Source organism: Loxodonta africana, chromosome 6 (genome assembly GCF_030014295.1).
Source record: "Loxodonta africana isolate mLoxAfr1 chromosome 6, mLoxAfr1.hap2, whole genome shotgun sequence".
Classification (NCBI taxonomy): Eukaryota; Metazoa; Chordata; class Mammalia; order Proboscidea; family Elephantidae; genus Loxodonta; species Loxodonta africana.
This window is the reverse complement of record NC_087347.1, coordinates 128,587,253-128,837,923: the sequence shown is the minus strand read 5'-3', so window position 1 is coordinate 128,837,923 and position 250,671 is coordinate 128,587,253. Positions and strand designations below refer to the sequence as shown.

Genomic DNA, 250,671 nt, shown 5'->3' with positions numbered 1-250,671 from the left:
ATTGGTGCATTTAGTCTATTTCCATTCAGCATAATTATGGATAGGTATGAATTATGAATTAGGTGCTATCATTTTGATGCCTTTTATTGTGTGTTGTTGACAGTTTCTTTTTTCCCACTTAATTTTTTGTGCTGAGTAGTCTATCTTTATATATTGTCTTTTCCTCCTGTTCGTTGTTGTTGAGTTTGTTTCTGCTGAGTCTCTATTTTTTTCTTGAATTTAATTTGATGTGTGGGATAGTTTTTCTCTTTTGTGCTTATCTTAATACTTACCCCTATTTTTCTAAATTTAAACCTAAATTTTATTTCTTTGAATCGCCTTGTCTTCCTCTCCATATGAAATATCTATGACTGCATTTCTTAGTCCCTCTTTATTGTTTTAATGTTGTCTTCTTTTACATAATTACATCGCTGTTTCCCTCTTTTGAGTGTTTTTTTTAATCTTGATTTATTTTTGTGATTTCTTTGCCTGGGTTGACATGGGATTGTTCTGTCCAGTGTTCTAATCTTGGGTCGATACCTGATATTATTGATTTTCTAACCAAAGAACTCCCTTTGGTATTTCTTGTAGTTTTGGTTTGGTTTTTACAAATTCCCTAAACTTCTATTTATGTGGAAATGTCCTAATTTCACCTTCGTATTTGAGAGACAGTTTTGCTGCATATATGATTCTTGGCTGGCATTTTTTTCCTTCAGTGGTTCATATAAGTCATCCTATTGCCTTCTTGCCTGCATGTTTTCTGCCAAGTATCCAAGCTTATTCTTATTGACTCTCCTTTGTAGGTGACTTTTTGTTTATCCCTAGCTGCTCTTAAAATCTCTATCTTTGGTTTTGGTAAGTTTGATTATAATATGTCTTGGTGACTTTCTTTTAAAATCTACCTTATGTGGAGTCCGATGAGCATCTTGGATAGATATCTTCTCATCTTTTACGGTATCAGGGAAGTTTTCTGCCAACAAACCTTCAAACAATTCTCTCTGTAGTTTCTGTTATCCCTCTCCGTTCTGGTATTCCAATCACACATAGGTTATTTCTCTTGATAGAGTCCTGCATGATTCTTAGGGTTTCTTCATTATTTCAAAATTCTTTTTTCTGATTTTTCTTCAAATATATTGGTGCCAAGTGTTTTGTCTTCAGTCTCACTAATTCTGCTTTCCAGTTCCTCAATTCTGTTCCTCTGACTTTCTATTGAGTTGTCTAATTCTGTAATTTTATTGTTAATGTTCTGAATTTCTTATTTTTGTCTGTCTATGGATTTTTCCAGCTTATTAAATTTTTCATTATGTTCCTGAATAAACTTTTAAATTTCTTCAACTGCTTTATCTGTGTTTCTTGGCTTGTTTTGCATATTGCCTGATTTTCTTCCTGATGTCTTGAGGGTTTCTGTACATTAATCTTTTGTACTCTGTATCTGGTAATTCCAGGAAGGTACTTTCATCTAGACTATCCTTTGATTCTTTGGTTTGAGAGCTTGTTGAGGCAACCATGGTCTGTTTCTTTATGTAACTTAATATGGACTGTTGTCTCCAAGCCATCTATAAGTTATTGTATTAGCTTATTTTATATTTGCTTACTGTATCATAGCTTCTTGCTTTGTTTTGTTTTGATATGCCCAAATGGGTTGCTTGAGTGAGCTAGCTTGATTATTTTTGCCTTTGGAGCTCTGATGTCCTGTCCCCAGAAGGCTAGAGCTGTTATCAGGTATCAGTCTAGGAGTCCATTCACTTTTCTTGTATGAATTCAACTCAGGTTTCCAGATAGTTGATCATCAAGTGTATGGTACAGGCTCTGTCCTACAGACTTAGAGGGGTGGGGTAATTGGTGTAGGTACTGGTATCTGGTTGCAGCAGGGGGTCATACTCTGAAAAACGCAGGCGGCAGAGAATCGTCGCCCAAGTGTCTCTGAGGAAAGCATGTCCCTGTTCCCTAGAGCATACAGGTGGGTGGGTTCTGCAGACGGACCATGGGCAGCCAATGTTTTTTGTTGTAAGGACTGGGAGGTACCAGTTATCCTTGGATCTCTGTCACAGGTGGCTGGGTGTCCTGAATGGTGCCACCAGTCCTTAGGCCCCTGTTGTGAGTAGAGGAGGACCCTGTTTAATAGGAAAGCAGAGTCAAACATCAAACACCCACCTCTCCACTGCACAGCTGAAACAGTTGTAGTCTGCCAACAAGGGCCTATTCTCCTGAAATAGGCCCACACAGGTTCTTGCCGGGGGGCAAAAAAAAGGGGAAAAGGTACTAAAAGTCCATGGACCATTTATGCCTGGACAGGAGCCGCTTCCATCCTGAGCTCGCCCTGTTAGTGGAGCAGGCAAATTATCTTTTCCCCCAATTGTGAATTTATTCCTTCTCCAAGGCCGGGAGGATGGCTCTAGGCACTCAACAGGGCCTACCTCAGGCCCAGGGAAATCAACAGCTGCCGAAGTCAGCGTGGGGGCTGGGGGCATGGTAAAATACGTGGAAGTACTAAGATTTTGCAGAGAGCACCGTTTCTCTCTGGTTCAGAGGCATGAGTAGGCCGTGTGGCTGGCTGCTTCTCCATGAGGAAACTGTGGCTGAACACTAGTACCAGCCAGCTGCAGCCACTCCCAGGAATGGTGCTTGAGTGCTCCCAGCGATTCAGGTCTGCTAACTCCTCTCCACTTCTGAAACATCTCTTCCTCCCCTGCCACTCAGTTCGTTTTCTAACTTTGCTTTTGATGTTCAGGGCTCCTAGCTAGTCATAAATATACTTGTTTCACTTTTTTTTCCTGGTCTTTGTCATAAGAGGGCTCCCTGGAAGCATCTGTCTATTCTGCCATCTTGGCCCCACCTCCTACTATTTTTTCAACTACTCTTTTATTGCGCTTTAAGTGAAAGTTTATAATTCAAGTCAGTTTCTCATACAAAACCTTATACACACATTGTTATGTGACCCTAGCTGCTCTCCCTACAATGTGACAGCACATTCCTTCTCTCCACCCTGTATTTCCCATGTCCATTCAACCTGCTTCTGTCCCCCTCTGCCTTCTCATCTTGCCTTCAGACAGAAGCTGCCCATATAGTCTCAAGTGTCTACTTGAGCTAAAAGCACACTCCTCAGCAGTATCATTTTCTGTCTTATAGTCCAGTCTAATCTTTGTCTGAAGAGTTGACTTCTGGAATGGTTTTAGTTTTGGGCTAACAGAGAGTCTGGGGACTATGACCTCTGGGGTCCCTCCAGTCTCAGTCAGACCATTAGGTCTGGTCTTTTTTCTAGAATTTGAGGTCTACGTCCCACTTTTCTCGTGCTCCGTCAGGGATTCTCTGTTGTGTTTCCTGTCAGGGCGGTCATTGGTGGTAGCTGGGCACCATCTAGTTCTTCTGGTCTCAGGCTGTTGAAGTCTCTTGCTTATGTGGCCCTTCTGTCTCCTGGGCTCATACTTTCCTGGTGTCTTTGGTGTTCTTCATTCTCCTTTGCTCCAGGTGGGTTGAAACCAATTGATGCATCTGAGATGGCTGCTGCCAGCTTCTAAGACCCCAGACTCCACTCATCAAAGTGGGAAGAAAATGTTTTCTTAATACACTTTGTTATGCCAATTGACCTACATGTCCCCCAACACCTTGGTCCCCAGACCCTCACCCTGCTACTGTGTCCCTTGAAGTGTTTGGTTGTATTCAGGAAACTTCTTATCTTTTGGTTTACTCCAGTTGTGGTGACTTCCCCTGTATTGTATGTTGTCTTTCCTTTCACTTAAAATAATTCTTGTCTACTATCTGATTACTGTATACCCCTTCCCTCCCTTCCCACCCTTGTAACCAAGAAAGAATGTTTTCTTCTGTGTTTAAACATTTTCTTGAGTTTTTATTATAGTGGTCTCATACAATATTTGCCCTTTTGCAACTGAGTGATTTCATTCAACAGAATGCCTTCCAGATTCCTCCATGTTATGAGATGTTTCATGGATTTATCATTGTTCTTTTTCTCTGTGTAGTATTCCACTGTGTCAATATTCCATAATTTGTTTATCCATTCATCTGTTAATGGTCACCTTGGTTGTTTTCCAGCTTTTTAAGGAAACGCTAAATTGATTTCCAAAGTGGTTGTACCATTTTACATTTCCACCAGCAGTGTATAAGTGTTCCAGTCTCTCCACAATCTCTCCAACATTTATTATTTTGTGTTTTTTGAATTATTGCCTGCCTTGTTGGGGTGAGATGGTATCTCACTGTAGTTTTGATTTGCATTTCTCTAATGGCTAATGATCATGAGCATTTCCTCATGTATCTGTTAGCTACCTGAATGTTTTCTTTAGTGAAGTACCTGTTCATATCCTTTGCCCATTTTTTAATTGGGTTATTTGTCTTTTTGTAGTTGAAGTTTTTGCAGTATCATGTAGATTTTAGAGATTAGGTGCTGACTGGAAATGTCATAGCTAAAAACTTTTTCCCAGTCTGTAGGTAATCTTTTTACTCTTTTGGTGAAGTCTTGGGATGAGCATAAGTGTTTGATTTTTAGGAGCTCCCAGTTATCTAGTTTCTCTTCTGCATTGTTAGTAATGTTTTCTATACTGTTTATGCCATGTATTAGGGCTCCTAGCATTGTCCTTATTTTTTCTTCTGTGATCTTTCTTGTTTTAGATTTTATATTTAAGTCATTGATCCATTTTGAGTTTGTTTTTGTTCATGGTGTGAGGTATGGGTCTTGTTTCATTTTTTGCGGTGGATATCCAGTTATGCCAGCACCATTTGTTAAAGAGACTGTCTTTTCCCCATTTACCTGACTTTGGGCATTTGTCAAATATCAACTGCTCATATGTGGATGAATTTGTGTCCGGATTCTGAATTCTGTCCGTTGGTCTATGTACCTGTTGTTGTATCAGTACTGGGTTGTTTTGACTACCGTGGTGGTATAATAGGTTCTAAAATCAGGTAGTGTGTTCTTTTTCAGTAATGCTTTTTTTATCCAGGGCCTCTCCTTTCCATACGAAGTTGGTGATTTGTTTCTCCATCTCACTGAAAAATGCCACTGGAATTTGGATTGGGATTGCATTGTATCTGTAGATCACTTTGGATAGAATAGACATTTTCACAGTGTTGAGTCTTCCTATGCATTAGCTAGGTATGTTTTTTCACTTGTGTAGGTCTCTTTTGGTTTCTTGAGGTAGAGTCTTGTAATTTTCCTTGTATAGGTCTTTTATGTCTCTGGTTAGACTTATTCTTAAGTATTTTATCTTCTCAGGGCTATTGTAAGTGGTATTGATTTGGTGATTTTCTCTTCAATGTTCTCTTCGTTTTTGTAGAGGAATCCAACTGATTTTTGAATGTTTTTCCTTTATACTGATACTTTGCTTAACTCTTCTATTAGTTCCAGCAGTTTTCTTGTGGATTCTTTAGGGTTTTCTGCATGTAAGATCGTGTCATCTGCAAATAGAGATGCTTTTACTTTTTCCTTACCAATTTGGATGTCCATTATTTCTTTATCTAGGCTAATTGCTCTGGCTAGGACATCCAGCACAATTTTGATTAAGAGTGATGATAAAGGGCATCCTTGTCTGAGTCCTGTTCTCAAAAGGAATGTTTTCAGATTCTCTGCATTTAGGATGATGTTGGCTGTTGGCTTTGTGTAACCCAAAACTAAAGCAAACCTGCTGCTGTCGAGTCAATTCCAATTCATAGCAACCCTATAAGACAGAGTTTCCTCAGGGTTTCCAAGGATCACCTGGTAGATTTGTACTGCCAATCTTTTGGTTAACAGCTATAGCTCTTAACCACTATTCCACCAGGGTTTCTGTTGGCTTTGTATAAATGCACTTTATTATACTGAGGAGTTTTCCTTCTATTCCTATTTTGCTGAGATTTTTTTTATCATCATGGGTGTTGGACTTTATCAAATGCCTTTTCTGCATCAATTGATAAGATCATGTGATCTTTGTCTCTTGTTTTATTTATGTGATGGATTATATCGATTGTTTTTCTAATGTTGAACCAATCCTGCATACCTGGTATGAATCCCAGCTGGTCATGGTGAATTATTTTTTTGGTATGTTTTTGAATTCTATTGGCTAGAGTTTTGTTGGGAGTGTTGCATCTAAGTTCATGAGGGATAACGCATTGCCAAACTCATTGCCATTGAGTTTATTTCAACTCATGGCGACCATATAGGACAGAGTAGAACTGCCTCATAGGGTTTCCAAGCAATGCCTGTGGATTCGAACTGCCTGTCTTTTGGTTAGCAGCCATAGCTCTTAACCACTATGCCATCAGGGTTTAATATTCCTGAGGGATATAGGTTTGTAATTTTCTTTTTTGTGGTGTTTTTATCTGATTTTGGTAGGACGGTTATGCCACCTTCCTATAGTGAGTTTGGGAGTATCCCATTTTTTCTATACTCTGAAATACCTTTAGTAGTAGTGGTGTTAATCTTCTCTGAAAGTTGGTAGAATTCTCCAGCGAAGCTGTCAGGGCCAGGGCTTTTTTTTGTGGGGAGTTTTAAATTACCTTTTCAATCTCTTCTTTTGTTATAGATTTATTTAATTGTTCTCTCTCTATTTGTGTTAGTTAGGTAGGTAGTGTGTTTCTAGAAATTTGCCTATTTCCCCTGTTTTTGAATTTGTTAGAGTACAATTTTTCATAGTATTCTGTTACAATTCTTTTAATTTCAGTCTGGTCTGTTGTGATATCACCCATCTCATTTCTTATTCGGGTTATTTGCCTCCTCTCCTGTTTTTCTTTTGTCGGTTTGGCCAGTGGTTTATTGATTTTTGTCGATCTTTTGAAAGAACCAGTTTTTGTTTTTGTTAACTCTTTCCATTGTTTTTCTGTTCTCTATTTCACTTAATTCTGCTTCAATTTTTATTATTTGCTTTCTTCTGGTCCCTAAGGGCCTCTTTTGCTGCTCTCTTTCTATGTTTTCAAATTGTTGGGATAATTCTTTTATTTTGGCCTTTTCTTCTTTTTTATGTGTCATTTATTGCTATAAATTGACCTCTGAGGACTGCTTTGGCTGTGTCCCAAATGTTCTGGTAGGAAGTGTTTTCATTCTCATTTGATTCTATAAATTTCTTTATTTTGTCCTTAATTTCTTCTATAGCCCTATAGTTTTTGAGTAACGTGTTGTTCATTTTCCACATGTTTGATTTTTTTTCTTTGTTTTTTTTTCTGTTACTGATTTCTACTTTTATGCCTTATGGTCAGAAAAGATGCTTTGTTATATTTGAATGTTTTGGATTCTGTTAAGGCTTGCTTTATGACTTAATATGCAGGCTATTCTGGAGAATGTTCCATGTGTATTGGAAAAGAAAATATATTTGGCTGATGTTGGGTGCAGTGTTCTGTATGTGTCTATGAGGTCAAGTTGTCTTATCGTGGCATTTACATCTTCCATGTCTTTATTTACTTTTTTGTGTGTGGGGGGGGGATGTTCTTTCCTTCACAGAAAGTGGTGCGTTGAAGTCCCCTACTATTATTGTGGTGCTATCTCTCTTTTATCTCTTTTGAATGCTGTTGGAGTTTGTTTTATGTATTTTGAAGCCCTGTCGTTGGGTGCATAGATATTTATCGTGGTTATGTCCTCCTCTTAATTGGTGGATTAAGGCCATTTACATTCAGTGTAATTATTGATAGGTTTTTTTTTTTTTTTTATGAGTGTAGCGCTGTCATTTTAATGTCCTTCTTTGTGTGTATTTTTGATGGTTTCTTTTTTCCACTTAATTTTCTGTCCTGAGTTGTTTTTCTTTATTTTCTTTTTCTCTTTTTCAATATTCTTGCTTTTGTACTTGCTGAGTCTTTGTATTTTTCTTTTGATGAGTAGGACTGTTATTTTCCTTTGTGGGTACCTTAATATTTACCCCTATTTTTCTTAATTTAAACTAAACTTTTATTTCTTTATATCACCTTGACTTCCCCTTCATATGAAAGATCTATGACAACATTTTTCAGTCCCTCTTTTTTGATTTAATGCTGTCATCTCTTACGTAATGATGTCTTTGTTTCCCTGTTTTGAGTGTTTTAGCTTTGATTTATTTTTGTGATTTCCCTGGCTGAGTTGATATCTGGTTGTTTTGTCCTGTGTTCTACTCTTGGGTTGTTATATGATGTCATTGATTTTCTAACCAGAGGATTCCCTTTAATATTTCTTGTAATTTTGTTTTTGTTTTTGTGAATTCTCTAAACATCTGTTTATTTGGAAATGTCCTAATTTTGCCTTCATATTTGAGAGAGAGTTTTGGTGCATATATAATTCTTGGCTGGCAAATTTTTTCCTTCAAGGCTTTATATATGTCATCCCATTGCCTTCTTACCTGCATGGTTTCTGCCGAGTAGTCTAAGCTTATTCTTATTGACTCTCCTTTGTAGGTGACGTTTCGTTTATCCCTAGCTGCTCTTAAAATTCTCTCTTTATTTTTGGTTTTGGCAAGTTTGATTATAATATATCTTGATGATTTTCTTTTGAAATCTACCATGTGTGGGTTTCGATGAGCATCTTGGATAGATATCTTCTTATCTTTCATGATATCAGGGACATTTTCTGCCAACAAATCTTCAACAATTCTCTCTGCATTTTCTGTTAGCCCTCCACACCCCGTTCTGTACTCCAGTCACTTGTAGATTATTTCTCTTGATAGAGTCCCACGAAATTTTTAGAGTTTCTTCATTTTTTTAAATTCTTTTATCCGATTATTCCCCAAATATGTTGGAGTCAAGTGCTTTGTCTTCAATCTTTCTAAATCTGATTCCTATTGCCTCAATACTGCTCCTATGACTTTCTATTGAGTTGTCTAACTCTGACTTTTTATTGTTAATCTCCTGAATTGCTTTTTAACTGCCTGTCTGTGGATTCTTGCACCCTATTAAATTTGTCATTATGCTCTTGTCTAATCTTCTTAAGTTCCTGTAATGCTATGTTTGTGCATTCCTTGGCTTGTTCTGCATTTTGCCTGATCTCCTTCCTGATTTCTTGAAGATTTCTGTATATTAATCTTTTGTATTCTCTTTCTGGTAATTCCAGGAATTTATCTTCATCAGGAAGATTTCATGAATCTTTGTTTTAGCAGCTTGCTGAAGCCATCATTATCTGCTTCTTTATATGATTTGATATTGACTGTTTTCTCTGAGCCATCAATAAGTCATTGTATCCATTTATGTTTGCTTACTGTGTCCTAGCTTCTTGTTTTGTTTTGACATGCCCAAATAGGCTGCTCAAGTGAGCTAGTTTGATCATTGGTGCTTTTGAAGCTCTAACGTCCTGTCACCTGGTGGCTAGAGCTGTTACTATGTATATACACCCAGGAGTCTGTTTACTTTTCTTGTGTGGATTCAGCTCAGGTATCGGAGTAGTCGGTCGCCAAGTGTGTGGTGCAGATTCTCACCTACAGTCCTAGACGAACGGGGTGATTGGTGTAGGCACAGGTATCTGGTTGCAGTAGGGTGTCACACGCTGAGCAAGGCAGGAGACTGATGCCCACATATGAGTATCTGTGAGGAAAGCATGTCCCTGTTCCCTAGAGCACCTAGGTGAGTGGATTTTGCAGCCAGACTATGGGCACCCAATGCTGTTGGCACCACTTATCCTTGGGCCACTGCTGAGAGTGGTTAGGTGTCAAGGATAGAGCCACCAGTCCTCAGGCCCCTGATGTGGGTGGTGAGGACCCTGCTTTACAGGCACAGCAGTGTCAAATTTCACAAAACTGCCTCTCCACCATATAGCTGAAACAGTTGAAGTAGACTTCAGGTATATACCCTGTTGTACTGTGCTAATGAGGGCCCACGCTGTAGGTTTATGCAGAGGTGAAAGGCATTCAAAGTCCATGGACCACTTATGCCTGTGCCTAGTCAAAGGAGCTGTTTCTGCCTTGAGTTTCCAGCTTAGGGGAGCTGGCAGGTTATTTTTTTCCCCTGTTTGTTAATTTGTTCCTTCTCCAGGGCCAGAAGGATCACTCAGGGCACACAACAGGTCTTACTTCCAGCCCAGGGAAAGCAACTATCACTGATTTTGGCTTGGGACCTGGTGCAGAGCCAGGAGGGGTCAGTTAAATGGGAGACAATTTTTTCCAAAGGAGTGGTTTTTGGTCTGTGCGGTAGATTAGACACAAGTCCAATGCTAAGAGTGATGCTCTTTGCTGACCTCGGAGGAGTGAGTGAACTCTCTGCTGCTCCATCTCTCCTGGAGTGGAAAATGTGTCCTGAACACCACTGCTTGTCTCACCACGCTCGAACTGTGCCGGTGAATCTGGCCTGTGGGGCGCTGGTTCCTGCTGGGTCAGGTCTGGCAACTCCTTGCTGCTTCTGAACTGTCTCTCCCTCCCCCTACCACTCTGTCTGATTCCACAACTTTGCCTTAATGTTCAGTACTCCTAGATTGTCGTATATAATTGATTCACTTTTGGGGGGTGGAGGGTGTTTTTGTTGTAAGAGGGGCCACTGAAGCATCTGAGTGTTCCGCCATCTTCTGTACATATATTCTTGACTTTTTATAATAGTAAGATCATACAATATTTGCCCTTTTGTGATTGATTGACTTATATCACTCAGCATAATGTCCTCCAGATTCATTCATGTTATAAGATGTTTTGCGGACTTTTTGTTGTTCTTTAATTGACTCATACGCATGCAGAAGCTGAATAATGAATAAGGACTACTGAAGAAGAATTGATGTCTTTGAATTATAGTGTTGGTGAAGAACATTGAATATACCATGGAATGCCAGAGGAATGAACAAGTCTGTTTTGGAAGAAATACACTCAGAGCGCTCCTAGGAAGCAAGGATGATAAGTCTTCATCTCACGTACCTTGGACATGTTATCAGGAGGGACCAGTCCCTGAAGAAGGACATCATGCTTGGTAAAATAGAGGGTCAGCGAAAAAGAGGAAGACCCTTGATGAGATAGATTGACACAATGGCTGTCAATGGGCTCCAATGTTACAACCATTGTGACGATGGCTCAGGACCAGGCAGTGTTTCATTCTGTTGTAATGGGGTTGCTATGAGTTGAAACCAACTGCATGGCACATATCAACAGCAACATCTATTCTTTAAAGTTGCGTTGTATTCCACTGTATGTATGTACCACATTTTGTTTATCCATTCATTCATTATTGGGGACTTAGGTTGTTTCTTTTTGCTATTGTGAATAATGTTGCAATGAACATAGGTGTACATACGTGTATTCGTGTCACTGCTCTTAAAGCTCTTGTATATATATGTAGAGAGGGGTTGCTTGACCATAAGGTATTTCCATTTCTAGCTTTTTGAGGAAGCGCCAAACAATTTTCCACAGTGGTTGTATCATCTTACAATCCCACCAGCAGTGTATAAGAGTTCTAATCTTCCCACAAACTTGTCAGCATTTGTTTTTACTGTTTTGTTGATCGTTGCCATTTTTGCAGAGGTGAGACAGTATCTCACTGTAGTTTTGATTTGCATTTCTCTAATAGCTAATGATTGTGAGCATTGTTTCATGTATTTCTGGGACACCTGAATGTTCTATCTGCTGAAGTGTCAGTTAATGTCCTTTGCCAATTTTTTTCCACTTTTTAAAAAAATTGTATTTTAGGTGAAATTTACAGCACAAAACACTTTCTCATTCAAAAATTTATACACAATTTGTTTTGTAACATTAGTTGCAATCCCTGCAATGTGTCAGCACTGTCCCCCTTTCCCTTTCCACCCTAGGTTCTCTGCGTCCATTCATCCAGTTTTCCTGTCCCTTCCTGACTTCTTGTCTTTGCTTTTGGGCAGGCTTTGCCCATTTGGTCTAGTGTACTTGATTGAACTAAGAAGCACGTTCCTCACATGTGTTACTGTTTATCTTATAGGCCTGTCTAATCTTTGGCTGAATGGTGAACTTTAGAAGTGGCTTCAGTTTTGAGTTAGCAGGGTGTCTGAGGGCCATGGTCTCAGGGGTTCCTCCAGTTTCTATCCGACTAGTAAGTCAGGTCTTTTTTTGTGAATTTCAATTTTGTTCTACATTTTCCCCCTCTCTGTCAGGGACCCTGAATTGTGATCCCTGTCAGAACAGTTGATGGTGGTAGCCAGGCACCATCTAGTTCTTCTGGGTGCAGGCTGGTGGAGGCTGTGGTTCATGTTGTTCATTTGTCCTTTGGACAAACATTTTCCTTGTGTCTTTGGTTTTCTTCACTATCCTTTGCTCTGAACATGATGGGACCAATAGGTGTATCTTAGACAGCCGCTTGCAAGCTTTTAAGACTGCAGATGCTACTCACCAAAGTAGGATGTAGAACATTTTCTTTATGAACTGTGTTATGTCAATTGGCCTTGATGACTCCCAAGTCCATGGTCCCCAGCCATCAGCCCCAGTAATGTGGTCCCTGAAGGTGTTTAGATGTCTAGGAAGTTTCTGTGACTTTGCCTTCATCAAGTTGTTCTGACTTCCCTGATTTTGTGTGTTGTCTTTCCCTTCACCAAAATTAACACTTGTCTACTACCTAGTTAGTGATGTCTTGTATCCCTCCCCTCCCCCATAACCATCAAAGATGGTTTTTTCAGTGTGTAAACCTTTTCTTGGGTTTTTACAAGAGTGGTCTTCTACAGTATTTGTCCTTTTGTGATTGACTTATTTCACTCAGCATAACGCCCTCCAGATTCATCCATGTTGTGAGATCTTTCGCGGACTGATCTTTATTGTTGGGTTGTATTCCACTGTGTGTATGTACTATAATTTGTTTATCCGTTCCTTTGTTGATGAGCACTTACATTCTTTCCATCTTTTTGCTACTGTGAATAATGCTCCAATGAACACGGGTGTGCATGTGTGTATTCTTGTAACAGCTCTTATTTCTCTAGAGTATATTCATAGGAATGGGATTACTGGGTCATATGGTATTTTTCTATTTTTAGCTTTTTAAGGAAGGGCCACATTGTTTTCCATAGCAGTTGTACCATTTTACATTCCCAACAGGAATGCATAAGAGTTCCTATCTCCCCACAATCTCTCCAACACTTGTTATTTTCTCCTTTTTTGATTAGTGACAGAAATGTCTGGGTAAGACAGAATCTCTATGTACTTTTGATTTGCATTTCTCTAATGGCTAATGATTATGAGCATTTCCTCATGTGTCTTTTAGCCACCTGGATGTCTTCTTTGGTGAAGTGTCTGTTCATATCCTTTGCCCATTTTTTAATTGGATAATTTGTCTTTTTGTTGTTGAGGTGTTGCTGTATGTTTTAAATTTAAAAGACTACACCCTGGTTGGATATGTTGTAGCCAAAAAAAAAAAAAATTTTTTTTTTTTCCCCCAGTCCGTAGGTTCTCTTTTTACTGTATTGGTGAAGTCTTTTGATGAGCATAAGTGTTTAATTTTTGGGAGCTCTCAGTTATCTACTTTATCTTTTGGTGCTTGTGCATTGTTATTATGCCATACATTGGGACTTCTAGCATTGTCCGTATTTTCTCTTCCATGACCTTTATAGTTTAAATTTATATTTAGGTCAATGGTCCATTTTGAATTAGTTTTTGGGTACGGTGAGATATGGGTCCTGTTTCATTTTTTAACAGACAGATAACCATTTTTGCCAGCACCAGTTCTTAAAGAGACTGTCTTTTCCGCATTTATGGACTTTGGGTCTTTTTAAAAGATCAATTGACCATAGACGAATGGATTTAAGTCTGGGTTCTAAATTGTGTTCCATTGGTCTATGTGTCTGTCATTGTACCAGTACCAGGCTGTTTTGACTACCATGGCTGTATAGTAGATTCTAAGATCAGGTAGTGTGAGGCCTCCTACTTTGTTCTTTTTCAGTAGTGCTTTACTTATCCTGGGCCTCTTTCCTTTTCATATAAACTTAGTGATTAGTTTTTCCATCTCATTAAAGAATGCTATTGGTATTTGGATCGGGATTGCATTATATCCATAGATTGCTTTGGGTAGAACTGACATTTTCACAATGTTGAGGCTTCCTAGCCATGAACACGGTATGTTTTTCCTTTTATGTAGATCTCTTTTGGTTTCTTACAGTAGTGTTTTGTAGTTTACTTTGTATAAGTCTTTTATCTCCCTGGTTAGATTTATTCCTAAGTATTCTATCTTCTTGGGGGTTATTGTAAATGGTATTGATTTGGTGATTTCCTCTTCAAATTCTCTTTGTTGGTGAATAGGAATCCAACTGATTTTTGTATGTTTGTCTTGTATCCGGATACTCTGGTGAATCTTTCTACTAGTTACAGTAATTTTCTTGTGTAATCTTTGGGGTTCTCTATGTGTACCAAACAAACCAAAGCCATTGCTGTCAAGTCAATTCTGACTCATAACAACCCTGTAGGACAGAGTAGAACTGCCCTATAAAGTTCCCAAAGAGTGCCTGGTGGATTCGATCTGCTGACCTTTTGATTAGCAGCTGTAGCTCTTAACCACTATGCCACCAGGGTTTCCTCTCTATATATAGTATCACAGAATCTGTGAATAATAGGGATACCTTATTTCTTCCTTTCCAATTTTGGTGTCCCTTCCCCCGCCTTTTTTTTTTTTTTTCCTTGCCTTATTGCTCTAGCTCGGGCTTCCAGCCAGCACAATGTTAAATAGAAGCGGTGATAAAGGGCATCCTTGTTTTGTTCCTGTTCTCAGAGGGAATGCTTTCAGCCTCCCTCCATCGAGAATAATGTTAGCTGTTGGTTTTGTATTGATGCTATTTATTATGTTGAGAAATTTCCCTTGCATTCCCATTTTACTGAGGTTTTCATCAGGAATGGGTGTTGGACTTTATCAAATACCTTTTCTGTGTTGATTGAAATGATCATGTGATACTTTTGTTTTATTTATGTGGTGGATTACATTGATTGATTTTCTAATGCTGAGTTATGCTTGCATGCCTTGTGTGAACCCCACTTAGTTATGGTGTATTTTTTTTTTTTTTGGTATGATGCTGAATTCTAGTGGCTAGAATTTTGTTGACAATTTTTGCGTCTGTAATTTTCTTTTTTTGCAGTGTCGTTACCTGGTTTTCATATCAGGGTTATGCTGGCTTCATAGACTATATGTGAGTCATTCCTTTCTTTTCTATGCTCTGAAATAGTTTGAGTGGTACTGGTGTGAGGTCTTCTCTGAATGTTTGATAGAATTCTCCAGCGAAGCCGCCCGAGTCAGAGTTTTTTTTTTTTTATTATTACCTCTTCAGTCTCTTCTCTTGTTATGAGTCTGTTCAGACTTTCTATCTCAGTTTGTGTTAGTTTAGGTAGGTAGTGTTTTTCTAGAAATTTGTTCAAATATTTTAGAGTACAGTTTTTTGTAGTATTCTGTTATGATCCTTTTCATTTCAGCTGGCTCTGTTGTAATGTCCCCCACCTCATATTTTATTTGGGTTATTTGCTTCTGTTTTTCTTTTATCAGTTTGGCCAGGGACTTGTTGATTTTGTTGATCTTGTCAAAGAAACAAATTTGATCTTATTGATTCTATTGTCTTTCTGTTCTCCATCTCATTTGTTTCTGCTCTAATCTTTATTATTTCTTTTCTCCTGGTGGCTATGGTCTTCTTTTCCTGTTCTTTTTCCATCTGTTCGAGCTGTGGAGCTAACGTTTCTTTTGATCTGTTCTTTTGTGCTGTGTGTGTTTATTGCTATAAATTGACCTCTGAGCACAGGCTTTGTTGTGTCCCAAAGCTTTTGGTATGGTGGGCTTTCATTCTCATTTGATTCTAGACATTTTTAAAATTTCTCTTCATCATCCAGTTGTTTTTAAGCAAGGTATTATTCAGTCTCCATGTACTTGACATTTTTTTTCCCTTGCTCTTCCAGTTATTCATTTATACCTTAATGATCAGGGAGAACACTTTGTATTTTTTTATTTTTTTGATGTTTTGGATTTTATTGAGGGTTGCTCTGTGGCCTAAAATGTGGTCTATTCTAGAGAACAATCCATGTGTGCTGGAACAATATATACTTTACTGCTGTTAGGTGGGTGTTGTAAATATGTCTATGAGGTCAAGTTGGTTGGTTGTGGCCTTTAGCTCTCCTGTATCTTTGTTGGCTTTCTTTCTAGACGTTCTGTCGTTTACCAAGAGGAGTGTGTTGAAGCCCCCTACTATTGTTGTGGAGCTATTTATTTATCTTTTCAGTGTTTATTTTCCTTATTTTGGAGCTCTGTCATTGAGTGTGTAGATGTTTATTAAAGTTATGTCTTGTTGGTGGATTGTCCCTTTAATCATTATATAATGTCCTTTCTTGTCTTTTATTGTTGATTTCTTCTTAAACTCTACTTTCTCTGAGATTAGTATTGCCACTCCTACCCTTTTTCAGTTGATGTTTGCTTGATACATTTTTTTCCATCCTTTGATTTTTAGTATTTTTATGTCTTTGTGTCTAAAGTCGTCTTTTGTGGACAGCATATTGATGGGTCATGCTTTTTTATCCATTCTTCTACTCTCTGTCTGTTTACAGGTGCATTAAGTCATTTACATTCATCGTGATTATTGATCGATATGAGCTTATTGCTGTCATATTGTTTTTGTGTGTGTGTGTGGTGCTGAAGTTTTCTTTGTTCCTTTTACTTTCCTATGCTGAGTCCCTTTTGTTTGTAGATTTTCTTTTCTTTTGTTATTATACATTTTGTGTTTACTGAGACTTTATGTTTCTCTTCTTTTTTATTCCAGTGAGTGGGTTTGTTAACTTTCTTTGTGGTTATCTTGAAATTTACCCTTATGTTTGCACGTTTTAACCAGTCTTTTATTACTTAATGTCACCTTGACTCCCTTTCCACTTGAAATTTCCGTATCTACACCATTTATTCCCCCTTTTATTGTTTTGGTTAAGTGCTATGGCTGCTAACCAAAAGGTTGGCAGTTCGAATCCACCAGGTGCTCCTTGGAAACCCTATGGAGCAGTTCTACTATGTCGTATAGAGTCACTATGAGCTGGAATTGACTCATTGTCAATGGATTTGTTTTTTATTGCTTTGATGTCTCTATTTCCCTGTTTTAAATCTTTTAGCTTTGTTTTATTATTGAGAGTGCTTTACCTAGTTTGGTATCTGGCTGATGCTGTCCTGTGTCCTAGACTCCAGTTGTTGTCTGACGTTGTTGGTTCTCTTTGGGCTCCCTTTAATATTTCTTGTAAGTTTTGTTTGGTTTTTACAAACTTCTTTAAATTCTGTTTATCTGGAAATGTCCTAATTTCACTACAAAATTTGAGAGAGAGTTTTTTAGGATATATTATTCTCAGTTGGAAGTTGTTTTCTTTCAAGGTTTTATATGTGCCGTCCATTGCCTTCTTGCGTGCATAGTTTCTGCTGAGTAATCAGAGTTTAGTCTTACTGTTTTCCTTTTGTAAGTGACTTTTCATTTTTCTTGAATCGATGTCATGATTCTTTATTTCTTTTTGGTTTTTGCAAGTATGATTATGTCTTGGTATTTTCTTTTGGTGTCTATACTATATGGGGTTCATTGGGCTTGGATGAGCAGCTTTTTGTCTTTCATGATATTTGGAATGTTTTCTGCCAGCAAATTTCCAGTGATATTCACTGTGTTTTCCATTTTCTTTCCCTGTTCTGAAACTCAGATCATCTGCAAATTTTTGCTCCTGATTGTGTCCCACAAAGTTCTTAGGTTTTCTCCAATCTTTTCTCTGATTTTTCATCAAACAAATTGGTGCCTGTAGATTTGTCTTGAATCTCATTGGTTCTTTGTTCCATTGTTTCAAATTTGCTGCTAAGACCTTTGACTGAGTTGTCCATTTCTGAAATTTTGTTGTTTATCTTTGGTTTCTATTTGCTGTTTTGGTATTATTTCTAAATTTTTAAATATATTTTGGCATTTTGTTCTTGTGTTATTTTCTCAAATTCTTCTATTGGTTTTATCTGTGTTTTCCTTGATTTTGGCTATATTTTAGTTGGTTTTGTCTGTGTTTTTCTTGATCTCTTTCCTAATCTCTTGGAGAGCTCTGAATATTAGTCTTTTGTGCAAGGGAGCTGTAGCTGAAGTGGCATGACCAAGGCTGGCAGGAATTGGGGGGTGGCTTATGGAGCTGGGTAGGGGAGAGAAAGTAAGAAAGGAAAAAAAATGGTGGGGCAGAGTTGGCAATTGGGGGCTAGGCATGCCCAAGAGCCAATGGGAAGGGAGGGCAGGTGATATATGGGGCTAAGTGGGAGTGAGAAAGAAAAAAAAGAAGAGGTAAAAAGGGAAAAATAGTGGCATGGCAGGAGACAGCAGGTGGGGCTGGGGCAGGCCTGTAGCAGCAGCAGACAGGTGGCTTTCTATCTGTGTGGTGTGGTGTGGCCTGGTGGGAAGGGATGGAGGCAGGGTATGGGGCTAGGTGGGAGGGAGAAAGAAAAAACAGAAAGTGAAAAAGAGAAAAAAAAGGCTTGGTGGGAGCTGGCGACTGGCAGTGGGGCAGACCCTGGGTGGTGGTGGGACAGTGGTTCTCTAGCCGAGGCAGTATGGTGAGGCCTGGCAAGAAAAGGTATAGGTGGGTATGGGACTAGGTGGGAGGGTGAAAGAAAAGGAAGAAAGGGGAAAAAATTGTGTGGCAGGAGCTGACAGGTGGGGGCAGGGTGGACATGGAGCAGTAGGGGCCAGAGGCTCTCTAGCCACAGTGGTAAGTCATGGCCCAGCAGTAATGGGGAAGGTGGTGACAGGGCAAGTTGGAAGGGAGAAGGAGGAAAGGGAAAAAGCAACCAAAAAATGGCATAGTGGGGCAGACCTGGGGTGGCAGTGGACCAGGGGCTGTCTAGCTAGCTGAGATGGCACAGCATGGCCGAGTGCAAAGGGGTAGAAATGGTGTCATGGATTGAATTGTGTCCCCCTAAAACATCTGTCAACTTAGCTGGGCCATGAGTCCCAGTATTGTGAGATTGTCCACTATTTTATGTGATTTCCCTATGTATTGTAAATCCTATCACTATGATGAAATGAGATGGATTAGTGGCAGTTATACTGATGAGATATACAAGATTAGATAGTGTCTTAAGCCAATCTCTTTGAGAAATGAAAGAGAGAAGCAAGTAGAGAGACAGGGAGACCACATACCACCAAGAAAGCAGTGCTGGGAGCAAAGTGTGTCCTTTGGACCTGAGGTTCCTGTGCTGAGATGCTGCCAGACCAAGAGAAGACTGATCACAAGGACCTTCCTCCAGAGCCAACAGAGAGAGAAAGGCTTCCCTTGGAGAAGGTGCCCTGAGTTCAGACTTCTAGACTACTTGACTGTGAGAGAATAAATTTTTCTGTGTTAAAGCCATCCACTGGTTGTATTTCTGTTACAGCAGCATTAGATGCCTAAGACAGATGGGTATGGGGCTAGGCAGGAGGGAGAAAGAAAACTAAGAAAGGGAAAAAATGGCATGGTGGGAACTGGTGGATTGGGGCATGGTGGACAGGGGGTGGCAGCAAGCCACTGGCTCTCTAGCCAAGACAGTGCAGCTTGGACCAGCAGGAGGGGATGGAGGTTGTGTAGGGAGTAGAAGAGTGAGGAATGGGAAAGCATGCTTCTCTGGTTATTAGGTGCGCTGTCTCCTGTTCGGTATTCCATGAAGCTGCCTTCCTGTACTCCCCGTCCATGGTTGTTGCTGGCTGTGTTCCAAGATGGCGACATTGTGCCTTGTTAGTTAGTGGGAGACCTCCACTTTGTATCTCTCCTCATTCTCAGTTTTCCTTCAGTTTCTTCTTCCATTTGGTGTTTGATATAGTTCTTTATGTCTTCGTTTGATGCTTGGGGTTCCAGGATTGATGTCTGTATCTGTTGTAGTTCTTCATTACCAATTTGGATGCCCTGTATTTCTTTTTCTTGCTTTATCGCTCTAGCTAGGACTTCCAGCGTAATGTTAAATAGGAGTAACAAGGATAAAGGGCATCCTTGTCTTGTTCTCGAGGGGAATGTTTTCAGCCTCTCTCCATTAAGAATGATGTTGGCTGTTGGTTTATTAAGTTGAGAAATTTCTCCCTGTATCTATTTTACTGTGAGTTTTTACCAGGAATGTGTGTTGGACTTTTTGAAATGCCTTTTCTGCCCCGATTGAGATGATCATGTGATTCTTTTCTTTCCTGTTATTTATGTGGTGGATTACGTTGACTGATTTTTTTAATGTTGAATCATCCTTGCACACCTGATAGGAATCCTACTTGGTCATGGTATATTATTTTTCTGATATGATTATGAATTCTATTGGCTAGAATTTTGTTGAGAATTTTTGCATCTATATTCATGAGAGATATTTGTTTGTAATTTTCTTTTTTTGTGGTGTCTTTGCTTGGTTTTGTATCAGAGTTATGCTGGCTTCATAGAATGAATTGGGAAGTATTGCTTCCTTTTCTATGTTCTGAAATAGTTCGTGTAGTACTGCTGAAATGTTCCTCTCTGAATATTTGGTGGAATTCTCCAGTTAAACCATCTGGGCCAGGAATTTTTTTTTTTTTTTTTTGCTGAGAGGTTTTTTAAATTACTTTTTCAATCTCTTCTCTTGTTATGGGTCTGTTCAGATTTTCAACATCATTTTGTGTTAGTTTGGGTCGGTAGCGTGTTTCTAGAAATTTGTCCGTTTCCTCTAGGTTTTCCAACATGTTGGAGTATAGTTTTTCATAATACTCTGTTACGATCTTTTTTATTTCAGTTGGGTCTGATGTAATGTTTGATTATCTGTGGGCACGATACTTTTCACTTCCTTGCCCAATGGGTATGGCCAGTTGCTCAGCTATGGTGCAGAAGGGCTGGTCCAGCTGAAGGGGAGGTGCTGGGATGGATTGTTAGTGGCACATACTAGGGCTGACAGTGTGGACGGAGAATCAGTGCAGGGCAGGTTCCAATAGTCCACGCCTGTGCTGCTCAGGAGTGTGATGCTCAGTGCATGGTACAGGTAGGCAAGAAGGAGGGGGAAGGCTGTGATGTGTGGAGCTGAGTATGGGAAAGAGGAGAGAGGAACAGGAGCCAAAAACAAACAAATAAGAATAAAAAAAAATGTGCTAAGGGAGCTTGCCATTGGAGTGGAGAGATGAGAAACTGAAAAATGGAGAAAAACAAAAAGGGGGAAAAAAAAGAAAAAGAAAAAATAATACATAAAAATGGGGGGGAGAAAAGAAAAACCTCTAGGGATCCCACCTATGTGGCTGGGAAAACTAGACAAGTGGCTCTCAGGCTGCACAGTACAGCCTGGCTAGAAGGGCTCCCAAGCTGCAAAAAGAAAGAAAACAAACAAATGAACAAAAAAAGGAAATGTTCCCAGGGATCCTACCGGCATGGCATCATCACATGCCAGGACAGTGGCTCCCAAGCCAGGCAGTACAGCCTGGCTAGAAGGGGTTCCTGGGCCTTGAAAAGAAAACAAACAAAACAAAATAATAAAAAGGCCCTGGGGATCCCAATAGCGTGGTGGTCCAGTCTGGGGAAGCACTCCACCAGCTGAGCAGTGCTTCACAGCCTTTCAAGAAGAAACAAAGCTGGCACACAGAGCTATATTTTCGAGAGAAAGGAAGGGGATGTGGTGAGAGGCAGGGAGGAAAACAAAAGAAGTTGAAAAAAAGCAACGCCAGCAACAAAGAAATGGCACTGACGGAGCCAGCCAGTGTGGGCAGGGCAAATCCGAGTGGCATGGACCCTCTCTTCCAGGCTGCCTGAGCAACTGTAGCCACCTAGGAAGTGGTGGAGGCCAAGAATCAGGGGGGAGAAGGATGAGGGGTAGGAAAGCATATATTGCTGGTTACTGGGTGTTCTATCTCCTGCTGGGAGCTCCATGAAGCTGCTTTCCCATACCCACTGTCCACCAATCTCCGACAGGAGTCCAAGATGGTGAATCTCTGCTGGGTTAGCTGATAGGGGATCTCCACACGTATCTCTCCTTGCTCTCTGTTCTCTGTCAGTTTCTTATCCCATTTGGCGCTTGGCTGAGTTCCTTATCTCTTCATTTGACACTTCGGATTCCAGGATTGACATTTGTCTCTGTTTTACTTAGTTTTTCAGGTCTTTGCTGTGGAGGGATGACGTGGTGCTTCTGTCTATAGCACCATGTTGGCTCTTGGTAAAGTATTTTGATGAGCGTAGGGTATTTAATTTTTAGAAGGTACAAGTTACCTGATTTTTCTTGTTATTTGTGCATTTTTCACTGTGTTTGATAAGCTTTATGCCAAAAGTTAGGTCCCCCAGTGTTATGAATTAAATTGTGTCCCCCCAAAATGTGTGTCAACAGGGTTAGGCCATGATTCCCTGTATTGTGTGGTTGTCCTCCATTTTGTGATTGTAATTTTTATGTTAAGGAGGATTATTTTGGGATCGTAACACCCTCATCCAGGTCACATCCCTGATCCAATGTAAAGGGAGTTTCCTTGGGGTATGGCATGCATCACCTTTTACTTCTCAAGAGATAAAGAGAAAAGGTAAGTGAGCAGAGAGGGAAGGCCTCATACCACCAAGAAAGCAGTGCTCCGAGTAGAGTGTGTCCTTTGGACCTAAGGTTCCTGTGCTGAGAGTCTCTCAGAACAAGGAAAGACTGGTGGCAAGGACCTTCCTCCAGAGGTGACAGAGAGAGAAAGACTTCCTCTGGAGTTGGTGCCCTGAATTCAAACTTCTAGCCTACCGGACTGTGAGAGAATAAACTTCTTTTTGTTAAAGCCATCCACTTGTGGTATTTCTGTTATAGCAGCACTAGATGACTAAGACCCCCAGTTTGTTCTTATATTATTTTCCAGGAACTTTATAGTTTTAGCTTTAAAATGTAGTGTTTGATCAATTTTGAGTTGGTTTTTGTGTGTGGTGTGAAATATGGGTCTTGTTTCGCTTTTCTGCAAATAGATAACCAGTTTTGCCAGCACCATTTGTTAAAGAAACTGTTTTTTCTCCATTGAATGGACTTCAGTGCTTTGTTGAAGATCAGCTACCCATAGACGGATGGATTTACTTGTGGGTTCTCAATTAAATTCCATTGGTTTATGTGTCTGTCATTGAACCAGTACCAGGCTCTTCTTCTTCAATGTTGCTTTAACTATTCTGGGCCTCCTTTCACATAAAGTTGGAGATTAGTTTTCTATTCATTAAAGAATGTTGGGATCTGAATCTGGATTGCATTATATTGACAGATTGCTTTGGGTAGTACTGACATTTTCACAATGTTAAGTCTTCCAATTCAAAAGCATGGAATTTTTTTCCATTTACATAGATCTTTTGGTTTCTTGCAGTAGTGTTTTATAATTTTCCTTGTATAAGTATTTTACATCTCTGGTTAGGTTTATTTCTAGGTATTTTATTCTTTCAGGGGCCATTGTAAATGCTATTGTTTACTTGATTTCCTTTTCAATGTTTTTCTTCTCAGTGTAGAGGAACCCTGATTTTTGTGTGTTAATCTCGTACCCTGGCCTTTGCTGAATTCTTCTGTTAGTTCTAGTAACTTTCTTGTGGAGTCTCTGGGATTTTCTATGTGTTTAGGATCATGTCACCTGTCAATAAGTATAGTTTTAGTTTTTCCTTTCCAATTTAAAAAAACTCAAACCTACTGCTGTCAAGTTTATTCTGATTCATAGTGACCCCAAAGGACAGAGTAGAACTGCCCCATAAGATTTCCAAGTGGTGGCTGGTGGATTCGAACTGCTGACCTTTTGGTTAGAAGCCATAGCTCTTTGGATACTCTTTATTTCCCTTTCTTGCCTTATTGCTGTATCTAGGACTTCTAGTATAATATGGAATAAGAATGGTGATAAAGGATATCCGTTCTGTTCCATTTTGCTGAGAGTTTTTGTCAGGAAAAGGTGTTGGATTTTATCAAGTGCTTTTTCTTCATCAGTTGAGATAATCATGTAATTTCTTTCCTTTGTTTTATTTATGTAACGAATTACATTGATTTATTTTCTAAAGTTGAAACACCGTTGCATCCCTGGTATGAATCCCACCTGATCATGATGTATTATTTTTTTGATATGATGTTGAATTCTGTTGGCTAGACTTTTGTTGACAGTTTTTCCATCTGTATTCACTCATTGGTGTCGACTGCATCCAATATACATGGGCGTTCTGACAAAGCTTATTGGCTTTTGCTCACTCTGGATCCTGCATCCAGCTTGTCATCTTCTGACCTCCGGTTCTTGGGTCTCAAGCTAACAGCTTATCTGCTAATCTTAGGATATACTGGCCCCCGCATCCTGTGAGCCAGTGGTGTGCCCTCTGAGCTGTCAATCTTGGGTTCATCAGCTCCTGTATCTACATGAGTCAGGAGAAGCCTCCAGCCTGATGCCTGACCCACGGACTTGGGACTTGCCAGTCTCTATAAGCATGTGAGACAGTTCCTTGAGATAAATCTTTCTCTCTCCATATATATGTGTGTGTGTATACTTTACTGGCTTTGCTTCTCTAGAGAACCCAACCTAAGACATTTGATACTGAGAGTGGTTCCAGAAAAACAAAATTTTAAGGATGAGCTTTCTAAATTGGCTCTAAAGTGTGGATAGTCTTAAAGATGTTGATGACTGCTTCCAATAGTAAAGAGAGCACTGCTAATCCATGGCATGAGGTGGCAATAGAAATACACAAAATATCACCACCAATAGATCAAGTATTGGTGAGAGGTAAGGCTCTGGGTGATTGCATGATTGATATATATCTATACATATATTTTAACTAGGCCAAATACCATTAGAAAGAACATATACATAGTTATTGTAATGGACGATTTATATGGATGGAACAATAACATATAAGTATACATAGGAATAAAATATATGGGAATACGCTAAAGTCTTACTAGATATTAATAAGCTGTGATATCCATAGACCTGATTTGAGCCATTGTATTAAAGGGTCACTGTCCCTCACCCATTTCCCACACCTGAGCCAGTTTGCAGACCTAGAATCTCTTGAGAGATGGAGAGAAAAATCCTTGTGAAGAAAGCTGTGATGTGGCTGCATGTTTGAACAGCTATTATTGTTCCTAGCCCTCCCGTAGGGGACTCTTGACAATTTACCACTATAGTAGTGGAAATAAAAACTCCAGAATTTTCATAGATTACCAGTTGCTGTCTCTTAACTGATGCTAATTTCTGAGAAACCTTTTTGTTGTTGAGTGAATAATGGCCCCAAAAGTAGTCCACCTCCTAATTGCTTAAACCTGTGAATATGTAACTTTGCAGATGGGGATAATATTCTGGATTACATGGATGGGCCCAAGGTAATCGCAAGGGACCTTATAAGACAAAGGCAGGAACCATAGTCTTGTGGGTCAACTCAGTCAATTGGCCTAATATAGTTCACAAAGTTAAAGTTCTACTTCGCAGTTTGGTGAGTAGTATCTGGGATCTTAAAAGCTTAAGAATGGCCATCTAAGGTACTCCTATTGGTATCTTCTTGTCTGGATCAAGAGAGAAATAAAGAAATCAAAGACTCAGAGAAGAAACCAGTCTATAGTACTAAGAGTCTACATGAACCACAGCCTCGTCCACCCTGAGTCCAGAAGAACTAAAATGGTGCCCAGCTACCACTAATGACTGTTCTCATCAGGGTCACAATAGACGGATCCTGAGAAGGGGAGAAAAATGTGGACCAGAATTCAAATTCTTAGTCTAGATTTACTGGATTGAGACTAAGGGAATCCTCAAGACTAACATCCTGAGATTCTCCAAAAACTTTGAACTGAAACTACCTCCCTGAGGTCACCTTTGAGCTAAATAACAGATTCGATCATAAAATAAAGAATATTACCAGTGAGTACTGCAAACGTTTAAAAAATCATCTATATGGTACAAAAATGGTCAACAATTACTCTAAAACAAAGATGAAAGGGTAAGGGAACAGGGAAACCAGATTATTGGAAATGAAACATCCAGAATGGAATGAATGAAAATGTTAACATAAAAAATGTTAATATGAAAAATGTAACCAATGTTACTGAACAATTTGTGTAGTAATTGTTAAACGCGAACCTAATTTGATGAGTAAACTTTCATCAAAAATACAATCAGATATGATTTAAAAAAAAAAAAACCCAACAACAGTCCTATGGAGCACAGTTCTACTCTGACACACATGCAGTCACCATGAGTCGAATGCAATAAAAATATGGGAAAAGCAAAAATATGAAAACTGCAAAAATGTGGGTAAATACAATAGACTTTACTTCTCTTTTTGAGTTTTCTAAATTATGTTTGACAGTTGAAGCCAAAATTATGACACTGTGGAATATGTTTCTTAATACATAGAGAGGAAAGATTTAAGACAGTTATAAATGGGGGCAGGTAGAGGATACAAAGGGGGGTAATTTTTCTCTATACTTCACTTTAATTAGTAAAATGTTAACACCAGAAATCTAGTAAGTTTTATGCATATAAAATGTAATCCCTAGAGCAACAACTGAAAAAGCTATACAAAGAGATACACTCAAAACCACTACAGAGAGTCTTTTTAATTAATAGTGCTGGGACAACTGGATAGCCACATGCAAAGTATTATTTGACCTAAAACTGCTCTAAAAAATAAAACCTATTAAAAAAACTGATAAAAAAGGAGGGAACTAATTGCTGGGCTGAGGGCTATGGGGACCATGGTCTTGGGGAACATCTAGCTCAATTTGCATAATATAGTTTATAAAGAAAATGTTCTACATTCTACTTTGGTGAGTAGCATCTGGGGTCTTAAAAGCCTGTGAGCAGCCATCTAAGATACTTCACTGGTCTCACCCCTTTGGAAGCAAGGGAGACTGAGGAAAACTAAAGATACAAGGGAAAGGTTAGTCGGAATTACTAACAAACCACGACTACTATGGCCTCTGCCAAACTGAGTCTAGTACAACCAGATGGTGCTCAGCTACTGCCACTGACTGCTCTGACAGGGATCACAATAAAGGATCCCAGACAGAGCTAGAGAAAAATGTAGAACAAAATTCTAACTCACAACAAAGACCAGAATTACTAGCCTGATAGAACTGGAGAAACCCCAAGAGTATGGCCTCCAGACACAATTTTAGCTCAGTAATGAAGTCACTCCTAAGGTTCACCCTTTAGCCAAAGATTAGACAGGCCTATAAAACAACATGAGACTAAAGGGACAAGGACTAGAAGGCAGGAGGGGACAGGAAAGCTGGTAATAGGGAACCCAATGTCGAGAAGGGAGAGTGTTGACATATCATGGAGCTGTTAATGTCATAAAACAATATGGCTACTAACTCTTTAATGAGAAGCTAGTTCTGTAAACCTTCACCTCAAGTACAAAAAAAAAAAAAAATTAGCCACTGAAAATACTGTGGAGTACAGTGTAACTCTGATGCATATCGGGTCACCGGGAGTTGATGTCTACTCGATGGTTTTAAAAAAAAAAAGTACTAGCACAAAAACAAACAAACAAAAAAAACTGAAAAAAAAGAAATATTGTCTAATCAGTGAATCCAGAGTCTGAACTTCCTTGCCTCCTGGAAGATTTAAAGCAGGTTTTTCCCTTCCCAAACCTGAGCCCTTACCTTGGATTTGGCAAGGGATTCTTAGATATGACACAAAAAGCAAGAACAACAAAAGAATAGATAAACTGGACTTTGTCAAAATTAAAAACCTTTGTGCTTCAAAGGACACTATCAAGAGAGTGAAAAGACAACCCACAGAATATGAGAAATATTTGAAATCATTTATCTGATAAGAGATTTGTATCTAGACTATATATAAAGAACTCTTACAACTCAACGACAAAAAGGCAAAAACCCAATTTTAAAATGGGCAAAGTGCTTGAATAGACATTTCTCCAAAGATGTACAAATGGCCAAGAAGCACACGGGAAGATGCTCAACATCATAGTCATTAGCAAATTGGCAAATCAAAACCACAATGAGATATCATTTTCCACCCACTAGAATGACCGTAAGTTAAAAAATGGAAAATAGCAAGTGTTGGCAGGGATGTGGAGAAATTGGAACACTTGTCCGTTACTGGTGATAATATCAAATGGTGCAGCCACTTTGAAAAACATTTAGTCACCTCCTCAGTAAGTTAAATGGAATTACCATATGGCCCAGAAATCCCACTCCTGTATATATACACAGAAGAATTAAAAGCAGGTGTTGAAACAAAAATTTATACATGAATGTTCATAACATCACGATTCACAATAGCCAAAAGGTGGAAACAACCCCAATAACTGTTTACTGAGGAATGAATAAACAAAATGTGGTCTATCCATACAATAGAATATATCACTATACACCTATTACAAAAAAAAAAAAAACTGGTTGCCGTTGAGTCAAGTCTAGCTCATGGTGACCCCGTGTGTGTCAGAATACAACTGTGCTCCATAGAGTTTTCCTTTAATTCTGATTACATGTAATGTTGTTGTATTACATTCTTACACTTTTTTCATTATTTAGCACTTTGGACATGTTATCTGGAGGGACAAGTCCCTGGAGAAGGACATCAAGTTTGGTAAAGTAGAAGGTTGGTGAAAAAGAGGAAGATGAGATGGATTGACACAGTGGCTGCAACAACAAGCTCAAATTTAGCAATGATTGTGAGGATGGTGCAGGACTGAACAGCGCTTCATTCTGTTGTATTATGAGTCGGAACCGACTAGATGGCACCTAAGAACAATAATGTGCACTTTCACTCCCTTCAACGTGTTCATTTTTATGGGCCATTGTTTCACTGTTCTTGTGTGCCTTGCGATTTTTTATTAGGGTACTGGATTTTTTTGAGGATATTAACTTTCTCAGTTCTCTCCAGTATTTGGTGTTTTTGCCTGCAATACTTTCTGCAAAAACACTTAGGTGAGCTGAGCTTTCGGACTTCGCTTTCTGTTTCCTCTCTCCCTCTGTGATACCTCCTTCTCCCTCCCTGGTTTAATCAGGATTCAAAAGTTCCAGATCTTGGTTTTCAACTTTCATTGTCTCCTACACGCACCAGAGAACACTCTGTGGTCAATCTGCCTACCAGTAGGCACTGCCACTCAGGTGAGATATTGCACATTAATCAGTCTGCACCAGGGGGTGCAGTTGCCTCTCTCTCTGGGTATTACTCCCTTCTCTTCTTTTTCTGGAACCACATTCTCAGTTGGAAAACCCACACCCAGTGAGCCCTCTTCTGGGCTGGGAATTGCTCTTCAACTTTGCCTAAGGCTCCCTTCCCTGTTCTGTGGTGGCTGCTTATATCTGAGCTGTCATTCAGAGGAAGTATAAGCAAACTTTCCTCCATTTCTTGAGGAGGAGGGGCTGGCACTCCCTAGCAGGACCTCTGAAAGATATGTCTTACTGGTTTCAGATCCCAGCCTGTGTATGGGGGGGAGGTGTCATGCTCTGGTCAGATCCCCACGTAGGTCTGTCTTGTTGCTATCAGGTCCCCTCCACCCCAGATCGTTAGCTATGAGTGTAGCCCTCACTCAAGATGTCTGCTTCCTAGCACACAGCAGTCCACAATGGCAGTCCTCAGTGCTAACAAGAAGTGGGGGCAGACTAACACAAATTGACCCCCAGGGAAGTCTGTCCTGTTAGTTTCAGAGTCCTGAGCTGTGGGTTATACTGGGAGGCAGGTAGAGTGTTGACTATGGGAGCAGACTCCACTGCAAGGGCCTTCTGTAGCAACTCAGAGTCAGCTTGCAGGTGACTGTCTGGGCCGGGGAGGTATTTTCACACTCACTAAGAATGAACCGCCAGGGAGGTCTGCTTTGTTGCTATCAGAGCCCCCATGTAGTATGGTGGCTGCGGGTGTAGCCTCCTGTTATGGATTGAAATACGTCCCTGCAAAATATGTGTCAACTTGGCTAGGTCATTGAAGTAGAGAAAATATATTTTTTTAAGTATTTTAGTATTAGAATAGAAAAAAAATTTTTTTCTAGTGTTTTATTATAGCTATGTAAGCTGTGATTAATCTCTAGTCTTTGAAACATAATTACTTGCTCTGAAACCTGTCTCATGATTGTTCCTTTAAAGAAAAATAAGGCAATCAATTTTTGTTGTTGATTAAACTATGCTTCTCTCCCAGGGGGCAAAACACACAGGGCCGAGGTAGCTGAACAAAGCTTAGATCCATCTTGTGACAGAAACCAGGATGGCATGAAGAGAATTGCAGGACTCTAAGACGACATGAAGAGACCTGCAAGACTTCAATAGTAGATTGCTTTATCATCACGTCCACCTCAAAGAAAAGTCAAAATTCCTGGAAATCTCTAAACCCTGACCTTCCCCCTATAAAACCCTCTAGTTAGCCCTTCAGAGTTAGACAGAATTTGGGAGAAATTTAACTCCCTCTGTCTCTTGGACACCGATATTCAATAAAGCCCTTGCTGCTTATGTTCTCCTGTCTCAGTATTGGCTTTGTGGCAGGTGGCTCAAATCTGCAATTTGCGGTAATACCATGATTCCCAGGGTCGTGTGATTGGCCTTCATTTTGTGATCTGATGTAATTTTCCTATGTGTCGTAAAATCCTAATCTCTGCTTGTGGTTAAGGAGGCAAGATTAGGTTATGCTAAAGAGAATCAGGGTAGGATGTAACACTTTTACTTAGGTCACAGCCCTGATCCCATTAATGGAAGTTTCCCTGGGATGTGGCCTGCATCACCTTTAATCTTATGAGAGACGAAAGGAAAGAGAAGCAAGCAGAGAGAGAGGGACCTCCTACCACCAAGAAAGCAGAGCCTGGAGTGGAGTGTGTGTTTTGGACCCAGGATCCCTGCACTGAGACACTTCTAGACTAGGGGAAGATTGGTGACAAGGACCTTGCCCCAGAACCAACACAGAGAGAGAACCTTTCCCTGGAGCTGGCACCCTGAATTTGGACTTCTAGCCTCCTAAATTGTTAGACAATAAATTTCCCTTTGTTAAAGCCATCCATTTGTGGTATTTCTGTTACAGCAGCACTAGTTAACTAAGACACATCCACTCAAAATGCGTGCTTCCTGGCACACAGCAGTCTCAGTCAGCAGCCTTCACTGCTGACTGGAAGAGGGAGAAGACAGACCCATTCTGACTCCCCGGAAGGTCTGTCTTGTTGGTTTCAAAGGACTGAGCTATGGGGTGTGCAGAGAGGCAAGTAGTATGTTGACTATGATAATGGGCTCCACTGCAAGGGCCTTCCACAGCAATTCGCAGTAGGCTTGCAACCCACAGGGTCTGCATGGGGGAGGTGCTAGCACACTCCGAATGGACCCCTGGGGAAGTCTGCCTTGTTGATTTTAGAGCAGAAATTTGAGGTCCTGTCTTTTTGTAAAGGCAGGGTTGTGGTGGTTAAGGAAGCCGCTATTTTGCTAGGGTCACTTTCGCGGTCATGGCAGCTGGTAGTGTACATTGTTGGGGAGAGGGGCAGGGATGGTGGGAGAAGAGATTTTCTTACTGTATCTGACTCATTGTTGATTTGTTGATGCCTGTTTGTCTGCAGTTCCCCTCTGTTTTCCTCTGCTCCCTGATTCAGAGTCCTTCAAGGCTGACTACCATTTCTTTGTATTTCTTATTGTATGTGTGGTGGACGGTCAGAATGTTGGCCTGTTTACACTGTCATCTTCCAACTAATCTCCACATAGTTTTCAATGGCTGATTTTTCAGAAGTAGATCGACAGGCCTTTCTTCTGCAGTACCTCTGGATGGACTCAAACCACCAACCTTTTGGTTAGCAGCCAAGCTCATTAACCATTTGCACCACTTAGGGACCTAGAATAGCAAAAATAAAAAATAGTGGCAATACCAAAAATAAAAGGAAGGCAAGAGTCAGAGAGAGGGAGAAAGAGAGAAGGAGATGTGGTGATGGAAGCAGAGTTTAGAGTGATGTGGATCCACCAATCAACGAAATAAATTCTCCCCTACAGCCTCAGAAAGAACACAGCTCTGCCAACCTATTTTAAACTTCTGACATACTCAGCTGTAAAACTTTATATTGTTTTGTCATATTGTGGGGGCCTGTGTGTTGCTGTGATGCTGGAAGCTATGCCACCAATTTTCAAAGACCATCAGGGTCACCCTCGGCAGACAAGTTTCAGGTGAGCTTCCAGACTAAGACAGACTAGGAAGAAGAACTCAGCGGTCTACTTCTGAAAAGAATTAGCCAGTGAAAACCTTATAAATGGCAGCGGAACATTGATACAGTGCTGGAAGATGAGCCCCTCAAAATGCAACAGGGGAAGAGCTACCTTCTCAAAGTAGAGTTGACCTTAATGATGGGGATGGAGCTTTGGGACCTTCATTTACCGATGTGGCACGACTCATAATGAAAAGAAACAGCTGCAAACATCCATTGGAAAGTGGAATGTATGAAGTATGAGTGAAGTATGAAGTATTAATCTAGGAAAATTAGAAATTGTCAAAAATGAAATGAAATAAAATACATAAACATCAATATCTTAGGCATTAGTGACCTGAAATGGACTGGTATTGGTCATTTGGAATTGGACAACCCTATAGTCTACTATGCTGGGAATGTCAACTTGAAAAGGAATGGCGTTGCATTCATTATTAAAAAGAACATTTCAAGATCTATCCTGAAGTACAGCACTGTCAGTAATAGGATAATATCCACACGCTTACAAGGAAGACAGTTAATATGGCTATTATTCGAATTTATGCACTGACCGCTAAGACCAAAGATGAAGAAAATGAAGATTTTTACCAACTTCTGCAGTCTGAAATTGACAGAACATGCAATCAGGATGTACAGATAATTACTGGTGATGGAAATGGGAAAGTGGGAAACAAGGAATAAGGATTGGTAGTTGGAATATATGGCCTTGGTGATAGAAACGATGCCAGAGATGGCATGATAGAATTTGGCAAGACCAACTACTTCTTCATTGCAAATACCTTTTTTCACCAACATAAATGGCGACTGTACACATGGACCTTACCAGATGGAATACACAGGAATCAAATTAACTACATATGTGGGAAGAGACAATGGAAAACTCAATATCACCAGTCAGAGCTAGGCCAGGGGCTGACTGTGGATCAGACCATCAATTACTCATATGCAAATTCAAGCTGAAACTGAAGAAAATCAGAACAAGTCCACGAAAGCCAAAGTATGACCTTGATTATATCCCACCTGAAGTTAGAGATTATCTCAAGAATAGATTTGATGTGTTGAACACCAGTGACCAAAGACCAGGTGAGTTGTGCAATGACATCAAGGACATCATACATGAAGAAAGCATGAAGTCATTAAAAAGACAGGAAAGAAAGAAAAGACCTAAATGGATGTCAGAAGAGACTCTGAAACTTGCTCTTGAATGTCGAGTAGCTAAAGCAAAAGGAGAAAAATGAGCTGAACAGAAGATTTCAAAGGCTGCTCAGGAAGACAAAGTAAAGTGTTATGATGTCGTGTGCAAAGACCTAGAGATAGAAAAGCAAAAGGGAAGAACACGCTCAGCATTTCTCAAGCTGAAAGAATTGAAGAAAAAATTTAAGCCTTGAGTTGCAATACTGAAGAATTCTGCGGGGAAAATATTAAACGCCACAGGAAGAATCAAAAGAAGATGGAAGGAATACACAGAGTCACTATACCAAAAAGAATTTGTTGATATCCAACCATTTCAGAGGTAACATATGATCAAAAACCAATGGTACTGAAGGAAGGAGTCCAAGCAGCACTGAAGGCATTGGTGAAAAACAAGGCTCCGGGAATTGATGGAATTCCAACTGAGATGTTTCAACGATGGGATGCGGCACTGGAAGTGCTCACTTGTCTATGCCAAAAATTTGGAAGACAGCTACCTGGCCAACCAACTGGAAGAGATCCATATTTATGCCTATTCCCAAGAAAGGTGATCCAACCAAATGTGGAAATTATTGAACAATATCACTGATATCACATCAAGCAAAATTTTTCTGAAGACCATTAGAAAGCAGCTGCAGCAGTATATTGACAGGAAACTGCCAGAAATTCAAGCTGGATTCAGAAGAGGACGTGTAACCAGGGATATCATTGCTGATGTTAGAAAAATCCTGGCTGAAAGCATAGAGTACCAGAGAGATGTTTACCTTTGTTTTATTGACTACGCTAAGGCATTCAACTGCATGGACCATAATAAATTATGGATTATATTGCGGAGAATGTGCATTTCAGAACACTTAATTGTGCTCATGAGGAATCTGTTCATTGATCAAGAGGCAGTCGTTCAAATAGAACAAGGGGATACTGCATGATTTAAAGTCAGGAAAGGCATGTGTCAGGGTTTTATCCTTCCACCATACTTGTTCAATCTGTATGCTGAACAAATGATATGAGATGCTGGACTAAATGAAGAAGAATGGGGCATCAGGATTGGAGGAAAACTCATTAACGACTGCATTATGCAGATGACACAACCTTGCTTGCTGAAGGTGAAGAGGACTTGAAGCATTTACTGATGGAAATCAAAGACCACAGTCTTCAGTATGGCTTACGCCCTAACATAAAGAAAACAAAAACCCTCACAACTGAACCAGTAAACAACATCAAAATAAAAGGAGAAGATACTGAAGCTGTCAATGATTTCATCTTACTTGGATCCACAGTCAATACCCACGAAGCAGCAGTCAAGAAATCAAAAGATGCATTGCATTTGGCAAATCTCCTGCAAAAGGCCTCTTTAAAGTGTTGAAAAGCAAAGATGTCACCTTGAGAACTAAGTGCGCCTCACCCAATCCATGGTGTGTTCAATCTCCTCATATGCATAGGAAAGCTAGACAATGGATAAGGAAGCCTGAAGAGGAGTTGATGTCTTTGAATTGTGGTGTCGGCAAAGAGTATTGAACATGCCATGGACCGCCAAAAGAACGAACAAATCTGTCTTGGAAGAAGTACAACCAGAATGCCCCTTAGAAGCAAGGATGGTGAGACTATGTCTCACATACTTTGGACATGTATCAGGAGGCATCAGTCCCTGGAGAACGACATCATGCCTGGTTAAATAGAGGATCAGCGAAAAAGAGGAAGACCCTCAATGAGGTGGATTGACACAGTGGCTACAAAAATGGGCTCAAGCATAGCAACAATTGTGAGGGTGGCGCAGGACTGGGCAGTGTTTGGTTCTGTCGTGCATAGGGTTGCTATGAGTTGGAATTGACTCTATGGCACCTAACAACAAGATTATGGTGGGAAGTGCCCGGTGGTATCACTGGAATTGCCCCCACCTCCCAACAAAATAGTTAATAAAAAGCAATACAGCATCAAACCATAAAATTCTTAGTAGAAAATGCATCAACAATGCTAACAGCCAAGCTTTTAACAATGAATTATCTAATATAATAGAAAAAAAAAGCACAAATGGCGAAACACAAAATAAATAAATGAGATCTTATAAAAATTTGGAAAACCTGCCCTATAGGATCACTATGAGTCAGAATCGACTCGACTCTAGTGGGTTTTATAAAAACTTATAACTTTTGTTTATCAAAAGATGTTACCAAAAAAGTGAAAAGACAAGCTCCTGGCTGGGAGAATATCTTTGGAAACTATACACCAGCAGGAATCTAATAACCAAAATATTTATAAAACTTTGACAGCTTGACAAAAAAAGACAACGCAATCATAAATGGGCAAAGGATTTGAATGAACATCTCACCAAAGAGGACATTCAAATGGTCACCAAACACATGAAAAGATGCTCAGTGTCATTAGCCTTCAGAGAGATGCAGATGAAAAACACGATAAGATACCATTTCACTCCCACTAGGATTGAGTGTTTTTTAGGATGGCTAAGATAAACAAAAATAACCCAGAAAATAACAAATTGGGGAGGATGCCGGGAAATTGGAACCCTTATCCTTTGCTGGTGGGAATGTGAAATGGTAAAGCTGTTGTGGAAAACCGTGTGGTGGTTCCTCAAAAAACTAAAAACAGTACTACCATATGACATAGCAATTCCACTCCTAGGTATATACCCTAAAGACTTGAAAGTAGAAACTCAAATAGAGAACTGTACACCAATATTCATTGCAGCACTATTCACGATAGCCAAAAGGTGGTAACAATCTAAATGCCTCTCAACAGATGAATGAATAAATGAAATGTGGTACATACATACAATGGAATACCACTAAGCTAGCAGGAGAAATGAAGTCTTGATACATGCTATGATATAGATGGAGCTTGAAGACATTATGTTAAATGATATAAGTCATTCACAAAAAAACAAATATTGTATGACCTCACTTATGTAAAAAGACAAGAAAAGGCAAATATTTAGAGACCAAAGTTTATTACTGGTTACCAGAGGTAGGAGGGATGGGGAAAGGAGGGTAATTGCTTATGGAGTACTGAGTTTTGGTTTACTGTGATGGAAAAATCTCATTGATTAAGGACAGGGTTACACAGCTGATTAATGTATGTGATGGTTAAGTTTGTGTGTCAACTTGACTGGGCCATGATTCTCAGTGGTTTGATAGTTGCATGATGGTGTGATCACTTCCATGATGAGATTTGATATTACGTGATCACCTCCATGATGGGATCCACTGTGAGTAGCCAATCAATTGAAAGGGAGTTTTCTTGGGTATGTGGCCTGCATTGAATATAAGTGGATATTTTGGCAAGGCTTGAGAGCTTTTGCTCCTTCTGGATCCTGCAGCTGGCTCCTGTTCATCTGACCTCCGGTTCTTGGGGCTAGCAGCTTACCTGTGGTCTTACCTGGGATTTGTCGATCTTCGCAGACTGTGAGCAAGATGCCTGTTCTTCAGCCTGCTGATCTTGGTTTTGCAGGCCCTGTAGCTATGTGCATCAGGAGAAGCTTCTATCCTTACCCACAGAGTTGGGACGTTCCAGCCTCTACAATTGTGTGAGCTGTTTCCTTGATATAAATCTCCATATGTATTTATATGCTTTACTGATTTTGCTTCTCTAGACAACCCAGCCTAAGACAATGTAATTGCTGTCAATAGGTTGTACACCTGTAAAAAGTTGTGTGATACATATACTGACAACAATGACAAAAAAAAAGTAGCTGCTGAGACTGCTTATGTACAACCAAACACCTCCTGGAATTTTGTTCCTTGGTTTGGAGGTTTAGGGTCGTGGTTTCATGGGACATCCCAGTTAATTGTCCAAATAATGTGTTTATAGTGCTTCTGTTGCATAGTTCCTGGGTCTTAAAAGCTTGCAAGTAGCAATCTGAGGCACAACAGTTGGTCTCAATTCACTCAGAGCAACAGAGAAAGAAGGAGAGTCAGGAACAAGAGGAAGAAATGTAAGGCGTGGCTAATTGCTTTCATGAACTACTGCCTCCTTTGCCATTTCACCAAAAGAACTGGGTGGTACCCGGCTACAATTACTGAACAATGTTAATCAAAATTCTTCAGAGGAATCCTGAATGAAAGGGTGAAAATCTAGAACAGATTATCAAAATCTCAGGGACTCCAGATTTCTGGAGCCGTGGTAGCTGGATGAATCCCTGAAACTATTACTTTGGGATAATCTTTAGACCTTAAACCAAAAATATTCCCTGAAGTTTTCTTAAAACCAAATGATAGTTTAGCTTAACTAGTAAAGAATGTCTGCCTTGAGCATTATGCTCATTTAAGAACTATCTATATGGGATCAAGTTGAAAACAGCAACTCAAAAGATTAGATAGGAACTGTAGGGAGCAGTGAGTTAATGTTAATGGGGGAGAAAAACAGAGGAGGGTGATAATTGTTGCAAAACTTGAAGAATTTAATCAATGTCACTGAATTGTACGTGTAGAAACTGTTGAATTGGTATGTGTTTTGCTGTGTATATTCTTAACAACAATAAAATAAATAAGTAATTTTAAAAAGCAATATAGCATCCTTTGGGAAATTTCAGAGATTAGTATCACCATTAAGGAACAGAAAAATGCAGAGGTAGTGATTCCCCATTTAAGTTTCTTATTAGGTTTGTGCAAAAGACTGCTACATTTTGGAGCAGTACAAAGGATAATTGTAAATTTAAACTCCAATTAAACCTGACTTTCCAACATTGTCTCTCTGTTGGAACAAATTAACATACCCTCTGGTACCTAGTTTGTAGCAGTTCATCTGGAAGTTTTTCTAAATACCAACTAAGAAAAAGTAACAGCATTTATTTTTCACCTGGCATTAACAGCAGTATATTTTTACCACCTTTCTTCAAGCCTGTGTTAACTCTTTTGTTCTATGTCCTAATACAGACTGCAGGAAACTTAATCTTATTTTAATCAGGTCCTCACTCTAATCTGCTGTATCGAGCACATGTTACTGTTTTGACCTGATAATGAAGAAGTAGCAAATACCCTAGACAAAAGCACGACTGAGGATGGCTGATAAAAATTATAAACATCATAAAAATTCAGAGCTTTGCCACATTGTTGAAACTTCTAGAGGATCTGTGGTGTGAGGCATGTTCATATATCCCCTCCCAAATGAAAGGCGAGTTACTGTATGTTGCCCCTGGACACTAATAAACAGACGTAGCACTTGGTGGGTCACTTTGGATTCTTGAGGCAACATATACTGCACTTGAATGTACTGCTTGACCATTTGCTGAATAAGGTGTAATATTTCAGTTTTGAGGGAAAGTCAGAGCAAGAGAAGCACTGCAGCTGATCCAAGCTTTAGTGCTAGCTGATCTGCCACTTGAGCCTTATGACCCTGGAGATTCAGTGATTCTCAAAGTATCTCTGGAATATATGACAGAACCTCTGGAAAGCTCCAACAGGAGAAGCTCAGCACAGACTTTTAGAATTAGGGAGTAGAGCCATGCCATTTTGTGAAGACAGCTATTCTCTTTTTAGAAACAGCTCCTAATTTGCTCCTGAATGTTGGTAGACACCAAAGGGAATCTAAGTTGTCATGTGACCTGAGTTGTGTATCATGATACAGGGGTTAACAGATCCATGAAGCCATAAAGTTAGTCAAGCACAGCAGTAATTCAACATCAAATGGAACCAGCATGTTGTGCCTGAGCATATCCCAAAGGCACAAATGAGTCTCAGAAGAAAATGGATTAGATTCCCATGGTAGCTACTCCTGTTGTATTGACACCTCTCTCTCATCCCATATTATGGCCTTATGGGCAGTGTCCTATGATCAATTGACCAAGAAAGACTGGTTTCTTTCTCAGGTTTGGTTTACAGATGGTTCTGCATAATATGCTAGTACTGACTTTAAGTTTTTTTGTTAAAGTTAACCTTATAATCTTGTTTTTAGATCACAGTATGGAAAAGTGGAGTGTAATTGTGCTAGACAAGGAATGAACATCATCCAGACACAGATAAAACGACCTACTAGACTTTGGGTCTCACCTTTAGAAGGAGCATGAGAACATCTATGGTGTTATAAAGGCTAGTAGAAGGATGTTAGAATACCAGCAGTATTGTTGTTTGCTGGAGTTTTAAATATGAATAGAAGGGTATGCATGCACGCTAAGGTTTCAAAGGGTGGGATATGTCAGATTGTCGTCAACTTCTACAGTTGCCTCCTGTGGTATCCAGGAGGAGCCTGGAATTACTTTACCCAGAATTCCTCTCCTCTATTACTCCAGATTAGAGTCTGCCATTACAAAGCATTTGCATGAGAATTTCAAAAAACTTTGTAGTTTAAAAAATTTTAGACTTACAGAAGTTTGTGAAAACAGTACAGAAAATTTACAGATACACTTTGCCCAGCTGTGTCTAATATTAACAACCTTTATAACCAGAGCATAATTATCAAAACCAGGAAATTAATGATACAATGCTATTGACGAAACTACAGACCGTCTTAGAGTTTCACCAGTTTTTCCCTAACAACCTTTTTATATTTCAGAATCTAACACTGCATTTAGTTTTGGGGTATCCTTAATTCTCTTACAATTTACGTCTTTTTATTCTACTCCAGTTTATCTCCTTATCTTTCGTGACTATGATGGTTAAGGTTGTGTGTCAACCTGGCTAGGCCATGATTCTCAGTGGTTTGGCAGTTATGATGTAGTTTGGTGGTTATGTGATGATGTAATTACATCCATGATGAGATCTTATGCAATGTAATCAACTTCATGATGTGATCTGCTATGAGCAGCCAATCAGTTGAAAAGAGTTTTCTTGGGGGCATGGCCAGCATCCAATATATATGGACTTTCTGGCAAAGCTTGCTGGCTTTTGCTCTGCTCTGGATTCTACGTACCGCTCATCATCTTCTGACTTCCAGTTCTTGGGACCTGAGCAAGCAGCCTGCAGCCTTACCTGCTGATCTTGGGTTCGTCAGCTTCTGCAGGTATGTGAGTCAGGAGAAGCCTCCAGCCTCATGCTTCATTGGTTTTGCTTCTCTGGAGAACCTAGTCTAAGACGTTTTGTACCCAGAGTGGTTCCAAGGGAAAAAATTGTAAGGATGAGTTTTCTAAATTGTTTCTCAAATCTTGTTAGTCTTAAAGATGTTGATGACTCTGGCTTCCAGTAGTAAAGAAGGCACTGGTAATCCACTAGGCAAAGACCCATGACCAGCTGAGGTGCTTGCTGAGGGTAAAGGGAATACAGGATGGGTAGTGACCACTTGCAGAAAAAAGGACTGTAATTTCTACAAGTATTTCTTTTTTGTATGTGTGTGTAAAAAAATTTTGTTTTCTTCACTTATAAGATATAAACAGGCCTATTGCCTGTTTTCAGTTTTATGCATATTAGTTGTATCATGTTAAGTGCAAATATGACTTTATAATTGTCTTTTCTAGAGATTACGAATGGTTTAAGGAGATGTGTACAGGTGCCAAGTTGACAAGGGGTGGACTGTGGTGGTTAAGGTTGTGCGTCAACTTGGTTGGGTCATAATTCTCAGATCTTTGGCAGTTATAATGTTTTTTGGCAGTTAAGTAATAATGTAATCATGTCCATGATTAGGTCTCATATAATGGAATCACCTCCATGATGAGATCTGCTATAAGCAATCAGTTGAAAGGGAGTTTCCTTGGGGTGTGGCCTGCATCCAATATATTACATTATATTACAATAAAATATATCACAGTCTGAAGACACTCCAGAAGAGACGGTAATAAACATTGGGAAAATTCAATTGAGCCAAACAACTATTACCTTGAATTGCAAAGACAAAGTTTCAATTTTCAAGTTGATCTGATAAGAAAAAAACAGAAGCAAGAAAAAGACTAGGTCAATGAAGACGTTACATTTATCAAATTGATGGGAAAAAATTGGGGGCTTTAAAAAGAAATACTGGAGGGAAGGAAACAAGAATCATATTATGCCTTTACGTGGAGAAATCCTTTTGCTGAAGTGTACTTAAGCTGGCTTATTCATTCAACGAATATATTATCTGCTTCGAGCCAAAAATTGTTCTACCAGTTGCCATCAAGTAAATTTCAGATCATGGTGTCCCCATGCATGTCAGAGTAGAACGGCTCTCCACAGAGTATTTCAGTGGCTGATTTTTCAGAAATAAATCACCAGGTCTTTCTTTCAAGGTGCCTTTGGGAGGACTCAAACCTCTAACTTTTAGGTGAGTGGCCAAATCCATTAACCATTTGCACCACTGGTGGCATGGTGGTTAAGAGCTACAGCAGCTAACCAAAAGGTCAGCAGTTCAAATCCACCAGCCACTCTCTAGAAACCCTATGGGGCAGTTCTACTCTGTCCTATAGGGTCGCTGTGAATCAGAATTGACTCAACCGCAGTGGGATTGGCTTTGGTTACCACCTAGGAATTCCAACAGTGTTCCAGGCAGGGCAAAATCCCTGGTCTAGGCAGCTTAAACTGTTGTGGGAAGAGGGTGGAGCTAGAATAGAACAAAATAAATTCAAGTATATAGTACGTTTTCCCACACACCTGTCAATTTGTCGTACTGTGGGAGCTTGTTTGTTGCTGTGATGGTAGAAGCTATGCCACCAGTGTTTCAAATACCAGCAGGGTCATCCATGGTGAACGGGTTTCAGCAGAGCTTCCATACTGAAACAGACTAGGAATAAGAACCTGGGTGTCTATTTTTGAAAAGAATTAGCCAGTGAAATCCTTATGAATAGCAACGGAACATTGCCTGATATAGTGCCGGAATATGAGCCCCTCAGGTTGGAAGGCACTCAAAAGACGGCTGGGGAAGAGCTGCCTCCTCAAAGCAGAGTAGACCTCAATGACATGGATGGTGTCAAGCTTTCAGGACCTTCATTTGCTGATGTGGCACGACTCAAAATGAGAAGAAACAGCTGCAAACATCCATTAATAATTGGAATCTGGAATGTATGAAGTATGAGTCTGGGAAAGTCGGAAATAGTCAATAATGAAATGAAATGCATAAATATTGATATCCTAGGCATTACTGAGCTGAAATGGACTGGTATGGACCATTTTGAATGGGACAATCATATGGCCTACTACGCTGGGAATGACAAATTGAAGAGGAATGCATTGAATTCATCATCAAAAAGAACATTTCAAGATCTATCCTGAAGTACAACACTGCCAGTGGTAGGAAAATGTCCCTATGCCTACAAGGAAGACCAGTTAATAAGACTATTATTCAAATGTATGCACCAACCACTAAGGCCAAAGATGAAGAAACTGAAGATTTTTACCAACTTCTGTAGTCTGAAATTGATCAAAGATGCAATCAGGATGCACTGATAATTATTGGTGACTGGAATGTGAAAGTTGAAAACAAAGGATCGTTAGTTGGAAAGTACGGCCTTAGTGATAGAAACGATGCTGGAGATTGGATGATAGAGTTTAGCAAAATCAATGACTTCATTGAAAATACCTTTTTTCACCGACATAAATGGAGACTATACACATGGACCTTGCTGGAAGAATACACAGGAATCAAATTGACTACATCTGTGGAAAGAGACAGTGGAAAAGCTCAATATCATCAGTCAGAGCAAAGTCAAGGGCCAACTGCAGAACAGACCATCAATTACTCATATCCAAGTTCAAATTAAAGCTGAAGAAAATTAAAACAAGCCCACGAGAGTCAAAGTATGATCTCGTGTGTATCACACCTGAATTTAGAGACCATATCGAGAATAGATTTGACGCATTGAACAGTAATGATGGAAGATCAGACAAGTTGTGGAATGACATCAAGAACATCATACATGAAGAAAGCAAGAGGTCATTAAAAAGACAGGAGAGAAAGAAAAGACCAAAATGGATGTCAGAAGAGACTCCGAAACTTGCTCTTGAACGCTGAGTAACTAAAGCCAATGGAAGAAGTCATGAAGTAAGAGTTGAACAGGAGATTTCAAAGGGCAGCACAATAAGACAAAGTTAAGTATTATAATGACATGTGCGAAGACCTGGAGTTAGAAAATCAAAAGGGAAGAACATGGCCAGCATTTCTCAAGCTGAAAGAAATGAAGAAAAAATTCAAGCCTCTAGCTGAAATATTGAAGGATTCTGCAGGGAAACTATTAAACTACAAAGGAAGCATCAAAAACAGATGGAAGAAATACAGTCATTATTCCAAAAAGAATTAGTGTATGATCAGGAACTGATGGTACTGAAGGCAGAGGTCCAAGCTGCACTGAAGGCACTGGTGAAAAATAAGTCTCCTGGAATTGACGGAATACAAACTGCGATGTTTCAACAAAAGGATGCATCACTGGAAGTGCTCACACGACTATGCCAAGAAATTTGGAAGACAGCTACCTAAACCGACTGGAGGAGATCTGTATTTATGCCTATTCCAAACAAAGGTGATCCATCCAAATGTAGAAATTATTGAGTAATATCATTAATGTTACAAGCAAGCAAAATTTTGCTGAAGATCATTCAAAAGCGGCTACATCAGTACATCCAGGGGGAACCGCCAAAAATTCAAACCAGGTTCAGAAAAGGATGTGGAACCGGGGATATCATCATGATGTCAGATAGATCCTAGCTGAAAGCAGAGAATACCAGAAATATGTTTACCTGTGTTTTACCGGCTATGCAAAGGCATTTGTCTGTGTGGCTCATATTAAATTATGGAAACATTGCAAAGAATGGGAATTCCAGGACACTTAACTGTGCTCATGAGCAATCTGTACATAGATTAAGAGGCAGTTGTTTGAACAGAACAAGGGGATTACGTATGGTTTAAAATTAGGAAAGGTGTGTGTCAAAGTTGTATCCTTTCAGTCTGCATGCTGAGCAAATACTTTGAAAAGCTGGACTATATGAAGAAGAATAGGGCATCAGAATTGGAGGAAGACTCATTAACAACTTGTGTTATGCCGATGACACAACCTTGCTTGCTGAAAATGAGGACTTGAAGCACTTACTGATGAAGATCAAAGACCACAGCCTTCAATATGGATTACACCTCAACATAAAACAAAATTCCTCACAACTGAAACAATAAGCAACATCATGATAAATGGAGAAAAGATTGAAGTTGTCAAGAATTTTATTTACTTGGATTCACAATCAACATCCATGGAAGCAGCAGTCAAGAAATCAAAAGATGCACTGCATTGGGCAAATCTGCTGCAAAAGACCTCTTTATAGTGTTAAAAAGCAAAGAAGTCACCTTGAAGACTAAGGTGCACCTGACCTAATCCATGATGTTTTCAGTTGCCACATATGCATGCTATGAAGAAGAAATGGGCATCAGGATTGGAGGAAGACTCATCAACAACCTGCGTTATGCAGTTGATACAATCTTCCTTGCTGAAAGTGGAGAGGACTTACAGCACTTACTGATGAAAATCAAAGTCTACAGCCTTTGGTATGGATTGCACCTCAACATAAAGAAAACAAAAATCCTCACAACTGGACCAATAGGCAACATCATGATGAACAGAGAAAAGATTGAGGTTGTCAAGGATGTCATTTTACTTGGATCCACAATCACCACCCATGGAAGCAGCAGTCAAGAAATCAAAAGATGCATTGCATTGGGCAAACCCGCTGCAAAGGACCTCTTTAAAGTGTTGAAAAGCAAAGATGTCACCTTGAAGACTAAGGTGTGCCTCACTGAAGCCATGATATTTTCAACCGCATCATATGCATGGGAAAGTTAGACAATGAATAAGGAAGACCAAAATATTGATGCCTTTGAATTGTGATGTGGGCAAAAGATATTGGATATACCATGGACTGCCAAAAGAATGAACAAATCTGACTTGGAAGAAGTACAACAGAATGCTCCTTAGAAGCAAGGATGGTGAGCCTATGTCTTTCATACTTTGGACCTGTTGTCAGGAAGGATCAGTCCTGGAGAAGGACATTATGCTTGCTAAAATACAGGGTCAGCGGAAAAGAGGAAGACCTTCAACAGGATGGATTGACATAGTGGCTGCAACAACGAGATCAAGCATAACAACAATTGTAAGGATGGTACGGGACCAGGAAGTGTTTTGTTCTGTGGTACATAGCATCCCTATGAGTCGGAACTGACTCAAAGGCACCTAACAACAAGAACAACATATGCAATGAATAAGGAAGAAAAGACCTGATATAGTGCCAGAAGATAAGCCCCCGTAAAGATTACAGCCTAGGAAATCCTCTGGGGACAATTCTACTCTGTCATAGAGGGTTGCTATGAGTAGGAATCAACTTGATGGCACACCACAACAACATATAGTGTGTTAAAAGTTGATAGAAGAAAACTAAAGCAGGAAAAATATATTGCTGAGTGTAACTTTAAAAAGGTGGGGAAACAGCAAATGCAAAGACGCTGAGGTGGTCATTGCCTCTCTTGCTGGAAGAACTGAAAGAAGGTCCTTACAACTGGAGCAGAATGTGAGAGGGGAAAATGGCCACTACCTGGCACTCTGAGTCTAAGGGGAAACCTTTGGAGATTTTTGAGTCAAAGAATGACATGATCTGACTTACTATTATTATTTGGAATTGAGATGAAATTCACATAAATAAAACTAATCATTTTAAACCTTTTTAAATTTGAAGTGGTATCTCGTACATTGACAATGTTGTACAACGGCATCTCTGTTTAATTTCAAACATTTTCATCACCCCAAAATGAAAGAAATCCTGTACGTATTAAGTAGTTACTCCCATTGCCCCTTCACTCCAGCCCCTAGCAACCACCAACCTGCTTTCTGTCTTTATCTATTATGAATATTTCATGTAAATGGAATTATACAATATTATACAAAAACTTAACGTGTTTTTGAGGTTCAAAAGAACTGAACAGAGAGGAGAGGGACCTCATTACCAACAATCAAGGAGAGCCAGGAGCAGAGCACATCCTTTGGACTCGAGGTCCCTGCACTGAGAAACTCCTAGACTCAGGGAAAGATTGACAGCTAGGACCTTCCCCGAGCCAACAGAGAAAGAAAGTATTCCCCTGGAGCTGGCATGCTGAATTCAGACTTGTAACCTCCTAGACTGTGAGAGAATAAATTTCTCTTTGTTAAAGCCATCCACTTGTGGTGTTTCTGTTAGAGCAGCACTAGATAACTAAGACAGCATTTTATATTTTTAGGGGCTATTATAAGTGGTATTATTTTCCTGATTTCCTTTTTGAAGTTCTCTTTGTTGGTGTATAGGAATCTAACTGATTTTTTATGTTGATCTTGTTTCTTGCTACTCTGCTTAATCTTTCTATTAGTTCCAGTAGTTCTCTTGTGGAGTCTTCAAAATTCCTAATAGCATCATATTATTTGTGAATAGGTATAGTTTTACTTCTTCCTTTCTAATTTAAGTGCCCTTTTTTTCTTTTTCTTGCCTTATTGTTTCATCTAGGAACTCTAGCACAATGTTAAATAGGAGTAGTGATAAAGGGCATACTTGTATTGTTCCTGTTCTCAGGGGAAATGCTTTCAGCCTTTCTCTGTTGAGAATGCTGTTGGCTGTTGGTTAGAGCTTGGCTGCTAACCAAAAGATTGGCAGTTCAAATTCACCAGCTGCTCCTTGGAAACCATGTGGGGTAGTTCTACTTTGTCCTATAGGGTCACTGTGAGTCAGAATCAACGGGTTTCATTTTTTGTTTTTGAATCTTTGTGATATTGAGGAGTTTCTCTTTTATTTCAATTTTATTGAGAATTTTTATCAGGAATGGGTGTTGGACTTTATCAAATGCCTTTTCTGCATCAATTGAGATGACCATGTTTTTTTTTTTCTTTTGTTCTATTTGTGTGATGGATTACCTTAATTGATTTTCTAATGTTGAACCATTCTTGCATACCTTGGATGAATCCCACTTGGTCATGGTGTATTATTTTTTTGATATGATGCTGAATTCTATTGACTATAATTTTTGAGAATTTTTGCATCTATATTCATGAAAGATATTGATCTATAATTTTCTTTTTTGTGGTGTCTTTGCCTGGGTTTGGTATCAGGGTTATGCTGGCTTCATAGAACAAATTCCAGAGTGTGTCTTCCTTTTTTATGCTCTAACACAGTTTGAGCAGTACTGGTGTGAGCTGTTCTCCAAAGGTTTTGTAGAATTCTCCAGTGAAGTTGGCTGGGCCAAGGCTTCTTTTGTGTTGCCAGGAGTTTATTTATTTATATCACCTCTTCAATCTCTTCTCTTGTTATGGGTCTATTCAGATTTTCTATATCAGTTTGTGTTAGTTTAAATAGGTAGTGTGTTTCTAGAAATTTATCAATTTCCTCCGGGCTCGCAAATTTTCTGGAGTACAATTTTTCATACTTTTTTCTGTTATGACCCTTCTTCATGCAGGAACCTCATGTCCAAATGATGTGGTCTGCTCCCAGGGTCTGTTTGTTAAAGCCATCCACTTATGGTATTTCTGTTATATCAGCAGTAGATAACTAAGACAGTTAATCTCATCAGATGGGGGCAGAGGGGATCATGGTTTTACTGGGGAGGGTGGCTTAGCAGACAAAGATGAAGTAATTTCTTCAGATGCGAGTGAGAGGGCTGGTTCTGTTGGCAGGAGTGATTCAATGGACTTTAGGGACTCTGTTCCCAGCTTCCTGATTATCTGGCTGTAAGTTCCCATCCTGAGTTTCAAGATCCTATTTCTTACCAATCAATGCCCTCTCTATAACTTCAGCCACCACTTGAGGTTTGAAATTCTGTATGCGTTTTTCTTACAATAAGACTCTGGGTTTGGTTTTCAGCAATATCAGCTCTGTTACTACAAGAAATAAGGATTTAACCCTGGTGGCGAAGTGGTTAAGTGCTACAGCTGCTAACCAAGAGGCCGGCGGTTCGAATCCACCAGATGTTCCTTGGAAACTCTATGGGGCAGTTCTACTCTGCCCTATAGGGTCGCTATGAGTCAGAATCAACTTGACGGCAGTGGGTTTGTTTTTTTTGGTTTTCAAGTAACAAATGGAAACTCTGAGGTATTTTATGTGGCGCTTGAGCTTTTACTCTGAAGCCCTGAGCTCATCGCTTTCTTTTACCACTTTGTCTAGCAAAAGTGGGACCAATAAACCAGCTTCCTTATTATTCTCATTATGACAAAATTGTAGAATGGTATCAAACATACTTTCACCCAGAGCCTTACCTCTTACCAATATCAGAAATCTATTGGTGGTGATATTTTGCATATTTCTATTGCCACCTCATCCCATGAATTATTAGTGCCCTCTCTACTACTGGAAGGGAGTCATCAACATCTTTGAGAACAACCAGACTTGAGAACTAATTTAGAAAACTCGTCCTTACAATTTTGTTTTTCTACAACCACTCTTGGTACCAAATGTCTTAGGTAGGGTTCTCTAGAGGAGCAAAACCAGTGAAGTGTCAATATATATACACGTATGTATGTGTATATATATTCATCCTAATTCATTTACATACCTTTAAGTTAGCCTAGATATTTTGAAAGACAAAAGATAACCAAATCCTTTCCCTTTTACTATTCTCTTGGTAAGCAGTTTTGCCTTCTCTTTATCACAACCATTTATCTACCTAGTAAAAGAGGTGGGATAGACAGTAGTTATGTTAATGAGGCAGGACTCAATCTACAAGATTAGGTTGTATCCTAAGCCAATCTCTTTTGAGGTATAAAAGAAGCAAGCAGAGAGATATGGGGATCTCATACCACCAAGAAAGTAGTCCCAGGAGCAGAGTGTGCCCTTTGGACCTGGGGTACCTGCACTGAGAAGCTCCTAGACCAGGAGAAAATTGATGACAAGAATCTTCCCCCAGAACTGAGAGAGAGAGAAAACCTTCCCCTGGAGTTAGTGCCCTGAATTTGAATTTCTAGCCTCCTAGACTGTGAGAGAATAAATTTCTCTTTGTTAAAGCCACCACTCGTGGTATTTCTGTTATACTCACCCATTGCTGTTGAGTCAATTCTGACTCATAGTGACCCTATTGGACACAGTAGAACCACCCTGTAGGGTTTCCAAGGAGCGCCTGGTGGGTTTGAACTGCTGACCTTTTGATTATAGCCTTAGCTCTTAATCACTACACCACCAGGGTTTCCATTTCTGTTATAGCAGCACTAAATAAGACATTTACCCATGGAGTTTTTCTAATTACTATTTAGATGTTTAAAGACTTAATAATCATGGTATATTCTTGGTATATCCTGATATAGTATTATGCCTCAACATTATTATGTGTTGTGATGGTTAAGATTGTGTGTCAACTCGGCTAAGCCATGATTCTCAGTGTTTTGGCAGTTGTATAATGTTGTGGGAAACCCTGGTGGTGTAGTGGTTAAGTGTTACAGCTGCTAAGCAAAAGGTCAGCAGTTCGAATCCACCAGGTGCTCCTTGGAAACTCTATGGGGCAGTTCTACTATGTCCTATAGGGTCACCATGAGTTGGAATCGACTTGACAGCAGTGGGTTATAATATTGTGATCACTTTCCTGTTGAGATGTGATATGTGATCACCCCCATGATGGGATCTTCTGTGAGTAGCCAATCAGTTGAATGGGAATTTCCTTGGGTGTGTGGCCTGCACCTGAATATAAGCAGGTATTCTGGCAAGGCTTGGGGACTTTAGCTTTTAGGTGGTTTTGGATCCTGTGGCTGGCTCTTCTTTGTCTGAACTTCGGTTTTTGGGACTTGAGCTAGCAGCTTATCTGTGGTCTTGCCTGCCAATCTTGGATTCTTTGATCTTTACAGACTATGAGCAAGGCCCTGCTCTCGAACCTGCCTGTCTCGGGTTTGCCAGCCCTGGCATCTATGTGAATTAGGAGAAGCCTCTATCTTGATCCACGGTCTTGGGACATTCCAGCCTCTACAACTGTATGAGCCATTTCTTTGATATAAATCTCTCTCTCTATTTATTTGCTTTACTGGTTTTGCTTCTCTAGAGAACCCAGACTAAGACGTGTGTTATATCTGAAACTCTTTGAAAATCAGGTCAATCATTATGTTTAAATTTCTTGAATTGACTTTATTTGGCTTTGTATTAGTTTTGTAGTTAATTCCCATCAGGTCTTTCACTTTTAAGAAATATTACTATTACAAGCTAATCATGGCCATATTAAGTTTTGACATCTGCTGATAAGTTTTTGTTTTGCTGACTTGCTGAAAACGCTTGACCAAAATATTTCTGTATTGGACTTATGAAAAGTACTGTGATATTTTGAACATGGATACAGCCTGAATCAAGACTTCCAGAACATGTATGTAGAAACTAATGATGTTTTCAGACTGCTGCCAATCCAAAATTACATAGAACCAAATTTATCTATGTAGGAATTAGTAAAAAAAATTACAATAAGGTTTTTATGAGAATATTGCTGATGTTCAGTATTCTATTGTCTAGATATAAGAAATCATTTATTTCTTTCCTTTTCTAAATGTAAGAATAAGCTATTTTAGTAACTAAGAGCACCATGCTGGCTACAGAATATCTTACGGTAATGGATTTCCTCATCTATTTGAATAGCCCAGATAATACTTTTTGGTTAAATCCTTTGCTGTTGAGTCAATTCTGACTCATAGTGACCCTAAAGGACAGAGTAGAACTGCCCCATAGGGCTTCCAAGGAGCAGCTGGTGGATTCAAATTGCTGACATTTTGGTTAGAAGCTGAGCTCTTAACCACTGTGCCACCAGGGCTCCACTTCCTGGTTATGTGACTCTAACTTTTGGCCTTGGCTCCTACCTGGTTGGATTAACAGGTGTACTAGAGGATCGAGATGAATTCAAGTCGAATATCAACCAATTTACTTCTTCCAGTTGAAGGCCCCCTTTTCAAGATCTCATTAGTCCAGATCTGCATTTCAATGGTATAACCACTTGTTTTCTGCTTTTGTACTTCTAATAAGTTTAGAAGATGTTATGGCTCATGTCAAGAAGCCCTGGTGGTGCAGTGGTTAACCACTGGGCTGCTAACCAAAAGGTTGCTGGTTCAAACACACCCAGTGCCTCCATGGGAGAAAACACCTGGCAATCTGCCCCAGTAAAGATTATAGCCTAGGAAACCCTATGGGGCAGTTCTACTCTGTCCTATAGTGTCACTATGAGTGGGAATTGATTCAATGGTACACAACAACAACATGGTTCATGTCAACGCTCTGACTCCATATATTCAGGTTATTTTAAACAATTCCACCCATGGACTCCAAAGAAATGGGTATTGAAACGACTATGATAAGAGAAGAAGTTCTTCAAAACTGAATGTGCCTTTGCATGCTTACTACTGCACAAAGGGTCACCTATGTCATTATTTAAACTGATTGTTAATGTTGAATATTAATGATACTGTTCTTTTCTTAACTGATATTATAAGTAACTGGTTTTCCTCTTGAGGTAAATGATGGAAAAAATTTTTTTTTGCTACTTTATTTTGGAGTCTTTCTCATCGTTTCTATTATTATAAAATGCTGTATCTACCATACTTAATTCCACTTTGAAAGAATATTTTTCACAGGTTAAAGAAGCCTTTGGTGACCAAAGGGTCGGCAGTTCGAATCCGCCAGGTGCTTCTTGGAAATGGAATCGACTCGAGGGCACTGGGTTTTTTGGGTTTGGTGACTAAAAGTTAGAATCCCAGAATCTGCTTAACATTGCCCCAGGGGGGTATGAATAATAGAAGAGACATCAATTAAAGGATTCATTGGAGTTCTGATGGAAAGGACTATGCTTGGTCCTCCTACTAATCCATGTTCTGCCATATCACAAGGAGTTAAAACCTGGATTCATCTGTCTCAACTAAAGAAAGCCAAGTCACCCCCTGCCTGTGGACTTGTTAACCCTCTGTAGAACTAAAAACCACTTTAAAATGCTCCACTGGCCAGAAGCAGACAACTGCACCAGAGGTAGACAGCTCAACACAAGATCACAGAACAAGATTCATGCACATTGCTACAAAGTTAGGACTTTTAAGACTTTGTTTCATGATTTTGGGGATCCTGTCTTTTGTACTACACATTGCCAAAATTATTTTGTGATGGTTCTAGTGACCCGCCATGTTAGCTCTTGAAAATGTTGCACTCTGCTTGATACTTGTAGTCTTTGAAATAGCTTTATTTTAGAAATTGGGATTTATGGATTGGTAACACTTTTCTTTACCACTTAGTTTCTCATACATTCTTACAGTTGATATTTTAATTGCTTATTTCTTGTCATCCTTGCCTGGGAATGTGGCCTCATTATACTATCTCTTAGGTTATTTTAACACTCCACTGCATATGCAAATATGCAAAGGTGGAATTTGCTTTATTATAGCTATTGTCTTTTATGATATTTGCTTTATTATATTACTTTTGGCATTATAACCAGTTTGTGGTATTCCTGAACTTGAAAGATCTATTCATAACTTATTAGATGCCGTGGAAAAATTAGCTAATGATATTGCTTATGGAATAGCTGCCCAACAGAAATCTTTAAACTCCCTTGTTAAAGTAGTTTCCAAAAAAAAAAAAAAAATTTTTTTTTTCATGAAATAATTTTTTGTCTCCTCCTGGCACCACAAGGAGGAGTCTGCACCATCGCTAACACCTCTTGTTGCACATGAATAAATACACCAAGAGGGGTAGAAAAGGACATTAGACAGATACAGCAGAAGGTCATTTGGCCTCATGTGCCCTCTATGCCTGATTCTCCCTTTCTTGATATTTTTAGTTGGCTGCCTGAAGGAGGAGGATATTGGATTTGCTCTGTTTTACTCACTGGTTTGTTGGTGCTTATCGTAGTTAATGTTATTTTAGGAATAATCAAATGTTGTATGAAATGTTTTACCAATGTTATTACTCAGGAAGCCAATTTAATGCCTATGAAAAGAATAATGTACACTGAAAGCATTCATATTTCAGACAGATTTGAGCTCAATCTCTTAGTTGGCCCCTCAGCAGGCAGTTTATTTCTCCAAAGTGGCCTTGCCCTACACAAAAACCCTAACGTAAGGAGACTGCAGAAGCAAGAGACTAAAGGTACGGCATGAAGATGTCAGATGGTACCCAGCTACCTTTCCACACTTGTAACATCTGGGGTCTTATTAAAAAAGTAACCAACCAAAAGTGATCACGTACCTGAAGTCCATGCATAAGAAGCACTCTTGTTGATAGTGGTCAATAAAGTTATCAAAGAATTTCTGCTAAAATCCTTGATCAGAAGGAAGGAACGTAAAAAGGTTTAAAAAATTGAGACGACTGGTATATCTGAAAAGGCTGTTTCAGGCTTGTGCCTAACTCTATTTGTTATTTCTACCTTTACCGTTGGAACCATCAAGCCCTTAGTCAGACTTAAGTACATAACAAAGGAAATGTTTTTCTCTGTGGCTAAACCAAAAATATGGAAAAAACGTTTCTGAGGGAAGGTCTTGATGAAAAACCCTTATCAGAAATTCCCTCAGCAGCACACACGAAATGTTTTAATATAATTAACTATGATTAACCTGTAAATCACCTTCCTTAATTGTGTATTTAAACTAACCAATGCAAATAGCCCACATTAGTACTTCCAACCAATCTCTATAAAGCCTTGCTTTGCGTTTTCTTGCCTCCTGCTTTCCTAATCTTGCAACTTTCAATCTGAACATTATAACCTGAGTTCCTGACTTAGCCCTATCATTATGCCTGTGTGACTGTTGCTCTCTGGAGCGCTGGCTTTCACTTTGTGGGTTCTAACTTATCCCTGACTCAAGCTGTTTTTTACTTTCAATAAATCTCTCTTGATTTTATTTTTAAATAGAGAACTCTACAACAGTTCCAAAGGAATTCTACCAGAAGACGCAATACTAATTTCATGAATCGTAAGTTAAGAATGCCACCAGGCTATTCTGAGCTGTTCATGCCTCTGAATCAAACAGGCAAAGAAGGGAGTTACTAAACAGGCTGGTGTGATTGATCCTGATTACCAAAGGGAAATTGGACTGCCATTACACAATGGAGGTATGGAAGAGAATGTCTGGAATACAAGAGATCCATCAGGACGTCCCTTTGTATGACCATAGTATGTGTGTGATTAAAGTCAATGGAAAATTACAACAACCCAATTCAGGCAAGACTACTAATGATCCAGACCCTTTCGGTATGAAGGTTTAGGTCACTCCACAAGGCAAAGAGCCACAACTAGCTGAGGTAGTGGAAGAAGGTAGTTGCTTTCTTAGTCATCTAGTGCTGCTGTAACAGAAATACCACAAGCAGGTGGTTTTAAGAAAGAGAAATTTATTTTCTCATAGTCTAGGAGGCTAGAAGTCTAAATTCAGAGTGTCAGCCCCAGGAGAAGGCTTTTTCTGTTGGCTCTCGAGGAAAGTCCTTGTCATCAGTCTTACCCGGACTGGGAGCTTCTCTGTGCAGGAACCCAGGGTCCAAAAGACATGGTCTTCTGACACTGCTTTCTTGATAGTATGAGGCCCCCTTATCACTCTGCACACGTCTCTCCTCTATATCTCAAAAGAGGTTGGCTCAAGACACAATCCAATCTTGTAGATTGAGTCTTGACTTGTTAAAATAACTGTCAGCTATTCCACCTCATTAATATCACAGAGGTCAGATCTACAACACAAAGGAAAATCACATCAGATGACAAAATGGTGGACAATCACACAATACTGGGAATCATGGTCTAGTCAAATTGATACACATGTTTTGGGGGGGACACAATTCAATCCATGACAGTTGTAAATACCAGCTAGGACCACATGACCAGTTGCACAAACAAGGATTATAATTGTTATAAGTATTTATTCCTTGTTTTGTTATCAATATTTTTTTTGTGTGTGTGCATATAAAATACATTTGTTTTCTTCCCTCTTGTTGTTGTCTTGTTAGGTGCCGTCCAGATGGTTCTAATTCATAGTGACCCTATGTACAACAGAACAAAACACTGCCCAGTACTTCACCGTCCTCACAACTGTTGTTATGCTTGAGCCCATTGTTGCATCCATGGTGTCAATCCCTCTCATCGAGAGTCTTCTTTTTCGCTGACTCCCTGCTTTACAAAGCACATGACAGTCTTCTACAGAGACTGATCCCTCCAGATAACATGTCCAAAGTATGTGAGATGTAGCCTCGCCATTCTCGCTTCTAAGGAGCATTCTGGCTGTACTCCTTCCAAGACTGATTTGTGCGTTCTTCTGGTAGTCCATGGTATATTCAATATTATTCACCAAGACCGTAATTCAAAGACATCAATTCTTCTTCGGTTTTCTTATTCATCGTCCAGCTTTTGCATGCATATGAGGTGATGGAAAATACCATGGCTTGCATCTTGCATCGGGGCACCTTAGTACTTAGGAGTGACATCTTTGCTTTTGAACACTTTAAAGAGGTCTTTTGCAGCAGATTTACCCAACGCAACGTGTCGTTTGATTTCTTGAGTGCTGCTTCCATGGGTGTTGACTGTGGATTCAAGTAAAATGACATCCTTGACAACTTCAATCATTTCTCCATTTATCACGGTGTTGCTTATTAGTCCAGTTGTAAGGATTTTTGTTTTCTTTATGTTGAGGTGTAATCCATACTGAAGGCTGTAGTCTTTGATTTTCATCAGTAAGTGCTTCAAGTCCTCTTCACTTTCAGCAAGTAAGGTTGTGTGATCTGCATATGACAAGTTGTTAATGTGTCATCCTCCGTGTCCCAAAAGCTTTACTCCGGCCACGTCATTAAGGTCGATTCTACTTTGCAGAGGCATCTCTTCCTCAGTCGTATTTTGAGTGTCTTCCAACCTGAGGGCTTCTTCTTCTAGCTCTATGTCAGACAATGTTCTGCTGCTATTCAGAAGGTTTTGCTGGCTAATTTTTTCAGAAGTAGGCCACAAGGTCCCTCTTCCTAGTCCGTTTTAGTCTGAAAACTCAGCTGAAACCTGTCTATCACGGGTGACCCTGCTGGTATTTGAAACACCAGTGGTTTAGATTCCAGCATCACAGCTACATGCAAGCCACCACGGTATGACAAACTGACAGATGTGTGGCGCTTGTCTCATTACTTTTCATAAAATACAAGAGGTAAAAGAAAATAGTGTATTTTTTGGTTTGTATATATGTTAGATGTATCATGCTAGGCATAAGTATGGTTTTGTAATTATTTTTATTTGGAGATCACGCATGGTTTAAGAAATGTATATGGATGCCAAACTGACAAGGGATGGACTGTGATGGTAAAGTTTACATATCAACTTCACTAGGCTACGATTCCCAGCGGTTAGACCAAACACTAGGCTACTTGCTGTTCTGTAATCTGATGTTACGTAATGTGATATGATGTAATATAATCATCTTCAATAATGTAATCAATAAATCACTTGAAAGGAGAGTTTCATTAGGATGTGGTCTGTCTCCAGACTATAAATAGATATTTTTGCATGACTCCCTGTCTCTTGACTCTGTACTCTTCCAGTTGCCTGACCTACGGATCTTGGAATGCAAGCCTGTGTAAGTCTCTAGCTTGCCACTTGATCTACAATTTCGGACTTGCCAGACCCACACAATCCCATGATCCAGCAGGAGGCTCCAGCCTGTTGATTGACCTACAGATTTTGGGCTTGCATGCCCCACAATCATGTGAGCCAATCCATTGAAGTAAATCTCTCTCTCTCTCTCTCCACACACACACACACACACACACACACACACACTCATATGGAGCCCTGGTGGTACAATATTTAAAGCTCTTGGCCACTAACTCAAAGGTCAGCAGTTTGAATCCACCAGCCACTCCACAGGAGAAGATGTAGCGGTCTGCTTCCATAAAGATTTACAGCCTTGGAAACCCTATGGCCCAGTTCTACTCTGTCTGTAGGGATGCTATGGGTTGTAATCAAGTTGACAGCAATATATATATATATATATATATATATATATATAAATAATCGATTCTAAGGGTACACAGGATGTATCTAACTATGTGTATATATATATATACATATATATATATATATATTTTTTTTTTTATATATATAAATTGATTCTGTTTCTCTAGAGAACCTCGACTAAGACAATATCTAACAAATTCTAAGAAAAGACTGGCTGGGAGTCATCTTGTGTATCTTTAGTATTCTTCTGAGTTTATACCTAAACATGAATCCTGTATGCTATTGTTTGTATACAGACTCATATATAGATGTTAAAACACCATCTGGAAAAACAAATGGCTCTTTGAAGTCTATGGGAAAGCACCAGATGGAGGTTTATGAGACTCTTGTTCCCAAGGCTCTAGTCTTGCATCTAAAACTCTTTAAGTATGACAAGGAAATGGCTTGTTCAGTAAGCTAGGCTTTGTTATCAATAAAATGTACATGTACAAGCATGTCAAGTGGTGGCAGTGGGCAAGGGAGTTTCCCAGGGGATAATCCAAAAGTGACAGCTGTACACAGAAGGCAGGGACAGGCTGAAGAAAGAGGCAGGCCACTCCAGGTTGAATAAGTGGTCTAAGATTTATTATGGGGAAAACTTACATACAAAGCGAGGTCCTGGAAAGCAGAAGAATGGGTAGATCTTCACACTACTGTCCCAATCTCTGAAGATTATATAGAGACGCTATATGGGTTTAGAGCCCTGGTGGCACAGTGGTTAAGAGCTTGGCTGCTAACCAAATGGTCAGCAGATCGAATCCACAAGCTGTTCCTTGGAAACCCTATGGGGCAGTTCTACTCTGTCATATAGGGTTGCTATGAATCGGAATTGACTGGATGGCAATGGGTTTGGTTTTGATTTGGAATGTGGGTTTGTCATGTAACCACCCTACCCTCAAGTCCAAAATGTCCAAATGTTATCATTTGGACCTGGGCCCCTTCAAGGATGTTAAGCTTCTTGGGTCCAGGATATTATGTTCCTTGTCTCCTACTTGTTTCTGGGAATGGTGATGTTTGTCAGAACTGTGGTCAGCTATAGGTCTAGAGGCAGCTGTAGGTCCTGGATCAGTCACGTCCTCATTTGTCCTCTCAACAAAACATTAACATATATGGCAGTGTGTACAGCAAAATAAAGGCCCCCAAGTTGCTTGTGTTCTAATCTGTTCATTATGTTACTTTATATGGCAAAGGGAACTTTGTGGATAGGATTAAGGGTATGAACTTTGAGACAATTGTTCTGTATTACCCAGGTGGGCCCAACCTACTCACTTGAGTCTTGAAAAGTGAAGAGCCTTCTCTGGCTACAGTGAGAGAGGTGTGACAGCAGAAGAGGCAGAGAAATGGCAGTGTGAGGTGTCCTGCTGCTGTTTCTGAGATGTGTGGAGCTGTGTGCAAGACCAAGAGAGATCTTGAGGAACGCAGAGCAACCCCCAATTGGCAGCCAACAAAGCAATGGAGACCTGTCCTATAATGCACTAGAGCTGAATTTTGCCAACACCCAAATATACAAGGAAACAGATTCTCCCCTTTTTTCATTTTGTAGGTTTTGGTTGAGTCAGCTCCAACCCATAGCAACCCCATGTGCAACAGAACAAAATGTTGCCCAGTTCTATGCTATCTTTACAGTCATTGGTATGTTTGAGACCATTGTTGTGGCTGTGTATTTTGAGTGCCATTCAATCTAAGGGACTCATCTTACAGCACTATATCAGACAATGTTCCGTTAGGGTTCCATTGGGTTTTACTGTTGAATTTTTGGAAGTAGACCACCAGACCATTCTTACTAGTCTGTCTTAGTCTGGAAGCTCTGCTGAAACTTGTCCACCATGGTGACCCTGCTGGTATTTGAAACACTAGGTAGTACAGCTTCCTGCATGATAGTAAAATGCAAACCACCACAGTAAAACAAACTAACATATAAAAGGTGCTGGATATCCTCCCCTAGAATTTCCAGAAAGGAACACAGCCCTGCAGACACCTTGATTTTAGCCCAGTGAGATCCATGTCCAACTTCTGACCAACAAAACTGTAAGATAATAAATTTGTGTTGTTTTAATCCACTACATTTGTGGTAATTTGTTACAGCAGCCATAGAAAACTAACATAAGCAGGAAACCCTAAGCTGCATCTATTCAAAAGTTTTTAGTTTACTAACCTACGTTTTCAAATCTGTGGAACACAACACATTAGTGTGTGGATGGTGACAAGCATTAAAAAAAAAAAAAGGATAGAAACTATCAGAGTGAATTTCAGAGATCCTTACTTTCTTGGTTAGGTAGTGCTTCTGTAACACAAATACCACAGTGGGTGGCTTTAAAGAACAGAAATTTATTCTCTCATGGTTCTGGATAAATTTGGTTCTGTGGCTTGCCACACCTCCTCCCCCACAATGTTGGTGCCTCTCTCTCTCTGTGTGTGTGTGTGTGTGTGTGTGTGTGTGTGTGTGTGTCTGTACCTATGCTGCTCTTTATGTAACTCAGAAGTGATTAGGTTTAGGATCAACCCTATACTGGCAAAACCTCAAACGACTATGTTGTGGAAAGTGATTATATTACATTATATTAGATGTAAGGTAATTAGATTACATCTACAAGCATAGAGAGTAGGACTCCAACACATGTTTTGGGACACAATTCAATCCATAATACTTAACAAAAAGTATGCCCATTGCAACATATACTGGTGCTAATTGTGACAAGTTATGTGAATGAGACAGTACAGGGCATGCGATAAATATCTGCATTGGCTATGAGTAGTATTTTAAGTTTTTGTTTAGGTGACATTTGATTTGCTGGCAAATGTGATCAATTTGACCACTACCAAAATGGGAAAGGTGGATTTGAAGAGTTTAATGTTAACATATGTCTTGGTTATCTAGTGCTGCCATAACAGAAATATCGTAAGTGAGTGGCTTTAACAAAGAAAAGTTTATTTTCTCACAGTAAAGTAGGCTAAAAGTCCAAAATTCAGGGTGTCAGCTCCAGTGGAAGGCTTACTCTCTCTGTTGGCTGTAGAGAAAATCCTTGTCCTCAATCTTCCCATGGTCGAGGAACTTCTCAGGTGCAGGGACCCCAGGTCCAAAGGACACCCTCTGCTCCCGGTGCTGCTTTCTTAGTGTTAGGAGGTCCCCAACTCTATGCTTGCTTCCCTTTCCTTTTATCTCTTGAGAGTTAAAAGGTGGTGCAGGTCACACCTCAGGGAAACTCTCTTCACCTTGGATCAGGGAAGAGGCCTGGGTAAGGGTGGTGTTACAATCCCACCCTAATCCTCTTACCATAAAATTAAAATCACACAATGGAGGACAACCAAACAATACTGGGAATCATGGCCTAACCAAGTTGACATATATTTTTGGGGTGACAATTCAATCCATAACAATGTAATTCAGTTAGCTGTGGAACACATGAGAATTTCATCTGTAGTTGCCAAGCATTGAGCCTTTCCACTGAGTTTTTATTATTACCTTTCACATAAAGTGTCAATAAGTGATCATACATGTGCACAATAGAATTATCCTTGAATGTTCCGAGCTTAAACAAAAATGTGAATAGGCAAGCTTTAAACACAATCCTTCCTAATTTTTGTTCCTGTATTGTTTATTTTGAGACTTCCCCCCCCATTATACTTAAATATAAATAGAATTCTATTTGATATGAAATTTGGAATGTTTTTACATCATCAAATGTGGATGTATAAAGTACTGTTTCATGCAATATTTTCCAGCTTTATAGATATATTTGTGAGTAGTAGGTTACAAGGTCAAATGTGTTTCATACTGGGTGTTGCAGTCAAAGTTTGGAAAACACTGTTCTGGACCATGTCACTGAAATGCAGGTGTTATGGATAAACATTGTTTTATGTTCAATCTGATGTGTTGAATTGTGTTTGGCTTTTTTTCATAAAAGACTGGTTACGAAGACAAAATATTAAGAAAAAAAGGGAAAGGCGGGGCCAAGAAGGTGGAGTAGTCAGATGCTTCCAGTGATCCCTCTTACAACAAAGACCCAAAAAAATAAGTGAAACGATTATATGTATATGGCCAGCTAGAAGCCCTGAATATCAAAGGCAAAGTTAGAAAATGGACTGAGTGGCAGGAGGATGGAAAGATGGTTCAGAAATGGCAAGGAGTTGCCGGACCCGAGTTGGTGGGAACACTGAGGGGCAATCCCTGTGAGCAACCACAGCAGGGCTGGTGGTAGTGTTCCAGGCAGTTTCCTCAGGAGAGAGAGCAAGTCGCACAGCTTACTCACATCTCCAGAACCAGAGAAGAATGGTGCTTTCAGCAAAAGCTAAGTACTTGCATTTATTTTACTGCACCCCCAGCCCCCAAGCCTGCTTCAGTGGCTGTTGATTTCCCTTGGCCTGAGACAGGTCCTGCTGCATGCCCTGAGCCATTTTCCTGGCCTAGGAGAAGGAATAAATTAACAATTAGGGGAAAAGATTTTTTACCATCTCCACTAAGCTGGGGAGCTCTGGAAAGAAGCGGCTCCTGTCCAGGCACAAACAGTCCTCAGATTTTGAATACCTTTCACCCCTGCATGGACCTGTGGAGGCCCATTTCAGAAGAATAGGCCCTTGTTGGCAGACTGCAACTGTTTCAGCTACGTGGTGGAGAGGTGGATTTTTGATGTTTGACACTGCTTTGCCTATTAAACAGGGTCCTCACTTACCCACATCAGGGGTTTAAGGACCGGTGGCTCCACCCACATCACCTAGCCACCCACGACAGGGGTCCAAGGATAAGTGGTACCTCCCAGTCCTTAAAACCAAAAGCATTGGGTGCTAGAGTCCAGCTGCAGAGCTCAATCTCCTGTGCACTCTGGGGAACAGGGATGTGCTTTCCTCATAGAAACCTGAGGGATGGTTGTCAGCACTCTCTCTTGTTCACAGTGTGACCCCCCTGCTGCAACCAGATACCTGTGTTTACACCAATTGCTCCTGCCCCTGAGGACTGTAGGAAAGAGACTGTACCACACACTTCATGAACGACTACCCGGACACCTGAAATGAATCCACACATGAAAAGTGAATGGACTCCTAGGCTCGTATACATGGTAACAGCTCTAGCCATCTGGTAACAGGACATTAGAGCTTTAAAAGCACAAATCATCAAGCTAGCTCACTCAAGCAGCCTATGTGGGCATATCAAAACAAAATAAAGCAAGAAGCTATGATACAGTAAGAAAACATAAATAAATTAATAAAATAACTTATAGATGGCTCAGAGACAACGGTCAATATTAAATCACATAAAGAAGCAGACAATGATCGCTCCAACAAGCCTCAAAGCAAAGAATCAAGGCATCTTCCAGATGAAGGTGTTTTCCTGAATTACCAGATGTTGAATACAAAAGATTAATATACAGAACTCTTAGAGACATTAGGAAGGAGATTGGGCAAAATGCAGAACAAACCAAGGAACACACAGATAAAGCAGTTGAAGAAATTAAAAAGGTTATTCAAGAACATAATGTAAAATTTAATAAGCTGCCAGAATCCATAGAGAGACAACAATCAGAAATTCAGAAGATTAACAAGAAAATTACAGAATTAGACAACTCAATAGAAAGTCAGAAGAAAAGGATTGAGGAAATGGAAGGCAGAATTAGTGAGACTGTAGACAAAACACTTGGAGCCAATATATTTGAAGAAAAATCAGGTAAAAGAATTAAAAAAAAAGAAGAAACCCTAAGAATCATGTGGGACTCTATCAAGAGAAATAACCTATGACTGACTGGAGTACCAGAACAGGGAAGGATAACAGAAAGTACGGAGAGAATTGTTGAAGATTTGTTGGCAGAAAACTTCCCTGGTATCATGAAAGATGAGAAGATATTTATCCACAATGTTCATCGAACTCCACATAAGGTAGATATTAAAAGAAAGTCACCAAAACATTATAATCAAACTTGCCAAAACCAAAGACAAAGAGAGAATTTTAAGAGCAGCTATGGAAATCCTAGGAAGCCCTGGTGGCGTAGTGGTTAAGTGCCATGGCTGCTAACCAAAGGGTCAGCAGTTCAAATCTGCCAGGCACTCCTTGGAAACCCTATGGGGCAGTTCTACTCTGTCCTGTAGGGTCGCTATGAGTGGGAATCGACTCGAAGGCACTGGTTTTTCACTGGGATGGAATCCCTGGTGGCATAGTGGTTAAGTGCTACAGTTGCTAACCAGAAGGTTGGCAGGCCAAATCCACCAAGCGCTCTTTGGAAACTCTGTGGGGCAGTTCTACTCTGTCCTACAGGGTTGCTATTAGTTGGAATTGACTAGATGGCAACAGGTTAGGGATAGATGAAAAGTCACTTACAAAGGAGAGTCAATAAGAATAAGCTCAGACTACTCGGCAGAAACCACGCAGGCAAGAAGGCAACGGGATGACTTATATAAAGCATTGAAGGAAAAAAATTGCCAGCCAAGAATCATATATCCAGCAAAACCGTCTCTCAAATATGAAGGTGAAATTAGGACATTTCCAGATAAATAGAAGTCTAGGGGATTTGTAAAAACCAAACCAAAACAATTATATCAGATATCAATCCAAGACCAGAACATGGGACAGAGCAACCAGGTGTTAAGCCAGACAGGGAAATTACAAAAATAAATCAAGATAAAAGAAATTGCTCAAAACAGGGAAACAGCGATGTCATTATGTAAAAGAAGACAACATTAAAACAATAAAGAGGGACTAAGAACTGTAGTCATAGATCTTTCATATGGAGAGGAAGGCAAGATGATATAAAGAAATAAAAGTTAGTTTTAAATTTAGAAAAATGGGTATATATTAAGGTAACCATAAAGGACATTAACAATCCTATTCATCAAAATAAAACACAAGAAAAAAATAGAGACTCAGCAGAAATAAAATCAACAACAATGAATAAGAGGAAAAGGCAATATATAACGATAAACTACTCAGCACAAAAAAATAAGTGGGAAAAAGAAACTGCCAACAACACACAAAAAAGGACATCGAAATGACAGCACTGAACTCATACCTATCCATAACGACTCTGAAAGTAAATGGACAAAATGCACGAATAAAGAGACATAGAATGGTAGAATGGATAAAAAAAACAAAACCCATCTATATGTTGCCTACAAGAGACACACCTTAGACTCAGAGACACAAACAAACTAAAACTCAAAGGATGGAAAAAAAATATATCAAGCAAAAAACAATAAAAAAAAAGAGGAGGAGTGGCAATATTAATTTCTGACAAAATAGACTTTAAAGTTAAACCCACCCCAAAGGATAAGAAAGAACACTATATAATGATTAAAGGGACAATATATTAGGAGGATACAACCATGTTAAACATTTACGCAACCAATGACAGGGCTTCAAGATACATAAAAGAAACTGTAACAGCATTGAAAAGGGAGACAGACAGTGCCACAACTACAGTAGCAGACTTCAACACACTACTTTCAGTGAAAGGCAGAACATCCAGCAAGAAACTTATTAAAGACATGGAAGACCTAAATGCTACAATCAACCAACTTGACGTCATAGACATATACAGAACATTCTGCCCAACATCACCCAAGTATACTTTCTTTTCTAATGCACATGGAACATTCTCCAGAATAGACCACATATCAGGTCATAAAGCAAGCCTTAGCAGACTCCGAAACACTGAAATATTACAAAGCATCTTCTCTGACCATAAGGTCATAAAAGTAGAAATAAATAACAAAAAGCAGGGAAAAGAAACACTTAGAAACTGAACAATACACTGCTCAAAAAAGACTGAGTTATAGGAGACATGAAGGATGGAATAAAGAAATTCATAGAACCCAATGGGAATAAAAACACTTCCTATCAGAACCTTTGGGACACAGTGAAAGCAGTGCTCAGAGGTCAATTTATATCAATAAATGCACATACACAAAAAAGAAGAAAGGGCAAAATCAAAGAATTATCCCTACAACTTGAACAAATAGAAAGAGAGCAACAAAAGAAACCGTCAGCCAGCAGAAGAAAGCAAATAATACAAATTAGACCAAAAGCTTGTTCTTTGTAAAAATTAACAAATTGATAAACCATTCGCTAAACTGACAAAAGAAAAACAGGAGAGGAAGCATATAACCCGAATAAGAAAAAAGATGGGTGATATCACAACAGACCCAACTGAAATTAAGAGAATCATATCAGGCTACTAGGAAAAATTGTACTCTAACAGATTTGAAAATCTAGAAGAAATGGATGAATTTCTAGAAACACACTACCTACCTAAACTAACACAAACAGAGGTAGAACAACTAAACAAACCCATTATAAAATAAGAGGTTGAAAAGGTAATAATAATTAAAAAAAAAACCAACAAAAAAAGTCCTGTTCCAGACGGCTTCACTGGAAAGTTCTACCAAACTTTCAGAGAAGAGTTAACACCACTACTACTAAAGGTATTTCAGAGCATAGAAAAGGGTGGAATACTCCCAAACTCATTCTGTGAAGCCAGCAGATCCCTGATACCAAAACCAGGTAAAGGAACCATAAAAAAAGAATATTAGAGACCTATATCTGTCATGAACTTAGACACAAAAATCTCCAACAAAACTCTAGCCAACAGAATTCAACAGCATATCAAAACAATAATTCACCCTGACCAAGTGAGATTCATATTAGGTATGCAGGGATGGTTCAACATTAGAAAAACAGTCAATGTAATCCATAGTATAAAAAAAACAAAAGACAAGGACCACACGATCTTATCAGTTGATGCAGAAAAGGCATTTGAGAAATTCCAAAACCCATTCATGATAAAAACTCTCAGCAAAATAGGAATAGAAGGAAAATTCCTCAACATAATAAAGGGCATTTATACAAAGCCAATAGCCAACATCGTTGTAAATGGAGAGAGTCTGAAAGCACTCCCCTTGAGAATGGGGACCAGACAAGGATGCCCTTTATCACCACTCTTATTCAACACTGTGCTGGAGGTCCTAGCCAGAGCAGTTAGGGTAGATAAAGAAAAAAAGGGCATCCAGATTGGTAAGAAAGAAGTAAAAGTATCTCTATTTGCAGATGACATGATCTTAGACACAGAAAACCCTAAGGAATCCTCAAGAAAACTACTGAAACTAGTAGAAGAGTTCAACAGAGTATCAAGATACAAGATAAACAGAAAAAGATCAGTTGGATTCCTCTACACAAAGAGAACGTCAAAGAGGAAATTACCAAATCAATACCATTTATAGTAGCCCCCCAAGAAAATAAAATACTTAGGAATAAATCTTATCAGAGATGTAAAAACCTATACAAAGAAAACTACAAGACACTACTGCAAGAAACCAAAAGAGACTTACATAAGTGGAAAAACATATCTTGCTCATGGATAGGAAGACTTAACACTGTAAAAATGTCTTTTCTGCTAAAAGGCATCTATAGATACAATGCAATTCTGATCCAAATTCCATCAAATTTTTTAATGAGATGGAGAAACAAATCACCGACTTCATATGGAAGGGAAAGAGGCCCCGAATAAGTAAGCATTAATGAAAAAGAAGAACAAAGTGAGAGGCCTCACACTACCTGATTTTAGAACATACTATATCACCACAGTAGTCAAAACGGCCTGGTATCGGTACACCAACAGATACACAGACCAATGGAACAGAATTGAGAATCCAGACATAAATCCATCCACATATGAGTAGCAGATGTTTGACAAAGGCCCAAAATCAGTTAAATGGGGAAAAGACAGTCTTTTTAACAACTGGTGCTGGCATAACTGGATATCTACAAAAAAATGAAACAAGACCCATACCTCACACCACGCACAAAAACTAACTCAAAATGGATCAAAGACCTAAATATAAAATCTAAAGCCATAAAGATCATGGAAGAAAAAATCGGGACAATGCTAGGAGCCCTAATACATGGCATAAACAGTATACAAAACATCACTGACAATGCACAAATGCCAGAAGAGACACTAGATAACTGGGAGCTCCTAAATAATCAAACACCTATGCTCATCCAAAGACTTTACCAAAAGAGTAGAAAGATTACCTACAGACTGGGAAAAAGTCTTTAGCTATGACTTTTCCGATTAGCGTTTGATCTCTAAAATCTACATGATCCTGCAAAAACTCAACAACAAAAAGACAAATAACCCAATTAAAAAATGGTCAAAGGATATGAATAGGCACTTCACTAAAGGAGATATTCAGGTAGCTAACAGATACATGAGGAAATGCTCATGATCATTAGCCATTAGAGAAATGCAAATCAAAACTACGATGAGATTCTACCTCACCCCAAAAAGGCTGACATTAATCCAAAGAACAATGTAATAAATGTTGGAGAGTTTGTGGAGAGACTGGAACACTTATACACTGCTGGTGGTAATGTAAAATGGTACAACCACTTTGGAAATTGATTTGGCTCCTCCTCAAAAAGCTAGAAATAGAGCTACCATAGGATTCAGTAAATCACATTCCTTGAAATACATCCTAGAGAAATGTGAGCCTGTACACAAACAGATATATGCACACCTATGTTTATTGCAGCACTGTTTACAATAGCAAAAAGATGGAAGCAACCAAGGTGCCCATCAACGGATGAACAAATAAATAAATTATGGCATATTCACACAATGGAATACTATGCATCCATAAAGAACAACGATGAATCAGTGAAACATTTCATAACTTGGAATCATCTGGAAGGCTTTATGCTGAGTGAAATTAGTCAGTTGCAAAAGGACGAATACTGTATGAGACCACTATCATAAGAACACATGGCTGGAAAGTTGTGTTGGCAGTTGTCTGGAGGCTTCATCACCTTCCCACATGGACCTCTTCATGGCTGCTGGAATGCCAACACCAACGTGGCAGTTAGCTTACCCCAGAGCAAGTGATGCAACTGAGAGCAAAGTAAGTAGCAATGGTTTTATGACTTAGCCTCAAGACTCACTCTGGAATTTCCATAACACCCTATTGATTATCCAGATCAGCCATGTTCACTATGGAAGGAGACAACCTAAATGTATGATTACCAGGAAGCAAGTATCTTTGAAGGCCCTCTTGAAGGCTGGGTATCACAGGCAGCAAAAGGGAAACACCCATGAAGTTAATTGTTATTTAGCTTATAGAACATATGGAGTGCACAGGGAAGGATGTTCCAGGCTCAGCTCCAGAGTGTGAACTGGCCCAATTCTCTCTTCCATTGATGCCCACTTTGCTTCCCCTCGTCCCCTCCCATCTGGCCCTTGTAAAGTACGTGTATCACTCCTCCTTGCAGGCTGCTTCTGCCAACATCTCTACTCAGCTAGTTTTTTTACTTCCAGGCAGTAGGCTGCCAGAGGAATAGGCAGGGATGAGAGAATCACCCTTCACTCTGGCTTGGTTGTTGTTCTTGATTCACACAGACATACATATACATGTACACATATATTATAAAACACTTGACAGAAAAATGAAAAAAAAAAATACAAGCATCCATGTACCTACCACCCAGATCTAACTAGATCTTCTGTAAGCCTTTTATGTACTGTTGAGATACAGGGCAGTTGCCTTATGCTCCAACTTCCCACCCTGAAACCTCCTCACAACCTCATGGAGCAATCTGGTAGAAACCAGTCTGCGTAAAGAGTAGGAAAATTTTAAATTTTATTTTAGAAAAATAGAGATCTACATTATAGTCACCAAGGAGCTCTTAGTTGAGTTTTTGTAAGAAAGTAAGTGAGATCAGCACAGAAATGTGAGGAGGTTTGATAGCTGAACCCTTATTAAGAGGACAGTAAGAAATCATTATGACATGGGCACATTGGTAAATTGAAGGATCTTAGGGTTTAACAATAGTTAGAGAAACCAAGACTTTGAAACCAACCGTCCCATTCCAAATTCAAAAGTTTTTAGGGGGAGATAGTAGGAAATTATATCTGTAGTTGCTATCTGAAGATGTCAAGTGCTTCCTGTGATAGATGGTCTCTGTGTTTGGTATGTGTGCCCAGATGACAGAAGTGGTCTGCCTAAGGTGGACTAAGGGCAGACAGGAAGTTTAGGGACAGGCAAAGGCTCCCACGGAACTAATCAGCATCTTTTCCGTTTTGAGGAGGATACAACTGAGCCTCTGCCAAGAGTTGTGGAGAAGGAATGGCAAGGAAAAGAGTCAGTAATGCGCCTGGAGAGCTTGCTCACTCAGGAGCCTGAGTAGGAAATGCATCTTAGAGAGCCAACAAGCTCTGAGGCTGACACTTGAGTCCTGAGAGATGGTGCAGCCCTGAAACTGGCCCATTCCAGAGCCGTGATTACATTAAAGGTCATGCTTTATCTCAAGCCCCTAAGGGGGCCATGGCTAGCCAGACTGTAGAATTAGACTGTTTCCGTTGGTACGGAGACCTGGTGACACAGTGGTTAAAAGCTTGGCTGCTAACGAAAACGTTGGCAGTTTGAATTCACCAGCCACTCCTTGAAAACCATATGGAGTATTCAACTCTGTCCTATACAGTCTCTACGAGTTTGAATCAACTTGACTGCAGCGGGTTTGGGTCTCATTTGGTCATTGGTACACGCTAAACTCATAGCCTGCAAGCCCCTCCCTTTTCCTTTAGTTCATTGTTCAAAAGTTTAATTACTTCCTCTTTTTAAACCAATCTTAAATCACCCTCCAACAATTTTCATAAGCTTGACGAGCTATGCAGCATGCAGCACTGTATACTAAAAACTAAAAACCCATTTCCATTGAGTCAATTTCAAGTCATAGTGGCCCTATAGGACAGAGTAGAACTGCCCCATAGAGTTTCCAAGGAGTGCCTGGTGGTTTCGAACTGCTGACCTTTTGGTTAGCAGCCATAGCTCTTAACCACTACACCACCATGGTTTCCACCCGCACTATATAAAAGCAATACCTAAATTAGCGATAGAGACAGTAAGGGCTAGGAGTTGAGAGGACAAAGGCAGACTGTATAACCATTTAATGTATCTTTTTTTTTAAATTGTTGTATGTAACAAAGCATTAGCCATTTCAACAATTTTCACCTGTATTATCCAGTGATATAATTATGTTCCTCATGTTGTTCAACCCTCACCTTTACCCATTCCCACATTTCTCCATCACTGTTAACAGAAGCTCAGTGTTCCATAGCACTGAATGCCTTCCCCCTCCCTCCTGTCCGCTTCTGGTAACCACTAATAAATTTTGGTCTCTATACACTTGCTTAGGGTATCCTTTTTTAAAAAAAATTATTGTGGTAAAATATACGTAACAAAAATTCACCATTTTAATCATTTTAAGTGTGCAATTCGGTGACATTAATGACATTGCCCATGTTGTGCAATCGTCACCAGTATTTGCAAAAGCTTTTTCATCACCCCAAACAAAAATTCTCTACCCCTTAAGAGCAATGACTCCCACTCCCTACTTCCCACAGTCCCTGGTAACCATAAATAAACTTTTGTCTCTGTGCATTTGCCTCTTCTAGATATTTCATATAACTGGAATCATACAAAATTTGTCCTCTGTGTCTGGTTTATTTCACTCAGTATGTTTACAAGGTTGATCCATGTTGTAGAAGGTATGAGAACTTTATTTCTCTTTACGGCTGAATAACATTCCATTGTATGGATATATCACATTTTGTTTATCCATTCATCTGTTTATGGACACTTGGATTGTTTTCACCTTTTTGACTATCGTGAATAATGCTGCAACGAGCACTGCTGTACAAGTATGTTTGACTTCCTGCCTCTACGTCTTTTGGGTGTAAAGAACGTAATTGCTGGGTCATATGGTAATTCTATGTTTATCTTTCTGAGGAATCGTCAAACTATCTTCCATGGTGGCTCCGCCATTTTATATCCCCACCAGCAATATAGAGTTCCAATTTCTCCAAGTCGTCTCCAACACTTGTTATTTTCTTTTCTTCTGAAAATAGCGATGCTAGTTGGTGTGAAGTGGTATCTCATGGTGATTTTGATTTGTATTTCAATAATTACTAATAATATTGAACATAGTTTCATGTGTTTATTGGCCATTTGTATATGTTTTTTTGAGAAATTTCTATTCGAATCCTTTGCCCAGTTTTTAATTGCATTGCTTGTCTTTCTGTTGAGTTTTAGGAGGTCTTTATATATTTGGCATATTAAACCCTTATCAGATACCAAACATTTTCTCCTATTCTGCAAGGTTGCCTCTTCACTATCTTGGTAAAGTCCTTCGATGCATAGTTTTTAATTTTGATCAAGTTCATTTTACCTATTTTTTTTATGTTGCTTGTGCTTTGGTGTCATATCTGAGAATCCATTGTCAAAAACTAGGTCCCAAAGCATTCACCCCTATGCTTTCTTCTAAGGGCTTTACGGTTTTAACTTTTATATTTAGGTCATTGACCTATTTTGAGTTAATTTTTATATATGGTATGAGATACAGGTTGAACTTCATTTTTTTGCATGTGGAGATCCAGTTGTCCCAGCACTATTTGTTGAAAAGCCTATTCTTTCCCCATTGAATGGACTTCGCACCTTATTCAATTGGCCACAGATGCATGCATTTACTTCTGGACTCTCAATTTTATTCCATTAATCCATATGTCTATTGTTATACCAGTACCACACTCTTTTGTTTACTGTAGTTTTATTGCAGATTTTAAAATTGGGAAGTGTGAATCCTCCTATGGTTTTCTGTTTTCGAAATTTCTTTTTCTATTCAGTGCCCCTTTGCAATTCTACATGAATTCAGGATTTGCTTTTCCATTTCTGCAAAAAAGGCTGTTGGAATTTTGATAGGGATTGCATTGAATCTGTAGGTCACTTTGTGTACTACTGACATCTTAACACTATTAATTTCCAATCCATGAACGTGGGATGTCTTTGTATTTATTCAGGTCTTCTTCAATTTTTTTTCCAGCAATGTTTTATAGCTTTCAGTGTCTAAGTCTTTCACTTCTTTGGTTAAATTTATTCCTAGGTACTTTGTTCTTTTAGATGTTATTGCAAATGAGATTATTTTCTTAACTTACTTTTTTGTTTGTTCATTGCTGATGTACAGAAACACAACTGATTTTTGTGTGTTGACCTTTGCCTTACACTGGGTTGTCTAGAAGAGCAAAACCAGTGAATCGTATGTATAAATATGTATACCAAAAAAAGAAAAAATCCAAACCCATTGCCATTGAGTTGATTTAGACTCAGTGCAACCCTGCAGGACAGAGCAGAACTGTCCCATAGGGTTTTGAAGGCTGTAAATCTTTATAGAAGCAGACAGCTACATCTTTCTCCTGCAATAAATATGTATAGAGAGATTTATTTCAAGAAAATCGCTCATGCAGTTGTGAAGATGGGCAATTCCGAAATCTGTGGGTCAGGCATCAGGCTGGAGGCATCTCCTGATGTGGTTTCAGGGGCTTACAAACCCAAAATCTGCAGATCAAGCAGCAGGCTGCTGGCTCACAGGGTTCCAGGAGGTGGTGAATCCAAAATCCACAGGTCAGTTGCAAGCTATTGGCTCATGTTCCAAGAACTGGAAGTCAAAAGATAACAAGATAGATGCAGGACTGAGAGCAGTCTTTGCCAGAACATCTATATGGGACACAGGCCACACCTCTAAGGACACTCTGCTTCCAAGTTTGGCTGCTCACATCAGATCATGAAATAGAGGATAATTACACAATATCTGCCAATCCACTGAAAATTATGGCCTAGCCAAGTTGACACACAACATTAACCATCACAATCTTGTACCCTGCCACTTTGATGTATTCATTTATTAGGTCTAGTAGCTTTCTTGTGGATTCTTTTGCATTTTCTATATATAGATCATGTATCTATCAGTAGACATGGTTTTATTTCTTTGCTGATTTGGACGCTTGTTATTCCTTTTTCTTGTTTAACTCTGTATCTTACAGCTAATCAAACATTTATGTATCAAATGGCAAAAAACCAAAAAAAAGGTGACTCTGTGGCATGGTGAATTGATAAACAATTCCTTTCTTATGGAAGGCTCACCTGGAGTGACTTAAAAAGGGGTGGAAAACACACAATGTAAGGCTACTAACAAAAAGGGTCCTTAAGAAAAGTAATGTTAAAATGCACTTTCTCATTCCTTAACATTATTTTGACCCCTTTTGTTCCTGGCAGGAACAGAAAACCCAATAGTAAGCTACAGAATTTTTTAATTACAGTAGAAGCATACAGCTATTAGATTAAGAAAAGTGTTTTTAATCATTACTCTGGTATTCTCAGGAAAGGGCTGTTTACAGCATATAATGAAGTCATTCAAAATTTGGCTTTTTATTTCATTACGACCTAATAGTTAAAAACATACTCTCAAAAAGAGGTATTCACTTGTGGGCGGCTAAAATGATCTACACAATATCGCATATTCCAAGAAAAACAATTTTAAGCAGGGAACTATATTTCCCCCAAAATTCAAAGGACAAAGCAACCTCTGTAGAATAACTGGCTACTGCCTATATACGATAAACTACGACGGCTTATAAAATTTAAGTCTCCTTTCCCCATGCCCCTGGAACAAAAGCTATCAGATTTTGGGATTTAAGATAAAGTCAAAGTTGCTCAGAAACACGAAGACAGTTTGTCCTTTATAACGAAACAGTGCTTTTAACAGAAAGGCTTAAGGGAGTAGACTCCAGAACGCCTCAGAGTCCGAATCAGAAAAAAGGCAGAAACTCCTATCTGGTTTCAAGCTTTCTGTGTCTCAGCTATCAGAGCTGTACACCCTCCCAGGCTTTAAAGACGAGCGGTACCCCCACCCCACTGAAGAGGCGAAAACAAGCAGAGAGGTACAACCTACTCCTACCGAAAATGGCGGCCACGGGACACTCTGGGCTGTCCCTACGCGACTTTGTAGCCGGAAGTCCTCCGGCTTTCGCTATCAGGAAGCGGAAGTAAAGGGGTGGTATGCGGCCCGGCTGTTGCCTTGCGAGGCCGGCTGTGAGCGGAGCCGCGGGAGAGGCGCGTGTCGGCCTCTCACTGGCGCAGCCTGCTCCGCCGCCGCTGCTGCCGCCACCGCTGCCCCGCCCTGGCGTTGTCGTAGGCGCCGTCACGGACGAAGCGCGGCTCCGGCATGGGCAGGAAGCGGGACGGCAACGGCGCGTTTGCCGCGGCTACGCGGCCGGTGACAGGTACCGAGGGGGCGGCGTGGGCAGGCTTCCTGGACAGGGAGAGGGTCTGGGGTGTGAGGCGACCCTGTGACCGGGTCACCTTGATCTTCCGCCTCCTCCGCCTCAGTTTCCCCGCCTGGGGCCCAGTCCTCTTGCCTGTCGCGAGTGCTCCGAATTGTCTCTCGGTGGTCTTCCGGGCAAGGTATCGCTTCCGCGGCGGTGGTGCTGGCTCTGTTCAGCCGCCCTGACTCTTCACTGAAGAGCTTTGAGACCCAGGCGCCCCAGTGTAGAGGAGGAGGGGGAAGTGAATTTGGAGCAAGCATGACCCGATGTAGGTTGAGAACCAGCAGTTTGCAGAACTCTGGTTAGTGAATGTCTTGTGTCTTTTATAGATTTATTTTTTCGCTGAAATGAATCCGGCTTATGCATATTGGTAAGCGTTTTTATTTATTGTTAGGGTCTGTTGGCTGGATTGCATGATCCGATTTCACTTTTAATGTGGGAATCTGTCAGGAATAGGAACTGCGTGCATCGCCAATAAGTTATGGATGTGAACTGCTCTTGTTTCTTGGCCAGAATCTCTGGATTGTGGTGCATTTGAGAACTAGCGTGTTTCGTTCATTTGAAGTCTGGGGATCTCTACCCTTACTGTGCCGCACTAACTGTAGTTATATTTTGGAAACAGGCATTGATACAGTTGCCAGCCAATTTTCGTGTAGAGTGCTGTCTTGAAATACCTTGTACACTTGTAGGTGTTTGAAGATATTATTAATAGCTGTTAAACAGCACTGCAAAATTGGGGGTGATTGTAGCGTTTCTGGAAACCCTGGTGGTATAGCGATTAAGAGCTTGGCTGCTAACCAAAAGGTCGGCAGTTCGAATCCATCAACTGCTCCTTGAAAACCTTATAGGGAAGATTTACTTTGTCCTGTAGGGTTGACGGCACTGAGTTTTTTTTTTTTCTTTATAGGGCCGCTGTGAGTCAGAATCAACTGGATGGCAGTGGGTTTGGTTTTTTTGGTTTGTAGCATTTCTACTTGGCTTGCTTTCGATAAACGTAGCTGAAACTTATTTTTATTAAAAGATATAAATATTGTTTTGTACAGTAACGCGGCAATGTACTTTTAATTTGAGAGGAATAAATTGAACTATGGAGAAAATTGTATTAGAGGTATAGTATCCACCTTTAGCTGAAATTAGATTTATGTGGTTCACAGGAAAAAGTTTTGATGATAGGGGTAAATGTATATTAACTTTCATTATTTGAGAAGTTAATTTATTACTCAGAAAGAGTTCTTTCTAATATTTTTCCTTACTGCTGTCATTATATTTGGATGTTGAAACTCAGACGGCTATTTAAAAACCTGTGGGTTACAGCTCCTTTTTGAGTAATTTTTTTAGATGTTATCTACAGTTTAACAACTGGAGAAGCAAAAGTTGGTGATGCTTTAGAATTTTTCTGCTGCTTCTGTTTTCCAGAAATTGCAAAGTATTTGCCATAACATAGGTTTTATTAATATTTCTTGTATATTACTGTAGAGAAGTGAACAAGAGATAGTGTCTTTAATTTGCAAGTAAGAAAACAGGGCCACAGACTAGGATCTTACAGGTAGTCTATGATATAGTTGGTGATAGAACTTGTTAAAGAGCATTTCCTATTTACCAATCATACCCCAGAGCTGTGCCCATGATCATGCAGGGCCACACCACACTGCAGATCCTGACTGCTGTTAACTTCTCAGACTGTTCATCTTTATGAGCAACATTTAAGGACAAGTAGGGCCAGAGTGATAAAGGACCCCATTATAAGATGAAGGCATCCTCAGACAAAAGCTTGAGGTTCTTTCTTCTGCCTTTTCCTGTGGCATTGCCTTCAGGAACCAGGAAGTGGTGGCAGGGTGGGAGAGCTCTTAGGTTGGAGCTTCCCTCTGTTTCTCATTTCTAATGGTACTTTACCCTGCCCCAAGAACTCTCTTTCTTTTTAAACAGTGCAGGGGGATCTCTGGGTAAGTCACTCGTGTTACCTCATTAATTTGGAATATTCTTAAAGCAGTTATCTGCTTCATGGTGTTCCATTTTTATTCTTCTTACAGTCTTAGGCTCTTTGTAAGGCTTGGCTCTTTGTAAAGCCACCCTCCTGTCTTTGCAGTTGCTACCATTCATCCCTACATTCAGCCTCTTGTGCTGGGCATTGTGCTGGGCGTGGCTAACATTCCACACAGAAATCCCTGCTCTCAGGAACCCAGTATGGGTTCTTTCAGGTTGGTTGGTTGGTTTCTTTTGGTCCAGGCTTCTGGTCCCTTGGTTTCTGGCTGAAGCTACATCCCTCTCAGCCATCCACCTGTGTCTCATGGACTCTGCCCGTAGAAAATCCTTGAACTTGGCTTTGGTCCTCACACGTTCTCAGTTGGCTTTAGTTCTTTGCCCAGTTGGTTCTGCACAGTAGGAATTCTTACCTCTTCTGAAGCCAGAGGGTTCAGAGGAAGTAGCACGGTATTGCAGAACTTTAAGGAGCACTGGTGGTACAGTGGTTAAAGTGCTTGGCTGCTTTCTGAAAAGTCAGGGTTTGAACCCACCAGCTGCTCTGCAGAGGAAATATGTAGCAGTCTGCTTCCATAAAGATTTATAGCCTTGGAAACTCTATGGGGCAGTTCTGCTCTGTCCTATACGGTTGCTATGAGTCAGAAACAACTCGACAGCAGTGGATTTTGGTTTTGTAGAACTTTAAAGACAGACAGGTGTGGGTTCCAAGCTGTCTTAGTCATCTAATGCTGCTATAACAGAAATACCACAAGTGGATGGCTTTAACAAAGAGAAATTTATTCTCTCACAGTCTAGTAGGCTAGAAGTCCAAATTCAGGGTGTCAGCTCCAGGGGAAGGCTTTCTCTCTGTTGGCCCTAGAGGAATGTCCTTGTCATCAACCTTCACTGACTAGAGCTTCCCGGCACAGGGACCCTGAGTCCAAAGGACTGCACTATTCTCCTGGCTCTTGCTTCTTAGTGGTATGAGGTCCCCCTGTCTCTCTGCTCACTTCTCTCTTTTATATCTCAAAAGAGATTGACTTAAGACACTATCTAATCTTGTAGATCTCATCAACATAACATTTTGTTCACATCATAGTGATAGGATTTACAGGTCGTAGGGAAATCACATCAGATGAGAAAATGATAGACAACCATAGGGTCCTGGGAATCAGGACCTGGCCAAGTTGACAGATACTTTGGGGGGACACAATTCAGTCCATGACACAAGCGTTGCCATTTATTAGTCAGGCAAGTGATTTCACCTCTTCGTTCTTCCATTTTCTGCTAAAGTAGGGGTAATGACATTTCATTCATTCATGCATCGTGTTATGGGCTATCCACTGTGTGTCATTCGCTGTGCTGAGCCCAGTAAACTTGGTCCCTACCCTCAAGGAACTTCAGCCTGCTGAATTGTAGGGGACGATTAGGTAAGACGGTGTTGGACGTAAGCAAGCGTGGAGCAGGATGCTGAGCCGGAGTAATTGCTCAGTAAATGCTAATATTTCCTCCCCAGTCTGCACATGCTGTCTGCCTGGGGCTACCATGCACTATGGCTTCAGTTCCTCCTCCAGAATCACCATTTCCTGGGGATTACACATCTAGATCCCTTTAGGAAAAATCCTAACTGTAGCTGTAGCGTAATACCACAGGAGCATATTTGCATACTCCGTCTCCAGTTTAGAAACTTGGTGACTTTTGGGGAAGTTTTTTTTCCCTACACAGAGAGTATATTTTCAAGGCGTATTTTTTTTTTTTTTTTTGGCTTTAACAAAGGAAAGTTTATTTTCTCACAGTAGAACCAAAAAAACCAAACTCAGTGCCATTGAGTGGATTCCAACTCATAGCGACCCTAGAGAACAGAGTAGGACTGCCCCGTAGAGTTTCCAAGGAGCGCCTGGCGGATTTGAACTGCCAACCTTTTGGTTAGCTGCTGTAACACTTAACCACTACAGCACCAGGGTTTCCTCTCACAGTAAAGTAGGCTAAAAGCCCAAATTCAGAGTGTCAGCTCCAGAGGAAGGCTTTCTTTCTCTGTCGGCTCTGGAGGAAGGTCTTTCTCGTACATCTTCCCCTGGACTGGGAGCTTCTCTGTGCAGGAACCCGGGGTCTAAAGGATGCGCTCTGCTCCTGGTGTGTCTTTCTTGGTGGCATGAGGTCCCCCGTTCCTCTCCTTGCCTCTTTCTTTTATATCTCAAGAGATTGTCAAGATGTATTTTTGAAGCCCTGTAATAACAATGATTTTTTTTCTTATGATAAAATGCTTTATAAAACAATTTTCGTATAGCACCTGGTGCTTTATGAAGTGATTTGGATATTGCCTTTTCAGTTTCACAGTATGAAAGTATGACAGCATTGTTCCTGTTTCGTAGTTAAGGAGACTAGTGGCCAGGTAAGTTAGGTGCCATGCTACAGGTAAACTGCCAGTAAGTAGCAAACTCAGGAATCGACTTAGGTCCCGTGATTCTAAAGGTTTTCTCTCTAATTTGCTTGTTCTGCCATGCAGAGCAGGTTTCTGAAGCTGAGAGAGAGCTATATATAAATAGTCTTAAGCAAGCTCCTGCATGCCCTGAGATTGTACATATATTTGGGTCCTTGTTTGCTCTTCTGCAGGAAGTGTCACTAACTTTCACTAGAAGCTCAAGGGGCCTACAATCCCCAGAGCCATGAAGCACAGCTGGCAGGTTTCACTGTCAAAGGTCTAGTTTGGACAGCTCTGTTTTCAGTAGATTTTATTTGTGTGTGCGTGTGTATATGCATAATTGATGTATTTGAATTATGGTTTTGGTGGGTAAGAATATTGAATATACCATGGACTACTGGAAGAACAAACACATCTGTCTTGGGAGAAGTACGTACAGCCAGAATGCTCCTTAGAAGGGAGGATGGTGAGACTTCGTCTCACATACTTTGGACATGTTATCAGGAGGGGTCAGTCCCTGGAGAAGGGCATCACGCTTGGTAAAGTAGAGGATCAGTGAAAAAGGGGAAGACCCTCAACGAGATGGGTTGACACAGTGGCTGCACCAGTGAGCTCAGACATAGCAACAATTGTGAGGGTGGCACAGGACTGGGCAGTGTTGTATGTGGGGTCGTTATGAGTGGGAACCACCTTGATGTACCTAACAACAGCAGCAACATCTTATAAATGGGATGTTCATATTAATTTTTTTGTTTGCAAATAAGCTGGGAGCGCCTGAACTTAAAATGGTTTTAAAAGTTCGTTTTCTATTTGGTATACTTTATTTTGCTTTTGGCCATTTTATTTATTATTACTATTTTTTTAGGGATATTGTGTGTTATGTGAAGCAGGATGTTAGCACAAACGATGATGCATTTTCTAAAAAGGAGATACTTACTGGTTCCCCCAATTGTGACAGGTGCCCCCTAACAACAGATTTTATAACCATATTGAGAAACTTGGGTGAGACAGTGATGCTTTTTGACCTTCTAGATGCTAACATTTGGAAGCTCAAGTATGGTTTAGTGCGTCTCTGTTCACATCCCCTCTGTAGTTCTCATTCACATTTGTGGCTGTAAGAGGTTATTTAGTCCAGTGGGGCTTCTGATTAGGGTTCTGTTAGACAAACCCTTCTGGGATGAAAACTCAGATCAGAGAAATCTGCAGGTGGAGACCTTCTGCAGTTACCTGGATACTGTGTGTTAGGATCTTGGAGTACTGTGGAAAGACTGCTGAGTAGGATTCAGGAGACCTGGCACTGTGTAGCTGGGCCACGGTATGAGTGACCCCCATTTCCTCCTTCTGTAGATTGAGAGGGTGGCCTGAGGACACATGGAATTCTTAAATTTCTTTATCCTAAACCTACGTTTGAGATTCATCATTTGTGTTTTCATCAGTCTCAGCCTTATTTCCTCTCTTGCTTTGTAAAGTATGGTTTTGTGCCACCTGCCCTGCCACCAGTTGTGTAGTTGGTAGGTACCTCTGTGTGGTGTAGACTCCCTGTGGATGGCATGGAGCCTTTGTAGGAAAGGGTGCAACCAACTACATGACTCTGTGTCAGTCACTCTGCAAATATTTATTGAAGAGTCTAGATTCTATTTCTGTAACTTTCATTTCTTTTTGTGTAAACCACCAAAAACCAAACCTAGTGCCGTCGAGTTGATTCCGACTCATAGCGACCCTGTAGGACAGAGAGAACTGCCCCATAGTGTCCAAGGAGTGCCTGGTGGATTCGAACGGCTGACCCTTTGGTTAGCAGCGGTAGCACTTAACCACCATAGCACGTGGGTTTCCTCTTTTTGTGTAGCCAAGTGTTATGATCCAGGTATAAACATTTCCTTGTAGCAAAACCTTTTTTTTTTCTTTCCAGGGGTTTGCTGTAAAATGAGACTTCTGGTAGCACTCACTGGCCTGTGGCTCTTCTCCGAAGTAAAGGCAGACTCAAAGGCCATTACGACCTCTCTCACTACTAAATGGGTGTCCACCCCCTTGTTGTTAGAAGCCAGGTAAGAAGATACTTTTTTTCTTTCACATGTTTGTGTAAAAATGTAGGGTCTGCCAGTGAGAATGTCCAGGAGGTCTTCAGGGAGTGAGATTGTCACTGCCAGATGCATGTATTAAGAGCCTCTGATTGTGGCACTATTCTGTGTGCTGTGCAAAGGCTATGAAGACACGGACTCTGCCTTCCAGTAGGACAGGACTGCATTGAATTGTAGAGATATTTAGGAACTTCTTGAAACATATTTAATTGCTTAAATTATGTTATCTCCCAGGAAAAGTACAGTTGCGGGAATAAGGGACATTATAAGAGACAGTTGTACGTAAAGGAAATTTTCTGCTTGAAGGAAAGTTTTAAGAGGTGTTTAATAAAAGGAAGAGTAGAGAGCTTGGCATGGTGTGGGGCAAGGGGCTGTGTTCCTCTTAGAAGGACTTGGAAGAAGACCCCAAGATAAGAGAGTGCAGGGGGAAGCTGAGGCAATGACGGTGTTTTATCTGTTCTAATATGTACATTTTCTACATTTTAACAGCTCCAAAATCAGAATACATTTCTAATCAAATCAAGATGGTATCTTACAATTAAAACTGATAGTGTTTTTCCTTCTTAATGCTTCATAGAACGGTGGTATGTCTTAAAATCAACGATTTAGTCTAAAAATTGATAAAATACAATATAGTCGATAATTCCCTGGGAAATTTTTTATTCCCAGTGTACTTTTTAGCTAGTGTTCATAATATGCAGACACCTCTCTTCGCAGTTTTTGTATTTTTATGGATGAGAACTTTTAAAATTTTTTAATTTGTTCAGAATACATACTGCAAAACAGAGACCACTTGGAACAGTTTCTGCACGTACAGTTCAGTGACATTGACTGCATTCTTCGAGTTGTGCAGCCATTCTCACCCTCCTTTTCTGAATTTATTCTTCCCTCATTAACATAAACGCACTACCCCCTGAAGTTCCTGTCTCATTCTTTGAGTTGCTGTTGTCATTGTGATCCCATACAGATAGATCTTGAAAGAACACAGCACTTAAGGCAGACATTCTTCTACCAGTTAAGCTAAACTGTTGTTGGTTTTAAGAAGATTTCAGGGGTTTTTTTTGGCTTAAAGTTTCAAGATTATCTCAGGGCAGTAGTTTCAGAGGTTTGTCTAGCCTCCGTGGCTCCAGAAAGTCTGGAGTCTATGAGAATTTGAAATTCTATTCTTCGATCAGGGTTCTCCAGTAGAACCTTTTATCAGAATGTTCAGCATTGGTAGCCGAGCGCCATCCAATTCTGGTCTCATGGCAAAGGAGGTAGTTGTTGATGGAGGCAATTAGCCACATATTCCGTATGCTCCCCCTATTCCTGATTCTCCTTCTTCCTGTTACTCCAGGTGAATAGGGACCAGTTGTTGTGCCCTAGGTGGCCACTGGACACTTTTAAAACCCCAGGCACTAGGCAACAAACTAGGAGGTAGGACAGAAGCACTGAGCACGTTATTAGGCCAGTTAACTGGGATGGACCCCAAACCTCCAAACCAAGGAAACAAATCCCATGAGGTGTTTGGTTGTACATAAGCAGCCTCAGCAGCTACTCTTTTTTTTTTTTTTTTGTCGTCGTAAATATATCTATTGCACAACTTTTGGGAATTCAACTTTTTACTGGTATACAACTTATTGACAGTAATTACAATAATCATCTACACAACCCTACCCTTAATCAATGTGATTTTTCCATCACCATTAACTCTCCCTTCCCCCCTCCCTCCTGCCTCTGGTTACCACTAATAAACTGTCTGTATTCATTTGCTTGTCCCTGTCTTTTTATGTAAGTGAGGTCGTTCAATATTTGTCCTTTTGTGATTGACTTACTTCACACAGCATAATGTCTTCTAGCTCTGTCCATACTGTAGCATGTTTCAAGACTTCATTTCTCCTACTGGTTGAATGGTATTCCATTGTATGTATGTCCACATTTTGTTTATCTTTTCATTTGTTTATGGGCATTTAGGTTGTTGCCACCTTTTGGCTATTGTCAATAAGCGTTGGAATGAACGCTGGTGTACAAGTCTCTGTTTGAGTCTCTGCTTTCAAGCTTTTTGGGTATATATGTAGGAGAGGAATTGCTAGATCGTATGGTGGTTCTGGTTTTAGTTTTTTGAGGAACTGCCACACTGTTTTCCATAGCGGCTGTACTATTTTGCATTCCCACCAGCAATGGATAAGGATTCCAGTTTCCCCACATCCTCCCCAGCATTTGTTATTATTATTTTTTTTCCTTAGCCATCCTAAACCTGAGACCAACTTGCTGTTGAGTCAGTTCCGACTGGTATTGACCCTATAGGACAGAGTACAACTGCCCCGTAGAGTTTCCAAGGCTGAAATCTTTACAAAACCAGATTGCGTCATCTTTCTCCAGTGGAGTGGCTGGTGGGTTCAAACCACCAACCTTTTGGTTAGCAGCTGAGCACTTTAACCACTGCACCAGCAAGACTCCCTTTAACCATCCTAAAAAAACAAAACAAAACAAAAAGACCAAACACACTGAGTCGGAATTGCCACCCTGTAGGACAGAGTAGAACTACCCCATGTGGTTTCCAAGGAGCGCTTGGTGAATTTGAACTGCTGACCTTTTTGGTTAGGAGTTGCAGGGTTTCCTTAGCCACCCTAATAGGGGTGAAATGGTGTCTCATTGTGGTTCTGATTTGCATCTCTGTGGGCTAATGATATCAAGCATCTTTTCATGTGTTTGGTGACCATGTGAATGTCTGGTGAAATGTCAGTTCAAGTCCTTTGCCCATTTTGTCTTTTTGTTGTTAAATTGTCAAAGTTATATGTGTATGTGTGTGTGTGTATATATATATATAGTTTATTAGATTCTTATTGGATATGTAGTTCCCAAAGATATTCTCCCAGTCCGTAGCTTGTCTTTTCAATTTTTTTTTGGTAGTTTTTTGATAAACAAAAGTTTTTAATTTTTATGGGGCCCCATTTATTTATTTTGTCTTTTGCTGTTTGTGCTTTTGCTATTATATTAGATAATTCATCATTAAAAGCTAGAGCTGCCAGCGTTGCCTCTGCATTTTCTTCTAAGAATTTTATAGTTTTAGTTTGCACCTTTAGTTCCTTAATCTATTTCGAATTTGTTTTTGTATATGGTGTGAGGCATGGATCCTGTTTCATTTTTCTTCATGGGGAGGTGAACTTACTTTTATTGTGTAAGTTCTAACTAAATAAAATATAGTTAGCTCTGGCGGAGGATCTTTCCAAAAGGTAAATGTAGGTAGGTTGAATAGCAAGCACCTGGTAAGTCTCAGTACTTGTTAGTGCTAGGAATTTGAACTCTAATGTTACTTCAGTGAACTTTATGTTCTCCAGCTTAGAATTTCATCTTCTAACATTTTACCCTTCATCTCTAGAATAATGTGAATAAAGAATTGTTATGTTTACTGTATATATTAATAGTGGTTTATCTTCAGGAAAAAGCCTCATTTGGTATTGATAAGAGGACCAGTGGGAAGGTGGGGCATGAAGCTGGCCTTCACTTGGTCAGAGCCCACAGGCTTTCTTCTATCACTTCTCTATGCCTGTCTTTTTCAGGAATAAAATGGCAAAAATACCTTCTGCATGTGTTTTATAATGATGGTTCATAACCTGATAAATGGTTAGAAATCTTCAAGTGTCAAAACTTCATTGGAGGGCCTGCGGGGAGTGGGTTGTGAGGATGGCCCGGCCTGACCCAGGCAGGGTGGGGTTGGCAGGGAGGAGACATCAGTCCCTTCCTGGCTGGGGGCTGAGCGGGAGCGTGGAGGCCATGGCTGAGCCAACCCCATTACCTCTGACATTTTAGGGTTGCTGTTTATTTCTCAGAGCAAGATCTCTACAAGCATGTGGTGCTAGCAAATTACGAGACTCTTGCTTCCCTAGGTCTTTGTGTGGACTCTGATTTCTTGGAATATTTCTTGCTATGTATCCATCGTGATGAAGGCACAGACCAGGCATTGTCGTGACTCAGAGCTGACTCCTCAGCAGTGAACAATAACAACAGCATGTATCCAAGCTGTATTAAGTAACCTGCGCTTTTTCTGTCCTTCCTGGTCCAATTCTTTGCATGAACTCTCCTTGCCCAGAATATCTACTACCTCCACCTGCCCAATTCAAGGTCTAAAGCAGGACTTAGAGGGAAGCTTATAGCACTGAATGCCTATATGAGACGAGAAGAAAAGCCATAAATTAATGACCTCAGGTTCTACTTTAAGAAATTAGAAGAAAATAAAAAATAAAGTAAATAAAATCCAGAGTAAGCAGAAGAAAGGAAATAATAAAGATCAGAAAAGAAAGAAAAGAAATGGAAAATAGAAAAACAGTGAAGAAAATCAATGAAACTAAATGCTGGTTCTTTGAGAAGATCAATAAAATTTATAAACCTATAGCCAGCCTAATCAGAAAAAAGAGAAGATGCAAATGATCAATGTCAGCAATGAGAGGGTTGAAAATATTACAGATTCTGCATTCATTTAAAGTATAATAAAAGAATATTGTGAACAGCTTTATAGAAAATGGGCAAATTTCCACCAACTGCTGAAGCTCACTCAAGAAGAGTAACTTCTTGTTGTTGTTAGGTGCCGTCCAGTTGGTCCCGATTCGTAGCGACCCTATGCACAACAGAACGGAACATTGCCTGGTCCTGCGCCATCCTTACAGTTGTCGTTATGCTTGAGCTCATTGTTGTAGCCACTGTGTCAGTCCACCTCGTTGAGGGCCTTCCTCTTTTCCGCTGACCCTGTACTTTTGCCAAGCATGATGTCCTTCTCCAGGGACTGATCCCTCCTGACAACATGTCCAAAGTATGTAAGACACTGTCTTGCCATCCTTGCCTCCAAGGAGCATTCTGGTTGTACTTCTTCTAAGACAGATTTGTTTGTTCTTTTGGCAGTCTATGGTATATTCAATATTCTTCACCAACACCACAATTCAAAGGAGTCAATTCTTCTTCGGTCTTCCTCATTCATTGTCTGGCTTTCACATGCATATGATGCCGTTAAAAAACCATGGCTTGGGTCAGGCACACCTTAGTCTTCAAGGTGACATCTTTGCTCTTCAACACTTTAAAGAGGTCCTTTGCAGCAGATTTGCCCAATGCAATGCGTCTTTTGATTTCTTGACTGCTGCTTCCATGGCTGTTGATTGTGGATCCAAGTGAAATGAAATCCCTGACAACTTCCATCTTTTCTCCGTTTATCATGATGTTGCTCATTGGTCCAGTTTTGAGGATTTTTGTTTTCTTTATGTTGAGGCGCAATCCACACTGAAGGCTGTGGTCTTTGATCTTCATTCGTAAGTGCTTCAAGTCCTCTTCACTTTCAGCAAGCAAAATTGTGTCATCTGCATAACGCAGGTTGTTAATGAGTCTTCCTCCAGTCCTGGTGCTCCGTTCTTATTCATATAGTCCAGCTTCTTGTATTATTTGCTCACATACAGATTGAGTAGGTATGGTGAAAGAATACAATCCTGGCACACACCTTCCCTGACATTAAACCAATCATATCCCCTTGTTCTGTCTGAACAACTGCCCCTTGATCTGTGTAAAGGTTCCTCATGAGCACAATTCAGTGTCCTGGAATTCCCATTTTTCACAGTGTTATCCATAATTTGTTAATGATCCACACAGTCGAATGCCTTTGCATAGCCAATAAAACACAGGTAAATATCTTTCTGGTATTCCCTGCTTTCAGCCAGGATCCATCTGACATCAGCAATAATATCCCTGGTTCCATGTCCTCTTCTGAAACCGGCCTGAATTTCTGGCAGTTCCCTGTTGATATACTGCTGTAGTTGTTTTTGAATGATCTTCAGCAAAATTTTGCTTGTATGTGATATTAATGGTATTGTTCTAAAGTTTCCACATTCAGTTGGATCATCTTTCTTGGGAATAGACGTAAATATGGATCTCTTCCAGTCAGTTGGCCAGGAAGCTGTCTTCCAAATTTCTTGGCATAGATGAGTGAGCACCTCCGGTGCTGCATCTGTTTGTTGAAACATCTCAATTGATACTCCATTAATTCCTGGAGCCTTGTTTTTCGCCGATGCCTTCAGAGCGGCTTGGGCTTCTTCCTTCAGTACCATTAGTTCCTGATCATATGCTACCTCTTGAAATGGTTGAATATCGACTAATTCTTTTTGGTATAATGACTCTGTGTATTCCTTCCATCTTCTTTTGATGCTTCCTGCATGCGTCATTTAATATTTTCCCCATAGAACCCTTCACTATTGCAACTCGAGGATTGAATTTTTCTTCAGTTCTTTCAGCTTGAGAAACGCCAAGTGTGTCCTTCCCTTTGGTTTTCCATCCCCAGCTCTTTGCACATATCATTATAATACTTTACTTTGTCTTCTTGAGCCGTCCTTTGAAATCTTCTGTTCAGTTTTTTCATCAATTCTTCCTTTTGCTTTAGCTGCTCGACGTTTGAGAGCAAGTTTCAGAGCCTCCTCTGACATCCATCTTGGTTTTTCTTTCTTTCCTGTCTTTTCAATGACCTTTTGCTTTCTTCATGTATGATGTCCTTGATGTCATTCCACAGCTCGTCTGGTCTTCGGACACTACCAAAGCTCACTCAAGAAGAGTAACTTGGACACCCCTATATCAGAGAAATTGAATTTATAATTAAGATCTTTCCCATAGAGAAAATTTTCTAGAAAATTCTACTGAGCATTTAAGGAAGAAAAAAATACCAATTCACAAACTCCTCCAGAAAACTGGAAAAAAGAGAATACGTCCGAATTCATCCTAGGAAGCCAGCATTACGGGGATACCAAAGTCAAACAGATATAACAAGAAAACTAAAGACTAACGTCTTCATGAAAATATATGCAGACCAAATCCAACAATATATAAAAAGATAATAGATTAAAAAAACTTATTAGATATAGAATATTCGTAAAGGTGAAGTGATTGAATAGTGTTTGAAATCCTAGTTTGTCTGACCCAGGACTCGTATAGGTGAACTATTTTTGTTTTCTTTTTGTTAATCTTATTTTGGATGTTTTGTCTGGTATAAATTTAAGATACTGAGATATACTTTTACTTCCTAAATACCCAATCAAACTAAACCCGTTGCCGTTGAGCCAATTCCAACTCATAGCAACCCTGTGGGACAGAGTAGAACTGCCGCGTAGGGTTCCAAGGCTGTAAATCTTTATGCAAGCAGACTCTTGCTGAGTGGCTTGTGGGTTCGAATTACCTTTTGTTTAGCAGCTGAGAGCTTTAACCACTGCACCACCAGGGCTTCCTCACTTCCTAAGTAATTCTGTATAATTAACTGTAACAGATGTTTCATGATATTCTGCTTAACATTCTTAATTGAATTACATTAATTTATTCTCACTTTTATTTACAAGTACACATTTCTTGTTTTTCATACGTTGTCCTATAAGATTCTGTGGACTTTTGAGAAAGTGCGCCAATATCGTCAGCCTTCATTTCTCACTTTTTTCCGATTCCTTTGATCACTCTAAAATAGATAGGGTATAATGTTTCCTTTATCACCTTCCCCGTCAGAAACACTTCCCCTTCTTTTCATGATATTTCTGGTCATTTGCCATTTGGTTCACTAATTTTACGCCTCTTTTTCCATGCTGTTTCCACACAGTTTGCCAAAGTAGTGAGATATTTCTTAGGCACTAAGAAATAAGCTCTGCTTATTTGGAACTGGTGAGGCCACAATCCTAATCTCCCATGTCCAGGTAGACCCTGGGCTAGGATTGCAGCACTCTATCCATCTGCCCGAAGAGAAAGGACCAGAATCTCTCTTCATACCTTGAGTCATGCGACTACTGTGGACTTTTGCCTTCCTGCATCTAGCCCTTAGGAATTAAAACTATTCCGGTGTACATTTTTAGACTGGGCCTGATGTTTATGAAGAAGTGGTATCTTTGTGGATATCCATAAAGTGATACTTATATTTAATTGAAGTAAAACCCTAGTATATTTTGAGCAGCTACAGTTTCATCGACTTCGACAGCACTGGGTTTTCTGGGTTTTACAGTTACCTGCAAAAATATTATGTAAGTATTATTAAAATCAAAACCAACCATCACTTATTGAGTGGTAGATGTTATAAAAGGAGCTGTGGTGGCACAATGGTCAAGTGCTTGGCTGCTAACTGAAAGGTAGGTGGTTTGAACCCACCAGTGGCTTGTGTTTGAGAAAAGACCTGGCATCTGTTCCCACAAAGATTACAGCCTAGGAACTGCCTGTGGGGCATTTCTGCGTGTCATATAGGGTCTTCGTGAGTTGGAATTGACTCGAGGGCACACAGCAATAACAACATATTTTAATGGCCCAAGAATGCAGCTTGGCATAGCTGCAAATTAGATAGACTTGAATTCATATTCCACTGTTTTCATTTACTAACTCTGTGCCCCTAGGCAAGTTAATAGTTTCTTTATTCAAAAAATTGTCATACCTCAGAGTTGGTTTGAGGATTGTGAGGACATGGGTAATATCCTGAGAATAGTGCCTTAAATGTTAATTTTTCTTTCCCTTCTAGTCTTATTTAGAAAGAAGGGTAATTCTGCTCTCCCACAGTAACTTTGGAAACCTAAGAAGACAACTTTACTACCAGATTTATGCTATCTGGTAGACATTCAGGTTCTTCCTAGTTTTTTTTGCCGTAGACTAAAATCTTTTTATTATGGATATTTGAAAATGTTTAACCCATTACTCAGTTGTTTTTTTTTTTAATAATATTTTAATGTGTTTTCGGTGAAGATTAACACAGCAGTTTTAAGTTCCCATTCCGTCTGCACAAGTGGTTCAGTGACATTGGTTACATTGTTCACAATGCGTGAACATTCTCATTATTTCTGTTTTGGTTGTTCCTTTCCTTTAGTTGCCCTGTCCCCTTACAGTCTCATCTATGTTTTAAAGTAATTGTTGACTCTTTGGTCTCATATAGGTGATTTTTTAAAAACAGCATAGTATTTATGGGTGATATTTGTTATTTTTTGAGTCAGTTTGTTATTAAGCTCCATGGTGACCTTAGGGGTTAGTTTCGGTTCAAGGTTTGAAGGGTACCTCAGGGCGATAATCTTGGGGAGTCCTCCAGTTTCAACCAGTCCAGTATGTCTGGGTTTTTTTTTTTTTTTAATAGAAATTTGAGATTCTGTCCCACATTTTTCTCCCATTTTATCAGGGCCAATCTGTTGTGGCCCTGATTAGAATGGCTGGTTGTAGTAGCTGGGCACCATCTTGTTTTTGTCTCAGGGTAGCCCATCACTCACTTTTAACAATTACTGACCATTAAGTCTGTTCCAAGCTTAGACTTTGTAAGACTTATTTATGCAGTGGGATGAAAAAAGGATGTAAGTTGTAAGAATTTTTCCCGTGATTATATGAAAAGCATATTTATTTGTCAGTGACCTTCACAGGGTCTTAGCCCCAGTAACCTTTGCATGTTACCTCTACAACTGATGAGTGTCTTGTTCCTTCCCCTTCTACTAGCTTATCGCGTGAAGCATATTTAATTCATGAATTTATTTATTTACCTGCATATTTTAATATGTCTGCCTCAGTACCTGTTTTCTTAGACTGAAAGCTATTATGGTGTCTGTATCAGTTACTGGAAAGCTAGAAAAATGCCACGCTCAAGGAGACACTAAGTAATTTAATACATTGTGATAATGGTATTTTCAGAAACCTATTTTTAGAGAAGCTATGCATTACCAGGAAATGTTTCTTATTTTTCCCATATTTCTGTGTTTAGCTGTGGAGTAGAGTGAAAGTTGTACACTCCAGTGTTGACAAGTAATGGGAAAGTCTTCCTTTGGCTAGGTAAGCTGAGATCCAGATCTGTAGTTTGCTTTAAGACAGTGAAAGATCACTACTGCATAAGTATTACGGCTTGGAGGAGAGGGTACCAATTTACATTAATCATTCAGTTAGTACATTTAGAATGGTAATTACTTTAGTTCAGTGGTGAAAAGTCAAGGAAAAAAATGAAGATGTCATTAAATTCTAAGACTTGATTTTATTAGGTTAGTGCTAACTTCAAACTGAAATTTCGTGATCTTGAAATCTTGTATTTAGGATGTGAAATAGATTACAACATGCTGCCTTTAGTCTCCTAGAAGTTTTTCAAGGGGTTCATGTTTTCTTGTGGGAGAACTTTAGATAAAATATGCTTTTATCCTTTCTAAAGCCTTTCAGAAAGTAAGTGAGCAGAACTACTGCTAGAATTATCAGTTCCTAATTCTGCTTCTACTACCAGACAGGATTTTCACTGATGGGGTTTCATAAGCTTCCTCTATATTGGGACTTCTCTGTTGATACATTTTTTATCATTCCAGGTTTCTTAAGAAATAGCTCTTAAGTGGCTTGCTTGTCATTATATATATATATATATATATATATATATATATATATATATATGTATATATTAATTTGTGTGTGTGTGTGTATATATGTATATAAGTATATTTACATATTCTCTTAAATAATATAGCTTATAGTAGAAGATTTTATTAAGTTGTTTTATTTCTGACATTTTTCCCTTTCTCTCCCAGTGAGTTTTTAGCAGAAAACAGTCAAGAAAAATTTTGGAATTTTGTAGAAGCCAGTCAAAATATTGGATCATCAGAGGATCATGGTAAAATTGAAGCAAATGCTTTTTTGATATTGGTGTCTGGGAAAATATTAGACAAAAAATGATCTCTTTTCATAGCATGTGTGGCATGATAGTTAATGAAAATATTATCTTAAATAACTCAATTTGTGATGATAGGCTACAGAGACAGCACAGTCCAAATAATTATTTGTGAAGCAATTTATAGCTTTTTCTGTAAGCACTGCCTTTGATTTTTTTCCCCCCTTGTTTTTTGTTCTTTGGTTCTTTTTTTAAGGTGCTATATGAATATTTTGTGGAAGTAAAATTCATCCTAAGTCATTTAGCACTAACTTCATAAGCATCTGATTTGATTCACTCTTTGTTATGAACTTGTAATTACACAACAGAGACCCTGGGTGGTATGATTTGTTAACTCTCTCAGTTAACGCTCTTGGCTGCTAACCAAAAGTTTGGAGGTTTGAGTTTACCTTAAGTAGCCTCGGAAGACAGCCCTGGCGATCTGCTACAGGAAAATCAGCCATTAAAAACTCTTGAGAGCACAGTTCTGCTGGGACACACATGGATTCTACTGCCATGAATCAGAATGGATTTGATGGCAACTGGTTTCATTACACAACTGGTTTGTTATCAGTTAAGTTAGACGTCTTTAAATTAGGACCATCCAGAATGTTTTCCATTAGGTGTGTCGGTCACCCACAACCTGGGTGTCAGAGTATCAAATGAATGATATACCGTTGTCACCCTTTTGCATTTTTTTGTTGGGCTTTCACCGACATTTTCCAATTTGATACAAGCTATGTAGGGTATAAACATTAATAGTCAAAGGTGCTAATATAGGAATTGCTAAAACCTTGAATGTTACATTGAGAGGTATAAGTCCTATGGAAGAAGAAATATTTGAAAATAGTGTGTCTGCTGTTAATATTTAACTGAATTGGATTTTAATTTTAACATTTTTATCAAAATAGCACATATTTAGAAAGACATGTCTGAACCTTTTTTTCCCCCCAAGGTTTAAACAAGTATCTTTACGTAATTAAAAAAAAAAGTTGCCATCAAGTCAACTTCGACTCATGGTGATTCCTTGTGTGTTATAGAATTGTTTGAATTACCAAAAAATCATTGTACTTTTAGCTTTAGACTTCATTGAACAAATTTATCAAAGTGGATTTCATAATGAAATATAAACGGACATTTAAAATGAGATTGCTTCAGTATAAATGAATGATACGTGATCCTGACTAAAGCTATAGGAATATTTAAGTTCTTGGAAGTTGATCATGAAAGTGTGTTAAACATTTCATTTATTTGAGATATTATTTATAATCCTACCACCCAAAGATTGATACCATTAAAGTTTTGAGGTACTTCTTTCTGGTCTTTCTACTTAGAAGATGCTAATGTATTATAGAACCTTTTATATTTTGCTTTTTAAAATTTAAAATTTAATTTTTTAACAGATAATATAAGATTCAGTAGTCAAAGACTATACACAGAGAAATCTTGTTCCCTTTCTGCTCCATTCCTTCACTTTTCCTTTACTTTTTATAACCATTTAACTTAATTTCTTTTTTAGTCTTCAGTTTTTTTCCCCCAACAAATATTTCTCATTCTTACAGTAAAAAAAAGATAGCTTAATGATATACATGGTTTCATACCTTGTGCTTTTTATGTAACAGTGTATCTTGGGGATGTTTTCATATTGGTATGTAAATTTTCTCCTTTTCAAATCATCTTGTTTAAATGCCTCTTCCCAAACTTATCAGTGTCCTTTAATATCTTGCACTTTTCCATCGTACCACTCAGTTTTGTTATTTGCGTAGATAATGCCCTAGGCACTGGAGATACAAAGAAAAAATCACAGCCTTTGCCTGTAGGTGCTCAAAGTCTAGTTGACTGGGGAGGAGGAGAGAGACAGTGAATAAATTGGTACATGATCTGAGAGAGTACTGAAACAAGTAAGCGAAGAAGTACCATGGGTGCTTCTAAGAAGAGCTGTACTTAGTCCAGTGAGGCATGGGGTAGGAATCAGAGGCTTCTGAGAGTGTGTGATTGCGTGGCTGAATTGTTCCTGGAATGCAGGTGGGAGTTACTCATCCGAGTAGGTGGGAAGAGGGCAGCTTAGGTGGCGGGAGTGGCTTGAACAAAGGGAGGAAGAGAGGACGAGTACAGCTGCATTATGCACTTGAGCAATTTTAAGCATTTTACAGCAGTTCAGCTTCAAGTCCGTGAAAGTGAACTGGCAGTATTTTACAGCCATACACCTTTGCTAACACATAGCTTTAGACTTTTTGAACTATGTCGTTTGGGTATTTCTAGTCATATAATTATTTTGGTTAACGTTCTTCCTTGACAGGTACTGATTATTCCTACTATCAGGCGATACTGGAGGCCGCGTTTCAGTTTCTGTCACCTCTGCAGCAGAATTTGTTGAAATTTTGTCTGTCTCTTCGTTCTTACTCAGCCACAGTTCAGGCCTCTCAGCAGGTGAGCCCAGCACTGTAGGTAACTGTTTTGCAGGGTTGTTTAACATGATGATTGCATTCTATTACAGAGCGGTAACTTTTTTGCCTGAAATTTTCTAGGATTTATGATTTCTTTATAAATAATTAGCAAAACTGATGTTAAATCTTCAAGTCACAGATTTAAAAAAATAACATTTTTACTTATTTAAGAAAAAAAAGAATATACACACAAAAAGAGACAATCAGACATTTATACAACACAGGCTAGGAGGTGTAATCTTGCCAAAAAATCAAAAGTGAATCTGATCAAAGCCTGTAGCACTTCACAGGGAATGCGGGGGACAGAGGGAATGTTGAGCAGTACCGCAGGGACGTAGTCAAGAGAGTCCAGAATGTGGGAGACTTTATACTAGAATGATCTGGTTATTAAAAAAGGGAAAAAGAGTTAAGGAAGAACCTTAAATTAAGAAAGACATAAAAAAAAAAATGTGTCAGGTTAATGCACTATATGGATCTTGAGTTGAACAAACTCCCATTGTGGGAAAAAAAAAGAGAGGCAATCAAAGACACAGGCTGAATACTCGTTATAAAGAATGCTAATTTTGAAGCCATTTTTATTATAAAATAAAACAGATACAGAAAACCACTCACAGCAGATATACAGTATTATGAATTACTATAAAAGGGATACACTTGTTACATTCACTCAGTCAAGAAACAGGACTACCCCAGGCACCCTGAAAGCCCTCTTCGTGCCCTGTCACATCATAGCTGCCTCCTGCCCTCTAAAAAGAACCTCTTTTCCAACTTCTGTTGGAATCACTTCCTTTTGTTTATTTATTGTTTTTTCCCAAGAGTGCATCTCTACACAGTCTTGGAGTTGTCTTGCCCAGTTTTTAAAGAGTTGATAATTTTGGGGTCTCTTAATTTTTGGAGTCCCTGGTTGGATGTTGGAGTCACCCAGAGGTGCCTTAGAAGAAAGGCCTGGCAATGTATTTCCAAAAAATAAAGTCACTGAAAACCCTATGGAGCATAGTTCTGGTCTGACACGCGTGGGGTTGCTATGAGTCAGAATTGACTTGATGGCACTCATTTTCTTAATTTACAGATTGTCCCTTTCTTTTTCTTTTGAATAACTTGGCCTGTTTGAGCTGTAGATTTTGTGGTCTGCATTTCATCAGTTACATACTCACAATGTAGTTGGACTTACTCTGTTCTCTGTTTCCTGCAAATTGGCAGCTGGATCCAGAGACTTGATCAGAATTGGGTTTTGTTCCTTTTGGCAAGTCTACGGATAGTGTTCAGTACTTCATTAGAAGACACCTAATGTCTGATTTCCTCTCTTTTTTTTATTTAGCAGTCATTTCTGTTCCATGCTTAATTCAGTTAAACCAAAAACCAAACCTGTTGCCCTTGAGTCAATTCCGACTCATAGCGACCCCATAGAACAGTGTAGAACTGCTCCAGAGCTTCCAAGGTGCGGCTGGTGGATTTGAACTGCTGACTTTTTGGTTAGCCCCTGAGTTCTTAACCACTGCACCACTGGGGCTCCTTAATCCATTTGGGGGGTCATAAAGTGGTGATTCTCTCCTGTCATTTCTTTTGTGTTTGTTACTGGAACACAGATAAAAAGAGGCACGTATTCTCTGGTGCCATTCAGTGGTACTGTTCATGTAGGAAAGGCAGAGTGTGTGCTTGATTTATTCCCAAAATATGTTTGATTCATTAGCATCCTTTTACTTTGACCACTTAGGTGTCTTTTTTTTTTTTTGGTATCATTATGCACTTAGAAATTTAAATGTACCGTACGAGTTTCAATCCATTGCAGTTTTGTCCTTGTTGAGGCTCAGAATTTTCCATATTTGGTCAGTGGGAATCTTTTCAAATTGGCTCTTGAGTTCTTTTGATGCCATCCTATGGTCTTTGATTGCTTTCTGGCTGTCTGGTCTGATAGGAGGTTTCAGGCTCATCTGGCCCTGGATTTGGAATGAACTATTTCTCTGAGAGTCTCTTTTACAAAACCTTTTATTTTTAGTGGAGAACGCTATTTCAAGAGCACAATCTAAGCACTACTGATATTCGTTGCTAATGGCTGGTCGTTGTTAGGTCTTTTAAATGGGGGGTAGAGATAGGAAATAACTACATGGACATATTTAAAGATAAAACACCGAAAGCCATGTGAAGAGAAAATACTTCATGAGCTCCTACTGATATTTCCTATTCAAATTTAGGACTACTTTGTTACATCTATGTTTTTTTTCTTTCACATGGAGAGTTTTAGTTCTCAGGGTCGCAAGAGACTGTCTCATTTGTAGTCTCAATAATAATACTTACGCTATTGCCACCGGTTATATTTACGGAAATCAGTTTAATTTTTTTTTTCTCTTGGCCTAGTGATCACCATTCTCCCTCCCCCTCCTTTTTTTAAATTACTGTATTCTGCTGCATATATAGTCAAAGCATAGCCATTTCATGTTATACTCTCCCCTTGAACCCCGCTCAGTCACAGGTTTGTAACTAGGCACATCATTACTGCTTACCACTAGTCCTCTTGTCGGATGTCTGCAGTCAGGCCTCTGCCGCTTGCTCATTAGACGAACCCTAAAGAAGGGCTCACGGGGACCGCATTTCCTCAGTTTTTACATGTTTATAAAAGTTTCCTCGTGCCCTTACACTTGAAAGTGTGGGTATAAAATCCTTGGTTCGTCCTCTTTCCTTGACTAACTTAAACATTTCTCTATTTTCTTTTGGCCTAAAGCCTTCCTGCAGAAAGTGTGATGATCGTCTAGTTTTGGTTTCCTTAAAGGCCATTGCTGTTTTTGCATAGAGACCCACAGGACTTATTCTTTGTCTTTGAAGTCGTAATCTTACTAGAATGTAGCTTAGTGATGATTGCTATGGGTCAATAGTCTCATATGTGTGTGTATGTATATGCACACGTATGAGACTACTGACCCATAAAAAAAAAAGCAATCATATATATATGTACACATACGTATATGTGTATATATATGCATATTTATATACACACATATATGTATATATGTGTATGTACACACATGTATATACACACACAGATGCATATATATTTTTTTAATATAACATTTGAAATCATGTTTTATTTCAGGAAAGTTTCTTTATAGTTCTGTCCTCTCGTTTTGTTTTTCTTCTTCAAGAGTGAATGTCATCTATATGTTGAATCTTATCTGCCTATCTTGAATATTTGTCACTCTCTCGAATCCCTTTTATCTCTTTGTTTCTTTTTGATTTTTAAAGTTTTCTTCTGTTTCATCTTCTGTTTCTCTCAAGTCATTACTTGTTTTTGTTGTTTTTACTCCTTCTAGTTTTCATTTCTAAAATGGCTGTTTTAATTCTTTCATGAATTCTGTCACCTCATTTCTGAGATTTTGTAGTTCTGACTTAGGCTTTTCTTTACATAGTACATCATTTTCTTCATGCCTTTGAATTTGTTTTGAAATAGTCGCTTACATTTTTTGATCTGACTTCTGGGTGTTTCTGAAGTGATTTAATGACAGTAACTGTCCGATGCAGTATGGCAGCCACCAGCCATATGTGCCTATTTTTAAATAAAATAAAATAAAAAATTTAGTTCTTCACTTGCAGGAAGCGCATTTCCTGGACCCCAGAGCCGTGTGTGACTAGTGGCTACCATATTGGGCAGTGCAGATGTAGAACATTGCCATCACGGCAGAAATTTCTGTGGTGGAGCACTAGTCTGTAGAGCCTATAAAAAGCCAAGCCAAACCCATTGCCATCAAGTCGATTCCGACTCGTAGTGACTCTATAGTGTAGAGTGGAACTGCCCCATGGGGTTTCCAAGGTGGTAATCTTCATGGAAGCAGGCTGTTGCGTCTTTCTCCTGTGGAACAGCTGGTGGGTTGGAACTACCAGCCTTTCAGTTAGCAGCCGAGTGTTTAACCAGTGCACCACCAGGGCTCCTTATAGGGTCTATAGGGATGTTACTTTGATCCTTTTTTTCCTTATAGTATCTTTGTAAGGGATTTGACCTCAATACTTTTCTGCGCATTTTTATGTGAAGTTTGTTTTCTTGAGCTCTTAGAAAAAGGCATGGCTCCCTCTTCTGTTGTGTTTGTGTAGTGTTAAAAAAAATACGGCCGCTTGCTTTTTGAGATTTCCTGGCCCCGTTCTCCGCCTGTACTTTTATTTATGCTTTCCTTTCCATTGTCCTGTGTCTCTGTCCTGCTCAGTTTTTATCCCAGTCCCAGCAGTTTCTCCTCATGGTGGTACCTTGTCCTGGTAGGAAATCCTGGCTTGTGAGTTTTGAGAATTTAGAGTGTCTCACTTATCTCAGTTCCTTTAAACTTTCCCACGGATCCTTTCCACTCACTGGTTACAAACGAGATGATATTTATTTGGGATTTGTCTCAAAATGATCCAGTGGAATGTGGTAGAAAGGGAATGGTTTGTAGATGAAATAAGATTGGCTGTGAGTTGGTAATTATTGAAGCTAGATGATGGGTACATGGGCTCGTTATGCTGTTCTTTCTGCTTTTATGTTTGCAATTTTCCCGATAATTTTTGTAACAATTTTTCAAACCAAGCTTTCTATTTCTCCCCATCTTTTCTTTGTTATATTTATTACATCCACAGGAAAGGACATCTTAATATTATATTAGTGTGTTACATAAATGATACCAGTGCCTACCCCAGTGCCTGTCATGATGTCCTTTCCTTCTCCTGTCTGATTACGTTCACACACTCAGTGTGCCTCTTAGGAAAGTTCAGACGACATCGCTCATTATGCCTGGGTATTAGTGATTCATTTTTACCCCTGAATATCTGGCTGTGCTGCTTATGTAATTTATCTTTCTAATTATACCCCTTTTTTTTGCCAGTTATTTATTTTTTGATCCTATGTAGTTCTTCCTACTTCAGTGAGAAAACTCACATTTTTTGGTTTTTATGTTTAACTGGTACAGCATTCTTACACCTTGGTGCTTAAAATTTAACATCTGTAAGCTTAGTTTTCTGTAAGTCACATTCTGTATAATCTCTGCATATCTTCTGAGATAGAATTTTAAGGTCCTGTTTTGGAGACAGTAATAGCACTTACCTCACTGGGGGAGTATTGGGTAGGAAATAAATGAAATAATGTGAATAGAGCACTGATATATAAAGCTCTTACGTTCCTGGTACCTAATGGGTGTTTAGGAAATGTAGTGTTTTGTGTCTGTTGTTGTTTTATTATAATTTAATTGCCTATTTGGAATATGTGTGTTTTATCTTGTCTTTCGTTAGGAATTATTACAAACATGCATTGTGTCTCCCATCATAGATAGCAGCTGATGAACCTCCACCAGAAGGCTGCAGTTCATTTTTTTCAGTTCATGGAAAGAAGACCTGTGATTTTGATACTCTTGAGACTCTTCTACACACAGCATCTGAAAGGTAGATTGTATGTTTCTTTAAAAAAAGCCATGCATTTCATTGTGCATTTTTCTGTATATAAAGTGCACATTCTGATTTTATTTCACTGTTATGTACCCTGTAAGCATAGTGGTTTAGAGTGTGAATTCTGGAACCAGACCTGACTGCATCTGAATCCCAACTCCATCACTTAAAATAGTTTGTGAAGGGAAATATTAGCCCAAGAGACAAAAGGACCGCATAAACCAGAGACTCCGTCAGCCTGAGATCAGAAGAACTAGATGGTGCCTGGCTACCACCAATGACCACCCTGACAGGGAACACAACAGAGAGTCTCTGATGGAGCAGGAGAAGAGGAGGGTGCAGAGCTCAAATTCACATAAGAAAACCAGACTTAATGGCCTGACTGAGACTGCAGGAACCCCAGAAGACATGGCCCCCACACTCTCTGTTAACCCGGAGCTAACACCATTCCCGAAGCCAACTCTTCAGACAAAGATTAGACTGGACTATAAAACATAAAATAATACTCATGAAGAGTGCGCTTCTTAGTTCAAGTAGATACGGGAGACTAAATGGGAAGCTCCTGTCGAGGTGAGATGAGAAGGCAGAAAAAAATAGGAGCTGGTTGAATGGACATGGGAAATCTGGGGTGGGAAGGAGGAATGTGTGGTCATATTATAGGGATAGCAACTAGGGTCACATAACAATGTGTGTGTAAATGTTTGTATGAGAAACTAGAGCTGTAAATTTTCACCTAAAGCACAATTAAAAAAAAAAGTTGTGAATTTGGGCAAATTATTTAATCTTTCTTTCTTTATTTTAAAATCACGGTAATAGGAATACTTAATATTACTGTTTTCATTTAGTAATGACTATATTTTTTATATCAGAGCTCAGTAAGGAAAGGAATCCAGTGTGTATTAAAGCCAGTGCCTTTAATTAATGATATGGATGATCTCTTAGGCTATTATCAGTTTCACAATGAAGACTTGAAAGGTAATTCCAAGCTTCATTTTAATGTTAGATGGGTAATTAATAGGCTGACTTCTGTGCTTAAAGGTAGGTTTCTTGTGGATAAATATAATAGGTACCTATTTTGCTGTTGGAGCCCTGGTGGTGCAGTCGATAAGAGCTATGGCTGCTCACCAAAGGGTTGACAGTTCGAATCCACCAGCTGCTCCTTGGAAACCGTATGGGGCAGTTCTACTCTGTCTTATTGGGTCGCTATGAGTTGGAATCAACTTGACCGGAATGGGTTTGATTTTTTCAGGTTTTATTTTGCTGTTAGGCTAGGGCAGCAAACCTCTTGTACCTTCTCTGATGCCGCTCTAAATAGAATAGCAGTTAATCTCTGTGTCGTTGCTTTGCTGTCTCAGAAATGCTAATGGCATTTACGGTCACCATGAGTTGGAATCTACTTGATGGCAGTGGGTTTGGTTTTGGTTCATTTCTTCTTTAGCAACGCTGTCTTGCCAGCACAGGGTGCTTTGGACATGGCTTATGCCTGCTGGATGCCATCTAGTCAGTGTGACAGCCGGAGTAACGGAACACTTTCCAGCTGCCTCGGCCAGGGTGTGGATGTTTCGAAGTAACTGCCTGGCAAGTGGTAATCTCTTGGATAAGCAAAAACTGTTTGCTTTTTAATTCTTTAGGAAAATAGATACTTTGTAGAATTTCTTGTAACAATAATGCAGATGTTTATAAAGAAAAGAGTGATAGTATCCCTTTTCTGAGAGGTGGTAACTACTTTTAACCTTTGTCAAATATCCTTTTAGGCTTTTTTCTAAATTTCTAGTTACAAATTCATACACATGGGGAGGTGCCTTAGGGTGTGTTCTCTAGAGAATCAAAACCAGTGAAGAGTGTGTGTGTATATATATGTACATATAGAGAGAGAGAGAAAGAGAGATTTATATCAAGGAAGTGGCTCACGCCATTGTAGAGGCTGGAAAGGCCCATTTCCCTGGGCTAGGCTACAGGTTTCTTCTGACTAACATAGTTACAGGGGCTGACGAACTCAAGATTTGCAGATTGGTTGGGAGGCCTCTGGCTCACAAGCTGCAGAGGCCGATGAGTCCCAACATCAGCAGGTAAGATGGCAGGCCACTGGCTCAAAGGTTGCGGAGGTTGGTGAATCCCAAAATCGACAGATAAGCCGCTAGCTCAAGTCCCAAGAACTGGAGATCAGATAATGAGACAGATGTAGGATCCAGAGTGAGCAAAAGCCAGAGAGCTCTACCAGAAATCCACATATATTGGATGTAGGCCACACCCCCAAGGAAACTCCCTTTCACCTGATTGGAGATCTGATAGCAGTTCTCATCATGGAGATGATTACATTGTATCAGGTCTCATCATGGAGGTGATTGCATCATCACATAGCTGCCAAACTACATCCTAACTGCCAAACCACTGAGGATTGTGGCCCAGACAAGTTGACACACAACCTTAACCATCATAGCTCACCCCTTGTGTACTTGGCACCCATACACATCTCCCTAAACCACACACAATCACTAAATAAAGACAATTATAAAATCGTACTTGCGCCTCAAATGAGCCTGCTCTTGGTCTGGGCCCCCCTCAAAACTAGCAGTGTTTCAAGCAACTTAATAAATATGGGCCAGAGTTGCACACCAAAATGAGGGCTATATTTCCTCCAAAATCCAAAGACACCCACCAAACATTGTGCCTCCTTTTTAGTTGTGGGAGAGGCCAGATGCAATAACTTATCCTTCACTTTAGAAGGAATATCTCAACATGCCTCACACCACTGGACCCCTAGACATGACACTTAGAGATGGAAAGTACCTGAATTTTTGTTGGATTTCAGTTTCCCAACCTGTAGCATGCAAATGTTTTATCAATAAGTCCAGAGTCATTGACACTACATTTTTATTAGGTCCAATCAGTATAACGTCATCATGTAGTGGACCAGTGGGATGTCTTGTGAAAGGGAAAGGTGATCAAGGTTTCTGCGGACTAAATTACGACGTAGGGCTGGAGAGCTGATGTAGCCCTGAGGTAGGACAGTGAAGGTGTATTGTTGGCCTTGCCCACTGAAGGCAAACTGTGTCTGGTGTCCCTTCAAAACAAGTGTGGAGAAGGCATCGGCCAGATGGAATGGCTGCATACCAGGTACCAGGGAGTGCGTTAATTTACTCAGGTAGTGAGACCACATCTGGAACAGCAACTGCAGTTGCAGTCACCACCTGGTTAAGTTTTCCATAATCCACTGTCATTCTCCAGGATCTCTCTGTTTTTTACACAGGCCAAATAATAGAGGGAATCACATCCCTCCATCTGTCAAGTCCTTAATGGTGGCAGTAATCTCTGCAGCCCCTCCAGGAATATGGTATTGCTTTTGATTTACTGTTTTCCTAGGCAGAGGCAGTTCTGATGGATTCTACTTGGTTTTTCCTACCATGACAGCTCTTACTGTACTTTCCAGGGATCCAGCATGAGGGTTTTGCCAGTTGCTGACTATATCTCTTCCAATTTTGCATTCTGGACTGAGGAAGTCACTACACTATGGGTTTGTGGACTCATTGGACTCAATGTGAGCCTAACCTGAACTAAGACTGCGTTAATAACCTGACCTCCACATACCCCTACTCTGACTGGTGGACCACAGCAACATTTTGGGACCCATGGAAATAGCACCAGTTCCGAGCCAGTAACCAGTAATTCCCAAAAAGTCTGATTATTTCCTTTTCCCCAGTGAGCAGTCAGTCCTATAAAAGGCCATAAAATCCCCTTTAGGGAAGTCTGGGAGAAAGATTAACAGTGTAGATTTTTGGCAGTGTAGTAGAGTCCTTTCTCGAGTGTACCCAGCCTCCCCTTCATTCGGGGAGTTGTGAGTCTGTAAACTGGCTGAACTCTGGGAATTGATTGAGGGGCTGTGACTCTTTGTTGTGGTGATTTAACTGGTGTTCACCTGACCTAGAATTCTTCCGCTTCTATAGATCAAGTAAATACGTAGTAGATTTCCCATGTATTTCACTCCTAGGGACACCATGACTAAGTAGCCAAAGCCATAAGTCCATATGAGTCAGACTGTTCTGATTACAGCTTTGATTCCGCTGTCCATTACAGTAACCACACCCACCTTGTCTTTGTTGATTCAGCGCTGCCAGTTGGCCCCTACTACCGTGGGGTCCAGTCAGCCTCATTGTAGTTACAAGTGTTAATTAAGTTAGGGCAGTTACCACTGTCAAATCTGACTTACATAAAATAGCAATCACAGCAGTCTTCAAGGATGCTGGGGCTCTCTTCACAAGTTTATTCACCACCATTGTGGTAAAAGGTGTGTTCTCTGGATACTCCATGTGTGGGTCTGTGGGTCTAACCTGATAAATACACTGTGGCATGCCAATTTCTATAAGCCTTTGGACACCTTCTTCTGCCGTATATCAAGGCAGGTATGGTACTTCAATTCGATTTAGCATAGGCCACTGCGTAATCCATACTTCAGTGACCCAGCCAAATAAACTGTTAGATCCTTTCCTAACTTCTCAAGCTGAAACATTGAACAATCTGTACTAAGTGGGCCCATATCAATAAACCCTAGACTGATCCAGCTTTATGTTCCTTGCACCATTGCACCATAGACTTTCCCACAGATATTCCCCAGGTTTTTGTTTGTACTTATTAGAAAAGTGAAGCAGGTTTTTGGAATATAGTGTACCTTCTCAGGGTCATGCTTTGTACTTCACCTTTTGGGGCTTTCTGGTACTTAAGTCTAGTTATAAGCCTAGAGGCAAAAATGGGTGTTAGTGCTCTGAGAACATTCAGCAATGTCTTCTAAGGTACCTGCCTCAGGTGGTGCCTCAAGCTATCACTCAGACCCCTCTCCAGGGGATGCCCCAGACAAAGGCTCTTCAGACACTGCTGGGTTAATCTTATCAGATGGGGGTGGAGGGGATTGTGGTTTTACTAGGGAAGGTGGCTTAGCAGACAGAGATGGGGTAATGTCTTCACATGGGAGTGAGAGGGCTGGTTCTGTTGGCAGGAGTGATTCCATGGAATTTAGAGGCTCAGTGTCCCCAGCTTCCTTATTATATGCCCACACGTCCCCATCCCAAGTTTCAGGATCCCATTTCTTCCCAATCAGTGCCCTTACTTTTAACTTCATAAACCATTCGAGCTGGGGAATTAATTGGTGGTGTAATTCAGCCACTCTTAGGTAAGGCTCTGTGTTCGGTTTTGGCGATATCAGCTCTGTTACTACAAGAAATAAGGCTTTCTTTCAGGGCACAAGTGGCAACTTTGAGGTTGTTTATGCAGCGGTTGAGCTATGACTGTGAAGCCCTGAGCTCATCTCTTTCTTTCACTAGTTTGCCTAGCGAAAGTAGGACCAACCAACCAGCTTCCTTATACTTCTCATTCTGACAAAACTGTAGAAAAGTATCAAACATGCAATTACCCTATGACTGGCCTCTCAGCATTACCTGATCTGTTGGTAGTAATATTTTGTGTATTTCTTTTGCTACCTCACGCTGTGGATTGGAAATGTTCTCTTTATTACTGGAAGCAGAGTCATCAAAATTTTTAAGAGTAACCAGACTCAAAAACCAATTTAGAAAACTCATTCTTACAATTTTGTTTCTCTAAAACCTCTCTCGTTACCAACGTCTTAGGGTGGGTTCTCTAGAGAAGCAAAACCAGTGAACTGTGTGTGTGTGTGTGTGTGTGTGTAGAGAGAGAGAGCGAGATTCGTGTCAAGGAAACGGCTCGTGCTGTTGTAGAGGCTGGAATGTCCCAAGTCTGTGGGTGAGGCTGGAGTCTTCTCCTGACTCATGTAGCTGCAGGGGCCAGCAAACCCAAGATTGGCAGGTTCGATGTCAAGCCTCTGAATCCAAGACTACGGAGGCCACTGGCCCACAGGCTGCAGGGGTTGACGAATCCCCAGATCAGCAAGTATGTGGCTAGCTCAGGTTCCGAGAACCGGAGGTCAAACGATGAGTTAGATGGCAGGATTCAAATGAGCAAGACAGTGAGCTTTGCCCAGAAAGTCCACATACATTGGATGCGTCCGTACCCTCAAGGAAACTCCCTATCAACTGATTGGCTGCTCATGTCAGATCTTATTTTGGAGGTGATTACTTATTTCAGATCTCATTATGGAGGTGATAACATCATTACATAGCTGCCAAACTATGTTATAACCGCCAAACCACGAGAGTCATGGCCCAGCCTAGCTGACACACAAGCCTCACCATCACAGTAGGTTATTTTTACATGAGACATCTTTTCAATTTAGTACCTGTAGTTGCATCTCTCTCTCAAAATTTTTTCAACACTTTCTTCAATTACAGTGAAAACTGCACCTGGTGACCTGTGCGTGTGTAGAAAGTCCTCGTTGTTATATAGAGCCATCTCAGTGACAAATGCTGTATGATTTATTTTTTAACCTGGCTTTTAACTAATTGAGCCTAGAGCACCCAAAAGGCTCGTGTCCTCTTTTTGCAGGCGTAGAAGCATCTCACGTTTACTACATGCATACAGTGAAGTTACGTCAGTATTCAGACATCGTCACCTTCCTTTGGAAAGTTTATTAGAAGAGGGCTTGGTAGGTCATAAAGTCTGCGTATTAAGGTCCATTAATATTTGGATGCCATTTTTATTTTGTTGAGAAATTTTGAAATTTATGAGGAAAATTTAAATTTTAAAATCATTAGCAGGAAGACTATAGTGGTAAATATGGTAGAAATGATAGAGATGGGAGCCTTATTGTAATCAGTAGGTAATACGCTTAAAGTCATCCTCTGGTTTTTACATAATTTGTACCTAGGTTCTTTTCAGATAGAAGGATAATTCTCATCAAAAGAGAGAAGGTTGTACTAAGGTTTAATGCTGTAAAATTTGTGCAGGCATTCTTTTTCTGTTTTTTTTGTCTCCCCCCCTTCAGGAATTGGTAACAATTATTAATCGAAGTCCTCATTTTATGGTTAGCATTTGTTGGCGCAGTGGTTAAGAGCTTGGCTGCTAACCAAAAGGTTGGCAGTTCGAATCTACAGCTGCTCCTGGGAAATCCTCGGGGACAGTTTTGCTCTGTCCTGTAGGGTTGCTATGAGTTGGAGTCAATTCAGCGTCAATGGGTTTTTTTTTTTCTTAATATAATGTACTTTTATTATTTTTAATCATTAACAAATAAGACATATTTGACACTTATTCTCAATAACTGACAGCTATTTAAGACTGTGGTACCCTTTATATTAAGATGCTTATAACTTAAATTATTATAGCTGTAGTTTACATTTTGTACAGTTTTTAAAGTTTAAAAATTTTAAGTTGAAAATTTTAAGCTTTTAATATTTATTTTCAGACCCAAACCATTATTATTCAAAGGAGATCACAGATACCCTTCATCTAATCCAGAAAGCCCAGTGGTGATTTTCTACTCTGAGATTGGCCGTAAAGAATTTTCTGCTTTCCACCAACAACTCACATCAAAAAGCAATGCTGGCAAAATCAATTATGTATTCAGACATTATGTATCTGTAAGTATTGACTTAATTTACACCTGTTTTGAATATTTATTTGCCCAGCATAGTCTTAGAACATTAACTAATAATTTCCCTGTTTATAAAATAATTTAATTATTTGAAATACATTGTGAGAAATCTCGTACCTTTGTCTCATCCATTATGTGTTCATAGGAGGTTTTTTGCTTGCTTTTCTTAAGAAAACAATTATGCTAAAAGAGTGGCTTAATAATAGCCTTTTATTTCAAAATGAACTAATAAGTACATTGTTTTTTTCTAAATTTAATATGGTCATCAAACTGTGGAACTGAATCTTTTTTCATTAATTTTATGGTAAATTTTATATAATAAAAATTTTCTCAATTTGAACCATTTTTAAGCGTACGGTTCAATGACATTCATTAAATTCATTATGCTATGCGGCCATTGTTCCAAGTAGAAACTCCATACTCCTTGTGCAGTAACGCTACTGATAGGCGTTTGTCTGCTCTGGATATTTCATATAAATGGGATCATACAGTGTTTGTCCTTTTGGGTGTCACTTATTTCACTTGCCATTAAGTTGTCAAGGTTCATCTGTGTTCTAGCAGGTATCAGAACTTCCTTTCCTTTTCTGGCTGAATAATATTCTGTTGTATGGATGGACCACATTTTGTTTATCCGTTCATCTGTTGATGAACATTTGGATTTTTCTGCCTTTTGGTATTGTGAATAACGGTGCAATGAACATAGGTGTACATGTTTCTCTTAAAGTCTGCACTTCCTGTTTCTTGGTTATATACCTAGGTGTGGAATTGCTGGGTCATGTGGTAATTCTATGTTTAACTTTTTGAAGAACCACTAAACAGTTCTCTGTAGTGGCTATACTATTTTATATTCGCACCAACAGTGCATGAGGGTTTCAGTTTTTCCATGTCCTCCCCAGCACTTTTTATTTTCTGTTTTTCTAATAACAACCATCCTAGTAGGGGTACAGTAGTATCTCATTGTCAGAAATGATTTCTGAATTCGGTTTTTTCATGGTTCTTTTTCAACCTTTTTTTTTCTCTCCTTCCATCTTTTCATCTCATGGAGGGGGCAGGATTTCTAGAGCGGGCCAGTAAGAATTGATTTAAAATTAAGCTTTTAAAACCTTTTGTAACGTTTAACATTTAAAATACTTATATATAAAGACTGTTAATCTTTAAAGTTTTTATATTATAGTAAGCTCAGTAAATATTCGGTGCTAAGATCATGTAAGTAAAATACAAAATTAAAATAAAAATTTGTGTGAACAGAAAAAGATTTGTCAATACCTAGTGGTTGACAACTCCTGTCCCCTACTCCCTCCCGCCCAGTCTCATCGCTGGTATTAATAACTCAAGTGTCTAAAGGGCTGTTATCAGTCAGGCTGCTGGTGAACTTGTAGTATTTCGCTGATGTAAGCCCTGCTGAAAGGCTTTTGAATTCAATAAAAGTACGCACATACACAGCCCTGCTGAAAGGTTTTTGAATTCAATAAAAAGTACACACACACACACACACACACACACACTCCCAACAAAATACTTCTGGGTTTCAGAGCTCACCAGTTTTCAACCCCTGCTCTGCAGGTCCTGGAGCTGCTTTTTCTTTCTCCATTTCTTCACATTGTTGGGGACCTTTGTTCTTTCACCTATGTACTACAGCTGTCCACTTCAGCTTGCCCCTACCTTTTTTTATTTTTCTTATTATTGTGCTTTAAGTGAAAGTTTACAAATCAAGTCAGTCTCATACAAAAATTTGTATACAACTTGCTATATACTCCTAATTGCTCTCCCCCTAATGAGAAAGCACACTCCTTACCTCTGCTCTCTCTATTCATGTCCATTCTGCCAGCTTCTAACCCCCTCTGCCCTCTCATCTGTCTCCCTTCCAGTTAGGAGATGTCAGCATAGTCTCAAGTGTCTACATGATCCAAGAAACTCATTCTTCACCAGCATCTTTTTCTATCTCATTGTCCAGTCTAATCCCTGCCTGAAGAGTTGGCTTTGGGAATGGTTCCTGTCCTGGGCTAACAGAAGGACTGAAGGCATGACCACCGGGATCCTTCTAGTCTCAGTCAGACCATTAAGTCTGGTCTTTTTATGAGAATTTGGGATGTGTATCCCACTGCTCTCCTGCTCCCTCAGGGGTTCTCTGTTGTGTTCCCTGTCATGGCAGTCATTGGTTGTAGCCGGGCACCATCTAGTTCTTCCGGTCTCAGGATGATGTAGTCTCTGGTTTATGTGGCCCTTTCTGTTGCTTGGGCTCGTGACTGCCTTGTGTCCTTGGTGTTCCTCATTCTCCTTTGGTCCAGGTGGGTTGAGACCCATTGATACATCTTAGATGGTTGCTTGCTAGCGTTTAAGACCCCAGATGCCGCTCTTCAAAGTGGGATGCAGAATATTTTCTTAATGGATTTTATTTTGCCAATTGAGTTAGATGTCCCCTGAAACCATGGTCCCCAAACCCCTGCCCCTTGCCTGCTGGCTTTCGAAGCATTCGGTTTATTCAGGAAACTTCTTTGCTTTTGGTTTAGTCCAGTTGTGCTGACCTCTCCTGTATTGTGTGTTGTCTTTCCCTTCACCTAAAGTAGTTCTTATCTATGATCTAATCAGTGAATACCCCCCTCCCTCCCTCCCTGCTCTCGTAACCGTCAAAGATTATTTTCTTCTCTGTTTAAACTATTTCTTGAGTTCTTATAATAGTGGTCTTCTACAATATTTGTCCTTTTGCAACTAATTTCACTGAGCATGATGCCTTCCAGATTCCTCCATGTTATGGAATGTTTCACAGATTCATCACTGTTCTTTATCAATGTGTAGTATTCCACTGTGTAAATCTGCCATAATTTTTTTATCCATTCATCCATTGATGGGCATCTTGGTTGCTTCCATCTTTTTGCTATTGTAAACAGTGCTGCAGTGAACATGGGTATGCATATATCTGTTCGTGTAAAGGCTCTTACTTCTCTAGGGTATATTCCAAGGAGTGGGATTGCTGGATCGTATGGTAGTTCTATTTCTAGCTTTTTAAGGAAGCACCAAATTAATTTCCAAAGAGGTTGTACCATTTTACATTCCCAGCAGCAGTGTATAAGTGTTCAGTCTCTCCACAACCTCTGCAGCATTTATTATTTTGTGTTTTTTGAATTAATGCCAGCCTTGTTGGAGTGATACGGAATCTCATTGTAGTTTTGATTTGCATTTCTCTAATGGCTAATGATAGTAAGCATTTCCTCATGTATCTGTTAGCTAGCTACCTGAGTGTCTACTTTAGAGAAGTGTCTGTTTGAATCTTTTGCCCATTTTTTAATTGGGTTTTTTGTCTTTTTGCAGTTGAGTTTTTGCAGTATCATGTAGATTTTAGAGATCAGACGCTGATCGGAAATCTCACAGCCAAAAACTTTTTCCCAGTGCGTAGGTAATCTTTTACTCTTTTTGTGAAGTCTTTGGGTGAGAATAGGTGTTTGATTTTTAGGAGTTTCCTGTTATCTACTTTCTCTTCTGCATTGTTAGTAATGTTTTATATACTGTTTATGCCATGTATGAGAGCTCCTAACGTTGTCCCTATTTTTTCTTCCATGATCTTTATTGTTTTAGATTTTATATTTAGGTCTTTGATCCATTTTTAGTTTGTTTTTGTGCATGGTATGAGGGATGGGTCTTGTTTCACCTTTTTGTAGGTAGATATCCAGTTACACCAGCACCATATGTTAAAAAGACTGTCTTTTCCCAATTTAACTGCTTTGGGGCCTTTGTCAAATTTCAACTGCTCATATGTGGATGGATTTATGTCTGGATTCTCAATTCTGTTCCTTTGGTCTATGTATCTGTTGTTGTACCAGTACCAGACTGTTTTGACTACTGTATGTTCTAAAATCAGGTAGTGTGAGGCCTCCCACTTTGTTCTTTTTCAGTGTTGCTTTACTTGTCCGGGGCCTCCTTCCCTTCCATATGAAGTTAGTGATTTGTTTCTCCATCTCATTAAAAAATGTAGTTGGAATTTGGATAGGAATTGCATTAAATCTATAGATTGCTTTTGGTAGAATAGATATTTTTATAATGTTGAATCTTCTATCCATGAGCAAGGTAAGTTTTTCCACTTATGCAGGTCTCTTTTGGCCTTGCAGAAGTGTTTTGTAGTTTTCTTTTTATAGATCTTTTACATCTCTGGTAAGATTTATTAAATGTTTTATCTTCATGGGGGCTACTGTAAATCGTATTGATTTGGTGATTTTCCTCTTCGATGTTCTTTTTGTAGGTGTAGAGGAATCCAACTGATTTTTGTCTGTTTATCTTGTATTCTGATACTCTGCTGAATTCTTCTATTAGTTTCAGTAGTTTTCTTGAGGATTCTTTAGGGTTTTCTGTGTCTAAGATCATGTACTCTGCAAATAGAGATACTTCTTCCTTATCAGTTTGGATGCTCTTTATTTCTTTATCTACCGTAATTGTTCTGGCTAGGACCTCTGGCACAGTGTTGAATAAGAGGGGTGATAAAGGGCATCTGTATCTGGTTCCCGATCTCAAGGGGAAGGCTTTCCTGCTGTCTCCATTTAGGATGATGTTGGCTATTAAAAAAAAAAAAAGTATAAATGCCCTTTATTATGTTGAGGAATTTTCCTTCTATCCGTATTTTGCTGAGAGTCTTTATCATGAATGGGTGTTGAACTTTGTCAAATGCCTTCTCTGCATCAATTGATAAAATCATGTGATTCTTGTCTTTTGTTTTATTTATGTGATGGGTTACATTAATTGTTTTTCTAATGTTGAAGCACCCCTGCATACCTGGTATGAATCCCACTTGGTCATGGTGAATTATTTTTTTGATATGTTGTTGAACTCTACTGGGTAGAATTTTGTTGAGAATTTTTGCATCTAAGTTCATGAGGGATTTAAGTTTATAATTTTCTTTTTTTGTGGTGTCTGTTTTTTTTTTTTTTTTTTTTTTTTGTACCTGGTTTTGGTATCAGGGATCTGCTGGCTTCATAGAATGAGTTTGGGAGTGTTCCGACCTTTAGTAGTAGTGGTGTTAACTCTTGTCTGAAAGTTTGGTAGAACTCTGCAGTGAAGCCGTCGGGACCAGGGGTTTTTTTTGTTGGGAGTTTTTCTTATTACCTTTTCAATCTCTTTTTTTATTATGGGCCTGTTTAATTCTACCTCTGTTTATGTTAGTTTAGGTATGTAGTGTGTTTCTAGGAATTCATCCATTTCTTCTAAGTTTTCAAATTTGTTAGAGTACAATTTTTCGTAGTAATCTGATATGATTGTTTTCATTTCAGTTGGGTCTGTTGTAATATCGCCCGTCTCATTTCTTATTCGGGTTATTTGCTTCCTCTCCTGTTTTTCTTTTGTCAGTTTGGCCAGTGGTTTATCAATTTTGTTAATTTTTTTCAAAGAACCAGCTTTTGGTCTTGTTAATTCTTTCAATTGTTTTTCTGTTTTGTGTTTCATTTAGTTCTGCTCTAATTTTTATTATTTGTTTTCTTCTGGTACCTGAGGGCTTTTGTCGCTTGCTTTCTATTTTTTCAAGTTGTAGGGATAGTTCTTTGATTTGGGCCCTTTCTTCTTTTTGTACGTGAGCATTTATTGATATAAATTGACCTCTGAGCACTGCTTTCTCTCTGTCCCAAAGGTTCTGATAAGAAGTGTTGTCATTCTCATTGGATTCTATGAATTTCTTTATTCCATCCTTCATCCAGTCTTTTTTGAGCAAGGTATTGTTCAGTTTCAAAGTGTTTGATTTCTTTTCCCTCCTTTTTCTGTTACTGATTTCTGCTTTTACGGCTTTATGTGCAGAGGAGATGCTTTGTAATATTTCAATGTTTTGGATTCTGTGAAGGCTTACTTTATGACCTAGTATGTGGTCTATTCTAGAGAATGTTCCACATGCACTAGAAAAGAAAGTATACTTGGCTGCTGTTGGGTGGCGTGTTCTGTATATGTCTGTGAGGTCAAGTTGGTTGCTTGTGGCATTTAGATCTTCTGTGTCTTTATTGAGCTTCTTTCTGGATGTCCTATCCTTCATCGAAAGTGGCGTGTTAAAGCCTCCTACTATTATTATGGAGCTGTCTATCTCACTTTTTAATGCTGGTAGAGTTTGTTTTATGTATCTTGCATCCCTGTCATTGGGTGCATAAATATTTAATGTGGCTATATCTTGTTGGTATATTGTCCCTTTAATCATTACATAGTGTCCTTCCCTTATCCTTTCTGATGGATTTAAATTTAAAGTCTATTTTGTCAGAAATTAATATTGCCACTCCTGCTCTTTTTTTATTATTGTTTGCTTGATATATTTTTTTCCGTCCTTTGACTTTGAGTTTGTTTGTGTCTCTAAGTCTAAGGTGTGTCTCTTGTAGGCAGCATATAGACCAATTGTGTTTTTTAATCCATTCTGCCACTCTCTGTCTCTTTACTGGAGTATTGAGTCCATTTAACATTCTGCGTAATTATTGATGGGTGTGAATTTAGTGCTGTCATTTCGATGTCTTTTTTTGTGCGTTGTTGACAGTTTCTTTTTCCCAATTAATGTTTTGTGCTGAATAGTCTTATCTTTATATATTGTGTTTTCCTCATATTTGGTGGTGTTGATTTTGTTTCTGCTGAGTCTCTATTATTTTCTTGTATTTTATTTTGATATATAGAAACGTTTGTCTCCTTTGTGGTTACCTTAATATATACCCTTATTTTTCTAAATTTAAACCTAACTTTTATTTCTTGGTATCGCCTTGTCTTCCCCTCCATGTGAAAGATCTATGACTATATTTTTTAGTCCCTCTTTATTTTTTTAATGTTGTCTTGTTTTACATAATAACATCCCAGTTACCCTGTTTTGAACTTTTTTTTTGTCTTGATTTATTTTTGTGATTTCCCTGTCTGGGTTGACATCTGATTGTTCTCTCCAGTGTTCTAGTCTTGGGTTGATAACTGATATTATTGATTTTGTAACCGAAGAACTCCTTTTAGTATTTCTTGTAGTTCTGGTTTCGTTTTTACAAAGTCTCTAAACTTCTGTTTATCTGGAAATGTCTTAATTTCCCCTTCATATTGGAGAGACAGTTTTGCTGGATATGTGATTCTTGGCTGGCAATTTTTTTCCTTCGATACTTTATATAAGTTATTCCATTGCTTGCTTGTCTGTATGGTTTCTTCCGAGTAGTCTGAGCTTATTCTTATTGACTCTCTATCGTAGGTGATTTTTCGTTTATCCCTAACCGCTCTTAAAATTCTCCCTTTATCTTTGGTTTTGGCAAGTTTGATTATAATATGTCTTTGTGACTTTCTTTTAAAATCTACCTTACGTGGAGTTCGACAAGCATCTTGGATAGATACCTTCTCATCTTTCACGATACCAGGGATGTTTTCTGCCAACAAACCTTCAACAATTATCTGTGTATTTTCCATTATTCCTCCTTGTTCTGGTACTCCAGTCACTCGTAGGTTATTTCTCTTGATAGAGTCCCACATAATTCTTAAGTTTTCTTCAGTTTTTTACATTCTTTTGTTTGATTTTTGTTCAGTATGTTGGTGCCAAGTGCTTTAGCTTCAAGTTCACAAATTCTGGCTTCCACATGCTCAATTCTGCTCCTCTGACTTTCTATTGAGTTGTCTTCCTCTGTAATTTTGTTGTTAATCTTCTGAATTTCTGATTGCTGTGTGTCTATGGATTTTTCCAGCTTATTAAATTTTTCATTATGTTCGTGAGTAACCTTTTTAATTTCTCCAGTTGCTTTATCTGTATGTTCCTTGGCTTGTTCTGTGTCTTGCCTGATTTCCTTCCTGATATCTTGAAGGGTTCTGTATATTAATCTTTTGTATTCTGCCTCCAATAATTCCAGGAAAACACTTTCATCTAGAAGATCCCTTGATTCTTTGGTTTAAGAGCTTGTCGAGGTGATCATGGTCTGTTTCTTTTTGTGACTTGATATTGACTGTTGTCTCCGAGCCATCTGGAAGTTATGGTATTAGTTTATTTGATGTTTGCTTACTGTATCGTAGCTTCTTGCTTTGTTCTGTTTTGATATGCCCAGATGGGTTGCTTGAGTGAGCTAGCTTGATTATTTTTTCCTTTGGAGCTCTGATGTCCTGTCCCCAGATAGCTAGAGCTGTTATCAGGTATATCAGTCCAGGAGTCCATTCAGTTTTCTTATATGAATTCAGCTGAGGTTTCCAGGTAGCTGATCATCAAGTGTGTGTTACAGACTTTGTCCTGCAGTCTAGAGGTTCAGGAGTGATTGGTGTAGGTACGGGTATCTGGTTGCAGCAGGGGGTCATGCTCTGTAAAAGGCAGGGGGCTGAGAATTGTCCCTCACATGTCTCTGAGGAAAGCTTGTCTCTGTTCCCTAAAGTGTACAGGTGGGTGGGTTCTGCAGATGGACCACGGGCACCCAGTGTTTTTGGTTGTAAGGACTGGGAGGTACCATTTATCCTTGGACCCCTGTCGCGGGTGGCTGTGTGACGTGAGTGGAGCCACCAGTCCTTAGGCCCCTGATGTGGGTAGGCGAGGACCCTGTTTAACAGGCAGAACAGTGTCAAACATCAAATACCCACATCTCCACCACACAGCTGAAACAGTTGTAGTCTGCCAGCATGGTCCTATTCTCCTGAAATAGGCCCCCATGTGTCCCTGCAGATGGGAAGGGCACTCATTGTCCACGGACCATTTATGCCTGGATAGGGGCTGATTCTGTCCTGTGCTCCCCCTGTTAGTGGAGCCAGCAAATTATCTTTTTCCCGAATTGCAAATTTATTCCTTCTCCAGGGCCTGGAGGATGACACTAGGTGCTCAGTAGGGCCTATCTCAGGCCCAGGGAAATCAACAGCTGCTGAAGTTGGCTTGGAGGCCTGGGGGTGGGGTAAAGTATACGCAAGTCCTTAGCTTTTGCTGAGTGCGCTGTTCCTTCTCTGTGTTCCGGAGGCATGAGAAGGCTGTGTGGTTGGCTGCTTCTCTCTGAGGAAACTGCGGCTGAACACTAGTACTATCCTGCCACACTTGCTTCTGGAAATGGTGCCTGAAGGCTTCCATTGATTCAGGTCTGGTAACTCCTCTCCACTTCTGAACTGTCCCTTCCTCCCTCTGCCCCTCAGTTGGCTTTTTAACCCTACCTTTGATGTTCAGGGCTCCCAGCTTATCATAAATATACTCGTTTCACTTGTTTTTTCTGGTGTTCGTCGTAAGAGGGATCTCCAGAAGCGTTTGTCTATTTCGCCATCTTGGCCCCGCCTCTCCTTGCCCCTTCCTTTGAATTCCCATTACCACAACTGTGGTAGGATACAAGGAGCAAAGGAGAGGACTTTGCTCCCATTGCTGGGTGTTTTTTTTTTTGTAGAAAAACACACAGCCAAACATATACCCATTCAACAGTTTCTACATGTACAATTCAGTGACTTTCATATTGTGTCATCATTCTTGCTATTCCCTCCCAAATTATTTTACCAGTGTTAACTTACAGTCATTGTCCACTAAAGTTTTTACCTGTACTTTAGGGTTAATGTTGTTGATTTGATCTCATATATATAATTCTTCAAAGAGCACAGTGCCCAAGGCAAACATTGGTTATTAATGGAGCTAAACTGTTGTTTGGCTTAAAGATGACTTCAGGGGATAGTTTCCTTTCAGAGTGTAAAGATTACCTCAGGGCAGTAAGTTCAGGGGTTCCTCCAGTCTCAGGAAATTCCTCTAGTCTCAGGCAGTCCAGGCAGTCTGGATTCCATAAGAATTTGAAATTCTTTTCTACATTCTACCCCCTTTTGGTCAGGATTCATCTATTGAATCCTTGATCAAAACGCTCAGTAATGGTAGCTGGACACCACTGAGTTCTTCTGTTCTCATGGCAAGGGAGACGGTAGTTTATGGAAGGCAGTTAAACCTGTGGTCCAGTTCTTCCTCTGATTCCTAGTTCTCCTTTTTTCTCTTCTGCTTCAGGTGAATAGAGACCAATTGTTGTATCTTGGATGGCCACTCCCAAGTTTTTGGGACCCTAGGTACTACTCAATGAACTAGGAGGTGAACAGAAATTCTAAAAACAATATTAGGCCAACTGAAAGCATGTCCCTACACCTCGAACCATGAACACTAATCCCATGAGGTATTTGTTTGTACCTAGGTAGCATCAGAAGCTGTGAAATAGTATCAGCAGCTGACTGCTCCCCCCCCCCGCTTTTTTTCGCTTTTGTTATTGTACAATCTCATATAACACAACATCTGCCAATTTGATCTTTTTGTGGCGTACAGCTTGGTGATATCAGTTAACATTAGTCAAGTTGTATAACCATTACCCTTAATGGATGCCAGTTTTCCCATCACCATAGACAAAGACTCACTACTTCCCAAAGAATGGCTCCCCCGACCCCCACCCCTGATAACCACTATTGACTATTGGTCTCTATGCTTTTACCTATTCTTGCCATTTTATGTAAGTGAGATCTATAGTATTTGCCCTTTTGTGATTAACTTATTTCATTCAGCATAATGTTTTTGAGATTCATCCATATTGTAGCATGCATTAGGATTCCATTTCTGTTTATGGCTGAGTAGTGTTCCATTGTATATATGTACCACATTTTATCTGCTGATCCATTGATGGGCACTTAGGTTGTTTCCACCTTTTTGCTATTGTGTATAGTGCTTCACTGAACATAGGTGTACATATGTCTGTTCACATGGCTGCTTTCAGGTCCTTAGTGTGTATACCTAGGAGTGGATTAGGTGGCTCCTATGTTAGTTCTGTTTTTAATTGTTTGAGGAATAGCCATACTGTTTCCCATAACGGTTGTACCATTTTATATTCCCACCAGCTATGGATAAGGGTGTCAGTTTACCCACATCCTCAACAACATTTGTTATTATTATTATTTTTTTTTGATCATTGCCTTTCTGGTAATTATGGCTAGCATTTTATAGGAAGAATAACATATAAACTTTGAATTGATATTTTTCCCCCATACAATCAATATTTAAATGCCAGGTAAGTGCACTTGTTATTATTGGCAGCTTGCTAAGTTATTTGGAACTACAGAAATTCTTTCGGTGAATTGTCTTGGCCAGATGGTTATGTCTTCAAAAATACATATTCTAAGTTTTTGCAGTGTTTCAAAGTTTTTGGAGTCAGTAATCCTGGATGATGGCTAGTAGATGTAATATTAAAATGTCTGCAGCATGCCGTGTTGAAGAGCGATGTAGTAATGACAGAACACTTGCTGTGCTTACAGAGCCCTGGAAAGGAGCCTGTTTACCTCTCTGGCTATGGTGTGGAGTTGGCCATTAAGAGCACTGAGTACAAGGCCAAGGATGATACTCAGGTGAAAGGTGAATTTTAAAAATAAGACTAGTGTTTTTTTTCTTTTAAATATGAATTAAATGAGACTATATTCCCATAATGAAAAAATAGATTTTAGGGGTATGATCAACCTGTGTTTAAATTCTGGTTTTGTTCTATCTGAGTTGCATCACCTTAATGAAATTCTCTAGGTCCTAGTTTTTGTCTCTGTAAATATAAGTAATGATATTTCTCAAAGTTTTTGTAAGGAATAAATAAGATGTATAAATATTTAGTACACTTCCTGGCACAGAAAAGTTTGATAAATGGTAACTGTTATTGTTGCTGTTAAGTGGTTCACAAATAGCTGTTAATTTCTGACTTCAGTGTGAAATCCTAACCTACCCTGTGTAGAATTAATAAAAATTTTGTGTCTTTATTAATTTGTACACTTGGAACTGTTTAATAGGGATACCTCCGGCTTAATACTCTAGGATTTTGGGTTATTTCACCCATAAGTTTTGTGTGTACTCTTTTTATTTCCTCCTTAAAAAGATTGAAATTATCAGTTTGGGTGATAAAGTAAATGGAAGATAATCTAGTACCTCATCATTCAGTTTCTGTCAATAATTATATTTAGGATTAAATTGCCTAACTGAAAATTCTTCAGAATTTTGACTTTGAAAAATCTTTATTTCATAGTTTTTAAAGCTATTAATTTTGAAATTTTTGACATGAAATTTTCCGGAGTTTAGGGGAAAATTACATTCTTTATCCAGGAAAACAGGAAATACTAAAACGTTCATTCTGTTTTAAGAACTATTGCAAAGTGTTAATTGGAGTAGTCAACATATTAAATATTATAATTACTGTTGCTTTTGATTTTTTTTTAACATTTTAAAAATTTCATGAGGTTAGGAACATTTTTATTTTTAATCTGAGCAATTAGACGTGTATTCCCTGTGCTTTTATAGGAACTGAGGTAAATGCCACTGTGATAGGCGAAAATGATCCTATAGATGAAGTTCAAGGATTCCTCTTTGGAAAATTAAGGTATGTATATTGGCGCCCTGGTGGCACAGGGGTTAAGTGTGCAGCTGCTAACCAAAAGGTTGGCAGTTTGAACCCACCAGCCATTCCTTGGAAACTCTGTGGAGCAGTTCTACTCTGGGTTACTGTGAGTTGGGATTGACTGTAGGGTCCCTATGAGTTGGAATTGACTCCATGGCAACGGGTTTGGTTTTATTCTGTCTGTTTTGGGAAATGTCCTTATTCTCTTTAAACCTCCAGGCTTCTTCACATTCTTGGTATCATCTTTCTCACTACTGACTTAAACAGGTCTCCTCTGTGTACTTAATCTAAAATGAAGCGATTAGCACTTAGTTTGTGGTAAACCCAAAACCCATTCCAATCTAATTGATTCTGACTTATAGCGACCCTGTAGGATGGAGTAGAACTGCCCCCTAGGGTAACCAAGGTTGTAGTCTTCATGGAAACAGGCTGCCACATCTTTCTCCTGCAGGGTGGCAGGTCGGTTCAAACTACTGACCTTTCAGTTAACAGCTGAGTGCTTAAGCACTGTGCCACCAGGGCTCCTTAGTTAATAGTACAGTTTTTCGTTTCCATTTATCCTGAAACATATTGAATGATACAGATACGGCTGCCTGCCTGTGGTTTAAATTGATTTCCTTTCCTGAGCCTCTCAGTTGATGGTATGTTACATGCCATTCACTGATTGGCACTTGGGAAAAATCAAATTGTTTCACTTAATTTTTCCTCAAAATCAAATATATTTTAAGTTAGAATTCATGGCTATTTGTCTATGTTAAACATAGTTGGAAGAAATGCAGAGGAAGTAGAATTTATACATGTTGAAGAACATTTTATTAGAATATGCTTTATGTGAAAGGACAGAAAATGTGTATTTGAAAAAGTATAAAAAGTATATATAAGTATGAAAAGTATAATTCTATAACCGCGTTATGAAAGCATGAAAGAATTTTATAGCAGAACAATCTTAGCTGTCATTTTAAATGTTGCATTTATTTCTGTCATGGGTTAATAATTGTGAAGAGTCCCCCATTCTGAGTTACCTTGAAAACGAAGATTTTTTTTTTTTGAAGGAAAGGATCATATAAAATAGTATATGTGAGGATCAGTTCCATATTCTTGAGCTTTAACAACTGGCAGAGTGAAATGACTTAACTAAACTAACAGTTATTCACACAGGTAGCTTAGTTCATACTAAGTGACTGTTGACATGTTGAGTTCATGCTGTGTGTATGTACGTTTCTTTTTGTTTAACCTCAATTCTGGCCCTACTAACATGTAATCAGGTTCTGTTTTTATTTGACCTAGGTTTCCAGAATCATTTTTCATATTCATGTTTTTTGTTTTTTGGATAGCATTATGATTTATACATTTATAGCACAAAGGTATTATGTAGAATACTGAAGATGTTTTCCTTGTTTGTACATTTAAAAGTTATTTAGCTATCCAAAGTAATTGGACCATTTTTCGATACTTTTATCATGAGAGTTTTGTAGTGACTGATTGGAAATAAATCAGTTGGAAGATGAACGATCCAAGTAAATGTTTTACTTTCTGTATGTTGCATTTAAGAAATTTTTAGTTTATGAAAGCATTTAGAAGAAGAGAATTAATCTAGCCGTCTCTCTGTCTTGGTCTAAATGATGTATCTCTGCCTCTGATAACCTTTGTTTTACCAACTTTAAATGGTCCATCTTGATTGTATCCATTTAACTAAAGGATTTATGAGCATGTAGACTGAATAAAATTCGTTTTTGAATGGGCAGCAATGTATTTTCCAATTTTATTTAATTAATTTTTTAATCAATATTTTATTGTTTTTAGGGTAAAGGTTTACACTGCAAAGTAGGTTCCCATTTAACAGTTTCTACACAGATCATTCAGTAATATTGGTTATGTTTTTTAGAAATTTTATTTATTTTCTTGTTGAGAATATACACAGCAAGACATAAACCAATTCAGCAGTTTCTACAAGTACCATTTTAGTGACATGGATTACGTTCTTTGAGTTGTGCAACCATTCTCACCCTCCTTTTCTGCATTGTTCCTTCTCCAATAACATAAATTCACTGCCCCCTACGGTACCTATCTAATCTTTCGAGTTGCTCTTATCAGTTTGAACCTATATACATAGTCCTTGAAAGATACTGGTTACATTTTTCATAATGTGTCATTATTCTCATTTATTCTGTTCTGGTTGTACTATTTCCTGTATTCTAGTTTCCCTGCCTCCTTGCCTTCTTATCTTCACTTTAGAATAATTTTTGACCGTTTGGTCTCCTACAGATGATTTCATTACTTAAGGTTGATGTTCTTTATTTTATGAGCCAATCTGTTGTTTCTCGACTGCCCTAATAAGAATGGATTTTTTAAGAGTTTGAATTTTTTCCCACATTTCTCTCCCGTTCTATAGGGATCCATCTATTGTGGCCCTGGTCAGAATGGTCAGTAGTGGTAGCCGGGCACCATCTAGTTCTTCTGTTTCAGGATAGATGAAGAGCTGTGGTTCGTGTTGATTATTAGTCCTGTAGACTCCTTTCTTCTCTGAGTTTTTGGTTTCCTTTCTTTTTGATCCAGATGAGTAGAGAACAATAGTTGTATTTTAGATGGCTGCTCGTAAGCTTTTAAGACCCCAGAAACTGCTTACCATGTTGGAATGTAGAATCTACCCTCTGTGAACTAAATTGTGCCAATTACTTGAGTTTTCCTATAAGACCATGTTTCTAACTTTTCAAATCCAGAGAACCAATCTTGCAAGATGTTTGGTTATGCCTAAGTAGTATTGGTATCTGTGTCGCCTCTTTGGTTTATTATATATATATATGAATATACATGCATGTACACACGTACCTGTATGACCATATGCCTGTAGATACTTCTGTGTACACATATTTGTACTCACATATTAATATGCTTATATACATATTTATGTAACCACACATATTTTTTGGTTGTTGGTGTTGATGCAAAATTAAGTTTATCATACCCTTTATCAAGGGCATCCTTTTCTCTTGTGGACTTCTTAGTGACATTGTTCACCTCAGTCAGGCTGTAGGCACTTCACCTACTTTTGATGCTGCCTTTCCCATCACCAGAAATAGCAAGTGTCTGCTCTCTCGGTAGTGCCTTCTGTTCCCCCATTCCAATTTCATTTTGAGAAATTTAAAAATTATAGAGAATAATACAGTATGTACTGATGTATCTACCACCCAGAATTGATAGTTGCTCTTATACTTAAATGAAGCCTGCTTTTAATTAAGAAAAGAAAGCAGCAAAAGGCTCCAGATAAAGTTGCTGTCTCCTCTGTTCCCTACTCTCAGTCCCATCTCCCTGCCCACCGTACGGAACCACTGTATTGGTCACGAGTTCTTAGTCTGTAAATTTTATTTTTTAAAATTAACTTATACTTTGCTATATTAACTTATTTTTAAAGAAAAATAATTACACTTTATTTTTTATAGTGTAGACATTTTCCTAGGGTTGGAAGGGGAAAATCATGACAATAACTTCTGTCTAAGTATGGTCTAAGAAAGAAAAGGCACATGAAAGGACTGATTTCATCTTTCAGAGACCTGTACCCTGACTTGAAGGAACAGCTAAAAGAACTCAGAAAGCATCTTGTAGAGAGCACCAATGAAATGGCACCTTTAAAAGTCTGGCAATTGCAAGGTAATAAAAACCCAGAGAAATCACCTACATTTTAGTAACTTGTGATATTAAAAACATGGAAATTTTATTTTATATATTCACATAATTATAAGATACTAAAGATTTTAAAGATGTGGTTATTAATGACGATTTATCCTGGAAGAAAGTCCTTTTTAGATGAACATCAGTAATGTTAGGTAGAAGTAATATACACAGTTGTGTGCGACACCACTCTCTGTGTGACCACGCACGGAAACTTGTATTACTCAAAATGGTTTTGTCTTAGTTGTTATATTCCTATATGTGTACTATACTTCTATAATGTTCAAGGCATGTCAGCGTGTTAGGGTGTATGTGTACTTCTCTGTTTCAAAGAACTATGAAGTTTTTGTTCCCACAGCATAATTTACTGAAAGTCTTATGGCGATACTTCCCGACATATTGTAAATTCAAAAGAGAGAAAGGGCTTGGACTTGATTTAGTCTGAGCTAAGTGTGTTAGTGTGAGGCATTGGTGGTTCAGTGCTGGACTTTCCACCTTCCATGCCGGAGGCTCTGGTTGGATTCCTGGCCAGTGTACCCCACGCACCACTCCCTATCTGTCATTGTAGGCTTGCATGTTGCTTTGATGCAGAACAGGTTTCAGCAGAGCTTCTGGACTGAGATGGTCTAGGAAGAAAGGCCTAGCGATCTACTTCTGAAAATCAGTCAGTGGGAACCCTATTGATCACAATGAACCTGATCCGCCACCAATCGTGGCTATGGTGCAGGACTTGGCAGCATTTTGTTCCATTGTGTGTTGGGTCACCATGAGTCGGGGGGCTGACTTGATAGCAGCTGACAACAAGAAGTGTGTTAGTATGTGACCTAATGTTTTAAACAGGTAGATTGAGGAACTGCTATAATATACACTTTTAGGAAACTGTGAAGTAAATACAAACTGAAATTAAACCCAGGTCACCCTTTCTAATGGTTGCATTCTAAGGCATTCTTAATTACTGGGAATATAACCTGTTGCCATAGAGTGGATTTCAACTCATAGCACCCTTTAGGACAGAGGAGAACTGCCCCATAGGGTTTCCAAAGAGGGGCTGGAGGATTCGAGCTACCAACATTTTGTTTAGCAGCCGAACTATTAACCACTATGCTACCAGGGCTCCACTGAGAAAATAGTGAGAAATAAATGTGTGGGTTTTTTTTTTTCCACCTCTCATTGCATTAGATTAACACACTTTAAATTATATTCAACATCGTTGCAGATCTCAGTTTCCAGACTGCTGCCCGAATCCTGGCTGCTCCTGTTGAGCTGGCTTTGGTGGTTATGAAGGATCTTAGTCAAAATTTCCCGACTAAAGCCAGGTAATAATGAGTAGTTCTTCTTAACATAGTACCCAATCATGTTCATTTTTACATGCAAAATGAGGTAATTAAAATATGAAAATAGTTAGAAAAGTCAAGTTCTGTATTGCTATCACCACTGCCACCACTACTAATAGGACTGCCTTTATGAGGAGAACACCAGGCTGTGTGTTACGTGAGGTAAGAGAGAGAGACCGAGATTGTGCTTTGGCCCTGCCACTTACTGGTTGTGTGACCTTTGCAATGAACTACCTCTCTTATCCTAACTTTCATCAACAAAAAAGTGCAGGATTGGATGAGTTAATAAAATACATGTACTTGTAACTGATCTGGAGTCTAGCACAGACTGTAATTTTTTCTTTATGAAGGGTTTCATGTCCATCTTATTTAATCTTGAGGAAGAAACTGAGAGTCACAGGCTAAGTGGCTTGTTCTTGGTGACAGAATAAATGTTGAATGCAGGTTTTCTGACATTGCTTTCAACTGTATAATGTTGCCCTACGAGGAAAAATTGTTTTAAAAGTCAAATTTTTAGAAACTGATGACTTAATTGGTTGCCATTCTTTTTCTTGAGTCACGGAAGTGTTTGGACTTCTGATATGAGATTTTTGTAAATAAATCATTTGATCGTTTATTAGTCTTTAAGTATAAGTCTTAGATAGGATTTATAACTCTGAGTTGTATAGTAAATTCTTATTTAGTCCATTGTGCTACTTGAAAAGATGTATGTGGAGAATTTCACCTCCACCTTGAGTGATTAAATGGGATGAATAGCCTGCTGGTTTAGTTTATTTAAGATGATCTTTTGACCTGTGGGCATTAGAGACCGTTCACAGGATTAGGGTTTCATATATTAAACTGAGAACTTGAAAGCAGCTGTACTTGCTTTAAAATGCTGTTATTATGGCCAGTTTTCTTGTGGAGTTATGTCTTACAGTAATGAAAAAATATGCACATCTTCCAAAAACCAAACCTAACCCAGTGCCGTCGAGTCGATACCGACTCATAGCGACCCTATAGGACAGAGTAGAACTGCCCCATAGAGTTTCCAAGGAGCACCTGGTAGATTTGAACTGCCAACCCTTTGGTTAGCAGCCATAGCACTGAACCATTACACCAAAAGGGTTTCCATGCACATCTTAAAAAAAAAAAAAATGTACATCTTAGAGAGGGGAAATATATTTATTGATTTTTAAAGGCTTAAGGTTTTTTTCCACTTAGTTTTTGTTGAGCAATGTGATGTTTCACACTTAAATATAGGGAAATTGAAGGGCATTTATATCAGATGTTAAACACTTAGAATGTTTTTATTCCCTTAGAGCAATAATGAAAACGGCTGTGAGTTCAGAACTAAGAACTGAAGTGGAAGAGAATCAGAAGGTAATAACCAATGGAGAAAACGGGACTTTTTGTTTTGTGTTGTATCAGGACGAGGAAATCTGAGTTAAATCAGCGACCTTTAACAATGTTACTCTCATTTTATCAAAGGTGGTGAAATTTGGATTGATTTCTGTCATCTTTGTTACAGTTTTAGTTTTTACCAGAGTTGAATATGGCTATAATTTAGAGTCACCTGGTGTTAACGGGTCGGTTAGAAGAGCTGCAGCAGCCCTGCCCCGTCATGGCTCACCCACTACAATGGCCCTGTCCAGGGGCCACCACTTTCAGCTCCTAGCTGACTGTTTTGATGTTTACCACCAGACTTCAGCATGCTTACATTGGTGCTCTATCTTCAGTTTCAGGCCTTGTAAATTGGCCTCTTACTTTGAGGATGAGGCTTCACTTTTTCACCAGCCCACCCCCACATTCCACCAGCACTCCTGTAGGCACTTTTCCCGTCTCTCATCTTCCCAAGGTTTTTATGTTGTGATTTTACATAGAGATAAACATTGCATTATTACGACATGTAAAGCCATTTACAGCTAGTCACGTAACGATTCCTTTCATGCTCAGCTTTTTGTTTTCCCTGAACTTAATAATTATCTTATATTTCACTTGCATTATCTGTAACTCAGCCTCAGATTTCCCTGTGATTATCAGAATACCTCTCAAGATATTCAGATGTGTCAGGGATTCTGTCACTTTCTGATGTGTTCTGATCTGTACTGGCTGCCCTTTGTGCCTAGTGTATACAGTCACCCTGGGCCTTCCTTTATGCTAATGCACACCAGTCACCCTGGGCCCTGCTTTATCCTAGTGTATACAGTCACCCTGAGGCCTTCCTTTATCCTAGTGTATACAGTCACCCTGGGCCTTCCTTTATACTAATGTATACAGTCACCCTGGGCCTTCCTTTATCCTAGTGTATACAGTCACCCTGGGCCCTCCTTTATCCTAGTGTATACAGTCACCCTGGGGCCTTCCTTTATCCTAGTGTATACAGTCACCCTGGGGCCTTCATACACAAGTGTATACAGTCACCCTGGGGCCTTCCTTTATACTAATGTACACAGTCACCCTGGGCCTTCCTTTATCCTAGTGTATACAGTCACCCTGGGCCCTCCTTTATCCTAGTGTGTACAGTCCCCTGGGCCTTCCTTTATGCTAATGCATACCAGTCACCCTGGGCCCTCCTTTATCCTAGTGTATACAGTCACCCTGGGCCTTCCTTTATCTTAGTGTATACAGTCACCCTGGGCCTTCCTTTATAATAATGTATACAGTCACCCTGGGCTTTCCTTTATGCTAATGCACACCAATCACCCTGGACCCTCCTTTATCCTAGTGTATACAGTCACCCTGGGCCTTCCTTTATCCTGGTGTATACAGTCACCCTGGGCCTTCCTTCATCCTAGTGTATACAGTCACCCTGAGGCCTTCCTTTATACTAATGTATACAGTCACCCTGGGCCTTCCTTTATCCTAGTGTATACAGTCACCCTTGGTCTTCCTTTATCCTAGTGTATACAGTCACCCTGGGGCCTTCATACACTAGTATATAGAGTCACCCTGGGGCCTTCTTTTATCCTAGTGTATAGAGTCACCCTGGGCCTTCCTTTATCCTAGCATATACAGTCACCGTGGGGCCTTCCTTTATCCTAGTGAATACAGTCACCCTGGGCCTTCCTTTATCCTAGTGTATACAGTCACCCTGAGCCTTCCTTTATCCTAGTGTATACAGTCACCCTGGGCCTTCCTTTTTCCTAGTGTATACAGTCACCCTGAGGCCTTCCTTTATCCTAGTGTACACCAGGCACCCTGAGGCCTTCCTTTATCCTAGTGTATACAGTCACCCTGGGCCTTCCATTATCCTAGTGTATACAGTCACCCTGGGACCTTCCTTTATCCTAGTGTACACCACGCACCCTGAGGCCTTCCTTTATCCTAGTGTATACAGTTACCCTGGGGCCTTCCTTTATACTAATGTATACAGTCACCCTGGGCCTTCCTTTATCCTAGTGTATACCAGTCACCCTGGGCCTTCCTTTATCCCAGTGTATACAGTCATCCTGGGGCCTCCATTTGTGCTTAGTGTATACCAGTCACCAAACCAAACCAGAAACCAAACCCACTGTTGTCGAGTCAATTCCGACTCAGAATGACCCCCTAGGACAGGATAGAGCTTACCCATAGGGTTACCAGGGCTGTAAATCTTTAACGAAGCAGACTGCCGACCTTTTGGTTAGCAGCCCAGTGCTTTAACCACTGTGCTACCAAGGCTTGTTGGTAGGCCCTTTAAATCTAGAAAATCATGTTTTTCAGTATGGGGCTGTTTTCTTGAACTATTTCTTTAAATATCTTACCTCTTCTTTTTTCTTTTTTTTCCTGGAAATATTTTTTTAGATGTTATACCTCGACTAGTCTAGACTAGTCCTGTAAATTAAAAAAAAATCTTTTCTCTCTTGTTTTCCACTTATTTCATCTTTTTGCTTTACTTTGAGAGGATTTTCAATCCCTTTGATTGTCAAAGTTTTAATTTTCAAAGGTTTTCTTGTTCTCAGATTCTTCTTTTTATGGTATCTTCTTTCTGTTTCTCTTATTGCTCTGAAAATATCAATGGTGTGTGTGTTTTCTTGTCTCTTAAACGGCCTTTTAGTTTGTCTTGGTCTCTTTAATGTTAGATGCTTTCCTCAGGCGTCAGGTTGTCCTTGGCCAGCTACTCATTTAAGAGCGAGGCCCTGAAAGGCTGATTGGAGGGCATCCTGGTATGGCTGGCCGGCCGTTTCTAAGTAACTCCGTTGACAGCATTCTTAAGCCTTCCCGCTAGGGTTGGTCAGAGCCCCCATTCTGCCTGCAGGGTGAAGTCTGACTACCAGAGTTGAAGAAGCCCAGCGGGGCAGAGCATGTGGTCACTTCCAGTTAGCCCTCCTCTTTTTAGTATTCTTGCCTTCAGTCTCAAAAAGAGACTGGGACAGTTGTACTCTGTCCTATAGGGTTGCTATGAGTCAGAATCGACTTGACGGCACTGGGTTGGTGGGCCCTCAGTCTGCTCAGTTTGCCACAGTCCACAGGTTCAGCTCTGCTCTTTGTGGGGAATGAGCCTCCAGTTTTTCTGGAGTGGATGGTGTGGGGGAGGGCAGTCACCTTGCTGTGTGACATTGGCAGGGTCTCTGGGGCTCTAGCTGTTATCTTAAAAAGATGTCAAGTCACTGGCCTAGTTTGTAGCCTAATATCCACCCCCCTCGACATGGGTCCGTTCTGCTGTCAATTCCTGAGCCTTTTGGCGAGCTACACAGAGTAAGTTGGGTTTCTTGTTGGCTTTTCCACCTTACCGGCCTGCTGTTTAGCTTTCTCTGCCTGCCAGTGCAGTCACCACTCACCTATCTGCTTTCCAGCTTCCACAGTTTGTTACTTTTTTTCTCCTTTTTGTCTGCTCTCTTTGTCCTTGTGGATTATTACAAAAAAAAAAAAAATCACCTTACTGACATTTTATTGGGGTTTCTGGGGGGAAGGAAAATAAATGCTTGTGTTCAATCCACAGTCTTCACCCCAGATTTTCTTAATCTTTATGCATAAAATATTAGTTAATTAGGTAGATCAAAGGAGTAAGTAAACTGAATATTTACTAAATTAGGAAAAAAAACCTAATTGAAAGGCTTTATTTTTAACTTCCCGGATAATAATATCAAACATTTTAGGGCTTTTACCTCCCAAGAAGTTTAAAATGAAGGCAAAACATTCGATTGTGCAGGCCGTATTAGTACCTCCTGGATTTTAATCTGAGCTGAAAGATTTTTTTTTGGGGGGGGGGTAAAATATTAAAGTATAAAATACGTGCAGAAAGTATACAGATCCTAAATATTTAATGTGATAATATCTTACAAAATGTTACAAGTCTTCAGACCCAGGAGTAGATAGATGTACACTCTGTTTCCGGCTCAGAGGCAGTGCTGTCTTGGAGGAAGGTGCTCTACATTCTTGCTCATGAGGAGGCACAGGGCTCTCCGCCTTTCCCTCCTCTTGCTCCTCATTTCATCCAACAAGACAAAGAAGCCATAACTATAGCTTCGCCATTACCGTCTTTTTCCTTCTGAATTGTGACCAAAAAAAAAAAAAAATACACACACATTTATACATAAGTATACATATATATAAAACAAAACATTTGCCAGTTTAACAATTTTACATGTGTAATTCAGTGACATTGATTATGTTGATCATGCTATGCGACTGTCTCTACTGTCCTTTTCCAAATTATTCTCCCACCGTTAAGAGAAGCTCAGTGACCCCTAAACAGTGACTCCCCATTTATCCCCTCCTTTTTTAAAAGAAACGGTTATTGTCACTTATTCATCAAAACTTTCCTGCACTGTTGGATGCCAAGGTTTATTTCTGTCGGTCCACTGACCACTGGGGAGTGAAGGGAGCCCAGCAACCCCTGTGTGCCTTCCCCCAGCCCTGGGCTACTAAGGGGTTAAGTTCTGTCCCTGGAGTCTGATTGATTTCTTTCCCTCTGTACTGTGTGGGTTAGTTCCCTGTGGTACACAATCTATTTCCTTTGAGAGAAAAGGATAGAAAGGATGTGATGCACAGAAGATAGAACATGTAGTCAGAGCAGCGCTCCCCTTGGGTCAGCTACGTCTCGGGCTGTAGGGGCTGCACAGTTCGTCTGTGTCAGGGCTGCCTACTGTCATAGGCCAGTCCTGGAAGGCTGTCCTCAGCTCAGCAACTCCATGTTTCTTGGAGTGCCTTAATTTGAAGGATTAAGGGAGTGTGGGATTTTGAAGTTCCTTTAGGTTAGCTCCCTAATAAGCTTATGCAGCTATTACCTGGAACAAGTGAGCAGCAATTTAAGAAGATTCCACAGAGACTTGACATCTGGACAGACAGGAGGATCTCAGTGTGGACTTGATTATAGATGGCTGGCTTCCTTCTATCTTTGGTATTAAGGGTATAAATAAGTTTCTTTGGCTATGAGGGACTTCCTTTCTTACTAAGGCAAAGAACTCATAATGTCTTATTCCACAGATATGCGGCCAAAAGGAAAAATGCTAGCTTCAGTTTCTTGCAGGCAGTTCAGAGAGGTATTATTGGAAAAGGAGACAGAAAGAGTAAAAATATTCTACAGTATCACAGGACAGAAGGAAACAGATTATTTTTTTGTTAAATATGAATAAAATATAATAAGAATAAAAGAAAAATATGAATAGTACCTGTTTAATTAGTTCTATTGAATTTATGAAGTCCCTGGGTGGTACAAATGGTTAACACACTTGACTGCTAAATGAAAGGCTGGTGGTCCAAGTTCACCCAGAGGCCCCTTGGAAGAAAGGCCTGGTGACCTACTTCTGGCAAATCAGCCATTGGGAACCCTGTGGAGCACAGCTCTACTCTGACAGTAAATAAGAAGATGTCAAGGTTCACACATGTAATAGAGCCCTGAAATGCAGACATTTTTCTTTTTTTTTAAATTCTTGTACTTTAGATGAAGGTTTACAGAACAAACTAGTTTCTTTTTAAACAGTACACGTATTATTTTGTGTCATTGATTACCAATTCCCCCATATGTCAACACTCTCCCTTCTGGACCTTGGGTTCCTAATCACCAGCTGTCCTGTCCCCTCCTGCCTTTTGGCCCTTGCCTCAGGCCTGGCGTACCCCCTTAGTCTCATCTTGCTTTATGGGCCTATCCAATTCCCGGCTAAGGGGTGAACCTCAGGAGTGACTTCCTTACTGAGCTAAAAGCGTGTCCGGGGGCCGTGCTCTTGGGGTTTCTCCAGTCTCTGTCAGCACTGACATTCTTCTGTTGCACATTCTTTTACTGCTCCCTAATAATTTTTTAAACTCTTGTAGTATTTCAAAGGAACTTTAGGATTACAGCCTGGAGATTCAGCTCTGTTCATCAATGGACTTCACGTTGATTTAGATACGCAGGACATATTCAGGTATGGATCATATGTGATGTGCTGAGACTGTCATTCCTCCACTCTGCGACATGATGGCTTTTCAAAGCCTGGTGGCTTGTCAAACCCCAGGGAGTGCACGTAGGTGACGTAATGGGCAGTAGATGTGCTGCCCCTGTGTCCCAGTGCTGTGTACATTAAAGGCTAAGGATGCCGCTTTAAAGCCATGGTTTTCTTTTAACCAAAGAAATGTAGAAAAGATCAGGTTCTTTGCTTCTGGGGAAAGTGTGAAACAGGTTCATAGCAGAAAGTGCTGTGGTGTCTCAGAAGATGTTCTGTCTTAAATATACCATTTGAATATCTCCTTTTTTGCTTTCATTATTAAAATGTGATTCAGGATTAAATAGGTCTAAATGGTCCTCATGACTTTTGGGGGAGTTTGGGCAGTCAGATAGAATTCAGATATTATCTTTGGAATTAAAATTGACACAGTTACTTCATAACATTACAAACAAAGCTATTGCCGATGCTTCAGGAGAAGCGGTTTCCACAGTAAGATATCTTCACATTAATTGCTTTAATTAAGCTTTTATGTGAACTTACAACATTATAGCAGTAGTAATAAGTTAGTAAAATGGATGTGGATACTTTAAAAGATTGCCCATATCTGTTTTTGATTGATCAATTTAACATATATATATGTTTATTTTTAGAATGTTACAACTGAGTACTTGCTAGCTGTAAACAGTTTTAAATAATACAGAAATAAAAGAACTAAAAAGTAAAGTCTCAGTCCCATCTCCTTTTTCCATCCCCCTCCTCATTTTCTTCACTTCTTCTGCAGACTTCCCAATTTGGTGTGCATTCTTCCAGCCCTTTTCCTGCAGTCGTGTGTGTGTGTGTGTGTGTGTGTGCGCTCGTGTGCACTGGTGTTGATACTGACAGTAAATGTACAGGGTGGCTTTTTGTAAAGCTTTATTTTGAGATAGTTATAGATTCACATGCAGTTGTAAGTAATGCAGGGAGATGAATGTCGTGTTTTTAAAACCATGCAGTGTGAAGTATAGATTTAGGGTTATTTCATTCTCAAATCGTGTGTATAGACGTAGAGGTAATTATACATATTGACAAGTATAAATAAATATGATCCAGGTAGGCAGTCCTCATCTGCCTTGTTCTGCATACTTTGACAAGATGAAGGAAGAAGGTTGCTGTGCTTTGGCTTTTGAACTAGTCTGATAGGGCACTGAGTTTAAACTGGCAGTGTTTTTCATGGTGAGGATCATAGCATGGACATGTTTTTAAAAGCTTTTTTTTTTTTTACTATTAATATATATTCTTTTCAGTTTATCTGATGTATTGAGGAATGAAGCGCGAGTAATGGAAGGTCTGCACAGATTGGGAATAGAAGGCCCTTCTCTGCATAATGTTTTGAAGCTGAACATCCAGCCCTCTGAGGCTGACTATGCGGTGGACATCAGGAGTCCTGCCATCTCAGTGAGTATTCTTTTCGTGGCCAGCAGGCATCCGTCCAGGTTTCTGTGTTATGCTCTTCTAGTTTGTCTTTTAGGAGAGGTAAATTATTGCCACCATCTCTTGTTGGCATGAAACATGCAACCCTTGGTTATATGGAGCTAAGTGTGTGTAATAAAGTGGCTCCTAGATGCTTACGAGAGCTGAGTTGTGGTGGCTAACATGGTTAAGGCATTGATGTTGCCCCTTGAGCACATCCCTGGGGTTCAGCTGAGAGTCTCCTGGGAAGGAGTATTTAATTTGTATTTTCTCATTTGCATACAGGTTTTGTGTGATTAAGTTATAAAAAGGGTAATTTAAAACTATTAAAAATGTCAGTTTTGAATTTTGAGATTTGAAGGATTTATAGAGGTTATTACCTGACACGATCTCTCTGAGTCTTAGTCTCCTCATCTGTAGAGGAGAATATGGGGAATAGAGCTCTCTGGAGGTGAGGTGTAAATTAGATACACGCTAGAGGTGTGCCTGTCACACTGTGGGCACTCAAGTCTTTTTCTCCTGGTTTCCGAGTTCTGTACTACATTTTCTGTGGAGAAATTTTTTTTGGAAAAGACAAGTCACGTAGAGCATAGATTACCATTACTTGAGTTCCAGCTTGTTGATGTAACTGTTGTTTTGATGACTACTGACATGCCATTTGTTTTTCTGGTCAAAATATTTTCATTATTAAGAGTAAAGAGATTAGTATAGTTAACAACCGCGTGACTGGCCATTCATACTTATTACATGTGAGCATTTAATCATTTAATGCCAGATCTTTTGTTTTCTTGGAAGAAAACAAATAATTCAGTTGAATCCTTTCTTATATTCCTTCCCAATTACACCCCTCTCCTCCCTGCAGGTAATTTTTCTTCTGAAGTTGGCATGCGTTATACTTTTCCTTATTTCATGCTTTTATTCCCTAAAGGTACCCATAAACAAATTAAAAATTGTTTTGTATACTTTCAAAATTTGAATAAATTCCGTATCCTTCATGAACTTTCTTTTTTCATGCATCATTTTTTTCAAGACTTAAACAGGTTGATATATATAGTTTATATGCACATATATTTTATAGTATGGGTGGTGCAAACAGTTAAGGACTTGACTACTAGCTGAAAGGTTGGTGGTTCAACCCTGCCCTTTTTATACAAATGATGCATACTGTATTATACTTCTTCTTCTTTCCACTTAACACCGTATCACAGAAATCATTCCCCATCAGTGTACAAGTTCAGCATTGTGTCCTATGGTTGTGTGCTTTTCTGTTTGAACCTCTTGTTATTCATTTTAATGCGTAATAGTTCCTTTATGAATATACCACAGTTTATGCATCCATTTTTTATCGGTGGACGTTAAGTTGTTTCTAATTTTTTTGCAGTTATAATAAGCAGTGCTGTAATGGCTCTTTTGCACGTCTCCTTGTGCATATGTGTAAGAATTTATAGGGGTAGATACCTAGAACTGGAGTGCATGGCACCTCCAGCTTTATTAGGTCTTGTATTGTAAAGTGATGGTTCCAGTCACCAGCGTTGGCTGAGAGTTCCCGTTGCTTTATACCTGCCTACTCTGGGATACTGACAGATGTTTTGACTTTTGTCAGTTTAATGAATATGAAGTATTGTGGTTTTAGTTTTCACATTTCCCAGATTACTAATGAGGGTATAAATCTTGCCTTTGGTTGATTGCCCTTTTGGGATTTTTCTGTAAATTTCTTAGTCATATTCTTAGCCCATTTTCCTGATGAGTTGCTCATCTTTTATTATTGATGTGTTAGATTTCTGTATGCATTGTGGGCACCAGTCATTTAGTGGTTTTACTAGGTTGCAAATATCTTCTATTCTGGCTTGTCCTTTAGATACTCATTTTTTTTCTTGATCTTCATATCCTAAATTCTCTATCATAAGATTTTGAAAAGTTTTTTCTTATGTAATTCTTTTAAAATAATTGAGACTTTTTGTTATTACTGCAAATTTCACTAGCTGTAACTTAAAGGTATGCACCATGTTGTGTTTGCTTTTTCCGTAGTGGATTAACAACCTGGAGGTCGATAGCAGGTACAATTCATGGCCTTCCAGTCTACAGGAGTTGCTTCGACCCACCTTTCCTGGTGTTATCAGGCAGATCAGGAAAAACTTACATAACATGGTAAGTAAAAATTTATTTTTTAATTGTACTTTAGGTGAAAGTTTACAGTGCAAATTAGTTTCTCATTCAAAAATTTATACACAGATTGTTTTGTGACATTGGTTGTAATTCCCACAATGTGTTAGTACTCTCCCCCTTTCCATCCCAGGTTCTGCGTGCCCATTTGTCTAGTTTTCCTGTCCCTTCCTGCCTTCTTGTCTTTGTTTGTGAGAAGGTGCTGTCCATTTGGTCCCATATACTTGACTGAACTAAGAAGCACATTCCTAACATGTGTTACTGTTTGTTTTATAGGCCTGTCTAATCTTTGGCTGAAAAGTGAACTTCAGGAGTGACTTTAATTCTGAGTTAGCAAGGTGTCTGGGAGCATAGCCTCAGGGGTTCCTCAAATATCGGTCAGACCAGCAAGTCTGGTCGTCTATGAATTTGAATTTCGTTCTGCATTTTTTTCCCACTCTGTCTGGGACACTCTATTGTGATCCCCGTCAGAGCAAGTGGGGGTGATAGCCGGGCACCATCTAGTTCTTCTGGGCTCAGGCTGGTGGAGGCTGTGGTTCATGTGGTCTGTTAGTCCTTTGGACTAATATTTTTCTTGTCTTTGGTTTTCTCGATTCTCTTTTGCTCTGGACAAGATGGGACCAATAGATGTATCTTAGATGACTGCTTGCAAGCTTTTATGACCGCAGATACTACTCATCAAAGTAGGATGTACAGCATTTTCTTTATGAACTGTGTTATGCCAGTTGACTTAGATGTCTCCTGAGACCGAGGTCCCCAGCTCTCAGCCCCACTAACTTGGTCCTTCAGAGTGTTTGGATGTGTCTAGGAAGATTCTGTGACTTTGCTTTGGTCAAGTTGTGCTGACTTCTGCAATATGTGTGTTGTTTTTCCCTTCACCAAAGTTAACACTTGTCTACTATCTGGTTAGTGATTCCCCCTCCACCCCATCCCCTTGTAACCATCAAAGATTGTTTTTTTTTCCTATGTATAAACCTTTTCTTGGGTTTTTATAATGGTGGTCTCATATAGTATTTGTCCTTTTGTGCTTGATTTATTTCACTCAGCGTAATGCCCTCCAGATTCATCCATATTGTGAGGTGTTTTGTGGATTCGTCATTGTTGTCTTATGTTGCATAGTATTCCATTGTGTGTGTGTACCATAATTAGTTTATGCATTCATCTGTTGATGGGCATGTAGGTTGTTTCCATCTTTTTATCATTATGAATAATATGGCAATGAACATGGGTATGCATATGTCTATTCCTGTAACGGCTCTTATTTCTCTGGAATATATTCCTAGAAGTGAGATTACTGGATTTTATGGTATTTCTATTTTTAGCTTTTTAAGGAAGCCTCACATTGTTTTCCATAGTGGTTGTACCATTTTACATTCCTACCAGCAGTTCATAAGAGTTTCATCCTCCCTGCAACTTCCCCAGTGTTTGTTATTTTCTGTTTTTTTTAATTAGTGCCAGTAATGTCTGGGTGAGAGGGTATTTCATTATAGTTTGGATTTGCATTTCTCTAATGGTTAGTGATCGAGAACATTTCCTCATGTGTCTGATAAGCCACCTGAATGTCTTCTTTGGTGAAGTGTCTGTTCCTATCCTTTGCCCATTTTTTAATTGAATTGTCTTTTTGTTGTTAAGGTGTTGAGGTACCTTATAGATTTTAGAGATTAGACCCTCGTTGGATATGTTGTAGCCAAACATTTTTCCCAGTCTATAGGTTCTCTTTTTACTCATGAAGTCTTTTGATGAGCATAAGTGTTTAATTTTTCGGAGCTCCCAGTTATCTAGTTTGTCTTCTGGGGTTCATGTATTGTTAGTTATGGTTTATATTCTCTTTATGCCATGTACTAGGGCCCCTAACGTTGTCCCTATTTTTGATTCCATGATCTTTATGGTTTTAGGTTTTATATTTAGGTCTTTGATCCACTTTGAGTTAGCTTTTGTGTGTGGTGTGAGGTATATGGATCCTGCTTCATTTTTTTAACAAATGGACTTCCAGTTTTGCCAGCAGTGTTTATTCAAAAGACGGTCTTTTATTTAATGGACTTTGGGCCTTTGTCAAAGATCAGGTGACTGTAGGTAGCTGGTTTTACAGCTGGGTTATCAATTCTGTTCCATAGGCCTATGTGTCTGTTGTTGTACCTGTACCAGGCTGATTTGACTACCGCGGCTGTATAGTAGGTTCTGAGATCAGGAAGTAAGTATAAGGCCTCCTGTTTTTCTCCTTTTCTTCAGTAATGCTTTGCTTATCTGGGGCCTCTTTCCTTTCCACATAAATTTGGTAATTAGTTTTCCATCTTGTTAAAGAATGCTGTTGGTATTTGGATCGGGATTACATTATAATGTAGATGACTGGGTTGAATTGGCATCTTCATAATGCTGAGTCTTCCTATCCATGAGTATAATATGTTTTTCCACTTAATGTAGGTCTCTTTTGGTTTCTTTCAATAGCGTTTTTTAGTTTTCTTTGTGTAGATGAAACTTCCTGTTGTCTGGCCATGGACTCTGTTTCTTTGTGTAGGTGAAACTTCTTATTCTCTGGCCATGGACTCTGTTTCTTCGTTGTCTTCTGCCCTACCTTTTAGTCATATCTAGAATATTCACTTAATTCATTTATTAGGTGCTTCCTAGCACCACTAGAGAATGGTCTTTTTCTAGCTCCATATTTAAACTTTTATAATGAAGGCGTTTGGGAGGGAATTCATGGGTTTTAGGGCTGTGAGAAGTTACAGCATACAGAAGAAAATGCCCTTGGTCCTCACTGTGAAGGTTTAAACTGCTGTTTTTGTTTTAAGGTGAATGTTCTATATTTTACTCAAAAAATGCATATTGCTATAATCCCTTAAGTTTAGTAATTCATAGTAAGTAGCAGTAACCAGTACGTGAAAGAGTCCCTGGGCGTGCAAACGGTTAATGTTCTCGGCTGCTAACTAAAGGTTGGAGGTTTGAGTCTACCCGTAGGTGCCTTGGGAGAGAGGCCTAGTGATCTACTTCTAAAAAATCAGTCCTTGAAAGCCCTATGTAAGCAGCTGCTGAGGCTTTGTATGTACAACCAGACATCTTATTTGACTCCTAGATTTGGATATGGTTTCTTGGTTTAGAGGTTTAGGTTCATGGGACAACCCAATTAACTGGCCTAATTTCGTTTTTAGTGCTTCTGTTCTACCTCCTAGTTCATTGTGCAGTGCTGGGGTCTTAAAAGCTTGCTGGCAGCCATCCAAGGCGCAACAATTGGTTGCTGTTTGCCTGGAGCAGTAGAGGAAGAAGGAGAGCCAGGAGTTGGAGGAAGAAATGGAATGTGTGGCAACAGCTGCCCCCTTTGCCATGAAACTAGAAGAACTGGATGATGCCAGGCTACTACTACTAAACATTTTAAGTGAAGATTCTATAGAAGAATCTTGACCAAAAGGGGGAAAATGCAGAACAGAATTTAAAATGCTCATGGACTCCAGGCTTTCTGGAGCTAGGGAGGCCAGATAAACCCCTGAAACTGTTGCCCTCAGATGACCTTTAAACTTTAAGTCAAAAATATCCCCTGAAGTCTTCTTAAAATCAGACAGTAGTTTAGCTTAACTAATAAAGAATGCCTGCCTTGAGCATTATGTTCTTTTAAGATCTATCTGTGTGGGATCAAATTGACAACAGCACCTTGAAAGATCAGATAGGAAACCTAGGGGGCAGTGAGTTTATATTAATGGGGAGGAACAGCTCAGCAAAGTACAGTGAGAATGGTTGTACAATTTGAAGAATGTTATCAGTGTCACTGAATTGTACATGTAGAAACTGTTGAATTGGTGTACGTTGTGTTATGTATATTCTGAACAACCACAAAAATAAAAATAAATTATTTAAAAAAAAATTCTGTGGCACATAGTTCTCCTTTGATACACACAGGATTACATGAGTTGGAATTGACAGCAAATGGTTTAAGTGGAGTTTTGCCAACTTTTAACTTGCTTTTTATTTTACTGTTAAAGAGAGAGAAGAGGGTTCTTAGTTTGTCCTCAAGTTGTTTTTTTTTTTACAGTTCCTTGTCATTTCTTTCTCTTTTCTCACATAACTACTAAAGAAATAGGTGGCAAGTTAGTGCCAAGGTCTGCTTCCTCAGCATATGCAGGGCAGACTCTATCCTCTGTACTGTTCTCATTTCAGTCTCATTTTGTTACCGTCTTTCTGGATTTTGATAAGTGAGATAATATGTGTAAATTGCTTAAGATGAAATAAGTGCTTAATAAGTGAGAAACAAACAAAAAACTCGTTGCCATCAAGTCGCCTCCAACTCATAGCCGCCCTATAGGACAGAGTAGAACTGTCCTGTAGGGTTTCCAAGGAGAAGCTGATGGGTTTGAACTGCTGACCTTTTGCTTAGCAGCCTGAGCTCTTAACCACTGTGCCCCCAGAGCTCCAAGGCAGTTCTGCTCTGTCATGTGAGGTCATTATGAGTCAGAGTCGACTTCACAGCAATGGGTTTTTGGTTTTTTTGTAATAAATGATAAATAGTTATTATTTATTATTGGTCCTCACATCTGGGCCAATGAGCAACATCATGATAAACGGAAAAAAGATTGAAGTTGTCAAGGATTTCATTTTACTTGGTCCACTATCAACAGCCATGGAAGCAGCAGTCAGGAAATCAAACCATGCATTGCATTGGGCAAATCTGCTGCAAAAGATCTCTTTAAAGTGTTATAGAGCAAAGATTTCACCTTGAAGACTAAGATGCACCTGACCCAAGCCGTGGTGTTTTCAGTCGCCTCATATGCGTGGGAAAGCTGGATGATGAATAAGGAAGACCAAAGAAGAATTGACGCTTGAATTATGGTGTTGGTGAAGAATATTGAATATACCATGGATTGCCGGAAGAACGAACAAGTCTATCTTGGAGTACAGCCAGAATGCTCCTTGGAAGCGAGGATGGTGAGACTTCATCTCACATACTTTGGACGTGTTATCAGGAGGGATCAGTTCCTGGAGAAGGACATCGTGCTTGGTGAAGTAGAGGGTCAGTGAAAAAGAGGAAGACCCTCAACGAGGTGGATTGACACAGTGGCTACAACACTGGGCTCAAGCATAACAATGATTATGAGCATGACGCAGGACCAGGCAGTTGTACATGGGGTCACGATGAATTGGAACTGACTTGACAGCACTCAACAACAATAACAACGACGTTATTATTGTGGTATAAGAATTTGGTTCTAAGGGAATTCCTAATTCAGAGATCCTTTAAGAAAATTAATACACAATGGGATAATCTCCATTTTCTAAGGCAGGAGGGTTTATAAAACTTGTTTTTTGTTTGACGTAGTAGAGAACAAGTGTTAGCAATCTGGGATACTCTTTCCAGGTTATTAGCAGAAGGCCATGAGAAAATCATCAGGCATTCAGTGCCACGTTCTTAACATAAAAGGGAGGGTAACTGCAATTTGTGTAACTCCTCTTTTACATGGTTCAAGAGTAGCTGTAAAAAGGTAGCCTTACAGTACAAAGACTAACAGCAGTTTTACTGGCCCAGTGACTTTTGAATAAATGTCATTTCATTTGTTCTTTTATATTTTCCCTCACAGGTTTTTATAGTTGATCCTGCTCATGAGACCACAGCAGAATTGATGAACACAGCTGAAATGTTCCTCAGTAATCATATACCACTAAGGTAACCCTGGTATTGATTTGATGTTGTCTCCGGTTTAGCTGAGGTTTTGTCTTCTTCGGTGCAAGTCTGGTAGCTACTGAATCGGAGGATAATTAGCCGTGAGATTGTTAATGGCAGTTTCATCATCTATTCAGCATGAAGCCAGTATCTTTTGGTATAGAGAATTTGAGTTTTTTTTCTCTCAATTCTATTTATTTCGTTGTCGTTGTTGAGAATATATACAGCAGGACATACACCAGTTTCATAGTTTCTACATGGACAATTCAGTGACATTGATTACATTTTTTGACTTGTGCAGCCATTCTCACCCTCCTTTTCTCAGTTGTTCCTCTCTCCCTATTAATATAAACTCACTGCCCGCTAAGGTTCCCATCTGATCTTTCAAGTTCATGTTGTCAATTTGATCTCGTGTAGATCTTAAAAAAGCATAATGCTCAAGGTGAACATTCTCTACTAATTAGGCTAAACTAGTGTTTGGTTTTAAGATAACTTCAGGGGATGTTTTTGGTGCAAATTTGATTCTTAATGAATCATGCCACCATTGAATTATTAATAAAGAGCCCTTGTAAAGATAGTGTGTGGTCTTAGCTTGCTTCCCAAGGAATGGAAGTTTTCATGGGTGAGTGCCCTGTTTTCACTCTCAGTGGAGGTAGAGCTTTGACGATAGCTTTGGTTTGACCGTCAAGGACTAAATGTGTATATAGCCTTCTGTAGATATAAACAGAAACATTTATTTCACTTGTATTGCCAAATCTACCAGCAGGGAACTTGAGTAGCTAGGTTTCCACTGTACTTTTAAAGAAACTTTTTTTTTAAGGTTTTACGTATAAGTGTTCAGATATTTTTACTTACATTCTGAATAATGTCTGGTAATTTCACGTGTTGAAATTCAAGTTCTTAGAAAATCTGAAATTAAAGACGTATGTAGATAACAAATATTGTGTGTTCTGTACCCAGCACTGAGCTACATGTTGTAGGCAATACACGGTACGTATTCCTGCCTTCTCGGAAGAACTACTCTGCACACTTTGAACAGTTTAAGAAGATATTTGGTCAAGCACCAGGTTATGTGCTGCTAGTTAGATGTGCGTTAGTGTTTCAGGGAAGCAAAAGATTACGGGCAGTAGAGAGACATTTTGTGAAGAGTTGGTGCAGAGACCCAAGGCAGGTAGTTGTTATTGTACTGTGTTTGAGCTGATGTGGTCGTGTACTAGGGTTGTCGGAAGAAGCCAGAGGAAGGGACAGATCTGTGAGAGTCACTGGTGGTAACTGATGAGGGTCTGGGTCTGGGAGTAACAGAGGGAGAAATCTGAAGTTTCCTGCTTAGGTAACAGAAAACTTGTAGAAGTCTTCTAGAAATTGGGAACCTAGGAGAATTAGCTTATGAGGAGAGAATTAGGTTCTAGGAGGAGTTTATCATCTTACATGTTTGTTTTTCATAAGAATAACATTTAGATCATTTCTGCCTGGAGCCTGTTGATATTTTTGTCATAGGTGGGATTTTAAAAAAGACAATTTTCATATAAAAATGAACCCTTCTCTTAATCTTATCCTTAATATGCACACACTCCCCAGAACTAAATGGTATTAACAATTTGATATTTGGTCTATATGCCTGTCTGTATTTTCTTCTGGTATTTTTTTAAGCCTATAACGTATTTAACATAAAACCAAACCCACTGCTGTCGAGTTGATTCCAACTCATAGCGACCCTGTAGGACAGAGTAGAACTGCCCCATGGAGTTTCCAAGGAGTGCCTAGCAGATTCGAATTGTCGACCCTTTGGTTAGCAGCTGTAGTACTTAACCACTGCGCCGCCAGGGTTTCCTGTTTAATCTATCCATAAAAAGAATGAACATGCTCCAGCATGGATGGACTTTGAAAACAATTTACCAAAGGCCACATATTGACTGATTCCGTTTATATGATATTCACAGGGACAGAAAGCAGATTAGTGGTTGCCAGGGGCTTGGAACGGGGGAAATGGGAAATGACTACTAACAGGTGGATGGTTTCTTTTAAGGGTCATGAAGATAGTCTGAGGATTAGATAGTGGTGATAGTTGTACAGTCTTGTGAATATATATTAAGATACCTCTGGATTGTATACTCTAAAAGAATGAGTTTTAGGGTACGTGAATTTTAGCTCAATTAAACAAATTACAAAAACTAAAGGACTTCCCTAACAAAAATTTACTTCTGAAAATCTTTAAACCTTCCCTAAAGTGTATGTAGCTTTAGTTATGTGTCACTTCTTCCAGATTGCCCTTTCTTCATTTGAACATCTGATTATTAGATTGTGTTAAGAAGCCATGTTGTGAAAAAACAAAGCAGACACACACAAAGCACATGTTTAGCCACCTCTAGTTGGCTGAGAGGGTGTTCATGTGCCGAGATGGCCTCGGAAGCTGAGACTGACTAGGAAAAGCAGATGCGTGGTGCACATCTCTTCATCCCTGTTACTCCTGTGTAAACTGCTTCTCCTTTTTTCTTTCTTTCCCTTTTCTCCCCCCCCTTTTTTTTAAATTTTGAGCTTATATAGTTAAGATCAAATAAGTATGATGTGACTCTACTGTATTACATTCATATTTTTAGAAAAGTTGGAGTAATATCTCAGTTAGAAAGGTTTGCCGTGTCTGGTATAATAAATCTAAATAGCTGTATCTTTGTTGTTTGAGAAATTATATTTGATTCTGCTACTTATGGATAGTGTATTTTAATAAGAACCCAGAATAAGACAACTGTTTTGAGTCATGAGAGTATCTTTAAGTATTTGGTTGTTTTTTGGAAAAGGCAGATTCTACAGTAAGCTCCTTTATTTGGTGAACAGGTTTCTTACACATACGTAGCATTGTCTTTCATTTAAAGACCCAAACATGAGTTAGCATTGCAAGGTGGAGGTTTTTTGAATTTCTCTTTTTCCTTCTCAGGGAACAGTGATATTACAGTATAGTAAAAGACCGAAAAGAATTGGGGTTGTCACTAAGGTAGTATGGTTAACAACTGTGATCTTAGGAAAATTAACTTCTCTGGATGTCATTTCCTCATCTGACAACTGTGGTAACAGAACCAAGCTTCCCCGTCTCACAGTTTTCTGGGGGATTTTAAAGCCCTAAAAAGTTAACACAAATTCAAGGCATTATTATTGGCATTTAAAAAACTTAACTGTTAAATGTCCTTCAAAGCAGATATTCCACAACTTTTATTTTTCTACTGTATTTTGTGATTATTTTATTATATTCACTGGATATAATATTCATTGGAGTCTTTGTTTCTCCTGCAGATTATGTACTTATTTGTTTATCTAAAACTGTTTTCTTTGATTTTTTAAAAGCGTTATGAAATATGTCATAGATAAAGAGTACAGAAAACAGATGTTTTATTTAAAATATTTTAAAACTTAGAAACACTTACGTAATTACCACCCCGCTTAACATGTAGACCCTTTCAGAGCCTAGAAGGCACCGCCCGTGCTCTTTCTTGACCACCTCTCCCATCTTTCCCTCTATACGAGGTAACTACTGTCTTCATTTTGTGATAATTAATTTTTTGCTTTTTTTTTTTTTTTTTATAGTTTTCCTACATATGTGTACTTTCGTGGTTTAGTTTACCTGGTTTTGAGCTTTACATAAATGGAATCACACTATGTATGTGTGTGTGTATATATATGTATCTTTGTGACTTCTTTCAGTCAGTTTCATGCTTATGAGATTCTTCCATGTTGTTGCATATACAGCTTTGTTGGTTCATTTTTACTGCTGCAAAGTAGCCTATTTTATGAATATTCCACACTATTTTCCATTCCTTTCTACATTTGCCCCCCAGGTTATCAGTTCACATCATCAGTGCCGCTGTCAGTACTCTGTTTCATCTTCCCAGGCTGTATGCATGCTTCTGTGTATACACCCAGGAGTGGCATGACTGAAACGGTTTCCCAAAGCAGTGGGCCCAGTTTATACTCTGAGCAGCAGTGTTTGAGGGCTCCATTACTCCATATTCTCATCAGTATTTGGTATTATCTGAGTGCTATCCAATAGTATTAAAATATTAGCCATATATGTTATTTACAATTTTCTAGTAACCACATTATCAAAGTTCAAGGAAACATGAGAAATTAATTTTATATTATCAGTTCAACTTTAATCAATATAAGAAGTCCATATAAAATGATTAATGAGATATTTTACCTTTTTTTTTTTTTTTACTTTAGCCCTTGTGTATTTTAAACTTAGAGTTTCTCAATTTGGAATATCTATATTTCAACTGTGCAATAGCCACGTGTGGCTAGTGGCCACCATATTGCCACTCTGTAGACATGTAATAATATCTCATTATAGTTTAGTCCTTTATTTTAAAGTTTAATAAGCTTTATCCATGATCATAGCTTTTTTTTTTTAATTGTACTTTAGATGAAGATTTAGAGAGCAAATTAGTTTCTCATTAAACAGTACACATATTGTTTTGTGACATTGGTTGCCAACCCCGCAACATGTCAACATTTTCCCCCTTCTCGACCTTTATTCCCTGTTACCAGCTTTCCTGTCCTCTCCTGCCTTCTTGTCCTTGCCCCTGGGCTGGTGTGCCCACTTAGTCTCATTCTGTTTTATGGGATAATTGTAGCTTTTTGCTAAAGGATAATAAAAAATAGTAAATCTTTTTTGATTTACATTAATTAGAATTTCTCACTTGCCAGCGTAGAATTTCTAACTATCACCTTTTCTGTATATGTTTATCTTCTGCAAATTCTGATTTCCCCTAGAACTTTACATAATAATTTTGTTTAAAATCAGAAGAAACCCTCTACCTAAACCTGTAGCAACATTCTTCCTGTCAGTGAAGGAATCTTTTCATGACGTGGATGCCGCTTGTTTTAACAGTACAAATGAGAGCCTGGTTTTTATTTTGTAAGGGATAGGTATCTTTGCCAGCCATGCTGGAGTCAGATGTGAACTGTGCTTTCTGCGAAGGGTGGTTTTTCTCTGTTAGCTACAATATTTGGGTGGGTGTGTGAATGCCATTCCTTTTAACAGGTTGAATTCTTTGGAGTAAGTTTCATGTTCTTCTTCTCTTCCCCTGTACCCCCTCTCCCAGAATTGGTCTACTCTTTGTGGTTAATGACTCTGAAGATGTTGATGGGATGCGGGATGCTGGAGTGGCTGTTCTTCGAGCGTATAATTATGTTGCCCAAGACTTGGATGATTATCATGCCTTCCAAATGCTGACAAATGTATGTCTTCCTTTACAATGGCAAATGTGTTTTTAAGTCTAATTTACTCTAAAAAACAATCTGTGATAAGAGGAGCCTGTATTTCTGTAAAGAGAAAAGTAAGGTAAATTATTTCACGCAAACTTCATGTGTTTTATATTTCAGGGCACCTTTACTGTATTGACCTACTAACGTTAGTAATTGCTGTGATTTTGGCTAAGACAAGATTTCTGAGGAGCCCTACTAGGGTTTCTTAGTATCTTAATCTGCTTTTTGGTGATTTGAAATCATTAGTTGTTGCAATTTGGTAAATGTGATGGTTTTCTATATTTGTTTTAAAAAAAAATGTGTTGAGACCGTCATATGATTTTTAAATTAGGGTTCAGTTTGTTATCGAGTCAGAAAATTCTTACTTGAGAAATAGTCTGGTTTCTCCATTTTAACTGGGAACTCTGAAATGCTTTGATTTATGTGTGTATCTAAAGTATTGTTGAAGTTCAAAGGACTCTCCTTGGTTTCTTGTTTGTTTTCCATTTTGAATATAAATAACTTCATAAGTAACAGTTCTTTTGTTTATAGATCAGTGGTAACTATTGAAAAAAATGTCTTTAACACCGTTGATTTTTACCACTTTTATTTTACTCCTTAACATAATGTTGCTGTTCTGTTTATTACACACATTTATTGTTTAGAGATTCAGCCAAAGACTTTTTTGTTAATTGAAACGTACGTTTGTTTATTCATCTTAACATTTATTGAAGGCCCACCATGTGCCACGCCTGGTACTAGCTGCAGGGAATACAAAGAATAGTAAGACTTCTGTCCTGTCATCAAAGCCTAGCAGGGGCGCATACAGATGATTTAACCAATGTGGAAGAACATTAACGACGGAAAGCACAGTGCTGTAGCAGCACAAGGACCTCACTGCACCTGGGATGGGCACAGATGTTTTGCCAGAGTGGGAAGTTGTTCCAGTTGAGTCTGGGATGGGCACAGATGTTTTTCTAGAGTGTGAAGTTGTTCCAGTTGAGTCTGGGATGGTCACAGGTGTTTTTCTAGAGTGGGAAGTTGTTCCAGTTGAGTCTGGGATGGTCACAGATGTTTTTCTAGAGTGGGAAGTTGTTCCATTTGAGTCTGGGGTGGTCACAGGTGTTTTCTAGAGTGGGAAGTTGTTCCAGTTGAGTCTGGGATGGTCACAGATGTTTTTATAGAGTGGGAAGTTTTTCCATTTGAGTCTGGGGTGGTCACAGGTGTTTTCTAGAGTGGGAAGTTGTTCCAGTTGAGTCTGGGATGGTCACAGATGTTTTTCTAGAGCGGGAAGTTGTTCCAGTTGAGTCTGGGATGGGCACAGATGTTTTTCTAGAGTGTGAAGTTGTTCCAGTTGAGTCTGGGATGGTCACAGGTGTTTTTCTAGAGTGGGAAGTTGTTCCAGTTGAGTCTGGGATGGTCACAGATGTTTTTCTAGAGTGGGAAGTTGTTCCATTTGAGTCTGGGGTGGTCACAGGTGTTTTCTAGAGTGGGAAGTTGTTCCAGTTGAGTCTGGGATGGTCACAGATGTTTTTATAGAGTGGGAAGTTTTTCCATTTGAGTCTGGGGTGGTCACAGGTGTTTTCTAGAGTGGGAAGTTGTTCCAGTTGAGTCTGGGATGGTCACAGATGTTTTTCTAGAGCGGGAAGTTGTTCCAGTTGAGTCTGGGGATGGTCACAGGTGTTTTTCTAGAGTGGGAAGTTGTTCCAGTTGAGTCTGGGATGGTCACAGATGTTTTTCTAGAGCGGGAAGTTATTCCAGTTGAGTCTGGGAAGGTCACAGATGTTTTTCTAGAGTGGAAAGTTGTTCCAGTTGAGTCTGGGATAGTCACAGGTGTTTTTCTAGAGTGGGTAGTTGTTCCAGTTGAGTCTGGGGATGGTCACAGATGTTTTTTCTAGAGTAGGAAGTTGCTTCAGTTGAGTCTGGGATAGTCACAAGTGTTTTTCTGGAGTGGGAAGTTGTTTCCGTTGAGCCTTGGATGTTCACAGATGTTTTTCTGGAATGGGAAGTTGTTTCAGTTGAGTCTGGGTGGAAAAATAGGAGTCAGATAGTGACACCAAGTTGGTAGCATGACTTGAGCAGAGGACTGAGAGAATGGAAATGTAGGAGCCTAGTCATGAAGAGCATTGTGTGCCAGGCAGCTTCCAGCAAAAAGCAGCAGAGAGCAGAGCTCATACTTGAATTAAAACAAATCATTCTGATGCATGTATGGAGAATGGAGGTGATGAAGGGTAAAGTGGCAGGGATGCTGGCTGGTGAGCTTGCTGTGGTCCTATGAGAAATGATGGGCAAGATAGCAGCAGGGCTATAGAGAATAAAATAGGTTCAGAAGCACTTGCTGAGGATACTATGTTTTTTAAGTCTATTTTTAAAAGTTTTTTTTCCTCTCAAAGCTATATTTTCTTAAGGAAAGGATAATGCAAGTTTTTATCTCTAAAACTAAAGTAATATATGCTCATTGTAAAAAAAAAAATCCTATAATGAAGCGTTTCAATTTAAAATCTCTTATCTCCCTTCTCTTTTCCCTAATCTTGCTCTTTAAAAGGTAGCTGCTAGTAAAAGGCTGTCTTCTGTCCTTCTAGGTGTGTAACTGCACATGCGGGCAGAGTTCACAGTTTTTGCTGTGACTTGCTCTTGGTCTGTTTTTAAAAAACAGGGATTATGCCATCCATATTCTGCAGCTTCTTCCCCCTAAACATCATGGATATAAGTTCTTGTTTCAAGGATTACTAATGAATGAGCACTCGGATTTTTTTTTTTTTTTTTAACTAATGCATTTTTACAGGTTTGGCACAATGTGACTATCAATTGACTGGGCCATTTTAATAATATTTTGTTTCTAGACTAAGAAAGCATCTTAAGGAGATACAATATAATAATAAAGGGGGAATTATTCACTTGTCCTACTTGACATTTTGAGAAAAACAGCTGTGTTTTCCTCTACACTCAAATATTTTGTAAGGAAAATTTTGACATTTGGATTTAGAAGTGCAGTTGGTTACCTGGTTTTCCTTCTTCAGATATATAACAAGGTGAGGACTGGAGAAAAGGTGAAAACTGAACATGTGGTCAGCGTCCTGGAGAAGAAATATCCATATGTGGAAGTGAATAGCGTTTTGGGGATCGATTCTGCGTATGATCAGAATCGGAAGGTAAAACACTCTTTGGTGCTTCTCATTTGACTGCTGTGCTGTTCTTTGCTTACCCTCCCCTCCTCCCTGTTTTTTGTTTTTTGCTTGTTACTATTATTGATGTTGGTAACTGGTGGTTAAAGTAAAGTATTTTAGGTACTTTGCGTTAAAACATTTAGAAACCAGATTATTCTTCAGGGCTTGAAAATGTAGTTTATATTTTAGTTTTGTGAAGATATCATTGATTTTTAGGTGGCATATTCAGTATTAAATTGAAAACCAGTTTCTTTTTTACACTGCAGTATAGTACTTACATGAAGTACGTCCTAGATAAAATCTGCTGGATGTGGAGCCAGCATATGACGTACAGCTTAATATGGATCATTTTGCTTTATTTGGTTTTTTAGGCTAGGATAGAAATGTATTGAGAAAGGTAACAAACAGGATGGCAAAGTGTGGTAATAGAGAAATATCTTAGAGTTTTTTTATTTAAAGATGACCCTGTTTCTAGTGAGAAGTTAACTACAGTAAAGAACTTGATTGTAGGCAGCAACAGTAGTTGGTCAGTTCATTGGAAGTCCATGGTAAAGCAACGAATCAAAATTTGCTTCTGAAACGTTTTATTTTAAATAAAACATTTAGCAATGTACTTATTTGCCAAGTTTTTTTTTTTTTTTTTTTAATGTAGGACAGGACTTTGGTTCCTTGTTTGGAGATCTGAGCTGTATTGTCTTCATAAGCCACACTCATAATGAGTTGTTTATAATTTATTTTATCTAAATATGGAATCCTTTAAATTTTTAAATTTCCTTCCAAAGTCTGTTATAGTCCTCTTAAAAAAAACCCAAAAAACCAAACCTGTTACTGTGGAGTCAATTCTAACTCATAGTAACCCTGCAGGACAGAGTAGAACTGCCCCATAGAGTTTCCAAGGAGCGGCTGGTGGATTCAAACTGCCGACCTTTTGGTTAGCAGCCACAGCTCTTAACCACTACAGCACCAGGGTTTCCATACCTCTTACCCACCCCTAATTCAGCAGCAGTTGGTTTTAGCCTTTAGTTTTTCTCGTAATTTAGCTTTGTTTACTTGGGAAGAATAACTTTTTATTTTTGCACTCATATTTTATTATTTTACATAACGTTAAATTGTGCGGTTTTTAATAACCAGAGCAGTTGGTTTGGGAACAGACACAACCGATCTTTGTCAAGCATGTAGTTGAGCTGAGGGGAGCCAAGTGTACGTGCTTTAACAGTGAATGTGGTTAATCTGGTTAATTGGTCACATGGAGATTGGTAAAGACATGTGCTACTATAAGTTAGCCAGGTTTTAGAGGGACTAAACAATATTTCTGAAATCCTTTGGAATAAGGAATAAAGGAAATATAAACTACGTTAAAGATTTAATTTTATACACACATAAAAGTACTGGCTAGCTTCTCTGTGCCAGCCCGGATGTTAGAAGGTTGAAGCAGATGTGGTGACTACCCTTGAGGTGTTCACGCAGCCTAGTTGGGGAGACAGACCAGTGAGGGCAGTGAGGTGTTGACTGTAAGGCTGTGAGTGTTTGCACCTTCTCTGGGGAGGCACAGAGGAGTGGGCCAGCCCAGCCAGTTTGGGGACAAGGTGATTGTTGAAGGTTTCGTAGAGGAGGTGACACCTGCCTATCCTGAGAATTTAAGTCTTTAAAAGAGGTAAATGTGAAATTCTAAAAATAACAATTTGAAGGTTTGTTATATGTAGTAAGTACAAAAGTAATTAAAATGCTTTTGACAAGGGAGGTTCATACCAGGAGCTAGTAGATCTGAGAGGATGATAGCTTGCTGCCTTCTTCCACTTTCCTGTCTTTGCCTCTGTGCTTTAGTGTTAAATCCGTTTATTTTAAGGTATATCAAGTTCTGAAGTTGAAACTGGTTATAAGATCTTCTCAGTTCATTGTGAGAGTGTTTCCATTATTGCAGCTTTATGTTCAGTCACTTCTGATTTTTAAAAAATAAGACAATGGTTCCATTATTGTAGCTTTATGTTCAGTCACATCTGATTTTTTAAATAAAAGAATATTGGTGCAGGTGTCCAGTGATTTTTCAGATGGACACAAACAGCAAGAGCAGTACCCTGTAGAAAGAGAAAAAGTGAAATTGGAATCAAAGGGAAGCCACCCACTTTGGGAATACCAGAGATTTGAGGGAAATCATGGAATTTTCTCATATTTCATGTTTAGAAAATGCTTAGTTCTAGTTTTCTCTCATCTTATTAAAGAAAAAAGTACAAGTAGTCCTTTTATCATGGGGGATTGCTATGCTGTAAGTATTTGCTTGAAAAATATTGACTAGACAGGGCAGATTGCCATGTTTTATGTGTTCAGATCTTTGTTAAAGAGTTTAATAGGAGTTTAAGAGACCTAGCTCTCCAGTGGTCACCTAGACTTTGACATTTTCTTCACCTGTACTGATTGGAGGGTCTTCCCTATATAAACAGATCATACTCTTTGTACTTAAACCATTTAATTTCCTAGGTACTTGAGTAGAATTATTCTCAGGGATGTTGAGAGGATTGCCAGACGTCCTAGGAACACAAGGAGCAGTAAGATCTCTATGGCACAGGAGCTTTCCTCCCACACAGAGAAACTCAAACGATTCTTTTAAACAGTTTAGTAGGAAGAACGAATGCTTTTAGCGGCAAATGTCACTTCTAAGTGTCTGTGCCTTTTGTTACAAAGCGGAAGCTACGGTGTCTCCTATGTCTAATACTTGAAAAAAGGAATTTTTTCTAAAACTAGGCAATACATTTAAAGTAAAAATTTTAAACCGAAGGGAACTAATTCCGATAGGTGTATATTTTCCTAAGCTGCATAAGAAAGGTTCTATCTTATGTATGTTATTAATCTCAGTTGTTATTCTTATTAATTATTAGTCTCAATTCTTATTCTTGAGTAGCTCTTTCATAAGATTTTGCCTGTAACTAATGTTTGTTAATTATTTAATCATTATTTAACATTTTTAGTGATTATTTAATAGGAAATTCTCGCATGTAATTTTTTAAGTTTGGCTCTTAATTTAAATTTGTGCCTTTGAATTGGTGTTATTCAGTCTTCTCAAACTATTTGACAGGTGGTAATAAGGAGAATATATAGTCAAACATCTCCCTGCCCCTCTTTACTTCCACTCAGTTCCACTTTCCAGAGAAAACCAGTGTGCTACTTGTTTTTTATTGTCACTTAGAATTATCAGTTTGTTTTTGTTTTTAATTGGCAGTCGGGATGATTTTGAAAGTGCACATTATGTTAAAATTGAGTTTTTATGGACTTCTATGAAATAACTTGCGACCTCAAAAAACTGAATTAATATGGTAAGAATTTTGAGAGTATAAATTAAAGATTATTATGAAACAATGATACAGAGAAGTCGCTAGAATTAACCAAGAAGACTTTTTGACTGTGTCACATTATCAGATAACCTGAAGCATCATTTATTACTGTGGCTAGACCTGATAGAAACTAAGCAGTCTGTTACTGATGACTGGTATTAGTTACTTAAGTGAAGTTCTGTTCTTTCCTATTTAAAAAAGATTATAGAAAACTGTATTCATTGTTTTGGGAAAATACCAATACAAGGTGGTTGGCAAAATTTCTTAAGCATCCCTCTTTTACATCTTGGGTAATAAAATATTTTTTACTCTGAAAAGTTAGTCTGGGGTCTGTGGTTGAAATCTGAGGAAACAGTACCAGTTGACAGTAGAGAAAAAGTGTCCATCCCAGAAAAGTTTTTCATTTTGTTGCCCTGGCGTTTCATACCTAGAAACCTTTTTTGTCCTGGAACAGGAAAAAAATTGGGTTTAGTGCATTGTAGAACACGTTTTGAGGCCACTTTCCCATAAACTTTGTTTTCTACAGGTGTTAGTTCTTTGTTAAGGATATGGACCCTTATTTTTTTAGAATTAAGTACAACTATTTAATCTTTTTTTTTTTTTTTAATCTTAGGCTTTCTCCCTAGGAGCATGAATAATTTCTGGTAGTCTATAACCTACAGAGTTGCTATGAGTCACTTGATAGCAACAGGTTTGGTTTTGGTATAGCTGTTCTAAGGAGCCCTGGTGGCAGGCACATTGGTTAAATGTTTGGCTGCTAACTGAAAGGCCAACAGTTCAAACTCAATAGCTGCTCTGGGGAAGAAGGATATGGCAGTCTGCTTCGGTAAAGATTACAGTCTTGGAAACCACATGCGGGTACTCTGTTCTATAGGGTTGTTTGTTATGAGTCGGAATTGACTTGACGGCACCCAACAACAGCGGCATAGCTGTTCTGCCCATTATGGTAGCCCTTAGTCACAGATGTAAAATTTTAAATTTAAGTTAATTAAAATCAAATAAGATTACAAATTCAGTTTCTTAGTCACACTAACCAAATATCAGGTGCTTAATAGTCTTGTGATCAGTGACTACTGGATTGGACAGCGCAGTTAGAATATTTCCATATTGCATAAAGTTCTACTGGGCAGTGCTGGCTATAGTGTATATAATTCAGTTTTGTGGTCTGGGCTGCTTAAAATAAAACACACACACAGAATCATTTTCTAATTTGCAAAGTTTAGTGATACTGAAAAATCTCAAATTTACCCAGAATGTTAACTATGATGTCACTTTTTATTTTTAGAAATTGCTTTAGATATTTTTTGATGACCATATTTCCATTTTTTTTTTTTTTTCCCTAAGAACAGATATGGGAGAAAAACATACTTTGTTCCATTTACCTCAAGAAGGATAAAACTGTGCTGTTTGTGGTCCCTTGTATTTCAGGAAGCAAGAGCCTACTATGAGCAGACTGGGGTAGGCCCACTGCCAGTGGTTCTGTTCAATGGGATGCCCTTTGAAAAGGAACAGCTGGATCCTGATGAGTTGGAAACCATCACAATGCACAAAATCTTGGAGACTACTACCTTCTTCCAAAGAGCGGTGTACTTGGTGAGCGGCATTTCGAGAGTGGTTTGTGAAGCTGGATGTGGTTGTTTTTGTAGTATCTGTAGCAGGCTCTACACTCCTTAAGCAGCACTGTTTTCTGTACACCACTGGTGATTGGTTTGCAGACTACTAGCAAGTCCTGCTGTAAGGAAAATATTCGTGAATTTTCCTGTATATCGTATTTGAAATAGCTGATCTTATTGAGTTCAGGATTAAATAATTATTTTTAAAATTCCAAAGAATTTAGCAACTCTAACAGACACTTGTTCTACTTATAAGAAATTTTGACTGAGGAAAGACTCAAATTTTATTATATGTGTATGTCTGTTATTGAGATATAATTCAAATACCATAAAACTCAACCTTTTAAAGTATATAATTCATTGGTTTTAGTTTTGTGGTCAGGGTAATACTGGCATCATAGGATGAGTTAGAAAGTGTTTCCTTCTGTATTTTGAAACAGTTTATGAAGGTTTGTTACTAATTCTTCTTTAAATGTTTGCTAGAATTTGCTAGTGAAACTGTCTCTGCCTGGGCTTTTCTTTGTGGGAAGTTTTAATATTACTAAATCAGTCTCTATATTTGGTATAGGTTTGTTCAGATTTTGTCTTCTTGAATCAGTTTTGGTTTTTTATGTCTTCCTAGGAATTTGTCTGTTTTGTCTAGGCTATCTAATTTGTTGGTATACAATTGTATATAGTATTTAAAATCCCTTTATTTCTTTAAGATTTAAAATCCCTGTATTTCTTTAAGATCAGTAGTAATGTCCCTTTTTCATTCTTGTATTTTTCTATTCCAGAAATTTTATTTTTGTTTTTCTATTCCAGAATATTTATTTTTCATATTTTCTTTTTCTTGATTTTTTTTTTTTGGATATTATTTAATTAAACATAGTTCTCATACTTTCCTTTAGTTCTTTAGATATGATTTTATTGAGTTTTTGAACATATTTAAAATAGGTACTTTAAAGTCTTTGTCTAGGAAGTCCAGTATTTGGGCATTCTGAAGGACAGTTTGTGTTGACTGCTTCTTTTCCTGTGTATGGGCCATACTTACTTGTTTCTTTATATGTCTTGTAATTTTTTGTTGAAAACTGGATGTTTTAAATAATACAATGTGGCAGCTCTAGAAATCAGGTCCCCAACCCCATCCTCATGAGAGTTTGTTGTTGCTGTTTGTTCAGTGACTTTCCCAAATTACTTCTGTAAAGTCTGCATTCTTTTGTCATGTGTGGTCTCTGGTGTCTCTGTTCGGTTAGCTTAGTGCTCAGCTAATGACTGGACAGAGCTGTTCTTAAAGGCACGTAATAAGCATAGATTTTCTAGCCTCTACCAAGAGGCTGTATGCGTAATTTGAGCAAACCATCAGCACTTAGCTAGACAATTTACAATTTACATCTCTTACTTAGCCTTTACTCCCTGCTTGTACAGAGCCTCAGGGTCAGTCAGAGGTGAGAGCTTAGCACTTTTTCAGGTCTTTCTTGGGCTAGTACACAGCCCTGGTATTGTGTTCATGGCTTTCTAGGGTCCAAGGAATTTAGAATTTCAAAGCCCCTTAAGGACCTCTCATTCTTCCTCAGCTTTTCCTTTTTAACTTTTTTGGTCAGCCAAGAGTTAGCCTCAATTGTTATCCCTTTTGCCCCTGATTGTTCATAACACATGCCTCCAGGGAAAAGGCTATTCTTTGAGAGTACAGTAAGTCCCCAGGTTAACAGCTTCCTAAGTACAGACAACTTGTACTTAATTAAGAATGGACTGCCATAAAGCCTATTGTATTACAAATTTGAGTTAAATACAATGGTTCATAATAAAAAATGCACACACTAATTTGTGATGCTCACAAAGTGTTTCATATGCATAGAACACCCAAGGGTCTGTCAGTTTGTGGTGCTTTGGGGGCTTGTGTCTTGCTGTGGTACTGCAAGCTGTGTTACTGGTATTGAAATAACAGCAGGGTCACCTCTGGCAGACAGGTTTCAGCTGAGCTTCCAGACTAAGACAGAGCAGGAAGAAGGACCTGGTGGTGGCCTACACCTGAAAAAATTACCCAGTGAAAACCTTATGAATAGCAGCAGAACATTGTCTGATACAGTGCTAGAAGATGATTCCCTCAGCTTGGGAGGCATTCAAAATACAACTGGGAAAGAGCTGCCTCCTCAAAGTAGAGTTGACCTTAATAATGTGAATGGAATCAAGCTTTCAGGACCTTCATTTGCTGATGTGGTACGACTTAAAATGAGAAGAAACAGCTGCGAACATCCGTTAATAATTGGAATGTGAAATGTGCGAAGTATTAATCTAGAAAAATTGGAAATCATTAAAGATGAAATGGAACACATAAATATCAATATCCTAGGCATTAGTGAGCTGAAATGGACTGGTATTGGCCATTTTGAATTAGACAATCATATGGTTCTATGCCAGGAATGACAAATTAAAGAGGAATGGCATTTACATTCATCATCAAAAAGAACATCTGAAGACCTATCCTGAAGTACAGCGCTGTCAGTGATAGGATGATATCCATAGGTCTACAAGGAAGACCAGTTAATATGACTGTTATTCAAATTTATGCACCAACCACTAAGGCCAAATATGAATAAATTGAATATTTTTACCAGTTTCGGCAGTCTGAAATTGATGGAACATGCATCAGGTTGCATTGATTGGTGACTGGAATGTGAAAGTTGAAAACAGAATGATCGGTAGTTGAAAATTATGGCCTTGATAGAAATGATGCTGGAGATCGCATGATAGAATTTTGCAGGACCAATGACTTCTTCATTGCAAATCCCTTTTTCAACAACATAAATGGTGACTGTACCCATGGAACAAGGGGATACTGCATGGTTTAAAGTCAGGACAGGCGTGTGGCAGGGTTGTATCCTTTCACCATACCTATTCAATCTGTATGCTGAGTATATAATCCGAGAAGCTGGACTATATGAAGAAGAATGGGGCATCAGTCATGTTGATGATTGAATTCTTATCAACAACCTGCATTATGCAAATGACACAACCTTGCATGCTAAAAGTGAAGAAGACTTGAAGCACATACTGATGAAGATCAAAGACTGCAGCCTTCAGTATGAATTATATATGAACATAAAGAAAACAAAAATTCTCACAACTGGACCAATAAGCAACATCATGATAAGCGGAGAAAAGATTGAAGTTGTCAAGGATTTTATTTAATTGGATCCACAATCAACACCCATGGAAGCAGCAGTCAAGAAATCAAATGACACATTGCATTGGACAGATGTGCTGCCAAGGACCTCTTTAAAGTGTTAAAAAGCAAAGACGTCACTTTGAAGACTAAGGTGCGCCTGACTCAAGCCATGGTATTTTCAGTTGCATCATATGCATGTGAAATCTGGACAGTGAATAAAGAAGACTGAAGAAGAATTGATGCCTTTGAATTCGGGTGTTGATGAAGAATGTTGAATATACCATGGACTGCCAAAAGAATGAACAAATCTGTCTTGGAAGAAGTACAACCAGAATGCTGCTTAGAAGCAAGGATGGTGAGACTGTGTCTTACATACTTTGGACATGTCAGGAGGGATCAGTTCCTGGAGAAGGACCTCATGCATGATAAAATACACGGCCAGCAGAAAAGAAGAAGAGCCTCAAGGAGATGGATTGACACAGTGGCTGCAACAATGGGCTCAGGCATAACAACGATTGTGAGCATGGTGCAGGACTGGGCGCTGTTTTTTTTTTTTTTTTTTACGTAGGGTTGCTGTGAGTCGGAACTAACTCAAGGGCACCTGACAACAACAATATACATGTGGACCTCACCAGATGGAATACACAGGAATCAAATCGACTACATCTTTGGAAGGAAATGTTGGGAAAAGCTCAATATCATCAGTCAGAAAAAGGCCAGGGTCTGACTACGGAACAGACTATCAGTTGCTCATATACAAGTTCAAGTCAAAGCTGAAAAAAATTAGAACAAGTCCACAAGAGCCAAAGTATGGCCTTGAGTATATCCCACCTGAATTTAGATACTTCTCAAGAATAGATTTGACGCATTGAACACTAATGACCAATGACCAGACGAGTTGTGGAGTAACATCAAGGACATAATACGTGAAGAAAACAAGAGCTATTAAAAAGACAGGAAAGAAAGAAAAGGCCAAAATGGATTACAGAAGAGACTCTGAAACTTGCTCTTACATGTCCCAACAAACGGAAGAAATGATGAAGTAAAAGAGCTGAACAGAAGATTTCAAAGGGGGACTCGAGAAGACAAAGTAAAGTAGTATGATGACATGTGCAAAAACCTGGAATTAGAAAACCAAAAGGGAAGAATATGTTTGGCATTTCTCAGGCTGAAAGAACTGAGGAGAAAATTCAAGCCTTGATTTGCAATTTTGAAGGATTCTGTGGGCAAAATATTGAACTATGCAGGAAGCATCAAAAGAAAATGGAAGGAATACACAGTCACTGTACCAAAAAGAATTGGTTGATGTTCAGTCATTTCAGGAGGTATCATATGATCAAGAACCAATAGTACTGAAGGAAGAAGTCCAAGCTGCACTAAGGCATTGGCAAAAACAAGGTTCCAGGAATTGACAGAATACCAACTGAGGTGTTTCAACAAATGTGTGCAGTGCTAGAAGTGCTTAATTGTCTATGCCAGGAAATTTGGAAGACTTGGCCAGCTGACTGGAAGAGATCCATATTTATGCCTGTTTCCAAGAAAGGTTATCCAACTGAATGCGGAAATTATCAAAAAATATCATTTATATCATGCTCAAAATTTTGCTGAAGATCATTCAAGAATTCAAGCCAGATTCAGAAGAGGATGTGGAACCAGGGATATCATTGCTGGTGTCAGATGGATCCTGGCTGAAAGCAGAGAATACTAGAAAGATGTTTACCTGTGTTTCATTGACTATGCAAATACATTCAACTGTGTGGATTATAACAAATTATGGATAACATCATGAAGAATGGGACTTCCAGGTTTCTTAATTGTGCTCACGAGGAACCTGTACATGGATCAAGAGGCAGTTGTTAGAACAGAACAAGGATAATACCCTTTGTGGTTTAAAGTCAGGAAAGGTGTGCGTCAGGGTTGCATCCTTTCTCCAAGCCTATTCAACCTGTATGCTGAACACATATTCCAAGAACCTGGACGAAGTGAAGAAGGTGGTATCAGGATTGGCGGAAGACTCATGAAAATAACCTGCAATATGCAGATGACACAGCCTTGCTTGCTGAAAGCGAAGAGTACTTAGGCAGATCCCAGGGTAGGTATTTGCTTATGTTAGCTTGTAACTGATTTGTAGGGGTTGCTTATTTCTTAATGGGGGCAGAATAGCGTGTGGATAGACTATATAAACGTGGTTTGCATTTCAGAGTCCCTTCTTAGTAGCTCTGTGACCTTAGGGTAAGTTATTTAGCATTTCTATGCCTCAGTTTCCTCAAATGGTTGTAAGCAACACCTGCCTCATATTATTGGAAGAATTAGAGATACTGTATGTATGTTTGGCAATGACCAAACAAAAAAAAAAATGTTTGCCTTAAAGTTGATTCCGATTCATAGCGACTCTACAGGACAGAATAGAACTGCCCCATAGGGTTTCCAAGGCTGTAATCTTTATGGACGCAGACTGCCACATCTTTCTCCCCATGAGCACATGATGGGTTTGAACTGCTGACCTTTCTTTTAGCAGCCAAGCACTTAACCAGTGTGCTACCAGGGCTCCTTTTGGAAATGACAGAGACTCATAACACGGTGACTTCTGTTCCTAGCTGTTATCAATACATAGAAGCTAGTATAAAGCTAATATTTTCTAGTTCCTAATGAATTTTTACTAATATATGAGTTTAACACCCCTCCGTCTCTGTTTTTTTCTTCCTGTAGGGTGAACTGTCCCATGATCAAGATGTGGTTGAATATATCATGAATCAGCCAAATGTTGTTCCACGAATCAATTCTAGGATTTTGATATCTGAGCGAGAGTACCTGGACTTAACAGCAGCTAGTAAGGAGCATTGCAAGAACATCTTTGGGCTTTTAAAAAATACCCTTTGCTTTGTGATTTGGAATGTTTGCGTTTATTGGATTGTAATGTTTAGAATATATCCCAAAATTGTGACCAAATTTTATGTTTAAACATGTTGCATTCTGAATTCATAATACAAGCTTTTAAATTCATAAGAGAGAAATTCTTCCTGAGTTAAAGCATGAAAATGGACTTTTTTTTAGGGGGGGACGGAGGCCTTTGAAAAATATTCAGTGCCATGTAAATGTCAAACTAAGCAGGTATTGGACGAAATAAGAACGGACCTGAATTGTTGACTGTGTTACAGGCCACACAGCAGTTACGCAACTGGCTTTTCCTCATCTGCATCTAGAATCAGTCTGCCCTGATGGCAACAGATATTTCAGCTAATTTCACTCTGAGAACCTAACACGCCTTTTTAAAAAAAGCTGCTTTATTGAAATATAATCCACATACTATAAAACTCAAACCTTTTAAAGGGTACGATTCAGTGATTTTTAATGTATTCACAGTTATGCAGCCATCATCACCATCTAATTTTGGAACATTATCATCACCCCAAAAGAAACCATGTACCCGTTAGCAGTCAGTCTCCATTCCCTCCTTCCCCTAGCTCCTGGCAACCACTAATCTTTCTGTTTCTGTGGATTTGCCTGTCCTGGACGTTTCATAAAAAATGTTTTTGTGACTGGCTTCTTTCATTTAGCGTAATGTTTTCAAGGTTCATGCATGTCATAGCGTGTATCAGTACTTTATTTCTTCTTCTTTCCAAAGAGTCTTACAGTATGGTCACATCAGGTTATTAGTTGACTATTCCACATTTTCTTTATCCTTTCATTAGATCATCAATTGATGGACATTTAGGTTGTTTCTGTAAGAATACCTCTAAAGAGTTAAATATGTTAGGCCCATGTAAATTTTGTTTCTTATGCCTTTCATTGAGGATCTGAAGGCTACTTAAGCAAACACCTGGAAATGTGGCAGAGACATCTTCATTTGACCATAAAGTCTCAGTTGCATTATGTGTGATGGTGAAGTCACAACCAAACGTACTTCTTGTTGTTGTGTATAATGAAAATACAGATCTGTTTGTTGTTACTGTATGGCACCTATCTCTATTATACTGGAAACTTAAATTTCTTTTCATTTAGGTAGAGGACAGTGCAGCGTAGGATTATAATTAAGAAACCAGTCAGGAAAATGAGCTAAGTTGTTTTTTTAGTCAGGTTTTAGCTTCTTATCAGAAGTTTTAGCAGAGCAAGGCACGTAGCATTATTACTTTTTGTCCTGCGTTTTGGTTGTTACTATCGTTTTTAATCAAACCATGAAAACTGAAGTGTTGTCTGTGGAATAGTCACGAACAGGGAGCTGGTTTTTGATTTCCTTTGTGCTGTGTGTTGCAGTAATCAGCCATGAAACAGCGTTAGTCCATAGAGTGAAGATGAGCCCTAAGAGGAGCCGCCTGCCTCCTCTGGTGTGGCTTGAGCACTGTTGCCTGGGCCTCTGAGGCCTTGGCTGTCCTTGTACCTGTATAGACGGCTACTCATTCTAAGGCCATGGTGCCCCCTACCGTCCCCCACATGATGTTGTGAACTGTGACTGTCTTTATGACCATTGCTTTCCTTTTCCTCGAGCACTGGCTGAGAGGATAGGAGGCACCTAATATACTGTTGAAAGGGTAGGTGGATGACTGGGTGGACTGAAGGATAGATGGATGGACAAGCAAGTGTGTTTGGACAACTCTTATAAGAAGTAGCATTTGTATTGGGGTCTACTATGACATATGGTTAGAGAGATTCATGATACCGGGCTGGAGACCATTTTTGTCAGTAGGAAAAAATTGCTGCATATAGTTTAGAGCAAGGGAATGACTTGATAAAACTGGGATTCTAGCAGGAGTAAAGGGAAAATGCTGAATCAGAGCATTGGCCTTCAGCAATAAACAGGATACATATTTAAAATGATGAAAATGAACTTTTGTTTTTGTTACGATAAAAACAAATTATTTTGTTAGACATGAAAAAATTAGAGTGCTCTTATATTTTCTCTCTCACTAAGCCCCCACCCCAATAGGTTAGGCTTCTCTGTCTTAAAGTGTGATTTCTTGGATGGGGCCATGTTATGAGCCTGTTCAATAAACATGAAACAATATATTTTACTCACATACATTTTAGAAATCTTATAGTATGGTAACATTAGACTGAATTGAGGCATATTAGTTATAAATGTTTTAATTTTTTCTTTTTCAGATAACTTCTTTGTGGATGACTATGCTAGATTTACTGTCTTGGGTTCTCAAGACAGGACTGCTGCTATAGCCAATAGTATGAACTACCTGACAAAAAAAGGTAATCCATTTTAGCTAGATTCTGGATTCTGCATAATTTTTTAGTAATTAAGACAAGAATTTTATCTTTAGTGTCTATTGGGAAAGAGATTCCATAATTTTCTTTTTTTATTTCTGTAATGCTTCAAGTCTAGAAAGTAGCAGTTTAAGATGTAATTCTTTGTATATGTTCTTTTTATAAATTAGATGTTATATGTTAAAGTCAAAAGGAGAAATCTTTTCATGGTTCAAAGTGGAAAGACATTTATGATGTTATGGTTTAAAAATTGATTTGACTTGCCTTTTTAATTACAATATAAGGTAAAAGGATTGTTGTATAAGATAAACTGAGTTCTAGAAAGCCTTGCATATTTTTTAAACTGATTTTTATGTAGTGTTATTTATTTAGGCTAAGGTGGTGTAAAATAATGCCCTTTTAATTGAGAATAGATTATTTTCAAATCTAGTAACATTTATTACCTTTCAAAGAACTCACTGTCATTTAAGGTAGCTATTTTTATCCATTCTGTATTCTTCTCCCCAAGAGAGTTTCTGGTTTCCCAAATATTTGCAAGTACAGGCAGTTGCTCCATATGGTTCCCCAGAGAAATCACTATGGTGATATGGGAGTTTATGCTTTTTTTTAAAAAATGCACTCTGGGTATGAATTAGGAGCAGAAAGATGTACAGGTCATATGTGGCAGTATTTAGAGCTTGACTCTTAAAGTAGGTGTGAATTACAGCAATGATATTTTCTTCTCTTCTGCTCTTTTTCCTTCACCTTTGTCCAGGAATGTCCTCCAAGGAAATCTATGGTAACTTAAAATTTCAGAATGTTCTATTCGTTTTCTTAATTATATTATGTGGTTTCAGGAACCATTGTAATTCAGAATTTACTGACATTTTATTGTGATCTTCCTGGAATCTGTGGGTTCCAATAGCTATGTTAATGCTGATAAATTTTTGTAAAGAATTATATTTCACCAGGTTACAAATTAATATGATTAAAGATAATTGCTTAATGTTCAAAAGCTTTTTCTTTCTTCATTTTACATGCTAATGGATACCTAAAGCACAAAGCATAATAGAATTAATCAGTGCATGTTCCTAGTTTGTAATTGAGCCTTATGGAAGGCCACCCTACTTTTGTTCTTATATAGACGTTTCACTGCTTTTGCTTTGTATCTTTACTAGACTTGTCATTTTCTTAGGTTTTGCATGGTTTCAGAAATCATTCGGCTTAACAAGAGTATTGAAACATAGAATGTGCTCTTTTTCTCCAACTCAGTATGTTTTTATTTTTCTACAGATGATTCTTTTATTAGGCCAGTAACTTTTTGGATCGTTGGGGATTTTGACAGGCCTTCAGGAAGGCAATTATTGTATGATGCTATTAAACATCAGGCAAGTGTATACAACTTCATTTGTATTTCTGTTCGAGGCCATAGTTGTACTCACGGAGAGTTCGTGTCCTTATGTCATTGGTCTGGTGGGGAGACGGCGATCCTCTGTCCTAAATGCTTGAGGGAAAGATCAGTTTCTCTTAAGAAGTCTGCCAGCTAATAAGAAAAGTGAGAAGACTGCAGTATTCTAGCTTTATTTAAGGGACTAGAGTCTTTTAAAGACAAAAACAATGAGATCTCATCACAGACAAGCTTTTATTGCATGACTGTTCATATTCTTGCTACAGAGATGTCACAAAGGCGTGTTATGTATTGTATGGGGGTCACAGGATCCTTATGTAGAGGGAGGCCTAATGTGGAGAAGATACCAGGCAGGCACATGAGTGTGCTTTCAGATAGAAATAGATTTAGGTACATAGAGGACGACACATCGAGAGGCTCTGAGAGATAAGTGCCACATAAATAGCAGAACTTGAGTGAATGGCAGCAGAGAACGGTTGAGAGTCGGATTCTTTTAGACAATCTTTCCTGAGCTGTTTCAGATTGAGTCTTCATCCAGACCTCATAGCCTACCACGTGTCCCCTTTCCCATGCTGTGCCCTGGGATGCCTCACTGACATAAGGAAATAACCAGGTGATTTCAGTTTCCAGATGCACTGAGCGCCGTTACTGCCCAACAAAACCAAAAAACCAAACACAGTGCCGTTGAGTCGATTCTGACTCATAGTGACCCTATAGCCCAATTCAGAGTTAAATCAGGTGTGGTTTTAGTGGAGAAAGATAGATAGATGTATAAAACACTGTACTGCAAATTGATAAATGCTTGAATGGTGGTAGAGGAGGAGAGCTCGATTTTTTAAATAAATATTTTACTTGAAGTAAAATGTAGGCACAAAAGAAGTGCACACATCCTAGGGTACACAGTGTTACAAAGTGAACACATCCGTGTGACTACCACCAGGTCAAGAATAGAGGAGTAAGTTGTTCCCAGAAACCTTACCTGGTCGTGCCCACAGTCACCGCCCCCTCCCTCTTCTCACTTCATTGAATAGTTTTGCCTGTATTTAAACTTTATTTAGACAGAATCCTGCAGTACGTATTGTTTTGTGTTTAGTTTCTTAGCATTTTACGAGATTCATCCATGATGTTGCAAGTAGTAGTAGGTTGTTCTTTTTGATTGCTTTCTCATTGTGTAGTGCTCTATTATATGGTTGTTGCACAGTTTGTTTCCTTGTGACTTTAATTGGTTTGATAGACAATTGAGGGGTTTCCAGTTTGGGGCTGTTATGAAAAATGCTGCCATGAATATTCTTGTACGTGTTTTTTGATGCATATTGAGTATAAACGTATGTTGTTTGTGTTCTTGATGCTTTTTTGGTTTTATGTGTCCCAAATATCTTTTCCCACATGGATTCTCACCTTTTCACCTATCGAACCCGCTGCTGTCGAGTCAGTTCTGACTCATAGCAACCCTATGGGATAGGGTAGAGCTGCCGCATAGGGTTTCCAAGGAGTGCCTGGTGGATATGAACTGCCAACCTTTTGGTTAGCAGCCATAGCTCTTAATGACTGCGCCACCAGGGTTTCACTTAGGGGGAGATAGATGTTTTCTAGGAGTCTGGAAAGGCCTTGAGAAGAACAGTTTGAGTAGAGCCTCAAAAAGTATGTTTGGAAATTAGGGAAGTAAAATTGGAATGTAGTCTGCACAGGGAAACCATGGTGGCATAGTGGTTAAGTGCTACGGCTGCTAACCAAAGGATTGGCAGTTTGAATCTGCCAGGCATTCCTTGGAAACTCTATGGCGCAGTTCTACTCTGTCCTGTAGGGGCGCTATGAGTCGGAACCGACTCGACAGCACTGGGTTTTTAGTCTTCACGGACATTCCAAGCGAGGTGAGATGTGTTAGAAGAATGCAAAGTGTGTTGGGGAAGATAGGACTCATGGTCTCTAGTATGTGCTACTTTACAAGGATGGCCAGATATGAGGTTGGAAAGGTAGGCCGGGGCCAACTCATGAGGATTTTGATTTCCTGGCTATGTCGTTTGAATTTTATTCTATATACAGAGGAGACAATCTGGACTTTTAAGAGAGGTTTTATTTGCTACATATAGAATATGACTAATGTTAATGCTATTTTTAAGTTCAAAACACTACTATATAATTCTTATTTCCCATTTTATCAACAGAAATCTAGTAACAATGTGAGAATAGGCATGATAAATAACCCGAGTGAAGATATAAGTTATGAGAACACTCAGATCTCCAGAGCCATCTGGGCAGCCCTACAAACACAGACCTCCAACTCAGCTAAGAACTTCATCACCAAAATGGCCAAGGAGGAGACCGCAGAGGCTCTGGCTGCAGGGGCTGACATCGGAGAGTTCTCTGTCGGAGTAAGTTTCTGCTTCTCCTGAGGCGGCCCCTCTGTTGTTAAACCCTGGAAGTCACTCAGCGGGGCTGAGGGGCCTGTTCATGATCACATCCACTTGTGAGTTTTGTTCTTAGACTCATAGGACTTTTTTTTTTTTCTTAAATTTGGAAGAATCTAAAAAACAGCAATGTCTACATTCCTTTTATTAGTTTTAAACTTACTAGGTTTCAGCATGTGCATGATAGAAGCATCTTTTAAGCCCAGAGCCATTTGTTTCATACAGCTTTTAAGTGATAGACAATATATGATTTCTCTTTAAGACAGAAAACTGAGATTTGAGCCACTTATGAGTTAGAGGCTCATATGTTGATGTTTTTCCATTATGAACTCATGTTTCTTCATTTATATAAGTTACTTAACTTTTGAAAGTGTTGTGTAGTTTTAAAATTTTTTTTAAAGTGAGTATATACTTGAAGTTTCCTTTAGAGAAAAAGCCCTCACTTGAAATAAAATTAATCTTTAAAATGTAGAATAAAGGTATCAAAGAATAGTTTGTCATTTTAGGAAAAGGAAGTAAGCAGATACCTGATAAGTGGAGGTTGGGGGAGATTTGGAGGGAGAGTGGGGAATTGAGATTGAGACATCATAATGCTGATTAAAATTAGTTACTATTTTCCACTAAAAGAGCATTTTATGATTTACTCATTGTGATTATTCATTTATATGGCTTGCTTAATAACAACTACCTTTCCTTAATAACAATTACTTTCCTAGGGCATGGATTTCAGTCTTTTTAAAGAGGTCTTTGAGTCTTCCAAAATGGATTTCATTTTGTCTCATGCCGTGTACTGCAGGGATGTTCTGAAGCTGAAGAAAGGACAAAGGGCGGTTATCAGCAATGGAAGGGTGAGGATTTTGTCCTGAGACAAGCTTGACTCATGTTAGATCAATGAAAAGCCTTTGCAGCATTCTACTCTGAAGCTAGTAAACTCTTCAGACAGCCACTCTTTTTCCAAAGGTGATTAGGGCTTACAAAGTGCTGATGATAATCTTCTGCCCCTTCTTTCAAAGGAAGTTTGTTTTCTGACATAAAAGTCCCTGAGTGAAGCCTTCCTGCTGTTCTTCTGTCTTACCATAGTGTAAGGTGGTGAGAATGTGGTTGGTCTCAGAATGTAAATCAGCAAGGTCGTTGATATGTAAAGCACTCTTCTGTGGGGGACCTTGTTCTCATAAGTTAACTTTATCATTTGTGCAGTCTAGAAGAGCTAAATTGGTTTAGGCTCAGAATGTTTCATAAGTATCTACAGCCAGTGAAACAAACCTATGGTGAGCATACCAAACTTTAGACTCTTAGTACTTAGAGCAAAACTTTGGATGTCTACTACTACATCTTTATTTTGGCTTTGCTGATATTCACTGAGACTTAGTGCAAACCCTGCTGCTGTTTTATTTTACTTTCAGAGGTTGCGTTTACTATAAAAATAATGTGAAGTATAAAGGTCTGAACAGTGTATAATGAGGAACTGAAAAATAACTGTGTGAGTTGATTTGGACTTTAAATTTTATTTATGAACTTGTTAGCAGTCTTTGAACTAATTTGGATTGTAAGACAGCCTGAGGACAACAAAGGACTGATAGCTGGCTGGTGACAGTTCTCCAGCACAGTTTGTCTTTTCTTCCCAGGTGATTGGGCCATTGGAAGATAATGAGCTGTTTAATCAAGATGACTTCCACCTCCTAGAAAACATCATACTAAAAACTTCAGGACAGAAAATAAAATCTCACATCCAGCAGCTTCGGGTAGAAGAAGACGTGTAAGTGTGGCTATGGAAGACGCTCACTGGTTCATGTCCTAGCGACTTCCCTCGTTGGCAGAGTTAGGGTTGTGTATGTTCACATACGCTGCCTATTCCCGGGTGGTTTACTTCCAGCTTTAAAACGTAGCAATGCTCTTCAGTTCAAGGTGTAATTTATGCCTCTATTGAAACAAGCTGATTTTTTTCATAGAATGCTGCTTAAAGAACTGAATTATTCACTTCCACCCCTTTTTCAAACTTTTTATTATGTAAAATTTCAAGCATATACAAACATAGAGGCATTAGTTTTTTTATGACCTGGAATACTTCTGTGAAGAGATACTCTTCCTCGTCACCTACTCGGTTATCCTTTAATTCTATTTTGTTCAGGAAAGGAAAGGAGGGTTCAGTGCTCCTTCTGCTTGATTTACCAGTTCAGAATAATGAGCTGTTCTCTTGCTTCCTCCAGGGGTGATAATGATTTACTCGTAAATATAATATTATGCTGTCATTATAAATATTGATACATCCCTCTATTAACCAACCAACAAAAGGATGTGTATGTTTTTAATGATCCTATTTTTGTTTATATATTAAAAATGTAGAGTTATGCACCAAAATGTTATCCTTGGTTATTTCTTGGTGATGGTATTTTGTATAATCTCAGTTGTCTCCTTTATATTCTTTTTTTTTTTCTGAATGTTATTCCAGTGATTTAGTATTCTAACAATCATGAAATATAATAAAGTTATTAAAAGAGAGCAGAGGAGACTGTAAGTGATCCTTACTGACAGCCTGTTTTGGGCCAGGCCCTGAGCAAAGGGCTTTTCTATGTTTTTTGGGTATAATATTTACAGGAGCCATGCGAAGCAGCTGATATTTCCATTTCACATATGGGAAAATGAGTGCTTCTCCAGGCTTATAAAACTAATCAGTTAAGAAATCATTACCTCATCTCATGCTCATCAGCACAAAGCCTATACTTTCATCAAACCGTCTTGTCATTGTCAGTATTTGGGCTGATTGTATGCTCATCAGTGACTGGAAAAACCTTTGGTTAAAGAGATGCTGTAGTTTCACTCACCCCGTCTTTCAGGGCAAGTGACTTGGTGATGAAGGTGGATGCTCTCTTGTCCACTCAGCCCAAAGGAGATGCAAGGATCGAGCACCAGTTCTTTGAAGATAGACACAGGTAAAGAAATTCATGATGAGTTTGTACATGTTCTTTTTCTTTTTAAATAATTTTTGTTGAGAATATACACAACAGAACATATACCAATTCAACAGTTTCTAGATGTACAGTTCAGCCACTCTCACCCTCCTTTTCTGAGTTATTTGTCCCCCATGAACATAAACTCACTGCCCCCTAAGTTTCCTATCTGATCTTTTGAGTTGTTGTCAGTTTGATCCCGTATAGATAGATAGCTCTTAAAAGAGCATAATGCTCAAGGCACATATTCTTTATTAGTTAAGCTAAACTATTCCTTGGTTTTAAGAAGACTTCAGGGTATATTTTTGGTTTAAGGTTTAAAGATTATCTCAGGGTGTTAGTTTTGGGATTCATCTGGCTTCCATGCCTCGAAGTCCATGAGAGTTTGAAATTGTGTTCTGCTTTTTCCCCCTTTTGATCAGTATTCTTCTATAGAATCTTTGATCAAAATGTTCAGTAATGGTAGCCAGGCACCATCCAGTTCTTCTGGTCTCATGGCAGAGGCAGCAATTGTTCATGGAGGTATTTAGCCACTCATTCCGTTTCCTCTTCCTGTTCTTAACTTTCCGTCTTCCTCTGTTGCTCCAGGCAAAGAGAGACCAATTGTTGTCCCCTAGGTGGCTACTTGCAAACTTTTGAATATTAAACTCTTGTTTAAGGTTGTCCTTGCAGCACTTTTTTTTTTTTTTTCTTCATATGAAGACTGTATGTTCTTATAACCAAAACCCAAACCAAACCCTTGGCTATCTAGTCGATTCCGACTCATTGTGACCCTATAGGAATGGAAAATTCATTTGATATGCAACTTTCAGCCCTGTCATAAACAGGTCTCAGGTGGCATTTATTTCTGAATAAATCTGAAATACTTCAGAATGTAACCTTTTAGAAAATAGAAAGCTTTTAATAATACAGACCTGTTGTAATTTTCTGATATTCAGGAATAAATGAGGTTGTTAAAGCATTTGATTTGTTTATCTTTTATTGAAAACTGTTTTGTTTTCATAACACTGATGTTTTTGATGAGTCCAGGTCAGTTGTCTTGAATGTCCCATAATCTGGGTTGCTTGCTCATGATCAGATTCGGATTAAGTTCCTTTTAGGAAGAACCCTGTACAGTTGACATATGTAGCTCTTGCCTTTTCTCCTAAATATGTATCTTGATTGTACTTTGAAGTCACCTAGGAGCCTATAAGTACAGATATCTGGATCTACTCTGCTGTGATTTTGTTTCTTCCGTGGAGTGTTTTAGACTGGCAGAGTTGACTCGTGCTTCCTCACAGCCTGGCCTTGAGGGATCAGCTTTGAGCAGCCTGACTGATGGTTCCAGCTTAGAACACAACTCTCTCTCTCAATGTTTTGTGTTGCCAGTGGGTAGAAGACGTCTTTGGCTGCTTGCTAGTCTCATTTGGATTTTGCCCATTTGCCCCCAGATTTTATCTGAGCTCTCTTTATACTTTCAGGAGGTAGCTTATTATCTAGTTACCTAGTACAGGAAACATTTTCTAATCGACCTGGAGGCCAGCTATGAGAACAGCTGTATTAGAGTTAAATATATATATATAGAATTGGAATAATCATTGGTAGCTCTTTGAATCTGGGATTGTTAATGATCAAAAGTTGAAAGCATCTGCTGTAATGTAGTTACAAAGCTATTCTGGTGGTTAATTCCAAAGCAGGTAAGATCTGAAGTAACCTTTGTCAGCATTTAAACCTAGTGACCTAGTTTTATTAGCTAGGTTCTGTTTTTTTTTTTTTACTTTACGTTGCATCCCACTGGGTAAATGTTCTTGCACAAAAGTATATTGGCTAGCATCGGAACCACATTAAAATAGGTGTTCAGAGCAAACAAAGAGAAGCATTGATTTAAGCAATAAATGTTTTTTTGAAAATCGGGTGAAATTGGATCCTTTGAAGTTACACCTTTTTGAAATGTATCGGAGGACCCTGTTCATCTCAGTCACCTCAGTCAGTATGACTTCTCAGGCTTGCAACAGAAAACTGTACCTGGGACTTCCTAGAAATACAAACTGAAAACTAGCCAGCTGTCGTCCTTCACTTATTAACAACAAACAAAATATGGATAACTTAATGCTGGCAAGGATATGGTGAAATTCATTCCTTGACCTTGTAAAAATAAGTTGGGTTAATTCCTGTGGAAATTTGGTTGGTAATACATATTAGCCACAGGAATAATTCATATCCTATGATCTAGTCGGAACCGACTAGACGGCATTGGCTTTTGAGTGACTTAGTAACCTCATGTCTAGGACTTCTTCGACTCTGAAGAAATTTTGAAATACAGAAAAAGCTGGATGTACCAAGATGCTTACAAGTTGAAAGCCATCTATCTCAATGCCCTGCAGTAAGGAATAGCTTGAGTAAACTAGCGAATTCACTTGGTGAAATAGACTTTATTTGGAATAATTGACGTGTAGCTAAGTGCTACAGCTGCTAACCCAAGGGTCGGCAGTTCACATCCACCAGGTGCTCCTTGGAAACTCTATGGGGCAGTTCTACTCTGTCCTGTAGGGTCGCTATGAGTTGGAATCGACTCAACGGCACTGGGTTTGTTGTTTTTTTTTTTTAGCATGGAAAACTCTATGATACAGATCATCCTAATATAAGATAAAACTGTGTAAATCCTGTAGCTATACCCTGTACTTATATCCTGTAGTTAGCCGCTTTTACAGGCATCTGAAAAGAACTACCTACAAATGCAGCAAAATGGTTGAGTTAGGACAGTGAGATTTTGTGATGATTTTTTCCTTTCCTCTTTTTTGCAGGCTTTCTGTAGTGTTGTTATATTCCTTTTATTAGTTAAAAACAAACCAATTTATTCCTCTCTCCTCATACCTGTCTTGCCAAGAGGTAAAAATTGGAATAGCGCTTTATAACTGTCAAGAGCTGGCACTTTTTGGTTATACACAATTTCAAGCTGCTGTCCTCTCTTCACACAAATCTTTCAAACAAATTCAAATGATTCTGAGTCATTAGGGTGTTACACACTTTAGGGTAGACATAATCACATAGTTGACCACTATCATAGCCTAGTTGTTCTGGATCCAAAGTTTTTGAAATGCTATGAAAGCTAATAGGTATGTTAGACCAAAAAAAAAAAAAAAAAAAAGGGAAAGGTTAGCCTTGTTTCCTGTTTTCTCCACATATTAACGTTGTATTTTTCTGATTTCCATAGTGCCATTAAGCTGAGGCCGAAGGAAGGAGAGACGTACTTCGATGTTGTGGCCATTGTTGACCCTGTCACCAGAGAAGCACAGAAACTTGCCCCATTGCTCTTGGTAGGGATAAGTGCTGGTCATCTTTATCTGAAGAAGTCACATGCCTGTAATTCTGAGAGCTGTCTGTGATCTCTTAGTTCCCTTAGTTGTGGTCTAAAGGGATGGAGAACTGCTGCAGGGTGTCTCGGGCTTAGCAAATGTCTCTGAGAAAAACTTTATAACTTTAGGAAGTTGGTACAAGCTTGGTTGGTTCCCTTATACTCATGTAATTAAAAAAAAAAAAGACATAGGAATGAAGAGCAAAATGTCATTGAATTAAGTTGATTTATGTCATATTTTACCTTTTAATTACAAAGATAAAAAGGTAAAAGAAATCTGCTTTGTCATTTACCTATTTTATAACTAGCATGGATTTTTTTGTTGTAGGTTGACTTTCAGATATAGTTACAATTTTAACTACATTTAAGAGCTTTGCCAAAAATACAGTTGCTTCAACAGGTTTTTTTTATTGTTGATGAGCTTTTTCATTATTTTTTAAAGGTGACATTTTACTGAAGTATAATTAGTTAACCTTTGTGTGTGTGTGTGTGTGTATTCATACTCTAGTGTGTAAGCCACACTGATAAACTCTTTAAATGTTCCTTGTGTAGATAGATATCTGTTATCTCTATTTGCTGCTTTACCACAACTTTGCTTTAAACTGTGTGAGGAGCAGGGATCTGCAATAGTAACCTGATTTCTTGGCTAAGTCATCTGTATGTGTGATTTACATTCTGCACTAGAGTTGTGATTTTGAGAAATTGTCCAGTGCAGACTTGGTAGCATTTATTATCTTTCTGTCTTTTCTTGAAATATTAAGAAATGTTCTCTGTCTTAACTCAGCATGAAGTAGTAAATTTCTGGAGATAAATTTAAATATTTTGTCTCAAATGTGAGTTACCTTTTCTATAAGAAAAAATTTATGTTTTGTCACCTGGTTTGCTTTTAGGTTTTGACTGCGTTGATAAACATGAATCTAAGAGTATTTATGAACTGCCAATCTAAACTTTCCGACATGCCTTTAAAAAGGTAAAGCAAGCTGTTTAAGAAAACAGCAGAAAAAATAATACTGAATCCAAAAGCTGCTTTGAACGTTAGAGGATAAAACGGGTTTACAGGTGGATGTCATATCTGAAAGGCCATTTACTGAGTGTTTACTGTTGCCAAATTTCTGCTCTGCCCACAAGTTCGAAGAGCTTAGTGTGGGCATGGGGGACTTTAGGTAGCACTGGCCCAGGCCACTGGCTCTTGTGCTTTTATTTTTTCCATCAGAATTTTACAGTTCTTTAATTTCAAAATGTTTGGATCAATGTAGCTATTAAATTTACATAGTTAAAATGTGCTTGTGGTACAGTATAGATGCTTGTCTATACTTTTCATCTTAAAAGTGGTCATTTCAATTGAGATATATATGTCAAAGGAAGCTTGCTGAGGCTTATCTACATGTACCTTGAAAAGGAGGACTGCACTCTGTGCTGTCTTGAGCTTAGAAGGGTCATTTATGAGAAAAGTGACATAAAAAGCCGTTGATAGTATAGTGCCTTATATAGCGTAGCACTTGTTAACACTGTAAGAAACTCCTAACGTTCCAAGAGTTAGGTTGTAGATTCAAACATGTTTGAAAGTGACAGAAGGGTCCCTCCATTGTCCTTGTATAGGGGATATGTTTACATTATTATATTACTTTAGTGTTTTCAAGGCTAGCCTGAGAACCCAATCACCATTTAGGACTGTTTTTTTTATTAATGAGTTCTCGGCGAAGGGAGGAAATTGCTCAGGAAATGCTTGAGACCCCAACAGCAGTTACCCACAACAGGACAAGAAGTGATGGCCTTCCTCTCAGTCCTACCACTCCTCCCTTCCCTTTCATCTGCAACAATGGCCGGAGACATAATTAAGTCAAAGATGGTTTTGGCAATACTTTTCCTAATCTGGGAGGATACCCCTTAAAAGAAAATCTAGTTTGTTTTAAGCCAGTTGTTTTCCTGTATAAATGCTTTTAAACTCAAGGACTGTGGACACGTAGAAAAAATCTAACACCTTACTTTTTCAATTTCAGTTTTTACCGTTACGTCTTAGAACCAGAGATTTCTTTCACTTCAGACAGTAGCTTTGCCAAGGGTCCAATAGCAAAGTTTCTGGATATGCCACAGTCTCCTCTGTTCACTCTGAACTTGAACACACCTGAAAGTTGGATGGTGGAATCTGTCAGGACGCCATATGACCTTGATAATATTTATTTAGAAGAGGTAAGGGTGTCATTACTTACAGATGTCTTATGCATGTGTTAAACCTGTTTAAGGTGTATTCGTGTGCTAAAACCAGGTAGTGTCTGACTGATCAGACTGAATCACAGTCTAGGTGGGCCTCTAAGACCGTGATATTCAAATAGAATTTAATAAGAGCTTTGTTAAAGTATAATTCACATACCATAAAATTTTAGGGCATACAGTCAAATGTTTTTTGCTATATGCACAGAGTTGTGCAGCCATCACCACTATTCAGTTTTAGAATGTTCCGATCACCCCAAAAAGAAAAGCTACCCAATAGCAGTTACTCCCCAGTTCCCATTCCCTGTGGCAACCACAAATCTACTTTCTACTCTGTGGGTTTGCCTATTCTGACCTTTCGTATAAATGGAATCATATAATATGTGGTTTCTTTGTGACCGGCTTCTTTCACTTTGCAAATTGTTTTCAGGGTTACTCCATGTTGTATTATTTATCAGTACTATATTCCTTTTTATGGATGGATAATATTCCATTGTATGAATATACCACATTTTGTTTATCCATTCAATTGTCGTTGAACTTTTGAGTTGTTTCCACTTCTGGGCTGTTGTTAGTAATGCTGCTGTGAACACTGTCTACAGGTTTTTGTGTGAATATGTATTTTTTTCTCTTGGCTATATACCTAGGAGTGGAATTGCTGGGTCATATGGTAACTCCTTGTTTAAGTTTTGAAGAATTTTTAAACTGTTTTCAGCAGCAGTTGTACCATTTTACATTCCTACCAGTGATGTATGAAGGCTCCAGTTTCTCCACATCCTTGCCACCCCTTGTCCTTACCCCACCCCGCCAAGGACAGGGTAGAACTGCCCCCATAGGGTTTCCAGGGAACAGCTGGTGCATTTGAACTGGTGACCATTTGGTTAGCAGCCAGGCTTTTAACCACTGTGCCACCAGGGCTCCTTTTTTTGGGTTTGGTTAGTGGGTGTGAAATGGTATCTCGCTGTGGTTTTGATTTCCATTACCCTAATGACTAATGATGTTGAACATGTTTTCATGTGTTTATTGGTCATTTGTATATCTTCTTTTGAGAAATGTCTATTCAAATTCTTTGCTTATTTCTAATTAGGTTATTTGTCTTTTTGTTGCATTGTAAGAATTCTTGATATATTCTGGATACAAGTCTCTTATCAGGTATGATTTGCAAATATTTTCTCCAATTCCGTGGGTGTCTTTTTCACTTCCTGGATAAAATCCTTTGATTCACAGCGTTTTGAATTGTGATGAGGTCTGACTTCTCTTTACTTTTGGTTGCTTGTGCTTTTGGTGTCATACTTAAGAAACTGTTACCAAATCCAAGATCTGAAGGATTTACTTCTATGTTTTCTTCTAAGAGTTGTGTAGTTTTAGCTCCTGCATTTAGATCTAGAAACCATTTTGAGTTAATTTTTGTACATAGTGTAAGGAAGAGGTCCAAATTCATTCTTTTACCTGTGGATACCCAGTTGCCTATACTGTTTGCTAAAAAGACTTTTCCCCATCGAATTATCTTGGCACTTTTATTGAAAATCAGTTGACCATAGGTGTATGGGTTTCTTTCTGGACTCTCAGTTCTCTTCCATTCCTTTAAAGATCTATTCTTATTCCAGTACCCACATTCATTTGATTAGTGTAGCTTTGTAGTAAGTTTTGAAAACAGGAAGCCTGAATCTTCCAACTTTGTTACTCTTTTTCCTGTTTTGGCTATTCGGGATTCCTTGCTTTTTCATATGAATTTTAGAATCAGCTTGTCTTCTTGGTAATTAGGAAACCAAGACCTTGAAGAATGTTATTAAAATACTTCTTGACCTTCTTTTCATTAGGTTAAATAACTACAGTTTCTTCAACAAGAACCTCTTATATACTCAGGGTGTGTGTATACATGCCTTACCCCTGACCCCAATTTTACATACCAAATTTTTAACAAGTAGAAAATAGGATTTTTGCCCTAGAGGAACCTAGTTTTGTTGAAAAGATATAAAATGGCCACCCAGAGTACTAAAAGACAGTTTAAGGAAGAATCATAAAACCATTGCTGTCGAGTCGATTCTGAGTCATAGCGACACTGTAGGACAAAGTAGAGCTGCCCCATAGGGTTTCCAAGGAGCAGTTGGCGAATTCAAAATGGCAGCCTTTTGGTTAGCAGCCAGGCTCTTAACCACTGTGCCACCAGAGCTGCCCAAGGAAGAATAGACTCAGACAAAAACCAGGCTTCTCCCATATCTTCAGAATTTCTGCTGCTCTTCCTCAGGATTCCTCTAGTGTCTCTGCAACCCACTGAAAAATACAAGGTCTGAGACTTGGTGAGGATGTTGGGGTTTACCTCTTAGCTCTTGTTCCTTATACTTTTGGGATTTTGTATTGCAGTAACATATTAGGCTCCAAGTAGTACATTATTAGCATTGGATTGAGTCAGAAAGCCAAATCTGCACTAGTCTAGAATAGAAACTTTTTAATTCACTGAAGCCAGGCCGGCCCAATACCTTACAGTTACATCGTATTTTCTACAAAGAACATTCAAGCAGATTGAGTCAGCAGTAATTTAGGCAGTTGGTGAGGAACATGGATGGTTTCAGGCTATTATGGAGCCATTAAATACATTTTGGACATTTGCATTTAGAACAGCAGTATTTTCAGCTATAATTCTATAGGCTTAAGTGAATTTGCATTTGTTTTTCCTCTTCTGACTTTTTGTTTTTCTGTGTTGTCATGTAACTTAATCCCTGTAGAATTGGCTTTTCTCTCTGTGTTCTTCAGTATTTAGTCTTTAGATCTGTTCATTCTTTTGGCATTTTCTTTTACATCCTCTTTCATTCCCAGTAGTACCTTCCTAGATTAGAGTCTTAGCCTCTCATCTGTATTTTTGGAATGACTTTCCCGTTTTCTCTCTGTTCTACCTCCTCTCTCTCCTTCTACCCTACCTGTAAACCAATGCCAGATCAGGCAGTCTGAACTACTGTTTTTACATCAGGTCCCTCCATACAGAGAGCCTTTGTGACTTCTCATTGCCTTCCGAGTCAGGAGCTGACTTGTTTGTTTGGTATTCATGACTCCCCATGTTTCAACTTTAACTGACTTTCCTGCTTTTATTGCCTGCCATCACCCTGTACACCAAACTGACTTATTAAACATGAAATATAACTTATACTTACTTGCTCTTGTCCATGGAAATTCTTAATTATTAAAGTCCCAGTTCTAGCACATCCCAGCTTTATGACCTTGGGCAACTACTTTTTCCAGCACAGCCTCAGTTTCTTTTTCTATTAAATATCTTCCTTGTAGTGTTGTGTTTAGGGTAAGTGGAAAAAGTCTGGAATATAATAGGTGAATGGAACCTGCTAGTATTACTTTTAGCACAGTGCTTATTACAACGTAATGCCTTTGAATTAAGCCGGAAAATGATAGTTTCCTGTGCCTGTATTGAGCAGTTGCCACCCACATTTTTATGTGGTTTCTTTTTTTTTTTTTAAATAATTTTTATTGTGCTTTAAGTGGAAGTTTACAAATCAAGTCAGTCTCTCACACAAAAACCCATATACACCTTGCTACACACTCCCAATTACTCTCCCCCTAATGAGACAGCCTGCTCTGTCCCTCTACTCTCTCTTTTTGTGTCCTTTTCGCTTCTAACCCCCTCCACCCTCTCGTCTCCCCTCCAGGCAGGAGATGCCAACATAGTCTCAAGTGTCCACCTGATCCAAGGAGCTCACTCCTCACCAGCAACCCTCTTGTGTGTAAATCTTGGAGGGCAGGGGATATATTTTTTATGTCCTGTCCTGAGTAAATTTCTGTCACTTAAGCTTAACTCATTGATAGATTCTAGCCATCCATCTTTTTAAGCTTTACATATTCTTGAGAGTTAATTTAGAAGCAGGTATTACATAAATGACACATTGACTTGGGAATTTTCAAGTTATTTAGTTTTAATCAACTTTATTGAGGAATAGTTTATGTAAAATAAAATGCAGCCATTTTAAGTGTAAATTTGGTTGAGTCTTTGCAGATTGGTACAGCCACGTAACCACCACCAAAATCAAGACATAGACTATTTCCTTCATCCCCGTCAGTTCTCTTGTGCCGCATCTTGTACCAACCCCCGCTCCTACCCCTGGCCCCAGATAATCAACTGGACTGCTTATGTTACTGTAGTGGTTTGTCTTTTCTGCAGTTCCGTGTAGGTGGAATCATCCAGTGTGGACTGTTTTGTGTCTGGCTTCTTTTGTTCAGCGTAATGTTTTAAAATCAGCTTTACTGAAATATAATATACATACAATAAAACCTACCAACTTTAAGTGTATAGTTCTATGAGCGGGGTAATCACCACCAGAATCAAGGTAACAGAGCATTTCCATCACCCCCAAATTTTTCTTGTGCCTCTTTGCAGACAGTCCGCTGCACCTACCCTTGCCCCTGCCAACAGCTGATCTGCTTTTTGTCACTATACTTTTGCCTTTTCTAAAATTTCCTGTAAATATTATCATACAGTACATAGGCCTTTGTGTCTGGCTCTTTTTGCTTAAAAACAAAAAACCCGGTGCTGTCAAGTCGATTCCGACTCACAGCGATCCTATAGGACAGAGTAGAACTGCCCCCATAGAGTTTCCAAGGGGCACCTGGTGGATCTGAACTGCTAGATAATGCATTTGATATTCATTCATAGTGTTGCATATATCAGTCGTTTGTTTCTTTATTCCTGAGTAGTATTCAAGCAATTCAATTTTGATATTGCAGGTAGACAGCATAGTGGCTGCGGAGTATGAGCTGGAGTACCTGCTACTAGAAGGTCATTGCTATGATATCACCACAGGCCAACCCCCACGAGGACTGCAGTTTACCTTAGGGACTTCAGCCAGCCCCGTTATTGTTGATACCATTGTTATGGCCAACCTGGTAAATATCAGCAAACCGTGCTAATTAATGTTGTAGTTGTGTTAATTTGGATAGTACAATTTATGATGGCCCAGTTAGGATCCTGAACCATAGAGTGAGATTGACATTCATGATTGACTGAATTTGTTCAATATAAAAATCATTACTTCAGGTAAATTTGTATAGTAGATTGGAATAATATGTCATCCTACCAAAAAACATGCAGGAATATTCTGCTTTGACCAAACTGGCCCCTGAACATGGATTGCTCACAAGCTAACAGCATGTTTCTTTTTTGGGGGGGTGCAGCTTATTCACACATTGGTCCCTCACTGAAGCACAGCCATAGGGCAGGCTTTCAGCTTGACTTGTATTTTGATAGAATTTCTAGTGGGTAGTTTTTTTTTTTTAAGAGTAGCACTGATTTGCCAACTATCTTATTTAAAATATAAATGATTGATATTTCAGAAAATAAATAACTGTCCCTCAGAAATGTTTTGGTGTTTCAGTAAGATCTGAACTTTGGCTTTTTTTTTTTTTTTTTTCCTTAGGGCTACTTTCAATTAAAAGCCAACCCAGGAGCATGGATTCTCAGACTTCGGAAGGGGCGCTCTGAAGACATTTATAGAATATACAGGTAGGATTAAGTAATGTAGGCACAGTTTTTAGGAACATTTTTGAAATGTGAATCAGCTGTAATTGAATACTACACTGGCAGTTAGCCAGATAAAAAGAATTTAATTTACAATTGGATGTTTGATGAAACAGTGTTTTTCTAGGGAGTTAAATATGGAGGAACTGTCAACATTAAGATGTATGAATGCTAATAAGTATAGCTAGGTTTCATTCTGCAGTGATTCCTTTCTATGAACAGTGTCCCAGAATAACATCATCTGTCACTGTGACGGAAACCATAGCAGGTGAGAAACCGAGTCATTTGACGAAAGGAGAAAAGAAATAAAGAACAGTCAAACTTTTCAACCCAGAAAGTTTCTTTCTAGACCATGAATAATTTACAAATACACAGTACATGTAAGCTTCAGACATAAATTTTTGGTGTTAGAACTGGTCTTTGTTGGTTTTTGATAGTACACCAGTAGATGTATATATAACATTCTGTCTTACTGATCGGTAGTCAGGTTTTTACCTTAAGGTTTACTATAAAGCAAAAAAAACAGATCCATTGGCGTCGAGTCAGTTCTGACTCATAGTGACCCTATAAGACAGAGTAGAACTGCCCCATAGGGTTTCCGAAGAGCTGCTGGTAGATTCGATCTGCCACTAAGTAACCATTAATTAATAAAAATTTTACTGCTTTTTTAAAAAGTATAGTCTAAATTCTGCTTAACCCAATTTAAATTAGTTTTAAGCTACGTGAAAAGACTTCCTATCAGTTTATTGAGGGAAAAGTTTTTATTAGAGTTGATTTTAAAAATCCTCTTGTTGTATCCTCATCTTTGCTCCATAGTATCTTACCTGACAGATGTGAAGCCAGTGTGGAGCTCGGGCATGTTTCCTGCCAGGAAGTAGAGAGTTTTATAATAGTATCTTCATTATAAAAGAATGTTTTTCTCCAAATGTTTTCCCCAAATATGGTTTAAAGAGTTTATTCTGTCATTAGAAGTTTCTCTGTTGGTCTTCCAAACCGTTTGTCACTGTCCCTCCCTGCTCCCCAGCAACTCTTCCCCCCCCAGGAGCATGGCACCCTCCCCTCCTACTAGCTGTCATGGGCTTCTTCCTCCTGCACGTCCCCAGGTGGATATTTCCCATCAGAAGTATTTCATGCTTCAGGCTTCTTCCTCATCGTTATTTTCGCTTGAGACCCCTACTCTGCTGGATGACAGCTAACTAACCCAAGCCCAAGCCCGTTGCTGTCGAGTCGAGTTGACTCATAGCGACCCTATAAGACACACTAGAACTGCTCCCAGAGTTTCCAAGGAGTGCCTGGTGGATTTGAACTGCCAGCCTCTTGGTTAGCAAACGTAGCACTTAACCACTACACCTTCAGGGTTTCCAGCTAACCCAGTAAATTTATATTATCTTGGCTTTCTGCAATCAACACCTTGAAATTTGGTGACTGAAAATTTTAGGCATTACAGCTGATTGGTAGGGAAATATTATTTTTAATCTGGCTTCCTCTGCCCTGTTTGTCTACATGTGGACCTTATTATAGGATAGTTCTTCCTACACGGAACAGGCGCCAGATTGAGTCCAGGGCCTAGACTTGGCTGCTTGAGTGCCTCCAAACAGGATAGAAGAGTTTCCTTTACAAAATGTGAGACAGAGCCAGGTTTTGATGTTTGCCAACTAGAGAGTGAAAAGTGCTGCACTTCTAGGGGCGTTTTAGGGTGGCGCACCCCCCTCTGGCCCTCCTTATTGAAGGCGGGTGCTATGCAAGGCGTTAGACTGATGAATGTAAATAGTTGATGGAGTGCCTTGGGCCCTGGCCACGTCCTCATTCCACTGCTCTGTGAGATATAATTTACAGGAGGCTCATGGAGGAGCCTGGGCTGTGACTGGTAGGCACGCACTGTGTAAGGAGAGAGTGCAGCTTCTGTGCAGCTTGAAGGGGCTTCCTTCAGGCTCAGAGAAAAACCCTGTATGATAAAGGTGATGGGCAAATATGGGAGATTGTTTTCAGACCATTTACTGCATTTTGTAATGTCTGCATTACTTTCTCTTATTCTTTTTTTTCTAAGCCACGATGGTACAGATTCTCCTCCTGATGCTGACGAGGTGGTCGTTGTCCTCAACAACTTCAAGAGCAAAATTATAAAAGTGAAGGTGAGTTTGGCGTGCCAAAGCTGCCACTCTTTAATAAGTTGCTAAAAGTAGCACTATTCTGGTATTTGGCAGCTTTATGTAAAAATATGTATCTTGAAACCACGCCAAGACTTCAGTTCCACTTTGGAATTTTACTGTAGTGTTTATAGGAATACTGCTTTAAATACAAAGTATCTTTTGTAAATACGAGCTTGTGACTGTCTTCAGCTGAGAGATTTTAGCCTTTGGGTGATCTCAGTGAGCAGCGTAAGTCCCATTTATCTCAGTGTTCTCATAGGTACTGTGGTATTGGTACAGCCACAATTCACATGGCTATTGATGATTTTACTCCCAGAAAATTGGAAAATGCCAGTGAAAATTCTAACAGCAGTTATAACATGGTAGTCCTGTTTCATCTCTTCTCACTCCCACTCTTAATTCTCAGAATTTTGAAGTTATTAGAGCCTTAAATTGAAGTAAGAAGAATTATGGAATAAACCATCATTACAAACTGTGAAATCTAAAGCAGATCTCACATACGACTGAGCAGAAAAGTGATCCATCTGCTGTAGAGACGATTCTGCCCTTCTTTTTACTAGTAAATCCTGAAAAAAGGAGGTGACATGACATGGCTCCTGCCTGATGCTTGAGCTCACGAAGGCTGCCTTCTTCCCTAGAACAGCTCTTAGCTTGGTAAATTTTGCTTCTCTTTTTACTCAGACCGTAGTACCTACACATTTGTGGTTTACTTAGGCCATATTGCCTACAAAATGGTCTTTGCCCATTTTGCAAATTGAATGTAGTTTTTGTCTAATTAAAAGAGGTTGCTACCTCCTCACTTAAGATTCTTACGGACACAGCATACGAAGATACTTCTGTTGCGTACAGCTGGACTCTGGGTTGGTACCTGCTCGGGGAAGAATTAGTTGATAATTACTTTATTCCCTGTTGCTGAGAGTATTGACAGTGCACATCCAGGCAGAAGCACTGTTCTCTGTTAGACACACTAGAATTCATCACGTGTGATTGCAGGTTCAGAAGAAGGCAGACATGGTGAACGAAGACTTGCTGAGTGATGGAACGAATGAAAATGAATCTGGATTTTGGGACTCCTTCAAATGGTAACTTGGCATCATAAAAAAGTAGTATATTTAAGGAAAAACTGAGACTGTATCTTTTGAGTATAGTCATTTTCTCTGCGCCTTCCAGATTCTGCTTTATGTGGTCAAATCTTACAGGTATATGTAGAGTAGCTGGATATTTTCCGCTTGACCATCTCTCCTCATGGTGAAGTTCCTTCTCTTCCACAGTCGTTGACTCTGGATGGGTTGTACCTGCTCTTTGGGGCACCGATTGATAATTACCCAGTTCACTTCCCATTGCACAAGCTGCATTCTGTGGGACAGCCTGTGCTAAATCCCTGTTCCTGAAGCGCACGGTGCCTTGTTATCCTTCTTCTGCTGGGGGGTGGTTTTCTGTTGGTCTTTTAGTCTCTCCCAGGAGGTGAGGAGATGCACCCTCCCTCTAGGGAAGGAGTGGGAGTGGGAAATCAGCATCTCTTTGCCTCTTCTCTTAAAGGGCTCTTGTCTGTACTGGTGTTTCAAGTGTTCTTCTTTTTCCTTTGTTGTTAAACAGGGGCTTTTCAGGAGGACAAAAGACTGAGGACGTGAAACAAGATAAAGATGACATAATTAATATTTTCTCTGTTGCATCTGGTCATCTGTATGAAAGATTTCTTCGGTTAGTCTTGTTGATTATTTCAGTATATGTGAGTGAATCTGTCATAGTAGAAAGAAGGAGGTTTTGTGGGATTCTACGCATTATAATTCTGTGTATTTGAAGCACTCTGAGGATTGTGACTAGATGACTGTATGTAATTATATTTGTATTAACAGATCAGCTCCTTGAAGTCAACCTAGGTAGTAAATGTGTCTGTATGGAGAATACAAGACTATAGACCTTTAATATCACTGTACACACATTAGAAACCATGGTGTCTGCTTGGCCAGGAAGTACTGCTTAAAACCAAAATCAGGAGGTTGGCATAGAGAATAAAAGTGGAACCTGGCCACGCAGCCCTTCACTGCCTTCTCGGGATTCATGGGATTTTAAAGCCAGCCTCTATTTTATAGATGAGGGAACCGTGGACCAGAGAGTGAGGGGCTTGCCTGGAGCACACACCAGAGCTGGGAGAGGCCACAAAGCAGGCTGGCTGGCTCAGTGGTGGCTCTCGGAAGCGCCTTTCTCACCAGTGATGAGCACCCTTCCCTGACTGCCAGAGCTCTTTTGTCTTATAACTCTTCACTGCAATTACAGTGTAGCAAACGGTCAAAATGTCATTTACTCATTTTCAACCCTCATTTCTCCAAAAAATAATATCGGACCTAAAATAATAATCATCAAATGTTGGTAACAACTGAATTTAAGTATATTCTGGATTCAAAATTTGTTATTTGTTTCTGACTAGGGAACCCTGAGCCTGTAACCACTTGCCTTTCCCCGATCTCTCGCCACCTCCTTCCTGCGGGGTTCTGCAGTGTGGGCTCTGGAGGCAGCGCAGAACGGGGGGTTTCTGCAGTACCAGGTGCTGCTGTGGCCTCGTCAGCTCTTTTACAGAGTGATGCAGTCACTTACCATACCCCTGGTATTCATTTGTACCACAGCTAATGTGTTAGCGCATGAAGCAGTTTATTTAAAAGTTTAACATGATTAAAACAAATTTGCCTCTACTAGGTATGGTTTTATGGGTTAGAAACACTTCCCCTCACCCCAAGCAATACCTTTATAAGTAGGAATAAGTGCAGTTTTCCATGACTATGGCTCTCTCTCCGCCTAATTGAGCCATCAGTTAGCTCTGCTGGGAAGCAGAACATTTAGCGGTCTCTTGATTGACTCTGCTTGATGTTGTTGAAGTTAAACAGCTTTGGAAGATTATCATTATTTGTCTTTGTTTAACAGTATAATGATGCTGTCCGTACTGAAGAATACCAAGACCCCTGTGAAATTCTGGTTCTTAAAGAATTATTTGTCCCCAACATTTAAGGTATGTGCCTCAGGGACAATGATAGCATTCTTATTACAGAGATACTTCCAAAGTATTACACTTTTTACTACTTTTGTTCTATCTGTATCAGTTTTTTATTTTCCTTTGATTAGGATACCCTTGTTCAGTTGGCGTATTTCTGTGTTGATTATTCTTTCAGACTGGTTGATTTTAGGGGAATAGTTATTATAAAACCGAATGCAAATTTAAGATCTATTCGAAGCTTGGATGACATGGGGCATTGTCTGTACCTCTGCTTGATAGCAGCAGTGTTTTGTCAAAATCATGTTCCCTCTCTCTGAAGCATGCATGTCTTAGCTTCACCTGGAATACCCAGTGCCAGTGTCCACTGGTGAGCTGAGGGGCTCAGTCGTGAGCAGCTACCATCCACTGGTGAGCTGAGGGGCTCAGTCGTGAGCAGCTACCATCCACTGGTGAGCTGAGGGGCTCAGTCGTGAGCAGCTACCATCCACTGGTGAGCTGAGGGGCTCAGTCGGGAGCAGCTACCATCCACTGGTGAGCTGAGGGGCTCCGTCGTGAGCAGCTACCATCCACTGGTGAGCTGAGGGGCTCAGTCGTGAGCAGCTACCATCCACTGGTGAGCTGAGGGGCTCAGTCGTGAGCAGCTACCATCCACTGGTGAGCTGAGGGGCTCCGTCGTGAGCAGCTACCATCCACTGGTGAGCTGAGGGGCTCCGTCGTGAGCAGCTACCATCCACTGGTGAGCTGAGGGGCTCCGTCGTGAGCAGCTACCATCCACTGGTGAGCTGAGGGGCTCAGTCGTGAGCAGCTACCATCCACTGGTGAGCTGAGGGGCTCCGTCGTGAGCAGCTACCATCCACTGGTGAGCTGAGGGGCTCAGTCGTGAGCAGCTACCATCCACTGGTGAGCTGAGGGGCTCCGTCGTGAGCAGCTACCAGACGGTGTGTGTAAAGCTTCATTTGTGCAACACAAAACGCACTTGCAGAGTGTCCTCCTTTGTTCACGTCAGGCGCTGTTTGTCATCTACGTGGATTTATTTACATCCTTTTTTTTTGGCTGTAGAGTTTGTTAAACACCTCTTAATGTATTCAGTATCATTTCTACTAGATCATTAACTCACTTCTGGGCCCCTGAAGGTACGCACATGTAAAATCTGAAGGATTTATTCTTTAATGATGGCAGAGTACTTGAGTTTTGCCCTGGGTTAGACAGCCTTGAGGGAGGCTTATAATCAAGTTTTAAAAATCTATCTTAAACAAATGCACTTAAAATTAATTTATCTTCATACACAAGCTGTCACTTAAGGATTTTTGTAATTTCTTGTGTTGACATAGTTATAAAGAAATTGGGATTAAGACAGAAGTTTATTGTGTCTTCCTGTATGTATCACAAGTGAGTCAGGAACACATTATTTATTTGGTGACTGTGTTTTACTTGTGTCCTGATTGTGATGTTTGACTTACATTATGAAGTCAGTTTTGTTAAAAGAATAAATGGATTGTTTGTTGTTCCCTGTGTCTGCAAATAGGAGTTTATACCTTACATGGCAAATGAATACAATTTCCAGTATGAGCTTGTTCAGTACAAGTGGCCCCGGTGGCTTCATCAGCAGACTGAGAAGCAGCGCATCATCTGGGCTTACAAGATCCTCTTCTTGGACGTCCTCTTCCCTCTCGTTGTTGACAAATTCCTGTTTGTGGATGCTGATCAGGTAAGCTGTCAATGGTCAGGTTGTAACAGCTTATATTAAAAGAAGTAAAAGGGTTTTTTTTTTTTAAATGAAGTCTATTTTATTTTCCCAGTAATGGAAGTAAGACATACTTATTTTACACTATTTAGAAAATATGGAAAGATGTACCCAGATATGATCACTTTTGACATTTGTATTTAATGTATCTCTCTGCATTTTTTTTCTGTGTCTCTTGCAAACTTACATCATGTATACAGTGTTATATCTTACTTTTGTTGTTTAACATGAAAACTAAACATGAGAAAATAGAGGTTGAATTGTACTTGCCATCATCTCCAACTTTTTGAGCTAAAGGTAGTTGTTAACACAGGTAATAGAGGTGAAGGCCAGGTGGATGCTTGGCTGGGACTGTGTGTACCTCTGCAGATGTTCGTCCTTCCTTCCCAATTTGACTTCATTAAAGAGAACACATTGTGATTTTAGAGCATACAAACTTGGAAACTGTAAATATACTGCTTCCCTACTGGCTTCCCCCTTAACCCTGAGCTGGCCAAAACTTGAATTATTCATTCGAGTAGAAGTGTTTTGTAATGTTTGCAGATGTCATTTGGACAAAGGCTGTGTTCACGCCTTTGGTATTCCCTCCTCATCTGGTTCACTTATGCCACAGCTGGCTCAACCTGAAGCATGCTTTCCTGATTCAAATATAATCATATATATATATTTTTTAAATAATAATCTATTGTGTTTTTGGAGAAAGGTTTACACAGCAGTTTGGAGCCCTGGTGGCACAGTCGCTAAGAACTTGGCTGCTAACCAGAAGGTCAGCAGTTCGAATTCACCAGCCGTTCTTTGGAAACCTCAACTCTGTCCTATACGGTCGCTATGAGTTGAAATCAACTCGACGGCGACGGGTTTGGTTTTTTTCTTATACAGCACTTTAGGTTCCTATTCAACAATTTCTACACAAGTAGTTCAGGAACATTGGTTACATTCTTCACAATGCAGGAACATTCTTAGTATTTCCATTCTGGTTGGTCCCATTAATCCAGTTTTGCTGCCCCTATTCTTCTTTGTTTTAAAGTAATTGTAGATCATTTGGTCTCATATAGGTGATTTTTTAAAGGAGCTCAGTACTTACAGGTGATATTCTTTATTTTTTGAGCCAGTCTATCATTTAGCCACAAGGTGCCCTCAGGGATTAGTTTCAGTTCAAGGTTTGAAGAGTATCTCAGGACAGAAGTCTTGGGGAGTCCTCCAGTTTCTACCAGTCCAGTGGTTGTTTTTTTAGAATTTGTTTTTTTAGAATTTGAGGTTCTCGTCCACATTTTCCTCCCATTCTGTCAGGATCCATCTGTTGTGACCCTGATTAGCACGATTGGTGGTGGTAGCCAGGGACCATCTAGTTCTTCTGGTCTGAGAGTAGCTGAGGCCGTGGTTCGTGTCGACTGTTAGTCCTGTAGACTAGTTTCTTCTCTGAGTCTTTGATTCCCTCTTTCTGTTTTGATTCAGATGAGAAGAAACCGATAGTTGTATCTTAGATGACTACTTACAAAATTTTAATACCCAGACACTACTCACCAAACTAGGATGTAGAACATAACTTTAAGAACTATATTATGCCAGTTGACTGAGATGTCCCACAAGACTATGGTCTTAATTCTTCAAACCAGAAATCCAGTCCTGAGAGGTGTTTGCTTATGTCTAAGAAGTGTGCATAACTGTGGCCGCATGTGCTTTGTTGTATAGATGATGCATGTGCATAAGGTCTGATAGATGCATGTACATATGCATACACCTGTGTACGTGCACATATGTGCCTATATACATACATATTTTTTTGTTGTTTTTGCAAAATTACATATGCCGTAGCAATTACCAGTGAGTCCTTTTTCCTGTGTACTTTTCAGTGACATTGTTTACCTTCATCAAGCTGTGTACACTTCACCTTCATTCAGTGTTACCTTTCCCATCATCAAAATGGGATTGCTGGATCATAACATATTTCTGTTTCTGGTTTTTTGAGGAAGCATCATACTATTTTTCATAGTGGTTGTACCATTTTATAGTCCCACCAGCAGTGGATAAGGGTTCCAATCGCTGCACGTCCTCACCAACATTTGTTGATCTGTGTTTTTGTTTTTAAATCAGCGCCATTTTAGCCAGGGAAAGATGGTGTCTCATGTGTTTCTTGGCAGTTTTGCCCAGTTTTTGACTGGGTTATTTGTTTTTGTTAAGTTGTAGAAGTTTTCTATATATTTTCAATATTAGACCCTTACCGGTTATATCCTTCCCATAGATATTATCCCAGTCCGTAGGTTGTCTCTTTACTCTTTTGGTAATATCTTTTGATGAACATAAGTATTTAACTTCTGTGAGGTCCTAGTTATCTATTTTGTTTTCCGTTACTCGTGCATTGATTGTTGTGTTTGATAATCTATCATCAAAAAAAATTAGGTCCCAAAACTTTGCTGCCTTATTTTCTTCCTAGAACTTTATGGTTTTAGATTTAACATTTAGATCTTTGATCCATTTTGAATTACTTTTTGTGTATGGGGTGAGTCTAATATAATCATATTTAGTCCTAGTTCAGCACTTACTACGTGCAGGCATTGTTCCACGTAACTTTCTCAACAGCCCTCCAAGGTAGGCATTATCCACATTTTATAGATGAAGAAACAGAGGTACAGAGAGGCTAAGGAATTTAAATTTGTTTTATTTCTACTGTATGCCAAACACTAGGCTAAGTGTCTCACGTCTTAGCGAGGGCACCCAGCTAATAAGCAGAGGAATGTGGACTCATACTGGGTCTGTCTGCTCCCCATGCAGCTTACAGCACTCTGTATTTTAAGGAAACTGTGTTAGAGCTGTCTCACATTTGCTTACAAAATGACTTGTGGTTTCTTTCCTCTAGATTGTACGGACAGATCTGAAAGAGTTAAGAGATTTCAATTTGGATGGTGCCCCTTATGGTTATACTCCTTTCTGTGACAGCCGGAGAGAAATGGATGGCTACAGGTTCTGGAAGTCAGGGTACTGGGCTAGCCACTTAGCTGGACGAAAGTATCATATCAGGTACTGATATATAAAGGCACTCACAGGTTTTCTCAGGTTTCTAAATAGCCAAGAGGCCCCAGAAATAGGGCACAGGTCACGAATAACAATTCTGCCATGCGTATCACATCTTTCTGACCACAGCCTAAACTCACCAGACACTCCCAGGGCGTTGACATGTGGACAAGAAGCGGGCAACACACAACAGGTCAGCAGTCTCCCAGCTCAAAAGCTGTCCGGGCAGAGATAGAAAACTTCTGCGTGTATCCCACTTTATACTGTAAACGAGAGACTCAAAGGGTTTTTCTTAACACTGGCCCCCCCTGGCTAGGTTGGCTTAGGCAGGTGGACTGAAAACTTCTGCTGCACGTGCTTCCACCTAGCACCATAGCCGAGGGACAGAACAAATCCCTCCCCCAGCCATTTTTATACCTCAAAGCCTATGTCACCTTCTGACCACTCAAGTATGAGGTGGTCAGACATCTGTGGCACCTAGCCCAGAATTGTATCTCTTTCACCCTGCTGACATTTAGATAAACCATTAGGCTTCAGAGGGGCAGGTGCAGTGGTCCCTGAAGCCCAGAGATGTTGCTAGCAGGGGGAGGAATGGGAAGACATGGCTGCCAAGCTTGTCCAAAGGACTTCCTCCTCACAAGTACTCCTAATGGTGCTGAGTGGTTTTCTTTTTCTTAAAATTAATTTTTAAATTTCAAATTGTGAGTAGACAATAAATTAATATAATTCAAAAATAAAAAATTATTTAAAAAATATGTGCATGTATATATATAAAGTCTCCCACTTCTGGCAGTCTCTTACGCAGTTTCCACCCCACAACAGATAACCTCCACTATTAATTTACTTTTATCTTTCCAGAGTTTCTTAATCTTTTTTATAAACAATTACAAATGTACATTTTTTACATCCCCTTTTTACACAAAATATAGCATCCTATTTATACCTTGCTTTTTTACTTAATGTCTCTTGTAGATCTTATATCAATATGTAGAGGGCGCCTTATTTCTTTTTACAGCTGTATAGAGGGCGCCTTATTTCTTTTTACAGCTGTATATTGTTCTAGTGTATAGTGTTATTTGTAGGCTTTGTTATGACAAATAGTGTTGCAATGAATAATCTATTAAATGCATCATTTTGTGTATTTCAAGTATATATGTAGGGTATATTCCTAAGTGTAGAACTGCTAGGTTAGTGTATGCATTTGGAATGGCTGTTGGTTGTTTTCCATCAAACGCTACATCATGTTCTATGGGGAAAGTGTGATTTGGAAGATTTGGAGGGTAGGGGGACTGGTAGGAAGGAGCAAGTACAAAGAAAAAAGTTGGGGTATGGTGAGCTCAGTATCATACTCTCTGTTCTTTGTCCAAAAGAACTGTAGCACTGTGGATTTCTTTTTTTTTTTTTTTCCCTTGTAACATTTATGGTTATTTATCAGCTAAAAACATACCAATGATCATGATGATGGCATAGGACCAGACAGTGTTTTATTGTTATATATAAGGTTGCCAGCCAACTCTACATCAAGTAGGAAAAACAACCAAAAAAAAAAAAAAATTTTTTTTTTTTTTACAAATAGCTTTTATTACCTGATCTGCCCATATTTGCCAGAAGTATGTTTTCAGAGATTATTTCCTTTTGAAGGTATTGTATAAGAAACAATGACAAAAATGAGTTAGTAGAGGCAGAGTATGAAGTTTGGAATAACTTCCCTGGATGTCTTTGAAGTAGCACACACTGGCCTCTACCTCCACTGTGGGGTTTCAGCTCACCTTTTCTAAGAGAAGCCAGAATGGCCAGTGAACTTCTCTGTTATCCAGTAGTGTTCTTCTGCCACAGTCCATGGTTTTAAAAACTGCGTCTCCTCTATTCAGTGCACTATATGTTGTGGATCTGAAGAAGTTTAGGAAAATAGCTGCTGGTGACAGACTCAGGGGGCAGTACCAAGGTCTGAGTCAGGATCCTAACAGCCTTTCAAATCTTGATCAGGTAAGTGGCCATTTTTATGGTTAATGTTTTCAGTGATGAATTTTTACTGTTGTTTCAGAAATTCAGTATTATTTATGTATTTGTTTTTTCCTTTTGCTGGATGATGTCTTGGGTCTTCATGGAAAAGAATTTTTTAAGTGTGTATATGTGTGACATTTTTATCTGTCCTCAAGAGACAGTAGTGAAAAATGTCATATGCCTGATCTTGGCTGGGAAGAGAGGTGAAAGAAGGCTATTACCTCTCTAAAGCATTGCCATATCATTTTATTTTGTACTCAAAAAAGCTACTGAATAATCCGATAAAATTTGCATCTTTGCCTGCTAGGGTCCATTTGTTTCTCTGCTGCTGGAACTAACTAGTTGAGGATTCCCAGTATAGAATACAGTGTCACAGTTTGCCTTTTTCCTATGTCAGAATCCATGGTGCTTTTCAAGAAAGTTAGCTTTTTATTAATGCTAGGCGTTTTTCAGAGGTGAGTCATTATAGTTTCAGAGGTGTGGTCATTGTCAGTTTCATGTGTTTTTAACATTTTTTGTTTTGCTCCAAGTCTAACTTAAATTTTTATAGACTTTTATTGTGATATATAGCACCCAATAAGAAAAATTCACAAAGTAAAAATATACACATACATACATATATACATCAAGGAATTATCACACAACAAACACCCATATGTCACCACCCAGATCAAGAAATAGACTATTACCAGCAGCTTAGAAGCTACTCTTCTTCCGTCACTCACAAAAGTACCCAGCAGCCTGACTTATGATAATCACTTCATTGCTTTTCTTTATACGTTTCCTACTTAAGTGTGTTTTTTTCTTCTGTCGCAATGGAATCATAAAAAAGAGATGTTCTTTTGAGTCTAACTTTTTTGCTCAACATTAAGTGTGGGATTTATCCATGTTGTGTGTGGTGACACTCCATTTTATTTATCCATTCTACATTTGGGTTCTCTTCAGTTTTTGGCTTCCACGGATAATATTGCTATAAACATTCTTGTACATGTCTCAGTGCATGTGTACATGTATTGTGTGCATAGCTAAGAGCGGAACTGGTGCGTCTTGTGGTATTTATCTTTGCTAGTTAATTCCAGACAGTATTCCAGAGGACTTCAATTTACACTCCCATCAGCAGTGTAAGGGTTCCTGTTGCTTTACATTTTGACCAGTACTTACTGTCAGTCTATTAATCTGGTGAGTGTGAGGTGGCATCTCATTGTGACTTTTAATTGGAGAGTTTGATCCACTTATATTTAATATAATTACTGATAAGGTAGGATTTACATCTGCCATTTGCTCTTTGTTTTCTGTATGTCTTAGGTCTTTTGTGATTCTTAGTTCTTCCATTACTACTTTTTTGTGTGTTAGATAGTTCCCTTGTTGTTTCCTTTACTGTATAGTTTCTTAATGGTTGCCCTGGTGATTACCATTAGTATCTTAATTCATAACAATCTAGTTAGAACTAACACCAACTTAATTTCAGTAGTAAACAAAAAACTTACTTTCCTTCTATATAGCTTTGTTTCCCACTCATTTATGCTGTGATTAGCATACAAATTACATTTTAATACATTCTGTGGCCATCAACACAGATTTATAGCTATTGCTTTTTGCAGTTTTAAATTAGATAGAAAATAAAAAGAACTTATAAACAAAAAAATATGTTTATACTTTCTTTTATATTTACCTATATAGTTTCCTTTACCAGTGCCCTTTGTATTTCTTCATGTGGACTCAAGTTATTGTCTAGTGTCCTTTAATTTCAGCCTGAAGAATTCCCTTTAGTATTTCTTGTAGGGCAGGTCTCGTAGTGACTTTCTCAGTTTTTGTTTTACCTGGGAATGCCTTGGTTTCTTCTTCATTTTTGAAGGGTAGTTTTCCCAGACAATTTTTAGTTGACAGTTGTTGTTGGTTTTTTTGTTTGTTTTGTTTTTTCTTTCAGCACATTGAATATATCATCCTTTCTGGCTTCTGTGGTTTTGGACGAGAAATCAGCTGTTACTATTTTTGAGGCTTCCTTGTATGTGATGAGTCACTTCTCTCTTGCATGTTTCAGGAGTCTCTCTTTGTCTTTGTCTCTGTCTTTCAACAGTTTGCTTATGATGTGTCTAGATAGTATGGGTCTTTTTGAGTTTGTTGAGCATCTTAGATATGTAGGCTAATGTTTTTCAACAAATTTGGGGGAGATTTTGGACATTATTTCTTCAGATATTCTCTCTATCCCTTTTTTGTCTCCTCTCCTTCTGAGACTCCCATTATGTGTATGTTGGCATGCTCGATGGCATCCATCAGGTCTCTGATGCTCTGTTTCTTTTTGCATCATTCTTTTTGCTTTCAAGTCTTCATACTAGATAATCTCAATTGACCTATCTTTAAGTTCAGTGTTTTTTTTTCTTCTGCTTGCTCAAATATGTTGTTGATACCCTCTGGTGATTTTTTCATTTTAACTGTACTTTTCAACTCCAGAATTTCTGTTTGTTTCTTTTTTATACTTTTATCTCTTTATTAATATTCTCTGAGACATTATTCACGCACTTTCCTGTAGGGTTGCTATGAGTCAGAATTGACTAGATGGCACTGGGGTTTTTTGGTTCATTTAGTTTTGTAGACATGGTTTCCTTTAGCTTTTTGTATATATTTAAACTAGCTGATTTACAGTCTTTGTCTAATAAGCCTAACATCTAGGCTTCCTCAGGAACAGTTTCTGTTGACTGCTTTTTTTTTTTTTTTTTCTGTGTATAGGTTATACTTTCTTGTTTCTTTGCATGTCTTGTAATATTTTGTTGAAGAGTGGACATTTCAAATAATGTGGTGGCAACTTTGGAAATAAGTTTCTCCGCTATCCCAGGGCTTGTTGTTCCTTGATGTAGTTGTCATTGTTAGTTTGTTTTGTGACTTTTCTGAACTAATTCAGTAAAGTCTATTTTTTGTTGTGTGTGGCCACTGACGTCTCTACTTGCTTAGGTTAGTAATCAACTAATGATTAGACAGGGATTTCCAAAAAGGCTGGCACCAACGTGTCCCACCATCTTGCTGAGGGGCTCTATGCATATTTGGGCAAACCTTCAACTATCTGGCAGGCATTTTGTAATTTTGCCTTAGCCTTCACTCCAGCTTGCACAGAGCCTCAAGGTAAGCCATAGATGTGAGCTGAGGGCCTGCTCAGGCCTTTCCTGAGTCCTTATGGACATCTTATTCCTCAGCTTTTCCTTTTAAAATATTTGGTTAGTCAATTGTTTTTCCCAACTATTATCTCACCTTAGGCAGCCATGATGCTGAAACATTTAACACCCACCAGGGAAGAGCTTTTAGCACTGACAAGTTTGGGTGAGGTCAAATAAAAGACAGTCCTTCAGAGTGGGGTTTCTTAAATGTTTGGTAGAATTGGTATCTTAGGCTGGGTTGTCTAGAGGAACAAAACCAGTGAAACGTGTACATATGTGTGTGTTGTGTGTGTGTAGAGAGAGAGATTTTAAGGAAATGGCTCATGCAGTTGTGGATGTTGGCAAGGCCCAAATCCTTGGGTTAGGTGTCAGGCTGGAAACTTCTCCAGACTCATGTGATTGTAGGGCTGAAGAACCCAAAATCAACAGGTCAGATGGCCGGTTGCTGGCTCAGGAACCTGTGGGAACTGGTGAATCTCAAAATTTGCAGGCTACTAGCTCACATCCCAAGAACCGGAGATTGGATGATGATGAGTCAGATGCAGGATCCAGGGTGAGAGTGAGCCTTGATGGAACATTTATTTATATACTGGAGTCAGGCCACACCCCCAAGGAAACTCCCCTTTCAACTGATTGGTAGTTCATAGCAGATCTCATCATGATAGTGATTATATCAGCTTTCATCATGGAGATGATTACATTAGATTATATTATGGAAGAGTAATCGTTAATCAGTCCAGTGTCTGCCAAACCACTGAGAATAATGGCCTAGCCAAGTTGACATGTAATGTTAACCATTGCAATTGGCTTATGAAATTGGTGTTTTCTTTGTATTTATAAAATATTATTCATTTTATCAGTATTTTTGTTATATTTTTTGTAGGAGTTGAACCACTTTATCTAAATTTACTAAATTGGTATTAAGTTTGTAATATCCTTTTACTTTTTTATTTAGATATAATTTATATATAGTGACATATTCAAATGACTTTAAGTGTACTGTTAAATCAGTTTTGACAAATTCTTATCAAGAACTAGAACATTTCTGTCACCCAAGTATCTTTTTAAAGTCTATAGAATCTGTGATGTTTTTTGTTTGTGTCTCTAATTCCTGACATTGATTATTTGTACTTTCACATTTTCCTTTGTTCGTCTCACTAGGAATTGATCAGTTTTATTGGTCTGTTCAAAGAACCAGCTTTTGATGTTGTTAATCTTCTCTGTGTGTTTTTTTTTTTTCTGTTTAATTTCTGTTCTTTACTGTTTTCTTTCTTTCTGCTTTTTTTGGTTTAATTTGTTGATTTTTTCCCCCTAATTTCTTGAGATAGGTGCTTAATTGATTTTCAGTCTTTTCTAATATACCATCAGCAAATTCCTTCCACACAGGACTTTGGCTACATTCCATATGTTTTATATATAGCATTTTCCTTATTTAAAAAATATATTCCTCGTTTCCTTTGTGATTTGTTCTTTGACTGGTTAGTTATTTAGAAGTGAAATCCATGGGCTTTTTCCAGTTTTCTTTCAGTAATTAGTTGCTCAGTTGCTTTATGATCAGAGAACATATTCTGTATGATTTCAGGCAGTTGAAATTGGTTGAGACTTGCTGTATGACCAGATATGGCCAGTTTTAGTAAGGATTTCATATGTTTTTGTACTGCAAATGTTGGGTTTTAGGTACATTAGGTCAAGTTCATTAGATCAAGTTTAGTAGTGTGTTGTAATGTGTGTTTTGCCTGTCTTTTCTATTAGTTGCTGAGAGAAGTATGTTAAAAATCTTTTTCTGTATTGTGAAATCTATTCTTTTGGTTTTGTCAGTTTTTCCTTGAGGTTATGAAGTGCCTATAAATTTAGAACTTTTATGTACAACGCTTTTTATTGTTGCCTTAAAGTGTAGTTCATCTGGTGCAGCTATACCACTTTTGGTTAGCGTTACATGGTATACTTTTTCCATCTTTTTACTTTGAATGTTTTTGTTTTTTTACGTTTCATGTATGTTTCTTATAAATATCTTGTATCTGTTTGTTTTTCACCTAGCATGACAATCTTTGTCATTTAATGGAAGCATTCAGTCCATTTGTAGTTAATGTAATCATGGACAACTTTGCCTTTCACAGTGCTTTCCACTTGCCCCACCTGCTCTGTGTTCCTTTTATCCTCTTTAGTTTGTTTCTTTCAGAATGGGTAAGATTTTTTATAGTGCCATTTTCCTTCTATTATGTACTCTTTTAATGATTATCCTAGATATTACAATATGCAAAGCCCTAAATTAATTGGTATAATTTATCCACCTGGCAGACAATGAAAACACCAATAGAACAGTGCTTTTTAAACTTCAACATATGCAGAAATCAGTCAACAAACTTACAAACCCCGTTGCCATCGAGTTAAGGCATTAATTTGTGGGCCCCACCCCAAAGACTGATCCAGTAAAATGAAATTCAGTAGAATGTGCATTTTTAAGAAGCATCGAGCTGCAAGTCCGCAGAACACATTTGGAGTAGTAGTGTCTTAGAACCAGTTAACTCCATTTATCTTCATCCCAACCTAAATGCCTTGTCGCCGTGTATTCTAGGACTCTTTATGTCTCAAGCCCCAGGAGATATTATTATTGTTTGATGCCGTCAGTTATTTATTTAGGTTTAGATTTACTTACATATTTACCCTTTTTTGTTATTCTACATTTTCCCCCTGCATTTCCAGGCTTCCAGCTAGGGTCATTTTTCTTCTGCTTTAGTTTTCTTTAGTGTGAGTTCACTACTGACAGGTTTTTTTTTGTTTTTGTTGTCTGAACATATTTTTATTTTACCTTTATTCTATTTTTTTAAATTGTACTTCAGATGAAGCTTATTTTACCTTTATTCCTGAAGGACATTTTCACTGGATTTAAAATTGCAAATTGGCAGTAGTTTTCTTTTAGGACTTTAAATACAATATATCCTTATACTGTCTTCTGATTTCCAGTGTTTCGTTTGAAAAGTTACCTGCCATTCTAGTTGTTATTCCTTTGGAGGTCCTCTGCTTGTGTTTAAGATTTTTTCTTTGTATTGGATTTTAGCAGGTTTTTCTGATTTACATACATTTTTCTTTCAGTTTATCTTACTTGATCTTTATAGGGTTTCTTGCCTGTATGGCTTGATTTTGTTCGATCAGTTTTAGAAAATTCACTACCATTTTTCTTGCAATAATGCCTTTGCTTTCTTCTCTCCCCCCGGAGCCCACGTTGCACATGTTAGACCCTTTTTCTTAATTCTGTATTTCTCTCTCTTTTTCTGCATTTCTTTATTGTAGTCTCTCTCTGCTTCATTCTGGTTATTTTCCTCTGACCTATCTTCTAGTTCACTGATTTTCTCTTCAGCTCTCTAATTTGTTAAACTCTCCATTTGTTTCTTAATTTTGGTTATCACATTTTTTAGCTTGTTTTTTAGTTTCCATTCTGTGCTGAAATTTTCAATCTTGTTTTTTATTTTTTTATGCATAGTAAGTATAGAAGGTCTGATATCCCTAACTTATAGAGCCACTAGGAGTCTGATCCTGTTAGCTTTTTGTTCTGTTGTTCTCTATATTTACTAAAATATACTATATTTTCTATAGTGTGTCAGACATTATGTTTGCAGAATTGTTTGTGGAAATAATTTGAGGTCTAGAATAATGGCATCATCTAACAAAGAGAATTTATCATTGTTTTTGCCAGGAACATAGGGACCCGGGAAATTTGGGATTATTTTAATCTAGTTTTAAGATTTTGATGATTTGAAGTCAGACTGAAGTCCGTGGTGGGCCTTACTCGTAGGGTGTGTTTCCTTGATGTACCAACCCGGAGCACGGGGACTCACCAGGGCTTTCCCCACCCACACAGGTCTTAGCTGCCAGCCTTTGTCACCTCAGCCCTGGGTGGATGTCAAAAGCCTCAGAAAACTCACTGGAGTATAGGACCCCAGGCAAAATCAACCCTAGATGGCAGTTTACCTTTCTAGGGCCTCTGGTCTCCTCTGGCCTAAGAATTCTTTATTGACTTGTTAGCTCTCTGTGCCTCAAAGCCTGTGTTTTTCATGGTTAATTCAGCTTTTCTAGTTGTCCTCAGCGAGAACATTAGTCTTATCTACTGGTCCTCTGATACTAGATTTCTACTTTTTTTAAGCTAAGTGTAGAATTGAGATTGATACTGTTTTCTTGGTTGAGCTTTCTGCTAGAGTGCCGCAAGTTCAATAGTTTGTAGACGTTTAAGTGAAACTGAAATACCATGAGACCAGTATTTGGTATCTTATCCAGCTACTTTTTAATTTTAGTTTGTTGAAAAGTTTGGTAAAGAGAATCATTTCGTCAGCTGTTCATTTTGTACAAGCATACAGAAGGGTGCGAACAGTTGTTGACCGGACCGTTCTTTATACAACTATCTTAGTTGATCATTTTTGCACATTTCAACCAATTAGAGTTATATTCCGTGTTAGTCTCAGGACTCTGGAACAGTTTTACTGTGACAGACTCGGGAGGCCTCTTGAGAGAAACACTTTGAAGCATAAAGTAGAAGTAGCTTTGGCTAGAAAAAATGTGGGCCTCATCTCTTTGGGAGCAGGTCCAGTGGGCCCACAAGGTAAACTCAGGACTTCCTTTAGGCAAAACTGAAGTATAAAAACCACCACTTTATACTTAGTAGACTTTGAAAAAATAGGAGTATTTTTCTTGGAATTGCCCTCATGCAGGGAAGTGTGAGATGCAGGCTACTAGTGAGTCTTAAACTATGGTTTTTTGGTTGCTTATTATGGGTAACTGTTTTATGGATCCTCTAAATTTAGAGGCTTTTAAAAACACTGTAAGTAAAATCTTTAGCTTCTCTAAGGCTTTTGGTAAGCACCCTTTCAGTTTTAAATATCTGTGATTGGTATGTGGTACACAGCAAGTTAACATCACTGTTTCACTATACATTTATTTAAATTTCCCCTAGAACTTAAGATTCTTGTCTTTTATTTTCTTTACCAAACAGGATTTGCCCAATAATATGATCCATCAGGTGCCAATTAAATCACTCCCTCAAGAATGGCTTTGGTGTGAGACTTGGTGTGATGATGCCTCTAAGAAAAGGGCAAAGACAATTGATTTGGTAAGCTGTTTGTGGCTCTCCTCTGCATCTTAGTGCAGTGTGATGGCTTTCTTGTGGTTGTATAGTTTAGGAGTTTTCTACCTGCAGCAGGAGACGATAGAAGCCAAAACTTCAGTTGCCGAATATGACAGTTCTCATCACCTACAATCTGTGAATTCACTGCTTCACTTCCGAATCATCTGGCAGGGTAATTTTTTCAAATAGACACTAACTTTTCCTGCCTTCTTGTCACTCCCCAGGGCTGCTGTGTAGCAGAAACCTGTTAGCATACTGCTCCTGACAATATGTCGTCTCCCTAAGCCTCAGTATTGTTCTTATGCAGTGAGAGCACATAACCTAGAGCGGACACACCTTTGAGTTCTCCACTATGTACCCTTTCTTAAACTCACCTGAAGCATGTTGTCTTGTTTTCACAGTGTAATAATCCAATGACCAAAGAGCCCAAACTGGAAGCAGCAATGCGAATTGTCCCAGAGTGGCAGGACTATGATCAGGAAATCAAACAGCTACAGACCCGCTTTCAGATGGAAAAGGAAGCAGGACCACAGTCTAAAGGGAATAAAACAAAAGAGCCGAGCCGAGAAGGTAAGTACAAACCTTTGGCTTTAGATAAGTACTTTTTTGCTTTTCTCATTTCTATTCATCAAAATCACAAACAACATAATAATGAAAAAAAGGAAAAGAAAAACCTCTCAATCATTACTTCTTTCATCCCAACGTAACCAACTGTATGTTTTCATTTCCCTTTTTCACTTGGCCTTCTAAACAGTTTTTATTTATACACTGGCTGGCTGCCCCACTGTTTTTTTTGGAGAGGGGCTACTTCCTTTTGAGTGTGGAGTATGTTGTTTGCAGGGGGTGTGTTTCCCCTAAAGCAGACTGATCCGGATGTACTTTGCATTCAGATGGGGTGTTTGTAAAAGTTCTTTAAAGATAGGAGGCGTCCCTTGGTGGCACAAATGGTTAAGCATTCGACTACTAGCCGAAAACTTGGTGGTTCAGACCCACCCATGGGTGCCTTGGAGGACAGGCCTGGCAATCTGTTTCTGAAACATCACAGTCTTGAAAACCCAGCGAAGCAATTTTACTCCGCAAACATAGGTTGCCATGAGCTGGAATCAACGGCAGCTAACAACAGGCAAATATAAGGTGATATCCTGATTGTGATTATTTTATTTAGGTTTATGAGTTTTGTGATACATAAGCCGAAACTAAAATTACATGGGAGATCTCTTGTCAGATTCCTTAGGTTTGTTTTTTTTTTTTTTTTCATCCAACAAGTCACTAGTGAATGGACAAGAATCAAGGCGAAGTACATGTGAATTTGGAAAAAATTTTTAAAAACAAGTATATTGGGTTGAGGATGAATTTAGTTTAGGTCAGAAATAGAAAGGAGTTACTGTATTTTTATGCAAATAACACACATCTTCTACATTTGTTTGTTAATTGTATCCTCCCACCATGAGGTATTTTCATAAGCACACTGTGCTGATTTTTTTTTTTACAGCAACATATAAAAAAATTGGCACAGTGGCACTCATGAAAATACCTCATGAGGGGGAGGGCACAGTTGGCAAACAAACATGGAAGGTGTGCGTTATTTGTGTAAAAATACGCTGAGCCTTCCTATAATATTTTTCCTACTATGTATACATCTTGAATGGTAGCCACCTGAAAAATATCAGAATACAAAAGTGACCTTTTTTAAACTATTACTACCTTGGGCAAATGCATTCATTTGGCTCTGGTTTTTAAGATTTATTCACCTCAAAATTAATTCTAAAAGAGCGGTTGCATAAGAACATGGCTCTTGAGTGATTCATGTAAACATTCTGAAGACTGCCCTGTGATATCTGCTATCACAGGATAAAAGTTTGCCCTTTATATATTTGCCATAAAAAATTAATTCCAATTCAGTGGTAAAACCTCAAAGATTTCCATAGATAAATGGGCAAAGAAGGTGAATAAATATCGTTCAAATAAGATGAAAGTCCTCTTGAGATTTATCTTAAATAATTCACCACAAGAAAAAAGTTATGTACATGAAGATGTTTATTTTACTAGCATTTATAAAGCAAAAGTATTAAAAACAGTTTAAACACCCAGTAAGAGGGACTGTTAAATGAGCTACACCAATACATAGTAAAAACGTTTATATGCCATTAAGTGAGAAAAGAGGAACCCTGACTGAAAATGTGTGCATGTAGACCAACTGGAAATAAAAATTGCACAGGTAGAAACTGTTCAGTTTGGATTGGAGATTTGCAGAGAGTTTTTGTTTTAAAAATAAAAATGTCTCCTTTACTTTCTTGCTTTCAAAATATAACGCAAAAACATCAAATCTCCTAAAATTTTTTAAAAAGTAGAAGTGGGGCACAAAAAACAGGTTATGCTGCTGGGACCTGCCCGGTCTGTACTTCCTGACTTGAGGACATTCTGTTTTCTCTTCGTTCCGTTATTCTCCTTTTCCGCAGGTCCTCAGAAGCGTGAAGAATTATGATCTCTGGAGGAAGATAGGAAATTGCACCATTTGAAAAACAGTTTTTATATTAAATGCTAGTTTTTTCTGATCTGTCTATACAACTGCTGATGAACTGGCTGGGCAGGTGTGGCACACCTTTGATTCTGAACGTTTGATTTTGACTTCTGCACACTGGTGGGGTTAAGGCGCTACTAGATTGTACCTCAGAGGAAGACCAGTGGCTGATCTTCCAGGACTCGGAACAGAGGGGAGCGTGGCAGCAGCACCGGGAAGAAACGAGTACGTGCTGCTCATCGTGGGAAGCCGGCCAGCCACAGCCGCCGCACTCTTCCCTACCTCAGTTTCAGCTGCCCGTGGAATCGCCCGTGCCGCGGGCCCTGTCGGCAGCAGCTCCGTCCACTGGCTGTGCTGACCTGCTCTGTGTGCCCCTCGTGAACCCTCTCCCATGCCTCAGGCTCCTTATTGAGTCAGAATCCTGCCAACTGTGTGTCTTCAGAGCTGGCTCAGTGCAGCAGCTACAGCAGGTGAATCTGGGAACAGGATAGGGCTGGGCTGGGGCCAGGATAGGGAAAATATCAGGAGTAGGAGCATTCTCAGAATCAAGGCAGGGGCGGTGAGAAAGACCAGAATTTGGCCATTGTCTTTTATCAGTACCGTTGTGACAAATTTGAAAACATTATTCTTATTCCCCATCCAATCCCAGTGAATTTTTGAGGCTATTATTTTATAAAGTTTTTGTATTTGTCAAAAGTCTTTGCTTTTTCTTCCCACTTTCTTAAAAAATGTCTGTTAAATGATTTCTTTACTGGATACAGTCATCCTGAGTGTCTGTAGTAGTCCATCTCCGAGGGCCCAGGGCTTCCCTCTGGAATGTGACTCAGCTCATTTGCCTGTTCCTTCTGTGTAGGAGTTGCTCTGTGTAGCTGTTTCTCTACAAAAGAGCTCCTAGATAGATGACCCGGAGAGGTTTTGACTGTGGAATTCACATGTTTATATACGTTGTTCTTTGTTCCTGTCACCTCGCGCTTCGGGTTGCAAAAATTGCTGGAGACATCACCAGTTCTGAGTCTGCGTTATGGCATCTTGAGGTAGAGTTTGCCCTTTAGTCACTTTTGTTTCTACCAAAGTCTTTTTGTGTCTTCACTTGAACAGCCCAGAACTGCCCCTTTTGAACCAGCCTTTACGGCAGATGAGGCGGTGCTATGAGAAACCGCCAGTAGAGCCAGAGCGGGGTGGAGCTCAGGTGTCCTTCTCTGCCTGCAGGGCCCCGTGGCAAAAGCACTAATGTGGAGTCATGCCTGCCTTCGCATGCACACTTTTGTTTTCTTTCATATTTTGCCTGCTTTTTAAAAACATGAGGAGAGGGTGGTGCAAATGGATAGCTAAGTCCTTGCCCTTCTAAACCAGATAGGATTTTGATTTGCAGTCCTTTTTAAATTACAGAGTCTTATCACAAATATCAAGTAATTTGTTTTTTACTATTTTCAAATGAATGAGTTAGCTTAGCCTCCCAGCCAGTCTGAAGGAGCGTTTGACTTTGCTTTCATAGTTGTGTTATCAATTGAGGGAAGACTTTCAAAAGAGGATTAAGCATATAATCTGTGACCCCAAAAGGCCAGGGACCCTCAGAATCACTGACAAAGGCATGTTACTCCACCTTCTCCTCACCTAGTCAGAGGGGCTGAAGGGATAGAATCAGGAAGATTAAAAAACATTTGTTCGGGCTTCACCTTCAGATATAATTAAGCTTTCAGAGAGCCTTCTGCTGCCACTGCCACCTAGAGCCATGCATTTCCCAGGTTACCTGGGAAGTGGCCCTGGCTCCTTTCTCTGTGTTGCCAAGCCTGTTTTGCATATTCCGTGTTAGGGAGGTACAGAGTGAACTGTACCATCTGTCCTTTGTGGCCCTGGTGTCACTCGTTGCCCCTCAACACTGTACACGTCTGCTGTGGTCAGTTCTAAATGCGCACTCCAGCTTGCTTCTACAGTGGCCCTACCCCACTGTAGTCCTTTTTGTGATTCAGGTGGCGTAACCTAAGCACCTTTCAAAGGTAACCTCCCATGTCCTAGGAAGTGATGTTGCCATGAAAATTTGACCTTGGTCCACTTTACCTGTTATCTCTGTTATAAGAGCATATTGTGACTGATGGAGGTAAGAGAAATTTTTTCCAGGAAGCAAGAATTGGTTGCACTGAGTGTTAAAACTTACAGGAACTGTTCACAGTGTGTATTTTTTTTCTCATCACATAGTAGAAATTTTCTGTCTGAGCAAGTGGCAGAGTGACATGTTAGAATGACATGAAGTGCTGTGCGCCTGTTTTTCTGCTCTGTGGGAGTGTTGGTTGGGGTGAGAACCTGCTGAGGTCTCGGCAGGCCTGTGTTTTGGTGTAATGTGGTACTGAGTGCTCACCACCTTGAGTGATGGCATGGTGGTTTTTCACAGTCTGATAAACTTAGAATCTGTCAACATGTTGCATTTCAAGTTGAACCTACAAATGTTGTCATGCCCATGAGTATGCCAGCATTGGCTGGGTCCACGCACTGTGTGAACTCAGTCTTAGGAGAGCAAAGGTTTTAAGTGTATTGAGAAACAGTTCCATGGATGGAGCTGAATTTACTGTTTCCCTGAGTTCTCATGTTGTCACCTTTGCTGAAGCCATGCCTAAATCAACAGCCTCTCCTGGCTGCTGGGACTAAGAGTCCCTGCGTGCAGGGCTGAGGGAGCTAGGGATGATTGTGCAGGTATCAGAAAAACTGCCAGGGAGACCAGAGGAAGGAAAGCCAGTTGTTTCCATTAGCCAGGAATTGTTCTTCACTGGTACTGAAATTGGAAGCAGGCCAGATGCCACCCTCCTGGCACTAAATATAAGATGGCTTATATCACGTGCCCCCATGAGTAAACGTGGGCACTTGAAAGTAGTTTTTTCTTGACGTTGCCAAGGCTAACTTTGCCGGAATGATTTTAAAAAAGAATTGTTTAACTTAAGAGTCACACGTGTTTTTTTCTGAATAAGGTGTTGATGCTGTATTATCAGATTTCATGGAACGTCAGGTTACTGCTAAAGCCACAGAGGGGAAACTTTCTCTTGGTAACAGACAATGGAGGGTGGAAAAAATGGAGAGCGAATTATGTAAAAAGTTATTTAATATATATTCCATTGTGGAGTTTTAATAGTTTCTGAAGGACTTGATTTTATGGGGCCATTTTGTGGGGTGATTGTGCTTAATCAACGTGAATGTGGCTCGTGACATGTCCAGTTTGGTAGGAGGACTGTTTTCATGTACATTAGTGCCCTCCCTGTCTTGGCACAGTGAGGACAAGACCGTGAGGAGAACTTTGCTAATTACCTGGTGGAATTCAAGCAAGTTAGACTTAATAACTCATTGATAGAGTGGAGAAGGCAGATTTCTCATTGATTATTTGCTGTCTGACTTCTGTATACGATACAGAAACTGCTAGCTGTCATCCTGTTAGGAGCAACGTGGGCCAGCCTACACTTCTGGGTGGCAATAGTCGTATTGAGTCAGAGAACTGAGGAGAGGGTCTCTCTCCTGCAGGGTGTCATTGAGTGCTGACAGGCTATAAAAACAAGCCACAGAATCAGCTTTGAAGCCGAGTATCTCCATGCCCCCCAGAAGTAGTCTGCAAAGTTTCAGCACCATGGTTATGATTTTGGAAGCAAGAGGCCATCTCCTGAGTCTTTCCCCATTACCTACAACAAAGAGGCCGGATGTGGAGGACTGGAGTAGGACCTGAAGGGACAGAGCTGAGGTCTCGTGTCACCTGTATTTTACACATTGCCTCGCTTGCCACCATTTATGTTTCCAGAGAAATGGGCATAATTCCCTCTGTAAAAAAAAAAAAGTGGAACAAAAGATTATCAAGTACCATGTTTTCCAATCAGTTATCCGTGGTAATAACAAGACAAACATGTAAAAATGGAGAAAAAAGTTAGACTTTTTAAAGAAAATACTTTGCAAAATCTTCTTTATAAATATTCTATTTTACTGTAACCCTGTCCCATTAAATGCAACATAGTGTTCAGGTGCTGCCCCTTGCTTGGGAATAGGCATTGGGGCTTTAAGTGTCTGCAGGATCCTCTGCAGCCGAAGTGGATTGAGAATGAATTTCCCGGTACTGTAATGAAATTAAGGTCTGCTCAGTACAATAAATTTTTGCTCTCTTCTTTAAATCTGTCTGCTCAGTTACTCCACTTACAGTTTAGAAAGGGCAGAGTGTTAGAGCTCAAGTTCAACCTCTCATTAACTAAAGATGCAGGCCCAGGCAGAGGGAGGAGGGCTTTACCTGAAGCCTTCAGCGGCAGGGCTGGGCTGGGCTGCACCGTTCCTCAGGGCCCCAGCCTCTGAAGGGCTGCCCTGGGCAGGGCCTAGCAGGGAGGCAGCCTCACACGAACAGGTGAGCTAGGAAAGGGACCTGCAAGGCAAGAAGGCACCAGGAGACAGCTGGACCTAACCTTGAGCACCGAGTTCCTTAGAGGGATGGCAAGCTCGTTTAGCCTGTTTTCTGAGCTCCTACTTGGGGGGTAGGTATAAAGTTGAAGATGCGGTTCCGGTTCCCCAGGGGCTCGCTGGACACTGCAGCCTGGTGTAATGAGTGCTGAGGTGAGAGCTGGGGAGGTGAGTAGTGGCTGTGAGCACAAGAGAGGGTCCTCACGGAAGAGAGGAGGGATTTGATGGTCAGGAAAAGCTACAATTAGACGATGATCAAATTGAAGGCAGAGGAATAAGTCAGAGTTAGAGGAGCCCTGGTGGCACAACAGTTAAGCACTCAGCTGTTAACTGAAAGGTTGGCCATTCGAACCCACCCAGCAGCTTCACGGGAGAAAAACCTGGAGATCTGCTGCCATAAAGATTACAGACAAGGCAACCTTATGGGGCAGTTCTACTCTGTCATGGGGTGACTGTGAGTTGAAATTGACTCAGTGGCACACAGCAGCATCCTACATAGGCTAGAATGAGGAAGATGGGGAAAGAGGGAAGAAGGCACGTTGCAGTAAGAACTTCAGCTAGTGTGTAGATTTAGAGAGTTGAAAGTGAAGCTTGTAGCCAGAGTCATGGCCAGGAGAGGGGTTAGGAGGAGGGCCACATTTACAATGCCTTTACCAAATAGTATGAAATGTATTTTTAATAAAACTTAAAACAAGGTTGGCAGTCGGCAAAGCAAGGGAAGAACGTGAGAAAAGTATCTGATCGCCCAAATCATACTTTACTGTAGAGAACCTGAAGAGTTCGAAAAAGAAAAAAAAAATTCTATGAGAGGTTACTATTTTGGCATATTTGCACATATATTTACATACACAAATCCTCAAAAGTAGGACCATACTGTAACATTCTTAGTAATTTTACACACGAGTGAAGTCATGTTTCTTGGAATGTGACAAGGTGCATGTAAAGGAAACCCACCTGGCACCTAAAAGAAAATAGAATGGCTCACGCTCAGAAGTCCAGAGCTGGCACAATCTGGATGGTCCATTTTTCAGAGATGTCATTACTTAGGTTCTCCCTGTCTCTGCTCGCCCATCCACAGTACCAGCTGTGTGCTAAGATGGCTAGCCATAGCAGCTGGCCCTTTGCTTCCTGTGCACATGGAGAGAGAGCTGGTTTCCCGTGGTGACAGCATGATCTTCGGAGTGAAGAGGAACCATTCCAGAAGTCTGAGCAAGCCTCTCCTGTTCCACAGCCAGTCACCCCTTAGCTGAGGTCAATTGCCCAAGCTTCCTTGCTGCTATTCAAGGGGTGCAGGGTGAAGTGGGGGGTGGCTTTGGACAAGCCCATCTCAGCATCTATCATGGAAGGTTAAAAGGTTAAATCTTGCTTGAAAACTTGCATGGAAAACCAGCAGGTTACTGCCCATTCAGCTCCATCTGACGGCAATATTTTTCAGCCCTTCAAGTTGTTTTTTTCCAATATTTCCCTTCAAACGTCCCAAGAATATGCATCTATTGTCATTTCTTGATTCCTGGTAATTGGGAATTAGCTCCCCCACACCAGTATTTCCTGCCCTGCCTACTTTCCCTCCCCTACATCAGTAGTTTAACAGTTTGGCTAAATCAGTAGTGATTTCATTATTGTGAATATGCAAATATTGCTTACTACTGAACCAAGCTGTCTATTACAACTTTTTTCCTTCCTGGCATGGCTGACTTTGTTTTAATTAAAGTTCTCTCTCTCTTTTTTCATTTGTTCAGTTTTCTATGTGCTAGCTTTTCCCACACGTAGCCCAGCAGGTCTAACTAGTGTCTTCCCATCATCTGGACGTTGGTGTTTGCCTCTGTAGCACCACAAGCCTGGCCTTATCCTGGTGGGTGAGCTGCAAGGCTTCCCTTGACCCCTGTCCTATTGGTGCTCTGTGCTTTGAATTCCAGGGCTTCCTCTCTCAGATTCCCACCTTGCTTTGCCAAAGGACACCTTTCCTAAGAAAGAGTGTGGGGGAGCATGTTTGAATCCTTACACACCTAATGATGTCTTAATTCCACTTTGACACTTGATTTTTTGGCTGGGTATGAAATTTGAAGCTGAGTTATTTTTCCTTTCGAACACCGAGAAGCTGGACTATGTCAAGAAGAATGCGGTGTCAGGATTGGAGGAAGACAAGCTGTGATGTGCTGATGAGACAACTTTGCCTGCTGAAAGAGGACTTGACACACTAATGAAGATCAAAGCTGTTTACCTGTGTTTTATTGACTATGCAAAGACATTCAACTCTGGATCATAACAAATTATGGATAACATTGAGAAGAATGGCATTTCCAGAACACTAAATTGTGCTCATGTGGAACATAGACCAAGAGGCAGTCATTTGAACAGAACAAGGAGATATTGAGTGGTTTAAAATCAGGAAAAGTGTGCCTCAGGGTTGGATCCTGTATCATCATACTTACTCAATCTGTATGCTGAGCAAATAATCGAAGAAACTGGACTATATGTAGAACATGGCATCAAGATTGGAGGAAGACTCATTAACAACCTGTGATGTGCAGATAAACACAACCTTTGCTTACTGCAAGCAAAGAGGACTTGAAACACTAATGGGGGTCAAAGACTACAGCCTTCGGCATGGATTACACCTCAACATAAAACAAATAAACAAAAATCATCACAACTGAACCAATAAGTAACATGATAAATGGAGAAAAGATTGAAGTTGTAAAGGATTTCATTTTACTTGGATCCACAATCAATGTTTATGGAAGCAGCAGCCCGGAAATCAAACAACATATTGCATTGGGCAAGTCTGCTGCAAAAGACCTCTTTAAAGCGTTCAAAAGCAAAGATGTCACTTTAGGACTAAGGTGTGCCTGACCCAAGCCATGGTATTTTCAGTTGCCTTATATGCAGTGTGAAAGCTGGACAATGAATAAGGAAGACCGAAGAATTGATGCCTTTGAATTACGGTGTTGGCAAAGAATACTGAATATACCATGAACTGCCAGAAGAATGAACAAGCCTGTCTCGGAAGAAGTACAGCCAGAGTGCTTCTTGGAAGGGAAGATGGTGAGACTTCATCTCATGTACTTTGGATATGTTACAGGAGGGACCAGTCCCTAGAGAAGGACATCATGCTTGGTAAAGTAGAAGGTCAGCGTAAAAGAAGAACACCCTCAAAGGGATTGACAGTGGCTGCACCTATGGGCTCAAGCGTAACAATGATTGTGAGGATGGCCCAGGACGGGGCAGCATTTTGTTCTGTTGTACATAGGGTCCCTATGAATCGGAACCAACTTGATAGCACCTAACAACATTTTTCCTCTAAACTTTGAAGACATTCAAAGTCTTCTAAGCATCTAGGGTTGTCACTGAGATGTCTGATGCCATTCTGATTCTTCATTCTTTGTGCATGACTTATTTTCTCTCTCTTGACGCCTGTGGAATCTCCTCCTTACCGTGGCCTTGCTTCACAGGAACTGAAGGTTGGGTACCTGCTGGCCCGTTTTATTCTTAAAACTCCTGTTATTCAGTTCTAACAAATGTTATTATGTTCTGGATCATTTTCTTTATTCACTGTTTTTGGAGCTCTTCTTAGTCAGAATTGGGACCTTCTGGACTGATTTCAGTAATTAAAAAGTATATATTTTCTGTATTTGTTTATTTACTTATTTTTGGTATTCCCTGCAATAATTTGTTTTTATCATTTATCTCTGCTTTTAATTTTTATATTATTATAGTTTCTAAATTAACTATATGATTTAGCAAGATACTGGGAGGGTTTTTCTTGGAGGAGGAAGCCCTTGCTCTTTCGTGGGCCTTACCCCAGCCAGCCACTCAAATCTGGGGTCAGCGGAGGGTCCCTGGCTGGGGTAAGCCTTTTGAGCTGCTTTTTCTGTTCTGCTCCTTAGCCCTGCCCCTGCCTGGGACTGGCACTCAAGGTCAGGCTGCTGGTCCATAATTCACAGAGGACAAATATCCAGTCTAGAGGCTTGTGGAGAAAAGGAGCGGGTGTCCAGCTGGCCGGAAGGTGCAGGGTGCCAGATCTCCTTGATGGAGACCCTGTCTCACCCCACATGCCAGGAGTGTGGGGGGGGAGGGGGCCCTGGGGTGCAGGCACTGTTTCCTGTCACCCCCTGTTGACAGGGTCCCCTGGGACATGTGGAGGGTTCCAAATATTTGTTGAAATGTTGTGACCATATCCCAGTCTCTGTCTTGTCATTAATTCCTATTTTTATTCAGCTTAGCTGTTAGTGAAGTTTTGGGAGAGAGAAAACAATGTTTAAAAGGAAGTTGAATACTCTTTAAAAGTCTTAAAACTTTATATATTGTAAATGTTTTTTCAGGCCATTAAATGGTTTTCAGAAACATTTTTTAATAACGGTAGTTATCTCAAAATAGAATTGTCGTAGCTTAAGAAATACATTATTGTTGAACATTTTAGATTTTCCATTTTTTCATAAATACTGCAATAGGTGCTGCTCTTTTTTTTTTAACAGCTAAAATTTTTCTAGGATAAATCTCTAAAATGGATCAAGATTTGCAGTTTTAAGATTTTATATATGTGTGTGTGTATATATATATATACACACACACAGCCCCAGAGGCACAGTGGTTAAGTGTTCGGCTGCGAGCTAAAAGGTCAGCAGTTCGAATTCACCAGCTGCTCCTTGGAATCCCTGTGGGGCAGTTCTACTCTGTCCTGTAGGGTTGCTATGGGTAGGAATCCACTCAATGGCGATGAGTTTGCTTTTGGTTTTATATATATATAAACCAAAACCAAAGCAGCGGTAAAAAAAAAAAGCAACATATTGCATTGGGCAAATCTGCTGCAAAAGACCTCTTTAAAGTTTTAAAAAGCAAAGATGTCACTTTGAGGACTAAGGTGCACCTGACCTAAGAGGCCATAGTGTTTTCCATCACCTCATATGCATGTGAAACTGGACAGTGAATAAGGAAGCCCAAAGAAGAATTGATGCATTTGAATTATGGTGTTGACAAAGAATACTGAATATACCATGAACTGCCAGAAGAACGAACAAATATGCCTTGGAAGAAATACAGCCAGAATGTTCCTTAGAAACAAGGATGGCAAGACTTTGTCTTACATACTTGGGATGTATTATCAGGAGGGATTAGTCCCAGAAGAAGGACATTGTACTTCATAAAGTAGAGGGTCAGTGAAAAAGAGGAAGACCCTCAACAAGATGGATTGACACAGTGGCAGCAACAATGGGCTCAAGCATAACAATGATTGTGAGGATGGCTCAGCACCAGACAGTGTTTCATTCTGTTGTACATAGGGTTGTTGTAAGTTGGAACTGACTCAACAGCACCTAAAAGCAACGTGTGTGTGTATATATATAAAACATATATGTGTATATGTAAGTATATACATATAAAACGAATACCTGCAAATACACAAATCAGCAGAAAGCCAATTCCTATGAGGCATAGGTCAAATATATCCCAGATGTCCACATTCTCTAAGCTCCTGCACCACTCCATATCTGACATTGGCCATTTTCCCTTCCCTCAGTACTCTGCCCTCCCCGCTTGAGTTTGGCAATTTGCTGCAACATCTCCCAAAACTCAAGAACTGTACTTACACTTAAGTGGTTTATTAAGGAACAGGGTACAACTTGGGATCAGGATCAAGAGGCTACAACTCAGGATCAGGAAGCATGTAGGCAAGTCCCCCTTTTTCAGTGTAGGGCATTTCTCTCAGTTGCTCTTGGCCATGCAGACCTCCTGAGGACAGGCTCCTCCCGGCCCTGCCATCTGTCACCACCAGCTCTGCTGTTGGGCCCCTTTAGGGCCTCCCACAGTCTTCAGTGTTATAGCCCTTGATCCACATTACAGCTTTTTTAGAGGTTCCTTGCCTCCTCTCTCTGCTGCTTTCTGCTTTCTTCCTTCTGCTTTGTTTCCTCTTTCTGTTTGAAAAACCTCTGGGGTTGATTGCATATATACACCAACTCTGTCAATTTCAAGGCATGGCCCCTTCTATCAGATGAGCCACAAACTGACTAATCCCCTTTCTGTAGGCCACAGACACTTCATTTGCATAGTAGGCTATAGTTACCTCATTGGTATAGTCTCTAGTCACTTCATTTGCATGGATATATTAACCAATCCCTGCAAGGTGCATACCAATCACAGGGCAGATAGCAGTCCAGGGTCAGACAAAAACTCAAGTTGTTTACAGCTTACCCAGGAAATTCCATCAACCTGGACAAAAGTAACAAACCCTCTGGGTGTAGAAAACTAGGGCAAAGGTAACTTCTCAGGGTGTAGGGGAAAAATCTTTCAAGCTGCTTTTCCAAAGAACCAAGGCAAAAGATATTGATGGTCTGTTCCACAGTTGGCCTCTGGCCTTGTTCTGACTGATCACATTGAGCTTTTCCGTTGTCTGTTTCCACAGATGTAGTCGACTTGATTCCTGTGTATCCATCCAGCAAAGTCCACATGTATAGTCACAGTTCATGTTGTTAAAAAAAGTATTTGCAATGAAGAAGTTGTTGGTCTTGCAAAATTCAATCACGTACTCTCCAGCATTGTTTCTATCACCAAGGCCATATTTTCCAACTACTAATCCTTCTTTGTTGTTTTCAGCTTCTGAATTCCAATCACCAGTAATTATCAATGTGTCCTAATTGCATGTTCAATCAATTTCAGACTGCAGAAGTTGGTAAATATCTTCAGTTTCTTCATCTTTGGCCTTAGTGGTTAGTGTGTAAACTTGAATAATAGTCATACTAACTGGCCCTCCTTGTAGGCACGTGAATATTATCCTGTCACTGACAACGTTGTACTTCAGGGTAGATCTTGCAAAGTTCTTTTTGACGATGATTGCAATGCTACTCCTCTTCAAGTTGTCATTTCTGGCATAGTGGACCATGATTGTCCAATTGCTCATATGCAAGTTCAAGTTGAAACTGAAGAAAATTAGAACAAATCTATGAGAGCCAAAGTATGACCTAGAGTATATCCCACCTGAATTTAGAGACCATCTCAAGAATAGATTTGATGCACTGAACACTAATGACTGAAGACCAGGCAAGTTGTGGGATGACATCAAGGACATCATACACAAAGAAAGCAAGAGATCTTTTAAAAGACAAGAAAGAAAAGACCAAGATAAGTGTCAGAAGAGACTCTGAAACTTGCCTTTGAACCTTGAGTAGCTAAAGTGAAAGGAAGACATGATGAAGTAAAAGAGCTGAACAGAAGATTTCAAAAAAGACAACGTATTATGATGACATGTGCAAAGAGCTGGAGATAGAAAACCAAAAGGGAAGAACATGCTCAGCATTTCTCAAGCTGAAAGAACTGAAGGAAAAATTCAAGCCTCGAGTTGCAACAGTGAATTATTCTATAGGGAAAATATTATAAACGATGCAGGAAGCATCAAAAGAAGATGGAAGGAATACACAGAGCCACTGTACAAAAAAGAATTGGTGGATGTTCAACCATTTCAAGAGGTAGCATATGAGCAGGAACCAATGGTACTGAAGGAAGAAGTCCAAGCTGCACTGAAGGCATTGGCAAAAAACAAGCCTCAAGGAATTGAAAGAATACCAACTGAGATGTTTCAACAAACAGATGCAGCACTGTAACTGTTCACTCATGTAAACCAAGAAATTTGAAAGACAGCTACCTGGCCATCTGACTGGAAGAGATCCATATGTATGCCTATACCAAAGAAAGGTGATCCAGCAGAATGCAGAAATTACTGAACATCATTAATATCACACCCAAGTAAAATTTTTCTAAAGATCATTCAAAAGTGGCTGCAGCAGTATATCAACAGGGAACTGCCAAAAATTCAAGCCAGTTCCCGAAGAGGACTTGGAACCATATCATTGCCGATGTTAGATAGACCCTGGCTGAAAGTAGAGAATACTGGAAAAGTGTTTACCTGTGTTTTATTGACTATGCAAAGCCATTTGACTGTGTGGATCATAACAAATTATGGATAACGTTGAGGAATGTATACATAAATCAAGAGGCAGTTGTTCAAACAAAACAATGGGATACTGGGTGGTTTAAAGTCAGGAAAGCTGTGCATCAGGGTTGCATCATTTCACCATACTTACTCAACCTGTATGCTGAGCAAATAATCCGAGAAACTGGAATATATAAAGAAGAACAGGGCATCAGGATTGGAGGAAGACTGATTAACAACCTGTGTTATGCAGATGATACAACTTTGCTTGCTGAAAGTGAAGAGGACTTGAAGCACTTACTGGTGAAGATCGAAGACCACAGCCTTCAGTATGGATTGCACTTTAACATACAGAAAACAAAAATCCTCACAACTGAACCAATAAGCAACATCATGATAAATGGAGAAAAGATTGAAGTTATCAAGGATTTCATTTTGTTTGGATCCACAATCAACACCCACGGAAGCAGCAGTCAAGAAATCAAAAGACACATTGCATTGGGCAAGTCTGCAGCAAAAGACCTCTTTTAAAGTGTTGAAAAGCAAAGATGTCACCCTGAAGATTAAGGTGCACCTGACCCAAGCCATGGTGTTTTCAGTTGCTTCACATGCACACGAAAGCTGGACAATGAATAAGGAAGACCGAAGAAGAATTGGAGGCTTCGAATTGTGGTGCTGGCAAAGAATATTGAATACACCATGGGCTGCCAAGAGAACAAACAAATCTGTCTTGGAAGAAGTGCAAACAGAATGCTGCTTAGAAGCAATATGACAAGACTACATCTCACATACTTTGGGCATGCTGTCAGGAGAAGGACATCATGCTTGGTGAATTAGGGGGTCAGTGAAAAAGAGGAAGACCCTCAACAAGATGGATCGACACTGGCTGCAACAATGGGCTCAAGCATAACAACTATTCTGAGGATGGTGCAGGACCAGGCAAGTGTTTCTACTGTACGTAGGGTGGCTATGAGTCAGAACTGACTCAGCAGCACCTAACAACAACAACAAGGCAGAAGACCACATAAAGGAACGTATTTCACCACATATATATATAAATATATCCAAATGCCTTCCAGACCAACAATATGTGACTGTGCTTGGTTTTTGCATCTTTGCCAGCACTGAATATCAGCACTTTAAAAAGCATTTGTTAATCTGTTGAGGGAATGGTGCTTTGGAGCATGCTGGCTCTGGCAGCTGAGGGAGGGTGAGCCAGTGAGGGGGCCCAGAGGAGGAAGGCAGAGTGCTCACAGCTTAGCACTGGGCTTTCCTTCAGCTTCCTGGTCAACAGTAGGACCACTTAGTGAGCTGCCGATCAGACTCTGGGCAGAGTTGCAGATTTCTCAAGCCAGGTGGACAATTGAGCTGATGTCACTGCTGCCTCAGGCCCTCTGTTTCCTTTCAGCCTCCCTTTGTGCAAGCATAAATACCCATATGAATATGGGGATAAAACTGAGTTCTAACCAGTGTAGGTATAGAACTTTCTAATGGAGAGGAAGGCAAGGCAATACCAAGTAATAATAGACTGGTTCAAACCTAGGAAGGTAAAGGTAAATTTCATGGTAACCACAAAGAAATTTAACAAACCTCATCAAAAAAAAAAAAATAATAACAAAGTCTTCGTAAGAAATAAAAAATCTACAAAAACAAAACAAATGAAAAAGAAATCCACAAAAGGAATTCAGCACAAGAGAGTAAGAGGAACAAAGAAAATGTCAGCACCACAAAAAAAGCAGTACAAAATGACATCAATAAACTCACATCTTTCAATAATTACATTGAAAGTAAATGGCCTAAGTGCACGCATAAAGAGACACAGAGTGACAGAATGGATAAAAAAAAAAGACAGGATCCATCAACATACTGTCTACAAGAGACACACCCTAGAAGCAAAGATGTAAATTTATTAAAAATCAAAGGATGGAAAAAATATATCACGTAAATAACTACAAAAAAGAACAGGAGTGGCAATACTAATCTCAGATAAAATAGACTTTAAAACAAAATCCAACATAAAAGACAAAGAAGGACACTATATAATGATTAAAGGGAGAATTCATCATGAAGACATAACCATAATAAATATCTATGCACCCAATTACAGGGCTCCAAAATACATAAAACAAACTCTAACAGCACTGAAAAGAGAAATTGACAATTCCACAATAATAGTAGGAGATTTCAACACACCACCCTTGGTAAAGGACAGAACATCTAGAAAGAAACTCAACAAATATGCAGAGGAGCTAAAGGGCACAGTCAGCCAACTTGACCTCATAGACGTATATAGAACACTCCATCCAACAGCTGCAAAGTACACATTCTTTTGCAGCACACATGGAACATTCTCCAGAATAGACCACACCTTAGGCCACAGAGCAACCCTCAACAAAATCCAAAACACTGAGATAATGCAAAGTATCTTCTCTGACCACAATGCCATCAAAGTAGAAATTAACAGGAAGAGCAAGGGAAAAAAAAATCAATTACACAGAAGCTGAATAATACCCTACTTAAAAACCACTGGTTAATAGAAGAAATCAGACTTGGGATCAAAAAATTCCTAGAATCAAATGAGAATGAAAACACATCATACCAAAACCTTTGGGACACAGCAAAGGCAGTGCTCAGAGGTCAGTTTATAGAAATAGATGCACACATCAAAAAAGAAGAAAGGGACAAAATCAAAACATTAGCTACACAACTTGAACAAATAGAGAACAGCAAAAGAAGCTCACAGCCACCAAAAGAATGGAAATAATAAAGATCAGAGCAGAAGTAAATGAAACAGAGAATAGAAAAACAATAGAAAGAATCAACAAAACCAAAAGTTCATAGTTTGAAAGGATCAACAATTTGGCCACAAACCATTGGCCAAATTGACAAAGATTAATAACAGGAGAGGATGCAAATAATCCAAATAAGAAATTAATGGGGGACGTTACAACAAACCCAACTGAAATAAAAAGGATCATAACAGAGTATCATGAAAAACTATACGCCAACAAATTTGAAAACCTAGAGGAGATGGACAAATTTATAGAAACACACTAACTACCCAAACTAACACAAAATGATGTTGAAAATCTGAACAGTCCCATATCAAGAGAAGAGATTGAAAAGGTAATAAAAAAAAAAAACTCCCAACAAAAGAAAGCCCTGGCCCAGATGGTTTCACTGGAGAATTCTACCAAACCCTTCAGAGAAGAGCTTGTGCCAGTACTACTCAAACTATTCAGAACATAGAAAAGGAAGCAATAATGCCAAATTCATTCTATGAAGCCAGCATAACCCTGATACCAAAATCAGGCAAAGACACAACAAAGAAAATTGCAAACCGAATATCTCTCATGAATATAGATGAAAAAAATCTCAACAAAATTCTAGCCACTAGAATTCATCATCATATCAAAAAAATAATACACCACGATCAAGTAGAATTCATACCAGGCATGCAAGGATGGTTCAACATTAGAGAATCGATCAATGTAATTCACCACATAAATAAAAGAATCACGTGATCATCTCAAACGATGCAGAAAAGGCATTTAACAAAGCTCAACACCCATTCCAGATAAAAACTGTCAACAAAATAGGTATAGAAATTTCCCAACATAAGAAAGGGCAAAACCAACAGCCAACGTCATTCTTAATGAAGAGAGGCTGAAAACATTCCCCTTGAGAACAGGAACAAGATAAGGATGCCCTTTATCACCACCGCTACTTAACATTGTGCTGGAAGTTCTAGCTAGAGCAATAAGGCAAGAAAAAGAAATAAAGGGCATCCAAATTGGTAATGAAGAAGTTAAACTGTCCCTATTTGCAAATAATATGATACTATACATAGAAAACCCAAAAGACTCCAGGAGAAATTTACTGGAACTAATAGATTCAGCAGAGCACCAGGATACAAGATAAACATACAAAAATCAGTTGGATTCCTATATACCAATAAAGAGAACCATGAGAAGGAAGTCATGAAAACAATACCATTTATAATAGCCCTTAAAAAATAAAATACTTAGGAGTAAGTCTAACCAGGGATGTAAAGGACCTATACAAAGAAAACTACAAAACACTACTGCAAGAAACCAAAAGAGATCTATATAAGTGGAAAAACATACCATGCTCATGAATAGGTAGACTCAACATTGTGAAAATGACAGTTCTACCCAAAGCAATTTACAAATATAATGCAGTCCAATCCAAATACCAACAATATTCTTTAAAGAGATAGAAAAACTTATTAACTTTATATGGAAAGAGAAGATGCCTGGATAAGTAAAACACTATTGAAGGGGAAGAATAAAGTAGGAGGACTCGTACTACATAACCTCAGAACCTATTATACAGCTGTGGTAGTCAAAACAGCCTGGTACTGGTACAAGGACAGATACATTGACCAATGGAACAGAATTGAGAACCCAGATGTAAATACATGTACCTGTGGTCACCTGATCTTCGACAAGGGCCCAGAGACCATCACATGGGGAGAAGACAGTATTTTTAACAAAAGGTGCTGGCAAAACTGGATGTCCATCTGCAAAAAAAATGGAACAGGACCCATACCTCACATCGTACACAAAACTAACTCAAAATGGACCAAAGACCTAAATATAAAGCCAAAAACTATGAAGTTCATAGAAGAAAAAATAGGATCAACACAAGAGGCCCTAATACACGGCATTAACAAGATACAAACCACAACCAACAACACATAAACTCCAGAAGATAATCTTGGTAACTGGAATCCTCTAAAAATTAAACACTTCACCAAAAGAGTAAAAAAGAGGACCTACAGACTGGGAAAAAAATTTCAGCTATTACAAATCAGGTAGAGATCTATACAGGAAAATTCAACACCTCTACAACAAAAAGACAAATAACCCAGTTAAAAAAATGGGCAAAGTAAATGAACAGACACATCACCAATGAAGACATTGAAGCGGCCAAAAGACATAAGGAAGTGCTCAAGATCACTAGCCATTAGAGAGATTCAAATCAAAACCACAGTGAGATACCATCTCACCCTAGCATTACTGGAATGGATCAAAAAAACAGGAAATAACAAATGTTGGAGAGGCTTCGGGGAGATTGGAACTCTTATGCAATGATGGTGGGAATGCAAAATGATACAACCATTTTGGAAAATGATATGGTGCTTCCTTAGAAAGCTACAAACAGAAATACCATATGATCCAGCAATCCTACTCCTAGGAATATATCCTAAAGCCTTAAGAGTCATCACATGAATAGACATGTGCACACCCATGTTCATTGCAGCATTGTTCACAATAGCAAAAGATGGAAACAACCTAGATGCCCATCAACAGATGAATGGCTATACAAACTGGAACATAAACACAATGGAGTATTACACAATGATAAAGAACAAAGATGAATCTTTGAAGCATCTCAGAACACGGATGAATCTGAGTGAAATAAGTCACTCACAAAAGCACAAATAATGTATGAGACCATTACTGTAAAAACTCATGAAAAGATTTACACACAAAAAGAAACAACCTTTGGTTGTTATGAGGGAGGGAGGGGGGTGGAAAAACACTAAATAGACAATAGATAAGTGGTAACTTTGGTGTAGGGTAAGACAGTACACAATACTGGGGAAGCCAGCATAACTTGTACAAGACAAGGTCACGGAAGCTCCATAGACACATCCAAACTCCCTGAGGGACCAAATTGCTGGGCTGAGGGCTGTGGAGACCAATGCCTCAGGGAACATCTAGCTCAACTGGCATGACATAGTTTATAAAGAAAATGTTCTACTTTCTACTTTGGTGAGTAGCATCTGGGCCTGTGAGTGGCCATCTAGGATATTCCACTGGTCTCACCCCTTTACAAGCAAGGAAGAATGAAGAAAACTAAAGATACAAGGGTAAGATTAGTCCAAAGGACTAATGGACCACATCTACCACGGCCTCCACTAGACTGAGTCCAATACAACTAGATGGTGCCCAGGTACCACCACTGACTGCTCTGACAGGGATCACAATAGAGGGTACTGGACAGAGCTGGAGAAAAATATAGAACAAAATTCTAACTCAAAAAGAAAGACCAGACTTGCTGGCCTGAGAGAGACTGGAGAAACCCTGAGAGTATGTCTGCCGGACAGCCTTTTAGCTCATTAATGAAGTCACTCCTGAGGTTCACCTTTCAGCCAAAGATTGGACAGGCCCATAAAACATAACGAGGTTAAAGGGGCACACCAGCCCAGGGGCAAGGACTAGAAGGCAGGAGGGAACAGAAAAGCTTGTAATAGGGAACCCAGGGTTGAAAAGGGAGAGTGTTGACATGTCGTGGGGTTGTTAACCAATGTCATAAAACAATGTGTGTACTGAGAGGCAGAGCCAAGATGGCAGAATAGACAGACGCTTCCGGTGAGCCCTCCTACTCCTAGGAATATATCCTAAAGACTTAAGAGTCATCACATGAATAGACATGTGCACACCCATGTTCATTGTGTATATTTGTGACAAGCTGGGAGCCCTCAGCATCAAAGGCAAGTGTAGACAACGAACTGAGGGGCAGGGGGAGGAAGAGACCGTTCAGAAGTGGAGAGGAGTTTCCGGACCTGAATCGTGGGCAGCCCTCAGGCACCATTCCTGGAGTGGTGGCGGCAGCGGCGGCAGCGGGCTGGTATTAGCATTCAGCCACAGTTTCCCTAGGGAGAAGCAGCCAGCCACACAGCCTTTTCACACCTCCGGAACCTGAGAACGGTTTTCCCAGCAAAAGCTAAGTACTTGCGTGTAATTTACCGCACCCTCCCACCCCCACCCCCAAGCCGGCCTCAGCAGCTGAATCCCTGGGCCTGAGATAGACCCTGGTGAGCACCTGCAGCCATTCTCCTGGCCTTGGGGAAGGAAGAAATTTGCAATTGGGGAAAAAAGATAATTTGCTACCTCCATTAACTGGGGGAGCTCAGGACAGAAGCAGCTCCTGTCCAGGTATAATCCATCTGTGGACCCTGAGTACCTTTCCCTTCTGCATGGACCTGTGTGGGCCTGTTTCGGGAGAATAGGGCCTTGTTGGCAGACTCCAACCATTTCAGCTGTGCGGTGGAGAGGTGGGTGTTTGACGTTTGACATTGCCTGTTAAACAAGGTCCTCACCTATCCACATCAGAGACCTAAGGAATGGTAGCTCCACTCAGGTCACCCAGCCACCCACAACAGGGGTCCAAAGATAACTGGTACCTCCCAGTCCTTAAAACCAAAAACTTTGGGTGCCCATGGTCCCTCTGCAGAACCCACCCACCAGCACGCTCTAGGGAACAGAGATGCATTTTCCTCAGAGACACGTGGGGGCCAGTTCTCAGCCCCCTTGTTCAGAGCATGAACCCCTGCTGCAATCAGATACTGGTATATACACCAATCACCCCTGCCCCTCTAACTCTGTAGGACAGAGCCTGTACCACACACTTGATATCAGCTACCTGGAAACCTGAGCTGAATTCATACAAGAAAACTGAATGGACTCCTAGACTGATATACCTGATAAGAGCTCTAGCCATCTGGGGACAGGACGTCAGAGCTCCAAAGGTGAAAATAAGCTAGCTCACTCAAGCAACCCCTAGGGGTATAACAAAACAAAACAAAGCAATAAGCTATGACACAGTAAGCAAGCATAAACTAATACAATAACTTACAGATGGCTTGGAGACAACAGTCAATATCAAGTCACATAAAGAAACAGACCATGATCACCTTAATAGGCTCTCAAAATAAAGAATCCAGGGATCCCATAGATGAAAGTGCATTCCTGGAATTACCAGGTGCAGAATACAAAAGTTTAATATACAGAACCCTTCAAGACATCAGGAAGGAAATGAAGCAATACACAGAACAAGCCAAGGAACACACAGATAAAGCAACTGAAGAGATTAGAAAGATTATTCAGGAACGTAATGAAAAGTTTAATAAGCTGGAAATATCCATAGACAGGCAGCAATCAGGAATTCAGAAGATTAAGAATAAACTTACAGAATTAGACAATTCAATAGAAAGTCAGAGGAGCAGAATTGAGCAAGTAGAACCTAGAATTTCTAAACTTGAAGATAAATCACTTGGCACTAATATATTTGAAGAAAAATCAGATGAATTAAAAAAAAATGAGGAAACCTTAAGAATCATGTGGGACTCTATCAAGAGAAATAACCTATGAGTGATTGGAGTACCAGAACAGGGATGGATAACAGAAAATACAGAGAAAATTGTTGAAGATTTGTTGGCAGAAAACATCCCTGAGATTGTGAAAGCAGATATATATCCAAGATGCTCATTGAACTCCACATAAGGTAGATCTTAAAAGAAAGTCACCAAGGCATATTATAATCAAGCTTGCCAAAACCAAAGATAGAGAATTATAAGAGCAGCGAGGGATAAAAAGTCATCTACAAAGGAGAGCCAATAAGAATAATCTCAGATTACTCAGCAGAAACCATGCAGGCAAGAAGGCAATGGGATGACACATTTAAAAAAATTGAAGAAAAAAATTGCCTGCCAAGAATCACGTATCTATCAAAACTGTCTCTTAAATATGAAGGTGAAATTAAGACATTTCTAGATAAACACAGGTTTAGGGAATTTGTAAAAACCAAACCAAAACTACAAGAAATACTAAAGGGAGTTCTTTGGTTAGAAAATCAATAACATCAGGTATCAACCCAAGACTAGAGCACTGGGCAGAGCAACCAGAAGTCAACACAGACAGGGAAATCCAAAAAAGCAAAGATTTAAAAAAAAAAAAAGCCCAAAACAGGGTAACAGCAATGTTATTATATAAAAGAAGACAACATTAAAATAATAAAGAGGGACTAAGAAATGTAATCATACACCTTCCATATGGAGATGAAGATACGGCAATACAAAGAAATAAAAGTTTTAAATTTAGAAAAATGGGGGTAAATAATATGGTAACCACAAAGGAGACAACCTATCCTCATCAAAATAAAATACAAGGGAAAAATAGAGACTCAGCAGAATCAAAATCAACAACAAATAAGAGGAAAGGACAATATATAAAGAAAATCTCAGCACATAAAATCAAGTGTGAAAAAGAAACTGTCAACACACAAAGACATCAAAATGATAGCACTAAATTCATACCTATCCATAATTACCCTGAATATAAATGGACCAATAAAGAGAAGGAGAGTGGCAGAGTGGATTAAAAAACAAGACCCGTCTATATGCTGCCTACAAGAGACACATCTTAGACTTAGAGACACAAACAAACTAAAACTCAAAGGATGGAAAAAAATATATCAAGCAAACAACAATCAAAAAAGAGCAGGAGTGGCAATATTAATTTCTGAGAAAATAGACTTTAAAGTTAAATCCATCAGAGGATAAGAAAGGACACTAAATAATGATTAAAGGGACAATACACCAAGAAGATATAACCATATTAAATATTTATGCACCCAATGACAGGGCTGAAAGATACCTAAAACAAACTATCAGCATTGAAAAGTGAGATAGACAGCTCAACAATTAGAGTAGGAGACTTCAACACACCACTTTCGGTGAAGGACAGGACATCCAGAAAGGAGCTCAATAAAGACACTGAAGATGTAAATGCCACAATAAACCAACGTGACCTCTTAGACATATACAGAACACTCCACCCAACAGCAACCAAGTATACTTTCTTTTCTAGTGCACATGGAACATTCTCTAGAATAGACCACATATTAGGTCATAAAACAAGCCTTAGCAGAATCCAAAACACTGAAATATTACAAAGCACCTTCTCTGACCATAAGGCCATAAAAGTGGAAATCAATAATAGGAAAAGGAGGGAAAAGAAATCAAACACTTGGAAACTGAACAATACCCTGCTCATAAAAGACTGGATTATAGAAGACATTAAGGATGGAATAAAGAAATTCAGAGAATCCAATAAGAATGAAAACACTTCCTATCAGAACCTTTGGCACACAGCAAAAGCAGTGCTCAGAGGCCAATTTATATCAATAAATGCACACATCCCAAAAGAAGAAAGGGCCAAAATCAAAGAATTATCCCTGTAACTTGAACAAATAGAGAGCAACAAAAGAAACCCACAGGCACCAGAAGAAAACAAATCATAAAAATTAGAACTGAACTAAATGAAATAGAACACAGAAAAACAATTGAAAGAATTAACAAGAGCAAAAGCCAAACTGACAAAAGAAAAACAGGAGAGGAAGCACATAACCTGAATAAGAAATGAGATGGGTGATATTACAGCATACCCAACTGAAATTAAAAGAATCGTATCAGATTACAATGAAAAACTATACTGAAACAAATTTGAAAACCTAGAAGAAATGGATGAATTCCTAGAAACACACTACCTACCTAAACTAACACAAAGAGAGGTAGAACAACTAAATAGACCCATAACAAAAGAAGAGATTGAAAAGGTAATCAAAAAACTCCCAACAAAAAAAAGCCCTGGTCCGGACGGCTTCACTGCAGAGCTCTACCAAACTTTGACAGAAGAGTTAACACCACTACTGCTAAAGGTATTTCAGAGCATAGAAAATGACAGAATACTACCAAACTTATTCTATGAAGGCACCAAATCCCTGATGCCAAAACCAGGTAAAGACACCACAAGAAAAGAAAATTATAGACCTATATCCCTTATGAATGTAGATGCAAGAATCCTCAACAAAATTCTAGCCAATAGAATTCAACAACATATCAAAAAAACAATTTACCATGTCCAAGTGGGATTCATACCAGGTATGCAGGGATGGTTCAACATTAGAAAAACAATGTAATCCACCACATAAATAAAACAAAAGACAAGAATCACATGATTTTATCAATTGATGCAGAAAAGGCATTTGACAAAGTTCAACACTCATCCATGATAAAAACTCTCAGCAAAATAGGAGTAGAAGGAAAATTCCTCAACATAATAAAGGGCATTTGATCAAAGCCAACAGCCTATATCACCCTAAATGGAGAAAGCCTGAAAACATTCCCGCTGAGATCAGGAACCAGAAAAGGATGCCCTTTATCACCACTCTTATTCAACATTGTGCTGGAGGTCCTAGCCAGAGCAATTAGGCTAGATGATAGATGGATGGATGGATGGATGGATGGATGGATGGATGGATGGATGGATGGATGGATGGATGGATGGATGGATGGATGGATGGATGGATGGATGGATAGATTGATAGATTGATTGATAGATTGATAGATTGATTGAATGAATGGCATCCAGATTGGCAAGGAAGAAGTAAAAGTATCTCTATTTGCAGATGACAGGGTCTTATACACAGAAAACCGTAAGGAATCCTCCAGACCACTACTGAAACTAACAGAAGAGTTCAGCAAAGTATCGAGATACAAGTAAACATACAAAAATCAGTTGGATTCCTCTACGCCAACAAAAAGAACATCAAAGAGGAAATCACCAAATCAATGCCATTTACAGTAGCCCCCAAGAAGATAAAATACTTAGGAATAAATCTTACCAGAGACGTAAAAGACTTATACAAAGAAAACTACAGTACACTTCTGCAAGAAACCAAAAGAGACTTACTTAAGTGGAAGAACATACCTTACTTGTGGATAGGAAGACTTAACACTATAAAAATGTCTATCTACCAAAAGCATCTATACATTTAATGGAATTCTGATCCAAATCCCAACGACATTCTTTAATGAGATGGAGAAACAAACCACCAACTTCATATGGAAGGGAAAGTGGTCCCGGATAAATAAGGCATTTCTGAAAAAGAAGAACAAAGCAGGAGGCCTTACTTTACCTGATTTTAGAACCTATTATACCACCACAGTAGTCAACACAGGCAGCTACTGGTACAACAACAGATACATGGCCCAGTGGAAGAGAATTGAGAATCCAGACATAAATCCATCCACATATGAGCAGTTGATATTTGACAAAGGCCCCCAAGCAGTTAAATGGGGAAAAGACAGTCTCTTTAACAAATGGTGCTGGCATAATTGGATATCCATCTGCCAAAAAATGAAACAAGACCCATGCCTCACACCATTCACAAAAACGAACTCCCAATGAATCAAAGACCTAAATATAAAATCTAAAACGAAAAAGGTCACGGAGATAAAAATAGGGACAACATTAGGATCCCTAATACATGGCATAAACAGTATACAAAACACTATAAAGAATGTAGAAGAAAAACTAGATAACTGGGAGCTCCTAAAAATCAAACACCTATGCTCATCCAAAGACTTCACCAAAAGAGTAAAAAGACTACCTCCAGACTGGGAAAAAGTTTTTAGCTATGGCGCATCTGATCAGCACCTGATCTCTAAAATCTACATGATACTGCAAAAACTCAACTGCAAAAAGACAAATAACCCAAATAAAAAATGGGCAAAAGATATGAATAGACACTTCACTAAAGAGGACATTCAGGTATCTAAGAGATATATGAGGAAATGTTCATGATTATTAGCCATTAGAGAAATGCAGATCAAAACTACAATGAGATTTCATCTCACTCTAACAAGGCTGGCATTAATCCAAAAAATGCAAAATAATAAATGCTGGAGATGTGGAGAGATTGGAACACTTATACATTGCTGGTGGGAATGTCAAACGGTACAACTACTTTGGAAATCAATTTGGCACTTTCTTAAAATGCTAAAAATAGAACTACCATACGATCCAGCAATCCCACTCCTTGGAACATAACCTAAGAGGCTTTACACGAACAGGAATATGCACACCCATGTTTATTGCAGCACTGTTAACAATAGCAAAAAGATGGAAGCAACCAAGGTGCCCATCAATGGATGAATGGATAAATAAATTATGGTATATTCCACAATGGAATACTACGTACGCATGGATAAAGAACAATGAGGAATCTGTGAAAGATTTCATAACATGGAGGAACCTGGAAGGCATTATGCTGAGTGAAATTAGTCAGTTGCAAAAGGACAAATATTGTATAAGTCCACTATTATAAGAACTTGAGAAATAGTTTAAACTGAGAAGAAAACATTCTTTTGTGGTTACGAGACGGGGGAGGGAGAGAGGTTGGGAGAGGGGTATTCACTAATTAGATAGTAGATAAGAACTACTTGAGGTGAAGGGAAAGACAGCACACAATACAGGGGAGGTCAGCACAATTGGACTAAACCAAAAGCAAAGAAGTTTCCTGAATAAACTGAATGCTTTGAAGGCCAGCGTAGCAGGGGCAGGGGTTTGGGGACCATGGTTTCAGGGGACATCTAAGTCAATTGGCATAATAAAATCTATTAACAAAACATTCTGCATCCCACTTTGAAGAGTGGCATCTGGGGTCTTAAATGCTAGCAAGCAGCCATCTAAGATGCATCAATTGATCTCAACCCACCTGGATCAAAGGAGAATGAAGAACACCAAGGACACGAGGTGATTACAACCGCAAGAGACAGAAAGAGCCACATGAACCAGAGGCTACATCATCCTGGGACCAGAAGAACTAGATGGTGCCCAGCTACAACTGATGACTGAGGGAGCAGGAGAGCAGTGGGATGCAGACCCCAAATTCTCATAAGACCAGACTGACTGAGACTAGAAGGACCCTGGTGGTTATGGCCCCCAGACCTTGTGTTGGCCCAGGACAGGAATCATTCCTGAAGCCAACTCTTCAGACATGGATTGGACTGGACAATGTGTTGGAGAGGGATGCTGGTGAGGAGTGAGCTCTTGGATCAGGTGGAACTCACTTGAGACTGTTGGCATCTCCTGCCTGGAGGGGAGATGAGAGGGTGGAGGGGGTTAGAAGCTGGCAAAATGGACACGAAAAGAGAGTGGAGGGAGAGAGCAGACTGTCTCATTAGGGAGAGAGTAATTGGGAGTGTGTAGCAAGGTGTATATGGGTTTTTGTGTGAGAGCCTGACTTAAAGCACAATAATGTTATATAAAAAAAAAAAAGGCGGAGCCAAGATGGCGGACTAGGCAGACGCTACCTCGGATCCCTCTTACAACAAAGACACGGAAAAACAAGTGAATCGATCACATACATAACAATCTACGAACCCTGAACAACAAACACAGATTTAGAGATGGAGAACGAACTAATACGGGGAAGCAGCGATTGTTTCCAGAGCCTGGAGCCAGCGCACCAGTCAGGTACGGCACGAGCACAGAGAGCTGCTCCACCCCCATGAACTAACCGCGGGAGGGGGACCAGCCGGTTCCGCGGGCGGCGTGGGACGCAGCCGGTAGGAGAAGTCCCCGGGAGGCAGTGACTGGTCTCGGAGCAGGAAGAGCAGTGTCCCAGCCGGGCAACCGTCCCGCCGGGATTTGGACTGGACGCAGGTACGGCATAAACACGGAGAACTGCTCCACCCCCCTGAACTAACCCCGGGAAGGGGCCCAGCCGGGTCGCGCGGGCGGCGTGGGACGCAGGCGATAGGAGAAGTCCCCGGGAGGCAGCGACTGGTATTGGAGCGGGGAGATCAGCGTCCCAGCCGGGACACTCGGTCACAGCACAAGCACGGGGAGCTGCTCCACCCATCTGAACTAACCCCGGGAGGTGGCCCAACTGGTTCGCGGGGGCTGCACGGCCACGCGGCTGGAGGGACGAGAAGTCCCCGGGAGGCAGCGACTGATTTTGGAGTCGAGAGTGCACCGTCCCAGTAGGGGAGCCTTGATGCTGGGCGTGGGGCTGGAAGCGGAGGATCTGACCGTGACTCCAGCGGGTCAGACCCCCCAGGGGCAATCTCCACACAGCCAGCACACATAGGCGACGTGCCCACGGGAATCTCAGATATAATAGTCATTCCAAGCAAGACAAGCAACTAGGGCTATATTCTGAGGTGCTACTCTCCTATCTCTCTGTTCCCTCCCCCACCCTCCCCAGGCGGCGTCATTAACATCCAAATAGCCTGAGCCGGAGGGAGAACTCTGATAGGGATCTGACTGCATTTTTTTTTTAGCGGATTTTCTGGAAAAACTAGTTTCCCAGTGATGGCTCAGAGACAACAATCCATATCAAACCACTTAAAGAAGCGGACCATGACAGCTTCTCCAACCCCCCAAACAAAAGAATCAAAATCTTTCCCAAATGAAGATACGATCCTGGAATTATCAGATACAGAATATAAAAAACTAATTTACAGAATGCTTAAAGATATCACAAATGAAATTAGGATAACTGCAGAAAAAGCCAAGGAACACACCGATAAAACTGTTGAAGAACTCAAAAAAATTATTCAAGAACATAGTGGAAAAATTAATAAGTTGCAAGAATCCATAGAGAGACAACATGTAGAAATCCAAAAGATTAACAATAAAATTACAGAATTAGACAACGCAATAGAAAGTCAGAGGAGCAGACTCGAGCAATTAGAATGCAGACTGGGACATCTGGAGGACCAGGGAATCAATACCAACATAGCTGAAAAAAAATCAGATAGAAGAATTAAAAAAAATGAAGAAACCCTAAGATTTATGTGGGACTCTATCAAGAAGGATAACCTGCGGGTGACTGGAGTCCCAGAACAGGGAGGAGGGACAGAAAACACAGAGAAAATAGTTGAAGAACTCCTGACACAAAACTTCCCTGACATCATGAAAGACGAAAGGATATCTATCCAAGATGCTCATCGAACCCCATTTAAGATTGATCCAAAAAGAAAAACACCAAGACATATTATCATCAAACTCACCAAAACCAAAGATAAACAGAAAATTTTAAAAGCAGCCAGGGAGAAAAGAAAGGTTTCCTTCAAGGGAGAATCAATAAGAATAAGTTCAGACTACTCAGCAGAAACCATGCAGGCAAGAACGGAATGGGACGACATATACAGAACACTGAAGGAGAAAAACTGCCAGCCAAGGATCATATATCCAGCAAAACTCTCTCTCAAATATGAAGGCGAAATTAAGATATTTACAGACAAACACAAGTTTAGAGAATTTGCAAAAACCAAACCAAAGCTACAAGAAATACTGAAGGATATTGTTTGGCCAGAGAACCAATAATATCAGATATCAACACAACACAAGGTCACAAAACAGAACGTCCTGATATCAACTCAAATAGGGAAATCACAAAAACAAACAAATTAGATTAATTAAAAAAAAATACACATAACAGGGAATCATGCAACTCAATAGGTAAAAGATCACAATAATCAAAAAGAGGGACTAAATACAGGAGGCATTGAACTGCCATATGGAGAGTGATACAAGGCAATATAGAACAATACAAGTTAGGTTTTTACTTAGAAAAATAGGGGTAAATAATAAGGTAACCACAAAAAGGTATAACAACTCTATAACTCAAGATAAAAGCCAAGAAAAACGTAACGACTCAACTAGCATAAAGTCAAACACTATGAAAATGAGGATCTCACAATTTACTAAGAAAAACGCCTCAGCACAAAAAAGTATGTGGAAAAATGAAATTGTCAACAACACACATAAAAAGGCATCAAAATGACAGCACTAAAAACTTATTTATCTATAATTACCCTGAATGTAAATAGACTAAATGCACCAATAAAGAGACAGAGAGTCACAGACTGGATAAAGAAACACGATCCATCTATATGCTGCCTACAAGAGACACACCTTAGACTTAGAGACACAAACAAACTAAAACTCAAAGGATGGAAAAAAGTATATCAAGCAAACAATAAGCAAAAAAGAAGGGGAGTAGCAATATTAATTTCTGACAAAATAGACTTTAGACTTAAATCCACCACAAAGGATAAAGAAGGACACTATATAATGATAAAAGGGACAATTGATCAGGAAGACATAACCATATTAAATATTTATGCACCCAATGACAGGGCTGCAAGATACATAAATCAAATTTTAGCAGGATTGAAAAGTGAGATAGATACCTCCACAATTATAGTAGGAGACTTCAACACACCACTTTCGGAGAAGGACAGGACATCCAGTAAGAAGCTCAATAGAGACACGGAAGACCTAATTACAACAATCAACCAACTTGACCTCATTGACTTATACAGAACTCTCCACCCAACTGCTGCAAAGTATACTTTTTTTTCTAGCGCACATGGAACATTCTCTAGAAGAGACCACGTATTAGGTCATAAAACAAACCTTTGCAGAGTCCAAAACATCGAAATATTACAAAGCATCTTCTCAGACCACAAGGCAATAAAACTAGAAATCAATAACAGAAAAACTAGGGAAAAGAAATCAAATACTTGGAAAATGAACAATACCCTCCTGAAAAAAGACTGGGTTATAGAAGACATCAAGGAGGGAATAAGGAAATTCATAGAAAGCAACGAGAATGAAAATACTTCCTATCAAAACCTCTGGGACACAGCAAAAGCAGTGCTCAGAGGCCAATTTTTATCAATAAATGCACACATACAAAAAGAAGAAAGAGCCAAAATCAGAGAACTGTCCCTACAACTTGAACAAATAGAAAGTGAGCAACAAAAGAATCCATCAGGCACCAGAAGAAAACAAATAATAAAAATTAGAGCTGAACTAAATGAATTAGAGAACAGAAAAACAATTGAAAGAATTAACAAAGCCAAAAGCTGCTTCTTTGAAAAAATTAACAAAATTGATAAACCATTGGCTAGACTGACTAAAGAAATACAGGAAAGGAAACAAATAACCCGAATAAGAAACGAGAAGGACCACATCACAACAGAACCAAATGAAATTAAAAGAATCATTTCAGATTATTATGAAAAATTGTACTCTAACAAATTTGCAAACCTAGAAGAAATGGATGAATTCCTGGAAAAACACTACCTACCTAAACTAACACATTCAGAAGTAGAAAAACTAAATAGACCCATAACAAAAAAAGAGATTGAAACGGTAATCAAAAAACTCCCAACAAAAAAAAGCCCTGGCCTGGACGGCTTCACTGCAGAGTTCTACCAAACTTTGACAGAAGAGTTAACACCACTACTTCTGAAGGTATTCCAAAGCATAGAAAATGACGGAATACTACCCAACTCATTCTATGAAGCCACCATCTCCCTGATACCAAAACCAGGTAAAGACATTACAAAAAAAGAAAATTATAGACCTATATCCCTCATGAACATAGATGCAAAAATCCTCAACAAAATTCTAGCCAATAGAATCCAACAACACATCAAAAAAATAATTCACCATGATCAAGTGGGATTTATACCAGGTATGCAAGGCTGGTTTAATATCAGAAAAACCATTAATGTAATCCATCACATAAATAAAAGACAAAAACCACATGATCTTATCAATTGATGCAGAAAGGGCATTTGACAAAGTCCATCACCCATTTATGATAAAAACTTTTACCAAAATAGGAATTGAAGGAAAATTCCTCAACATAATAAAGGGCATCTATGCAAAGCCAACAGCCAATATCACTCTAAATGGAGAGAACCTGAAAGCATTTCCCTTGAGAACGGGAACCAGACAAGGATGCCCTTTATCACCACTCTTATTCAACATCGTGCTGGAAGTCCTAGCCAGGGCAATTAGGCTAGACAAAGAAATAAAAGGTATCCGGATTGGCAAGGAGAAAGTAAAGTTATCACTATTTGCAGATGACATGATTATATACACAGAAAACCCTAAGGAATCCTCCAGAAAACTACTGAAACTAATAGAAGAGTTTGGCAGAGTCTCAGGTTATAAAATAAACATACAAAAATCACTTGGATTCCTCTACATCAACAAAAAGAACACCGAAGAGGAAATCACCAAATCAATACCATTCACAGTAGCCCCCAAGAAGATAAGATACTTAGGAATAAATCTTACCAAGGATGTAAAAGACCTATACAAAGAAAACTACAAAGCTCTACTACAAGAAATTCAAAAGGACATACTTAAGTGGAAAAACATACCCTGCTCATGGATAGGAAGACTTAACATAGTAAAAATGTCTATTCTACCCAAAGCCATCTATACATTTAACGCACTTCCGATCCAAATTCCAATGTCATATTTTAAGGGGATAGAGAAACAAATCACCAATTTCATATGGAAGGGAAAGAAGCCCCGGATAAGCAAAGCACTACTGAAAAAGAAGAAAAAAGTGGGAGGCCTCACTTTACCTGACTTCAGAACCTATTATACAGCCACAGTAGTCAAAACAGCCTGGTACTGGTACAACAACAGGCACATAGACCAATGGAACAGAATTGAGAACCCAGACATAGATCCATCCACTTATGAGCAGCTGATATTTGACAAAGGACCAGTTGTCAATTAATTGGGGAAAAGATAGCCTTTTTAACAAATGGTGCTGGCATAACTGGATATCCATTTGCAAAAGAATGAAACAGGACCCACACCTCACACCATGCACAAAAACTAACTCCAAGTGGATCAAAGACCTAAACATAAAGACTAAAACGATAAAGATCATGGAAGAAAAAATTGGGACAACCCTAGGAGCCCTAATACAAGGCATAAACAGAATACAAAACATTACCAAAAATGATGAAGAGAAACCCGATAACTGGGAGCTCCTAAAAATCAAACACCTATGCTCATCTAAAGACTTCTCCAAAAGAGTAAAAAGACCACCTACAGATTGGGAAAGAATTTTCAGCTATGACATCTCTGACCAGCGCCTGATCTCTAAAATCTACATGATTCTGTCAAAACTCAACCACAAAAAGACAAACAACCCAATCAAGAAGTGGGCAAAGGATATGAACACACATTTCACTAAAGAAGATATTGAGGCAGCCAACAGATACATGAGAAAATGCTCTCGATCATTAGCCATTAGAGAAATGCAAATTAAAACTACGATGAGATTCCATCTCACACCAGCAAGGCTGGCATTAATCCAAAAAACACAAAATAATAAATGTTGGAGAGGCTGCGGAGAGATTGGAACTCTCATACACTGCTGGTGGGAATGTAAAATGGTACAACCACTTTGGAAATCTATCTGGCGTTATCTTAAACAGTTAGAAATAGAACTACCATACAACTCAGAAATCCCACTCCTGGGAATATACCCTAGAGATACAAGAGCCTTCATACAAACAGATATATGCACACCCATGTTTATTGCAGCTCTGTATACAATAGCAAAAAGTTGGAAGCAACCAAGGTGTCCATCAACGGATGAATGGGTAAATAAATTGTGGTATATTCACACAATGGAATACTACGCATCGATAAAGAACAGTGACGAATCTGTGAAACATTTCATAACATGGAGGAACCTGGAAGGCATTATGCTGAGCGAAATTAGTCAGAGGCAAAAGGACAAATATTGTATAAGACCACTATTATAAGATCTTGAGAAATAGTAAACCTGAGAAGAACACATACTTTTGTGGTTACGAGGCGGGGAGGGAGGGAGGGTGGGAGAGGGTTTTTTATTGATTAATCAGTAGATAAGAACTGCTTTAGGTGAAGGGAAAGACAACACTCAATACATGGAAGGTCAGCTCAATTGGACTGGACCAAAAGCAAAGAAGTTTCCGGGATAAAATGAATGCTTCAAACGTCAGTGGAGCAAGGGCGGGGGTCTGGGGAACATGGTTTGCGGGGACTTCTAAGTCAATTGGCAAAATAATTCTATTATGAAATCATTCTGCATCCCACTTTGAAATGTGGCGTCTGGGGTCTTAAATGCTAACAAGCGGCCATCTAAGATGCCTCAGTTGGTCTCAACCCACCTGGATCAAAGGAGAATGAAGAACACCAAGGCCACACGACAACTAGGAGCCCAAGAGACAGAAAGGGCCACATGAACCAGAGACCTACATCATCCTGAGACCAGAAGAACTAGTTGGTGCCCGGCCACAATCGATGACTGCCCTGACAGGGAGCACAGCAGAGGACCCCTGAGGGAGCAGGAGATCAGTGGGATACAGACCCCAAATTCTCATAAAAAGACCAAACTTAACGGTCTGACTGAGACTAGAGGAATCCCGGCGGCCATGCTCCCCAGACCTTCTGTTGGCACAGGACAGGAACCATCCCCGAAGACAACTCATCAGACATGAAAGGGACTGGTCAGCGGGGGGGAGAGAGATGCTGATGAAGAGTGAGCTAATTATATCAGGTGGACACTTGAGAGTGTGTTGGCAACTCTTGTCTGGAGGGGGGACGGGAGGATAGAGAGAGAGGGAAGCCGGCAAAATTGTCAAGAAAGGAGAGACTGAAAGGGCTGACTCAAGAGGGGGAGAGCAAGTGGGAGTAGGGAGTGAGATGTATGTAAACTTATATGTGACAGACTGATTGGATTTGTAAACATTCACTTGAAGCTTAATAAAAGTTATAAAAAAAAAATGTGTATACTAACTTTAATGAGAAACCAGTTCTGTAAACCTTTATCTAAAGTACAACAAAAACCATATGAATAAAGGTGCTTCCACATAGCACAGACATTACCAATGGTAGTGTCAACTAACAATTTGTGTCTTTTCAGTTTATGTATATTTATCATTATAAGTGTGATCTTATTTTAAAATGCCTTGAATAGTATTCTGGAAAGACAAAATTGGTAAGTGGCACAATGGTATTTCAGTGGTAAGAGGGTTGCATGAGTCTGCTTTGTAAAGCCTAGATCTGGTCATTCAAGAGCATCTCTTTGACCCAGGAGATTACCCAGAAGTGCATTCAGTTAAACATGGCAAGTGCTTAACTCTGCATGGAAAGCACTTTGAAGACGAAAAAGAGATTCTATTTTATTTCTTTTTTTGTAGCCCTCCTGATATTTACAGTAATATCAGTAACTGTTTATTGATATCAAAAAAGGATACTTTTTGCAATGTAATTGGATGTGCTATAGTGCCACAAGGAATTGCCTTCCAAAAGGGGGTTCATGTATAATACTCCTTTACAATTCAATATATAGTTAACAGTGCATATAATCTTTAAATAGAATCAGTAATGAAGACTGTTGTGTGGATGGTAGTGTTTAATACATTTTATATAGTGACTTCAGGCCTTTTCTTAAAATCAGCAACTATTTAGCCTAATTCTTAGCATTTTGTCCTTTGCAACAGCATTTTTTTGTACAGGCGTTTTCTGATTCTGTGTTAAAAATCTGCATTGCCAACATTGCAACTCGAAGCTGAACTTGCTATTCAAAGAAATATTTAACTAAAAAAAAAAGGTTTCAGTGGCATGTTTTCCACCTTTGGAGCTTGTTTCCACCAGAACTGATGTTTGCAGATTCTACGTGTTCCCAGCGCTCTCACGCCTATCCTTGTTGCCCGACAACACCCCTGTGAGGTTGGACAGCGGCTAGGCTGTGCCATGAAATGGGGCCCAGTGGGTAAGCAGCTCTGAGGACCAGTCAGCCTGGTTACTCCCTCAAATGCTAGGCTCTGCTGGGCCATGGGTAAGGTGTGGGGAGGCCCCGGTGCCAGCCCTGCGGGGAGCGTGAGGCTGAGGGAGGATCATGTGGCCGCTGCTGCCTCTTATGATCATCTTGGACTCAGCCATTCTGGGCCTGTCCCCTGTCTTCAAAATGGGCCCTGCCGCCAAGGGCTTTTATGAAGATTAGAGATTATCATGGCAGCGGCTGAGCTTCCTTCAGAGAAGCAGGTCTTCACAGTCCTCCCCCACTCCTTATTGCCTTAAGCTCAGCTCTGTTATTTATCAACTTCCCTGGCACTTGGGAGCATTGGAGTCTCAGACCCACTTCTTTAGCTTTTAGCCGTCTTAGGTGGAGGGGAATACAGGGCTTTGTGATCCAACCATTGGGTTTGAAAAGTTTATTCTTTTGATACCTACGTATCTTAGAAAATCTGAAAAAAAAAAAAAAAAAAGATACAGAAAAGGAAGAAATATTACCTATATTCCCACTTCAAAAAAGAAACACTTGAATAGTGTTTGTGTATTTTTTCTTGTTTTTTAAAAAGTCTTTGTAGAGCATCTGCTGTGTTTCCAGCTGTTTGCAAGGCTGGCCCCAGACCCGGAGGTCTTGGCATTTGTGTAAAATTCTGAGGCCTTGATTTGAACATTCACTGGATTTGTACTTTCCTTTTTCTGGATATAGTGTGACAGGCGAATCTTAAGTAAATATGTCTACCTTTTAAAACCAGAGGAAACTAGCGGTCCCCAAATTGTTCCCAGGGGCCTGGAGGATGAGCAGATGTTGTAGGCAGGGTGGAGTGGAGAGGAGCTTGATTTGGGGCTGGCAGCCCAGCGGGCAAGGGGACAGCCAGCCGAGAGGAGCATGGAGCTGCGAGCTGTGGGTGGACACAGCACTCACCTGCACCTGGCTCTACCCCACTGTCCAGACTGAGCCTCAGGCTGCCAAAGGCAGAGGCCTACCTTCTGTTAGAGCTGAGGATTGGGGATACATGCCGCCAGTGCCCATGGCAATCCCAGCTCCAAGGACCTGCTCATCATCCACTGGTTGATTCTTCACCTGCCCTGGTGAGAAGGATACCAATTGCCTGGGGTGGCTGCTCCCTCTCTGGTCCCAGAGTGGAGGGTACACACACTTTAGAGCTCATGTTCTCACCTTTAATTTCATGGTGGGCTTCCTGACAACAGCGTAACCCCTGAGCTGTGTGTAAATTTTGCAGGTATGTATGCCTGTTAATTTTGCATTTTCTAGGGAGAAGAGCCCCCATGTGTCTGTCAGTTTATTGTACTGTAGGGACTTGTGTGTTGCTGTGATGCTGGAAGCTGTGCCGCTGGTATTCAAATATCAGGAGGGTCACTCATGGTGGACAGGTTTCAGCTGATCTTCCAAACTAAGACAGACTAGGAAGATGAACCCGACAGTCTACTTCTGAAAAGATTTCGCCAGCAAAAACCTTATGAATAGCAGTGGAACATGGTGGATGCAGCGCTGAAGTGCTTACTTGTCTGTGACAAGAAATTTGGAAGACAGCTTCCTGGCCAACTGACTGGAAGAGATCCATATTTATGCCTACTCCCTAGAAAGGTGATCCAACCAAATGTGGAAATTATCGAACAATATTATTAATATCATATGCAAGCAAAATTCTGCTGAAGATCATTTAAAAGTAGCTGCAGCAGTATATCGACAGGGAATTGCCAGAAATTCTGGATGGATTCAGAAGAGGACATGGAACGAAGGATATCATTGCTGAAGTCAGATGGATCCTGGCTGAAAGCAGAGAATACTAGAAAGATGTTTAACTGTGTTTTATTCACTATACAAAGTCATTCGACTGTGTGGATCATAACAAATTATGGATACCATTTCAAAGAATGGGAATTCCAGAACACTTAGTTGTGCTCATCAGGAAGCTGTAAACTGATAAAAAGGCAGTTGTTTGGATAGAACAACAGTATACTGCATGGTTTAAAGTCAGGAAAGGTGTGCGTCAGGGTTGCATCCTTTCACCATACCTACTCAATCTCTATGCTAAGCAAATAATCCAAGAAGCTGGACTATATGAAGAAGAACAGGGCATCAGGATTGGAGAAAGATTCATTAACAACCTGCGTTATGCAGATGACACAACCTTGCTTGCTGAAAGTGAAGAGGACTAGAAGCACTTACTGATGAAGATCAAAGACCACAGCCTTCAATATGGATTGCCCCTCAACATAAAGAAAACAAAAATCCTCACAACTGGACCAAGGAGCAACATCATGATAAATGGAGAAAAGATTGAATTTGTCAAGGATTTCATTTTACTTTGATCCACAATCAACACCCATGGGATCAGCAGTCAAGAAACCAAAAGACACATTGCATTGGGAAAATCTGCTGCAAAGGACCTCTTCAAAGTGTTAAAAAGCAAAGATGTCATCTTGAAGACTAAGGTGCGCCTGTGCGTGAGAAAGCTGGACAATAAGTATAGAAGACTGAGGAAGGATTGAAGCCTTTGAACTGTGGTGTTGGTGAAGAATATTGAATATACTATGGACTGCCAAAAGAATGAACAAATCTGTCTTGGAAGAAGTACAACTAGAATGCTCCTTAGAACAAAGGATGGTGAGACTGCATCTTACATACTTTGGACATGTTGTCAGGAGGGATCAGTCCCTGGCTAAGGACATCATGCTTGGTAAAGTACAGGGTCAGCAGAAAAGAGAAGGACCCTCAACAAGATGGATTGACACAGTGGCTACAACAATGGACTCAAGCATAACAATGATTGTGAGCATGGCACAGGACCAGGCAGTGTTTTGTTTTGTGGTACATAAAATAGGGTCACGATGAGTTGAAACCAACTCAATGGCACCTAACAACAGGGAGAACAAAGATGACTTCCATGCGATTCTCAAAGGCAACTGGGGGCCAAAAGACAATAAGGACCATTGCTCTAGTTGCCTGGGTGCCCCAGCCTTGCCCAAGTGATTGCCCACGGAGCTGTGAAGGGAGTGAGCCCATGCACATAAAGGCTGAGTGACTGAGAATAGAATTGCTGTTTTTGCGAACTGGTCCAGAAATGCCAGAAACCTATCTGGTGGCACAGGTAGGGTCCTGGAGCTCATTTTCTTATTTAAGCCTCACAACAGCCTGGGAAGTGGGCAGACAGGTGTCATTTGTAATAAACCGGTATTTCAGAGGAGGAAACCGAGCTAAGAGAGGTCATTCAGCTGGGAGCCAAGATCTTATGGCTCCTGACCACAGGTGTTCCCCTGCCACACCCTGTGTTTGCATCCTAAATAAGCTAATTTTTGTTTGGATGGTTGGCAAGTTTTGCCTATATTTTAAGGCATAAGTAAAGACTTATGAGTTCAATTCTACCTGTATTTCCTAGTCTCCTTGAATAGGTCTATTTCTTACCAGGGGGCAAAGCCAACACTTCCAAGCCAAGGATAAAGCATTGATTTGAAGCATCCATTCTCAACTTTGACAGCTCAGGTAGAATCACCTGGGGAGACTTCGAAAAATAGGATGCCCGGGTCTCAACTCAGACCAACCTGAATCATGGGCATTCCACTTTTTAAAAGATCACTGGATGATTCTGATGGACAATGCAAATTGAGAACTGCTAATTTAAAGAATGGTTTTGAAGCCGAAGTGAAAACCGAAGGGTAATTAATGAGTTTGCAAACTGATCTTTCTTTATATATCAATTATGACTAGGTTTTTTAGATGTGAGGAACAAAGTTCTGAGCAATAGAGAGTTATACAAGATAGAAGTTTGTCTCACATTACAGACGTCTAGAAGCAAACATTGAGGGCTGTATGGTGACTTCGCGAATGCTGGTAGCATAGTGTTTGAGAGTTACGGCTGCTAAACAAAAGGTGAAGTTGGAATCCGCCAGGTGCTTCTTGGAAACCCTATGGGGCAGTTCTACTCTGTCCTATAGGGTTATCGTGAGTCGGAATTGACTCGATGGCAATGGGTTTGGTTTTTTAGTTTTTGGTTTGGTGAGTTCATGATCTCCTAGGCTTATTTCATCTTGTTAATCTGTCATATGTGGCTTCCAGTCCCAAGATTACCTTATTGTCCAACATGGCCACTGTCAAAGAGAGAAATTGATGGCAGACATCTTGCTTTGATTTGGGGGTTTTCTTACCTACTAAACCAAATATCTACGGAGCCCTGGTGGTGCAGTGGTTAAGAGCTGCAGCTGCTAACCAAGAGGTCGGCAGTTTGAATCCACCAGCAGCTCCTTGGAAACCCTAGGGGGCAGTTCTACTCTGTCTTGTAGGGTCACTATGAGTGGGGATCGACTCAACTGCAACAGGTTTGTTTGTTTTTAAACCAAATATTCACTGTAAAGAAGTTCCTGTCCAGGATTTGCCCTGCCAGGGCTATTCTCTCACCTAAAGCTGCTATTCTTTTCTTTCCTGTTCAAAGCCAGGTTCGCTGAATTTGAATTTCAAAAGATATGGCTGGGTGGAGGGCCAGAGACTATCTTGTGACCTGATATCATTGATCTCAGTTAAAGGGGGAGGGCAGGGTTCAATCAATCATGTTAAGATTCGCCAGTGTTAATCCTGTATGTTTCTCCCTCCTCTTCTCTTTATAAGCCTCGTTGTATCTAGCTTCTCCAAGCCATTTGCTTTTTCTGGAATCAAAATTGTCTCCCTATATGCATATGGAGCCCTGGTGGTGCAGTAGTTGAGCTCAGCTGCTAACCAAAAGGTCAGCAGTTTGAATCCATTAGCTACTCCTTGGAAACCTTATGGGGCAGTTCTACTCTGTCCTATAGTGTCTCTATGAGTCAGAATCCACTCAACAGCAATTTTTAACTTTTTTTTTTCCTACCTCAAGCAGCTTTGCATTATAATCCTGTTATGTTTGCTTGCTCTTCAGCTTTGCATTAGAACCCTGTTTACTTTGCTTGGCCTGGCGATGCACGAAGTTATATGTCAACCCCATTGCACTTGTGTAGTATGATTAAGAATGTTGCTCATGTAACTTGTATGAACTTCCTACTTGTAAACCCCTTGAAAGTAACATCTCCTCTCACTCTCACAGAGCAGTCTTCGGTAGCAGCTCTGACTGACCCCTTTCCTTGCGCAACAAAATAAAGGTGCATTTCTGCTCGCTCATTTATTTGGCCGATACAAGTCATGCTGAGCAGAGCCTGGGGTTTCTACTCAATAATATACGCATATAGAATAACTGGTCAGAATAAACTTTATGTTAAAATGTTGGTGAGTTTTGATTATTTTTAACAGTTTGGCGTCACAAGCGAGACCCAGAGAAAATTAAGGATCCATCCAAGGGAAGATTGCTGAGCTGAGCACCCCATTTTTGGTGAGAGATAAAAAATGGTACCAAACATGGTCCCCTTGTGCCCAATTTGTCCCTCACAGCTGGGGAACTTGGTAAAAATCTCCGGGGTTTGAGTTCCACTCTTTTTGTGTTGAACTCTCTGGGTTTATATCTGAGCAGCTATGGCGTCCTTTCCTTGGTGACTTACTCTTGTGCTGTCTGTTTGGGGAAATGTGTTCTCATCTGCTCTGTCCTTTTCTTTCCACTTTGGGGAATTTCTGTTTGGTGCTTGGGCTTCATAGGGAGTTTCCCATTTGCATTATTTGAATACTTGCCCCAGTTTGGGTGCAAGAGATCTCAGACTGGGATCTCAAACTGGGAGGCCTGAGATAATTGTAGTTGAATTCTTGAACTGAGTTCCAGGGAAATCAACTTAAACTGCTTGGAATTGTGGTAGCTATTTTTGTGTGTACATGTTGGCCTGTTTTGTATTGTGCTGCTTTAAGAGTGTTATGCATATAGAATAACTGCTCAGAATAAATATTACGTTCAAATTTCATTGAGTTTTGATTATTTTTAACACTGCTAAAGCTCCGACCATCATATGTGCATTTGGGCAGCAGGACAGAGGAAATAAAATTGAAGAGCATATCTTCTCCTTTTTAAGGAGGCTCCCCAGAAGTATTAAATAACATTTATGCTTACATTTCATTGGCCAAAAAGACACAAAAAGAACAAACCATAAAACAAACAAAAAATTAATAGTTTAGACTTTATTGAAATTGAGACTGTTCATCAAAAGAGTAAATGGTCAAGTCAACGACTTGGAGAAGATATTCACAATACGTATACATCTGACAAAGAATTCCTGTCAAGAATATGTAAAGAATTCCTACAAATAAATAAGAACAAAACAAATAATTCAATTTCTAAAAGTGGGCAATGAGAGGCAGTTCACAAAAGAGGATATCCAAATGGCCATATGAAAATAATATCCAAATGGCCATATGAAAATAATGTCCAAATAAGCATATGAAAATATGTTCTACATTGTTACTTAGCTGGGTAATAAAAAGTAAAAAACACAATGAGATACTTCTACTCAACTATTAGACTTACTGAAAGTCAAAAGACTGACAACAAATAATCGTTAGGTGATTTAGAAAAAAAAAATTGACATCACCAAAGGTTGGCAAGGATGTGGAGCAATAGGAACTCTCACCCACTGCTGGTAAGGGTAGATTAGTTCAAACACTTTGGAAAACTGGAAGTTCTTTATAAAGTTAAAATACATTTATCATATGACCCAGGATTCCACTCCTAGGTATTTACCTAAGAGAAATAAAAATATATGTCCACAAAAAGAATTTAATTGCAACTTTATTCATAATAACTAAAAACTCAAAACAACCCAATGTCCAACAACAGGAAGATGGATAAAAAAATTATGGTACCTCCATATGACACACATATGAAAAAGAACTACAGTGCCATGCTGCTGGCCCAGCCGGGACTGGAGGAGGGCTGCTCTGATCTATCTGGGTGAGAGCACAGACCTGCCTCCACCCTTAAAATGTGCTAGCATTGGCCTGGGATCTTGTGGCAGCACCTTGGGAGTCAGAGCTGGGGGTTCAGAAGGAGTTTGGAGTTTGAGAGAATGCAGAGGCCGCCCTCAGCTGATGCCTCCTCCAGGGCGACTGGACTCACACCAGCTAGTGATTGCAAGGAGCTGCATGTAACATATGTAGCATATACCATACATAGCATGCAGCACATGTAGCACATGATAAGGCCCTCGTTTAATTGCACTTCACTTTATCGCACTTCCAAAATATTGTGTTTTTTACAAATTGAAGATTTGTGGCAACCCTGCTTCTAGGAAGTATACCAGAGCTATTTTTTCAACACGATATGCTCACTTTGTGTCTCTGTGTCACATTTTGGTAATTTTTGCAATAATTCAAACTTTTTCATTAATATTATATCTGTTACGGTGATCAGTTTTCTTTGAAGTTACTATTGTAATTATTTTGAGGTGCTACAAACTGTGCCCATATAAGACGGTGAACTTAATTGATAAATGTGTGTGCTCTGATTGGTCCACCCATGAGCCATTTCCCCTTTTCTCTCCCTCTCGTCAGGCCTCCCAATTCCCTGAGACACGACAATATGGAAACTAGGCAACTAACAACCCTACAATGGTCTCCAAGTGTCCAAGTGAAAGGAAGAGTCCCGTGTCTCTCACTTTAAATCAAAAGCTAGAAATGATTAAGCTTAGTGAGAAACTCTATGGGGCAGTTCTACTCTGTCCTACAGGGTTGCTATGAGTCAGAATCGACTCGACAGCACTGGGCACTGGGTTAGTGAAAAAGGCTTGTCAAAAGCTGAGAGAGGCCAAAAGCTAGGCCTCTTGTACCAGTCAGCCAAGTAGTGAATGCAAAGCAGAAGTTTTTGAAGGAAATTAAAAGCGCTAGTCCAGTGAATACATGAATGATAAAGTGAAACACCCTCATTGCTGATACAGAGAAAGCTTTAGTAATCTGGGTAGAAGATCAAACCAGCCACAACATTCCCTTAAGCCAAAGTCTAATGTAGAGCAAGGCCCTACCTAACTCTCTCCAATTCTATGAAGGCTAAGGGACGTGACGAAGCTGCAGAAGAAAAGTTTGAAGCTAGCAGAGGTCGGTTCATGAGGTTTAAGGAAAGAAGCCATGTCTGTAAAGGTGCAAGGTGAAACAGCACGCGCTAATGGAGAAGCTGCAGCAAGTTACTCAGAAGATCTAGCTAAGATAACTGATGAAGGTGGCTACATAAACAACAGGTTTTCAATGTAGATGAAACAGCTTTATGTTGGAAGAAGATGGCATCTAGGACTTTTATAGCCAGAGAGAAGTCAATGCCTGGCTTCAAAGTTTCAAAGGACAGGCTGGCTCTTTTGTTAGGGGCTAAAGCAGTGACTTTAAGTTGGAGCCAATGCTCATTTACCATTCTGAAAATCCTAAGAGCCCTTAAGAATTATGCTAAATTTTTACTTTGCCTGTGGTCTATAAACGGAACAACAAAGCCTGGATGACAGCACATCTCTTTACAACATAGTTTACTGAATATTTTACTGAGACCTACTGCTCAGAAAAAAAAAAAAAAAAGATTACTTTCAAAATATTACTGCTCATTGCCCATGCACCTGGTCACCCAAGAGCTCTGATGGAGATGTACAAGGAGATTAATGTTGTTTTCATGCCTGCTAACACAACATCTGTTCTGCAGCCCATGGATCAAGGAGTAATTTCAACTTTCAAATCTTATTACTTGAGAAGTACATTTTGCAAGGCTATAGCTGCCATAAATAGTGATTCCTCTGATGGATCTGGGCAAAGTAAATCTTCTGGAAAGGATTCACCATTCTAGATGTTATTAAGAACATCCATGGGGTGTTCATGGGAGGAGGTCAAAATATCGATATTACAGGAATTTGGAAGAAGTTGATTCTAACCCTCAAGGATAACTTTGGTTTGAGACTTCAGTGGAGGAAGTAACTGCAGATGTGATGGAAACAGAACTAGGATTAGAAGTGGAGCCTGAAGATGTGACTGAATTGCTGCAATCTCATGATAAAACTTTAACAGATAAGGGGTTGCTTCTCATGGATGAGCAAAGAAAGTGGTTTCTTAAAATGGAATCTACTCCTGGTGAAGATGCTGTGAGCATTGTTGAAATGACATCAAAGGACTTAGAACATTCCATAAAGTTAGTTGATAGAGCAGCGGCAGGATTTAAGAAGAGTGACTCCAATTTTGAAAAAAGTTTTACCTCGAGTAAAATGCTATCAAGCTGATGCCACAGAGAAATCTTTCATGAAAGGAAGCGTCAATCAATGCACCAAACTTCATTGTTGTCATATTTTAAGAAATTGTCACAGTCACCCCAACCTTCAGCAACCACCACCCTGATCAGTCAGTACCCATCAACACAGAGGCAAGACCTTTCACCAGTGAGATGACGACTCGCTGAAGGCTCAGATGATGGTTAGAACTTTTTAGCAATAAACTATTTTTTGATTGAAGTATGTACATTGTTTTTTTAGACATAATGCTGTTGCATATTAATAGACTACAGTATAGTGTAAACATAACTTTTATATGCATTGGGAAACCAAAAAATTCACATGACTCACTTTTTTGCCATATTCGCCTTATTGTGGTGGTCTGGACCGAACCTACAATATCTCCCGTTTATACTGGTACATATAGTATGCAACATACATAGCACACACCATGTATAGCATGCAACACATGGCACATAACAATATGTTGCATATAAAATGTACAGCCTGTAACATACATGGCACGAAACCAGCAGCTATGGTTTGTCCTCTCCACCAGGCACACCTTCTCCCAGGGATGGTCTGGCCTAAGGGTGGGAATAGCTTTTTCTAGAGGGTTTAACTAGTCCTTTCTCTGCCCCAACCCCCTACCCTCTATCCTTTCTTTCCTTCTTCGGACTAGGCATGAATAAACTAGAATAAAAAAGGGGGGCCTTTCGTAAAGCAACTGCAAGCAGAGAATAGCTTAGAGGTTTCTTTTTGGTTTCTAGCTCCCTGGAGTCATGCAACTAGCCCTGCTGGCACAGTGGTTAAGTGCCCAGCTGCCAACCAAAAGGTCATTGGTTTGAATCCACAAGCTGTTCTGCAGGAAGAGGATGTGGTCGTCTGCTTCCGTAAAGATTACAGCCTAGGAAATCCTATGGGGCACTTTCTACTCTGTCTTATGTGTCGGAATTGACTTGGTGGGAACAGGTTTTTTTCTTTTTGAGAGATGTAAAGTGGTCACTCTTAGCAGCCTAAGCCCTCTAGCAAGGCTGGGTGCCAGAGGGAGGCTTGCTTCTCTTGCACTCACCAGGGCTTCATCAAGGGAGAAACAACAGTGAAAAAGATGGCCAAGACGGACCAGGCCAAGGAAGGGAAGGCTCGAGGGTGCAGTGAGTTAGTGGAGGGGCTTACACACAGAGAAACCTGATAATTTGTCACCTAAATGACACTCTTGGGGAAGCGGCTTTTTTTTTGTTTGGTTTGGTTTTTTTTTTTGAGCGTTAACCCTTTCAAGACAGTTGGGACAGAATTTTCTCACAAACATTTTTGGGTTCTCAGTTTTCTTAAAAAACCAAACCCATTGCCGTTCGGTCAATTCCAACTCATAGCGACCCTATTGGACAGAGTAGAACTGCGCCATAGGGTTTCCAAGGAGCGGCTGTTGGATTTGAACTGCTGACCTTTTGGTTAGGAGCTGTAGCTCTTAACCACTGTGCCACCAGGGCCCCTCAGTTTTCTTGGGAGGGTACTTTTCCCACTAAAAGTATTTGCTGCCCTCCAGTGGGGGTTTATGTAACAGTGAAAATGAAGGAAAAGTTCTTTGGCAAAAATTCACTAAGGTAGGAGGCTTTGGTGTGAGGAGTGCATCCAGGGTATGTGACTGTGTCTAATTTCTGTCTCTTTTGGCTTTTGTACAGCTAGATAAGCCTTGTGAATATATTTATGGTTTCCTGTGTGATAGTTAGGGAGCCCTGGTAGGTTTGATTTTTGTGTGTGCGTATCAAACCCTGTGGGGCAGTTCTACCCTGTCCTGTAGGGTTGCTATGAGTCAGAATTGACTCGAAGGCAATGGGTTTTTTTTATGGGGTATCATATCTGTAACAAAATGGAAGGTACCACCCTCCAAAGATCCTTAGGACAGATGGAGGCCACTAACATGGTGCCACACTACTGTCAAACTTTTGTGGGAAAATGTATATCAAAATCCAGATTTCATAATATAAATTCAGAAAGACTCCTTGATTCAGCATGCCTTCCATTACTGAAAACATATAATATCAAAAAAAAAAAAAAAAGTAAAAGAAGAAATAGGGTCTTGAAAGGTTTAAGTGGCTAATCTGGATGGGATGCTGAGACAAAGTCCAAAACCAGGACTGTCCTGGGCAAATGGATGACCGAGGAGCTGTTACAGAAGTCACGGGGTGCTTCTCATGAGAGGACAACCTAGAGGAACAAGTAGGGTGTTCCCCTTTCCCACAAGGGCAGCCCAGGAGCTGTAGACAAGCCACTGTGTGGGAGCCGGGGGGAGAGGCCAGTGACTCCCGAAGAGCCCTGGTGCAGGGAAAGCCTGGCGCCCTGGACAGGCTCCCTGTGGACGTTCTTCTGGACTCATGGATGGGTCCATTGGCCACAGAAGGACTTCTGCCCTGTCAGTGCTCAGACCACCACAGGAGTGGACTTCACACTTCTAGCACACAGCTGCCCTTGAGCTTTGCAGCCACAGAGGGTTTTGGATGCAGTGCCCATGATCTGGCCTGAGACTGCAGTTTGAGGCTCACTCCAGGCTGCAGCAGGAGTGGCCACCTCTCCTTCCCGTGGAAAGAGGCCCCAGGAACCCTAGGAGTGGGGGACCTCTTATTCAGGAGGCCAGTCCTAGATCACTGGGCTGCCAGCGCTTAGGGCCCACCAGTGAGGAGGTTTCAGGCAAGAGAACCTCTGGGGGCTGCTCTGGAACCAGGGTCTCTTGATTTGCATCCTCAAGAAATGAACCCTGAGCAAGGGGCTAGTTGTCACTCCATTCAGGAACTGATCCAAGGAAACTCCAGCATGAAAATGGGAAAGTGTGACGAGGAAGCAAAGAAGACAATAGAGGGCATCTGATGAGTCAAGTCACCACTGTGAGCAATGGAGGTCAGCCCCACCCAAACCCCTGGGAGACTTTCCCAAAGGAAGGGGAGAGAGCTGGATCCCTTCATCTGTCCTCATCGAACCCCCCAGCTACAGATGAAGTCACACAGAACGGTCCAGGCAGTTACTGCGTACTTGCCATTTCAAATTTACAGGTGTGGCACATGCTCAGTGAGACCTGCAAAGTGGAGGAGCTGCAGGCAGGACTTTTGTACTAGTTCCTAGGGTGGTAAAGTCAGGAAGGACCAGCTTGAGTGTGAAGGCGGGGAATATAAAGACTGGACTGGGGGCTGTAGGGGGCACATCTATTAGAAAATAAACAGAAGTGCCCCACTTCCTGACTTAGTGTCCCATCCTCTCATTGGTCCTGACCTAAGGACACCCATCTGTCAAGGATTCTGCCTCACCTCGCAGTGTGTCCCAGGGTTTCCTTCTTCCTACTAAGTACCACAAAAAATCTTGGAATACACACACACACACACACACACACACACACACACACACACACACACACTCTGTAGTGAAATGAGTTCCTTTATGTGGTCTTTTGCCTTGGTTCTTTGGAAAAACAGTTTGGGAGATTTTCCCCTATGCCCTGAGGAGTTGTTACCTTTGCCCTAGCTCTTTGGAGAAGCAATCTTTTTTGGGGGAGAGGGGGAACACCTGACAGGATGTCTTCTATTTCAGAGGATTTGTTACTTTTGGTCAGGGAATTCCTGGGTAAGCTGTAAACAACTTGATGGTTTGATACTTTTGTCTAGTAGTTAACAAAGACCTGAGTTAATTGACATCTCAAAGGTAATTGAGGATTGTTTGAACTCTGGCCTGGTGAGAGAGGCTCTGCCTTGTAACTGATGAGTATCAGGATATATAAATGGCTGAAGTGCAGAGGTTTGGAGAGGTCTCCTGGAAGAGAGAGAGATGCTGGCTGAGATCTGGGCTGGCAAAGAAGCAGAGCTACATGGGAGCCTAGAGTTCCTGAAGCAGCTACATTGGCTATGAGCCAGGACAGTTAGTGGCAAAAAGCCCTGATAACAGACACCTGACAGCAGACAGTCCTGACAGTAGAGAGGCCTGATGAAAGAGAGGCTGATGGCATAGAGACTTTACATCAGATAGCAGCTAAGACAACTGAGCAAGCTGCTATGCTGGCCGTAAGCTGGGCCAGTTAGTGGTGGAGAGGCCAAAGATGGACAGCCAGTGATGGACAGGCCTGATCGCAGAGAACACTGATAGCAGAGCATGAGCTCAGAGAGCTGAGTGGGCTGCTACGCTAGCTATGAACTGGGCCAGATAGCAGCAGACACACTGACAGCAGAGAAGGCAATGACAAAGAGGAAAATAGTAGGGATCTCAACAGTGGGGAGGCCAACAGCAGAGAGGTCTGTGTGGCAGACAAGGCAACCACCTGGCAGAGAAGCTGAGTCGGGTCACCTGCCTAACAGAGAAGCCAGCTGCTTAGCAGAGAACCATACCTGCTGATCATTGGAGGAGGGCAGTGGTCCTCGCTGAGTTCTGCATAGCCATTGCCACAAACTCTCTAGCCCTGCAGAGAAGTA

The 250,671-nt window shown here is 39.6% G+C and overlaps 1 protein-coding gene across 6 annotated transcripts; it reads left to right on the top strand.

The window, feature by feature from the left end:
* Window positions 1-73,798: 73,798 nt before the first annotated feature.
* On the top strand, window positions 73,799-206,296 carry UGGT1 (UDP-glucose glycoprotein glucosyltransferase 1). Of its 6 annotated transcripts, XM_064287315.1 has the most exons (42): window positions 74,138-74,339; window positions 74,877-74,926; window positions 80,260-80,395; window positions 90,934-91,016; window positions 93,352-93,482; window positions 98,778-98,890; window positions 106,200-106,374; window positions 117,576-117,672; window positions 118,597-118,675; window positions 122,241-122,341; window positions 123,579-123,678; window positions 124,998-125,058; window positions 130,912-131,003; window positions 132,308-132,458; window positions 134,502-134,621; window positions 140,198-140,283; window positions 145,374-145,509; window positions 148,536-148,667; window positions 153,437-153,601; window positions 159,479-159,599; window positions 161,870-161,968; window positions 162,738-162,761; window positions 163,256-163,350; window positions 165,536-165,742; window positions 166,495-166,626; window positions 167,404-167,534; window positions 168,613-168,708; window positions 171,920-172,022; window positions 172,951-173,030; window positions 174,061-174,250; window positions 179,000-179,158; window positions 179,689-179,774; window positions 181,837-181,921; window positions 182,933-183,021; window positions 183,536-183,640; window positions 184,859-184,943; window positions 186,454-186,636; window positions 189,530-189,690; window positions 191,556-191,670; window positions 199,822-199,938; window positions 200,355-200,523; window positions 202,413-206,296. In XM_064287315.1, the coding sequence occupies exons 1-42, from the start codon at window positions 74,317-74,319 to the stop codon at window positions 202,436-202,438; spliced, it is 4,689 nt and encodes a 1,562-aa protein (XP_064143385.1). In that variant the 5' UTR covers window positions 74,138-74,316; the 3' UTR covers window positions 202,439-206,296. The 6 variants fall into 6 exon arrangements, with proteins under 6 accessions (XP_064143386.1, XP_064143389.1, XP_064143385.1 ...); XM_064287316.1 differs by lacking the exons at window positions 74,138-74,339; window positions 74,877-74,926 and adding an exon at window positions 73,799-73,927; XM_064287319.1 differs by lacking the exon at window positions 179,000-179,158 and having other exon boundaries at window positions 74,137-74,339.
* Window positions 206,297-250,671: the final 44,375 nt, after the last annotated feature.

Coding starts and splice junctions, on each gene's coding strand:
- UGGT1 (XM_064287315.1), top strand. CDS start 74,317: ATGAATCCGGCTTATGCATATTG. Junction 183,022..183,535: donor TTTTGGGACTCCTTCAAATG/GTAACTTGGCAT, acceptor GTTGTTAAACAG/GGGCTTTTCAGGAGGACAAA. Junction 184,944..186,453: donor ATTTGTCCCCAACATTTAAG/GTATGTGCCTCA, acceptor GTCTGCAAATAG/GAGTTTATACCTTACATGGC.